General features: G+C 44.6%; 2 protein-coding genes across 12 annotated transcripts in view; one reads left to right on the top strand and one right to left on the bottom strand.

Annotated features, from left to right (window-relative positions):
* Nucleotides 1-100,069: 100,069 nt before the first annotated feature.
* On the top strand, nucleotides 100,070-245,891 carry LOC112260175 (spermatid perinuclear RNA binding protein). Of its 4 annotated transcripts, XM_024435073.2 has the most exons (19): nucleotides 100,070-100,176; nucleotides 100,839-101,115; nucleotides 129,864-129,935; nucleotides 171,535-171,713; nucleotides 193,360-193,697; nucleotides 193,971-194,136; nucleotides 202,094-202,238; nucleotides 211,516-211,610; nucleotides 212,179-212,274; nucleotides 214,440-214,551; nucleotides 216,401-216,498; nucleotides 224,695-224,872; nucleotides 226,169-226,377; nucleotides 231,337-231,483; nucleotides 231,694-231,828; nucleotides 236,476-236,628; nucleotides 236,847-236,979; nucleotides 237,160-237,207; nucleotides 244,823-245,890. In XM_024435073.2, the coding sequence occupies exons 4-19, from the start codon at nucleotides 171,711-171,713 to the stop codon at nucleotides 244,915-244,917; spliced, it is 2,151 nt and encodes a 716-aa protein (XP_024290841.1). In that variant the 5' UTR covers nucleotides 100,070-100,176; nucleotides 100,839-101,115; nucleotides 129,864-129,935; nucleotides 171,535-171,710; the 3' UTR covers nucleotides 244,918-245,890. The 4 variants fall into 4 exon arrangements, with proteins under 4 accessions (XP_024290841.1, XP_024290842.1, XP_024290838.1 ...); XM_024435074.2 differs by lacking the exon at nucleotides 129,864-129,935; XM_024435070.2 differs by lacking the exons at nucleotides 100,070-100,176; nucleotides 100,839-101,115; nucleotides 129,864-129,935; nucleotides 171,535-171,713 and adding an exon at nucleotides 192,959-193,103 and having other exon boundaries at nucleotides 244,823-245,891.
* An 11,644-nt stretch (nucleotides 245,892-257,535) lies between these two features.
* LOC112239765 (rab GTPase-activating protein 1) overlaps nucleotides 257,536-288,358 on the bottom strand; it is a 142,149-nt gene continuing 111,326 nt past the window's right edge. For 5 of the 8 annotated variants that reach the window (XM_042302075.1, XM_042302076.1, XM_024408181.2 and 2 more), the window contains 11 exons: nucleotides 287,576-287,701; nucleotides 287,045-287,188; nucleotides 282,746-282,787; nucleotides 282,353-282,481; nucleotides 273,124-273,216; nucleotides 272,407-272,517; nucleotides 272,052-272,156; nucleotides 271,346-271,429; nucleotides 264,828-264,899; nucleotides 259,962-260,159; nucleotides 257,536-259,734 (listed from right to left, as the gene is read on the bottom strand). In XM_042302075.1, the coding sequence (XP_042158009.1) occupies nucleotides 259,612-259,734; nucleotides 259,962-260,159; nucleotides 264,828-264,899; nucleotides 271,346-271,429; nucleotides 272,052-272,156; nucleotides 272,407-272,517; nucleotides 273,124-273,216; nucleotides 282,353-282,481; nucleotides 282,746-282,787; nucleotides 287,045-287,188; nucleotides 287,576-287,701 (1,227 nt within the window). In that variant the 3' untranslated portion in view covers nucleotides 257,536-259,611. The other 3 variants (XM_042302077.1, XM_042302080.1, XM_042302081.1) reach the window with 3 other exon arrangements.

The raw sequence follows: 288,358 nt of genomic DNA, 5'->3' as shown, positions 1-288,358 counted from the left end.
CACATAGGTACGTGGTTGCAAAAGGCATCAGTGTCTTAACTAGAGGTCGGCCGATTAATCGGAATGGCCGATTAATTATGGTCAATTTCAAATTTTCATAACAATCGGAAATCTGTATTTTTGGGGTGCCGATTTTGCCTATTTTTTTTATACCTTTATTTGACTAGGCAACTCAGTTAAGAACACATTCTTATTTTCAATGATGGCCTAGGAACGATGGGTTAACTGCCTTGTTCAGGGGCAGAATGACAGATTTTCACCTTGTAAGCTCGGGGGATCTAATCTTGCAACCTTAAAGTTAACTAGTCCAACACTCTAACCACCTGCCTCTCATTGCACTCCACGAGGAGCCTGCGTGTTACGCAAATGCAGTAGAAGCCAAGGTAAGTTGCTAGCTAGCATTAAACTTATCTTATAAAAAACAATCAATCAATCATAATCACTAGTTATAACTACACATGGTTGATGATATTACTAGTTTATCTAGCGTGTCCTGCGTTGCATATAATCGCTGCAACGCTGGGGGATGATTTAACAAAAGCGCATTTGCAAAAAAAGCACAATCGTTGGACGACTGTACCTAACCATAAACACCAATGCCTTTCTTAAAATCAATACACAGAAGTATATATTTTTAAACCTGCATATTTAGCTAAAAGAAATTAGCAGGCAATATAACTAGGTGAAATTGTGTCATTTCTCTTGCGTTCATTGCACGCAGGGTATATGCAACAGTTTGGGCAGCCTGGCTCATTGCGAACTAATTTGCCAGAATTTTACGTAATTATGACATAACATTGAAGGTTGTGCAATGTAACAAGAATATTTAGACTTAGGGATGCCACCCGTTGGATAAAATACCGAACGGTTCAGTATTTCACTGAAATAATAAACGTTTTGTTTTCGAAATGATAGTTTCCAGATTTGACCATATTAATGAACTAAGGCTCGTATTTCTGTGTGTTATTATGTTATAATTAAGTCTATGATTTGATAGAGCAGTCTGACTGAGTGATGGTAGGCAGCAGCAGGCTCGCAAGCATTCATACAAACAGCACTTTCGTGCATTTTGCCAGCAGCTCTTCGCAAGCACAGCGTTGTTTATGACTTCAAGCCTATCAGCATAATGGCTGGTGTAACCGATGTGAAATGGTTCGTCCCTCGAAGAGAGGGACGGAAGCTATACTGTTACACTGGCAATACTAAAGTGCCTATAAGAACATCCAATAGTCAAAGGTATATGAAATACAAATGGTATAGAGAGAAATAGTCCTATAATACTATATTAACTACAACCTAAAACCTCTTACCTTGGAATATTGAAGTCTCATGTTAAAAGGAACCACCTGCTTTCATATGTTCTCATGTTCTGAAACGTTAGCTTTTTTACATGGCACATATTGCACTTTTACTTCTCCAACACTTAGTTTTTGCATTATTTAAACCAAATTGAACATGTTTCATCATTTATTTGAGGCTAAATTGATTTTTATTGATGTATTATATTAAGTTAAAATAAGTGTTCATTCGGTATTGTTGTAATTGTCATTATTGCAAATAAATAAAAAAATTGGCAGATTAATCGGTATCGGCTTTTTTGGTCCTCCGATAATCGGTATCGGCGTTGAAAAATCATAACCGGTCGACCTCTAGTCTTAACAGAGCGATTTGCCAAGGCAAGATACTCTGAGCGCAGTCCAATCCAGAAATCTGGCAGTTGCTTTTGATTAAATTCTATTTTCACATAACCGCTTGTTGCAATTTCGATGAGGCTCACTTTTTCAGAGTCCACAGTAAGTGGACTGTAAGCAGGGGGCATGGCAGGGATAATGAATTCAGTTGATTGTGTCATCCGTTTCGGCAAAGTGCTCAGGTGCTTCGCTATATCACATTTGACATTGTCCGTAAGTTTGAGTTTATTTGCACACAAAAAATCATACAATGATGGTCAGACCTGTGTGTTGTCCTTGTTAATGCAGACAGAAGAGCTCCAACTTCTTAATCATAGCCTCAATGTTGTGCCACACATTGAATATAGTTGCGGAGAGTCCCTGTTATCCTAGATTCAGATCATTCAGGCGAGAAAATACATCACCCAGATTGGCTCGTCATCATGCAAGTTGTCAGACAAGTGAAAATTATGCAGTAAAGAAAACTTTAAGCTCATCTCTCAATTTAAAAAAAATGTGTCAATACTTTGCCCCTTGATAACCAGCGCACTTCTGTATGTTGTAAAAGCGTTACATGGTCGCTGCCCATATCATTGCATAATGCAGAAAATACATGAGAGTTCAGTGGCCTTGCTTTAATAAAGCTTTAATAAAGTTGACAATTTTCACTGTTGTGTCCAAAACGTCTTTCAAGCAGTCAGGCATTCCCTTGGCAGCAAGAGCCTCTCAGTGTACCCAAGTGGCTTCGGGAGAAACTGTTGCACGCGCGATACCACTCCACTATGTCTCCCTGTCATGGCTTTTGTGCCATCAGTAAAAGATACCAAAGAAGAGCAGCTACGTTTGGCTATATCCTTCTTTATATCCCCAAAATGTCCATTTATTTGGCGCGTTTGATTCAGAAAATACACCGGTTCCAACTTGCCCAACATGACTACAATGTATCTAGTAAGTTACCTGTAAACTTGGTCCAAACATTTCAAACAACGTTCCTAATCCAAACTTAGGTATCCTAAAACGTAAATAATTGATCAAATTTAAGACGGGATAAACTATGTTCAATACCGGACGAAAACAAAGTGAAGCGCTTTCCAGGTCGCGCGCACCAAAAGACTTGAGTCCACCTGGAGTGACACATGCAAAGAACAGGGCTACTTTTTCATTTCTCAAAAGAAAAACATCAAACAATTTCTAAAAGCTGTTGACATATAGGGGAAGCCATAGAAACTGCAAGCAGATTCCTATTAAAAAGGGCTTACCATGGAAAACTAATGGAAAACAGATTGACCTCAAAAAATTGTTTGCCTGCCAAATCAGTTCTGTTATACTCACAGACATTATCAAACAGTTTTGGAAACTTCAGAGTGTTTTCTATCCAAATCTACTAATAATATGCATATCCTAGCTTCTGAGCCTGAGTAGCAGGCAGTTTACATTGGGCTTTTCATCCGGACGTGAAAATACTCCCCCCTAAGACGTTTTAATTAATGTTATTTTTGGCAGTGTAACGAGGCTACTCAGGCAAGAGAAAAAACTCACCTAAATGTATAGCCCCATTGGAAAATATAAAATGGACTGTTTGAAAATGTGAATTTTTGGGGGGGCATACCCCCGACGGCATTGCACGTACCCCAGATAATAGAGTTCTATATGTTTGATCTACACAAGAGATAGACAGTAATCAATTAGGAATCAGTAGTCAGCTGTAGTACAGTTTTTCCACATCCAAAATGGCAGTTATGGTTGATATTCAATAAAATAATAAACCTCACCTGTCCAGAGGTTTAACAGCCTGGCTTTCCCTCTGAAGGCCCTCTCCCAGGTCTCTATCAGTAGAACCACTGGAGGCCCTCTCAGGCAGGGGGCTGGAGTTACTGTCTGTACCCAGGTTATCGGCTCTCTTCATGGGGAGGCCCTCCTCGATCTGATGGGTGACAAGGGTCCCAGGCTGCTGCAAGGTTTTCTTTAGAAGCTTGGGGGTTGGAGGTGGCTCTGTGTGGATAGTTTAGTTTATTAGGATCCCCATTAGCTACTGCAAGTGCAGATACTCTTCCTGGGGTCCACATAAAACGTACAATTACATGACAAAGTACAAAACAAGAACATAAGATTTACTCTTCCTGGGGTCCACATAAAACGTACAATTACATGACAAAGTACAAAACAAGAACATAAGATTTACTCTTCCTGGGGTCCACATAAAACGTACAATTACATGACAAAGTACAAAACAAGAACATAAGATTTACTCTTCCTGGGGTCCACATAAAACGTACAATTACATGACAAAGTACAAAACAAGAACACAAGATTTACTCTTCCTGGGGTCCACATAAAACGTACAATTACATGACAAAGTACAAAACAAGAACACAAGATTTACTCTTCCTGGGGTCCACATAAAACGTACAATTACATGACAAAGTACAAAACAAGAACACAAGATTTACTCTTCCTGGGGTCCACATAAAACGTACAATTACATGACAAAGTACAAAACAAGAACATAAGATTTACTCTTCCTGGGGTCCACATAAAACGTACAATTACATGACAAAGTACAAAACAAGAACACAAGATTTACTCTTCCTGGGGTCCACATAAAACGTACAATTACATGACAAAGTACAAAACAAGAACATAAGATTTTACATTAAATCCTAAATAAAAGTTATACATTGGTAAGACACCGAGAGACAACAAAAATACTATTTTAACACTATTCATATACACTAAACAAAAATATAAACGCAACAAGCAACAATTTCAAAGATTTTACTGAGTTACAGGAAATCAGTAAATTTAAGTAAATTAATTAGGCCTTTATCTAGGGATTTCACATGACTGGGAATACAGATATGCATCTGTTATTCTAACATCCGTGATACATATAAGGCCCTCCCTCGCCCTCCTTTCGGAAAAGCTGACCATGACTCCATGGTCAGCTTTTCCGACTAAACATACTTCCGGCGCCGACAGAGATGGCCGCCTCGCTTCGCGTTCCTAGGAAACTATGCAGTGTTTTGTTTTTTTACGTGTTATTTCTTACATTAGTACCCCAGGTCATCTTAGGTTTCATTACATACAGTCGAGAAGAACTACTGAATATAAGATCAGCGTCAACTCACCATCAGTACGACCAAGAATATGTTTTTCGCGACGCGGATCCTGTGTTCTGCCTTACAAACAGGACAACGGAGTGGATTCCATGCAGCGACCCAAAAAAACGACTCAGAAAAAGAGGGAAACGAGGCGGTCTTCTGGTCAGACTCCGGAGACGGGCACACCGTGCACCACTCCCTAGCATTCTTCTTGCCAATGTCCAGTCTCTTGACAACAAGGTTGATGAAATCCGAGCAAGGGTAGCATTCCAGAGGGACATCAGAGACTGTAACGTTCTCTGCTTCACGGAAACATGGCTCACTGGAGAGACGCTATCCGAGGTGGTGCAGCCAACGGGTTTCTCCACGCATTGCGCCGACAGAAACAAACATCTTTCTGGTAAGAAGAGGGGCGGGGGCGTATGCCTTATGACTAACGTGACATGGTGTGATGAAAGAAACATACAGGAACTCAAATCCTTCTGTTCACCTGATTTAGAATTCCTCACAATCAAATGTAGACCGCATTATCTACCAAGAGAATTCTCTTCGATTATAATCACAGCCAGATATATCCCCCCCCAAGCAGACACATCGATGGCTCTGAACGAACTTTATTTAACTCTCTGCAAACTGGAAACGATTTATCCGGAGGCTGCATTCATTGTAGCTGGGGATTTTAACAAGGCTAATCTGAAAACAAGACTCCATAAATTTTATCAGCATATCGATTGCGCAACCAGGGGTGGAAAGACCTTGGATCATTGTTACTCTAACTTCCGCGACGCATATAAGGCCCTGCCCCGCCCCCCTTTCGGAAAAGCTGACTACGACTTCATTTTGTTGATCCCTGCCTACAGACAGAAACTAAAACAAGAGGCTCCCACGCTGAGGTCTGTCCAACGCTGGTCCGACCAAGCTGACTCCACACTCCAAGACTGCTTCCATCACGTGGACTGGGAGATGTTTCGTATTGCGTCAGATAACAACATTGACGAATACGCTGATTCGGTGTGCGAGTTCATTAGAACGTGCGTTGAAGATGTCGTTCCCATAGCAACGATTAAAACATTCCCTAACCAGAAACCGTGGATTGATGGCAGCATTCGTGTGAAACTGAAAGCGCGAACCACTGCTTTTAATCAGGGCAAGGTGTCTGGTAACATGACTGAATACAAACAGTGCAGCTATTCCCTCCGCAAGGCTATCAAACAAGCTAAGCGTCAGTACAGAGACAAAGTAGAATCTCAATTCAACGGCTCAGACACAAGAGGCATGTGGCAGGGTCTACAGTCAATCACGGACAACAGGAAGAAATCCAGCCCAGTCACGGACCAGGATGTCTTGCTCCCAGGCAGACTAAATAACTTTTTTGCCCGCTTTGAGGACAATACAGTGCCACTGACACGGCCTGCAATGAAAACATGCGGTCTCTCCTTCACTGCAGCCGAGGTGAGTAAGACATTTAAACGTGTTAACCCTCGCAAGGCTGCAGGCCCAGACGGCATCCCCAGCCGCGCCCTCAGAGCATGCGCAGACCAGCTGGCTGGTGTGTTTACGGACATATTCAATCAATCCCTATACCAGTCTGCTGTTCCCACATGCTTCAAGAGGGCCACCATTGTTCCTGTTCCCAAGAAAGCGAAGGTAACTGAGCTAAACGACTACCGCCCGTAGCACTCACATCCGTCATCATGAAGTGCTTTGAGAGACTAGTCAAGGACCATATCACCTCCACCCTACCTGACACCCTAGACCCACTCCAATTTGCTTGCCGCCCAAATAGGTCCACAGACGATGCAATCTCAACCACACTGCACACTGCCCTAACCCATCTGGACAAGAGGAATACCTATGTGAGAATGCTGTTCATCGACTACAGCTCGGCATTCAACACCATAGTACCCTCCAAGCTCGTCATCAAGCTCGAGACCCTGGGTCTCGACCCCGCCCTGTGCAACTGGGTACTGGACTTCCTGACGGGCCGCCCCCAGGTGGTGAGGGTAGGCAACAACATCTCCTCCCCGCTGATCCTCAACACTGGGGCCCCACAAGGGTGCGTTCTGAGCCCTCTCCTGTACTCCCTGTTCACCCATGACTGCGTGGCCACGCACGCCTCCAACTCAATCATCAAGTTTGCGGACGACACAACAGTGGTAGACTTGATTACCAACAACGACGAGACGGCCTACAGGGAGGAGGTGAGGGCCCTCGGAGTGTGGTGTCAGGAAAATAACCTCACACTCAACGTCAACAAAACTAAGGAGATGATTGTGGACTTCAGGAAACAGCAGAGGGAACACCCCCTATCCACATCGATGGAACAGTAGTGGAGAGGGTAGCAAGTTTTAAGTTCCTCGGCATACACATCACAGACAAACTGAATTGGTCCACTCACACAGACAGCATCGTGAAGAAGGCGCAGCAGCGCCTCTTCAACCTCAGGAGGCTGAAGAAATTCGGCTTGTCACCAAAAGCACTCACAAACTTCTACAGATGCACAATCGAGAGCATCCTGGCGGGCTGTATCACCGCCTGGTACGGCAACTGCTCCGCCCTCAACCGTAAGGCTCTCCAGAGGGTAGTGAGGTCTGCACAACGCATCACCGGGGGCAAACTACCTGCCCTCCAGGACACCTACACCACCCGATGTTACAGGAAGGCCATAAAGATCATCAAGGACATCAACCACCCGAGCCACTGCCTGTTCACCCCGCTATCATCCAGAAGGCGAGGTCAGTACAGGTGCATCAAAGCAGGGACCGAGAGACTGAAAAACAGCTTCTATCTCAAGGCCATCAGACTGTTTAACAGCCACCACTAACATTGAGTGGCTGCTGCCAACACACTGACAATGACACTGACTCAACTCCAGCCACTTTAATAATGGGAATTGATGGGAAATGATGTAAATATATAAACAATGCTACCTTATATAATGTTACTTACCCTACATTATTCATCTCATATGCATACGTATATACTGTACTCTATATCATCGACTGCATCCTTATGTAATACATGTATCACTAGCCACTTTAACTATGCCACTTTGTTTACATACTCATCTCATATGTATATACTGTACTCGATATCAGCTACTGTATCTTGCCTATGCTGCTCTGTACCATCACTCATTCATATATCCTTATGTACATATTCTTTATCCCCTTACACTGTGTATAAGACAGTAGTTTTGGAATTGTTAGTTAGATTACTTGTTGGTTATTACTGCATTGTCGGAACTAGAAGCACAAGCATTTCGCTACACTCGCATTAACATCTGCTAACCATGTGTATGTGACAAATAAAATTTGATTTGATTTGATTTTGATTTGATTTTGTTGCTCCCAGCCTATAGACAGAAACTAAAACAGGAAACACCCGCGCTCAGGTTTGTTCAACGCTGGTCCGACCAATCGGATTCCACGCTTCAAGATTGCTTCAATCACGTGGACTGGGATATGTTCCGCATTGCATCGAACAACAACATTGATGAATATGCTGATTCGGTGAGCGAGTTTATTAGCAAGTGCATCGGTGATGTTGTACCCACAGCGTCAATTAAAATATTCCCCAACCAGAAACCGTGGATTGATGGCAGCATTCGCGCAAAACTGAAAGCACGAACCACTGCTTTTAATCAGGGCAAGGTGACCAGAAACATGACCGAATACAAACAGTGTAGCTATTCTCTCCGCAAGGCAATCAAACAAGCTAAGCGTCAGTATAGAGACAAAGTAGAGTCGCAATTCAGCGGCTCAGACATGAGAGGTATGTGGCAGGGTCTACAGTCAATCACAGACTACTAAAGAAAAACCAGCCCCATCGCGGACCACGATGTTGTGCTCCCAGACTGTTGATGGAATTTATATGAATGACTAGAATTTTCCACCCTGAAGCCATGTAATCGTATGGAATTGATTAGAATTATGTATAACCATAGTCTGTACAATATGTCTATAACAGTATCTTAAAAACAGACCAGAACGTTCTGTCTGAGCAAGATTCAGTGCCGACCTTGGCTGGGGCCACTGAGAGTACTTCCCAGAGTCTCCTTATCTTGAGGGAGGAGGGGGAGTAAATCTCACGGAATCTTTGTCAGCTTGGTAGCAGGAAATGTGTGTGCTTATGTTAGTGTGAATGGGTGTGGGTGAGAAGCCAGTATAAAATGAATTGTCTTGTACAACAGAGCAGCGTGCTCTCGTAAATAAACTTACTGACTATCGTAGCTGGGCCTCCGTCTGATTCATTTCAACCAGTTTCTTACAAATTCTGGGTTTCAGGCTGAGTAGTGAATTGGGTTTATGAACATTGAGAACAGAATTCTCGTATCACAGACAGACAAAACAACTTCTTTGCTCGCTTTGAGGACAAGACAGTGCCACTTGACATGCGTGCTCTCCTTCACTGCAGCCAATGTGAGTAAAACGTTTAAATGCAAGGCTGCAGGCCCAGACGGCATCCCCAGCCGCGTCGTCAGAGCATGCGCAGACCAGCTGGCTGGTGTGTTTATGGACATATTCAATCAATCCTTATCCCAGTCTGCTGTTCCCACATGCTTCAAGAGGGCCACCATTGTTCCTGTTCCCAAGAAAGCTAAGGTAACTGAGCTAAATGACTACCGCCCCGTAGCACTCACTTCCGTCATCTTGAATTGCTTTGAGAGACTAGTCAAGGACCATATCACCTCCACCCTACCTGACATCCTAGACCCACTCCAAGTTGCTTACCGCCCCAATAGGTCCACAGACGACGCAATCGCACTGTACACTGCCCTAACCCATATGGACAAGAGGAATACTTATGTAAGAATGTTGTTCATCGACTACAGCTCAGCATTTAACACCATAGTACCCTCCAAACTCGTCGTTAAGCTCGAGACCCTGGATCTCGACCCCACCCTGTGCAACTGGGTCCTGGACTTCCTGACGGGCCGCCCCCAGGTGGTGAGGGTAGGTAACAACATCTCCACCCCGCTGATCCTCAACACTGGGGCCCCACAAGGGTGCGTTCTCAGCCCTCTCCTGTACTCCCTGTTCACCCACGACTGCGTGGGCATGCACACCTCCAACTCAAGCATCAAGTCTGCAGACGACACTACAGTGGTAGGCTTGATTACCAACAACGATGAGACGGCCTACAGGGAGGAGGTGAGGGCTCTCGGAGTGTGGTGTCAGGAAAATAACCTCACACTCAACGTCAACAAAACAGATGATCGTGGACTTCAGGAAACAGCAGAGGGAGCAGCCCCCTATCCACATCGACGGGACAGTAGCGGAGAGGGTGGAACGTTTTACATTTCTCGCCGTACACATCACAGACAAACTGAAATGGTCCACCCACACAGACAACGTGGTGTGGGTGGCTGAAGGAGGCTGAAGATATTTGGCTTGTCACCAAAAACACTCACAAACTTTTACAGATGCACAATCAAGAGAATCATGTCGGGCTGTATCACCGCCTGGTACGGCAACTGCTCCGCCCATAACTGTAAGGCTCTCCAGAGGGTAGTGAGGTCTGCACAACGCATCACCGGGGGCAAACTATCTGCCCTCCAGGACACCTACACCACCATATGTCACAGGAAGGCCAAAAAGATCATCAAGGACAACAACCACCCGAGCCACTGCCTGTTCACCCTGCTATTATCCAGAAGGCGAGGTCAGTACAGGTGCATCAAAGCGGGAAAACAGCTTCTATCTCAAGGCCATCAGACTGTTAAACAGCCATCACTAACATTGAGTGGCTGCTGCCAACATATTTACTCATCTCTAGCCACTTTAATAATGGAAAAATTGATGTAATAAATGTATCACTAGCCACTTTAAACAATGCCACTTTATATAATGTTTACATACCCTACTCATCTCATCTGTATATACTGTACTCTATACCATCTACTGCATCTTACCTATGCCGTTCGGCCATCGCTCAATCATATATTTTTATTTATTCTTATTCATTCCTTTACACTTGTGTGTATGAGGCAGTTGTTGTGAAATTTTTAGGTTAGATGACTTGTTAGATATTACTGCATGGTCGGAACTAGAAGCACAAGCATTTCACTACGCTCGCATTAACATCTGCTAACCTTGTGTATGTGACAAATTACATTTTATTTGGTCATTATACATCAGAGTACATCACTGGGGCCAAGTTTCCTGCCATCCAGGACCTCTATTCCAGGCAGTGTCAGAGGAAGGCCCTAAAAATTGTCAAAGACTCCAGCCACCCTAGTCATAGACTGTTCTCTCTGCTACCGCACGACAAGCGGTACCGGAGCGCCAAGTCTACCCCCAAGCCATAAGACTCCTGAACATCTAATCAAATTCCTACCCAGACTCTTTGCATTGCCCCCCCCTCTTTTATGCTGCTACTCTGTTATCATCTATGCACAGTAACTTTAATAACTCTACCTACATGTACATGACTTCAATTACCTCAACTAACCGGTGCCCTCGCACATTGACTCTGTACTGGTACCCCCTTTATATAGCCTCGCTATTGTTGTTTTACTGCTGCTCTTTAATTATTTGTTACTTTTTTTTGGGGGGGGGGGTATTTTTCTTAACTGCATTGTTGTTGGTTAAGGGCTTGTAAGAAAGCATTTCACTAATACCTGTTGTATTCGGCGCGTGTTACAAATTAAATTTGATTTTAAAAATACAACTGAAATGAATCAGTCATCAGTGCAGTATACTGTAAGTTGAGTATCCTTCCCTATAAGCATGCTGAAAGTCAGTAGTTAACTTGAATGAATCAGTCATCAGTGCAGTATACTGTAAGTTGAGTATCCTTCCCTATAAGCATGCTGAAAGTCAGTAGTTAACTTGAATGAATCAGTCATCAGTGCAGTATACTGTAAGTTGAGTATCCTTCCCTATAAGCATGCTGAAAGTCAGTAGTTAACTGAAATGAATCAGTCATCAGTGCAGTATACTGTAAGTTGAGTATCCTTCCCTATAAGCATGCTGAAAGTCAGTAGTTAACTTGAATGAATCAGTCATCAGTGCAGTATACTGTAAGTTGAGTATCCTTCCCTATAAGCATGCTGAAAGTCAGTAGTTAACTGAAATGAATCAGTCATCAGTGCAGTATACTGTAAGTTGAGTATCCTTCCCTATAAGCATGCTGAAAGTCAGTAGTTAACTTGAATGAATCAGTCATCAGTGCAGTATACTGTAAGTTGAGTATCCTTCCCTATAAGCATGCTGAAAGTCAGTAGTTAACTGAAATGAATCAGTCATCAGTGCAGTATACTGTAAGTTGAGTATCCTTCCCTATAAGCATGCTGAAAGTCAGTAGTTAACTTGAATGAATCAGTCATCAGTGCAGTATACTGTAAGTTGAGTATCCTTCCCTATATGCATGCTGAAAGTCAGTAGTTAACTTGAATGAATCAGTCATCAGTGCAGTATACTGTAAGTTGAGTATCCTTCCCTATATGCATGCTGAAAGTCAGTAGTTAACTTGAATGAATCAGTCATCAGTGCAGTATACTGTAAGTTGAGTATCCTTCCCTATAAGCATGCTGAAAGTCAGTAGTTAACTGAAATGAATCAGTCATCAGTGCAGTATACTGTAAGTTGAGTATCCTTCCCTATATGCATGCTGAAAGTCAGTAGTTAACTTGTTCTTTGAAAAATAGCATTGTATTTGTTCAAACACAATTTTCTCCTTCAGATCACTAAGAACAGGCCAGCAAAGGGTGCTTTCCTATTTTTAGTAAATAGTGGTATCCAATTGGTAGTTACAGTCTTGTCCCATCGCTGCAACTCCCGTACGGACTCGGGAGAGGCGAAAGTCGAGAGCCGTGCCTCCTCCGAAACACAACCCAGCCAAGCCACACTGCTTCTTGACACAATGCCCGCTTAACCCAGAAGTCAGCCTTCATCAATGTGTCGGAGGAAACACCGTACACCTGGCTACCGGGTCAGTGTGTATTGCGCCCGGCCCGCCACAGGAGTGGCTAGTGCGCGATGGGACAAGAACATCCCTGCCAGACAAACCCTCCCAATCCCGGACGATGCTGGACCAATTGTGCACCTCCCCATGGGTCTCCCGGTCGTGGCCGGCTGCGACAGAACCTGGACTCGAACCAGGCTCTCTATTGGCACAGCTAGCACTGCAATGCAGTGTCTTAGACCACTGTGCCACTCGGGGGGCCCCCAGCTTATCATTATTGATGGATAACAGGTGCATGTTACAGCCCCCCTGGCTCTATGATGAGACGGAATCAGACTGACCAGGAACAGTAGCAAGGTTCCTTCTAGCCCCACCAGTTGAAGCTGTATCTGAAGATGCACCCAGATCAGTGGTGAATGCGCGTTCTTTGGAGACGTCTTCACAAGTGAGCGGCGGGGCGTTAGAGGTACTAGATCCCACATCCTGAGATGACATAAGCTGCCCTTGGTGTGGTTCTTGTTCCTCACAGTGGGCCTGTGGGTCTCCATGTTCATTCCTATCGAGTGATCCTCCTCTGGGGATGGGAGGCAGCCCTTGGTCCCGTTGGGGCCTTGGACCAGGACCAGCCTGGGTGGATAAAAGTGAGAGAGGCTGGTCATTTCTGGAGCCAGGCTGGCTGGATTGTGCCATGAGCAGGTGAGAGCTACACACATGGTCCACTGCGTGCCGCTGGCTCTGACTCCTGCCCAGCCTTGCCCCTGTCTTCTCCTTGATCTTCTTGGTCCCTCTCTTCCCAGAATTCCCACTCTTGTCTCTCTTCCTGAGGAGGAAGCGGGGAAAGGTGCCCATGTGGGTGTAGTTGTCGCTGGAGCTGGATGTGCATGGATGCATCATATTCATGTCGTCAAAAAACGTCTCCACAGCCCCAGCCCCATCAGGCTCGGCGGAGGAGGACTTGGAGTCGAATTTGTCAGACAATGAGCTGCGACGGAAGGAGAAGTTAGGGAGAATTCCAAACCACTTTAAACCTGTTGAGGGAAACAGACAGATAATGTGTCATACATTTACAGTAGTACCCTGGAATGCTCTTCAAATAAAATTCCACTCAAAAACATTTGGTATTTGCTTCATTAATCCATTGTCGATATAGTCCCAAAATGTTTTGCATGTCAGCAATCAGTTCATAATGTTTTAATCTAATTTAATATAGTCTGAGGTCTTTGCTTTCCTCACATTATTGGTTTTATACACTGTTTACGTGTTCTAGAATGTTGAGTGTGTTCTAGAATGTTTGGAACGTGACCCCCTGGGCTGGGTTGTTGGAGTGCAAGAGGTGACTGCTGGCATGTATAGTTGTTTTTTTTCTTCAGAAACTTAAGGCTGTTCAAAGTTAACAGTATAACATGGTCAGATTGAGAGTTGGTGGGAGAGCCAGAACAGCCTCTCGGGGTCCAGGGGAACAATACATAAACACTGGGCAGGAACGGAAAGCGCTTGTCTTAGGTGTAGGAGCTAACTCGTTCTTTTGAAACAATTATTTCAATTGAATATTGAGGAAGGTGATGTGTTAAGCTAGGGGACCCAGCACTAGCAGCCTATTTAGTTGGTGTGGAGCAGCAACAGTTGAATATTGAGGAAGGTGATGTGTTAAGCTAGGGGACCCAGCACTAGCAGCCTATTTTGTTGGTGTGGAGCAGCAACAGTTGAGACAGAGACAGTAGATCAAATGCAAAATAGGTGGTAGGCTATTTAGTCTATTTACAGTGCAGATGATTCTGAAGACTGTACATTTTTGTAAACACAACTCCAGATCCAAATGGCAACGATGACTTAAAGGCCCAGTGCAGTTAAATTTGATTTGCTTTTTTGTTTTATATGTATATACTTCCACACTATGAGGTAAAAAATAATACTGTGAAATTGTCAAAACGATGATAATGCCCTTTAATTGTGACCGCCTGAAATTCCTGCCTGTTTTGGTTGGATGGAGTTTTGGCCTCCATGGTGACATCGCCAGGGGGTAAATTATTTAATAGACCAATAAGAAAGAGAGTTTCAAACCTCTCTGCCAATAACAGCTAGTTTTCAGTTTTCCCCTCCCCACTCAGACCACTCCCAAAAAACGGGGACCCCTTTTGTGATAGCAAATTCATAATCAAAACAACTCGAGCGAGATAAAAATAGCATATTCACAGCAACTTCTCCAGTGTTAAATCAACACTGAAAAATTGGGACCGTATGCACACTGGAACCAGTGTTAAATTAACACACTGCTTAGTTAATAAGAGTCTATTGACGCAACCGTGCCTAAGTAACAATTAGTTTTAAACGAATCAAAATCCATCAGTTTAAACAAGAGATATCTGTTTCGCATGGGCTGCGTCTCAATCCGCCACATCCGCCTATATTGGCCCCCCTATATTGGCCCCCCATCTGCGGTGGAAAGTAGCAGAGCTACAGTGCTGTTTGTCAGACCAGGAGACATTCTGAAAATCTATCTTCTCACGAAAACGTCTGTAGCGTCCGAGCGGTTTGGCCTACTAACTAATATGACCACTCTAAGACGAGACTCTCATGAACACGATGGTGCTCTCCGTTTTGCTATAAGAGCCCCACAAACGAATCATCCAGCGATCATACACTGTTTACCAGGGGGCAGGGCCGACGTTAAGGCTAATCTGAAGATGGTGCTGGCTAAAGCTAAAACTGGCGAGTGTAGAGAGTATAGAGATATTGTTATCCACGTCGGCACCAACGATGTTAGGATGAAACAGTCAGAGATCACCAAGCGCAACATAGCTTCAGCGTGTAAATCAGCTAGAAAGATGTGTCGGCATCGAGTAATTGTCTGTGGCCCCCTCCCAGTTAGGGGGAGTGATGAGCTGTACAGCAGAGTCTCACAACTCAATCGCTGGTTGAAAAGATAGAATTTGTAGATAATTGGCCCTCTTTCTGGGACTAACCCACAAACAGGAGCCTGACCAAGCCTGACCTGCTGAGGAGTGACGGACTCCATCCTAGCTGGAGGGGTGCTCTCATCTTATCTACCAACATAGACAGGGCTCTAACTCCTCTAGCTCCACAATGAAATAGGGTGCAGGCCAGGCAGCAGGCTGTTAGCCAGCCTGCCAGCATAGTGGAGTCTGCCACTAGCACAGTCAGTGCAGTCAGCTCAGCTATCCCCATTGAGACCGTGTCTGTGCCTCGACCTAGGTTGGGCAAAACTAAACATGGCGGTGTTCGCCTTAGCAATCTCACTAGGATAAAGACCTCCTCCATTCCTATCATTATTGAAAGAGATCATGATACCTCACATCTCAAAATAGGGCTACTTAATGTTAGATCCCTTACTTCAAAGGCAATTATAGTCAATGAACTAATCACTGATCATAATTTTGATGTGATTGGCCTGACTGAAACATGGCTTAAGCCTGATGAATTTACTGTGTTAAATTAGATAATTACATAGATAATATTCTAATCTTTGGTGACTTTAATATTCACATGGAAAAAGTCCACAGACCCACTCCAAAAGGCTTTCGGAGCCATCATCGCCTCAGTGGGTTTTGTCCAACATGTCTCTGGACCCACTCACTGTCACAGTCATACTCTGGACCTAGTTTTGTCCCATGGAATAAATGTTGTGGATCTTAATGTTTTTCCTCACCTCCTGGCTACACTAGTGACCACATCCCCCGTGCATCCCGCAAATGCGGAGGTGTTGCTAACATTTACGATAGCAAATTCCAATTTACAAAAAAAATAATAATAATAAATAAAATGACGTTTTCGTCTTTTGAGCTTCTAGTCATGAAATCTATGCAGCCTACTCAATCACATTTTATAGCTACTGTTTACAGGCCTCCTGGGCCATATACAGCGTTCCTCACTGAGTTCCCTGAATTCCTATCGGACCTTGTAGTCATAGCAGATAATATTCTAATCTTTGGTGACTTTAATATTCACATTGAAAAGTCCACAGACCCACTCCAAAAGGCTTTCGGAGCCATCATCGACTCAGTGGGTTTTGTCCAACATGTCTCTGGACCCACTCACTGTCACAGTCATACTCTGGACCTAGTTTTGTCCAATGGAATAAATGTTGTCGATCTTAATGTTTTTCCTCATAATCCTGGACTATCGGACCACCATTTTATTACGTTTGCAATTGCAACAAATAATCTGCTCAGACCCCAACCAAGGAACATCAAAAGTCATGCTATAAATTCACAGACAACACAAAGATTCCTTGATGTCCTTCCAGATTCCCTCTGTCTACCCAAGGACGCCAGAGGACAAAAATCAGTTAACCACCTAACTGAGGAACTCTATTTAACCTTGCGCAATACCCTAGATGAAGTTGCACCCCTAAAAACTAAAAACATTTCTCATAAGAAACTAGCTCCCTGGTACACAGAAAATAACCGAGCTCTGAAGCAAGCTTCCAGAAAATTGGAACGGAAATGGCGCCACACCAAACTGGAAGTCTTCCGACTAGCTTGGAAAGACAGTACCGTGCAGTACCGAAGAACCCTTACTGCTGCTCGATCATCCTATTTCTCTAACTTAATTGAGGAAAATAAGAACAATCCGAAATTCCTTTTTGATACTGTCGCAAAGCTAACTAAAAAGCAGCATTCCCCAAGAGAGGATGGCTTTCACTTCAGCAGTGATAAATTCATGAACCTCTTTGAGGAAAAGATCATGATTTTTAGAATTAAATTAAATTACGGACTCTTCTTTAAATCTGCGTATTCCTTCAAAGCTCAGGTGTCCTGAGTCTGCACAACTCTGCCAGCACCTAGGATCAAGAGAGACGCTCAAGTGTTTTAGTACTATATCTCTTGCCACAATGATGAAAATAATCATGGCCTCTAAACCTTCAAGCTGCATACTGGACCCTATTCCAACTAAACTACTGAAAGAGCTGCTTCCTGTGCTTGGCCCTCCTATGTTGAACATAATAAATGGCTCTCTATCCACCGGATGTGTACCAAAATCACTCAAAGTGGCAGTAAGAAAGACTCTCTTGAAAAAGCCAAACCTTGACCCAGAAAATATCAGACCGAGGCTCTGCATCTGTCCTTGTGCTCCTAGACCTTAGTGCTGCTTTTGATACCATCGATCACCACATTCTTTTGGAGTGATTGGAAACCCAAATTGGTCTACACGGACAAGTTCTGGCCTGGTTTAGATCTTATCTGTTGGAAAGATATCAGTTTGTCTCTGTGAATGGTTTGTCCTCTGACAAATCAACTGTAAATTTCGGTGTTCCTCAAGGTTCCGTTTTAGGACCACTATTGTTTTCACTATATATTTTACCTCTTGGGGATGTCATTCGAAAACATAATGTTAACTTTCACTGCTATGCGGATGACACACAGCTGTACATTTCAATGAAACATGGTGAAGCCCCAAAATTGCCCTCGCTAGAAGCATGTGTTTCAGACATAAGGAAGTGGATGGCTGCAAACTTTCTACTTTTAAACTCAGACAAAACAGAGATGCTTGTTCTAGGTCCCAAGAAACAAAGAGATCTTCTGTTGAATCTGACAATGAATCTTAATGGTTGTACAGTCGTCTCAAATGAAACTGTGAAGGACCTCGGCGTTACTCTGGACCCTGATCTCTCTTTTGAAGAACATATCAAGACCATTTCAAGGACAGCTTTTTTCCATCTACGTAACATTGCAAAAATCAGAAACTTTCTGTCCAAAAATGACGCAGAAAAATTAATCCATGCTTTTGTCACTTCTAGGTTAGACTACTGCAATGCTCTACTTTCCGGCTACCCGGATAAAGCACTAAATAAACTTCAGTTAGTGCTAAATACGGCTGCTAGAATCCTGACTAGAACCTTAAAATTGGATCATATTACTCCAGTGCTAGCCTCCCTACACTGGCTTCCTGTCAAGGCAAGGGCTGATTTCAAGGTTTTACTGCTAACCTACAAAGTATTACATGGGCTTGCTCCTACCTATCTCTCTGATTTGGTCCTGCCGTACATACCTACACGTATGCTACGGGCACAAGACGCAGGCCTCCTTATTGTCCCTAGAATTTCTAAGCACACAGCTGGAGGCAGGGCTTTCTCCTATAGAGCTCAATTTTTATGGAATGGTCTGCCTACCCATGTAAGAGACGCAAACTCGGTCTCAACCTTTAAGTCTTTACTGAAGACTCATCTCTTCAGTGGGTCATATGATTGAGTGTAGTCTGGCCCAGGAGTGGGAAGATGAACGGAAAGGCTCTGGAGCAACGAACCGCCCTTGCTCTCTCTGCCTGGTCGGTTCCCCTCTTTCCACTGGGATTCTCTGCCTTTAACCCTATTACAGGGGCTGAGTCACTGGCTTACTGGGGCTCTTTCATACCGTCCCTAGGAGGGGTGCGTCACTTGAGTGGGTTGAGTCACTGATGTGATCTTCCTGTCTGGGTTGGCGCCCCCCCTTGGGTTGTGCCGTGGCGGAGATCTTTGTGGGCTATACTCGGCCTTGTCTCAGGATGGTAAGTTGGTGGTTGAAGATATCCCTCTAGTGGTGTGGGGGCTGTGCTTTGGCAAAGTGGGTGGGGTTATATCCTTCCTGTTTGGCCCTGTCTGGGGGTGTCCTCGGATGGGGCCACAGTGTCTCCTGACCCCTCCTGTCTCAGCCTCCAGTATTTATGCTGCAGTAGTTTATGTGTTGGGGGGCTAGGGTCAGTTTGTTATATCTGGAGTACTTCTCCTGTCCTATTCGGTGTCCGTGTGAATTTAAGTGTTTTCTCTCTAATTCTCTCTTTCTCTCTTTCTTTCTCTCTCTCGGAGGACCTGAGCCCTAGGACCATGCCTCAGGACTACCTGACATGATGACTCCTTGCTGTCCCCAGTCCACCTGGCCGTGCTGCTGCTCCAGTTTCAACTGTTCTGCCTTATTATTATTGGGCCATGCTGGTCACTTATGAACATTTGAACATCTTGGCCATGTTCTGTTATAATCTCCACCCGGCACAGCCAGAAGAGGACTGGCCACCCCACATAGCCTGGTTCTAGGTTTCTTCCTAGGTTTTGGCCTTTCTAGGGAGTTTTTCCTAGCCACCGTGCTTCTACACCTGCATTGCTTGCTGTTTGGGGTTTTAGGCTGGGTTTCTGTACAGCACTTTGAGATATCAGCTGAAGTACGAAGGGCTATATAAATACATTTTATTTGATTTGACAAGTGTAATGGGACACCTCTGAATGTACAGGTTGAAAAAAAATGTATGGAATTATTCAAGTTAGTTTTGTGCAAAAATAAATAAAAAGGGGTTAAATGTGTCCAAAAACCTAAGATACTTCACTTCAAAACCTTATTCCTTATGATTTTTTTATACTGTCTGGTGTGCCATTTATTAATGTTCTATTCCATGCGTTTCTATGGGCTACAGAAGGTCCTAACATTTTAAATCAGATAATGGAATTATCCACGGTATGACCCTCTTAAAACAATTCCTAGCTTAGTAGAACCCTCCCCCCAAAAGGTTTAGACTTTTAGGAGGTTAAAGCCTTTTTCAAATATTTCCTATAGAGTTCCTTGCTTTTGGAGTGAATTGTAGAGTTACCTCCCATGACTGTATTTGTTAGTGCAGCGGTTCCAAAACTAGGGGTAGCGCCCCTATGTGGAGTCACCTGATATGAAAATGGAGTAACGGGAGAATCTCCAATATCGTGAAGAAAAAAACATTTACAAAAAATATACACTACCGTTCAAAAGTTTGGGGTCACTTAGAAATGTCCTTGTTTTTGAAAGAAAAGCACATTTGTTGTCCATTAAAATAACATCAAATTGATCAAAAATACATGTTGTGTTAGTGTTGTGACTATTGTAGCTGGGAACGGCTGATATTTAATGGAATATCTACATAGATGTACAGAGGCCCATTATCAGCAACCATCACTCCTGTGTTCCAACAGGTTGTGTTAGCTAATCCAAATTTATAATTTTAAAAGGCTAGTTGATCATTAGAAAACCCTTTTGCAATTATGTTAGCACAACTGAAAACTGTTGTGCTAATTAAAGAAGCAATCAAACCTGGCCTTATTTAGACTAGTTGAGAATCTGGAGTATCAGTATTTGTGGGTTCGATTACAGGCCCTTATGCTGATTGAGACCCTTATTCCTGACGAATGGGTTTGTTTTTTTAAGACTGTGTTTTTCTTTCTGCTTGCATTTCTCATTTATATTTTGATGTGTGTATTTTCGGTAATTTATGTATATCAGGGATCCTCTGTAAAAGAGACCTTGGTCTCCGTATGACTCCCTGATCAAATAAAGGTTCAATAAAGTAATAAAATGGAAACTTCAATGGGGTAGGGACATCCCAAGGACTCCAGATAGCACATATCATTAGAGGCTGCTGACCTATACACATAGACTTGGAATCACTGGCCACTTTAATAATTGGAACACTAGTCACTTTAATAATGTTTACATATTTTTCATTACTCATCTCAAGTATTCTATTCTATTCGACTGTATCTTAGGCAATGCGGCTTTGACATTGCTCATCCAAATATTTATATACTCTTAATTCCATTCCTTTACTTTAGGTCGTGTGTATTGTTAGATTTTACTTGTTCGATTACTTGTTAGATATTACTGCATGGTCGGAACTAGAAACACAAGCATTTCGCTACACCCGCAATAACATCTGCTAAACGTGTATGTGACAAATAAAATTTGATTTGAATAAAGTCGTGAGTTTACCGGCGAGCCAGTTCATAACGGTGTGGTGACTAGAACAGGTTGACCAGTCAAACAGAGATAAACACTGTTAAGTGAATGACATGATTACCAGCAAGGTTGTTATAGTAAATGAAAAATAATCCGATAATGAATCATGAAAAAACAATTCAGTAAACTGAAGGGAAAATAATTAACAAACCTGTTTGAAAAACTAAACAGAAACTAATTATCTTTGACTCGAACTAAAACGAACTAAAATTTAAAAAATAATTATGTTCCTTTTTGTTTTTTTCCCCAAAACTTTGGCAAAAGTTGAATACGTTTTTTAATTTGGGGGGGGGGGGTTCAAGCTACTGAATCTGGCAAGTAAATGCTGTCAGGAGATGGCTATGTTTCAAATAGGCCTACCCCATTCATAGACGCTAACTACTTTAGCATTGAATTGGTGTAAACCCTTATACCTCATTGGCGTAAACATGGGCGAGCGAGGATTTCCTTCCACCAATTTAACTTAACCTATGACATGACCCAAGATCTTGGCTACGTTCAGTTGCCAAACGTTCTCCAACGTTCCAGATTAGAGCTGATGTGATTCCGTATTCCACATGTCAGAGGCATGTTTGTTCTACATAGAAATAACCTATCTGAACATTCCAAAACTTTGCATCCTGCTGAATGTGCCCCTTATGTATGAAAGTGACATATTTTCCAGGAAGTAGCCCTGTAGTTTTTGAACATTTGTGGGCTTATTGAATAGTTTTCAATGGGCAAAAACATGGAGTTTTTGCTCTGAAAATTGCACTATGAAAGGCATCTGGCAGTAAATTCATCCACAAAAATTGATATCATTGTATATGTATCTTAAATGTCACTTGCACATCGTATTACTGCCCCCCAGTTGCGAGAATTGACATCCCAAAAATCACACAAAACAAAAACTCTATACAACACAAATGGCCCCCAGTCATGCTTTCTGTCCCTAACACTCAAATTAAATTAAATTAAAATTAAATATTTAACAAAATATAAAATGTTTATACAACTAAATAAAAACTAGCAAATAACAAACAAAACTGAATTTCAAATAAAGATCGAAAAAACTAATAGAAATAAAAACGAATATAAAAAAACAAAACTATAATAACCTTGATTACCAGACGGACATTTGTTATTTTACATGAACAAAAGCATAATGTTTGAAGTGATTAGCAATAGGATTAGCCATAGGTTTGCAAGGGTAATTAACAATGTTTGTTGCACATAATTAGTCCATTTGTGTGGGGAAATGGAGGGAAAACATCTCACGTGATGATAGGCACGTCACATGATGATGATGATGATGATGATGATGACCCAGTGGTGATGGGGAATGTAAGGCCTTGTTGTATTTCTTAGTTAGCCTGCTTTTTTATACCTGTGATTTCAGAAAGTGAGGCTACAGTAGGCTCCAATACTTTCAAAGAAATTGTTCTATACACTTTCTCTAGTGTTTCTGTATAAAGACCATTTACCGAGAGAACTCGGATTCAGACAGAACCACCAGAACTAAATATAATAACATACAGTGCCTTGCGAAAGTATTCGGCCCCCTTGAACTTTGCGAACTTTTGCCACATTTCAGGCTTCAAACATAAAGATATAAAACTGTATTTTTTTGTGAAGAATCAACAACAAGTGGGACACAATCATGAAGTGGAACGACATTTATTGGATATTTCAAACTTTTTTAACAAATCAAAAACTGAAAAATTGGGTGTGCAAAATGATTCAGCCCCTTTACTTTCAGTGCAGCAAACTCTCTCCAGAAGTTCAGTGAGGATCTCTGAATGATCCAATGTTGACCTAAATGACAAATGATGATAAATACAATCCACCTGTGTGTAATCAAGTCTCTGTATAAATGCACCTGCACTGTACTGGATAGAAGGATGAAACAGAAACTACACGTTTTGTCTTTCCTTTGTCCTCAAAGAGGCAGTGGCCACAATTACGTTGCCCAGCAAGAAACTAAAAAAACTTTAAAAAGAGTCACTGACAACAACCAAAATGAAACAGGTGGGGGTTCTAGGAGGGGTTCTGAAAGACACACAAGGGGGTTGTCCACTGAAAGCTGACTAGCAACAACAACTGGGACATAGAAGACACCCACTCTGAGCGCCCACTAAATTTGCTCAAGAAGAGACAAACAAAATACAAACCCACACCATACTTAAAGACAGGAAGCAAACCAAAAAGTGGAGAAAATGAAAACAGGAAGATCAGATAAAGAATTGATTTTTTAAATTTTTTATAAATCAAATGGTGAGAGCCAACTAAAAGGTGTTAACCCTTCACCTCTCTCAACACAACTGGAGCACTGGTCCAGCCACTCTTAAATATCACCTGGGACAGCACAGGTGAAACACCTTCTGACTAACGACTGGAGCACTGGTCCAGCACTGGTCCACTCTTAACCTGGGACAGCACAGGTGATATCACCTGGGACAGCACAGGTGAAACACCTTCTGACTAACGACTGGAGCACTGGTCCAGCCACTCTTAAATATCACCTGGGACAGCACAGGTGAAACACCTTCTGACTAACGACTGGAGCACTGGTCCAGCCACTCTTAAATATCACCTGGGACAGCACAGGTGAAACACCTTCTGACTAACGACTGGAGCACTGGTCCAGCCACCTTCTGACTCACCTGGGACAGCACAGGTAAATGGATCAAATATCACCTGGGACAGCACAGGTGAAACACCTTCTGACTAACGACTGGAGCACTGGTCCAGCCACTCTTAAATATCACCTGGGACAGCACAGGTGAAACACCTTCTGACTAACGACTGGAGCACTGGTCCAGCCACTCTTAAATATCACCTGGGACAGCACAGGTGAAACACCTTCTGACTAACGACTGGAGCACTGGTCCAGCCACTCTTAAATATCACCTGGGACAGCACAGGTGAAACACCTTCTGACTAACGACTGGAGCACTGGTCCAGCCACTCTTAAATATCACCTGGGACAGCACAGGTGAAACACCTTCTGACTAACGACTGGAGCACTGGTCCAGCCACTCTTAAATATCACCTGGGACAGCACAGGTGAAACACCTTCTGACTAACGACTGGAGCACTGGTCCAGCCACTCTTAAATATCACCTGGGACAGCACAGGTGAAACACCTTCTGACTAACGACTGGAGCACTGGTCCAGCCACTCTTAAATATCACCTGGGACAGCACAGGTGAAACACCTTCTGACTAACGACTGGAGCACTGGTCCAGCCACTCACCTGGGACAGCACAGGTAAATATCACCTGGGACAGCACAGGGACAGCACAGGTGAAACACCTTCTGACTAACGACTGGAGCACTGGTCCAGCCACTCTTAAATATCACCTGGGACAGCACAGGTGAAACACCTTCTGACTAACGACTGGAGCACTGGTCCAGCCACTCTTAAATATCACCTGGGACAGCACAGGTGAAACACCTTCTGACTAACGACTGGAGCACTGGTCCAGCCACTCTTAAATATCACCTGGGACAGCACAGGTGAAACACCTTCTGACTAACGACTGGAGCACTGGTCCAGCCACTCTTAAATATCACCTGGGACAGCACAGGTGAAACACCTGGAGCACTGGTCTGACTAACGACTGGAGCACTGGTCCAGCCACTCTTAAATATCACCTGGGACAGCACAGGTGAAACACCTTCTGACTAACGACTGGAGCACTGGTCCAGCCACTCTTAAATATCACCTGGGACAGCACAGGTGAAACACCTATCACCTGGGACAGCACAGGTGAAACACCTGACTAACGACTGGAGCACTGGTCCAGCCACTCTTAAATATCACCTGGGACAGCACAGGTGAAACACCTTCTGACTAACGACTGGAGCACTGGTCCAGCCACTCTTAAATATCACCTGGGACAGGTAAAACACCTTCTGACTAACGACTGGAGCACTAACCAGCCACTCTTAAATATCACCTGGGACAGCACAGGTGAAACACCTTCTGACTAACGACTGGAGCACTGGTCCAGCCACTCTTAAATATCACCTGGGACAGCACAGGTGATACACCTTCTGACTAACGACTGGAGCACTGGTCCAGCCACTCTTAAATATCACCTGGGACAGCACAGGTGAAACACCTTCTGACTAACGAGAAGCGAGATGACACCAATCGGCGAGCCCAATGTGCTAATGTCCAACCTCGAAATATTAACAGAAAAACCAAAGCCTGTAATACCACTAAAGGATACTTTTGTCCATATGATCTATCTACACTGTAGAGTGAAGCACATTCAAAGGGAACAGTTAACCGATGAAACTGAGCTGTTTCCTGTGCGTGCTCCTGCTGCATCTCTCTTGTAATTCCTGTGGTGTGTGTGTGAGCGCATGTGTGGTGTTTTAACACTTCCTCCTCCTCTTCCCCTCAGTGAAGTACAAAAATGAACCTACTTTCTCCCTTAAACCAGGCTGAGGTCAGGACCTAAGACCAATAATAGCCTATCATATACATGTATATAGCGTATACATTCTAATACAATATAAACTGGGTGGTTCGAGCCCTGAATGCTGATTGGTTGACAGCCGTGGTATATTTAAGCAATAAGGCCAGAGGAGGTGTGGTATATGGCCAATATACCACGGCTAAGGGCTGTTCTCAAGCACGACGCAACGCGGAGTGCCTGGACACAGCCCTTAGCCGTGGTAGGTTGGCCATATATCACAAACCCCCGAGATGACTTATTGCTATTATAAACTTTTTACCAACATAGTTAGAGCAGTAAAAATAAACGTTTTGTCATACCCATGGTCTACGGTTTCATATACCACGGCTGTCAGCCAATCAGCTTATAACAGACCGTATACCCCGGCTATGACAAAATATTTATTTTTACTGCTCTAAATACGTTGGTAACCAATTTATTATAATAATAAGGCACCTCTGGGGTTTGTGGTATATGGCCAATATACCACAGCTAAGGGCTGTATCCAGGCACTACGCGTTGGGTCGTGACTAAGAACAGCCCTAAGTCGTGGTATATTGGCCATATACCACAGCACCTCGTGCCTTATTGCTTTAGTATATGATGTCTATGGTGTTGTCATGCATGTACATAGTCTATAGTCATGACTCACGTTATTGCAATGGTGTAGGCTAGCAGCTGTAACACACCCTTCAACTAGATCAGAAGTGCATTATTTACTATGTCCCTCTTCATTTATTCATCAGAAAGAAGCCTGTATCTAGGTCAGCCTAAAAAGATAGATGTTACACTGTAGATATTTGTTTTTGTTGTGTTATACTGTCTAAAGCTTTATTTGCATGAGACCAGTGAGAGGAATGGCAGGTGGCTCAAACACAGACATCGCATTACTACGGTCACTAGCATGACGTAATTGTAAGAGAGGTGCATTTAGTTAATGATTAACGTGAATCCTCAGCCTCTAACCACACACACACACACTGAAGTGGTACTCCACACACCGGCTACTCACTCAGTTTCCGTTTTCCGCTCATGGTGAGGCTGTGGGGTCCAACTTCAGGCTTACTGACTATCTGACTGCGGGGGCAAGAGAGCTACTCGATCTCCAGTCGACTGTCTTTAAGAGCAGGAACCAACCACTCCTTTAACTAACCAACCTCTTCTCCATCTAGCCACAGTTCAGTTCCACTCCACAAGAACAGATGTGTAAGTGTACACAGAAGAAGAAGCGGAGTAGACAGGCCTCTGTGCTTCCTGTGTTAGCCAGTGGGGAGTAGGTAACAGGGAGGTGAGAGTAGAGGAGCCTGTAGCATGTCACTGTATTGTGGCTATACAGAAGTAGTGCAGCGGTATGTGTGTGTGGGTGCTAATCTTAGGTGCAGACAACCGGCCCTCCCTGCATGTAATAGACAGCGCCTGACAGAGGCTGATAGTGCTGCCTGCATGTGAGACCTTTTCCCACAGACTGAAGTTAATAATGAATGATTCCTTAATGAAACTGAAAGCCCCAGCTGCCTATAAGATCTCTGGTCTGATATCATATCTCTGAGCTGTTGTTATTTTACCCCGGGAGTCTGGGACCACTAGTGAATTGTTGAGGGACCGTTTGTACATACGAGATGGCTACAGTATATCTGATTGTAGGCCCATCAATCTGACACTTACAAACACAGACTTCCATGCAGTGAAGATATACTATGAACAGGGAGACCAATGAAAGGCATTCCTCACAGACTGTCTATGACAGTGAAAAGCATCAGCATCCAACAACAACCAAAAACATTCAACTATTTGTTTACGGAGTTTGCAATTTCCTCCATATGGAAATATGAAGCTACATATATGTCAAATAATGATGAACATGTTGTGCATGTTTTTAAGAGCTGAAATGACACTTACTTTTAGAGCCGGGCGATATGAACAAACATCAATTTACGATGAATAGAACGTTTACGACGTTAATGTGCTCCACCGTTTTTTACAATGATCCTTTAAACTACTAGTTTGATGGTTTTAGCCATTTGTCCCATTCATTTAACAACCACCCATATTAGCAAACGTACTTCATTTCAAACTTCACATTTCTCTACTTTGCATAATGATCGGCCTGGTGGCGTTATCTGAGACAAGTGCAAAGTGCCTCGTCCTATAGATTTGTGCCGAAATGTTTGGAGTGCAGCTCAGATAGCTTATAGCTACTTGACTTACATTCCAAGCGTGTTTACGTGGGTATCTATGGGTATCTATGTCAGCCAGGTGTACCTGGTTGTGTTCAGCTATTCCGGTTTTTACTTGCAGTATTCTAAGTGAACACTAGAATGCAGCAGAGATACAGTATTCGGTACAGAGCAAGGTCCTGTATTAAATTCATTCTCTGCGCTCCAGTCAACATCCACTCAAAACCATGCACCTTTGGACTGGTAGCCTGGATTGTTCCCCCACATGAACTCTGTCTCGGCGCGGTAACATCAAAGGCACTATAAATCAACAATAAGTTATTTAATGTAGCCTACAGATCACAGGAGGTTGGTGACACCTTAATTGGGGGCGAACAGGCTCGTGGTAATGACTGGAGTGGGTTTAGTGGAATGGTATCAAATACATCTAAGACATTGTTTCCATGTGTTTGGTGTCATTCAATTTGCTCTATTCTGGACATTATTGTGAGCCGTTCTCCCCTCAGCAGCCTTTTGAGAGCTGGGCCACCCTTTAGATTTTAAAAAAAAAGTATTGTTCAAATTGTAGACTTTTAGTGACACACCATTGATTAAACATTCCTCATGTCATTTTAATGGGGAGCTAAAATGGCAGCCGCAAAAATGTAGTGTCATATAAATGCATCGTAATGCAGAAACCTCAGTGTCCCTCAACTCTCTCAGTGTATGGCTCTGGTTTGATCCTTCACGTGATTACGTTTTTAATTTTTTTAAAATCTAATATAGAACATGTATCAGAAGAAGGATCGTAATTGTGAATCTGTGCCGTCTTTATCACAGAAGACATGGGAATTACAGCTAATTATAATGTACTGTATACTGAACAAAAATATAAAAGCAACATGCAACAATTTCAACAATTTTACGGAGTTACAGTTCATATAAGGAAATGAGTCAATTGAAATAAATTCATTAGGCCCTAATCAATGAATTTCACATGACTGGGCAGGGGTGCAGCCATGGTTGGGCCTGGGAAGGCAATAGGCCTACCCACTGTGTAGCCAGACCCAGCCAATCAGAATGACTTTTCTCCACAAAAGGGCTTTATTACAGACAGAAATACTCCTCAGTTTCATCAGCTGTCCTGGTGGCTGGTCTCAGACGATCCCTATAGTGAAAAAGCGGAGGTCCTGGGCTGGCGTGGTTACACGTGGTTTGCAGTTGTGAGGCCGGTTAGACGTACTGCCAAATTCTCTAAAACAACGTTGGAGACAGCTTATGGTAAAGAAATTAACATGTAATTCTCTGGCAACAGCTCTGGTGGACATTCCTGCAGTCAGCATGCCAATTGCACAATCCCTCAAAACTGGAGACCTCTGTGGCATTGTGTTGTGTGACACAACTTCACATTTTAGAGTGGCCTTTTATTGCCCCCAGCACAAGGTGCACCTGTGTAATGATCATGCTGTTTAATCAGCCTCTTGATATGCCACACCTGTCAGGTGGATGGATTATCTTGGCAAAGGAGAAATGCTCAGTAACATGGGAGTGAACAAATTTGTGTGAACATGGGAGTGAACATTTGAGAGAAATAAGCTTTTTGTGTGTATAGAACATTTCTGGTATCTTTTATTTCTGCTCATGAAACATGGAACCAACACTTTACACGTTGAGTTTATATTTTGGTTCAGTAGATGAATCAGGCTCCCAATTAGTGCTTAGTTATTACCAGCTTATTAACTTAGAGTGCATGCATGTTTAAACAAGGAACTACGGACAAATTGGTCATATGTGTGCATGTCAAATTAGGTGTTGTCAGAATTATAAATAGTCTTTAATTACATATGAGTACACAGTGAATGCCTTACTAACAACGTCCCAAATGGCATCCTATTCCCTATATAATGCACTGCTCTGGTCAAAAGTAATGCACTATATAGGGAATAGGGTGCCATTTGGTACCGTGTTTAATGATGTTTCATGTTCAATGTTTAATGATGCATCACATGGATCTATAAATTACCATCGCATTCAGTAGGCTATATTGATGTGTGTTCGCCCGTGTGAACATGATGTGAGGTTATTGTCGTTATGTTTGTGTATGAATCAGTGAGGTGACAGGGAGATATGTGGGAGTGAGAATAGGGACTGTGTGTGTGTGTGTGTGTGTGTGTGTGTGTGTGACCCAGGTTGTTTCCAGACAGCCAGTCAGGGCCTGATTGACGGCTCTATATCGGGCAGGGGTATCACTGTTCAGACATCGTTCTGTCCTGTCCTGGAGATAGGAGGCAAGATGGCTGAAACACGCACACGCTCGCTCGCACGCATACACACACAGCTCCTGTCTGTCTAGGAGCGACCTGGGTCTGTGTTTGCATCTATTGCCCACCCCCAGTACACTGTCAATGTATATCAACAATGTATCAACCATCAACAGGGTTGGGGAGTAACAGATTACATGTAAATATTGTAATCAGATTACCGATACTTTTGAAAAACTGGATGATTACTTTGAGTATTACTTATAAATTCAGAAAGGATGTTTGGGAAAAAAAATCTTTGACACTTCTCTGTTTTCTCAATGACATTCAAATCAGCATTGAAAAAAGGCGGAAGGCTTTTCCAGGCTACAGTCCAAGCTGTCTTCCAATGGTGCGACTGCTGTCGGCATCCAAAGATTATCCAACTTGAATAAATGTTTGGAGGTAAGGATGACAGCAGTGGTGTAGTCTACGACTATACGGATATCACTTATGATTGATATCTACATAGCACATTGATGGGAATCACACTGCTGCTCTCTCATTTAGCTTTCGGCTTTCTAGTCATCACCGCTCCATTTTTCATATGTCCATTTGTTTTGTCTTGTTCCATACACACCTGGTTTTCATTCCCCAATCAATCTACATGTATTTATTCCTCTGTTCCCCATCATGTCTTTGTGTGTGATTGTTCATTTAGTCCTCTGTTCCCCATCATGTCTTTGTGTGTAATTGTTCATTTAGTCCTCTGTTCCCCATCATGTCTTTGTGTGTAATTGTTCATTTAGTCCTCTGTTCCCCATCATGTCTTTGTGTGTAATTGTTCATTTAGTCCTCTGTTCCCCATCATGTCTTTGTGTGTGATTGTTCATTTAGTCCTCTGTTCCCCATCATGTCTTTGTGTGTAATTGTTCATTTAGTCCTCTGTTCCCCATCATGTCTTTGTGTGTAATTGTTCATTTAGTCCTCTGTTCCCCATCATGTCTTTGTGTGTAATTGTTCATTTAGTCCTCTGTTCCCCATCATGTCTTTGTGTGTGATTGTTCATTTAGTCCTCTGTTCCCCATCATGTCTTTGTGTGTAATTGTTCATTTAGTCCTCTGTTCCCCATCATGTCTTTGTGTGTGATTGTTCATTTAGTCCTCTGTTCCCCATCATGTCTTTGTGTGTAATTGTTCATTTAGTCCTCTGTTCCCCATCATGTCTTTGTGTGTGATTGTTCATTTAGTCCTCTGTTCCCCATCATGTCTTTGTGTGTAATTGTTCATTGTTCACGTTCACACTTTTATAGTTTATGTTCCGTGTTTTTGGCCACTTATGTCATTTTTTTGTGTTGAACGGAATAAAAGTGCGCCTGTTTATTCTATTCTGCTCTCCTGCACCTGACTTCGACTCCCTTACACCGCCTTAACAGCCATTTCCCAAAACTCAGACTCTTACCACATGCAAACTCGTTTTTTCTCAGCTTCAGAAGCATCTGCATTCATCAAATGTTGCGTGGTTATCCTTAGATATATTCTCCAGACTTGCCTAGAGGGAATTGTTCATATGTTGTACAGTTTTTATTCTAGATAACATTTTGTTAGAAAAATAACTGCCCAAAATGCATTTTACTACAGTACCAGTCAAACGTTTAGACGCACCTACTCATTCAAGGGTTTTTCTTGATTTTTTAAAACTATTTTCTACATTGTAGAATAGTAGTGAAGACATCAAAACTATGAAATAACACATATGGAACCATGTAGTAACCAAAGAAGTGTTAAACAAATCAAAATATATTTGAAATGTGAGATTCTTCAAAGGAGCCACCCTTTGCCTTGATGACAGCTTTGCACAGTCTTGGCATTATGTCCATTCTAGTCGATCAAAAGCTTTTTCTGCATTGAGAGACAATACAACCCAAGGAAGTGTTGTTCCTGATGAAGCATCTCAGATGTGTAATAGTCGAAGGACGTTGTCCGAGGATAAATGGGTTTTTAACAAACCCACTCCGGTCCACGTGGACCAATTTGGGTAATTAAGTCTGGAGACTGGATGGCAGTTTAAAGACATGGTGTTTATTAAAGATAGGAGGCAATATGGAGAACATTAGGTGGCAACATTGCCTTTTTTTTTAAATGAAAGATAAATTCGGGCTGTATTCACATCTTTCCCAAATGGACCTTTGTGAACGGCTGTGTTAGTCATTTCGAGCCATAGCGGACCTAATTGATTCAACATTTTTAACAGACCTCAGGGGGAATACGGTCCCATCCCGATGATTTGCCTTTATTCTTGCTATGCAATGCCCTTTTTGACTTCACTGAGAGAGATTTGGGCTCCCAGCGAGGTGGCGTGTTCTGTTGAGAAGAGGAGTTCTTCATCTGGTTTGGTGTGGATTAACAATCAGAGGTGTACAGTTCTTTATCGAAGCGAGAGTCTTTGATTCTGTCACGATCGTCGTATGAAGTGGACCAAAGCGCAGCGTGGTGTGAATGCATCATTTAATGACACCTGCCTCTGATTGAGAACCATACTAGGCCGAAACATAGAAATCCCCAAAATCATAGAAAAACAAACATAGACAGCCCACCCCAACTCACGCCCTGACCATACTAAATAATGACAAAACAAAGGAAATAAAGGTCAGAACGTGACAGTACCCCCCCCCCAAAGGTGCGGACTCTAGCCGCAAAACTCTAACCTATAGGGGAGGGTCTGGGTGGGCGTCTGTCCGCGGTGGCGGCTCAGGCGCGGGACGTGGACCCCACTTCACCACAGTCTTTCTCCGCCTCATTGTCCGCCTCCGTGGCCTCCTAAACACGGCGACCCTTCTAAATGGCCCCACTGGACTGAGGGGCAGCTCGGAACTGAAGGGCAGCTCCGGACTGAAGGGCAGCTCCGGACTGGCTGACGACTCTGGCAGATCCTGGCTGACTGGCGGCTCTGGCAGATCCTGGCTGACTGGCGGCTTTGGCGGCTCCATGCTGACTGGCGGCTCTGGCGGCTCCATGCTGACTGGCGGCTCTGGCGGCTCATGACAGATGGGAGACTCCGGCAGCACTGGAGAGGAGGAAGGCTCCGGCAGCGCTGGACAGGCGGGAGCACCTGTAGGGATGAGACGAAGAGACAGCCTGGTGCGGGGGGCTGCCGCCGGAGGGCTGGTGCGTGGAGGTGGTACTGGATAGACCGGACCGTGCAGGCGCACTGGAGCTCTTGAGCACCAAGCCTGCCCAACATTACCTGGTTGAGTGCTCCCGGTCGCCCTGCCAGTGCGGCGAGGTGGAATAGCCCGCACTGGGCTGTGCTGGCGAACCGGCGACACCATGCGTAAGGCTGGTGCCATGTACGCCGGCCCAAGGAGATGCACTGGAGACCAGATGCGTAGAGCCGGCTTCATGGCACCTGGCTCGATGCCCACTCTAGCCCGGCTGATGCGAGGAGCTGGTATGTACCGCACCGGGCTATGCACCCGCACTGGGGACACCGTGCGCTCCACAGCGTAACACGGTGCCTGCCCGGTCTCTCTCGCCCTCCGGTAAGCACAGGAAGTTGGCGCAGGTCTCCTACCTGGCTTCGCCACACTTCCTGTGTGCCTCCGCCCAATACATTTTTCGGGCTTCCATCCACGCCGCCGTGCTGCCTCCTCATACCAGCGCCTCTCCGCCTTCGCTGCCTCCAGCTCTTCCTTGGGGCGGCGATATTCTCCTGGCTGTGCCCATTTCCATCCAACTCGTCCTCCCATGTCCATTCCTCTTTGCACTGCTCCTGCTGCCGCTGCCTGTCACCACGCCGCTTGGTCCTTGGTTGGTGGGTGATTCTGTCACGATCGTCGTAAGAAGCGGACCAAAGCGCAGCGTGGTGTGAATGCATCATTTAAATAGATGATGACAAAAAACACGAAGTAAACTGTACAAAACCAAATAAACAAATAACGACCGTGAAGCTATCATAAGAACTGTGATGACACAAGCAACTAACATAGACAATCACCCACAAACAAACAGTGAAACCCAGGCTACCTAAGTATGATTCTCAATCAGAGACAACTAATGACACCTGCCTCTGATTGAGAACCATACTAGGCATAGAAATAGAGATCCCCAAAATCATAAATCATAAACTAAATAATGACAAACCAAAGGAAATAAAGGTCAGAACGTGACAGATTCATTCATTTGGGTTCTGATAGTAATTCCCGTTTCAGATTCAGTAGTTGCTAAATCAGCGAACCGATCAATGCTGTGTAGCTTGTTGGCCAGTAAACGACCAGGACGATGACCACGGAAGCAATGGTTGAGACTAACTCGATGGATGGCAAATTCTGCTCTCTGCCTTATCAATAAATGAAGTACTGTCTTGACTCTGGAAAGAGTAAGACCTACCTGGTCTTATAACGCTCTCTGCCTTATCAATAAATGAAGTTCTGTCTTGACTCTGGAAAGAGTAAGACCTACCTGGTCTTATAACGCTCTCTGCCTTATCAATAAATGAAGTTCTGTCTTGACTCTGGAAAGAGTCAGACCTACCTGGTCTTATAACGCTCTCTGCCTTATCAATAAATGAAGTTCTGTCTTGACTCTGGAAAGAGTCAGACCTACCTGGTCTTATAACGCTCTCTGCCTTATCAATAAATGAAGTTCTGTCTTGACTCTGGAAAGAGTCAGACCTACCTGGTCTTATAACGCTCTCTGCCTTATCAATAAATGAAGTTCTGTCTTGACTCTGGAAAGAGTCAGACCTACCTGGTCTTATAACGCTCTCTGCCTTATCAATAAATGAAGTTCTGTCTTGACTCTGGAAAGAGTCAGACCTACCTGGTCTTATAACGCTCTCTGCCTTATCAATAAATGAAGTTCTGTCTTGACTCTGGAAAGAGTCAGACCTACCTGGTCTTATAACGCTCTCTGCCTTATCAATAAATGAAGTTCTGTCTTGACTCTGGAAAGAGTCAGACCTACCTGGTCTTATAACGCTCTCTGCCTTATCAATAAATGAAGTTCTGTCTTGACTCTGGAAAGAGTCAGACCTACCTGGTCTTATAACGCTCTCTGCCTTATCAATAAATGAAGTTCTGTCTTGACTCTGGAAAGAGTAAGACCTACCTGGTCTTATAACGCTCTAACGCAGGTAACGACATTTTCAATTCTGACATCTTATATTTGGATTTATTCAACCCAGATGCAAATGCAGTTGGATCATTTTTTGTTATGAAATCTTTGGTGGCATCCCATAGAATCCGAGAGTCATCGACTGGTTTTTATTGATCACACACGTACAAACCTGTCAACAACACCGCAGCTGTTTGAGATGCAGACGGCAGGCCTGTTCTTGGAATCAACTGGTTTTAGGAGGTTTTTCGTTTGTGTGTTTGTTTGTGCTTGCATGCTCACTGTGTTTGCGTGTGTATGTGTATGTGTGCGTGTGTGTGTGTGTGTGCGTGCTGTCGTGCGTGAGTATGTGTGATATTCTCGATTCCTGTTTTTATTGGGTCTTCTAAGAGCCTGGTTGGCACACGGGTTGCTCTGACAGCCTGCGTGAAGGGTAATAACTAGTAACGTGACAACGGCTGTTGACGTATGAGCCCTCGACTCTCTATGAGCTTGGGCATCAATCACAGAACCAATGTGATAGAGACGAGAGGCGGGGGAGGAGGTTGTAGGGGAGGCGGGAGGTGGGAGAGTCAGGAGAAGGAGAGGAGGTGTGAGGAAGGGGGGTGTGAGGAGGGGAAAGTTGTGAGACAGCACTGGGTAGTTATGAGGCTCAGGGCTGTCAGTGAGTTTGTATGAGAATATGGTTTCAGACCTGCACAGGCACACGGCTTTCAGCGTCACTGAATACTGAAGTCTGATCCATCATCAGTCTTCATCTCTTTTCCTTCCTCAGATGGACAGTTGAGATCTATTCAACTCTATTATACGACTGCTATCTCCCTTTAGTTTTGGTTAGTCCTCCAGCTTTCCTAACATCGTGGCATCGTGTGTGTGTGTGTGTGTGTGTGTGTGTGTGTGTGTGTGTGTGTGTGTGTGTGTGTGTGTGTGTGTGTGTGTGTGTGTGTGTGTGTGTGTGTGTGTGTGTGTGTGTGTGTGTGTGTGTGTGTGTGTGTGTGTGTGTGTACCCACATGTTCTCATAGGGCTGTTGACAGTCATCTCTCTGTGTGTCCTGGTCTAATTTCACCCAGACCACAACAAGATGTCAATAATTCATAGTTCTCTCTCTCTCTCTCCCCATCTCTCTCCGATCTTGAACGTGCTCACTCCCTCCCTCTCCTCTCTCTTTCACCACCTCCATCTCTCCTCCCTTCCTTATCTCATTTATTGAGATGAAATAGGTCACTCCCCCTCAATGCCACATCAATGTACGACCAGCAGTACAGGCATAGGGAGATGAAGAAAGATACAGAGACATTAACGGAAATACTGACCTCGCTTTCCTCACCTGCAATATTTCAGTCTGTAAACCTTGAGATACATTTCATTGAGTTCATGTAAAATGAAAACGTATTATTAATTGACACCGTGGGTTATAGATGAGTTGCGCTCATTGTGTTGAAAATTAGATCATCCACACAGAACTTCTCTCTTTCCATTTCTCTCTCTCAACATGGCCTTCTTCCTCCTCCTGTATTGCTCCCCACTCTGCTGCCTTAGAGGAAAGAGTGAGACAAAGAGAGAGGGGGGGGGGTGACAGGTGAAGGGATGAGAAAAAGAAGAGCTGCTCACCGACCGTCAAATAAACAGATGTCTGGTGAAGGGAGACCTGATCAATTATTTTCTTGACACCACAGGGAAGGCTCAATTCCAGCTTACTGAAACATATTGGCGTGAATTATTTATTTGAGCGCTGTTTTGCATCTCTGCTCTTCAATTTTCGAGTTTTAACGTCACATGCCCAAGTACAGTGAAATGCCTTTTCTTGCCAGTTCCAAACCCAACAATCAATAACATAAGTCATACTAAAAATAACATAGAGTAGAACAAAAAAAACAAGAAGTCAGTCAGTTCCACTACCATATTTACAATGTGCAGGGGTACTGGAATGGTAGAGGTAGATATGTATAGGGGCAAGGTGACTAGGCATCAGGATATATATGTATTTTTATATTTAACTAGGCAAGTCAGCTAAGAACAAATTCTTATTTACAATGACGGCCTACACTGGCCAAACCCGGACGATGCTGGGCCAATTGTGCTCCGCCCTATAGGAATCCCAATCACGGCCGGATGTGATACAGCCCGGAATCGAACCAGGGACTGTAGTGATGCCTCTTACACTGAGGTGCAGTGCCTTAGGCCGCTGAGCCACTCGGGAGCCCTCCATATATGGTGTCTGGTATGCAATATCGGGTCTAAAAAAGTGGATTAATAGCACTCCATGTTATCCCGTTGAATTAGGTCTGTGGGTAAAGTGAAGTTAGATTCTTTCTACTCTCCCACACAGGCCTTGAAGCTCTCTATGGATTATCATCTCTGTTCTACAAGTGAGTCAGACATTAGACATTAGCACGGGGGTGACATCAATCAGCATTCATCACACCACTCGGACTCCCCTCTCTCTACCTCTCTAGCTGGTTAGTCAACAATCAGCCTGCTTGGGGTACCAACTCTTTCTCTCTCGCTCTCTTTAGACCCAGCCTGCATGTGCCACAACTCCCAACACAATGTACCAGCAGGGAGAATCAATGGGGACATCAAACGGTTTTGAATTAAGATTTTGCATGACATTTTTTAGGCAATATCTGTGTGGTTAGGGGTGTTAGTGTTAACCATGTTTTCTATCAATCAATACAACATGTTGGCAAATTATAGCATGATGGTGAATGTGATTAATCTTTTAACACTTTTTGCTATCACTAGATCTCACAGTTTGACATCATTGTGTCAGCAGTGGTGCAGTCCTCTTCCTCAGCCCTCCACCTGAGAGCTTCTTAGTACACACACACACACACACACACACACTGCAGGATCCATCAGGATAAACACACACACAGGGACCAGGAACACTTGAAGGTGACTTCCATGGTGTGCTCGTTCCTCCTCTTCTCTTCCACGCAGCTGACTGAACAGCAGGTGCTCTCTGCTCTCTGTTGCCCTCCTTCTCTCCTCTTTTTTTCCTCTCTCTCTCACTCTCTCGCTCTCCTTCGTCCCCTCTCTTTTTCTCTCTCGCTCTCTCTCTCTTGCCTGTCTCCCTGTCCTCTCTCTTTCCCTTCCCACTCCCTCTTTATTTATATTTATTTTCTCTCTCTCTCTCTCTCTCTCTCTCTCTCTCTCTCTCTCTCTCTCTCTGTCTCTCTCTCTCTCTGTCTCTCTCTGTCTCTCTCTGTCTCTCTGTCTCCCTCTGTCTCTCTCTCTCTCTCTCTCTCTCTCTCTCTCTCTCTCTCTCTCTCTCTCTCTCTCTCTCTCTTTATTTTTTTTTTTTCTCTGTCTCCTCATCTGTCTTTCATCCCTTTATCCTCTATCTCTACATTATCCCTCTCTCTCCCCCTCTCTTTTCCAGGACAAGGGAGTTGGTTGCTAAGATGCTTCTCCAGCTTTAGCTACCTGGCACAGCACAGCACAGTACAGCACAGCACAGCACAGCACAGCACAGCACAGCACAGCACAGCACAGCACAGTACAGCACAGTACAGTACAGTACAGCACAGTCCAGGGTGTTGTTGTTAAGAGCAGTCCTCTTCACACCAGAAGAGTCGGCCTTGTCCAGAGCTCCTGGGAGGTGAAGGGGATAGAGGGGAGTGCCTCCCCATCCGTGCCCCAGGGTCAGTCACTCCACTTGGGATCAGCGATGCCAGTTAGGTTATGGAGGGCTGGAGAGTGGAGGTAGGAGGAGAAAAAACAAAGACTGTTCTTGTGTTTTGATTCTCTACTCTATCTTGGAGGACCCATCCCTTTATTAGAATAGAAGCTTTGCATCAGTTGTAGAGTGCTCTGTTGCCCTGGCGATCACACCTTGGTCACATTTTGCCTTAGGACCTCTTGGATTAATGAGTTGATAGGGTTGGTATGGAGAGGGTTGGTAGTATGGCAGTGTGGGGAGACTTGGGGTTACTTTGAAACACTGTATTGAGGTACTTGTGTTCAATCTTCTTTTTTAATGCCTGTGTGTGCGTGCGTATTCTTGCGTGTATGTGTGTGTGTATATATACTTGTGCGTGACAGTAGTTCAGGAGTAAACAGAAAGGATCATTCATCGTAGTTCCATGCAACAAACAGCGTTGATCACTGCCGCGGATGACTCCACTTCTCAACACGACCAATACCATCCGCCACACAGCCCATTTATACTAGGGGCTGGTGATGTGTGTTGTCTGTCTGTGTGTGTGTGCATGTGCAGACACAGCTGGAATTCAAATAGGAGCTTAGCAGATAGGATGAGGTAAGAATGATGATGTAGAACCACAAGTATTACGTAAGGTGGGAAGGTAGTGTGGCGGGGCAAAGATAGCGAGAATACAAAGCAAGGAGCATGTAGTCTGGTCTCATCCCTGTCAGATCAGCAGATAAACCAATTCCAAGCTAACAGTAAAGCCTCTATACTCGGTACTAAACCTTCATCACAGGACAGTAGAGCGTTGGCACAGCACATGGAGGTGCAGTGGCGTATCTTTCACCACGCGGTGGTGATAGGAGTCCTAGCCAGACGCAGACCCTGCCCTGCTATCTGTGCCTCATCTCTTCTTCCTTGTGTGGAGCCAAGACTGGTGCTGCTAATGACATGGTGTTCTCCTCTCCTGTGCACTTGCATCCTGTCAGTATGTGTGTTTAGTGTCTACTCTGAGGGACCTCACTCTGGTCAAGGACTCAGGGATAGTGCAATACTTTCTTATTCTCTCTAGGTTCACAAATCTCTATGTGTGTTATTTAGGTGACTCTGGTGATCTTTCAAGAGGATTCAAATGTGTCGTGTCGATTTCAGGATATACTTCTGTGCTATCTCCTATGGTATGCTGAAATGCTACGCCTCGGGGTGTAGAACTAGTTAATGTGAATAATGATCTTTATGTATCACCATCTGGTAAACCTTATTACCCCCCAGAGGATGCAGGTGACCAAACTCTGAGGTAGAGGTCAGGGGTCAAGTTCCTGATGACCTAAAGGTCAGAGAGGCTGAGGAGGGACAGCTTGACCTCAGCACACTGGAGATCTGCTGAACATGGTTGGCGTTTGGGGACTAATAAGGGCATTTGTAGTCATTTGGTGTAATTAATATGTAGATAATGGCACTGAGAACTAAATCAGCTAATGTTAAGGCTGTGACGAGAGACTTAACAATGTGTAATATTTTGTTTATTCTTCCTCAGATCCTATAATAAAAATAATAATAATAATGACAAGACAGCACTGTTGTGTTCGAGACCATCTAAAGCAAGACTGATTCAAGAACAAGACCGGAGCAAATCGATTATGTTCTTATTTAATTTCTTCATTTTGGGGGGGAAAGGAAAGGGTTAACACTGAAAAAAAAAATCCAATCAGGATTTTTCTTTGCTGGTCTCTAGGAAGATAAATCTAGCTACCTAAGTCAGCCATTGGCTATGGCATCAGAAGCTAGATAAAGACATCTGCCATTCAACTGTGTTAGGGCAACATTTTGGAGTGACACCCCCAGGAAGAATAAAACACAACACACAACAACAACAAGAAATCTGACAAGCAACAACTTCAATTCATAGAATGTTTGGGGATTACATATACAATTAATAGACACGGCAGTAAATAAAACAGAATAAAAACATCTGTCATGTCCAGGACCGCAGTCTACAGAGACCCGTGCGCTATAGCCAATCAGAGCTACAGTAGACCTTTATACAAACAAGCCATTTGCCACATGGGCCTGCCATCATACACTTTCAACCTTACTGTGTGTTTACATGCTGTTGCTACAGTGCGACTTTAGAGCGCATTTGCCAAAAGACAGAAAATACACCTGAATGGACTTCTGCAAATGTGTAAACACCTCGGGAGTCCTCTTACATTTGGGAACTTCACAGTGTTATTGGTCAAACAAACATGAAAAGGTCCATCAAATCGTATTGGTCACATACACGTGTTTAGCAGATGTTATTGCGGGTGTAGAGAAATGCTTGTAGGCTCTCTCTCCCTCAGTTATGCACACCATCAACAACAAGATCAACAACTAATGCTAGCCAGAGCAAGATGAGCTAAAGGAACATTAGATAAACCCTCAGACACTTTTTCAGCTAGTTGACCGTCAAAATTGCACTAATAAACCATGGGGAATTTGCTTGTCCCAACCAAGCACCAAAGCTAACTGGCTAAAGTTGGCTAGCTCGCTAGCTACTTCCAGACACAAATGAGAGAACACCTCACTCTGACCATTTTGCTCGCTGTAGCAGAGCTGGATAGGCTGTTCACATGTTATCTAGAGTGTTATTTACCAACTATTACTTTTTTGCCTAAGTTCGTCATATTCAGCAGGGTGTTGCACGTTGGTAAATTAATCAGTTATTCTGCGCTCTGGCACACACAGACGAGAGCTCTCTGAAATTGGAGTAGATCGCCAGAGTGAATTTGCGAACTCAAGAGATATGCTAACTGGATAACAGTCGTTCAAGTTCTCGTTCAAGCTAACCAAATGACACATGCATCTCTAGATGTGTATAGCCACTGAAAAACAATACGAGGGGAAAAGTCAGTCACTCACCTACTCCTCCAATTGCATGTCATGACAATCTCCTAGCAGTTAGCTAGCTATCTAGCTAACGTTAGGCTCTGTGTTTTTAGCGTGCTACATACATTTATACTGTAAACTAGCCTATTAGCCACATTATGACTGACTTGTGGTCTTGATAGTTTGATTGTATTGACATTCACAACGTTAGTTACATTTGTCCATTTTTCTCCAGAATATTGAGTCATTGAAACTGAAACAGTGCATGCCGAATTGAGGCAGCAAACAATGTAACGTTACCAGGCCAGCTGTGATTTACAACCTGACAAGCAATATTTTTTGGACTATCAAGAAATGTATTGGTAAATTATATTATTCATGCATTGAACTGCATCCATCTATTCTGCCAACAATGTATCCATCTATTCTGCCAACAATGTATCTATCTATTCTGCCAATGTATCTATCTATTCTGCCAACAATGTATCCATCTATTCTGCCAACAATGTATCTATCTATTCTGCCAATGTATCCATCTATTCTGCCAACAATGTATCTATCTATTCTGCCAATGCATCTATCTATTCTGCCAACAATGTATCCATCTATTCTGCCAACAATGTATCCATCTATTCTGCCAATGTATCCATCTATTCTGCCAATGTATCCATCTATTCTGCCAACAATGTATCTATCTATTCTGCCAACAATGTATCTATCTATTCTGCCAACAATGTATCCATCTATTCTGCCAACAATGTATCCATCTATTCTGCCAACAATGTATCCATCTATTCTGCCAATGTATCCATCTATTCTGCCAACAATGTATCCATCTATTCTGCCAATGTATCTATCTATTCTGCCAACAATGTATCCATCTATTCTGCCAACAATGTATCCATCTATTCTGCCAATGTATCTATCTATTCTGCCAACAATGTATCTATCTATTCTGCCAATGTATCTATCTATTCTGCCAACAATGTATCCATCTATTCTGCCAATGTATCCATCTATTCTGCCAACAATGTATCCATCTATTCTGCCAACAATGTATCTATCTATTCTGCCAACAATGTATCTATCTATTCTGCCAACAATGTATCTATCTATTCTGCCAACAATGTATCCATCTATTCTGCCAACAATGTATCCATCTATTCTGCCAACAATGTATCCATCTATTCTGCCAACAGTGTATCCATCTATTCTGCCAACAGTGTATCCATCTATTCTGCCAACAATGTATCCATCTATTCTGCCAACAATGTATCCATCTATTCTGCCAACAATGTATCCATCTATTCTGCCAACAATGTATCCATCTATTCTGCCAACAATGTATCCATCTATTCTGCCAACAATGTATCCATCTATTCTGCCAACAATGTATCCATCTATTCTGCCAACAATGTATCCATCTATTCTGCCAATGTATCCATCTATTCTGCCAACAATGTATCCATCTATTCTGCCAACAATGTATCCATCTATTCTGCCAACAATGTATCTATCTATTCTGCCAACAATGTATCCATCTATTCTGCCAATGTATCCATCTATTCTGCCAACAATGTATCCATCTATTCTGCCAACAATGTATCCATCTATTCTGCCAACAGTGTATCCATCTATTCTGCCAACAGTGTATCCATCTATTCTGCCAACAATGTATCCATCTATTCTGCCAACAATGTATCCATCTATTCTGCCAACAATGTATCCATCTATTCTGCCAACAATGTATCTATCTATTCTGCCAATGCATCTATCTATTCTGCCAACAATGTATCCATCTATTCTGCCAACAATGTATCCATCTATTCTGCCAATGTATCCATCTATTCTGCCAATGTATCCATCTATTCTGCCAACAATGTATCTATCTATTCTGCCAACAATGTATCTATCTATTCTGCCAACAATGTATCCATCTATTCTGCCAACAATGTATCCATCTATTCTGCCAACAATGTATCCATCTATTCTGCCAATGTATCCATCTATTCTGCCAACAATGTATCCATCTATTCTGCCAATGTATCTATCTATTCTGCCAACAATGTATCCATCTATTCTGCCAACAATGTATCCATCTATTCTGCCAATGTATCTATCTATTCTGCCAACAATGTATCTATCTATTCTGCCAATGTATCTATCTATTCTGCCAACAATGTATCCATCTATTCTGCCAATGTATCCATCTATTCTGCCAACAATGTATCCATCTATTCTGCCAACAATGTATCTATCTATTCTGCCAACAATGTATCTATCTATTCGGCCAACAATGTATCTATCTATTCTGCCAACAATGTATCCATCTATTCTGCCAACAATGTATCCATCTATTCTGCCAACAATGTATCCATCTATTCTGCCAACAGTGTATCCATCTATTCTGCCAACAGTGTATCCATCTATTCTGCCAACAATGTATCCATCTATTCTGCCAACAATGTATCCATCTATTCTGCCAACAATGTATCCATCTATTCTGCCAACAATGTATCCATCTATTCTGCCAACAATGTATCCATCTATTCTGCCAACAATGTATCCATCTATTCTGCCAACAATGTATCCATCTATTCTGCCAACAATGTATCCATCTATTCTGCCAATGTATCCATCTATTCTGCCAACAATGTATCCATCTATTCTGCCAACAATGTATCCATCTATTCTGCCAACAATGTATCTATCTATTCTGCCAACAATGTATCCATCTATTCTGCCAATGTATCCATCTATTCTGCCAACAATGTATCCATCTATTCTGCCAACAATGTATCCATCTATTCTGCCAACAGTGTATCCATCTATTCTGCCAACAGTGTATCCATCTATTCTGCCAACAATGTATCCATCTATTCTGCCAACAATGTATCCATCTATTCTGCCAACAATGTATCCATCTATTCTGCCAACAATGTATCCATCTATTCTGCCAACAATGTATCCATCTATTCTGCCAACAATGTATCCATCTATTCTGCCAATGTATCCATCTATTCTGCCAACAATGTATCCATCTATTCTGCCAACAATGTATCCATCTATTCTGCCAACAATGTATCCATCTATTCTGCCAACAATGTATCCATCTATTCTGCCAACAATGTATCCATCTATTCTGCCAACAATGTATCCATCTATTCTGCCAACAATGTATCCATCTATTCTGCCAACAATGTATCCATCTATTCTGCCAACAATGTATCCATCTATTCTGCCAACAATGTATCCATCTATTCTGCCAACAATGTATCCATCTATTCTGCCAACAATGTATCCATCTATTCTGCCAACAATGTATCCATCTATTCTGCCAACAATGTATCCATCTATTCTGCCAACAATGTATCCATCTATTCTGCCAACAATGTATCCATCTATTCTGCCAACAATGTATCCATCTATTCTGCCAACAATGTATCTATCTATTCTGCCAACAATGTATCTATCTATTCTGCCAACAATGTATCTATCTATTCTGCCAACAATGCCTTAGTGTACGTCATGGAATGTTGAGTCAAATAAAACCTATTTTAAAACCTCTTATGAAGTTGGTTTTGTAGCATAAACTGGGAATTTGATATTTGTCTGTCTGTTTCGTATCTGCAAAGTAGTTAAAACACTGTCAGTTCCACTTTAAACATTAGGTCACAGGTCACTTTGTGGGATAAACATGAAATGTTCTTTGCAATGGGAAATAATTGTTGTACATTTTGATTGGGAAATGCTTAATGGTTGAGTTTTTGTATTCTTATGATTGGGACCTACTGGCTTATTATGTCAGAGTTTATGGACTGCTTATCCTTTAACATCATGCTGTGTGTGACTGTTGTCTCTCCATCAGCCCTATGCAGTGGTGTAGCGGTCCTTTAACATCATGCTGTGTGTGACTGCTGTCTTTCCATCGGCCCTATGCAGTGGTGTAGCGGTGCTTTAACATCATGCTGTGTGTGACTGCTGTCTTTCCATCAGCCCTATGCAGTGGTGTAGTGGTGCTTTAACATCATGCTGTGTGTGACTGCTGTCTTTCCATCGGCCCTATGCAGTGGTGTAGCGGTGCTTTAACATCATGCTGTGTGTGACTGCTGTCTTTCCATCAGCCCTATGTAGTGGTGTAGCGGTGCTTTAACATCATGATGTGTGTGGCTGCTGTCTTTCCATCGGCCCTATACAGTGGTGCCTGGAGAAGAGGGTACACTCGAATTTTGCAAAATAGTTCCCAAACGGCCTACCCAGTGAAGGAAAGTGTAATGAATACGATGGAAGACAGAGTGCTGGTTTCAAGTGCAGGTGTTTATTGGCAAAGGACTGCAGGAGGCAGGTATCTGGGTCCAGGGACAAGCAGAAGGTTATACACAGGGACTCCAAAAAGGTAACAGTACAGGCAGGGAAAAAGGCTAATAATGTAGTCCGGGAGATCAGGCAAGAGGTTGATGACAGGAAATCTGATAGGCAAAAGTACAGGCAGAAAATAGACACAAAGTTATCGTTAGTTTGGATGACCAAAAACTACGATAAACAGGAGGACTAATATGGAAATAAACAGAGCTCCAAATAGAATGTGTATCAAAACCTCACAATGATGGGGCGCAAAGAACCAAACTAAATAGTGTGTGTAAATGACATAGAGGTGTGTGAACAGGTGATCTGTATTCAGGTGACTGGAAAGTGGGCTGGAAAGTGAGCTGCGTTCAGAGATCTATGTGTTTGAGTGTGTGCGTTGGGAGCAGACATTACAGAAAGTCACCCTGTGTAAAAAAAATAAAAATAAATCCTGTTTGTTATTAGTTTTCCTATAGATTTATCCGATTTTCACTCTCAAAATCTCACTTCTTTTTTAAATAGAAAAAAGACGTGATGGTTCAAGTCCACAACAACGCTTAAACCACATCAATCCGATTGCGTGGGCCGGTCAGCGTGTGGCTCTCCAGTGGGTGGGCCTCTGTACACCCAGGCCCATCCATGTCTAAGCCCCTGACGCAAACTGCGTATTATGACAATTGCGTGTCACAAATAGCCTACTAGCCAACACTTCGGACTAAACTTTTTCAAAACCTGGTTTGCAGACCCGCTGTTGCCTTCGTTAGCATTCACTGGTAGATATCATAACGTCTTTCCTACCGTACCGGCTACCGATGTCATTCTTTTGTGAGCTACTCCATGCCAAAACGGAGGTGCACACTCTTGCTGCCTGCATATACTATTCCGCTGAAACTAGGCTGTGTGCGGCGTTCGGGTTAATATATTTCACGTGCTTTGCAATTGTGTAGGCTACTTTGTGCATGATTTCTCTATTGCACTACATAATTGATTAGTCGTATAGCCTCCACTACACCATTGGCCCTGTGTTTTTCAAAACGTCTCCTACATGAGTGCGCCGGTATTAAGGTTACTGTCCTTTTAGAATCACGAACCTGTCACACACTGAAGGACTCAAAGTTCGCCACTGTTTAAAATACATCAAGTCTGTATGCGGTTTTATGAGCCGATTGAATGGAAGCTGATAATTATGAGGTTCTTTTTTTACTCCTCTGGTCTCCGGAAGAAAGTACTTGCTGTTCGAGACCGAATCAAAACCAAGTACAAATGTATCCAAGTCCGAGACACTCAATATGTGGTCTCGTCACCGGACTCGAGACCGGTACATTACAACATGGCATAGATAGTCTAAAACTACAGACACTTACGAGACCGAATCAAAACCGAGTATAAATGTATCCAACACCAAGACAAGACCGAGACACTCAATATGTGGTCTCGACTCGAGACCGGTACATTACAACACTGCAAGATAGTCTAAAACTACAGACACTTAGATACAAACACACTGTATACTCAATTATAACACTCCAGTTTGCCATGTGCTCTATTTCCCTTGTCTTCCCCTCCCCTGTGTACTGTACAGCCACGTAGCAAGCAGAGAGAAATGGAGACTCATGTCTAAGCCCCTCATTCACACATAGTGAATTAACCAAAGCAATCAGCCTCCCTCCCTCTCTCCATTCCTACTTCCCTCCCACTGCCCAGCCCCACTGAACAAACAGAGCCAAGTATATCTCCACAGCAGAGACCAGCTCCGGTCTCTCTACAAGTGCTCTATTCATGCTTATCTGTAATGCACCACTCATGAGCAAACTCTACAGCTATTGAGCCCGGCTCCATAATTACAGCTCACACACTGACATTTACAGCTCTCTCTCTAGCTATGAGATTCTCTCTCTCTCTCTCTCTCTCTCTCTCTCTCTCTCTCTCTCTCTCTCTCTCTATGGCTCTCTTTCGCTCCCTCTCGCTCTCCCTCTCTCTCCGTCTCGCCCTTCCTCTTCTTCCTCCCCCCATTTCTCTCTGAGCTGTTCCCGCTGTCATGGTATGTAGCAATAGTGTGTGACGAGGCCTCCGAAGCAGCTGTTTCAGTACTAGGCTTGTCCGCCTGTCGTTCGCCTGGCTGCGTGGCAGCTCTCCGGAGGCCCCTTCAAGTGCTGCTACCTGTCTGAAAGGCTCCAGAGATACACGGTTTACTGTAGGATGGTGTTTGTGTGTGTGTCTGTGTCTATCTGTGTCTCTGTGTGTGTGTGTGATGATTTACTGTGTCCTGGGGTGTCATTACCAGATAGTCAGAGAGAGAGTGAATCATAAATCATACCTGTATGTAGCCTCAGTGGACAGAGGGGACTATGGGAGTCAGGGAATGAGGCAGTGCTGACTGAGGGATCTGGGTAGGGTTGTAAAAGCATGCAAGTGGAGGTGAGTTGCAAGTTGAAGCGCTGGGAAGTGGTAGAGAGAGACTAGAGGGCTGTACAGTATTTGCTGTGAGTGCCTGCTTGCCTACATTCATTTACCTCTGTGTGTGTGTGTGTACTGTATATCTGTGTGTACGTGCCTGGAGTAATGACCCACACCTCCATTACTGACCAGGAGTGTGTAAGAAGCGGAGCAGGGGGGTGAGTGAGAGTTAGTTGGGATCCACAGAATGTAGTGGGGGAGAGCGGGGGGCTGTTGAACTGTTGACTCTGGTAGCTGGGAGGCGTAAGGAGTAGAGGGAAATAGATGGCCCCTGGGCCATCACTACTGGCTGCTAGCTAACTAAGCCTGAGAAAATACCAGCTTCAGAACAGAACAAAACAGAGCAGGACCCACTACAAATGTTTTGAAACTGCATGGAGGTAGGGAGATTGTGTGTGTGTGTGTGTGTGTGTGATTATTCCGGGAGGCGGGAAGGCGGACAGGCAGGCAGACGACAATAACACAGGAGAAATAATTAGCAGCTCTCTTCTCTGTCTAGAGACTGGGAACGCAGATGTGTGGATATCCTCTTCTTTATCCAGTCCACCTGCCAGGATGGCTGACGTGGCTTCTCTCCTCAGAACCCTTGCTGTCACTGGCTCTCTATCTGGTCATTTCTTTCTCTCTGTCTCTCTCTCTCTCTCTGTCTCTCTCTCTCTCTCTCTGTCTCTCTCTCTCTCTCTGTCTCTCTCTCTCTCTGTCTCTCTCTCTCTGTCTCTCTCTCTCTCTCTCTCTCTCTCTCTCTCTCTCTCTCTCTCTCTCTCTCTCTCTCTCTGTCTCTCTCTCTCTCTGTCTCTCTCTCTATCTATCTCTCTGTCTTTCCATTGCTCTCTTCTTATTTATACCTCTACTTTATTTCTCACAAACTCTATATATTCTCTTTCCTCCATTCATCATATTTTCAGTATCTCACCTAGAACCAGGTGTGTTTGAAGGGTATACCCACCATTCCACTCATTTAGTCCCGTGACTCCTCCCAGGCTGCGCCCCCTGCCTCCCCACAAGAAGGGATGCGGCAGTTCCCGACCTTGAATGCCCTTGGCTTGGCTGAGAGAGCTAGAGAGGGAGATAGGGAGAGCGAGAGAGAGAGAGAGAGAAAGAGAGGGCGAGGGAGAGAGAGGAGCAGTCATCAAATATTTATGGTTAAATCTAATAAGAGGAGGCTGAGGTTCACAGGGCTAGCCATACAGAGAGCTACGCTAAGCTGCAACTCAGCAAGATGAGGTGTGTGTGTGTGTGTGTGTAAACTGCATAAACAAGTATCAGATCAATCCATCAGTCATCCCTCCTCTCTCAGTGCCAACTCCCTCCCTAGCTGCTTTCACACTCACTTTGCTGAATCACATTGAGAACCAGCCGTCAATAGAAATGCATGTGATAAACCAGTAAATACCATAATGAATGATGATGTTTAAGATCATAATCAATCAAATTAAATAAAACAGTACAGAAACTAAATGATTTATTGTTGATAAAGAGCAGACTCGATCAGCAATCTTCTTTTCCGCAGGAAGTCAGAGTTTGGGGGATATGTTTGTGTTTGTGTGGTTCTCAATATAGAGATACTGTATCTTGATGTATCTCTATAAATCTGCCTGGTTCTCCTTCACAGAATGGAAGTCACATACCCTCCCCCCCTCTTCCGGAGAGGGCTATCGGAAATGATCAACTCAATATCGAAAACATTCATTTTTACAGTACTAATTCCTCCATTAGATTTCAAGAAATTTGGGTTCCGTTTCTGGATCTTCTGGACACAGACTGGTTGCATTGACTGTGAGCGCTTACTGTTGTTGTAACTCTCTGTTGTCTTATATTCCACTTGATATGGAGCTGTGTTGGGTGTTCTTGTTTTGTACTAAAAAAAAAGAAAATCCTTTAAAATAAAATATATGAAATATAAAATCTGTCTGTCTATTTTTTTAAACATTTTATTTCACCTTTTATTTAACCAGGTAGGCCAGTTGAGAACAAGTTCTCATTTACAACTGCGACCTGGCCAAGATAAAGCAAAGCAGTGCGACACAAACAACAACACAGAGTTACACATGGAATAAACAAACATACAGTCAATAACACAATAGAAAAGTCTATATACAGTGTGTGCAAATGGCATGAGGAGGTAAGGCAATAAATAGGCCATAGTAGCGAAGTAATTACAATTTACTAAATTAACACTGGAGTAAAAGATGTGCAGATAATGATGTGCAAGTAGAAATACTGGTGTGCAAAAGAGAAAAAAAGTTCATAAAAACAATATGGGGATGAGGTAGGTAGATTGGATGGGCTATTTACAAATGGGCTGTGTACAGCTGCAGTGATCGGTAAGCTGCTTAGATAGCTGATGCTTAAAGTTAGTGAGGGAGATACAAGTCTCCAACTTCAGAGATTGTTGCAATTCGTTCCAGTCATTGGCAGCAGAGAACTGGAAGGAAAGGCGGCCAAATTAGGTGTTGGCTTTGGGGATGACCAGTGAGATATACTTGCTGGAGCGCGTGCTTCAGGTTGGTGTTATGGTGACCAGTGAGCTGAGTCAAGGCGGAGCTTTACCTAGCAAAGACTTATATATGACCTGGAGCCAGTGGGTCTGGCGACGAATATGTAGCGAGGGCCAGCCGACGAGAGCATACAAGTCACAGTGATGGGTGGTATATGGGGCTTTGGTTACAAAACAGATGGCACTGTGGTAGACTGCATCCAGTTTGCTGAGTAGAGTGTTGGAGGCTATTTTGTAAATGACATCGCCAAAGTCAGTTTTACTAGGGTATGTTTGGCAGCATGAGTGAAGGAGGCTTTGTTGCGAAATAGGGAGCCGATTCTAGATTTAATTTGTCTGGAAGGAGAGTTTACTGTCTAGCCAGACACCTAGGTATTTGTAGTTGTCCACGTATTCTAAGTCAGAACCGTCCAGAGTAGTGACGCTAGTCGGACAGGCGGGTGCGGGCAGCGATTGGTTGAAAAGCATGCATTTAGTTTTACTAGCGTATAAGAGCAGTTGGAGGCCACGGAAGGAGTGTTGTATGGCATTGAAGCTTGCTTGGAGGTTTGTTAACACAGCATCCAAAGAAGGGCCAGATGCATATAGAATGGTGTCATCTGCATAGTGGATCAGGGAATGACCCGCAGTAAGAGCAACATTGTTGATATATACGGAGAAAAGATTCGGCCCGAGAATTGAACCCTGTGGTACCCCTTATAGAGACTGCCAGAGTTCCGGACAACAGGCCCTCCGATTTGACACACTGAACTCTATCTGAGAAGTAGTTGGTGAATCAGGCGAGGCAGTCATTTGAGAAACCAAGGCTGTTGAGTCTGCCGATAAGAATACGGTGATTGACAGAGTCAAAAGCCTTGGCCAGGTCGATGAAGACGGCTGCACAGTACTGTCTTTTATCGATGCCGGTTATAATATAGTTTAGTACCTTGAGTGTGGCTGAGGTGCACCCGTGACCAGCACGGAAACTGGATTGCACAGCTGAGAAGGTACGGTGGGATTCGAAATGGTCAGTGATTTGTTTGTTAACTTGGCTTTCGAAGGCTTTCGAAGACTAGAAAGGCAGGACAGGATGGATATAGGTCAGTAACAGTTTGGGTCTAGAGTGGGGATGACCGCGGCAGCTTTCCAATCTTTAGGGATCTCAGACGATATGAAAGAGAGGTTGAACAGAGTGGTAATAAGGGTTGCAACAATGGCGGCGGATAATTTTAGAAAAAGAGGGTCCAGATTGTCTGGTCCAGCTGATTTGTACGGGTCCAGGTTCTGCAGCTCTTTCAGAACATCTGCTATCTGGATTTGGGTGAAGGAGAAGCTGGGGATGCTTTGGCAAGTATCGGAGCTGTTGGCCGGGGTTGGGGTAGCCAGGAGGAAAGCATGGCCAGCCGTAGAAAAATGCTTATTGAAATTCTCGATTATCGTGGAATTATCGGTGGTGACAGTGTTTCCTAGCCTCAGTGCAGTAGGCAGCTGGGAGGAGGTGTTTTTATTCTCCATGGACTTTACAGTGTCCCAAAACTTTTTGGAGTTAGAGCTACAGGATGCAAATTTCTATTTGAGAAAGCTAGCCTTTGCTTTCCTAACTGACTGCTTGTATTGGTTACTGACTTCCCTGACAAGTTGCATATCGCGGGGACTATTCGATGCTTTTGCAGTCCGCCACAGGATGTTTTTATGCTGGTCGAGGGCAGTCAGGTCTGGAGTGAACCAAGGGCTATATCTGTTCTTAGTTCTAGATTTTTTGAAAGGGGCGTGCTTATTTAAGATGGCAAGGAAATTACTTTTAAAGAATGACCAGGCATCCTCTACTGGCGGAATGAGTTCAATATCCTTCCAGGATATCCGGGCCAGGTCGACTCGAAAGGCCTGCTCGCAGAAGTGTTTTAGGGAGCGTTTGACAGTGATGAGGGGTGGTCGTTTGACCGCAGACCCATAGCGGATGCAGGCAGTGAGGCAGTGATCGCTGAGATCCTGATTTAAAACAGCAGAGGTGTATTTCGAGGGCAAGAGTGTCAGGATAATATCTATGAGGGTGCCCATGTTTACGGATTTAGGGTTGTACCTGGTGGGTTCCTTGATAATTTGTGTGAGATTGAGAGCATCTAGCTTATTGTCACGCCCTGGTCGAAGTATTTTGTGTTTATCTTTATTTATTTGGTCAGGCCAGGGTGTGGCATGGGTTTTTGTATGTGGTGTATATATATGGGGGATTGTAGCTAGTGGGGTGTTCTAGATAAGTCTATGGCTGTCTGAAGTGGTTCTCAATCAGAGGCAGGTGTTTATCGTTGTCTCTGATTGGGAACCATATTTAGGCAGCCATATTCTTTGAGTTTGGTGTGGGTGATTGTCCTTAGTGTCTTTGTTCCTGTCGCTGTGTTAGTTGACACAAGTATAGGCTGTTTCGGTTTTTGTTACATTTATTGTTTTGTAGTGTTTTGTGTGTATTCGTGTTACGTTTGTTTGATTAAACATGGATCGCAATCTACACGCTGCATTTTGGTCCGACTCTCCTTCACCACAAGAGAACCGTTACACTTATATTGTAGGTTTGTCGGGGGGTTAAGCATATCTCAGTTTAGGTCACCTAACAGAATGAACTCTGAAGATAGACGGGGGACAATCAATTCACATATGGTGTCCAGGGCACAGCTGGGAGCTGAGGGGGGTCTATAACAGGCGGCAACAGTGAGAGACTTATTTCTGGAGAGATCATTTTTTAAACATTTGGAGCTCGAACTGTTTGGGCATAGATCTGGAAAGTATGACAGCCTGCAAAGTTCTATCTCTGCAACTCCTCCCCCTATGGAGGTTCTATCTTGATGGAAAATGTTGTAGTTGGGGATGGAAATCTCAGAATCTTTGGTGGCCTTCCTAAACCAGGATTCAGACACGGCAAGGACATCATGGTTGGCAGAGTGTGCTAAAGCAGTGAGTAAAACAAACTTAGGGAGGAGGCTTCTGATGTTAACATGCACAAAACCAAGGCTTTTATGGTTACAGAAGTCAACAAATGAGAGCGCCTGGGGACACATCTCCACATCACCCGAGGAACAGAGGAGGAGTAGGATGAGGGTACGGCTAAAGGCTATCAAAACTGGTCATCTAGTGCAGAGAATAAAAGGAGCAGATTTCTGGGCGTGGTAGGATAGATTCAGGGCATAATGTACAGACAGGGGTATGGTAGGGTGCGGGTACAGTGGAGGTAAACCTAGGCATTTGGTGACGATAAGAGAGGTTGCATCTCTGGACGCACTAGTTATGCTGGGTGAGGTCACCACGTGTGTGGGAGGTGGGACAAAAGAGGTATCTGAGGCATGTTGAGTGGGACTAGGTGCTCCGCAGTGAACTAAAACAATGATAACTATCCTAAATAACAGTATACAAGGCATATTGACATTAGAGAGAGACATAAAGTGAGGCATAAAGCAATTACAGGTGTTGATTGGAAGAGCTAGCTAAGACAACAATGGGTAAGACAACAACAGCTAATCAGCTAAGATAACAACAACAGGTAAAATGGCGATGAATGGAGCAGAGAGGGTCAGTTAACTACACACAGGGCCTGAGTTCAAGGCTGGGGCCGACAGTTAAACAAAATAAATAAAAATGGAGTACTGTGATTAATGAACAGTCCAGCAGGCATCAGCTATGTAGCCAAATGATTATAGGGTCCAGTGAACAGCAATAAATGAAACAGGGAAGCCGCTAGGTAGTCGTTACTACGATAGCAAGAGGGAGACACAGCGTAAATGTTTTTTGTTTTTTTTTAAAGTTAGCATGCCGGGGCTAGTTGAAGCGACTGCTCCGACGTCCGGCAAAGGCCGGTTGAGGGCAAAACAGATGGAATTACGTCGGCAGACCAGTCGTGATGCAACGGCGGGGCTCCGTGTCGACAAAGGGTCCAGGCCAGTTGGCAATAGAGGTATTGTAGCTGGAGTAATTTGTGGAGAAAAACAGTCCGATATGCACAGGGTTGGTAACGCGCGCTGTGCAGACTGGGCAGGCTGGCAAGTATTATCCAGGCTAAAAGGGGCTGGTGTCTTTGCTAAAGGTAAAGGCCGCTAGCATTGTCTAACAATGACTAAATAGCTTGTGATGGAGGTTCTGGCTATAAGGTCTAAACAATAGCAGATCCGTATCACATTGGGTGAGGCGGGTTGCCGGAAGGTATATTTAATTTTAAAATGGGAAAAAGAAATTGAAAATATATTGAAATATATACAAAAAAAGATGAAAAATACCAAATTTACACGGGAGGACGACAAACAACGTCTGTACTGCTAAGCCATCTTGGTATCAATTGCTTAACCTCAAACCTACAAATATATATAACAGGAAAGATAGCCTCCCATTTGGTCCTATACAGGACATCCCTGCCAGCTCTCCCCTCCACTGTGTCCTCTGTCAACTCAGTCACACTCTCCACATACACAAAGAACGCTTTTTGGGTTTATTTCGACATTGAAGTCAATGGGTGATGACATTTTCACTGCTATGTTTTCTTTCCTAGTTATGGTAGGAAAGGTGTACTGGGAAACAGGCCCATTGTTTGTGGCCGTGGGGACTGTCTGTTCAAGGCCCTTCAGCCCAGCCGCTTGTCTGTTGGTAATTAATGATAATGCATTCACATAGCAATATTTACCAACGGCCAAGACACTTGATTGCTTTGTGGTGAGTGGAGCTATCAAAAGCTCTCATTTACTCGGTGTGCGTGTGTGTGTCATCCGTTTATGTGTGCACGTAAGCACCCTCGTGTGTGTGAGTGTGTGTGTTTGTGTGCAATCTTCCGTTCGTTCACGTGTGTGTGCACGTCCATCCGGGTGAGTGTGAGCAGCTAGAGCTACAGACACACATTAATCACACAGAGCAGAGCGGGCAGCAGCCAGAACTCTCTCACCCCGGCCCTCTCTTTCCCGGCCCTTGCATTCATCACAAAGCACCATTAAGTGGCCACTTAATAGCCCCCTCAGAGTTAACACATGCAAACGAGGGAAATGAGGTAGACGGAGAGAAAGAATGGAATCGGATGAGGTCCTGATGAGTTTCCAGTGTGGCTGCAGCAGAATCTAGGTATAATCTAGGTTTAATCTAATCCGTCCACTCCAGTCATCATTCCCCTCAATTAAAGGGAAAATGTCATTGTTTTTGTTGGTTTTGTTCACTGTACATGTTCCTTAATTTGTTATTAACATGTAATGTGCGTCATAAAATTGGAGCATTTCCTCACTACGAACAAATATGAGTGTTTCTGCATTTCACTGGTAGAAACTAGTTAGAATCTTAATGAGAAAATATAATGACACAGAGAGTTGGTGTATCATTTAAAATATGAGTGTTTCTGCATTTCACTGGTAGAAACTAGTTACAATCTTAATGAGAAAATATAATGACACAGAGAGTTGGTGTATCATTTCAAATATGAGTGTTTCTGCATTTCACTGGTAGAAACTAGTTACAATCTTAATGAGAAAATATAATGACACAGAGAGTTGGTGTATCATTTAAAATATGAGTGTTTCTGCATTTCACTGGTAGAAACTAGTTACAATCTTAATGAGAAAATATAATGACACAGAGAGTTGGTGTATCGTTTCAAATATGAGTGTTTCTGCATTTCACTGGTAGAAAATAGTTACAATCTTAATGAGAAAATATAATGACACAGAGTTGGTGTATCATTTCAAATATTCAGACCCATTCACTTTCTCCAAATGTTGTTACGTTACAGCCTTATTCTAAAATGGATTCAATTGTTTTCTCCCCTCATCAATCTACACACAATACCTCGTAATGACAAAAGCAAAAACCGGCTTTTAGACATTTTTACAAATGTATATAAAAAAAACTGAAATATCACATTTACATAATTATTCAGACCCTTTACTCAGTACTTTGTTGAAGCACCTTTGGCAAAGAGTTCAGCCTAGAGTCTTCTTGGGTATGATTGCTACAAGTTTTGCACACCTGTATTTGGGAAGTTTCTCCCATTTTTCTCTGCAGATCCACTCAAGCTCTGTCAGGTTGGATGGGGAGTGTCGCTGCATAGCAATTTTCAGCTCCAGAGATTTTCGACCGGGTTCAAGTCCGGGCTCTGGCTGGGCCACTCAAGGACATTCAGAGACTTGTCCCGAAGCCACTCCTGTGATGTATTGGCTGTGTGTTTAGGGTCATTGTCCTGTTGGAAGGTGAACCTTCGCCCCCAGTCTGAGCGCTGTGGAGCAGGTTTTCATCAAGGATCTCTCTGTTCCTTGCTCTGTTCATCTTTTCATCGATCCTGACTAGTCTCCCAGTCACTGCTGCTGAAAAACATCCCCATAGCATGATGCTCCCACCATCATGCTTCACCGCAGGGATGATATTGGCCAGGTGATGAGCGGTGCCTGGTTTCCTCCAGACGTGATGCTTGGCATTCAAGCCAAAGAGTTCAATCTTGGTTTCATCAGACAAGAGAATCTTGTTTCTCATGGTCTGAGAGTCCTTTAGGTGCCTTCTGGCAAACTCCAAGCAGGCTTTCATGTGCCTTTTAGTGAGGATGGCTTCCGTCTGGCCACTCCACCGTGAATCAAATCAAATGTTAATTGTCACATACACATGGTTAGCAGATGTTAATGCGAGTGTAGGGAAATGGTTAGCAGAAATGGTTAGCAGATGTTAATGTGAGTGTAGCAAAATGCTTGTGCTTCTAGTTCCGACCATGCAGTAATATCTAACAAGTCATCTGACCTCTCAATTTCACAACAATTACCTTATACACACAAGTGTAAAGAGATGAATAAGAATATGTACATAAAATATATGAATGAGCGATGGCCGAACGGCATAGGCAAGATGCAGTAGATGGTATAGAGTACAGTATCTACATATGAGATGAGTAATGTAGGGTATGTAAACATTATATAAAGTGGCATTGTTTAAAGTGGCTAGTGAAAGATTTATTACATCAATTTTTCCATTATTAAAGTGGCTAGAGATGAGTCAGTGTGTTGGCAGCAGCCACTCAATGTTAGTGATGGCTGTTTAACAGTCTGATGGCCTTGAGATGGAAGCTGTTTTTCAGTCTCCCGGTCCTAGCTTTGATGCACCCGTACTGACCTCGCCTTCTGGATGATAGCAGGGTGAAAAGGCAGTGGCTCGGGTGGTTGTTGTCCTTGATGATCTTTTTGGCCTTCCTGTGACATCGGGTGGTGTAGGTGTCCTGGAGGGCAGGTAGTTTGCCCCCGGTGATGCGTTGTGCAGACCTCACTACCCTCTGGAGAGCCTTATGGTTGTGGGGTTAGCTGTTGCCGTACCAGGCGGTGATACAGGCCTACAGGATGCTCTCGATTGTGTATCTGTAAAAGATTTTGAGTGTTTTTGATGACAAGACAAATTTCTTCAGCCTCCTGAGGTTGAACTTAAAACTTTCCACCTTCTCCACTACTGTCCCATCAATGTGGATAGGGGGGTGCTCCCTCTGCCGTTTCCTGAAGTCCACGATCATCTCCTTTGTTTTGTTGACGTTGAGTGTGAGGTTATTTTCCTGACACCACACTCCGAGGGCCCTCACCTCCTCCCTGTAGGCCGTCTCGTCGTTGTTAGTAATCAAGCCTACCACTGTAGTGTTGTCTGCAAACTTAATGATTGAGTTGCAGGCGTGCATGGCCATGCAGTCATGGGTGAACAGGGAGTACAGGAGAGGGCTGAGAATGCACCCTTGTCAGGCCCCAGTGTTGAGGATCAGTGGGGTGGAGATCTTGTTACCTACCCTCACCACCTGGGGGTGGCCTGTCAGGAAATCTAGGACCCAGTTGCACAGGGCGGGGTCAAGACCCATAGGTATTCCTCTTGCCCTGATGGGTTAGGGCAGTGGGATTGCGATTGCGTCGTCTGTGGACCCATAAAGGCCTGATTGATGGTATCACGTTTTAGGTATGACCCAGATGCAGACAGTGTCTAAGAAACAAATGTTTATTTTAAAAAACAGGGGCAAGCAAAGGACAGGTCAAAGGCAGGCAAGGGTCAGTAATCCAGAGAGGGTGCAAAGAGTCCAGAACGGCAAGGTCAGGGCAGGCAGAACGGCGAGTGGAGGTATCAAAAGCTCTCATGTACTCTGTGTGCGTGTGTGTGTGTCATCCGTTTATGCGTGCATGTGTGCACGTAAGTAGTGTGTGTGTGCAATCTTCATTCATGTGTGAGTGCACGTCCATCCGGGTGTGTGTGGGCAGCTAGAGCTACAGACACACATTAATCACACAGAGCAGAGCGGGCAGCAGCCAGAACTCTCTCACCCCGGCCCTCTCTTTCCCGGCCCTTGCATTCATCACAAAGCACCATTAAGTGGCCACTTAATAGCCCCCTCAGAGTTAACACATGCAAACGAGGGAAATGAGGTAGACGGAGAGAAAGAATGGAATCGGATGAGGTCCTGATGAGTTTCCAGTGTGGCTGCAGCAGAATCTAGGTATAATCTAGATTTAATCTAATCTGTCCACTCTAGTCTTGTTAGAAAGGTCACTTCATACCCCTCAATTATATGGAAGATGTCGCAGTTTTTTTGGTTCTGTTCACTGTATATGTCCATCAATTTGTTATTAACATATAATATGTGTCATAAAATTTGAGAATTTCCTCACTACAAGACAATTATTTTTATTTTTGTGTCAACAACAACTGTGAAGTTTAGTCATGGTGTGGTGCTCAGTACCTGGATGTCCAAATTACAAGGCAGCACAGGCTGCTGGGCTAACATTTCATTGATTACCTTACTAAGAAGTCGAGCAGAGGTAACTAGCTAGCGAACTACATTTGTTTATCTGAACCAAAATCAAGTTAGCTTTCATAATACGCTGGCTAGACATTCCAAAGCAAATCAATATAATTAGCTAGCTGCTATCTGGCAATGTCTTTGCAAGCTAACGTTTGTTGGCTACAGTTTACCATGAGTATCTAACCATTAGCTAGCTAACTAACTAACTGTTCTATTTGAACAGTACGATCCCACAAACATCTGCAGCGGCATCAACATCAAGCCCAGCACCAGGAACGAATGTAAGTCACCTTTGCGCAATCTTTCCATGACGCCATGATAAGCAAATAAATATACCGGAGCTAGGAGCTATGGTCTCTGTCTTGTTGCAGCAGCCACTCAATGTGTGCAAATCTGTCATCAAGGCAAAGTGTGGCTACTTTGAAGAATCTAAAACCTAAAATATATTTATATTTTTTGAACACTTTTTTGCTTACTACATGATTCCATATGTGTTATTTCATAGTTTTTATGTCTTCACTATTATTAATGTAGAAAATAGTAAAAATAAAGAAAAACCCTTGAATGAGTAGGTGTGCCCTAACTTTTGACTGGTACTGTATATTTTTCGTAGCTATCTATTTACCACCACAGACCAATGCTGGCGGTAAGATCACACTCAACGAGCTGTAAATAGCCATAAGAAAACAAGAAAATGCTCAGCCAGATGAGCCCCGCCTATGTATATATATGTATGTGTATGTGTATATATATATATATATATATATATATATATATATATATATATATATATATATGTGTATGTATGTGTATATATATGTGTATATATGTGTATGTGTATATATATATGTGTATGTGTATGTATATGTGAATGTGTATATGTATATGTGTATATGTATATATGTATATATATATATATATACACATTTTTTTATATTAAATCGGCCGATTAATCGGTATCGGCTTTTTTGTCCTCCAATAATCAGTAACGGTATCGGCGTTGGAAAATCATAATCGGTCGACCTCTAGTACGTACCCTAACCAAAAGCCATGGATTACAGGCAACATCCTCACTGAGCTAAAGGCTACAGCTAATGCTTTCAAGGAGCTGGACACAAATCTGGACGCTTATAAGAAATCCTGCTACGCCCTCAGACGAACCGTTATAAGATATTCTATTACACCCTTAGACCAACCATCAAACAGGCAAAGTCTAAATATAGGACTAAGATCTAATCCTACTATACCGGCTTTGACGCTCATCCGATGTGGCAGAGCTTTCGAACTATCACAGATTACAAAGGGAAACCCAGCTGTGAGCTGCCTAGTGACGCGAGCCTATCAGACGAGCTAAATGCCTTCTTGGCTCACTTCGAGGCAAGCAACACTGAACCATGCATGAGAGCATCAAATGTTCTGGGCAACTGTGTGATCACTCTCCGATGCTGATGTGAGTAAGACCGTTAAACAGGCTAACATTCACAAGGCATCAGGACCAGAAGGATTACCAGGACAAGTACTCTGACCAGCTGGCAAGTGTCTTCACTGACATTTTCAACCTCTCCCTGACCTAGTCTGTAATATCCATACGATTCAAGCAGACCACCATAGTCCCCATGTCCAAGAATGCCAAGGTAACTTGCCGAAATGACTAATGCCCCGTAGCACTCACATCTGTAGCCAACAGGTCCACAGATGACACAATCTATATTGCACTCCACACTTCCCTTTCCCACCTGGACAAAAGGAACAACTACAGTGGCAAGAAAAAGTATGTGAACCCTTTGGAATTACCTGGATGTCTGCATACATTGGTCATAAAATGTGATCTGATGTCTGTCACAACAATAGACAAACACAGTCTGCTTAAACTAATAACACACAAACAATTATATGTTTTAAGGTCTTTATTGAACACACAGGGTAAACATTCACAGTGTAGGGTGGGAAAAGTATGTGAACCCTTGCATTTAATAACTAGTTGACCCTCCTTTGGTAGCAATAAACTCAACCAAAGATTTCTGTAGTTGCGGATCAGACCTGCACAACAGTCAGAAGGAATTTTGGACCATTCATCTTCACAAAACTGTTTCAATTCAACAATATTCTTAGGATGTCTGGTGTGAATCACTCTCGAGGTCATGCCACAGCATTTTAAATCGGGTTGAGGTCAGGACTCTGGGCCACTCCAGAAGGCGTATTTTCTTCTGTTGAAGCCATTCGGCTGTTTGGGTCGTTGTCCTTTTGCATCACCCAAAGCAGCCCCAAACCATGATGCTCCCTCCACCATACTTTACAGTTGGGCTGAGGTTTTGATGTTGGTGTGCTGTGCCTTTTTATTCTCCACACATAGTATTGTGTGTTCCTTCCAAACAACTCAACTTTAGTTTAATCTGTCCACAGAATATTTTGCCAAAAGCGTTGTGGAACATCCGAACTTCAGACATGCAGCAATGTTTTTTTGGACAGCAGTGGTATCCTCCCATGAACAGCATTATTGTTTAGTGTTTTACGTATCTTAGACTCGTCAACAGAGATCTTAGCATGTTCCAGAGATTTTTATAAATCTTTAGCTGACACTCTAGGATTCTTCTTAACCTCATTGAGCATTCTGCACTGTGGTCTTGCAGTTAGTTCACTTTGCAGGATGGCCACTCCTAGGGAGAGTAGCAGTGCTGTAACAGGGCTGAATTTTCGCCATTTATAGACAATGTGTCTTACAGTGGACTGATGAACATCAAGGCTTTTAGAGATACTTTGTAACCCTTTCCAGCTTTATGCAACAATTCTTAATATTAAGTCTTCTGAGATCTCTTTTGTTTGAGGCATGGTTCACATCAGGCAATGCTTCAAACACCTTTTGTGAGTGTTTTTATAGGGCACGGCAGCTCTAACCAACATCTCCAATCTCGTCTCATTGATTGGAATCCAGGATAGCTGACTACCGACAATTAGCTTTTGGAAAAGTCTAGTGTTTTACTTACCTTTTCCAACCTACACTGTGAATGTTTAAATGATGTAATCAACATAGACAAGAAAAATACAATAATTTGTGTGTTATTAGTTTAAGCACACTGTGTTTGTCTATTGTTGTGACTAAGATAAAGATCAGATCAAATTTTATGACTAATGTATGCAGAAATCCATGGAGTTAATTTACTGCCTTTTAAAAAACATAACTGGCTGACTTGCTTAAAAATATGTGTTTTTTACTGACAATTGAGATGTACAAACTATGGCATAAGGGAACGATAAGCGGATGAGAGGCAATCCATAATTTCGATGAAGACAATGAGCGAGCTAAGACGGACATAGTCAATATAACTATTTGTTCAGCACTTTTGAAATGTACAGCGACAGAATTCAGAACATGGGCTGTTCTTACGATATTCTCCCTGTACACCAAGTCAGAACCATAGGATAAATAAAGGGGGCATATAAGCAGACAATGAAAGCTCTTACAATGTTCGATGATGACGTCTCTAAAACAGGCTATAGGCTACATGTACACCATCTAGTGAGAACAGTAGACTAAGTTATGAGGGGGAAAGGGACCAAATTATAAGGCACATGGACTACTAACAGTTTATCAATCAATCAAATGTATTTATAAAGCCCTTTTTACATCAGCCGATGTCACGAAGTGCTATACAAAAACACGGCCTAAAACCCCAAACAGCAAGCAATGCAGATGTAGAAGCTACAAGATCTTCAAACGTTCTTCAAACGTTCATAGATGACCAGGAGGTTCAAATAATAATAATCACAGTGGTTGTAGAGGGTGCAACACCTCAGGAGTAAACGTCAGTGACTCAACCCACTCAAGTCACGCACCCCTCCTAGGGACGGCATGGAAGAGCACCAGTAAGCCAGTGATTCAGCCCCCATAATAGGGTTAGAGGCAGAGATTCCCAGTGGAGAGAGGGGAACCGGCCAGGCAGAGACAGCAAGGGTGGGTTGTCGCTCCAGTGCCTCTCCATTCACCTTCACACCCCTGGGCCAGATTACACTCAATCAGGACCTACTGAAGTCTTCAATAAAAACTTAAAGGTCGAGACCGAGTCTGCGTCTCTCACATGGATAGGCAGACCATTGCATAAAAATGGAGCTCTATAGGAGAAAGCCCTGCCTCCAGCTGTGTGCTTAGAAATTCTAGGGACAATAAGGAGGCCTGCGTCTTGTGACCGTAGCGTACGTGTAGGTATGTACGGCAGGACCAAATCAGAGAGATAGGTAGGAGCAAGCCCATGTAATGCTTTGTAGGTTAGCAGTAAAACCTTGAAATCAGCCCTTGCCTTAACAGGAAGCCAGTGTAGAGAGGCTAGCACTGGAGTAATTTGATCACATTTTTGGGTTCTAGTCAAGATTCTAGCAGCCGTGTTTAGCACTAACTGAAGTTTATTTAGTGCATTATCCAGGTAGCTGGAAAGTAGTCTAATCTAGAAGTGACAAAAGCATGGATACATTTTTCTGCATCATTTTTGGACAGAACGTTTCTGATTTTTGCAATGTTACGAAGATGGAAAAAATCTGTCCTTGAAACAGTCTTGATATGTTCGTCTAAAGAAAGATCAGGGTCCAGAGTAACGCCGAGGTCCTTCAAAGTTTAATTTGAGATGAATTTATAAAGACCTATTACATCAGCCAATGTCACAAAGTACTATACAGAAACCCAGCTTAAAACCCCAAACAGCAATGCAGATGTAGAAGCACGATTTTGTCTGAGTTTAATAGTAAAACATTTGCCGCCATCCACTTCCTTATGTCTGAAACACAGGCTTCCAGGGAGGGCAATTTTGGGGATTCACCATGTTTCATCAAAATGTACAGCTATGTATCGTCCACATAGCAGTGAAAGTTAACATTATGTTTATGAATGACATCACCAAGAGGTAAAATATATAGTGAAAACCCGTGTGAATATTAAAGTCAGCAAAAATGTAAATATTATATGTCATGACTACAAGGTCCGATAGCAATTCAGGGAACTCAGTGAGGAACGCTGTATACATGTAACGAGTACGCAGGGAGTGAATACACAAATAAATAAATGAACAGAATAAGAAACATTAACAGCGCACTGACGTGAAACAGAAACAAAAACAATGACGACTGGGGAAGAAACCAAAGGGAGTTACATATAAAGGGCAGTTAATCAAGGGGGTGATGGAGTCCAGGTGAGTGTCATAATGCACAAATGTGCGTAATGCTGGTGACAGGTGTGCGGTATAAACGAGCAGCCTGGTGACCTAGAGGCCAGAGAGGGAGCACACGTGACAATACGGCCCAGGAGGCCTGTAAATAGTAGCTATAAAAAGTGATTGAGTAGGCTGCATAGATTTCATGACTAGAAGCTCAAATGACGAAAACACAGTCGTTTTTTTTTTGTAAATTTAAATTTGGTATCGTAAATGTTAGCAACACCTCCGCCTTTGCGGGATGCGCGGGGGATATGGTCACTAGTGTAACCACGAGGTGAGGCCTCATTTAACACAGTGAATTCATCCGGCTTAAGCCATGTTTCAGTCAGGCCAATCATATCAAGATTATGATCAGGGATTAGTTCATTGACTGTAACTGCCTTGGAAGTGAGGGATCTAACATTAAGTAGCCCTATATTGAGATGTGAGATATCACAATCTCTTTCAAAAATGACAGGAAGGGAGGAGGTCTTTGTTCCGGTGAGATTGCTAAGGCGAACACCGCCATGTTTAGTTTTTCCCAACCTAGATCGAGGTACAGACACGGTCTCAATGGGGATAGCTGAGCTGACTACACTGACTGTGCTAGTGGCAGACTCCACTAAACTGGCAGGCTGGCTAGCAGCACCGTATCTAATTGTGGAGCTACAGGAGTTAGGGCCCTGACTATGTTCGTAGATAAGATGAGAGCATGCCCCCAGCTAGGATATACCCTGTCACTCCTCAACAGCCTGCTGCCTGGCCTGCACCGTATCTAATTGTGGCGCTACAGGAGTTAGGGCTCTGACTATGTTCATAGATAAGATGAGAGCATGCCCCCAGCCAGGATGGAGTCCGTCACTCCTCAACAGGCCAGGCTTGGTCCTGTTTGTGGGTGAGTCCCAGAAAGAGGGCCAATTATCAACCAATTCTATCTTTTGAGAGGGACAGAAAACAGTTTTCAACCAGCGATTGAGCTGAGACTCTGCTGTAGAGCTCATCACTCCCCCTAACTGGGAGGGGGCCAGAGACAATTACTCGATGCCGACATCTTTCTAGTTGATTTACACAATGAAGCTATGTTGCACTTGGTGACCTCTGACTGTTTCATCCTAACATCATTGGTGCCGATGTGGATAACAATATCCCTATACTCTCTACACTCGTCAGTTTTAGCCTTAGCCAGCACCATCTTCAGATTAGCCTTAACACCGGTTGCCCTGCCCCCTGGTAAACAGTATATGATCGCTGGATGATTCTAAGTCCAATAATGCGGGTAATGGAGTCACCAATGACTAGGGTTTTCAATTTGTCAGAGCTAATGGTGGGAGGCTTCGGCGTCTCAGTCCCCGTAACGGGTGGAGGAGAGACCAGAGAAAGCTCTGACTCCGACTCGCTGCTTAATGGGGATAACCGGTTGAAAGTTTCTGTCAGCTGAACGAGCGACATCGATTGAGCATTCCTACAGCATTTCCTTCCAGAAGCCATGAGAAAATTGTCCGGCTGCGGGGACTCTGCGAGGGGATTTATACTACTATCTTATTGGTGACACAGACGCGGTTTCATCCTTTCCTACACTGAAATTACCCTTGCCTAACGATTGCGTCTGAAGTTGGGCTTGCAGCACGGCTATCCTCGCCAGAAGGCGATCGTTTTTCTGTATATTATGAGTACAGCGACTACAATTAGAAGGCATCATGTTAATGTTACTACTTAGCTTTGGCTGGTGGAGGTCCTGTAGAACCATGTCCAGATAAAGCATCATGTTAATGTTACTACTTAGCTTCGGCTGGTGGAGGTCCTGATGAACCATGTCCAGATAAAGCATCATGTTAATGTTACTACTTAGCTTCGGCTGGTGAAGGATCCTATAGAACCATGTCCAGATAAAGCATCATGTTAATGTTACTACTTAGCTTTGGCTGGTGAAGGTCCTGATGAACCATGTCCAGATAAAGCATCATGTTAATAATGTTACTACTTAGCTTTGGCTGGTGAAGGTCCTGATGAACCATGTCAAGATAAAGCATCATGTTAATGTTACTACTTAGCTTTGGCTGGTGGAGGTCCTGTAGAACCATGTCCAGATAAAGCGTCCGGGGTGAAAAACTTGAAGGAAAACAGTTGAGCAAGGAGGAAAATATAAAATATAAAACGGTAATTAAAAAGTAAAAACCGTAATGTTGGCAGGTTAGCAAGGTAACGTTAGCAACAAAATACACAGCAGCACGTAAACAAGTCCATAACTCTACACATTTACTTCACAACATACACTTAGTATTACTTTCTTAGCTACAGTATGTGTATCGTCCTGGTATATTGCATCATTTATGCAGCAGCAGATAAGACATTTTTGGACTCACCTTGTTGTGCTGTGCTCACTTGAACAGGAAGGTGGCACGGCGGTCCTTCTTGCGGGCAGACTTTGTCATCAAACTTTGTAAAATTATGGCATTCTCTGGATTTCTGGTGCTTTCAAGACAACTGGGAACTCGAGAGAAAAAAAAGGTTGAATCATGACATAAGTGATCTTCAAGTCGTAGCTCTAGAAACAGGCCAGAGTTCCCGACTCGATTCCGAGTTGGATTGAACTCACTGAAGTCTGAGATTTCCCAATTCCGTGTTTCCAGTTGTTTTGAATGTATTAGAAGTCATGCTGGATTGACAGCATGGCCAATGTATGCAGCCTTTTCATGGTGTTGCATGTGAACATTTATCCTTTTGAGCTTGGAAAAGAGACCCTTACACCCAGACTTGAACCACACACCCTCTCCACTGAATAGCAGGCTAGTGATTGCTTGCAAAGGTTGCAGTTATCCACTGATTCCTTCCAAAACACTCACTGTTGAATTTGCGATTTCCAACTTGTTGAGTAATGTTAATGTCCAACGGCCGTGGAGCACCGATATGTTTTATCTAACATTTCTCTTCATATGAAAATCCTTGAAAAATATTTTCCAGTAGATTGTCGACTTGATTCATGACGATGACTGCTTGTCTAGCTTGCTAGCTAAGATTTTGAAAGTATGACGTTGACAGTCCAATCAAAGCTATGGACCTTGAGCCTTCTTGGATGGGCACCTAATGTAAATCTATGGCAGCACCCAAGGGACTTGAATTTTCGAGCTCTCCCCGTAGATTTTGCGGTGACCTAGTGTCCCAATGAGTGACGGAATACTGAGCCAATCACATCGCAACTAGAGAACATTACCAACCCCTGGCTGTCCCACCACCACCACAGAAAGCACCGAGCTAAGCTGAAACACCTGCATTTTGGAGCTGAGTTACTCAAGAAAGCAAAAAAGAGACCATGTTTTCAAAACAGGCAACCCCAGATGTCAACTTTGCCTCTAAAAATATTAAAGTCATTTGCAATGCCATGTGGTTTCATAATAACTATACCCTCTGTCACGCCTCAGGATAAGACCCATATGCAGACAGTTCAAAATAAAAGTTTGTTTACAAAACAGGGGGCAGGCAGACGACAGGTCCAGAGCAGACAGAGGTAAGTAATCCAGAGCAGAGTCCGAGACGTACAGAACGGCAGGCAGGCTCAGGGTCAGGCTCAGGGTCAGGGCAGACAGAGATCAGTAATCCAGAGCAGAGTCCGAGAGGTACAGAATGGCAGGCAGGCAGGCTCAGGCTCTGGGTCAGGACAGACAGAGATCAGTAATCCAGGGCAGAGTCCGAGACGTACAGAACGGCAGGCAGGCTCAGGGCAGGCAGAATGGTCAAAACCGGGGAAACTAGAAAACAGGAGTACGGTAAAAACGCTGGTAGGCTTGACGAGACAAGGCGAACTTGCATCAGACAAACAGAGAATACAGGTATAAATGCACCGGGGATAATGGTGAAGATGGGCGACACCTGGAGGGGTGCCCAAGCACAAAGGTAGGTGAAACAGAACAGGGTGTGACACCCTCTGATTCAACAAAAGAGACAGACATGTTTTAATAGAATTCCTGACCATTGTAACATTAGAAGTTTTTCCATCACCCTTGACTTTATCGGTTTTGTGCTGATAGTATCCTTTCTTTTTAGCTTTGTTTAGTTTGGTCACAAGATGTGAGTGTGTTATGTCCAGCAGCCTCCTCCCCTCTTCCCCGCAGCCAACATTAGGAGTTCTCCCGTAGCCATGGTGCTCCATGCTGGCTCAATCACAAGGAAAGAAAATACAGACAGGATCAATCATAGTGATGATCTCAACAGAGAAACTTAGGGCTGTCCACTCAGACGATCCCATATGGATCTCCACACACACACACACACACACACTAAAAACATAATGCGTCTTTGGCTAAGTCTCCTGGCCTCCTGTAACGTGAGCCTCATTGTTATCATCCCTGGTTGTGTGGATAGGTAGAGGGGAGAGGTGGAGGGGAGAGGCGAGAGAGGAGAGGTGGAGAGGTAAAGGAGAGAATGCAGAGCCTCCTGCTTGTCTGTAATGGACCTAGTCTTGATTTACTAGAATCTGTGTCACTCTCCCCGTGTGTCCTTGTTCCTCTATTGGATTTCAATACAAAGAGAGAACGAAATAACAGGGCGGAGAGAAGGGGGAGAGGGAGGCCGTTACGATCAAAGCAGTGGTGTGTGTGTTGCGGGGGAGTTATTGTGCGTGACTGTGTCTGAGAGCGAGACGGAGAGGGGTCGTGAGAAAGAGTGGGAGAGGGAGAGAGACAGAGTGGTAGATGGAGAGAGGCAGAATGGAGGTGGAGAGATTAAGAAAGAAAGAGACAGATAGCGGTAGAGATAGTGATCCTTCCATCTCTCTATCTGACCTCTATGGTAGCTGCTCTGTGCAGCTATCTGCACCGTCTTGTGTGAACAGGATTTTCTGACATGGCCTGCTACATGCCGATGTCTGATCCCCTGAAAATAGAGGGTCAAGCACATATGTCCTGTGATGAAATCTATTAATCAGTGGCGGGCTGCCACTGTAGATCCCTGGAGTGTTTGTAAAGTGAGTGTGTGTGCATGTGGGTGTGTGTGTGTGTGTGTGTGTGCATGTGTGTTCGCGTCCGGATATGTGTGTGTGTACATACATACATTTGTGTCTGTGTGTGTGTTCTCACTCGTCCGTATGTGTGTGTCTGTCTCGAATGTATGTATGTGTGTGTGTGTGTGTGTGTGTGTGTGTGTGTGTGTGTGTGTGTGTGTGTGTGTGTGTGTGTGTTTATGTGTTAGAAAGGCAGGAGGGGCACTCCTAGGAGATGGCAGAATGACCTGGCGACGTGAAGAGAAAGCCGATGGCTGAGGAGACATGCAAGGACCCCCTGAAGGTGAAATGAAAGACTATGGAAGACCACTGTCAGCACATCATGGAGTTGTGTGTAGGACTAGCAGCATGAATCAGATAATGGAGTTGCAAGTATGAGTCTAGTAACATGCTCCAGCTGTCACTAAGTGTATGTTGTTTTTCTATGGCTTCCTATCCTCCAATCATCCACTGACCTACCTTTTCCTATACCACTCATCCCTTCATCTCTTCATTTCACCTTCCTCCGTTTCCCTCTTTCCTTCTCAATATTCTCTTTCATCCATCTGTCCCTTTTTCAATACATCCCTGATCATAATTATGTTATTAAGTGAAAGATTCAAGATCTAAAGTTATAGGGAAATTGACTTCATGCAGCTCGTGATTCAACTGCTTTTCTTCGGCAAAGCAGAATGATAAGATGAGATCAAATAAGATTGGATTAACTTCATTGTTGAATGTAAAAGGTCTTGAAACGGAAGCCTATTCTGGCTTTGACACAGGGCAATACTATCCAAACCCAAATGCTGAGCGATTAACCGAGATGTATTCTTTTGGGAGAGTTATTAAACAACTAAATGACCAAGGTTGGTTCAATTACTTGAAATCCATTTAGTTCGTATTGTTTTTGTGAGCCCAACACTCCGTTTCTCTCGAGAGAAATCAAATAATTCAAGAGAGAAATCAAGTCAAGAACTATGCGGGAAGCTCATTTTCATGAAGCAAATATTCAACCTGGGTCAGCGCAGAAACATGGTAATTAATTACAATCCATTGTACTTTTTGGGGGGATCGGACAGAGAAGGATACTCTTTTATGCCTGCTACGTTATATTAGATACACACAGACTGCATAGGGTGCATGAGAGAGGAATGTAAACAACACAACAACGAGGGGGATAGAAACAGTTCGTGAAAGTATGCCTTGTCTACTATTAGGAACTAGTCAAATGATTTAGCCAGACAGCTCTGAAGCATTCTTAGGCAGGCTAGCCTAGCTAAATAGGATGACTACAAGACAGTACAGTATGTGGAGCCTGAGCAGAGAGGAGATGATTACTTTAAGGAATGAAACAAAGTAATATATCATCAATATTTGTATTATTTCATAGTAATTTCCACTTTTTCTATTGATGTAGAGCCAAAAAACCAAGCCATTAGGTCGAAGGAATTGTCCGTAGAACTCAGAGACAGGATTGTGTCGAGGCACAGATCTGAGGAACGTTACCAAACAATTTCTGCACCATTGAAGGTCCTCAAGAACACAATGCCCTCCATCATTCTTAAATGGAAAAAGTTTGGAACCACCAAAACTCTTCTTAGAACTGGCTTGCTGGTCAAACTGAGCAATCGGGGAGAAGGGCCTTGGTCAGGGTGGTGACCAAGAACTCGATGGGAGAAGCTCCAGAAGGACAACCACCTCTGCAGCACTCCACCAATCAGGCCTTTATGGTAGAGTGGCCAGAAGGACAACCATCTCTGCAGCACTCCACCAATCAGGCCTTTATGGTAGAGTGGCCAGACGGAAGCCACTCCTCAGTAAAAGGCATATGACAGCCCGCTTGGAGTTTGCCAAAAGCCCCCTAAAGGACTCTCAGACCATGAGAAACAAGATTCTCTGGTCTAATGAAACTAAAATTGAACTCTTTGGCCTGAATGCCAAGTGTCACGTCTTGAGGAAACCAGGCACCACTCCTACAGTGAAGCATGGTGGTGGCAGCATCATGATGTGGGGATGTTTTTCAGTGGCAGGGATCGAGGGAAAGATGAATGGAGCAAAGTATAGAGAGATCCTTGATTAAAACCTGCTCCAGAGTGCTCAAGACCTCAGACTGGGGTGAAAGTTCATCGTCCAAAAGGACAACATCCCTAAGCACACAACCAAGGTCAACGCATTAGTGGCTTCGGGACATGTCTCTGAATGTCCTTGAGTGGCCCAGCCGGAGCCCAGACTTGAACCCAATCAAACATCTCTGGAGAGACCTGAAAAAAGCTGTGCAGCGACGTTGCACATCCAACCTGACAGAGCTTGAGAGGAACTGCAGAGAAGAATGGGAGAAACACCCCACGTACAGGTGTGCCAAGCTTGTAGGGTCATACCCAAGAAGACTCGAGGTTGTAATCACTGCCAAAGGTTCTTCAACAAAACAATGAATAAAGAGTCTGAATACTTATGTAAATGTGATATTTCAGTTTGTTATTTTTTGTGTATACATTTGCAGACATTTAAAAAAACCTCTTTTTTTTCTTTGTGATTATGGGTTATTGTGTGTAGATTGATGAGGAAAAAAACGATTGAATCCATTTTAGAATAAGGCTGTAACTTAACAAAATGTGGGTAAAAATCAGTCGGTCTGAAAACTTTCCGAAGGCACTGTATTGACAAGCTTCATCTCCCTAGAGAAAAAAGCATCTACACATTATTTTTCCATGCTACTATTTGGTATGCAACTGGATTGTATAAACCTAGCTGTATAAACCTAGCTGTATAAACCTAGCTGTATAAACCTAGTTGTATAACCTAGCTGTATAAACCTAGCTGTATAAACCTAGCTGTATAAACCTAGCTGTATAACCTAGCTGTATAAACCTAGCTGTATAAACCTAGCTGTATAAACCTAGTTGTATAAACCTAGCTGTATAAACCTAGCTGTATAAACCTAGCTGTATAAACCTAGCTGTATAACCTAGCTGTATAAAGCTAGCTGTATAAACCTAGCTGTATAAAGCTAGCTGTATAAACCTAGCTGTATAAAGCTAGCTGTATAAACCTAGCTGTATAAACCTAGCTGTATAAAGCTAGCTGTATAAACCTAGCTGTATAAACCTAGCTGTATAAAGCTAGCTGTATAAACCTAGCTGTATAAACCTAGCTGTATAAACCTAGCTGTCTGCCTCTACGACCTGTACAACAATGTATCATTTTACAAACGCACCTCTCCAGTGCCAGTAGGCTAGCTAGCCCAAGAATGAACATGAAACGAATAATTCACCATGGAAACCGTAAACACTCATTAACCAGCACAGTGCGGCCTATGTAGGCCTTTTGGATATTTATTAAATCATTATTCATTGAAGTTCTTGTCTTTCATCATCATATCATCTCTGCCAGCTAGCTACATGCCAATGATTTGCTAAGCATAGCAGTTTCGAATGAATGGAATGATTAGCGACTGGGTCAAAGCACCAGAAAATAACCAGCAACCAGCCCGCTTGGCTAGCAACTTCAGAATGGAAAAACACATTTACTTGTTAAAATAATGTTTTTCATAAAAAATATATAATTAATAGTTTCATAAATATGTTGGCAACCGTTTTATAAAAGCAATAAGGCCCTCGAATCCGGGGATTATCATGTGATAACTAATGGCTATTAGGCCCGATTGCTTAAATAATCGAAACCGATACCGACCTCAAAAAGCATCATTAAACGTTAATCGCTCAGCACTAGAGCATGTAGTGCATGCATCAGACTGAGTTTAGACCTGGGTTCAAACAGCATATTTATTTCAAATATTTTAGCTACGCTTGATTTGGCTTGTCTGTTGTAATGAAACCAAAGGAATAGTCTCAGAAATACAAACCCTGCTATCTAGCGATCCAGTCAAGTTCAATGAAACCTTGAAAGCATTTGAAAATTAAAACAAAATACTATTTGAACCCAGGTTTGTGCTGAACATTATAGCTGGCGTTCTAAAGTCTCTTTCTCAGTCTGGCAGGGTTCTGTATTATTGATCAGCAGGAAATGGGAGAGTTTCTTCCATTTCGTCTGTAAAGGGGACAGCAGACACTTCAAATACCTTGTTAGTTTCAAAGTTTCAATTCTATTTGATACACATGAAACACATTGGCTCGGCAAAAGTGTCTCCAAATAGATCTATAAGAGCTGTCTGCATCACTCCTCATCTCCCCTCCCTTCTTCGTCTTTTACTAAGCCTAGGAGGGTATGTCTTCACATTACTCTGAGGTACGGAAGAGAGGGATGCAGAGTGAAAGAGAACGGGAGGGGAGGGGAAAGGCAGAGGAAGAGACCTTGAGAGGGACCCCAAGGTCAACTTCTGAGATGGTGTAGATAAATAGGATGTTGTTGATAAATAGATGTATAATAGATGGCTCGATAACAACATGATGCTGAAGGACTCAAAAGCGTATGCCTGTGGGCATAAATTAACAATACACTCTCCGTGTAGATACTGAACAGAAAGGTAAAGAAAAAAAGAAAATGTCCTCTCTCTCCTCCAATGTTTGAAAATAGAAATTATCCTCTCTCTCCCCAGTGTTTGAAGGTTACATGTCAATACTTGGCTGTAACAATAACTCCATATCTGACATGAGCCAGAAATAGTACTTCTATTTCTGCTCCACAGTCATAGAGAAGACAATAAGAAGAAGATGTGAGCTAGTAAAGCAACAAAGCCTTGCTGCTCGTCATCATCATACCTTGTTCTGTTCTGGAGCCTTCCATTACACCTTGAGTTGTGAGGAGTGTGTTGTGTGGTGCTATAATTACAACATTCAGCCATCCCTTTTTCCGACCAACTCAAATGAGAGAGAGAGAGAGAGAGAGAGAGAGGGCCACAGCTGGTCCTGCACAAAAGCACAAAGCCCTCTGCTCTGCTCTCCTCTCCCCTCCCTCTGCTCTCCACCCTCTGCTCTTCTCTCTCTACACCACACCCGACTCCCTCGACACACTGTCTTCTCTCTTCTGATTCCCCTTCTCCTCTTCCTCCTCCTCCATCTAATTTTTGCCTCCTTTTCACCTTGCCACTCGTTCTTGTCATGTCTTCTTGCCCTCTCTTTTTTTCACCTTACCAGTTCTATTTCTGTTCTTTTTCTCGTTCACACTCTGTCACTCTCAGTGACACATTTAGACGTGTTACGTCATCTGTGGTAAAATGGGGGCAAAGTAGTTTGCTAACAAGCCATTCAATCTAAGAATGAGGGACACACACACACACCATGCTTTCCCTTCCTTCTGTGCTCTCTGTCTTCGTCTCTCGTCATTCCCTACCTTTACTCTGCTGACTACATCCCAGGCAATGCTGTTCGCGTTCTACTCTGCGGGTTTTCGATCGTCAATTGTCTGATCGACTAAGCTCTCTGTTCTTGTTGATGAGACACTGGCATGGCGTCATGCTTGCTTGACACACACAGCTTGTTGACTTTGTCTGGTGTACGCTCTGAGACCCATGCTGTTGAACACCACACTCAACCCCTTTGTCTAGACCACATGCCAGATAGACCTATGCTAACCTGGTCCCATTGCTATCCTTCTCAGGCCAATGAGTGACAAGGAGTAGGCACGATAGCACAAACAGACGGGTACCGTGGCTAGACCCATGCTAGTACTGGAGTGATAGCAAAAATTCTAATCCACTGCCACCCTGTTCTCTATGATACAGTGTATCTATACCTGATCTAATGATATCCCATGAAGCAGTCATTATTATAATGGTGAGCAGTAGTCCACTGTCTGCTCCCTCTTAGGCAGAATAAGGATATTAGTGTGTGTGTGTGTGTGTCTGTGTGTGTGTCTGTGTGTGTGTGTGTGTGTGTGTGTGTGTGTGTGTGTGTGTGTGTGTGTTGTTTGTATATGTCACATAGTTTGAGAAGCTGCAGCTCATATTTCTGAATATTTCAAAGTATTACGATTTTAATCTGCTCATTTATGTATTTCAGTTAGTGTTTATCAAAAAAGCGCCCCGGCACAAACAACGCTGCCAGGCAGATCGGTCAGACGGCAATATCACGAAGCTTTCCGAAGTAGAATCTCCAAGCAATGCACAAGCATCTGTTAATAGAAAGAAGGAAAAAAACATTTCAAGGGCTGAGTTTGGTTCATTAAGGAGCAAGACAAAGTGAGGGAGGGAGGCAGAAACAGAACACACACTCAGTGTCGTCCACGTCTCACCTTGGCAGACACACAATCCCCTTCCTCCTCTCCCACCTGGCTCTGTCTGTCTAGATAATCATCCGTTAGACTGTCACACTGCTGGCACCCAACTAGTTACCCCTATCTTCAGCCTGGTCTCATAGACTAGACATAACATAGTAAGCGTAGATCCGAGAGCCTCAAATTAGTATGATATGTTACGTTTCGTATGGTTGCCTACGGCAAAGTCGAAAGTAGGGTGGTTTTGAGTTCAAATCTCATCACGGACAACTTTATAATTTTAGCTAATTACCAACTTTTTAACTACTTATTACTTTTGAGTTATTTTGCAACTACTTAGCATGCTAGCTAACGCTACTCCTAAACCTAAACTTAACCCTTTTAGAAAATAATTCCCCTAACCTTATTCAATAATACAACAATGCCCTGAAATGCTCATTGTTGAATAATGTGTCACCGAATTTCTCTTTTTTTATCTACCTCACTTCCCAACCAAGGTGCGTGAATAGAGGAGCAAACTGAAGAGAGGACAATATTCCGGCATCTTGAGATGTACTGTCCTTGTCTGCTTAGAGTGGATATTCCCACTGTCACAACCGATGTTTTCCTCTTTTTCAGAGGATCCCATACAAACAGCAGGATATTCATCTAGACAATTATAAGAGTGCACCTTGTGCCAGGGCACTCAGCAACCACTCTGCAGTATTGGGGGAATAGAGAGCACAGACCTCATCTCAACCTGTGAGACACATACACACGCACAGTGCTCTGCAGTATTGGGGGAAAGGACAGCACAGACCTCATCTCAACCTGTGAGACACATACACACGCACAGTGCTCTGCAGTATTGGGGGAAAGGACAGCACAGACCTCATCTCAACCTGTGAGACACATACACACGCACAGTGCTCTGCAGTATTGGGGGAAAGGACAGCACAGACCTCATCTCAACCTGTGAGACACATACACACGCACAGTGCTCTGCAGTATTGGGGGAAAGGACAGCACAGACCTCATCTCAACCTGTGAGACACATACACACGCACAGTGCTCTGCAGTATTGGGGGAAAGGACAGCACAGACCTCATCTCAACCTGTGAGACACATACACACGCACAGTGCTCTGCAGTATTGGGGGAAAGGACAGCACAGACCTCATCTCAACCTGTGAGACACATACACACGCACAGTGCTCTGCAGTATTGGGGGAAAGGACAGCACAGACCTCATCTCAACCTGTGAGACACATACACACGCACAGTGCTCTGCAGCATTGGGGGAAAGGACAGCACAGACCTCATCTCAACCTGTGAGACACATACACACGCACAGTGCTCTGCAGTATTGGGGGAAAGGACAGCACAGACCTCATCTCAACCTGTGCATTTTAGATATGTAATGTAATCAGTGGCCTGCTGCTAAAATAAGCCTATAACCCAGAAAGGTGTGTGGGTGCATGTGTGTGTGCTCTCCAGGATCAGCGTCTCATTAGGCTTGTGTGTGTGACAGCGTAGCATGGCCGTGATGCTGCAGGGGGTTCTGGTCCCACACTGACGCAACCATCCCGCTATGGTTACGGTTACCACTGTGGATACCTACCGGTATGTAAGCTACCCACGTATATCCTGCACCACATCAGATCGCCTTTTACCCCCCTCCCTCCCTCTGACATGTCTCTCACTCGTGGCCTTTGTCTTTGAGCCAGTGTAATAGATCTCAAAGTGTCGTTTAAACAGTACACAGCATGACTGAATATTGCTTGTCAAAGATTTTCTGTTCTTGTCAGCCTCATTACCCAAATCCAATGTTTTGTTTTTCTCTCAGGGGACTGGCTGGTCTATCTCTCTAACTCTTTTTCTATTTGCCGTTCCTCGAAAAAAGAAAAATATAATTGGTGGAGAAGATCCAATGTCCCTCCCCTGCGACCTCTAACGAGTTAAAAAATACATATTGCACAGGAGCTTGAACAATCAGCACTTTACATTCTTACGTGTTCTGTTTCATTTCACTGTTTTAGCCTGTCGGCTCACTAATAGTCCATCACGTGTGTGTTCACATGATGGTCAATCAGAGTCAGGTCACATCTCAATAAAAAACGGAATATTTGTGTCAAGGCATTCTTCAGATGAAGAGGGTGTCGGCTTCAATTGGATTTACAGGCAGAGACTATATATACACTCACCACATTCCCCATAATGCATTCTTGTCTTTGTCCAGGTTCCTCACAGAAAACACCCAATATGTTTACCTCCCTCCCTCTACAACATCTTTAGCACCCATGCATCATTGATCAATGTCACACAAAACAAAACTACCCTACATATGAGGCAGATACGGAAGCTAATACCCAGATACAGAACAGTAGTGGAGGAGAAATGGAACAAGGCTGGTCGCCGAGAGAATCATTACACTTAGGGAAATATAATCCTACATGTAACTCTACAGTCACGTTGGGTGTTAATGAATGAATGTGACATTGGCTGCGCACCAAATGGCACCCCATTCCGTGTATACTGTAGTGCACGCCTTATGGGCCCTGGTCTAAAGTAGTGCACTACATAGAGCATAGGGCGCCATTTGGGACAGAGCCATTACTTTTGTGTGTTGACATACAAAGGCCATTAAGGACTGTATGGATCCCTCAGCTGTGAGCAGTAAAAGTCTAGCAAAATATGGGCAGCTTTGACCTTCTCTACAGTGTAAGATGAGGAAATGACTTTGAGACACACCTCTCTCTCTTGGTGAGGATTCTCCCCATTCTCCTCCATTTACTGCTATCTTTACGTGGGTACATTCTATGACCTCTGCTCCCTCATTTGTGTGTGTGTGTGTATGTGTGTGTGTGTGTGTGTGTGTGTGTGTGTGTGTGTGTGTGTGTGTGTGTGTGTGTGTGTGTGTGTGTGTGTGTGTGTGTGTGTATGTGTGTGTGTGTGTGTGTGTGTGTGTGTGTGTGTGTGTGTGTGTGTGTGTGTGTGTGTGTGTGTGTGTGTGTGTATCTGCCGTTCAGTAGATATGCTTGCCTGTATATTCAGTATTTATGTGGACTGGGCTAGCTACAAACCCCTGATTAAAACGTAGACTTTTCGTGTGCTTCATATTTTGTAAGTTAGTGTTCCAAAGCACAGATCTATGTGAGACAAGCTGCTCTCTACCGCTTTCCTCTCTTCCGTCTCCTTCTGATGGCTTTTCAGCTCATAGAGGGTTTTTACACCCCCCCCCTCTCTCTCTTCAGCAGTAATGGCGCTGTGTAACGTGTTAGACACGTTTCACAATATTAGAGTGAATTTCTTGAGATCAGTCGGTCTTCGCGGGTCTCTATGACGTCCTAACAGACCAGCTGGCAGCTTGTGAAGAAAGAGAGAGGAGAGAGAGAACAGAGAGACGAGAGAGGAGAGACAGAGAGAGCAAAAGGGAGAGAGAAGAAAGCCTGAAAGTCTGAGAACATTTGGAGAGAAAAGCAATGAGGGTGAAGAGGAGGTAAAGAGTGAAATGAAAGTCAGTGGAGGGAGAGAGAGGGGAGGGAGAGAGAGAGGGGAGGGAGAGAGAGAGGGGGAGACGAGGAGAGAAAGCTGCAAAGAGAGTGGAAAATAAGAGAGTACTGAGGATATAGAAATGAGAGAGGGAGAGAGAGTTTTATTTATTTATTTTCACCATTATTTAGGCAAGTACGATAAGAACAAATTCTTATTTGCAATTACGTCCTACCCCGGCCAAACCCTGACCTGGACGAAGCCGGGTCAATTGTGCGCCGCCCTATGGCACTCCCAATCACGGCCGGTTGTGACACAGCCTGGAATCAAACCAGGGACTGTAGTGACACCTCTAGCACTGAGATGCAGTGTCTTAGACCGCGGCGCCACTTGGGCGCCCAGAGAGAGAGAGAGGGAGCGAGAGCGAGAGAGGGAGAGAAAGAGAGAGGGAGAAAGAAGAGGGACGATCTGATGAGTTGCCATATTTGGGTGTGACTGTATAAAACGTATCAGTAGGTTTGAACGCAGCGCGCCGGGATTCTGTCAATCAGAGATGCGATAATGGCACGTTTATCTGTCAAAATCTCTCTCTCCTATCTGTTTGTCATTCTCTATCTTTCTTGGTCTGTCTCTTCTTCCTCTCTCTCTCTCTTTTCGGGGCTTTATAGGTATGGGAAACATATGTCACCATTGCCAGAGCAAGTGAAGTAGATAATAAACAAAAGTGAAATAAACATTCAAATTGAAACGGTAAACATTACACTCACAAACGTTCCAAAAGAATAAAGACATTTCAAATGCCATATTATGTGCAAATAGTTACAGTACAAAAGGGAAAATAAATAAGCATAAACATGGGTTGTATTTACAATGGTGTTTGTTCTTCACTGATTGGCATTTTATTGTGGCAACAGGTCACAAATCTTGCTGCTGTGGTGGCACACTGTGGTGTTTCTCCCAATAGATATGGGAGTTTATCAAAATTGGGTTTGTTTTTCAAATTCTTTCTGGGTCTGTAATCTGAGGGAAATATGTGTCTCTAATATGGTCATACATTTGGCAGGAGGTTAGGAAGTGCAGCTAAGTTTCTACCTCATTTTGTGGATAGTGTGTGAAGAACTGAGCCCCAGAGCCCCAGGACCAGCTTGCTTAGGGGGCTCTTCTCCAGGTTCATCTCTCTGTAGGTGATGGCTTTGTTATGGAAGGTTTGGGAATCGCTTCCTTTTAGGTGGTTGTAGAATTTAACGGCTCTTTTCTGGATTCTGATAATTGGCGGGTATCGGCCTAATTATTCTCTGCATGCATTATATGTTATTTTACCGTTGTACACTGAGGATATTTTTGGTGTTTGACCCCAGACCTCACAGCCATAAAGGGCAAAGGGTTCTATGACTGATTCAAGTATTTTTAGCCAGATCCTAATTGGTATGTCAAATTTTATGTTCCTTTTGATGGCATAGAATGCCCTTCTTGCCTTGTCTCTCAGATCGTTCACAGGTTTGTGGAAGTTACCAGTGGCGCTGATGTTTAGGCCGAGGTATGTATAGTTTTTTTGTATGCTCTAGGGCAACCGTGTCTAGATGGAATTTGTATTTGTGGTCCTGGCGACTGGACCTTTTTTTGGAACACCGTTATTTTTGTCTTACTGAGATTTACTGTCAGTGTCACGGATAGCTAGGAGTGGTTGTGTGTTTTTCCCCCAACACCACTTTCCATCAATTCGTATAGTCGACCCTCATGCCAAATTGAGTCAAAAGTTTTTTTGAAATCAAAAATGCATGAGAAGTCTTTGCATTTGTTTTGGTTTGTTTGTTTGTCAATTAGGAGTGAATACGTGGTCTGTCGTACAGTAATTTGGTAAAAAGCCAATTTGACATTTGCTCAGTACATTGTTACTCTCTCTCTCTCTCTCTCTCTCTCTCTCTCTCTCTCTCTCTCTCTCCTCTCTATCAACTCAACTCAAGGGCTTTATTGGCATGGGAAACATATGTTAACATTGCTAAAGCAAGTTAATTCAATAATAAACAAAAGTGAAATAAACCATAATAATGTACAGTAAACACTACACTAAGCGTCTCTCTCTCTCTCTCTCTCAATTCTATCTCTCTCTATCTTTGGAACTCCCCCTCTCTCAAGCTCTCTCTCTCTCTCTCTCTCTCTTCGTCCTCCCCCTCTCTCTATCTTGCTCTCTCTCTCGTTCTCATATCTGTCTATCATTTTCTGTAGCTACCAACCACACCAGACCTTGACATTCTCATTTCTGTCACTTGCATGCCCTGAGATGGTTATTAGCGACGCAGCCTAGTTGGTTGTGCAGTAACTGCACATTCACACTCACGTACGAATGGCCGACAGTAAAGTGGAGTGGAGTCTGTAGATGACTAGGCATAACCAATGACCTCACTTGACCCAGTGGCCAGACTGTGGGTCTGGAGAGGGACTAAGTTTAGACCTCATCCTGCCTCTTTTGGGCACCAGGATTAGTGTAATTAATGGGGCCTGGTGGAGAGAAAAGGGGGAGGACGGAGAGGAGGGACGGGTTGTTCTCCATCTAACCCGAGGGGTGAAAGCATTTGGGGAATGTGCCCCAATCATGACACAAAAGGTCTCTATTTACCCCTGAGCTAGAGCTGAAGGAATAGACACCCCCCCCCCCGGGCTCTCGTCACCCTCTCCTCTCCCTCTCCATCTCCTCACCCTCCTCTCATAATCTTTTTTAGGAATGGCGGGATGAGGAAGGCTCTACATTTCTCATTCTCCCAGTCATAACCCCTCCTCAGCCTTGGGCCAAGGATTTATGAGCATTCATTTTGTTCTCTTCTCCTCTCCTCTATTCAGTGACACAGGCCTCTTAATGAGGGAGGAGAATGAGGGGCGGAGATAGAGAGAGAGAGAGAGAGAGAGAGAGAGAGAGAGAGGGACTAAAGTCATTTGGAGAAAGCTATTTGAATGGAAATCATACTCACATCTGTGATGAGGAATGAGCTGTAAATACTAGCTTGACTCTGGGGGTGCAGGGATACACAATGACAGCCAACACCACATGAGAGCCAGTGTGTACAGTACAGTATGTGTGTGTCTGTCGGTGTGCCTGCCTTTACAGACTGCTGATGATTCAATGGACATGTGTGTGGTGGGGGTAGGAAAACACCTTTGTTTCTCTCTTTCCCTCTAATAACGGGTGCATGCAGTCCATGCGGATAGCAACATGCCTTTCTAAATGCAGAAGGCAATTAACGCGTTTAAACCAAGAGCACGCAACCAAGTCACATAAATAAAGCAAGCCAATTAAGGGCCTGGCCGCATTAAAAGTGGATTATCTTGCCGATGTAAATATCTCTGCCTCATTTTCATCAAATTGTGGTGTATCTAGGGCCTGAGCACTCATTAGAGAGCTGAGCCAAGAGGTGGGGAAGGTAGGAGGGGAGGGAAAGGAGGGAGAGAAGGGTTAGGTGTTAGGGGGTAGGGAGATTAGGGGCCAAGGAAGGGGGAAAGGTAGAGAGAGAGAGAGAGAGAGAGCGAGAGAGAGAAGTATGTTGTAGGTTGCATGAATAGAATAATGGATGAAAGGTGTCCCTCATTCTGGAATAATTTCCTCTCTTCTTAATTCCCTTATAACCCTTCACACACACTATGCATAGACCCTAACACACACAAGCACATACACATGCATGTAGGCAGGCACGCATGCACATGCACGCACACAGCAATGTGGTTAACGATCCACTTCGTAAACATAGTTATGTTTCTACATATAGCACACACACACACTGTTGAATTCCTCCATAGAGCTACAGCACAGTGACAGGCTCCTCTCTCACCTCTCTGTCACCACATGCTTTCTCTAAATTAGGGGTGTATCCTGCATGGAATTCCCCAATAAAACCTGCAACTAAAGAGCAAGACTCAAAGTGTTTTTATTTCAAACTACTATAATTTCCCACTCTTTCATTTTCTCACTTCCTGAAACCTCTGTGCCCCTGAGATATTGGCACCAGTAATTCTCTTCACTTGGGGACTTTCCAGATACGTTGTACTTTTAGGTTGTGGTACAACAACCAAGGAAAGGCAAAACAAGACTGCTCTGATGCTCTGTGCCAAGTTTATCAAGATCCCAACCTGGCTCAGCATTCGCTATAATCAATCCGACAGCCAGTAAATGAGATATAAAATACTTAGCCTTGATTAAGAAAATCATATCTTAATTGCTGTATGCTTATAAATCGTTACAGTTCTTCCTGCTATTTTGGCTACAATACAGTACTTCATTTTATATCTCAGCCTAGTTTTTCATATGATGTATTCATTGTCTGCACTCTGTTTTTGTGTTATAATATTCTTTGTCTTTCAGAAACGTTGTGGGCCGCAAACACTCTGGGATTAGATAAAGGCTCTTACTACAGTAGGTCCCCAGGGACCCATAACCCCCCCCCCCTTTGTCTGCGTGTAGAATCTCAAATAAGTATTTGTTGACTCTGATTCAGATGTTAATGAATGTAAATGCACTCCTTTTTGCCCAACACTGGTCATACGTTTTCATAATGCACACACAGGCTTGAAATATCATGCAAAATAATACAGCCAGCGTATTGAGCAATGTCTCCGCAGTCATGATGAGTGATCAGTGCAATGTCTCCGCAGTCATGATGAGTGATCAGTGCAACGTCTCCGCAGTCATGATGAGTGATCAGTGCAATGTCTCCGCAGTCATGATGAGTGATCAGTGCAATGTCTCCGCAGTCATGATGAGTGATCAGTGCAATGTCTCCGCAGTCATGATGAGTGATCAGTGCAATGTCTCCGCAGTCATGATGAGTGATCAGTGCAATGTCTCCGCAGTCATGATGAGTGATCAGTGCAACGTCTCCGCAGTCATGATGAGTGATCAGTGCAATGTCTCCGCAGTCATGATGAGTGATCAGTGCAATGTCTCCGCAGTCATGATGAGTGATCAGTGCAATGTCTCCGCAGTCATGATGAGTGATCAGTGCAACGTCTCCGCAGTCATGATGAGTGATCAGTGCAATGTCTCCGCAGTCATGATGAGTGATCAGTGCAATGTCTCCGCAGTCATGATGAGTGATCAGTGCAATGTCTCCGCAGTCATGATGAGTGATCAGTGCAATGTCTCCGCAGTCATGATGAGTGATCAGTGCAATGTCTCCGCAGTCATGATGAGTGATCAGTGCAATGTCTCCGCAGTCATGATGAGTGATCAGTGCAATGTCTCCGCAGTCATGATGAGTGATCAGTGCAATGTCTCCGCAGTCATGATGAGTGATCAGTGCAATGTCTCCGCAGTCATGATGAGTGATCAGTGCAATGTCTCCGCAGTCATGATGAGTGATCAGTGCAACATCTCCGCAGTCATGATGAGTGATCAGTGCAATGTCTCCGCAGTCATGATGAGTGATCAGTGCAATGTCTCCGCAGTCATGATGAGTGATCAGTGCAATGTCTCCGCAGTCATGATGAGTGATCAGTGCAATGTCTCCGCAGTCATGATGAGTGATCAGTGCAACGTCTCCGCAGTCATGATGAGTGATCAGTGCAATGTCTCTGCAGTCATGATGAGTGATCAGTGCAACGTCTTTATGGTAGGAATACTATTACCATTCCATGCTTGGCGGTAATATCATCCTTTTTCACCGGGGAATTGCTTTATTCTGAGCGTGCTTAGAATAGAAGAGTACAACTCCATCAGTGGAGGCTGCTTAGGGGAGGAAGGCTCATAACAATGGCTGGAATGGCATGGAAACCATGTGTTTGATGGATCTGATACCATTCCATTGATTCCGTCTCCAGCCATTACCACGATTCCTCCCCAATTAAGGTGCCACCAACCTCCTGTGAACTCTTCACCACTGAGACATGGAATAAGGAAAGACAGATAAGATTGAGTGTTGTTTTTTTTGTGCACACCTAACCTAACCTTCAAGGTTAGTCAGAGCGATTCAAAGCCTAGGTGGATTGGGACACAGATAACACGATTGTTTTTAACCTTGAAATCGTGAGGGCACATTTGATTCTCTCGGTCCTTTGTTCTCAGTGTGGGCCTAAATCCATTTGCCTCCGCTATGAGCAGAGCACCACTCGTGCTCCGATGGACTGCTGCAAGGAGAGTATACTGCACGGGCCTGAACATTCCCCTTTTAATATATATCGTGGGCACTACATGGCCAAAAGTATGTGGACAGCTGCTCGTCGAACATCTCATTCCAAAACCATGGGCATTAGTACAGAGATGGTCCGCGTCTGTCTTTCCCCCCCAAAGCAGTTCCTTCGAAACCACACCCCGTTATCCAGAGGGGCGTTCTACTACGCTCCCTTTGGCTAGATGGCGTTGTCTCACTCACAGGTGATCAGGCAGTGGCCTTCCAAGGTAAGGATGGAAAGTGTAATTCAACAATTAGCTGCAATGCAGGCCTATTATTATCACGTTTGGTAACATTTGCCAATGTATTTATTTTCAATGAGTTGTAAAGAGGTCACCAAGCGCAACATAGCTTCAGCGTGTAAATCAGCTAGAAAGATGTGTCGGCATCGGGTAATTGTCTCTGGCCCCAGTTAGGGGGAGTGATGAGCTCTACAGCAGAGTCTCACAACTCAATCACTGGTTGAAAACTGTTTTCTGCCCCTCCCAAAATATAGAATTTGTAGATAATTGGCCCTCTTTCTGGGACTCACCCACAAACAGGACCAAGCCTGACCTGCTGAGGAGTGACGGACTCCATCCTAGCTGGAGGGGTGCTCTCATCTTATCTACCAACATAGACAGGGCTCTAACTCCTCTAGCTCCACAATGAAATAGGGTGCAGGCCAGGCAGCAGGCTGTTAGCCAGCCTGCCAGCATAGTGGAGTCTGCCACTAGCACAGTCAGTGTAGTCAGCTCAGCTATCCCCATTGAGACCGTGTCTGTGCCTCGACCTAGGTTGGGCAAAACTAAACATGGCGGTGTTCGCCTTAACAATCTCACCAGGATAAAGACCTCCTCCATTCCTGTCATTATTGAAAGAGATCATGATACCTCACATCTCAAAATAGGGCTACTTAATGTTAGATCCCTTACTTCAAAGGCAATTATAGTCAATGAACTAATCACTGATCATAATCTTGATGTGATTGGCCTGACTGAAACATGGCTTAAGCCTGATGCATTTACTGTGTTAAATGAGGCCTCACCTCCTGGCTACACTAGTGACCATATCCCCCGTGCATCCCGCAAAGGCGGAGGTGTTGCTAACATTTACGATAGCAAATTTCAATTTACAAAAAAAAAAATGACGTTTTCGTCTTTTGAGCTTCTAGTCATGAAATCTATGCAGCCTACTCAATCACTTTTTATAGCTACTGTTTACAGGCCTCCTGGGCCATATACAGCATTCCTCATTGAGTTCCCTGAATTCCTATCCGACCTTGTAGTCATAGCAGATAATATTCTAATCTTTGGTGACTTTAATATTCACATTGAAAATTCCACAGACCCACTCCAAAAGGCTTTCGGAGCCATCATCGACTCAGTGGGTTTTGTCCAACATGTCTCTGGACCTACTCACTGTCACAGTCATACTCTGGACCTAGTTTTGTCCCATGGAATAAATGTTGTAGATCTTAATGTTTTTCCTCATAATCCTGGACTATCGGACCACCATTTTATTACGTTTGCAATTGCAACAAATAATCTGCTCAGACCCCAACCAAGGAACATCAAAAGTCGTGCTATAAATTCACAGACAACACAAAGATTCCTTGATGTCCTTCCAGATTCCCTCTGTCTACCCAAGGACGCCAGAGGACAAAAATCAGTTAACCACCTAACTGAGGAACTCAATTTAACCTTGCGCAATACCCTAGATGCAGTTGCACCCCTAAAAACTAAAAACATTTTTCATAAGAAACTAGCTCCCTGGTACACAGAAAATACCCAAGCTCTGAAGCAAGCTTCCAGAAAATTGGAACGGAAATGGCGCCACACCAAACTGGAAGTCTTCTGACTAGCTTGGAAAGACCGAAGAGCCCTCACTGCTGCTCGATCATCCTATTTTTCTAACTTAATTGAGGAAAATAAGAACAATCCGAAATTCCTTTTTGATACTGTCGCAAAGCTAACTAAAAAGCAGCATTCCCAAGAGAGGATGGCTTTCACTTCAGCAGTGATAAATTCATGAACTTCTTTGAGGAAAAAATCATGATTATTAGAAAGCAAATTACGGACTCCTCTTTAAATCTGCGTATTCCTTCAAAGCTCAGTTGTCCTGACTCTGCACAACTCTGCCAGGACCTAGGATCAAGAGAGACGCTCAAGTGTTTTAGTACTATATCTCTTGACACAATGATGAAAATAATCATGGCCTCTAAACCTTTAAGCTGCATACTGGACCCTATTCCAACTAAACTACTGAAAGAGTTGCTTCCTGTGCTTGGCCCTCTTATGTTGAACATATATTGAACATAATAAACGGCTCTCTATCCACCGGATGTGTACCAAACTCACTAAAAGTGGCAGTAATAAAGCCTCTCTTGAAAAAGCCAAACCTTGACCCAGAAAATATAAAAAACTATCGGCCTATATCGAATCTTCCATTCCTCTCAAAAATTTTAGAAAAGGCTAACAATAGTATACTAACACTGTTTCACTGCTATGCGGATTACACACAGCTGTACATTTCAATGAAACATGGTGAAGCCCCAAAATTGCCCTTGCTAGAAGCATGTGTTTCAGACATAAGGAAGTGGATGGCTGCAAACTTTCTACTTTTAAACTCGGACAAAACAGAGATGCTTGTTCTAGGTCCCAAGAAACAAAGATATCTTCTGTTGAATCTGACAATTAATCTTAATGGTTGTACAGTCGTCTCAAATAAAACTGTGAAGGACCTCGGCGTTACTCTGGACCCTGATCTCTCTTTTGAAGAACATATCAAGACCATTTCAAGGACAGCTTTTTTCCATCTACGTAACATTGCAAAAATCAGAAACTTTCTGTCCAAAAATGATGCAGAAAAATGTATCCATACTTTTGTCACTTCTAGGTTAGACTACTGCAATGCTCTACTTTCCGGATACCCGGATAAAGCACTAAATAAACTTCAGTTAGTGCTAAATACGGCTGCTAGAATCCTGACGAGAACCCACATTTTTTTGATCACATTACTCCAGTGCTAGCCTCCCTACACTGGCTTCCTGTCAAGGCAAGGGCTGATTTCAAGGTTTTACTGCTAACCTACAAAGCATTACATGGGCTTGCTCCTACCTATCTCTCTGATTTGGTCCTGCCGTACATACCTCCACGTACGCTACGGTCACAAGATGCAGGCCTCCTAATTGTCCCTAGAATTCCTAAGCAAACAGCTGGAGGCAGGGCTTTCTCCTATAGAGCTCCATTTTTATGGAACGGTCTGCCTACCCATGAAAGAGATGCAAACTCGGTCTCAACCTTTAAGTCTTTACTGAAGACTCATCTCTTCAGTGGGTCATATGATTGAGTGTAGTCTGGCCCAGGAGTGGGAAGGTGAACGGAAAGGCTCTGGAGCAACGAACCGCCCTTGCTGTCTCTGCCTGGCCGGTTCCCCTCTTTTCACTGGGATTCTCTGCCTCTAACCCTATTACAGGGGCTGAGTCACTGGCTTACTGGGGCTCTTTCATACCGTCCCTGGGAGGGGTGCGTCACTTGAGTGGGTTGAGTCACTGATGTGATCTTCCTGTCTGGGTTGGCGCCCCCCCCCTTGGGTTGTGCCGTGGCGGAGATCTTTGTGGGCTATACTCGGCCTTGTCTCAGGATGGTAAGTTGGTGGTTGAAGATATCCCTCTAGTTGTGTGGGGGCTGTGCTTTGGCAAAGTGGGTGGGGTTCTATCCTTCCTGTTTGGCCCACCCCGGGGGTGTCCTCAGATGGGGCCACAGTGTCTCCTGACCCCTCCTGTCTCAGCCTCCAGTATTTATGCTGCAGTAGTTTATGTGTTGGGGGTCTAGGGTCAGTTTGTTATATCTGGAGTACTTCTCCTGTCCTATTCGGTGTCCTGTGTGAATTTAAGTGTGCTCTCCCTAATTCTCTCTTAACTCTCTTTCTTTCTCTCTCTCGGAGGACCTGAGCCCTAGGACCATGCCTCAGGACTACCTGACATGATGACTCCTTGCTGTCCCCAGTCCACCTGGCCGTGCAGCTGCTCCAGTTTCAACTGTTCTGCCTTAGGGAGTTTTTCCTAGCCACCGTGCTTCTACACCTGCATTTGCTTGCTGTTTGGGCTTTTAGGCTGGGTTTCTGTACAGTACTTTGAGATATCAGCTGATGTACGAAGGGCTATATAAATACATTTGATTTGATTTGATTTGTAAAAATGTCTCAGAGGCTACTTAACATTACTAGCTCTGTATTTTAAGTTGTTATATTATCATTGGTAGTCTATTATCAGGTAAAAGCATATGCTTATTATTCATTATTTCTCAAATATTTATTAGTTAATCATTCAGTCAAATACGCTGCGCTACTGCAATTGAATCTGTCCTTGGGCGTTAAAGGACGTTAATAGCTTGCTCTGTCCACAACATTATGTTATTCGATTTTTCAATCTTGAAATACAAGGGCAAATGTTATTCATCAGTGACTGAAATTTCGCGCTACGTGATACTCACTTCTGGAGAGCGCACAAAGCGCTGTAGAATGCCTCTCTGAATAACAGGGTGTGGTTTTGGCTTAACTGCGTTGGGAAAAAGAAAGACACAGTCGGTCTCCCCTTTGCTGCTATAACAGCCTCCACTCCTCTGAGAAGGCTTTCCACTAGATGTTGTAACATTGCTGCGGGGACTTGCTTCCATTCAGCCGAAAGGACATTAGTGAGGTCGAGCAATGATGTTGGGGCGATTAGGCCTGACTCGCAGTCGGCGTTCCAATTCATCCCAAATGTGTTTGATGGGGTTGAGGTCAAGGCTCTGTGCAGGCCAGTCAAGTTCTTCCACACCGATCTTAACAAACCATTTCTGTATGGACCTCGCTTTGTGCCCGGCAGAATTGACATGCTGAAACAGGAAAGTGCCTTCCCCAAACTGTTGCCACAAAGTTGGAAGCACAGGATCATCTAGAATGTCATTGTGTGCTTTAGCATTAAGATTTCCTTTCACCTGGACCTAAGGGGCCTACCCCAAACTATGAAAAACAGCCCCAGACCAGTTTCCCTCCTCCACCAAACTTTTTAGTTGTCACTATACATTAGGACAGGTAGCATGGTCCTGGCATCCGCCAAACCCAGATTTGTCTGTCGGACTGCCAGATGGTGAAGCGTGACTCATCACTCCAGATAACGTGTTTCCACTGCTCCAATGACGAGTCCAATGGCGCCGAGCTTTACACCACTCCAGCCGATGCTAGGCATTGCGCATGGTGATCTTAAGCTCCCGACGAACAGTTATTGTGCTGTCCTTGATTCCACAGGCAGTTTGGAACTCGGTAGTGAGTGTTGCAACCTAGGACAGACCATTTTTTACGCGCTACGTGTTTCAGCAGCTGAGCCGTTGTTGCTCCTAGTCGTTTCCACTTCACCATTACAGCACTTACAGTTGTCCGGGGCAGCTCTAGAAGGGCAGAAATTTGATCAACTATGACGTGTCATGTTGAAAGTCATTGACCTATTCAGTAAGGCCATTCTACGGCCAATGTTGGTCTGTGGAGATTGGATAGCTGTGTGCTCGATGTTATACACCTGTAAGCAACGAGTGTGGTTAAAATAGCTGAATCCACTCATTTGAAGGGGTGTCCACATACTTTTCTATAGTTTAGCATATCTGCCTAAAAACAATACAATTGTGTGGATTTTACACAGGCTACAGGATTATATTACATTTTTTATCATCACCATCATTACCGCCACCATTAGCATCATCATGATCACCACCACCACCATCATCATCCTCATTATCATCACCACCATCATCCTCATTATCATCATGATCACCACCACCATCATCATCATGATCACCACCACCACCATCATCATCATCACCATCATTACCGCCACCATTAGCATCATCATGATCACCACCACCACCATCATCATCATCACCACCACCATCATCCTCATTATCATCACCATCACCACCACCACCATCACCACCACCACCATCATTATTACCATCACCACCACCACCATCATCCTCATTATCATCACCACCACCATCATTATTATCATCACCATCACCACCAGTATCATCACCACCCCCACCACCACCATCATCATCACCACCACCACCATCATCATCCTCATTATCATCATCATCACCACCATCATCATCATCACCACCACCACCATCAAGCTCATTATCATCACCATCACCATCATTACCGCCACCATTAGCATCATCATGATCACCACCACCATCATCATCATCATCATCATCATCACCACCACCACCACCATCATCCTCATGATCACCACCACCACCACCACCATCCTCATTATCATCACCATCACCACCACCATCATCATGATCACCACCACCACCACCACCATCATCATCACCACCACCATCATCATCACCACCACCACCATCATCCTCATTATCATCACCATCACCACCACCACCATCATTATTATCATCACCATCACCACCCCCACCCCCACCACCATCATCATGATCACCACCACCACCATCCTCATCATCACCACCACCACCATCATCCTCATCACCATCACCACCATCATCCTCATTATCATCACCATCACCACCATTATCATCACCACCACCACCACCATCATCCTCATTATCATCACCACCACCATCATCCTCATTATCATCACCACCACCACCATCATTATTATCATCACCATCACCACCATTATCATCACCACCCCCACCACCACCATCATCATCATCACCACCACCACCACCACCATCATCATCACCACCACCACCATCATCATCACCACCACCATCATCGTCCTCATTATCAGCACCATCACCACCAGCACCATCATCACCATTATCATCACCACCACCACCACCACCATCACCACCACCATCATCATCACCACCACCACCATCATCATCCTCATTATCATTATCATCACCATCACCATCACCATCACCACCACCACCACCACCATCATTATTATCATCACCATCACCACTATTATCATTATCACCACCACCACCATCATCATCCTCATTATCATCACCATCACCACCACCACCATCATTATTATCATCACCATCACCACCATTATCATCACCACCCCCACCACCACCATCATCATCATCATCATCATAATTATTATTATCATCATCCCCACTTTGTCAACATCACATTGTGTGTTCTGTTCTCATGATCTCCTTTGTTAACATGGAGGACGGGGTTATAATCAGGAGGTGATGGCACACAGATGGAGGGCTTTACAATGGCTTTGTGTTCTGTACACAAACAAGCACGCGCGCACACACACACACACAAGCACACTGACTGCCTGCTGCATCTGTCTCTGGGATAATAGCCGTGACTCTTCCAGGGACACAGCTCCTAAACTCACCATGGTGCTTCTTCACACGTTGATGATTGTTTTCACCACACCTCTACAGCAGAACCCACTAGTATCTACTTACTACAGTACATCTACAGGTGCTTCATCTAAAGACAAGATGCTTGAACGAGTCTTCTAGCTCGAACCCGGTGCCATAACAGTAGACCACAGTCTAGCCAGGCTGCGTCTGAAATGGTGTCTGTAGTGTTTGACTTTTCACCAGTGCCCATAGGCTAGTAATAAAGTAGTGCACTGTGTTGGGAATGGGGTGCCAATTCGGTAGCACTCTAGCTCACCTCTAAATTCCTCATCCGCCTGTGAGGTGGGCAGACCTGTTGAGACGAATACGTATTTTCAAATATTTGAAATAGGAAGCACTTTGAGGGGTGCTTGGTTTAGCTTGTATGGTGTGAGGAGGTTGCACTTCTTGGAATATTTTGTTGGATCCATTGTGCCTGACAAGCTAAATGAAGCGCACCTCCGGTGTTTCAAATATTTGACATACGAATCCGACCGAGGTCTGCTTTGAGGAGACACAGTCTTCCACTTACCTACAGTACCACCAGAAACCTGCATCTTATACTTTCTAAACATGGACAAAAGTCTGCTTTGATGAAGTTACTCTGCCTTCCACTTTTACACTACCACCAGAAACCTTTAACTGGAGCCTTTTCAAACATGGAGAATCTATGAACACAGTATTTCGTTTTTTCATACGGTCGAAGTTTATAAACACTGGAAAAATATATATAAACGCACCATGTAAAGTGTTGGCTCCATGAGCTGAAATAAAAGATCCCAGAAATGCTCAATATGCACAAAGAGCTTATTTCTCTCTAATTGTGTGCACAAATGTGTTTACATCCCTGCTAATGAGCATTTCTCCTTAGCCATGATAATCCTTCCACTTGACAGGTGTGGCATATCAAGAATCAGATTAAACGGCATGATCATTACACAGGTGCACCTTGTGCTGGGGACAATTCCACAGATGACAACCGAATGCCACAGATGTTGAATTGAACGTTTGTTTTCCTACCATAATCCGCCTGCAACGTTGTTTTAGAGAATTTGGCAGCCCGTTCAACCGGCCTCACAACCGCAGATCACGTGCCCAGCCCATGATCTCCATATCCGGCTTCTTCACCTGCTGGATCATCTGAGACCAGCCACCCGGACAGCTGATGAAAACGAGGAGTATTTCTGTCTGCAATAAAGCCCTTTTGTGGGAAAAACTCATTCTGATTGGCTCCCCAGTGGGTGGGCCTATGCCCTCCCAGGCCCAGCCATGGCAGCGCCCCTACCCAGTCATGTAAAATACATAGATTAGGGCCTAATGAATTTGTTTCAATTGACGGATTTCCTTAGATGAACTGTAAACTCAGTTTGAACCTTTGAAATTGTTTCATGTTGTGTTTATATTTTTGTTCAGTATAAATCATTTAGCGCTATGTCCTCGCATTTTGAGCTGACGGACAATGTTCCCTGTGGTCTAAATCTATACCATACCAGTGAGGTCACCTTTATGATGTTCCTGTACTACTTAGGTCACCTTTTTGAACTTCACAACATCACATCCTGCTTTCCCAGAATTCCTAGTCTTTGCTATGGTATTGACGTGTTCCAAGCCTTTGCACTCCTCTATTCTCCTGCGCTTCCTAGTAGTGTGTTGCTTTGAAGAGATGGAGGAAAGGGGAGCAGAGAGAGCACTCGGGGTGGGGGGGGTTAGAGGAAGAGAGGGAGAGGGAGGGAGAAAAGGAGATGGAAGGAGTGATAGGCAGGAGGAGATGTGGAAGATGAAAGGACCAAATGTTTCAGAAAAAAAGAGGATGGGGGATGATAGAAGAGGGGGATGGAGGGGGTAACCAATGGGGTTCAAGGTCATATCAACTCTCCAGTCAAAAGGCTCTGATCCACGCCTCTCTGGTTTAAGCGGTGTCCTGAATTAGCAGATGGAGATCAAAAGATGACACACAAACTCTCTTTGACTATCTCTTTTTTCTCTCCCTCTCTCTCTTTCTCTCTCCCTCCCTAACCCTCCTTCGCTCCTTGCTCTCCCTCTCTGTCTCGTACCGCATTCAGCTACTACCACATCAGAGTAAGACATTCCTCTTAGAGTTTTGGCTAGTCTTTCAAAGTAGGCCGGCGTACTCGGAGAGTCCGACAAACCAGTGGTGGAAAACAGCACAGCTCACGCTTTTGGCACCTGGGAGAAACAATTCCGTCACAAGCGATTCTAGGATTTTAGTAACACACTAACACAGTCTTCTCCTTTACATGTGTAATAACTGTTGTAAGTAAACTCCAATAAAAACATGGTCAAACAATGAAGTGCTGATTTCACTGCTTTTACATCATGTTTTTGTCTGTTTTTGAGTCAAAGGTAATTTACTGTTTCCTTTTACTGTAAGTGATGTGGAGATAGATAGTGGTGATAGCACTTTATCAGCCATAATATGGTTCCACTCTGTCAGGTAAATAGAGCCGATCTGTGTGGATAGCTAAGTGTTATCTATATCAGATTGCCAATGTCCATCCCCGATACCGTACTGTACTGTGGTGATGGACATGTCTGTGGAGTCAGAAAGTGACAGATGTCAAGACCGTAGTTAACATCTGTGTGTGTGACAGACAGTACCGTTGTTAAGACTAGGGCAGGGATCATCTTTTTTATGTTGTTGAATTCTACCCCTTTTTCTCCCCAATTTCCTGGTATCCAATTGTTTAGTAGCTACTATCTTGTCTCATCACTACAACTCCCATACGGGCTTGGGAGAGACGACCAAGCCGCACTGCTTCTTAACACAGCGCGCATCCAACCTGGAAGCCAGCCGCACCAATGTGTCGGAGGAAACACTGTGCACCTGGCAACCTTGGTTAGCGCGCGATGAGACAAGGATATCCCTACCGGCCAAACCCTCCCTAACCCGGACAACGCTAGGCCAATCGTGCGTCGCCCCACGGATCATCAACTAGCAGGCTGATGTTTTTCTTGAACGGGTGGTTAGGGGGGCCCGGAACATAATTACAATATTTGTCGACAGCAAATTCACCACAAGAATCCCAAACAGATATAAACATTTGACTGAAACATCATTTCGGATCTTTCTTGTGTGTGTATACGATCATGTGTCTCTCTATTATGCGTGGGAATATTTGGAACAGATTTACAAAATGAGAACCACTCAGTGCTGATTTCCTGCTGTGTGTAAGTAACAGTTTATCTTTAGTCCGTCCCCTCGCTGGGCTCGAACCAGGGACCCTCTGCACACATCAACAACTGACACCCACGAAGCATCGTTACCCATCGCTCCACAAAAGCCGAGGCCCTTGCAGAGCAAGGGGAACAACTACTTCAAGGTCTCAGAGCGAGTGACGTCACCGATTGAAACGCTATTAGCGCGCACCACCGCTAACTAGCTAGCTATTTCACATCGGTTACACGTGCATGTGTGTGTGAACAACTACTAATGTTTGAGAGAAAATCCGCCATGAAATGATTGCTATAAAGATCCTCAAAACAAGAATATAAAATGTGTTTTTTTTTCTCAACGTGGCACTTTCAGCAACACAGACAGAATCATATTTTCCCATGTCTTCCCTCATAAAGAGAATCACGGGACAAAACAAAGAGGTCCTTTACAAACACACACAGTCGACAGCCACACCGTCCTTCCCCCATTCCCACTTGATGTTTGTCTGTCTCCACCCTGTCTGTCTGCACACACACACACACACACTAGCATCGACCGCAGGCACCCAACCTACCTCCCCCCTTGCCCTGTCATCTTTTTCTCACTTCTCCAACCGCCACTTGCGCCTGATGCCCGTGCCACGCTGGCACCGCCATCTGGTGACTGTCGGCCTGGCACACACACATACACACTCACAGTGGTCCTGGCAGTGTCCGGACAGCCAGGTGGCATGTCACCAAACCCCCCCGCCCCCACTCCTCCGGATCTCTCTGTGTGAGTTGGTGAGGCCACAGGATTAAGGTTAGGATCTGGGCTGCAGAATTACAGAGAGAGAGAGAGATGGATGACCTCGCTGTCCTCTGGTCGTCACTATCTGGCCAAGTTTCAAAGTCGTAAGCCCCGCCTAGGTCTACAACTTCTCTTCTTAAAATCAGATGTTAAACATAACACTAACCTTAACCACACTGCTAGTCTTATGCCTAACCCTAACCTTAAAATAAGATGAAAAAGGCACATTTTTGGTTCCATAAATTTTTACAATAAAGGCAATTTTGACTTTGCAGCTTGGGCATCTAGTGTAAATCCTGTCCACTGGCTGCTACTACTTCATCCATACACCGAGACTGGTGAACAGGACAATGTAGTGTCACAACACACACAGTTACTGCAAATGCAGGAGGGTAAAAAAAGTAATGGAGGAAAGATATACATCTCTCTTCCTTTCAAGTTGAAGCGCTGACAGTGGGTATTTCAACCAGGCTTGAGGTTTTCAGTCAGAGATTCTCCGTAGCCTAGTCTGATGAAACAATGTAGTATATTGACAAAAAGCCAGTGGGCATCGGTAGCATGAATCTCTACTACCGTTGTGCAGGGTAACTGAATCAAACCCCAAATCCCACTTCCGCGGTGTTATCTCACTTCCAGGTGACCCACTGTCAGAGAGTGGTGGGGATGGTAATGGGTGGGGTCCAGTCCAGCTGTCACTCATGTCTGATCTCGCTCCATGGCTCTGTCCGTCTGCCCAGACTCAGCATGGGGACAGCAGGGCCAGGCCTGATCTGGTGGGGTGCTGACAACTTGGACCACTGAACACACCACAGCCTGAGGAGAGGACAGGAAAGGACAGGAGAGGACAGAGGTTGTCTTGTTTAGCTTGAATAACTAGGAAGAGCATCTGGCCTACATTCTCATCGTTATTCTTTACTGTCTGGAGCGAGAAGACTCTAGTTCCTCTCCTTTATCCCCTCAGAGCGTAGTGTTGGATCTCTTGAAGACACCTCCCCCAAAAAACACTCCTTTGAGAGGTGTCAGATGGCAGGCAGGGGGAGGGTTTAAGGACAGAGCTAGCCAATCTGAGCTGATTTTGGCAGGTTGGCACAGATGTTCCCATGGGGAGAGCAGCTTTGGGTCAGGCTCCTCTGTCCTTGTCAGGAAAGAATTGAAACTAGGACAGACATCATTACACATTACTCATTAACTTGCATGTCCAGTTTCTACGTCCATGGTATAAAACACTTAAATGTACTGACTGGCGTGTATTGCGAAGACATATAACGCACATGTATAACGAACATGTATATATGTGCGTTATAAACATTATAAACCCAGTATAAACACACAAGGAGCTCTTGAGAGCAGAAAGCGTCACTGTTAATGATGCAGCCCGGGATCTTAAGCACTTCCAAAATCGTAACACTTTGTACGTTTTTACACGACGTAACGTATCATTTGACACGTTCGTGCACAACTTTCAGGGACCTGTTTTTGGCTGGTGAGCACTAACTTTCAGAACTGCGGGCAGAAATGATACGAAAGCTCCAGAGCGTCACTTTACTCCTATGTCTTCATCCGTAAGGTACAGAGGCCATGTTCATTCGCAGCTGTGTCCTCCCCTGTCTATATTTCCGCTCTCGAAAGCTGATCGCTTGTAATGTGATTCTCATTCGGACCAAATTTGCTGCTGGCAAAACCTCTTCAGCTCTATGGCTGGGAAGCGAACGAGGTACCTTAAACAACATAGAAAATGAAATAGACGTACAGTAGTGAATAGACAGTGACACCATTGTTCGTCAGAGAGACGTGGTTCTCTGAGAGCAGCATCTGCGGCCCACATGCAATCTAAAATTACACCTTCAGCAGCCAACTGTACAGCAGACATTGACTGTAGCTCTGCTGTGGTCTCTATGGAACCCTATACCCTACTGCACTACTCCGTTTTGATCAGAGGCCTATGTGGCCTGGTCAAAAGTAGTGCACTACATAGGGAATAGGGTGCCATTCTGGGGCACGATCAGCCTGCAGTAAGTGACTATGAGGTGGGTAGAGGAGCGGCAGAGAGGTGGGGTTATAGAACCACAGGTTACCTGTTGTAGGCTATTTACTGTAGGTACATGTGAAGTATGTTTTTGTCAAAGAGAAAGGATACAGCGTGTGCTGTGGCGGTGCACGTGTGTGTGTGTGTGTAGCCTACGGTGGGCATATCTTAGGTATGCTGTTCCACAGAAGGGACCAGGCCAGAGCACTGTGCTGCATGACTGATGTGGGCCTGAAGTCACACCCAGCGGTGAAATGGTTCCTAGAACAGCTTTTACATACACTCCAAATATCTCGCTCAGACACGCATTCACAGAGCCTTTCTGTTTTTGCCCCCTCTATTCAGTTCAACTCTCAGAAGGCGTAGGCTAACTTTGGTTGGTGTGTGTCTGTGTTTGTGCGTGTGAGGGTGTGTGTTCTTGTGTTTGTGTGTGCATGCATGTGTTTATTTGTTGTGTATTTAAGTGTGGGGGAGAAATGTTTGGCTGTTTATTTCATGGTAGAGGCTAACAGATGAAATATAACAGTCCACTGATTAATAACACGTAATAACAACCTCTCAAAATGTAGTGCTGCTGTGGGAACATAGTTTCCTTATTTATATATTGGGCTTAGCCTACTATAGCATCCCTTTTGTCCTGGCCTCATTTCCAGGCTTCTCCGTCATAGCGTAGCAGCAATATACTAGTCAGGTTACCTTCTCATGATTTGCAGTTCGGCTCCTACAGTATAGGCTGAGCTGGTAAACGATGGGGGCAATGCCGTTTCACCAGTCCTCCAATTAAGAAAAGCGCACATTACCACGTCAACAAAGCCCCTTTCTAAATTATAATACGTGAACAGGACGCTCGACAACCAAGGAAACGCACATTTGATTGGAAGTAACAGTATCGGGGACAATTAAGCGGGCAATTACGGTAATTGATTTATAATAACACGTTTATGCTGCCTTCGTGTGGATCATGCTATCATTTGTCAGTTTGTTGCTGTCGCTGTGATTTTTGATCGGCTACTAGCGGGCATAGTGAATTCTCATCCGAAGACGGGACATCGCCAGTAGCGCAAACGGAATAGGCTATTCGGTTAGGTAACCGTACAGTGGGACTTGCTGTGATCCTCAGTCAAGCATCAGACGCTATTGATAGTTTACACGTCCTCATAATCCCATCTCCGAGCCATTTGAATTCAAGTATGCCGATTGAACGTTGCTGTTATTTACTATCCTATCATTCGATGTCCTCCTGCTATTGTGAGACGAGCCTATTTATTGGTGCAGCTAAGGCAGGCTGCTATACTTGAATGATTTATTCGACCGTAGGCTTAAAGAAAGGAATGCTCCAGTTGGATGGAGAGAAAGGAGAAGATACATTTCTTTCCCTAAAAAATGCCACAGGGCAGTATATGAAGCCTCCGTAATAAGTTGGTGTTTTAAATCAATAGGCTATTAGGTTCATGCGAATAGTGCAGCTCTTACAACAAAGTAAACAAGTACGTGCAAAGGCTATATAACTATATACTATTTGTTGCGGTCTATATGGCTGTTGTATATTTCATGTTGAATGTTTTGATCTCCGTGCAGGCGGTCGTCTAGCCATCCTCCTGACAGTAAAAACCCGACGCTGGCGCTTGTTCAGCGCTCATAATGAATTTATCCCGTCCACGCCTGCGCAGTCACCACTCATCTTTGAATCTCCTGCGAAGGAGAAAGCAGCAGGCGGCTCTCGCTGGTGTCTAGCTGGAGAGCGCTTTGACTGAACGTCTTGGATTTGGTCCCGTCAACGAGAGTCAGAGCTGTGAAACTGTGCCTGGTATCAACGCGTTTGGATATCTTTTCCCACTACAGTAACACTTCAACCGTAAGTAAATCAGCATATATATTTTTTCATACCGATCGCTTTGTGTGTGTGTGTGTTGTGCTGCCTCGGACTACACACAGAGTTCGCGGACGAGAAACAAATGATCGCGGCATGCAGCGAGCTGGGACTGTCGGAGGTAGTGGCGCTCATGGCCAGGGACAGGAACCGGTTTATCTGTTGTAGCTAACGTTGTAACAACGGTGTCACTAATTGCACCGTTCAGCTAAAGCGATTATACTGTTTTTATAGATTGGTACATCTTTGCCAATTTGATTGAGTCTAACAGTAAGAGTAAGTAACAACGAACTTTATGGCTAACGAGGGCAGCCAGCCAAATGTTTCCACCGCCTTTGGTTTTTAGTGTATTAGGATCCCCTTTAGCTACTGCACATGTAGCAGCTACTCTTCCTGGGGTCCATATAAAACGTACAATTGCATGACAATGTACAGAACAGTTGTGGACCAGAACAACATAAGATATTACATAACAACGATAACAAAAAAACAAAAAAAAGAAAAGTTATATATTGGACAGACAGGAGACATCAAAGATACTATATGCACATTATTTATATATACGTTTTCACATTCTTATATACAGTAGCCTACAGTTAAATGAGGTTTTTTAGAAAGAGGCGCTGTGACACAATCTGTTTTTTAAAATCAGTTTTTTTAAAGCTAAACTTGCTTTTTTGCCTGAGTAACCTCTGGTGGCAGAGTATATACCATGAGGACATGGCTCTGTACATAAATGAGCGACGCATTAAGTCTCTTGGTTTGGGTACAGTGAAGAAACCCATAGTGGCGTGTGTGGTGGAGTTATGTCTGTTTGATGTGTATGCAAATAGATTATACATGTGGTTAGGCATTTTTGCTGTTATGGAGATTTCCATAGGACTGTCTAATCTATTTGTCACTTTTTGAAACTATTGACTATTCCTAGGCTATATATATGTGTGTACAATTGCTACAGCAATAGACAAGTGTCATAACGTCGTATGTGTTGTTCATCGCCTACTGGAGCAGGTGTCTTTAGCTACATCCGCAGTGAATATCGCGAGGCGTGTTTACTGAATCGTTTCAACAATTCAGGATTTTGCTTCGCACTAGCAGTTGTAAATGAATGTTTATCGAAAGTAGTAATGCATAGAAATACATCGGCATGATGTGCGTCTGATGTGTCGTACATCGAAAACGGCTTTGGATTTGTATTTTTTTTAATGTACGTTTTTGGGGTTGTAGACAATCCTCTGCGCTTTTCCTAAAGTGTCTGGAAACAATACCCAAGTGAAGTAAACAAATCGAGGTGTAAAGTAAACTAACCAAAATACTATGTTGCTTTATTTGAATGGTTTTACAGTTCCATTGCATTTTGCCATTGCATTTTCTCGCGAAACTCTCCAACATGAGTGTCTGGGAACAAAGCACAAAAACATGCGGATTTATTTCCTAGTTCTTTTTTTTTAGTTGAGCTCTCGTCTCTTCCTCATATCTGTGTGTGTTTCTGTTTGTGTGCTTAGCATAATGCTCAGCATCTGGCTTGGAAATTGATCTCTGCACATTGGCAGAAATAGCAAACAGCTTGTGGGCATAATCACGTGGCTCCATATGTTTATTTAGTTTATTTAATCAGCTTGTATTCTGTAAAGGTATGAGAAATGTAAATGGTGGGACATATGTTTACGTAGGCCTATGATTTCACCAACCTACCTTCTTTTCTTACAAATGAGCAAGTTTGTTGCTGGTGCTGGAGTCCATTGTATCTGTTTGAATACAGGGAGAGAGGGCGAGAGGGTCAAGGGTCAGAGTGTAGAGCTTTGTCGCTTTAGAAGGACACCCTCTCTGTCACCTTTGCGTCCAATAAATGTGGTCTTTTGCTTTGTACTGTTTAGTGGCCGTTGGGAGATGTGTATGATGCTTAGTTCATATATTGGCCAAAGATGTTGTCTAGTCTGGTGGTTGTCATTTGGTGAATGTTATGTTTAGGAAGTGAACAATACTATAACTTTAACACACAAATAAATGACACGTATCCTGAATGCAATCGCGTTTGTGTGTTCTTTCTGTTTGTACAGAAGAGGAAGCTGTGGCAAGAGACATGTGTGCTTTCACTGAACAGTTAGAATTTAGAATGTCCTGTGTGTACTGTAACTGTGGTCCTCGATAAACGGCCAGCAGTTGCTTAATTCAAAAAAGATAAAGGCCCAAAGGACTTATGTCCTACACGGCACCATGTGCTTATAGTTTTGGTTTCCATTGCTGTGGATACAAGCAGGTGATTGGATGACTCTTGGTATTGCCATAATGGAATTGACCTTGACCCTGAAATAGATGTTGGAATTAAGGTGATTTGTTGGGCACAGACACACGCGCTAGCTCACTGACCCATGTACACTACCGTTCAAAAGTTTGGGGTCACTTAAAAAAAAAAGTGAATTTTTTTTGTCCATTAAAATAACATCAAATTGATCAGAAATACAGTGTAGACTTTGTTGATGTTGTAAATGACTATTGTAGCTGGAAACGGCAGATTTTTTATGGAATATCTACATAGGCGTACAGAGGCCCATCTCAAGGATGATCAATGAAAACAGGATGCACCTGAGCTCAATTTTGAGTTTCATAGCAAACGGTCTGAATACTTATATAAATAAGGTATTTCTGTTTGAGTTTTTTATTAATTTACTGGGGGGGAAAACAGTTTTCACTTGTCGTTATGGGGTATTGTGCATAGATTGCTGAGAAAAAAATTATATTTTAGAATAGGGCTGTAACGTAACAAAATGTGTAAAAGTCAAGGGGTCTGAAAACTTTCCAAAGGCACCATATGTAGGAACTCAATCAAGACTAGAGGTCGACCGATTAATTGATATGGCCGATTAATTAGGGCCGATTTCAAGTTTTCATAACAATCGGAAATCGGTATTTTTGGACACCGATTTGGCCGATTTAAAAAAATTTTTTTATTTTTTTTGTACACCTTTATTTAACTAGGCAAGTCAGTTCAGAACACATTCTTATTTTCAATGATGGCCTTGGAACGGTGGGTTAACTGCCTTGTTCAGGGGCAGAACGACAGATTTTTACCTTGTCAGCTCCGGGATTCAATCTAGCAACCTTACGGTTAACTAGTCCAGCGTGCTAACCACCTGCCTCTCATTGCACTCCACAAGGAGCATGCCTGTTACTGCCTGTTACGCGAATGCAGTAGAAGCCAAGGTAAATTTGCTGGCTAGCATTAAACTTATCTTATAAAAAACAATCAATCAATCAATCATAATCACTAGTTGACTACACATGGTTGATGATATTACTAGTTTATCTAGTGTGTCCTGCGTTGCATATAATCGATGCAACGCAGGGGGAGGATTTAACAAAAACGCATTTGCGAAAAAAAGCACAATCGTTGCACGACTGTAGCTAACCATAAACACCAATGCCTTTCTTAAAATCAATACACAGAAGTATGTATTTTTAAACCTGCATATTTAGCTAGAAGCAATCCAGTTTAGCAGGCAATATTAACCAGGTGAAAATGTGTCAATTCTCTTGCGTTCATTGCACGCAGAGTCAGGGTATATGCAACAGTTTGGGCAGCCTGGCTCATTGCGAACTAATTTGCCAGGACTTTAAGTAATTATGACATAACATTGAAGGTTGTGCAATGTAACAGGAATATTTAGACTTAGGGATGCCACCCGTTGGATAAAATACCGAACGGTTACGTATTTCACTGAAATAATAAACGTTTTGTTTTCGAAATGATCGTTTCCGGATTCGACCATATTAATGACCAAAGGCTCGTACTTCTGTGTGTTATTATGTTATAATTAAGTCTATGATTTGATATTTGATAGAGCAGTCTGACTGAGCGATGGTAGGCAGCAGCAGGCTCGTAAGCATTCAATTCAAACAGCACTTTAGTGCGTTTTGCCAGTAGCTCTTCGCAAGCACAGAGCTGTTTATGACTTCAAGCCTATCAACTCCCGAGATTTGACTGGTGTAACCGATGTGAAATGGCTAGCTAGTTAGCGGGGTGTGCGCTAATAGCGTTTCAAACGTCACTCGCTCTGAGACTTGGAGTGGTTGTTCCCCTTGCTCTGCAAGGGCCGCGGGTTTTGTGGAGCGATGGGTAACGCTGCTTCGAGGGTGGCTGTTGTCGATGTGTTCCTGGTTCGAGCCCAGGTAGGAGCGAGGAGAGGGACGGAAGCTATACTGTTACATTGGCAATACTAAAGTGCCTATAAGAACATCCAATAGTCAAAGGTATATGAAATACAAATGGTACAGAGAGAGAAATAGTCCTATAAATACTATAGTAACTACAACCTAAAACCTCTTACCTTGGAATATTGAAGTCTCATGTTAAAAGGAACCACCAACTTTCATATGTTCTCATGTTCTGAGCAAGGAACTTAAACGTTAGCTTTTCTATATGGCACATATTGCACTTTTACTTTCTTCTCCAACACTTCGTTTTTGCATTATTTAAACCAAATTGAAAATGTTTCATTATTTATTTGAGGCTAAATTGATTTTTATTGATGTATTATTTTAAGTTCAAATAAGTGTTCATTCAGTATTGTTGTAATTGTCATTATTACAATAACATTTTAAAAATCATCCAATAATCAGTATCGGTGTTGAAAAATCATAATCGGTCGACCTCTAATCAAGACTATTTGAAAAGCATTCAAGGTGACTACCTCATGATGCTGGTTGAGAGAATGCAAGGCTGTCATCAAGGCAAAGGGTGGCTACTTTGAAGAATCTCAAATATATTTGGATTTGTTTAAAACTTTTTTGGTTCCTACATGATTCCATTTGCGTTATTTCATAATTTTGATGTCTTCACTATGATTCTATAATGTAGAAAATAGTCAAACTAAAGATAAAACCCTTGAATGAGTAGGTGTGTCCAAACTTTTGACTGGTACTGTATATACACATACATGCACACACGTACACACATATGCGCACATGTATACTTGGTACACACAGGGTACACACAAACGGTGCACACACACATATGCACACATGTATACTTGGTACACACAGGGTACACACAAACGGTGCACACACACATATGCACACATGTATACTTGGTACACACAGGGTACACACAAACGGTGCACACACACGCATGCACACATGCACACAAGCATATACTGTCAAAACAACGTTAAAAACAACATTCCAAAACATTTAACCCTGTTAACGTCTTGTATTTTACAATTTATTTCATATTTTAAAAGCAGTTTTTCGAATTTGGAAATGAGACTTGCTTTTGTATAGCCTAGGTGTAGGCTACGTATGTTTTCTGTATGTTGGTGTGTGTGAAGAGGGCCTCATGGAGGAACGAGCTGAAAAAGGATACATTTCCTCTCAATGTGACTGAGGCGTATGTGGGCCTCTCTCGCTCCATCTCTCTTTCTCTCTTTTTTTCTTTCTCACCCTCTCCCTTTCTTTCTCTCCTTCCTGCATATCGGAGCTATTCCTGGATTCCATGCAGAGGTGATAGGAAATGCGAACGCAGCGAGTGAATTAGATTTTTCTCTGTCAGGCCTGCTTGGGTTTCCTCTTTCCCTCCTGGGGATGGGCAGCAGAAACTGACAGAAACTGAAAACTATCGCCGCTTTTGTTCTCTGGCCAGTCAGGAAGATCAGACATTGTCTTGCTGTGTTTTTTTCCCCCTTCTGTTGCGGATGCATGCAGTCGCAATGGAAGAAGAGTGAAAGGTGTATAATAGGTGTGTGTGAGGTTAAGACCGCTAGCATCACTGAGTCAGACTCAGCAGGCTGGCCCTTTTTATTGCTAAGAGGAGGAATATTCTGAAGAGCTGTTTTTTAGAGCGGAGGGTCAGGGCCAGTATCCTCCCGGAGGCAGTGTGTGTGAATATATATCCTCCCTGCTGGCCACTGAAAAATCTTCCTCACAGCGCCGGAGGGAATTCGGCTTCCTGCACATTTCATATGTATTTTTCTATTGGATGGTTGACGGTTGTAAAGTCCGGGCCAATTACAGGGTATTTTACTAAACCTCCTGTGGTCCAGCCAACTGGATTTAGAGCAAGATTCAAATGTGCTGTTCAGTGCTAAAGTTTGCCCGCGGCTTCCGTAATCAGATGCGTACATTTTAAGTCACACTTTACATTGAGCAGTAGGTAGGGACGTGGTAGCAGACAACAGCTGGATAGCCTTCACCTGTCACGGCAGCACTAACACACGTTTGCATACAGAGTGTGTTTATGTGTGTGTGTTTGTGTGAGGCCAGTGGAAACAAGACTTCTGTTCTGTGCCGCCGTCTAAGCAAAAGTGTAAGCAGCTAGCGGAGCGCTGAGCAGGGGGAGTGACGCAAGCAGGCAGCGGAAACAGATAGGCCCTGGTCAAAAGTAGTGCACTTAATAGGGGATAGGGTGCCATTTGGGACACATGTGCAGAGATGTGCTACAGCAATCAGAAATCAGATCTTAACCAGGCAGAGTCAGGCATGGATAGGAATGGCCATTTAAGGCATCCTGCACCAGGGAGAGAGGAGATGGACCATGGAAGGTCACCGCACGCACGCACGCACACACAGACACACACACACACACACACACACACACGCACACACACACAGACACACACACACACGCACGCACACACGCACACACAGACACACACACACACGCACACACACACACACACACACACACACACACACACACACACACACACACACACACACACACACACACACAGAGGAGGTGAGGAAGAAAGGCGAACAATTTCCTATATGCCTTTGCTTAACATGAGCAATTAAAATCCTTCATCCTTGAATGAAAGAATGGCGTGTTTGAGCAAAGTCACTGAGTGGCAATGTTAGTAGGCCTGTGCCTATCTAAAAAAACAATCTAATCCTCTTGTACAATAGTCCAATCTGGGAGGTAGCCTAAGTAGTTGCTTTTTAAGTGGGTCTGAATATTAAGTTGCATGTGATAATGGATTTTCAAGCATCAGGCCTACATGCGTCTCGTTGCAGCTGTCAGTGGGTGCATTTTAAAACTGTGGAGCCTGAGGCAGTGTCGTAAATGGCCCCCTTTAAATGGCCCCCTTTTCCTTACAGTGCACTACAGAGCACTATGGGCCTTAGGCATACGTTAGTGCACTATATAGGTAATAGGGTGCCATTTGGGACGCAGGCTGAGCCTGGGCCTCGGCTTCCATCATTGAAATAGTGTGACAACGACATGAGAAACCCATCTGGTCCTCCATGGATCACTGGCTGGTGTCATCTCTCAGCACCACTTCCTCCTTTTACTTTTGGTGGTGTGGTACTGCACTCACTGTCAGCTCATACGGGCTATTCCTCTCCTCTCTATCTCTCTGTCTTGTTCTCGGTCGGTCGGTCGCTCTTTCTTTCTCTCTCTTTCTCTCTGCTTCTCTATCTCGCTCACTTTTTCTCTTTCTTTCTTTCTTTCTTTCTTTCTTTCTTTCTTTCTTTCTTTCTTTCTTTCTTTCTTTCTTTCTTTCTTTCTTTCTTTCTTTCTTTCTTTCTTTCTTTCTTTCTTTCCCCCCCCTCTCTCTCTCTTTCTCCCTTGCTCTTCCACTCTCTATGTTATAGCTCTGCACCTCAGTGGCCCCCCTAAAGGCATCCGCATATATAGGTTCGGTTTTCTCCTAGCAGGCGCGGCGAAGGGGAACGTCTGTGCTCACATACTCCCTAAAGACCTTCGCTTGAAAAACGAGAGAAAAAACTGCAATATTACTGTTGTTTGTCCCTGTTGAGCCACCATAGCAACAACATAACATTTCCTCAAAATAGTCAGAATGAATCTAATATAGATCCATAAATCTGTAATTCATTTTGATGTTTTTTGCCAGGAGGTCTTAGTTGCGCAATTTTACATCTAACTAGGATGTTTGGTGCAGTGCTCCTCAAGTAATTTGTTTTTGCCCTAATATATGCGCAAACTGTTTAGACTGGTAAGCATACGGTAAGCTTGAAACGAACACACACACACACACACACTGTTTTACTGGATATTAGCCTAAACCTCAGTTGCCCCCCTGAGAGAATGAACCAATTAGAGCATGATTCTCTGATTGCAGCTCGCTCGGTGGGTGAATTATTAGAGCTGCATGAAAGGAGAGTCAGGACTAGGAGTGTGTGTGAGTTTGTGTAGGCCTGTACTCTGCAGGTTAGGTAAGATAGCGCTGTGAATATTGATAAAAAACAGCTGGTTTGAGCCATGTTCTTCTCTGTGGCGAGAGGTGAGGGGGAACCGTGGCCCCATTTCTGCCCTAGACTAAAGGACACACACGCACTGTGTAGCTAGCGGAAGGACACAGGGAGAAAGGAGAAACTGGGGGTGTAAAGTCTTGGATAGCACCATTGCTGTAAGAAGGGATGAAGAGGAAGGAAAGGTGTGAGCAATATGGATGTGATGGTTGTGATTTCTACATTTCTAGTTTCACCCACCGTACTGAGCTGTGGTTCACGTTTTGTTAGAAATAGATTCAAGAGTAACAGATGGAGCTGTGAGCCGGGTCAGGGGGAAATCGCAGGCACCTGGGAACCCAGTGAATCACAGCACTGGAGAAAACAAGTGGGAGAAGTCTAGAGAAGTGAGGCAGTCATCCTCACTCAGTCCCCACAGGGATATTCTCATCCCAACGAGCAAAGTATGAACACATGTGTACTTGCCAAGCTTTTCATTCTGTAGTCCCCACCCCCTATTACGGCCATTTCGCCCCTGTCAGAACTAGGTTCCATTCTAGTCTAGTCTAGTCTAGTCAGAAAGCTGCAGTGACAACTCTGGGCTCAACAGCAGCTGGCCGATCGGCCATATTTCACCAGAGGATCCCAGACAGAGCCACATAGCCTATCTGTCAGTTTCACTCCAGTACACACGTGACTGACAGGCAGCATCCCTCACTGTCAACCCGGGAAGACGGGCACCAAGCGACCGACCGCTGCTCTGCTCTCTGCCTACTTCACATTTTGTCTTGTCAAGGCATTATTTCATTTTTTCGCTTTGTCTCCTTGTGAAAGAATGAATGTCTTTTCTTTTTCTGTGTCTACTGTATAAACAGACAATCTTTGAATTTGCTGCCCCTTGGCTTGTCAGAGGAACTGGATCTTTTGACATGTGAGGTGGATGCTTCCTTCCAATATGTTGCATTGCAATATACAGTACCAGTCAAAGGTTTGGACACACCTACTCCTTTTTTCTTCATTTATTACTGTTTTCTACATTGTAGAATAATAGTGAAGACATCAACACTATGAAATAGCACATATGGAATCATGTGGTAACCAAAAAAGTGTTAAACAAATCAAAATATATTTTATATTTGAGATTCTTCAAAGTAGCCACCCTTTGCCTTGATCACAGCTTTGCACACTCTTGGCATTCTCTCAACCAGCTTCATGAAGTAGTCACCTGGAATGCATTTCAATTAACAGGTATGCCTTGTTAAAATTTAATTTGTTGAATTTCTTTCCTTTTTAATGTGTTTAAGCCAATGAGTTGTGTTGTGACAAGGTAGGGATGGTACACAGAAGTTAGCCCTTATTGGTAAAAGACCAAGTCCATATTATGTCAAGAACAGCTGAAATAAGCAAAGAGAAATGACAGTCCATCATTACTTTAAGACATGAAGGTCAGTCAATCCAGAAACTTTCAAGAACTTTGAACATTTCTTCAAGTGCAGTCGCAAAAACCATCAAGCACTATGATGAAACTAGCCCTCATGAGGACCGCCGCAGGAAAGGAAGACCCAGAGTTACCTCTGCTGCAGAGGATTAGTTCATTAGATATACCAGCCTCAGAAATTGCAGCCCAAATAAATTATTCACCAGACGCATCTCAACATCAACTGTTCAGAGAAGACTGCGTGAATCAGGCTTTCATGGTCGAATAGCTGAAAAGAAACCATTACTAAAGGACACCAATAATAAGAAGAGACTTGCTTGGGCCAAGCAATGGACATTAGACCAGTGGAAATCTGTCCTTTGGTCTGATGAGTACAAATTTGAGATTTTGGGTTCCATCCGCCGTGTCTTTGTGAGATGCAGAGTAGGTGAACAGATGATCTCTGCATGTGTGGTTTCCACCGTGAATCATGGAGGAGGAGGTGTGATGGTGAGGGGGTGCTTTGCTGGTGACACTGTCAGTGATTTATTCAAGGCACACTTAACCAGCATGGCTACTACAGCATTCTGCAGCGATACGCCATCCCATCTGGTTTGCTCTTAGTGGGACTATCATTTGTTTTTCAACAGGACAATGACCCAAAACACACCTCCAGGCGGAGTGCTGCATCAGATGACCTGGCCTCCACAATCACCCGACCTCAACCCAATTGGGATCTTTTGGGATGAGTTGGACCGCAGAGTGAAGGAAAAGCAGACAACAAGTGCTCAGCATATGTGGGAACTCCTTCAAGACTGTTGGAAAGTGTGCACAGCTGTAATCAAGGCAAAGGGTGGCTACTTTGAAGAATCTCAAATATAAAATGTATTTTGATTTGTTAACACATTTTTGGTTACTACATGATTCCATATGTGTTATTTCATAGTTTTCATGTCTTCGCTATTATTCTCCGCAGAACCCTGCCAATCGGGTAGACAGGGTAAACATGGTCACGTGTGTCCGAGTATTTTGATCTGATTAATGACTTGTGTTACCTCATGTATTTGGCTATTTGGCCCGGTGTCACTATACTACATGTTTTGATATTGATTCTGATAATGAAAAAAGTAATACACACACACACACACACACACACACACACACACACACACACACACACACACACACACACACACACACACACACACACACACACACACACACACACACACACACACACAGGACCATTATTTCCAGGAAGGTCATTCCTCAAAGCACAGCAGCCAGCCCTATAAGCCCTTAAGGCTGGTGTGTAATTGGAAAATATCCCAGGCTCTGTGAAACTTCCAGCTGCGTATCCATCCCTCATTTCTCACTTCCCTCAAATCCTCAGGATTTTAGCCAACCAGCTAACAGAATCTGCTCCCTCCCTCCCTTGTTTCTCCATGTTTTCCCCTGGAGCGAGTACAGACTCTATTGGCCTAACTTACGTACGCAATGCAGAATCTTCATTGTTCGTAGCTAATTGTAGTTCTTGTGTTGGGTATTGTGTAGGGTGTACATTAGGCTTATGTCATGACAGGGGGTCCCGGGAGGTGCAGACGGTGAGTCCTGGCTCTAGTGATGTTTCTGGGCCAAGGTGAGCTAAGATGCCAGAGGACAGAGGAGAATAAGCAGCCAGGTGTCTGTGTGCTTTTTCAAGGTGTGTGTGCTTGTGTGTTTTGTCAAGGCGTGTGTATGTGGGTGCGCGCACGTGTGTGTGTGTGTGTTGTTTCAGATGCACACACATATGTTTTATCCCCCCCCAACACATGCGCGCACACACACACACACACACACACACACACACACACACACACACACACACACACACACACACACACACACACACACACACACACACACACACACACACACACACACACACACACACACACACGGAGCTGTTGTACCACCAGCTTGGTGTGTCTAATGCATTCATGTTTTGTTATATCTGCATCTGTTTCCTTGGCTCTGGCTTCACCTGTCCTATTACCGTCACTCAGACTTGAATTGGCAACGCTTGTTTCTCTGACTCCCGTCACACCGGCATCATATCATGGCGCTCAGTCTCCAGGGTATTGTAGTCATATTTTCTAGACTACTAGAAAATAGGGATGTTACGGCGTAGGAGACAATTTCACTCCACTGTTGTGTTGTCAGAAGAAGAAGCAATCGCTTCTTTTCTAAAAGTGTGCGCTGTCTCTTTAAGAAATGGAAGAGGAAACAGCAGAGGGAACACCCCCCTATCCACATCGATGGAACAGTAGTGGAGAGGGTAGCAAGTTTTACGTTCCTCGGCATACACATCACAGACAAACTGAATTGGTCCACTCACACAGACAGCATCGTGAAGAAGGCGCAGCAGCGCCTCTTCAACCTCAGGAGGCTGAAGAAATTCGGCTTGTCACCAAAAGCACTCACAAACTTCTACAGATGCACAATCGAGAGCATCCTGGCGGGCTGTATCACCGCCTGGTACGGCAACTGCTCCGCCCTCAACCGTAAGGCTCTCCAGAGGGTAGTGAGGTCTGCACAACGCATCACCGGGGGCAAACCTCCTGCCCTCCAGGACACCTACACCACCCGATGTTACAGGAAGGCCATAAAGATCATCAAGGACATCAACCACCCGAGCCACTGCCTGTTCACCCCGCTATCATCCAGAAGGCGAGGTCAGTACAGGTGCATCAAAGCTGGGACCGAGAGACTGAAAAACAGCTTCTATCTCAAGGCCATCAGACTGTTAAACAGCCACCACTAACATTGAGTGGCTGCTGCCAACACACTGACAATGACACTGACTCAACTCCAGCCACTTTAATAATGGGAATTGATGGGAAATGATGTAAATATATCACTAGCCACTTTAAACAATGCTACCTTATATAATGTTACTTACCCTACATTATTCATCTCATATGCATACGTATATACTGTACTCTATATCATCGACTGCATCCTTATGTAATACATGTATCACTAGCCACTTTAACTATGCCACTTTGTTTACATACTCATCTCATATGTATATACTGTACTCGATATCATCTACTGTATCTTGCCTATGCTGCTCTGTACCATCACTCATTCATATATCCTTATGTACATATTCTTTATCCTCTTACACTGTGTATAAGACAGTAGTTTTGGAATTGTTAGTTAGATTACTTGTTGGTTATTACTGCATTGTCAGAACTAGAAGCACAAGCATTTCGCTACACTCGCATTAACATCTGCTAACCATGTGTATGTGACAAATAAAATTTGATTTGATTTTTGATTTGAAATGAATGACGTCACTCATGAGCAGAATGTGGCGGGGGACTCTGACTTTGTGGCTATGGAATCTAGTGGAAACCAGACGGGAGGTAAAGAAAGACAAAGAAGCGTTGAGTGTTTGGTGGCGAGGGAGACGATGTGAATGATTAATATTTTTTAGTGACAATCAGCATATTTTGCGTACTAGGTTAGTGAGTTCAGCTGTAAACTAGCAAGGAAAGTTAACCCACAATTAAAGCAGAAAGCTATCGGTACCGTGTTGAATGAAGTGTTCTAACCTGGATGGACATTGTTTTTGAAAACAGTAATGAACCGTTTCAACATTTCTACATGCCGTGACGCATTATTCAAGTTCGTTAACTCTTTTGCAGCGTGAGTGGGGACTGGAGAGCTAATGCAGCTCAGATAGCTCTAGCAATAAGTAAGTGGAGCAGGCACTTTGCTCTTCACGCTACGAAGGGGCAGCGCTGATACAGACTTGATCATCTCAATCACGTGAGACACATTTGACAGAAGTCCTGAACGTAACACAAATTCTACTACAGAAACCGTGTTTTGGTTGTTGTAAAGTAGGCCGTCATTGTAAATAAGATTGTATTCTTAATTGACTTGCCTAGTTAAATAAAAAATAATTCATCTAAAAAGTACCGACGTTTCAGTATACCGTGCAACACTAATCCACTGTCCGTCTTTCTCAAAACATTTGAGAATTTCTCTCCCACTTGTACTCAACTCTAGCTGTTTCCAATAGGAACTGCAACATTTACATTTCCCCAGTTCCCCATTTAATTGTATTTGATTGTTAATCCTAAGTATTATGGACTCTAGTACCTAAAATAGAACTGCTCCTTAATGAAAACCCAGTCTTGCGTTTTAACCCAATGTAGGGTAATTTCAGAACAAAAACAGAGGGACACAGGATCAACCCTCCATTCCAGGTGGGGGGACTGTCTGCAAAAACCAATCTATGCTCTAGTGCTTAATTGACAAAGTTTTGACCCTTAGGTCTTCACCAGGCTGGTTCCATGAATAGCGCTGCCTGGTTAGGGCAGTGTTGTTGTTCTGTAATCTCCATTTCAGCGTGGGCTGTGCGCCGCCCCTATGGGTCCCCAGATCACGTCCGGTTGTGATACAGCCCAGGATCGAACCAGGGTCTGTAGTGATGCCTCTAGCACTGCAATGTAGTGCCTCAGACCGCTGTGCCACTCGGGGTATTCCTATGGGCTAAATTCGATAATCCTCACCTTGTTTAGTGCTAGTCTCTGTTAATCTCTTTACAGAAAAACCTGGAGTCACCTGTTGTTGTTGTCTTGGAACAGCAGTAGGTTAAACCGACTAGAGGAGATCTCTCTCTCGTTTCTCAATGACCACATGGTCAGGTTACGCTGCTGTCAGCTCCTGCTATTTCTGACCTCCTGAGCCCTGCTGCCTATTTAAGACTAACATAAGAACCTGACCTGAGCAGGTTAATCCATATGGCCAATGAATCAATCAAAGTTGGTTCTCAGGAAAAGAGATGGATATGCCGAAATGCATTCGTTTTTATAAAGATTGATTTGTTTTAACAAAGAGTGACCATTACAGTCACAATGTAGGTCTAGGACAGTCAGTGTTTCATAGCCTGACCCAGTGGAGAGAAGACACACATTATGTGATTGAATAGAACAGCACAGTCAATGTTTGTCTGTCTGACTGGTTCGGTAATGATCCAGTCGGGGGGGACCAGTCTGCTTTGATCGTCAGGCCGGCAGAAAAGAGCCAGTTGGGGGAGAAGGGAGAGGGAGAGAGAGAGTGTGGGCCCAGAGGAACAACCAGCCTCAGGTTGGTAGAAAAGAGCCAGTTGGGGGAGAAGGGAGGGGGAGAGAGAGAGTGTGGGCCCAGAGGAACAACCAGCCTCAGGTTGGTAGAAAAGAGCCAGCGGGGGGTTGAGATGAGCTGCGTTCTGTTCTGCATTGATACGACTGGCTACCTATGCCTCCCCACTCCACTCCCTCTCCAGTAGCAGCTCACAGGTTCCCTGGGAATTCTACTGACCCAGTTTACTTTGCAGCAGACGTTATCTTTTTAAACATATTTAACAGGAGACAATGGCTGCTGCCCTGTCCTCACCGACCGAATCACCACCTCCCCTCGTTCCTCCACATCACGGGGAGAGGGGGAGGTTTGGGACAGGTCATCCATCTGCTGCCTAATGATGAAGGATGGGTGGACCAGGAAGAGGAGAGCGAGATGAGGAGAGTGCGTCGGTGTGCTTTTTGGGAGCAAAGGCAAATGTTGCCAAAATGTTGATCCGTATTGTTTTTATCGTTGTCGTCAGGCTATTTGCTTACACACATCTGTTGTGCGTGACATCTCAACCTCGAGTTCCTTTGGCGAAGCAAGCGAGGTGACACATGGTGCAACAACAGTGCATCGACCGACTGCAGCACACACACACAGAGAGATCTGTCTCTGTCACCCCCTCCCCTTAGCCCTGTGTACAGAAGCGGTAGCAGGATGGTGCAGTCTCTGGGGGGCCTCTCTCTCTCTCGACCTCTCTCTCTCTGCATCTGCAGCGGAGGCTGAATCAGGGTTATCAGGAGTGTGTCTGCAGTTTCTTGTTTACCTCCACCTGTGCCTTCTCCAGTGCCCTCTCCTGTGGCCCTCTGGCGCCCCTGCTGTTCAGAGCCTCACTAAACTGGCGCCATCTACAGGCCTGAGGCTGCCTGCCACTCAGTTTCTAAGTTAGCGACACCAGAGAACAACTCTGCTAGCCCTCTGCTAAGGGGTTCGAGTGTAGAATCCTGTGTTCCGATTGTTTGAACCGAATAAATTGATATTGATGGCGTAAAGGAAATAGTCAAGTTGTTGTGTTTGTTAAGGAACATTTTGTTCTGACCTCTGCGTAGATGTTCTCTGAGCAGACAGACACACACACACTGCAGAAATCCCAGGGGGGGGGTGAGTTTGAGAGAAGCTTCCTCCTCCACCTCATGCCTGGCTGGCTAGGGCGGTGAATTTCTCCATTTCTAAAACACAAGACGACTAAAACACGAGAGGCGAAGGCCGTAGCCATGGCAACCTGGAGACGAAAGTGAAATAATTGGGTCTGGCCCAGATTTTGTTAAAAAAAGAAGGAAGAAGAAAGACGAAAGCCCCTTGCAGTTACATTTAGACTTTGTTTCTTACTTGTTGTTCTTCTTTTTTAAATGTGTCTTGTTCCCAAACCTTGGCCTTATCTAACAATGGCTGCTGGGCTGTCAGGTTTCTTGGGAGCTAGCTAGGACAGGATGATGGAAGAGTTGGCCAGGTACAGTCCTCCTCAACGTGTCCTACACACCTTGATTACAGACCTAGTGGGTTGACCTAGTGGCCTGTTTCTTCCACTTTGATCAACTTTGAGCGTTTGGGTGGTAGGCGTGTGCCTGGAGTGGGCAGGGTTTGCACTTTTGTGGCTGGCCTATTGTATCAGTTGCATTGCGCCAGTCGAGCGCAGAGAAAGTATTCTGGGAGAAAACGAATAGGCTTTTCTTTCCAACCCAGGTCTCGCCGGACGGACAAGTATTCGAGCTGTTATGCCATGGCTTTGAGTTATGTCTCGTGGTTATATTATGATTTGTGTCATTAACGTAAATGAACAAAGTACTTTAAATAAACCTCTCTTAATCTCCCATGTTGCCTTTCCCATCTAACATACTAGAGTGCTTTTAGTACAAAATACAGATGTTGCGGAATGGCCATGCTATTTTACCACCCCACACCACACCACATCACTGTCATGGAGCGTAGCGACGAGCTAGAAGACATGTGCCTGTACATGGCCTTTGCCGGGAGGAAAGGGATAGTGTGCAATGCAAATATTTAGGCTCCCGCTCTCTCCCCGGGTGTTATTTATGACCAGGAGCCGCCTCTCTGGATGATGGGGGGGACAGAAAAGGACGTCCTATGCCAGCCCTGGGCCTCCTCTAGCCGCCCAGCTCCGGTAGTTTATGGGGAGCAAAGGGTTTGTGTGTGTGTGTTTTCTCCAGACCAACATAGGAGTCTTTGTAGAGGACGACAGTTCACACTCCTGCTACCCAAAGGCTACAGCGCTGTGTGTGTTGTCCTGTCTCCCTGCATACATGTTGCCATAGTAGGCCCAGCCCCAAACCTAAACCCTCAGTTTCAGAACCTGTCCACCGAGGTCGCCGATGGGTATTGTTTTATTGTTTATTTTGGTTTATGCTAGATACATTTATTTACATTTTGATCACAGCCTTCTGCCTTTTTAGATAGAGGTCAGATTTCATTTTTTAATAAAATAAAAAATAATATTTAGCCTTTATTTAACTAGGCAAGTCAGTTAAGAACAAATTCGTATTTACAATGACTGCCTACACCGGCCATATCCGGACGACCCTGGGCCAATTGTGCGCCACCCTGTGGGACTCCCAATCACAGCCAGATGTGATTTACCTTTAACTGTACAGATTGTCAAAAATAATACTGCTGCATACGGTGTTGTTACATTTAGACTGAACAGCTCTATGTCTTCCACTAATTGCTATATTACGCAGAGTACATTTAATTGGTTGTACAATACAAGCAAAACATTGGCGGGCACTCGGCTGGGGAGGGTGAGTGATTGAGTTGAATGTCATTTTAAAGGGCCGGCTCTGTGGGCCACACCACAGACGAGCCAATAGCAGCGTTACTCAGAAACTCCTTGAACCTGCCCTAATCATTGATTTCCTAATTGGGATGCTGTGGAAGTCAGAGATCTCTAGAGGTGTCTGCCTGCTCTGCTGCTGAGAAGCCTCTCCGTTCCTGTATGCGTAGTGTGTAGAGCAGTGTGTGTGTGTGTGTGTGTGTGTGTGTGTGCGTGCGTATGTTTTAAGCATGTCATTCAGACTGCTGCACAGGGCTCAGGAATTCAGAGAGTCTAGCACATACAGCTCTCTGTGGTAGCTGTGTTGTCTGTAAGGAATGGGCTACAATTCCTCCAGCAGTATCCACTTTTGACAGCTGCTATCCTAAATCAGCTCTGAAAGCTTTTAGAGTAAACGCCTGTGTGAAGACTCTGTTGTCAGGCCAGGGATCCTCTGTTTTTATTGGAGAATCTGATTCATAGTACTGCACTTTTCAGGACTGTGCAGAATGTCCATTCCAAAGACAGGGAGACTCTTCCTGTGTCCCAGAGAGGCAAGGAATGCATCTGTTTCTGAGACACGCCGGGGGCAGATAAGGAGCTGCCGTTTCAGACAGTTTGCAATGCTTTGATCCCTACAGTCATCCCTCGTGTTGCCTAACTTTATACGCCATTTACATCTAGCCTAAAACACTCCTGGATTGTAGGCTAGCTAGGCCTAGGGTACTTTACCTACGGGCACTAAGGGCACTGTGAACATTTGTATGCTGACAAGTCTGGATTACGGTCTGCCCATATCAGTCAAGGACGGAGACCATTATTCTACTCTATTCTCTGCCTCTTTGCCTCCGAAAGCTATTCTGTGAGAACCACAATGTTTTGCAAGGAGGAACAGATGAAACAACCCCCCCCCCGTCCTCTTAAGAAGTCTATGGGGTTACTCTGACTGTGAAGGGATGAAAAGCAGGGCCTATTTACACTCACAAAGAAAGTTAAGTGACTCCTTTCTGTTAGCGTTAGCTGAAGGGACAAGATGAGGGGAGTGGATGGGAGCGCTGTGGGACGTGTCTCAGTGTCTGCCTGCGTTCCAAATGGCACCTTGTTTCCTATATACAGTGAGCTCCAAAAGTATTGGGACAGTGATCATTTGTTTGTTTTTCGGGCTCTGCACTCCAGCACTTTGGATTTGAAATGATACAATGACTAGGAGGCTCTAGTTCAGACTGTCAGCTTTAATTTGAGGGTATTTCCATCCATATCGGGTGAACCGTTTAGAAATTACAGACCTTTTTAGGGGACAAACAAAGTGACTCCCAAATGACACAAATGATTTACCATTCATTTCTAATTGGCACAATATAATAACAAAACAAACAGCAAATGCATCCAACAAATTTGTAGAGTCACACGCTTGATGTAGTCATAGCGTGCTATGAATATGGAACCAAATACTATGCTTTTTACAACTTTAATACGCATATAAGTGAATTTGTCCCAATACTTTTGGCCGCCTTAAAATGGGCGGCGGGACTATGTACAAAAAGTGCTGTAATTCCTAAACGGTTCACCCGTTATGGATGAAAATACCATCAAATTAAAGCTGACAGTCTGCACTTTAACCTCCTAGTCATTGTGTCGTTTCCAAGGTGCTGGAGTACAGAGCCAAAACAGCAAAACTGCGTCAGCATAGATAGGCCTAGACTTAAGAGGACAGAAGATAGACTTGAGAGGATTCTCAGGATAGTGAAGTTTGGTTTTATTCCCAGAGGAGCCGAAGGTGTTTTCACCATTAGACTGCTGTGTCTGGGGGCCCAGCCAGCACGTCTCTGACCTTTAGTGATTCCACCGACTGAAAGACGGAAGGACAGGCAGATCCAGAAAGACGGACCGAATGACAGACTGACAGGCCTATCTGTGCTCTGGACCTTTATCAGTGGTGTCGGTTCAATTGAAAAACGTAACTATAATGTGTTTTCTAAATCTAGTTTGCTACCTTAAATAGCATACTATTTATCACCTTAGGATGACCCACCCATACAAGACATACATTGCTCCGCTGTGGATTTTGTGTCACGTCACTTTGGTGCGGGCTGCATGGAAATGAATCATTGTTTTGCTGATTAGGGAGCTGCAATGGGTTATGGTATTAAACCACCTGAGGCTTTCTGAACCATGGTTTTGATATTGTAGGCCTGTTGGGTGCCAGTGAACCGAAATGGTAAAACCATTTAGTTTCGCAAGTGTTAGGGCCCGGTCCTTTCTCTCAACATGTATGGATTTGTTTCTCAGTTGATTCCCAGATCTTTCATGTGTAGCCTAACAAATGATAGGAATCCTTTTTGAAAGACCTGTTGTGGTGTCCCTTGGTTCTTGTTGAATACACCAGTTCTCTAATAGATTTTCATCACTGGTCATTGTTTTCAGAGGTCGGAGGTCATGATATAATCAATCAGCAGCCTGCTTTCCCTCGTCTTGTCTTGTGTTAGGCCTATAGGGCTATGCTACATAGAATCCGTATCTGCGAGAGGTTAACTGGTGTCATGAACACGCCTGTGGATTTCAAAATGGACCGTTTTCCCATTAGTTTCATATAGTATAGCAGTCGACATGTATTGAATACAGTTGAACTGTGCATCTGTCTCTTTTTTAAGTTCTTCTCTGCAAATGATGATGTGTCAGACTGGTGTGAAAAAACGATTTACCAGATCAATCTAGGGCTGGGTTACATGAGATGCTTCAGTGGAGTTTAATGCCTCAATCAAATTGTCTGTCAAGCTAGAGACGGCCGAATGCGTGGTTATTCTGCACACACAGCACTTCTCTCTTTCCTCCCCGGCGGGAAATAACTTTTCAAAATTCAAAATAGTAGTTTATTTTTGCCTTACTTTATCTAGGGACAACTGTGTCTTTGCATTGATCGAGTTATTGGCCTCATCCTGGCATAGGCCTAACTTAAGCACGTCACACCCTGCTACCTCACTTCTTAGTATGAAAACAATGTCACATTTCCTGTTTCATACTGATTACTGATTTATATATACACTAGATGACTGACTGTCACCTGTTTTGAAGCCACCGCGCCTCTATCTTGGAATTCCCCCATCGTTGTAAAAAAGATTTGATTCATGTCTGCATTTGTTTTTGCCACTTTTATTATATTACATACACCGCCTGTAGCCATGAAGTGCTTTGAAAGGCTGGTCATGGCTCACATCAACACCATTATCCCAGACACCCTAGACCCACTCCAATTTACATAACGCTCCAACAGATCCACAGATGATGCAATCTCTATTGCACTCCACACTGCCCTTTCACACCTGGACAAAAGGAACACCTATGTGAGAACGCTGTTCATTGACTACAGCTCAGCGTTCTACGCCATAGTGCCCTCAAAGCTCATCAATAAGCTAAGGACCCTGGGACTAAACACCTCCCTCTGCAACTGGATCCTGGACTTCTTGACGCGCCGTCCCAGGTGGAAAGGGTAGGTAACAACACATCCTCCACGCTGAGCTGATCCTCAACACGGGGGCTCCTCAGGGGTGCGTGCTCAGTCCCCTCCTGTACTCCCTGTTCACTCACGACTGCATGGCCAGACACAACTCCAACACCATCATTAAGTTTTCCGATGACACAACAGTGGTAGGCCTGATCACTGACAACAATGAGACAGCCTATAGGGAGGAGGTCAGAGACCTGGTCGTGTGGTGCCAGGACAATAACCTCTCCCTCAACTTGGTCAAGACAAAGGAGATGATTGTGGACTACAGGAAAAGGAGGACCGAGCACGCCCCCATTCTCATCGACAGGGCAGTAGTGGAGCAGCTTGAGAGTTTCAAGTTCCTTGTTGTCCACAATACCAACAAACTATCATGGTCCTAGCACACCAAGACAGTCGTGAAGAGGGCACGACAAAACCTATTCCCCCTCAGGAGACTTGGATTTGGCATGGGTCCTCAGATCCTCAAAAGGTTCTACAGCTGCACCATCGAGACCTGACTGGTTGCATCACTGCCTGGTATGGCACCTGCTCAGCCTCCAACCGCAAGGCACTACAGAGGGTAGTGCGTATGGCCTAGTACATCACTGGGGCCCAGCTTCCTGCCATCCAGGACCTCTATACCAAGCAGTGTCAGAGGAAGGAGAATACTGTAGAATTTCATTCCTATTAAGGACTGGGGGAAGGAGCAGAGTGTGCAAAGCTGTCATCAAGGCAAAGGGTGGCTACTTTGAAGAATCTCAAATATAAAATATACTTTGATTTATTTAACACTATTTTGGTTACTACATGATTCCATGTGTGTTATTTCATAGTTTTAATGTCTTCACTGTTATTCTACAATGTATTGTAGAATAGTACAAATATAGAAAATCCCTTGAATGAGTAGATGTATCCAAACTTTTGACTGGTACTGTATATAACGACATGCTTGATGTTTTGTGTACACAGTTCATTAGGTACACCCATCTAGTACCGGGTCAGGCGCCCTTTTCCCTCCAGAACAGCCTGAATTCTTCAGGGCATGGACATGTTGCTTAATTGGTATCAAGGGACCTAATTTGTGCCAGGAAAACATTCCCCACACCATTACTCCACCGCCACCAGCCTGTACCATTGACACCAGGAGGTTTGGGGCCATGGACTCATGCTGCTTACGCCAAATCCTGACTCTGCCACCAGCCTACAGCAACAGGAACTGGGATTCATCGGACCAAGCACTGTTTTTCTACTCCTTAATTGGTGATCGTGTGGCCACTGGAGCCACTTCTTGTTTTTAGCTGATAGGAGTGGAACCCGGTGTGGTTGTCTGCTGCAATAGCCCATCAACGACAAGGACCGACAGGTTGTGCGTTCCGAGATGCTGTTCGGCACACCATGTTTGTACTGCGCCGTTATTTTCCTGTGGCCTGCCTGTTAGCTTGCACAATTCTTGCCATTTTCTTTAGACCTCTCATCAACGAGCTGTTTTCGCCCACAGGACTGCCGCTGACTGGATGTTTTTGGTTTTGTTGCACCGTTCTTTGTAAACCCTAGACTTGTGAAAAGCCCAGGAGGCCAGAGATTTCTGAGATACTGGAACCGGCGCGCCTGGCACTGACGATCATACCACGCTCAAAGCTGCGAACGTTCAATCGAATAGTAACTGGATGCCTGACCCTGGGTCAGGGTCAGTTTAGACAGAAAGGTCAGGAAAACAGGAACTATAGAAAAAGACAGGAGCAAGGGGAAAACCACTGGTCGGCTTGATGGACAAAACAAACTGGCAACAGAAAAACAGAGAACACAGGTATAAATACACTGGGGATAATGGGGAAGATGGGCGACACCTGGAGGGGGATGGAGACAAGCACAAAGACAGGTGAAACAGGTCAGGGTGTGAGTGTCTGCCTGCTTTATAATGCGAACCACGGCCACGTGACTCACAGTCGGTAGGAGCAAACCATTTTCTTTAACGAACGGTGGACCTAATAAACTGGCCACTGAGTAAGTTGTTAGACTACACCTACTATAGAATAGAAGAGGCATTTGAATTTCATTGAATTTTACTGAATAAAATTCTATATCCTTTCATTCAAATTCTAATTGCACTTCTGTATCCTGTTTACAACTTCAAGTTCAATTAAAATGTAAGAATGGAATTCTGAATTGAGCACAACCCTGCTGTAAACCTGTTTTATTATTTGGTAGTCTAGATTAGCTACCTGGTTTGTCAACATATTTTGTCAATATTTTTGGCAAGATCTTTTCCATAGTATTATAGTTCCATAGTACAGACTCCTTGCTGTCCCCAGTCCACCTGGCCGTGCTTCTGCTCCAGTTTCAACTGTTCTGCCTGTGGTTATTATTATTTGACAATGCTGGTCATTTATGAACATTTGAACATCTTGGCCATGTTCTGTTATAATCTCCACCCGGCACATTTGATTTGATATTAGATGTAAACTCAGCAAAAACATAAACATCCTCTCACTGTCAACTTCGTTTATTTTCAGCAAACCTAACATGTGTAAATATTTGTAGGAACATAAGATTCAACAACTCAGACATAAACTGAACAAGTTCCACAGACATGTGACAAACAGAAATGGGAAAATGTGTCCCTGAACAAAGGGGGGTCAAAATCAGAAGTAACAGTCAGTGTGGCCACCAGCTGCATTAAGTACTGCAGTGCATCTCCTCCTCATGGACTGCACCAGATTTGCCTGTTCTTGCTGTGAGATGTTACCCCACTCTTCCACCAAGGCACTTGCAAGTTCCCGGACATTTCTGGGGGGAATGGCCCTAGCCCTCACCCTCCGATCCAACAGACGTGCTCAATGGGATTGAGATCGGGGCTCTTTGCTGGCTATGGCAGAACACTGACATTCCTGTATTGCAGGAAATCATACACAGAATGAGCAGTATGGCTGGTGGCATTGTCATGCTGGAGGGTCATGTCAGAATGAGCCTGCAGGAAGGGATGGACAAAACAAACTGGCAACAGAAAAACAGAGAACACAGGTATAGTTGTCCATCCTGTCTCCCTGTAGCGCTGTCTTAGGCGTCTCACAGTATGGGCATTGACATGTATTGCCCTGGCCACATCTGCAGTCCTCATGCCTCCTTGCAGCATGCCTAAGGCACGTTCTCACAGATCAGCAGGGAACCTGGCCATCTTTCTTTTGGTGTTTTTCAGAGTCAGTAGAAAGGCCTCTTTTGTGTTCATAACTGTGACCTTAATTACCTACCGCCTGTAAGCTAGTGTCTTATCGACCGTTCCACAGGTGCATGTGCATGTTCATTAATGTGCATGTTCATTAATTGTGCATGTTCATTAATTGTGTATGGTTCATTGAACAAACATGGGAAACAGTGTTTAAACCCTTTACAATGAAGATCTGTGAAGTTATTTGGATTTTTACAAATTATTTTTGAAAGACCAGGGTCCTGGAAAAGGGACGTTTATTTTTTTGCTGATCTTATTTCTTTATCCACACGTCCTTAAATGAGGGTCACAGTGCAGTAGAAGGCCAGCATCTCAAAAGAAAATATTTTATCCTTTGCAGTGTAATCAAGGTTTTTTCAGCCCATTGATCATGTCACAATTAGCCTAGCTACAGTTTTTAATGAGAGTGCTGCTGAAAGCTGTTCAATGCACACACAGCTCTAGGAGCCTTTTTAGCTGATAGGTCAAAGAACACTTTAAAGTGCCTTTAATCATCTAACAAGTAGCCCAGGAAGCTTGTAGAAAAAGCCTAGAAGTACACTCAACATGGCTGCCAGTCCACCCATCACGGAACATTGACTTGAATGGGTTTCCCTTCTAGGAATTATATTTCTATGGCCCCACACCAAGTCAGCATTCTGAGATGATAAAATCTCCTCTCTGTGCAGTTGAGGAATGGAAAACATTCTAATAATCATAGAAATCTTAATTGGTGAATCAGTTTTGTGTTAGGGCTGTGACGGTCATGGAATGGTGGATGGCTGTAATTGGCCAGCCAAATGACTGCGTTCTCTGTAATAACCATTCGAATAGCAGATGTTTAAAAATATCTCCTCTCCTCCCCTCCTGACTGCATGTGCTGGCATAGAAATAGAACTATTAGAACGGTCGTCCCCATTCAAGTCAATGATTGCATAGTGGGTGAACTGGTGGCCATAGCAAGTGTACCTATAGGAGCAAAGCAGGAAGTAAAAGCAGGAAGTGTACACATCAATATGTACTGTGATTTGTTGATTCAACTCAACTGGCATGACAAGAAATCCACTCCATTGCATGAGCCACATCAGTTAACATCAAATACTGTTTGCTACAAGACCGCGCTTATTTCAGCAAGGAGCAACGGACAGGACGGCTGGACGCAACTGCCCGGCCATCCTGTCTTCAGTCGGTTGTTCGCCCCCCCCCCAACCCCATAAACAAACAAAAAATGGTTATAGAGTTTTTTTCCCCTCCATTTTCATGACAGTCTTCATCACTAGGCAGGGTAGCCTAGTGGTTAGAGCGTTGGGCTAGAAACCAGAAGGTTGCAAGTTCAAACCCCCGAGCTGACAGGGTACAAATCTGTCGTTCTGCCTCTGAACAGGCAGTTAACCCACTGTTCCTAGGACGTCATTGAAAATAAGAATTTGTTCTTAACTGACTTGCCTGGTAAAATAAAAAAATAAAATAACTGTCGGTTACACAGGTACAGTATACAGTAATTGTGCCAGCCCTTCGGTGGTGTTAGTATGATCTAGTTGATATATATATATATTCTGTAGGCAAGTGGAGTTTTAGACATTTTGACAGTTCATGCACTGTGCACACAGACAGCTGACCTTTCCTTTATGCTGCAGCAGCCAGTCAGAAGACTTGTCAATATTTTACTAAATCATAAACCTCCCATTGCTCAGTTCCCTTGTAAAAAACGGTGAGAGCAGTTTGGAGCGACCCTGGCTGTGTTGCTATTGTTGTAAAATCATGCAAAGCTGCTTGTGGCTGACAATGTTTCTACCAGACTCCTCTGTGGTCTGCTTTAATGAAGCACAGGCCTTTTGCTTATCTCTCTCTCTCTCTCTCTCTCCTTTCTCTCAATCGCTCTCTCTTTCTCTCTCTTTTTACTTTCCCTTTCCAAGGATAAAAGATGCTCATAAATGCAGCAGTCACAGAGATGCAAATACATTTTTCCTACATTGTCGAGATTAGAGATGGGCTGGCGGTGTCACTGACTGTCTCTGGGCGAGAAAACAATTTTCACTGCTGTATTTATCATCAAACAATCTCCAGACTCGGGGACAGGCAGGGGCTGAATGACAGGAGAGGAGAGGAGAAAGGAGGGAGGGAGGGAGAGGAGATTATTTGTGGTTGGTGGGGTAGTGGAGAGAGGAGGAAAAAGAGAGGAGGAGAGGGCGAGCAACAGCTCAGATGGAGGATCTGCTAAACCCTCAGTGTGTCTGTCGGTAAACACACTTGCGATGTGGAGATGTGTGAGCCCCTCTCATGCTGGACTTCAGGGGACTTAGATGAGAAGGATTAGGACTGCAGAAAAGGGCTCGGTCTGGACTGTAAGTGCTGTAGCCAACTCACACTGGCCATTGAGAATGATTGTCGATTGGAAACTATTTACTGAATGTCTGTGTGTTTGTATCGGTTTGTCTGATGACCTACTGGAGGGTTGTTTCTCCATCACACTGCAACTCCAGTGAATGGAGCCGCTGGCTGTGTGTGTGTTTGTTGCTCTGTTCGAGGCACCTGTAATCACTCAGTAGTGGAGCTCACAGACCAGAGCGATTACGGAGCTGCCTGCCTAGCATGCCTGTCCTCAGGCTCTGCTCTGCTCTGCTCTCCTCTCCTGTGCTTGTGCTGGTGCTGCTGTACACACACCCCCACACATATACACACAGACATATACAGTCGTGGCCAAACGTTTTGAGAATTACACAAATATAAATTTTCACAAAGTCTGCTGCCTCAGTGTCTTTAGATATTTTTGTCAGATGTTACTATGGAATACTGAAGTATAAGTACAAGCATTTCATAAGTGTCAAAGGCGTTTATTGACAATTACATGAAGTTAATGTAAAGAGTCAATGTTTGCAGTGTTGACCCTTCTTTTTCAAGACCTCTGCAATCCGCCCTGGCATGCCGTCAATTAACTTCTGGGCCATATCCTGACTGATGGCTGCTCATTCTTGCATAATCAATGCTTGGAGTTTGTCAGAATATGTGGGTTTATGTTTGTCCACCCACCTCTTGAGGATTGACCACAAGTTCTCAATGGGATTAAGGTCTGGGGAGTTTCCTGGCCATGGACCCAAAATATCAATGTTTTGTTCCCTGAGCCATTTAGTTATCAATTTTGCCTTATGGCAAGGTGCTCCATCATGCTGGAGAAGGCATTGTTCATCATCAAACTGTTCCTGGATGGTTGGGAGAAGTTGCTCTCGGAGGATGTGTTGGTATCATTCTTTATTCAAGGCTGTGTTCTTAGGCAAAATTGTGAGTGAGCCCACTCCCTTGTCTGAGAAGCAACCCCACACATGAATGGTCTCAGGATGCTTTACTGTTGGCATGACACAGGACTGATGGTAGCGCTCACCTTGTCTTCTCCGGACAAGCTTTTTTCCGGATGCCCCAATCAATCGGAAAGGGGATTCATCAGAGAAAATGACTTTACCCCAGTCCTCAGCAGTCCAATCCCTGTACCTTTTGCAGAATATCAGTCTCTCCCTAATGTTTTTCCTGGAGAGAAGTGGCTTCTTTGCTGCCCTTCTTGACACCAGGCCATCCTCCAAAAGTCTTCACCTCGCTGTGCGTGCAGATGCACTCACACTTGCCTGCTGCCATTCCTGAGCAAGCTCTGTACTGGTGGTGCCCTGATCCCACAGCTGAATTAACTTTAGGAGACGGTCCTGGCGCTTGCTGGACTTTCTTGGGCACCCCGAAGCCTTCTTCTCAACAATTGAACCGCTCTCCTTGAGGTTCTTGATGATCCGATAAATGGTTGATTTCGGTGCAATCTTACTGGCAGCAATATCCTTGCCTGTGAAGCCCTTTTTGTGCAAAGCAATGATGACGGCACATGTTTCCTTGCAGGTAACCATGGATGACAGAGGAAGAACAATGATTCCAAGCACCACCCTCCTTTTGAAGCTTCCAGTCTGTTTTTCGAACTCAATCAGCATGACAGAGTGATCTCCAGCCCTGTCCTCGTCAACACTCACACCTGTGTTAACGAGAGAATCACTGACATGATGTTAGCTGGTCCTCTTGTGGCAGGGCTGAAATGCAGTGGAAATGTTTTTTTGGGGAATCAGTTCATTTGTATTTCAAAGAGGGACTTTGCAATTAATTACAATTCATCTGATCACTCTTCATAACATTCTGGAGTATATGCAAATTGCCATCATACAAACTGAGGCAGCAGACTGAAAATTAATATTTGTGTCATTCTCAAAACTTTTGGCCAAGACTGTACACACACACACACACACACACACACACACACACACACACACACACACACACACACACACACACACACACACACACACACACACACACACACACACACACACACACAGAATTAGGGAGTGGTGTGTCAGAAAGCCAGCCTAGAACTGTGATGTTTTCCTCAGTTCAGTTTAGGCTGGGGGGTAGTAGTGTAGTAGTGTATGTAACACAGATGGAGGTGTCGATGCCTGATCTTTGACCTCTTTCTTCGTGCTGCCAGGTAGAGGTTCCGAACCCATCCTGAGACCGCAACACCGGGCCGCAGAGGGACAAGAGGAAAGTACTGCGCAAGGTAAGGATCTCAGAATGGGTCACCATGCTCCATGCTGCCCTGGCTAATGCATCATTGCTAGTAGCATACTGCACTGGATAACCCCAAGGTAAGGTTCTCAGAATGGGTCACCATGCACCATGCTGCCCTGGCTAATGCATCTAGGCTAGTAGCATACTGCACTGGATAACCCCAAGGTAAGGTTCTCAGAATGGGTCACCATGCTCCATGCTGCCCTGGCTAATGCATCTAGGCTAGTAGCATACTGCACTGGATAACCCCAAGGTAAGGATCTCAGAATGGGTCACCATGCTCCATGCTGCCCTGGCTAATGCATCTAGGCTAGTAGCATACTGCACTGGATAACCCCAAGGTAAGGTTCTCAGAATGGGTCACCATGCTCCATGCTGCCCTGGCTAATGCATCTAGGCTAGTAGCATACTGCACTGGATAACCCCAAGGTAAGGTTCTCAGAATGGGTCACCATGCTCCATGCTGCCCTGGCTAATGCATCTAGGCTAGTAGCATACTGCACTGGATAACCCCAAGGTAAGGTTCTCAGAATGGGTCACCATGCTCCATGCTGCCCTGGCTAATGCATCTAGGCTAGTAGCATACTGCACTGGATAACCCCAAGGTAAGGTTCTCAGAATGGGTCACCATGCTCCATGCTGCCCTGGCTAATGCATCTCGGCTAGTAGCATACTGCACTGGATAACCCCAAGGTAAGGTTCTCAGAATGGGTCACCATGCACCATGCTGCCCTGGCTAATGCATCTAGGCTAGTAGCATACTGCACTGGATAACCCCATTGGGCAGCAGCACTGTGTCAGATAGGACCCACTGTCCTTGGGACTTGAACCGGTTCTGTGTACGGTGACAGTATAGACGAGGAGTGACTGTCCTTGGGACTTGAACCGGTTCTGTGTACGGTGACAATATAGACGAGGAGTGACTGTCCTTGGGACTTGAACCGGTTCTGTGTACGGTGACAGTATAGACGAGGAGTGACTGTCCTTGGGACTTGAACCGGTTCTGTGTACGGTGACAGTATAGACGAGGAGTGACTGTCCTTGGGACTTGAACCGGTTCTGTGTACGGTGACAGTATAGACGAGGAGTGACTGTCCTTGGGACTTGAACCGGTTCTGTGTACGGTGACAGTATAGACGAGGAGTGACTGTCCTTGGGACTTGAACCGGTTCTGTGTACGGTGACAGTATAGACGAGGAGTGACTGTCCTTGGGTTATTCCTAATGGGAATTGGCTTCTCATAATGTTAATGTAATAATTGAATAAGCCAGTGAAATTTGGGCGTATATGAAACCATTCCTCACAGGCTGTGTTGTAGCAAATAAAGTCAAGACAGTGATACAGGGAGGGAGACCGTCAGGGAGGGAGTCCCCTCAGTGAGTTGGATAGTAGTGCTCGGGGGCTGGGAGGCCCGAGCACTGCGTTTCTCCCTGTGTACAGAGCTGCTCAGTCAACCGGAAAATGAGCAGCGCCCCCTGCGTCGGTGTGTCAGAGTGTGTGTGTGTGTGTGTGTGTGCGTGTGAGCTCTCATGTTCACCCTCTGACTCAGCAGCAAGGCCACTGGCCTCTCTAACCCCACCGGACACTCGGCCTCAAGTCACACACAGACACTGAGTGGATGAAACGTGTGTGTGTGTGTTCCTTAATTTATCATATTAGGTTAGCTGGAATAAATGAGATTAGGCCTATAGCCTATTTGATTAAATTAGATGTCCACTTTAGCCATAACAGAAGACGCAGGTGAACGCTTTCATAACTAGTAAATACTCTGTTGTTCTAAAAACAACTGTCTGTGTTTCCCCAATGAGGATGCAGTCGCAATATTAAGTGACACACCGGGTCGGTGACATGTCAGTGTTTGTCAGGGATGTGTTCTCCGTCATTAGTGTTTACCGAGCACAGTGTTTGTCAGGGATTTGGTCTCCGTCATTAGTGTTTACCGAGCACAGTGTTTGTCAGGGATGTGTTCTCCGTCATTAGTGTTTACCGAGCACAGTGTTTGTCAGGGATTTGGTCTCCGTCATTAGTGTTTACCGAGCACAGTGTTTGTCAGGGATGTGTTCTCCGTCATTAGTGTTTACCGAGCACAGTGTTTGTCAGGGATTTGGTCTCCGTCATTAGTGTTTACAGAGCACAGTGTTTGTCAGGGATGTGTTCTCCATCATTAGTGTTTACCGAGCACAGTGTTTGTCAGGGATGTGTTCTCCATCATTAGTGTTTACCGAGCACAGTGTTTGTCAGGGATTTGGTCTCCGTCATTAGTGTTTACCGAGCACAGTGTTTGTCAGGGATGTGTTCTCCGTCATTAGTGTTTACCGAGCACAGTGTTTGTCAGGGATGTGTTCTCCGTCATTAGTGTTTACCGAGCACAGTGTTTGTCAGGGATGTGTTCTCCGTCATTAGTGTTTACCGAGCACAGTGTCCGTCTGTCAGAGAACCTTAGCGTGCTGCGAGTGTGTCTGCTGGATGTTTGTGGTGGTTGTACGGGAGCCAAATAAACGTGGGAAAACCTCTCGACAACATCCGGTGAGGTAAGAGTGTGTAACTAAGTGTTATGCTGTAGACAGGGCGGGGGGATAACTAGACAGGGCGGGGGATAACTAGACAGGGCGGGGGATAACTAGACAGGGCGGGGGATAACTAGACAGGGCGGGGGATAACTAGACAGGGCGGGGGGATTTCTTTGGGATCTGTCTGCACGACGACTCGACAAACTCGATGTGTCAACCTGTGACCTGACTCCTGACTGACCCTGGACATTGGCCCATCACCCTCTCAAAAGGCAGTGTCAGTGTTTCCCCTTGCAGTGCGGTTTTTGGGGAAATGATTGGGTAAGGGGATACCTAGTCCGTTAGAATTCATTCAACCCGAAATGCATTTCCGCTCATCAAATCTGACAATGCTAATATGCTAACTCCAGGCTAGAGCCATAAGTAAATCATGGATTATTGTGGATTATGTTGCGGGGCTTCAGACACAACTCAAGGTAAAGGTCATTTGACCCAAATATAGATTTTTGCATGTACTATCCCTTTAAGGCCTTCTTCCACCCGGAGGCGGAGCTGAAGCACAGAGAATAGTCCTGCTTTCATTCAAATACTTTGAGCGGTTGCTTGAGCCTACCTGGAGACCAAGTGCCAGATGGGCAGGGCTTGCGCTTTTGGGACTATTCCATTGTTTTCATTGTGCCAGATCCAAGCAAGCGCAATCGAGCACAGCCAGAGTATTTGAAAGGAAATAAATAGGGCCTACTGTTTGAACCCTGGTCTTCCACAGCCCGGACAGAGCCGACACAGAGAGACAATAGACCAGGCGTTTGTCTAGCTAGCTGTCTTTGTCTCTCTATATGCCCTGATGTGTTGCAGATGTGGCAGCCAGGGTTCTCATCTCAACACTGTGTGTGATTTATAGCCCAGGACACAGAGCAATGCTTTATAAACCGGCAGGACAACGTCAACAACAGTGTGGTGTGTGTAGAGATGGGGCCATGGCGACTGCGGTGTGCTGGCCTGCTGGGTTGGTCGATCTGTGTCTTGACTGTCTGACCTGATGTTTGGCTACCTTGGTGTGCTCTGTGGCCCTGGGTCCCTTTTATCTCGCTACTGTGTCGGCCACGGACTTAAGGCCAGATTCAATCCCGTCGTGTTTTGTCCACTATGCACATTTTGAAGGCAATGTTCCCCATGGTCGCCGGAGACCACATTCACGGTAAACCGCGCAAATAGAAATGTCAATCGCGTGATACCTCCGATCTTCTGCAGGTTTGATAAATGTGGTCTTCTCTCTCTCTCCCGATCGCCATGAAATCTGAGAAAGAGGATGGTTACACAATGGTCCAACGCTGGTGTGTGTATGTATGAGAGATGTGTCTGACTAATTGATGTCCCATGGTGTTTTGGGAATAGCTGAAAGTTTGCCCACCCTCGTTTACCACCACATCCTTCCCCAGTCTTTTCTCCCCCATTAGTTCTCTTGTCATTAAGTTTCTTTGCTGGCAGCTTGATGCTGTTTCAGGTTTCAACTCTGCTTTCATGTTTCCCTTCGCTTCCCTGAGCTGTTTGTCGGTCTGTTGTCTCTCTCTCTCTCTCTCTCTCTCTCTCTTTCTCTCACTGTCTCTCTCCATCTGACGTCTCTCTCTCGCTGTCTCTTTCTCTGCCTGTCTGTTGTCCCTCTCTCTCTGTCTATCGTCTCTCTCTCTCTCTCGCTGTCTCTTTCTCTGCCAGTCTGTTGTCTCTCTCTCGCTGTCTCTCTCTCTCTCTCTGTCTGTCGTCTCTCTCTATCATCTCTCTCTCTCCCTAGTTGGTCGTAGTTGTAGCGTCACAGTAGTGGGACTAGTATAACACTAGACTAGAGATCCACGTGAGTGTATTCCCACTCTACCGCATGTTTTTCTGCCAGCTGACACCCACACGCTTTCTCTGTCTCTCTCTCGCTCTCTCTCGCTCCCCCCATCTCTTTCTCTCTTCCTCTCTTTCACCGCAGTGTCCTTGAGAAAGCAATGACTTTTGCATCATGCAAAGCGTTAGGGCTGGGTTGTTTCCGCGTCTCTCCGTCAGTCTGTCACTCTCCAGGTAGCAGCGACATGGCAGGTTGTTGGCAGGATGAAGGTGGGAGCCGAGCCATGGTCTCACGTCGCTTTACTCTCAGGAGAGGAGACAGAGAGAGGCCCTGCTGTTTGAGGCCCTGCTGTTTGAGGCCCTGCTGTTTGAGGCCCTGCTGTTTGAGGCCCTGCTGTTTGAGGCCCCGCTGTTCTGTTTGAGTTTGGCCGGATGATGTTCACGTTGATCGTTTTCAGATATTCAGGGTTTGAAACCAACAGCAGAGCTCAGCTCTCTCTTACATCTCCGCAATATCCCTATATGGCCGTTTGCTTGACTAGGCGAAGAGAAGCAGAAGGTGCTTGTTTGTAAAAGTTCACCAACACTCTTTAAAATAAATACTAAATTGTCACTTTCACAGCCACAGTGCCAAATATTTCATTAAAAGCACAATCACACCATCACAAGCCTTATCTCCGACCCGGATCGTCACACTTGCTTTGTCACAGTTTTCCACCCACCCAATCTAAAATATTCATAAGTGAGTTGAAGAATGAAGGCTTATTATCTACCTGTAAGACCGCACCCCTTCAGTTTCTGTCTCCCTCCCCCCTGGATTTGATGTCCCTGCGTACATTGGTTGGTTGCTTTTATTTTTTACACTTCAGCCATATGTGTTCTGTACGTTGGTCCTTTGTGATCCTGCTGAACCTCTGATGTCACGTATGTCACCTCCCAGCTGGCCTATTGCAGTAGTACAGACTTACCCACAGCAGCTCTCTGGACCCAGCTCTGGATATAGACAATATGCACGGTGTATGTTGGGTTTATTGAGCCAAACACAATATCATGTTTTTCTGTAATATGACATGTTGACGTCGCTCTCCCTGCACTTGCCGTGCCTCTGTTTCCACCTGTAAGACCAGACCAGCAGAGTACATTATTTCATTTTCATTACAGCAGTATCTCTGCTTAATGCGTTGTTTTGTCGCCCAGTCACTTTCCCATTCGCGAACCTCTCCGGTCCCCACGGATAGTTTGTCTAGTCAATACAGTTGCAGGCAGCAGATAATTGGAAAGTCGCAGTGTTTGTAGAGGAGAGGACATGTCCTTATATGACAATAACACCAACACTTTGGTTTGCGCCTGGGAATGAAGAGGAAGGATATCTTCCTCATGGGAAGCAACATGTCCAAATATCACACACTACACACATGTTCTGGCTTGTGTCTTCCTCAGACAGTCTATGTGACTAGACCTGCCCTGTACTGAGAGGTCGGAGCGTATGGAATGCATCAGACCAGGCAGAACTAGGCGTAACACTGTCTCTCTGTGTGCGTGTGTGTGTTGCTCAACCCCAGCGCTGTGTGATGTTGGTGCTTCAGTCAGTTGATGGTGGCGGTACAAATCAAATCAAATGTTATTGGTCCCGTGCACATATATATAGAACAGATGTTATCGCGGGTGTAGCAAAATGCTTATGTTTCTAGCTCCAACAGTGCAGTAATACCTGACCATACAAAACAATACGCACAAATCCCCCAAAATACAAATAACCAAAATGAAGAAATATCAGAATGAGTCCCCCTCAGAAATATACAAATTATGAATAAATATACATGTAAAATATATATAAAATGGTGTGTAGAGACAGTACGGACAGTATATGAATAGAAAAGGTGTGTACAGCAGTAGTTATACAGGATAGGCCTGGACTAGAATACAGTATATACATATGAAGTGGGTAAGACAGTATGTAAACATTATTAAAGAGACCAGTGTTCAATTACTATGTACATAGAGCAGCAGTCCCTAAGGTTCAGGGCAGAGTACTGGGCAGAGGCCGGTAGGAGGAGTGTGTTCGATGATTCAAGTGTTAAAAGGATGAGAGTTTGTTTCCCCAACAAAGTCAGTGTAGCATTCCTAGTAATTACCCCCTGCAATCTATGAACACTGTCTGTAACACTTAGCTACTGCACTTAGCTTACAGAATACTTAGCATGGCTGCTGCCTACACACACACACACACACACACACACACCCCGAGCAACAGACCCCACACCTCTCTTTCACTTCCTCTTTTTCTCTTTTCTCACTTCTATCTTTGTCTTCATCTCTTTCTCTCGCTATTTCTATCTCTGTCTACTCGATCTCCATCTGTCTCGTTCTCTCTTCTCCTCTCACCCCCCCTGTTCTCTCTCGGTTCCTTCCTTCCTGCCCTGTGCTTTTTCTTCAACGATCAACTGGGAACACTGGGTGCTGCTGGAAAGAGGTAGCCATGACAACAACCATTCTCAAGGAAAAAGTCGAGGCGGAGGCACACTTTCGCAATCTCTCTCGCTCTTTTGCTATCGGTCTCTATCTTTCTCTCCTGTCTCTGTCTCAACCCTGTTTTACTTTTCTTTCTCTTACTGTGTCCCTCTACCTTGCACACTGATTGAGTCCTATGGAGAGTGACATAGAGGTAGAGCTGACCCCATGTAGTCGACTGGTCGATTGTTTTACTTTTCTTTCTCTTACTGTGTCCCTCTACCTTGCACACTGATTGAGTCCTATGGAGAGTGACATAGAGGTAGAGCTGACCCCATGTAGTCGACTGGTCGATTGTTTTACTTTTCTTTCTCTTACTGTGTCCCTCTACCTTGCACACTGATTGAGTCCTATGGAGAGTGACATAGAGGTAGAGCTGACCCCATGTAGTCGACTGGTCGATTGTTTTACTTTTCTTTCTCTTACTGTGTCCCTCTACCTTGCACACTGATTGAGTCCTATGGAGAGTGACATAGAGGTAGAGCTGACCCCATGTAGTCGACTGGTCGATTGTTTTACTTTTCTTTCTCTTACTGTGTCCCTCTACCTTGCACACTGATTGAGTCCTATGGAGAGTGACATAGAGGTAGAGCTGACCCCATGTAGTCGACTGGTCGATTGTTTTACTTTTCTTTCTCTTACTGTGTCCCTCTACCTTGCACACTGATTGAGTCCTATGGAGAGTGACATAGAGGTAGAGCTGACCCCATGTAGTCGACTGGTCGATTGTTTTACTTTTCTTTCTCTTACTGTGTCCCTCTACCTTGCACACTGATTGAGTCCTATGGAGAGTGACATAGAGGTAGAGCTGACCCCATGTAGTCGACTGGTCGATTGTTTTACTTTTCTTTCTCTTACTGTGTCCCTCTACCTTGCACACTGATTGAGTCCTATGGAGAGTGACATAGAGGTAGAGCTGACCCCATGTAGTCGACTGGTCGATTGTTTTACTTTTCTTTCTCTTACTGTGTCCCTCTACCTTGCACACTGATTGAGTCCTATGGAGAGTGACATAGAGGTAGAGCTGACCCCATGTAGTCGACTGGTCGATTGTTTGGTCGATTGGCCGTTGGTCGACCCAGATTTCTTTAATCGAGCAGTAGCTAAAAAAAATCTAAAATATATATATATATATCATAGTGTACAAGACATCAGTCTGATTCGTGCCTGTCTGAGTGGACCGATCCATTGTGGAGGCCGTGTGGATGGCACAGTCCATCAGTCTAAGACGTGCTATTGGAATTGTATATGGTTATAATACATGCATCTCAAATACGCTTTCTCCCTTGTTGGATAGCGGTCACTGTCCACGGTTCTGAAACACATCAGTGCGCTGTTGAATTGGCGCCTTTTCCTGGACCATGTTGCTATGTGCATAATAGCAAAGTTAACCAGCATAATGGTGTTGAGAACAATGCGGTGGAGGCAACAGCAGAATTGAAGAGATGAGAAAACAGCCCTTGCCTTATTGTTTAAGATAAGTGAAGAGAGAGGAAACCCCAACGTAATTAGGTCTATATTCAATAGCCAAACTATTAAATGTAACTGGCTTTTTAAATCATCCGTATATCAACAGAAATAAGACAGGTCCTGCTTCTGTTGCCTGTTTGAGTGTTTGTTTAATAGCCTAATGATTCTGTGAGCAATTTCCCAAATCCGGCTGTTTTTAATCTTTGCTATGCTGTAATAAAGGCTTGACACTTTTTGTTTTGTTTTGTTAGAACAGCCTCTCGGGTATTATTTATCATTTATTCCGTGTTGTTTACACTGTTCCAAATTGTCGGGAAAATAATATTTATAATAATAATAATGCTCCTTCTAATTGTTATTATTACTATAACTATTATGATCATATGTAATGTCATTATCATTAGTAGGCTTAGTATTTCAGCCTTGTTATAACCACCATTGAGCTGTAGGCCTAAGAGCGTGTCCTGTTTAGTCTTAATATCGTAACTTACTAAGGCCTATAATTCAATACATATATAGGCCACTGTATCAATCAATCATTCATTCGTTCTTGTCATCACACAGCATACGAGTCATTCATGATTTGAGATGCAATCAAGCATTTTAGTTTTAAAATAGAACAAAAGCGAACGTTGAATGATTAGCTTACACAATAAGTAAACCGTTCCATTTCGCAAACAAATTTAACTGCTTTCAGTCTTTGCTGTAATGAAGGCTTAACAAGAAAACAATGTTACAACAGACTCTCTGGTACTCTTATACTTTACTTAGTGTTGTTAACATTGTTCCAAACGGTCAGAAAAATTATATTATCTATACAGCACCTCTTTGGTACACATAATATGCACGCAACTCTTGCTCTTTTCCTTATTTTTCTTGATCTCCAGTATTTTCCACAACTATTCGCATTTTTGCACACATCTTTTGCGTGCATGTGTGCATTTTTGCTCACATTGCACACATCTGACTTACCCTTTACCTCCTGAGCAACCAGTAAACATTGCCCCCATTTCAAGTTTATTTGCAACGTCCTCTGCATCCATTTAGCTGTCACGTGTTACGGTGTTCAGAGTTTGTTAGAACCAATTTATTGATGTGATTATGATATGCTATAGGTCAGGCCCCGTTGTGCTGGGGGAGGTTGGGTAATGAAATGATGTGCACGAGCACAACACACCACAGCTGTAACTTCTGTCCTGTCTGAACCTGCCGATGTCAGTCATTTTTTACATGGCAGGAGAGTAACACTTCCAGACAGAATAACCTACAGTTTTTTTGGCGAACTCCAAGGTCCTCTGATAATACTAGTCCCGTGTGAATCGACATCCCTGAGTTTTCAGTGAAAGGCCTGAGTTTGACACCATGTCGGTTTGCGTAAGAAAACAATAACTGATTCGATAACTTGAGCCAAGTGCTGCGCATAGCTATATATGAATGGACTACATATAGCCTATCAACTTTCACAGTGAATGCTTTTGTTCATATGTTTCATGCGTATGAATTGAATATTGCCAAATGCACCAGTAAAAAATATTGAGCCTATTTAATGCAACGCTTGATAGTAAATAGGTGGCAAAGCAGCAGCATACAACTGACCTAAACATTTGGAAATGATAAGTTCACTTTCGCATCCGTAGTCTTAAAATGCATCTCAAGTGCAATTGCACTGTTTAGCGAAATACTGGAGGAGGGCATTTAGGACGTGCTGCGGTATCGCTCAAACATCCTAATGATTATGATCACACTTCCTCCATTCCAATATGATGGCGACGCTAGAGTCAAGCTGGTTCTGTATGGTTTAGAAACTTGGGAACTAAGCTGGAGTTATATGTGTGGACATGTGGAAATACTGTAACCATGCCTAGAATAAAAACTTCCAGGCTTCCATCATAACTGTGTGTGTGTGTGTGTGTGTCACGCTCCCCAAACGATAGCCTGGTAAAAAAAAATTCAGGACAATGCTGAGGCTGGCTGATTTGCCCTCTTTCTGCTAGAGCTCCCTCGTGGCCCTGCTCTTAGTCATTCAGATGAGATATTAAGATTTCAATCAGACTGGAGGTGAACCAGAGTCCGTCTCTGTATGTGTGTGAAAGCAGCTCTGGGGGAGTAGAGGGAGAGGGCCACACGGTGTAGCCTGTTGTTCAATCAGTAGTGCTCTGCAGGACTTGCACCGCAAAGAAACCTCACTATTTGGTGGCTGTGCAGTATTGGTTTGACTAAAATAAGCCTCTCTTTCCACCCCCGTTTGAACTAAAAATAAAAGTGATTTTTTTTGCTCTCCTGGGAGTGAATAATAGTGAAAAGATGAGCTGCTGTCAGAGGTGTTGCTGCAACAAACTTTGTATCACTCCCCCTCGGGTCAACACAGAAAGGTTTAGGATGCTGTATATACATTCTTCACGTATGTGGGTGCCTGGTTGTGGTTCTGCGGCCTGTTTTAGACTGAATGAAATACTGAAACAGAGCTGTACATGGAGGAGATTGAGAGAGAGAGAGAGAGAGAGAGAGAGAGGATGGATGGAGAGAAGATGGATGGAGAGATAGAGAGGCCTGGCCTTGGACTGACTGGCTATGAAATATTAATGCTACCACTGTGTCATAGCAGTAGCCAGTCAGCTATTCAAACTCACCTGATACTCAAGTGGTTTAGCTACAGGGCCATGTACACTGTTTAAAACAGGGAGAGGTTTATTTTTTAAATTATGAGTGTATTTGGAATAAAGCAGATTTTCAATGAATAATCCATTGATTCACAAATATTTATTGGACTCAGTAGTCAGTTTCGAGATGTGTTTCCCTCTGCCATAGCTATGTTTTCCCTGTTATTTCTGAGAGAGAGAGTGTTTCTCGGTGATTCTGGAGGTGTCTCCGACAGTGTCAGACCTCAGGATTTGGTTAATGAATTGCTGTTGTCGAGCAGAGTGCCCAAATTGACCTGGAATGAATGGATACACTGATCCGCTCCGACTTGGCACAGAGAGAAGGAGAAAGAGGGAGCGAGAGGGAGGTACTGCAGCAGCTGGCGTTGTGACACACACACACACACACACACTTCCGCATCCATTCCCTGACTCTGAATTGCCTTTTTCTATCGCTTTTCCAAATGAATGAATTAATGGTGCACAGGTCAGCAGTTTGTTCACCTGGAATTGCTAATAACCCATCCGCCACCGCCCAACTATATGTGATGAAGTGAACATCTGAGGCCCGCACCCAACCCTAACCTGCAAATATGGAAAATGCGCTGTAGGCTACAGTCAGAGACAGCGGAACGCTTTTTTTGAAAGGGGGTGCAGGATTCGTTTGGTCCTAATTTAGATATGTTTCTGCTTATGATTTTGGTAGACTATTTGTTAGTCAACTTGTCTTTAAATAAATACAAGCATCTTCTCTTCTGTCGTTATATGTTGCCCTAGAAGACTGAAATTAACCCCTGCTTACAAGAATAATGTCATAAATGATAGATAGAATGAATTCGTCAATCTAGGTGACATTGGTAAAAATGTTCTCGTCATCTCTGCTTCTTTTGTTGCGCGAAGACGTTTAGGGACCGGGGAGAAAATGCAATAATTTCCCCCAAAATGGGAAAGATTTTCCAAATGACATCAGTTTGACAGTTTGTAAGGAAATAGAAAGCTGTGAAAACGACCCAACACGTTTCTGATACGATTGACGTTTTATGTGGTTGCTATAGCTTTTATGATGCTGATAAAGACAGCAACTCTACAGACGGTCCAACTGCACATTCACATTCTCTCGGAAAGAAGGAAATCATCTTTCTCCACTCGAGTCAAAATGTACATTTTACTGTAAGAAAGGCTTGTTCTGCCAGTCAAAATGTACATTTTACTGTAAGAAAGGCTTGTTCTGCCAGTCAAAATGTACATTTTACTGTAAGAAAGGCTTGTTCTGCCAGAGTTAATATAAGACTTTGTAAAATATATTAATTTATCTTTATTTAACTAGGCAAGTCAGAGGTTATAGACCTACAGTCAGTGTCCAGATTTCAGTTTCCATTTAACTTATTTGAACAGTAGACTACAGTTCCCTTGACATGCCATAGACCTATTTGAAGTCCCCGTCTTGTGACTCTTGAATTTGTATAGCAACTCACAATTATCACACATAACGTAGGCATGGCTATCATCCTCTTTTACCTCTTGACAAAATCTTTCCCAAACATGACTTTTCTGGCCCTCCCTTCTCTCTTTTATTTTTTAATTTTAAATTTTTAAACTCTCCATTTCGCAGCTTTTCTCAGTGGATCGGCGTGAACCTTTTTCTGCCCGTTCCCAAAAGCGTAGGCTATTTGGCGGACCTAAAGTCAGAGCCCAAAAATAATAAAAGAAAAACATCCATTTAGACTATAGATATAAATTGCACAAGATTTTTTCATGTGTTGTTTTCTTTTTAGTCAACCTGGCGGCCATCCTCCCGGCCTTCGTCCACACGTCATTTCATGACCCTAAACCCGCCCGCCCAGTGGATATAACCGCAGCGGCTGCAGGTTGAAGTCCTCCCATCCCTAGTCCAAATATACACTCCCACCTTATCGGTCGCTATTTCACACAGACACTGTTTTGACTGGATTATGATCCTCCACAGTCTAGGTGTAGTGGGTAGAGACCGCAGCTCTGGCGTTAGATGGCATGCTGCCCTGATTCCAGCAGGAACAGATGGCACTGCAAGGTCCTGAGAAACTTCTGCTGAAAAACACAGCACGAGGTTGGCCTGCAGTGCCTGTACCAGGCTCTAATCTACAACGAGAGGAGCAGCCTATGCCGATCTGCCCATCCAGCCACTATAGTACCAGTATGAGGAGAGGCTGAGGAGGCCTGGCATGCATTCCAATCTCCCCTATTAGACCTTCCAATGCCAAGTGTGTCTAACCCCCGGTTACGCCAGGACCCCCCACTGATTTGCCCACTGCCTGGATGCATAACACAACTTGTGTCTCTGAACTCTCTCACACACACACATGCACGCACTCCCTCCCTCTTACCCAGACAGACAGACAGCCAGAGAGTCTGGCATAGTATTGTCCTGACTTCTGCTAATACACTGCCTATGCCTCAGCCTCCCTCAGCTCTGCCTGGGCATTAGCCCACTTCTCTCCATTAACACTTTATTAAACAGTCTAATCCAGGCTAAAAGGCTCTCCCTCTTTAAAGCTGATGTTTAGTTACACAGTCAGCTGTCTTGCTCAGGCTTCTCTCCTCAAGAGGTATGCTTAGATATGCAGACATTTTTACATCTTTAAAAAAATGTTTTAAGCATAATGATTATGGCCCTAGATTGCAGGAATAAAAATGTTTTGGGTCTTTGAAAGATGCTTCCCACCCCTCGGCCATTCGGAGGTACTTTGTGCCCTCTCAGAGTTTGCGGGTTGCATGACGCCCTAGTATACCGTACGGTAGCTGAGTCAAGGTTAGTTTGTGTGTTTGATATTGATGTGCTTGATGTTGATGCACTGTGTAAACCTCCGGTCCTACCTCTCTCAGTGGCAAAAGGTACGGGACAGTGTGGGGTAAAAAGCCACCAGCTACCGGACCACTCTCTTTCCCCCCTTCCTGTCCTCGATGTGCAGATGTCGCCCAGTGAGACACTTCTAAAAGGGAAGCACTCTAGGAGATTATGCCGACTGACGATTTGTTGTTATTTTTTCCATTAGGGGGATAGTAAATAATTATATGCTTAAATATTATATAGCTAGGCTATAAGCGATATACTTTGCCTTTTTCAGGACTCGTGGTGAACATCCACCTAAAATGAGAGAAAAAACACAAAAAAACAAAGCATCGGTAATAAAAAAGCTCTCTGTTTTGTTTTCCCAGAAGCCCTGTGCTAATCTGGTTCGGTTGTTAAAAGCAATTTTCTGCCGCTGGCTTGATCTCGCCGGGATGGACCTGTGTTTGGTTGTGCGTGAGTTGTCCGTCTCTGTGCCGTTGCGTGTGTGTTTCTCTCTTAGTGTGTGCTTCTCGCTGAGTGTGTGTGTGTGTTCGTGTGTGAGCCCTCCTGTCCTGTCTCCAGCTGTGACCTCATTCCCTAATAGGTATTTGGGTCTGTTACAGGACATGCCTCCCCAGCCCAACCCACCATCAAATTAATATGCCATTTTTTTTATTAATAACACTAGTCGTCTCGTCTGGTCTGCTCTGGATTATACGATAAAACAATGACGAAGAGAGACGGGGGGATGGGTAGGGGTGTTGTACTGTAGAGGAGCTCAGTACGGTAGTTGAAACGTCTGTGCAATTCCCCAGTAACGGCATGATTCTGAGACAAAAAACATTGACTGCAAAGTTAAACAAACCATACAGCTCTATGCACAAGGACAACTTTTAACAATTTACACGGAACATTTTTTTTGACAAAAACACCATTTACTGGAAGAACAGTGCAGATGCACATTTTGGTGACAGAATGACGTTGGGACCACGTTTTCCAAAAACTCAAATCAGTTCAAATTGTATTTGTCACATGCGCAGAATACAACAGGTGTATTCTCCTTATCGTGAAATGCAGAATACAACAGGTGTATTCTCCTTATCGTGAAATGCAGAATACAACAGGTGTATTCTCCTTATCGTGAAATGCAGAATACAACAGGTGTATTCTCCTTATCGTGAAATGCAGAATACACCTGTTGTATTCTCCTTATCGTGAAATGCAGAATACAACAGGTGTATTCTCCTTATCGTGAAATGCAGAATACAACAGGTGTATTCTCCTTATCGTGAAATGCAGAATACAACAGGTGTATTCTCCTTATCGTGAAATGCAGAATACAACAGGTGTATTCTCCTTATCGTGAAATGCAGAATACAACAGGTGTCTCCTTATCGTGAAATGCCCTTAACCAACAATGTAGTTCAAGAAATAGAGTTACAAAAATATTTACTAAATAAAGTAAAAAATGTAATAAAAATGAACACAATAAAATGATATAACAATAACGAGGATATATACAGTGGGTACCGGTTCCAAGTCAATGTGCGGGGGTACAGGTTAGTTGAGGTAATTTGTACATGTAGGTAGGGATAAAGTGACTGCACATATAGTAAACAGCGAGTAGCAGCAGTGTAAAAACAAAAGGTCAGTGTAAATAATCAGGGTGGCCATTTGATTAATTGTTCAGCAGGCTTATGGTTTGGGGGTAGAAGCTGTTAAGGAGCCTTTTGGACCTAGACTTGGCGCTCCGGTACCGCTTGCCGTGCGGTAGCAGAGAAAACAGTCTATGACTTGGGTGACTGGGGTCTTTGACAATATTTGTTGGGCCTTCCTCTGACACTGCCTAGTATATAGGTCATGGATGGCAGTAAGCTTGCCCTGAGTGATGTATTGGGCCATACGTACTACCCTCTGTAGTGCCTTACGGTCAGATGACAAGCAGTTGCCATACCAGGTGGGGATCCAACCGGTCAGGATGCTCTTGATGGTGCAGCTGTAGAACTTTGTGAGGATTTGGGGACCCATGCCAAATCTTTTCAGTCTCCTGAGGGGGAAAAGGTGTTGTCGTGCCCTCTTCACGACTCTTGGTGTGTTTGGACCATGATAGTTTGTTGATGATGTGGACAACAAGGAACTTGAAACTCTCGACCCGCTCCACTACAGCCCCGTCGATGTTAATGGGGGCTTGTTCGGCCTGCCTTTTCCTGTAGTTCACGATCAGCTCCTTTGTCTTGCTCACATTGAGGGAGAGGTTGTTGTAAACTTAAATGTTGTTGGAGTCGTGCTTGTCCACGCAGTCGTGGGTGAACAGGGAGTACAGGAGGGGGCTGAGCACGCACCCCTGAGGGGCCCCGGTTTGAGGATCAGCATGGTGGCAGATGTGTTGTTGCCTACCCTTACCGTCAGGAAGTCATTCTCTTCATGGTGATGTAGGTCCACAAAGGTAGAAATCCTTCTTTGCATATTTGGTTATTATTCTAATGAGCTCCACCCCTAAAGAAGACCAAATTTGTTTGGTCCGATCCGGATCAACTCTGTACCAGTAATAGTTGGTATAGTTTGGACATCACAGTACAGCATAGTTGAGCACAGTACAGTACAGGACATTGGAGTTGTGTACAGTGCAGTTACTATACTTTACTCTACTCTGCTCTATGGGAACAAGCATTATTCATGACTGAAACTGTTCACACCCCTCTTGTTGGTGGACAGAATTTTGCAGATTTAAAGCTTATTTCCTGCAATTCTACACATTTTGCCATGGGGTGCAAAGAAAATGTTGAAGTTTTAAAGCTAATTTTCTTGCAATTCTATAAAAAGGGTCAAGTCTACAAAATGCAGTCCACTCTGTTTGTTTATTACAGATTCTAGTTTTGTTTTATTTCTTTACTTACTTATTGTTCACCTAATACCTTTTTTGCACTATTGGTTAGAGCCTGTAAGTAAGCATTTCACCTGTTGTATTCGGCGCACGTGACAAATAAACTTTGATTTGATTTGAAACAGAAAACGGTATGGAGATCAAATGTTTCATCAATGGGAAAATTTGCGGAATGTTGGTCAAAATCTATCTCTATCTTTTTTGTCCACTGGGCTTCCTCTCATCACCATATTTGGTAGCGAGTGGAAACGCCAACCAGGTGCTTCACATTTATACATCTGGTGAAATATCTGTCTCATTGTTCTATCTGTGACTGTACTGTCCTGTCCAAACAGACATCCATGATTGGTTCAGATTTGGACTGACCGGCCTCATGTAGGCGTCAGTATGAGCCGGGAGAGGTGACATTAACTGGAGAGAGATAGAAGAGAGAGAGAGAGCAGCAGAGAGGGAGGGAAAGAGATGGAGTTGTTCAGACCATTTTTGCACTCTTGCTCTGACCACCACGCGACAGAAACAGAAAGAAAACAGTTATGAGCTGAACATAACAGTATGCAAGTAGAAGGGAGGACAGTAACTGGTGTTTTAACCTCTCTAGATCTGGCCAACATCCAGTGAGGTTGCAGAGCGCCAAATTCAATTACAGAAATGCTCATTATAAAAATTCAGAAAACAAAACATATTTTACATAGGTTTAAAGATGAACTTCTTGTTCAACCAACCACAGTGTCATATTTATAAAATGATTTTCGGCGAAAGCATACCTAGCCCAGAACATACCTAGCCCAGAACATAGCCCAATTGACAAATTATTACAAACAGTAACCAGCCAAGCAGAAGTGTTACAAAACTCAGAAATAGAGATAAAATTAATCCCTTACCTTTGATGATCTTCATATGGTGGCAATCAGAAGACATTCATTTACTCAATAAATGTTCCTTTTGTTTGATGAATTCTCTTTATATCCAAAAACCTCAGTTTTGTTAGCACGTTTTCTACAGTAATCCACAGGCTCAAACTCAGTCAAAACAATCAGACAAAAAAATCAAAATTGTGTCCGTAAAGTTCATAGAAACATGTCAAACGATGTTTATATTCAATTCTCAGGTTGTTTTTTAGCCTAAATGATCTATAATATTTCAACCGGACAATAACGTAGTCAATATAAAAGGTAAACAAGAAATGCACATGCGCCTGAAAAAACTCTGCGTCACGTTAGGGTCCACTCATTCAGACTGGTCTTAGTCCCTCATTTATAAGAATACAAGCCTGAAACGATTTCTAAAGACTGTTGACATCTAGGGGAAGGCATGGGAACTGCAAATTGAGTCCTTAGTCAATGGATACTGTAATGGCATTGAATAGAAAACTACAAAAACTAAAACTACTTCCTGAATGGATTTTTCTCAGGTTTTCGCCTGCTAAATCTGTTCTGTTATACTCACAGACACTATTTTAACAGTTTTGGAAACTGAGTGTTTTTTTAGAGTGTTTTCTATCCAAATCTACCATCTATATGCATATCATATCTTCTGGGCCCGAGTAACAGGCCGTTTAATTTGGGCATGCTTTTCATCCAAAATTCCGAATGCTGCCCCCTACCCTAGAGCGGTTAACCAAATAGTTATCAGTAAAAACAGCATAACTCATTTGTAGGTCTACCTTTACGTTACTTCTGAATCGTTCCTTATCTGCCTCCTCATGAGGGTGAGATTGGAAAATATCTCCAAGATACAGTATGTGGGTTTTTGGTAACAGAATTGCAAGACACTAACTAATATTTGTTAAACTTACAGAAGGCAAATCATTTCTGCAAAACTAAATATAAATGTTTATTAGTTGGCAGGGGTCTTTACTTCAACATTATTGTGTAATATCTTTTTTTAAAAATATGTTTTCTAAGACCCCTTTTCCATCTGTTTGACCATAAATCAAAGCTATTAATTATTCCACATTTTTAGGATGGAAAACGGTTGAAAATGTGCACGTGGCTTCATTTCTCAAGTATGGATTCTGAGCTTTCCTCTGACACCAGATGTGATGTGCACCTATGAGCTTCACGTGTTTGTGTGCACGGGACTTTTTACATGGCAATGTCCATCCAGCTCAGAGATGTTAGGTTCCTAATCATTTCACAGTATGGAAATGATTATTGGTGTAGCAATGTAGTTACTGTACATATCGGGATTTCATTTTTGACGATATATTGTATGGTTTTGACATGAAAGAAATAGTTTTTTTGAGCTAGTTGGCTGTACCTGCACCAGAAACACCAGTATTTTTCCTCATAGCTTGTTCTCCATCGTGCTTTTAAATAGGGAGACAATTAGTTTTCAGCACTTTTATTTCCATGACTGATCAGAACTCAGTTTCTCATGGCTTGTCCCTCTGCGGCAGGAAATATGGTGAACAATATCTTTGGAACATCGAATCGCAATAAAATCACAGTATTGAATCTCAATACATATATCAAATCAAATCAAATTAGTCACATGCGTATTAGTCACAACAGGTGTAGTAGACCTTACAGTGAAATGCTTACTTACGAGCCCCTAACCAACAATGCAGTAAAATAAATAAATACAGATAAGAAGCAGAAATAAAAGTAAAAAGTAATTAAAGAGTAGCAGTAAAATAACAATAATAACAATATAGAATCGCGGGAATCGTATTGGCTCCTAAGTATCGTATTATGAAGTCCCTGACAATTCCCAGCCCTTTTGTGGACTCGTCAGACTAATCACATTCTTTCTGTGTTGTTGCTTCCTGTCTCTCTCTCGGCCTGTGTGTATGTGTGTGTGGGAGCGCTTGTGTGTTTCCTGTCTGAAATGTCCTTGTGGAGCAAGAAGGCACAAATAACACTGCAGCCATTACTGTCAGCAGCCGTGTGTTTAATTAGGTTTGTGTTGGACCATCTTCTCTCTTCCTTGCCCTCTCCCTCGCTCTCCTTCATCTCTCTCCCTCGCTCTCCCTCTTCATCTCCCTCTCTTTCCCCCTTGCCCTCTCTCTCCCTCGTCCTCTCTCTCCCTCGCCCTCTCTCTCCCTCCCTCCCTCGCTCTCCTTCATCTCTCTCCCTCTCTCCCTCTTCATCTCCCTCTCTCTCTCCCTTGCCCTCTCTCTCCCTCGTCCTCTCTCTCCCTCACCCTCTCTCTCCCTCGCCCTCTCTCTCCCTCTTATTAAGCTCTTACAGGTCCTGAATGGAGTCTGGAGCACCGAGCCAACCACTGCCCTTTGTCTGGATCTGTTAATATTGTGTGTGTGTAGGTCACTCAGTGTTGTGAATGTGTAGGTCACTCAGTGTTGTGAATGTGTAGGTCACTCAGTGTTGTGAATGTGTAGGTCACTCAGTGTTGTGAATGTGTAGGTCACTCAGTGTTGTGAATGTGTAGGTCACTCAGTGTTGTGAATGTGTAGGTCACTCAGTGTTGTGAATGTGTAGGTCACTCAGTGTTGTGAATGTGTAGGTCACTCAGTGTTGTGAATGTGTAGGTCACTCAGTGTTGTGAATGTGTAGGTCACTCAGTGTTGTGAATGTGTAGGTCACTCAGTGTTGTGAATGTGTAGGTCACTCAGTGTTGTGAATGTGTAGGTCACTCAGTGTTGTGAATTAGACACTTGGTCAAAATCTCACTTACTCAATCACTCACTCAATCACTCAATCACGCAGCTAAAGTGATACTGTTTGATTAGTGAGGCTCTGGCTGCTATATATATATATATATATATATATATATATATATATATATACACACACACACACACACACACACACACACACACACACACACACACACACACACACACACACACACACACACACACATTCTTGTTATCCAGTGACCACCACACTCGTCCTCCAGGACTTGACCTGCAGTCAACAGGAATGACCCTTCTCTCCTTCCACCTCCTCCTCCTTCTCTCCTTCATCTTGGTTATTGGCCATAGTGTTATGCTCTCATCGACGTTAGGCCTTTCCCTGGCCTCCAAAGGCAACATCAGCACTTTCTACACACTGCCAAATCGTTAATACTGTCTACCTGACCTGTGTGTGTATCATAAAATTGCTTTCTGGCTTTCGCTTTATCAAGAAGGGGGAGGGGTGGTGGGAGCAATGTCAATGAATGCAACGTCAATGTCAGAAACTAAAGGGCGATTCCACGGCAACAGAAGTTGTGACTTTAAAATGTGTCAAGCAAAAAAACAGTGATTGCAAAGTGACACAAACCATACAGCTCAAGTTCTTGGTAATGCAGAGTGGTATAAAACAGAGAGGAGAGTAGGAGGCACAGAGAGGTCAGGCTGGTTTCCATACAAACCCCCTGTAGTGTATGGCGGCTCAGTGGGACTGGCTGGCTGATGGCGCCGTTCTACACAGCATCATGATCCTTCCCGACCTGGCGTCCTTCCTGCGTTCTATATAGGACCCACCATTCCTCATCGAAACCGCTACCGTACGGAATCTGTGCAACCGCAATTCTACCACTGCTTTCCGGAACCCACTTGGCTCCCAATGAGCGCATCGGAACATCAATGTTAAAAAAGAAAAACCTACAGGTCATGACTTTCAAAACGATTGGCTGGAGTTTGTTGTTGTGTTGTTTTGTCGTAGAGATATTAGCCCGAGCTGTTCTGGGGCATTCAAAGTGTTTTAGGGTCCCACTCGACTTCTTTCCTGCTGATGTAGGAAAAGGAAGAGGATGGAGAGTGCTCTTCCTGTTTCAACTGAAGTCAGCTTGGCCCTGAAGATGTGACAAAAAAAAAGGCTGTACTCTGTCTGCCGCTGGTCTATAGAGAACTGTTGATGAGAGAAGATGTTTCAGCTGTGCTGTTTGTGGGTGTGATGAAGAGAGAGAGAACTTGCTTTAGTTCCTCTTCCTCCAGTGATCAGAAGGTCTTGTCATCTCTCTGCACCTACACCAGCATGGTTCAGGAGACTGTTCATTACACACACATTTTCTCATGTCCTTAGGCCTATGAAACCCTATATCGCTAAACATTGCCATATGCTAGGCCTATTTCCTTTTAAGTATTGTGAAAGGAACATTTTACAGGACATGATTGTATTATTTCTGCTATTCTCTTTCAGCTGAAAGGCCTAAAACGCGCTGCTGGTTTTTAACAATAAAGAAGCATTTTTTTACAATCTTCCTTTTGAATAGCTTGCATATCTCTCTTCCTCTCTGTCCGTCATGGACTTTGTACTGTCTGTCCTTTATCAGACAGATCCCTGCAGAGAGAGAAGCAGAAACACAGACGGGGCAGCAGTAGAATCAACTCGCAGATGTTTACATAGAGAATGCATCTCTTGGCTTCAAGAGCACAGCAGTATATGGAGAGAATTTAAACGGGGTTACACACACACACACACACACACACACACACACCTATAATAACTCTTCATGAGATGGCCTCTGTGAGCGATCCCACGGCAGAGGGAGAGGAAAATATTTGGGCAATTCTCAGAAACTTATTTGGGAGGACGAAAGTTTGGAATTTTTTTTAACGTTTGTATCACAAACCATTTTTGTGAAAATCATAATGAAAGTGCCCGATTTTAGGCCCTTTTTAGACCTATACATGCCTCCGGTAAGACTTAATGATCCGTGAACCGTACATGTCATTGTCCTCCTTATAGTGTGTTATAAAATATGGCGTATGTCTTGTTAAACATCCGTCCTCCCAATGAAGTTCATATGTGAGAATTATGGGGTGTGAACATTTAAACGTTAAAAGTGGAAACCAAATTGGGATCCTTAACGTGGCCTGTAGCGCCTACCAGAGGGTAGAAGGAGGCAATTGGCTGGATGAGAGGGGTCGTTGATGATTTCTTCCCCTGTATGTTGAGGTACAGAGAGCTCTACAACTTTGCGAGGTGGTATTGAGGCACAGTGGGAGCATACGGTACAGTATGTGCAATGCTTGACCAGCTGAAAGGGACCCAAACCATTGCTGGCAGCAGCGAAGCTGCATTGCGAATTCACAATTTTGTGCATTTTTCTTATCGTTTTAACAGAAAACCAATTACATTAAAAAAAAAAGTAAAGTACAATTTAAAAGCAAAGATTTTTTTCACCATTTGTCACATCCCTAGTGAGAATTGCAATCTGCGACACCATGAATATTTTCCACTCCCGCTGGCGTGGAATCGCCTGTCTTGTTTGGATCTTTTGTTCTGTTGGAACTACAAGACCTCCTGGAGAGTGTCTCCGAGTATCATTAGTTGTCTCTCTCTCCCTCTGTGTGTGTGTGTGTGTGTGTGTGTGTGTGTGTGTGTTACGTAGCAACAGCATCTGTTTTGACAGATGGTGAGGCCTAGTAGTAAACACAAGATGCCAGAAATAAAGTATCAATAACATGAATTTATACACAGAGGTTAGTATTGATTTGACTGGCACACGAGCAGACATTCAGGTGAGCTGGTATCTTAGCAGCATTGGACTAATGAACAAGTAAACACTATGGTCAGTAATAGCGTTGAAATACAATATATGTACAAAAGTATGTGGACACTCCTTCAACCTGCTGACAGGTGTATAAAATCGAGCACACAGCCATGTAATCTCCATAGACAAACATTGGCAGTAGAATGGCCTTACTGAAGAGCTCGGTAACTTTCAACATTCCAATAAGTACGTTCGTCAAATTTCTGCCCTGCTGGAGCTGTCACGGTGCTTTTATTGTGAAGTGGAAATGTCTAGGAGCAACAATGGCTCAATAGAGCATTAATATCGCCTGTCCTCGGTTACAACACTCATTACCGAGTTCCAAATTGCGTCTGGAAGCCATGTCAGCACAAGAACGGCTAGTCGGGAGCTTCATGAAATGGGTTTGCGTGGCCGAGCAGCCGCACACAAGCCTAAGATCACCATGCGCAATGCCAAGCGTCGGCTGGAGTGGTGTAAAGCTCGTCGCCATTGGACTGTGGAGCAGTGAACACACCCAGACCATTATTCTTTCTCCACCAAACTTTACAGTTGGCATTATGCATTGGGGCAGGTAGCGTTCTCCTGGCATCCGTCAAACCCAGATTTGTCTGTCGAATGCCAGATGGTGAAGTGTGATTCATCGCTCCAGAGAACGCGTTTCCACTGCTCCTTGACATTTCCACTTCACAATAACAGCACTTTTTTATTTAACTTAATTTTACTATGACGGCCTACCGGAGAACAGTGGGTTAACTGCCTTGTTCAGGGGCAGAACGACAGCTCAGGGATTCAATTCAGCAACCTTTTGGTTACTAACCACTAGGCTACCTGCCACCCCCACTTACAGTTGACCGGGACAGCTCTAGGAGGGCCGTAATATTATGAACGGAATTGTTGGAAAGGTGGCATCCTATGACTTTGCCATGTTGAAAGTCACTGAGCTCTTTCGGTAAGGCCATTCTACTGCCAATGTTTGTCTACGGAGATTGCACGGTTGTGTGCTCAATTTTATACACCTGTCAGCAACGGGTGTGGCTGAAATAGCCGAATTCACTCATTTGAATGGGTGTCCACATACTTTTGTATAGTGTATTATGCACGTTGGTACCTTCCTAGCAAACGTCCTCGCCAACTGATATTTTTATAGTATCAGCAGACGGTTATCTAAAGAGGACTAATCATTAGCAAAACATGCTCAAGATAAATCTCCAACAAGATATTGTAACCTATAGCTTTCGTGACTCCAAGGCTTGCGTAATTGCGCACAGGCACATCTGGAAAAGAGAGATTATATATAGCGGAAGAAGCTCATTCGTATTAACCCATCATTAGTGGTCTAAATATTAGGCCTAATACTGCGTTAAATGTATCATCACCAGCCAATGGGATCAGAGCATCGCACGCTTTCTCCCTTTTCAAACTCCCCACCATTTGCTTTGGCTAAAGAAAGATTCGTAGTTTAAGTTTAGAAACGATTGCATATGATTAACACGTCGTTTATTAGCTGAATATAGCCGTTAAATATTTAGCCTACTTGTCAAAGTCAAGAATAAAAGATTAAATGACATGCGTTCCCCCCCAGGCCAAATGAACAATAGGCAAGAACAGCTGAAGGACAGAACTACGTACATTTACATTGTGAGAATAAATGCATTAAAAAGCATTTCTGTGAAGCTTTGTGATTGACAGGGACAAGTTTGATGTCGGACAATAGAGCGTTCATTATTTAAAAACCGGTAAGATAAAAGGCAACGTTTCATACTGAGGCTTTGGCGGGACTTAAACATAATACCGCAATCATGAATACCTCGCTTGGCAGAAATAAAAGTGTAGGCTTTGATACTGGCAGTACCTTTCAGATATAAAGAAAAAGCGGGCTACAAATTTGTCGGCAAATGGAGGGTTTTAGTCTTGGGTTTGAGTGGAATATTAGTGTGCGGAGTACATACCTGGTGTGGTTCTGCACTGTTTCAGTGTGATTTCTGGCTGCGGTGAGCTGGGCTGTCGGGCTGTGGTCTCGCAAAATGAGCTGACATATGATGGTGAATCGTTAATGTTATGGGGATATTTTGCTTCCACTGGTCCTGGGGGCCTTGTTAAAGTCAACGGCATCATGAACTTTACCGAGTACCAGGACATTTTAGTCAAAAACCTGGTTGCCTCTGCCTGGCCGCAAGTGGATCAATCCAGCAAGACAACAACCCCAATCGTATCAAACGTTTTAGAAAAAGGCTCAGTGTCGTTATCCTGGGAAGGGGAGGGTGCTGGAGTATTGAAAACAGGGGTGCCAATAATTCTGGACCAGACCGTATGACTAACTGTAATGCTAGATTACAAACATTATAATACTAGATACGTTATTTTGCATGACTAATCCTTCCTTACTACATTACATGCTAATTCTATCAGTAAAAGTGGATCACTCATTTCTCAACCTTTTGTTTCCAGTCAAATAAAAAATGTACAGTCAAACTCAGTGAGTCCTTGCTTTTTCCTTGCTGACAAAATAATGAGCAGCAATGGTAGTTAGGCCTAACTGCTATTCCATTCTGACTCCTGAGTGTTCTGTTGCGGTGTTAAGAGGAGACTGTTTATGTCTGTGCGTGCGTGTGTGTGTGTGTGTGTGTGTGTGTGCGTGCGTGCGTGCGTGCGTGCGTGCGTGCGTGTGTGCGTGCGTGCGTGTTTACGTTCTAAGTGGCAGTACCCTGTTAGCGAGTGCTTATCCCCCTCCAGCAGGGTGGGAGATTGGCTTCCATGTTCCTCTCAGTCGCAGGTGAGCCTGTAATTGTTTGCAGCGGTAGGATTGCAGCCCGAGGCACTGTGTACAGAGCCAGCTTCTCATTGACTGACAGATCACCCCCCCTCTCTTTCTCTCTCTCCTCTCTCTCTCTCTGTCTCTCTCTCTCGCTCCTTCTCTCTCTCTCTCTCTCTCTCGCTCCTTCTCTCTCTCTCTCTCTCTCTCTCTCTCTCTCTCTCTCCCTTCTCTTTCTCCTCTCTCTCTCTCTCGCTCCTTCTCTCTCTCTCTCTCTCTCTCTCTCTCTCTCGCTCCTTCTCTCTCTCCTCTCTCTCTCGCTCCTTCTCTCTCGCTCCTTCTCTCTCTCTCTCGCTCCTTCTCTCTCTCCTCTCTCTCTCTCTCTCTCTCTCTCTCTCTCCTTCTCTCTCTCCTCTGTCTCTCTCTCGCTCCTTCTCTCTCTCCTCTCTCTCTCTCGCTCCTTCTCTCTCTCCTATCTCTCGCTCTCACTTTCTGTCTGTCGCTCCTTCCCTATCCCCTCTCTCTCAGTTCCTTTCTCTGTCTCTCTTTTTAATATTTCAGTCATTAATCAGAGCAGTGCTGCTTGGGAGCCTCACTGCCACCACCTCTTCATTCTTCTGTAATGATGGGATCCTCTCTTGGAGTAGTCTCGAAAAAGCCGACCCTATTCAACAGTGACCAGGGTCTGGTTTCAGTGATGGACCTCTTTTGGCAACTTCGATATTGGAAAATAAATTGTTCCCGGGGGTAGGTCCTCTTCAGACAGACAACTCTCCCAACAAATCACGACGCAGACATGCCAGGACGTTGCGATTCAAAACCAATGTTTGCAGGCAAAAAAAAACTTTGCACTGGTAGTTGTTGCAAACTAGCCACTTGCCAAATGATCTCGTTAAAAATAACCTCCACGATCCACATCTCAATAGCTCCTTTCAAACTAGCCACTTGCCAAATGATCTCGTTAAAAATAACCTCCACGATCCACATCTCAATAGCTCCTTTCAAACTAGCCACTTGCCAAATGATCTCGTTAATAACCTCCACGATCCACATCTCAATAGCTCCTTTCAAACTAGCCACTTGCCAAATGATCTCGTTAAAAATAACCTCCACGATCCACATCTCAATAGCTCCTTTCAAACTAGCCACTTGCCAAATGATCTCGTTAAAAATAACCTCCACGATCCACATCTCAATAGCTCCTTTCAAACTAGCCACTTGCCAAATGATCTCGTTAAAAATAACCTCCACGATCCACATCTCAATAGCTCCTTTCAAACTAGCCACTTGCCAAATGATCTCGTTAATAACCTCCACGATCCACATCTCAATAGCTCCTTTCAAACTAGCCACTTGCCAAATGATCTCTTTAATAACCTCCACGATCCACATCTCAATAGCTCCTTTCAAACTAGCCACTTGCCAAATGATCTCGTTAAAAATAACCTCCACGATCCACATCTCAATAGCTCCTTTCAAACTAGCCACTTGCCAAATGATCTCGTTAATAACCTCCACGATCCACGTCTCAATAGCTCCTTTCAAACTAGCCACTTGCCAAATGATCTCGTTAAAAATAACCTCCACGATCCACATCTCAATAGCTCCTTTCAAACTAGCCACTTGCCAAATGATCTCGTTAATAACCTCCACGATCCACATCTCAATAGCTCCTTTCAAACTAGCCACTTGCCAAATGATCTCGTTAATAACCTCCACGATCCACATCTCAATAGCTCCTTTCAAACTAGCCACTTGCCAAATGATCTCGTTAATAACCTCCACGATCCACATCTCAATAGCTCCTTTCAAACTAGCCACTTGCCAAATGATCTCGTTAATAACCTCCACGATCCACATCTCAATAGCTCCTTTCAAACTAGCCACTTGCCAAATGATCTCGTTAATAACCTCCACGATCCACATCTCAATAGCTCCTTTCAAACTAGCCACTTGCCAAATGATCTCGTTAATAACCTCCACGATCCACATCTCAATAGCTCCTTTCAAACTAGCCACTTGCCAAATGATCTCGTTAATAACCTCCACGATCCACATCTCAATAGCTCCTTTCAAACTAGCCACTTGCCAAATGATCTCGTTAATAACCTCCACGATCCACATCTCAATAGCTCCTTTCAAACTAGCCACTTGCCAAATGATCTCGTTAAAAATAACCTCCACGATCCACATCTCAATAGCTCCTTTCAAACTAGCCACTTGCCAAATGATCTCGTTAAAAATAACCTCCACGATCCACATCTCAATAGCTCCTTTCAAACTAGCCACTTGCCAAATGATCTCGTTAAAAATAACCTCCACGATCCACATCTCAATAGCTCCTTTCAAACTAGCCACTTGCCAAATGATCTCGTTAAAAATAACCTCCACGATCCACATCTCAATAGCTCCTTTCAAACTAGCCACTTGCCAAATGATCTCGTTAAAAATAACCTCCACGATCCACATCTCAATAGCTCCTTTCAAACTAGCCACTTGCCAAATGATCTCGTTAAAAATAACCTCCACGATCCACATCTCAATAGCTCCTTTCAAACTAGCCACTTGCCAAATGATCTCGTTAAAAATAACCTCCACGATCCACATCTCAATAGCTCCTTTCAAACTAGCCACTTGCCAAATGATCTCGTTAAAAATAACCTCCACGATCCACATCTCAATAGCTCCTTTCAAACTAGCCACTTGCCAAATGATCTCGTTAAAAATAACCTCCACGATCCACATCTCAATAGCTCCTTTTTCTTTGTATTTTATTTCGGTTAAAGTAGTGATGTAGGCAGTGATGTAGGCAGTGATGTAGGCAGTGATGTAGTTTGTTTATGCCAGAAAAAGTCCATCCTTGAAACCTGACTCGAGTCAGAGAAAGAAGTAAAGGAGAGTGGGAGATGGAGGAAAAGGTGTTGTTGGCACCAGCACATCTCTGCTCTGTGGGAGTCCATGGGTTAGAGAAGAAGACAAGAAGGGAGACCACGGTAGAGGAGAGAAGAACAGAGGATGGAGGAGTGGAGAGAGAATGGAGAAATGACAGGAGAGGGGAGAGGAGAAGAGAAGATGGGAGGGGCGGGGGGGCAGTGAGTTTTTTGTTTTCGGGGAAGGCAAGCCAGTCGGTCACAGCAGGCGTCTGTCTTTTTAAACCATCTCCTCTACCCAACAAGGCTTTTACTGTGTCAGTGCTCTCATCCAGAAACACTTAGGTTAAATACAGCCTCGCACATCTGTTCCCATGTTAATGTCTCCTCTCCGCTCCTTTCTGAACAAATCAAAGCCCTTCTAGGGGTCCGACACTATTCTGTCTGTACGCTGCTCGCCCTTGTGTGTCAGTCTCGTCTCATTGGCTCCATTGGCTTGCTGTTGATGTGATGACGTAGAGCCGAACCACGCTGTCTGTCTGCAGACCCACTCCATTATCCTCTGCAGAGGGAGCCCACTTGTTCTGTGTGTTCTGTTCTGTTCTGAGGGGCTGCGCTAACTATCCTCTCTGGTGTGTGTTTAATGGGGTTAATTGAGTTGTTTTAGATCACTGGGCGACTAACTGGCCTGCTAGTCTAGGCTTATCAGTAAAAACTCATGCTATACAGTCTTGGCCAATAGTTTTGAGAATGACACAAATATTAATTTTCACAAAGTTTGCTGCCTCAGTTTGTATGATGGAAACTTGCATATACTCCAGAATGTTATGTAGAGTGATCAGATGAATTGCAATTAATTGCAAAGTCCCTCTTTGCCATGCAAATGAACTGAATCCACAAAAAAACATTTCCACTGCATATCAGGCCTGCCACAAAAGGACCAGCTGACATCATGTCAGTGATTCTCTCATGAACACAGGTGTGAGTGTTGACGAGGACAAGGCTGGATATCACTCTGACATGCTGATTGAGTTTGAATAACAGACTGGAAGCTTCAAAAGGAGGGTGGTGCTTGGAATCATTGTTCTTCCTCTGCCAACCATGGTGCAAGGAAACACATGCCGTCATCATTGCTTCGCACAAAAAGGGCTTCACAGGCAAGGATATTGCTGCCAGTAAGATTTCACCAAAATCAACCATTTATTGGATCATCAAGAACTTCAAGGAGAGAGCGGTTCAATTGTTGTGAGGAAGGCTTCAGGGCGCCCAAGAAAGTCCAGCAAGCGCCAGAACCGTCTCCTAAAGTTGATTCAGCTGTGGGATCGGGGCACCACCAGTACAGAGCTTGCTCAGGAATGGCAGCAGGCAGGTGTGAGTGCATCTGCACGCACAGTGAGGCAAAGACTTTTGGAGGATGGCCTGGTGTCAAGAAGGGCAGCAAAGAAGCCACTTCTCTCCAGGAAAAACATCAGGGACAGACTGATATTCTGCAAAAGGTACAGGGATTGGACTGCTGAGGACTGGGGTAAAGTCATTTTCTCTGATGAATCCCCTTTGCGATTGTTTGGGGCATCCGGAAAAAAGCTTGTCTGGAGAAGACAAGGTGAGCGCTCCATCAGTCCTGTGTCATGCCATCAGTAAAGCATCCTGAGACCATTCATGTGAGGGGTTGCTTCTCAGACAAGGGAGTGGGCTCACTCACAATTTTGCCTAAGAACACAGCCTTGAATAAAGAATGGTACCAACACATCCTCCGAGAGCAACTTCTCCCAACCATCCAGGAACAGTTTGGTGACGAACAATGCCTTTTCCAGCATGACGGAGCACCTTGCCATAAGGCAAAAGTGATAACTAAGTGGCTCGGGGAACAAAACATTGATATTTTGGGTCCATGGCCAGGAAACTCCCCAGACTTTAATCCCATTGAGAGTCGGGTGGACAAACAAAAACCCACAAATTCTGACAAACTCCAAGCATTGATTATGCAAGAATGGGCAGCCATCAGTCAGGATGTGGCCCAGAAGTTAATTGACGGCATGCCAGGGCGGATTGCAGAGGTCTTGAAAAAGAAGGGTCAACACTGCAAACATTGACTCTTTGCATTAACTTCATGTAATTGCCAATAAAAGCCTTTGACACTTATGAAATGCTTGTACTTACAGTGCCTTGCGAAAGTATTCGGCCCCCTTGAACTTTGCGACCTTTTGCCACATTTCAGGCTTCAAACATAAAGATATAAAACTGTATTTCTTTGTGAAGAATCAACAACAAGTGGGACACAATCATGAAGTGGAACGACATTTATTGGATATTTCAAACTTTTTTAACAAATCAAAAACTGAAAAATTGGGCGTGCAAAATTATTCAGCCCCTTTACTTTCAGTGCAGCAAACTCTCTCCAGAAGTTCAGTGAGGATCTCTGAATGATACAATGTTGACCTAAATGACTAATGATGATAAATACAATCCACCTGTGTGTAATCAAGTCTCCGTATAAATGCACCTGCACTGTGATAGTCTCAGAGGTCCGTTAAAAGTGCAGAGAGCATCATGAAGAACAAGGAACACACCAGGCAGGTCCGAGATACTGTTGTGAAGAAGTTTAAAGCCGGATTTGGATACAAAAAGATTTCCCAAGCTTTAAACATTCCAAGGAGCACTGTGCAAGCGATAATATTGAAATGGAAGGAGTATCAGACCACTGCAAATCTACCAAGACCTGGCCATCCCTCTAAACGTTCAGCTCATACAAGGAGAAGACTGATCAGAGATGCAGCCAAGAGGCCCATGATCACTCTGGATGAACTGCAGAGATCTACAGCTGAGGTGGGAGACTCTGTCCATAGGACAACAATCAGTCGTATATTGCACAAATCTGGCCTTTATGGAAGAGTGGCAAGAAGAAAGCCATTTCTTAAAGATTTCCATAAAAAGTGTTGTTTAAAGTTTGCCACAAGCCACCTGGGAGACACACCAAACATGTGGAAGAAGGTGCTCTGGTCAGATGAAACCAAAATTGAACTTTTTGGCAACAATGCAAAACGTTATGTTTGGCGTAAAAGCAACACAGCTCATCACCCTGAACACACCATCCCCACTGTCAAACATGGTGGTGGCAGCATCATGGTTTGGGCCTGCTTTTCTTCAGCAGGGACAGGGAAGATGGTTAAAATTGATGGGAAGATGGATGGAGCCAAATACAGGACCATTCTGGAAGAAAACCTGATGGAGTCTGCAAAAGACCTGAGACTGGGACGGAGATTTGTCTTCCAACAAGACAATGATCCAAAACATAAAGCAAAATCTACAATGGAATGGTTCAAAAATAAACATAACCAGGTGTTAGAATGGCCAAGTCAAAGTCCAGACCTGAATCCAATCGAGAATCTGTGGAAAGAACTGAAAACTGCTGTTCACAAATGCTCTCCATCCAACCTCACTGAGCTCGAGCTGTTTTGCAAGGAGGAATGGGAAAAAATTTCAGTCTCTCGATGTGCAAAACTGATAGAGACATACCCCAAGCGACTTACAGCTGTAATCGCAGCAAAAGGTGGCGCTACAAAGTATTAACTTAAGGGGGCTGAATAACTTTGCACGCCCAATTTTTCAGTTTTTGATTTGTTAAAAAAGTTTGAAATATCCAATAAATGTCGTTCCACTTCATGATTGTGTTCCACTTGTTGTTGATTCTTCACAAAAAAATACAGTTTTATATCTTTATGTTTGAAGCCTGAAATGTGGCAAAAGGTCGCAAAGTTCAAGGGGGCCGAATACTTTCGCAAGGCACTGTATACTTCAGTATTCCATAGTAACATCTGACAGAAATATCTAAAGACACTGAAGCAGCAAACGTTGTGGAAATGAATATTTGTGTCATTCTCAAAACTTTTGGCCACGACTGTACAACCAGCTGAACATTTAACGGGATTCAATGGACTCTGAGCGTATGGAACGCGCACTGTGAGCGATTAGTACTAGGTCCGTGTCTGGTGTATTCTGTGACGGCTGTTGAGAGAAGTCAAGTGTGTGTGTGTGCGCGCGTTGTGGAGCACCGTGCTCTAAGATGATTAGCCTATAGCGGAGCAGCACAGATAGAGACCCTTCTTCCAGGGGAGCCAACTGCCACTGCTGTGCCACACACTCAGCCACAGGCTCACAGAGCAGAGCAAGGGAAGGGCCTAAATGAACTTTATCTTATCAGCTGGTGCCAGTCAACCTATACTGACACACTCAACTGTTGTCCCTGGCTAGTCGTTTGCTAGATCGTATCTGACCTATGTTATGTCGGCAAAACACCCAGGGTGTAACCCAGGCCAACAAGATCTGTGCGCACGTGCGTTGCCCTTTTTTTGTGTGTGGCTGTAAGAAGAAAAACAAGCGACAGAGAAAGGGAGAGAGGGCAGACAGACAGACAGACGGACGGACAGACAGACAGACAGACAGACAGACAGACAGACAGACAGACAGACGGACGACAGACGGACGGACAGACTGACGGACAGACAGACGGGACGACAGAGAAAGGGGCGAGGGCAGACGACAGACGGGCGGGACAGGCGGGACGGACAGACAGACGGGACGGGACGGACAGACGGACAGACAGACAGACGGACAGAGAAAGGAGAGAGGGCAGACAGACAGACAGACAGACAGACAGACAGACAGACAGACAGACAGACAGACAGACAGAGAAAGGGAGAGGACGGCATTGTCAATACGACAATATTACGGTTCTCTTGTCAGCCGATCTCCCGCAGACAGACAGACAGACAGACAGACAAAGGGAGAGAGGGCAGACAGACAGACAGACAGACAGACAGACAGACAGACAGAGAAAGGGAGAGAGGGCAGACAGACAGACAGACAGACAGACAGACAGACAGACAGACAGACAGACAGACAGACAGACAGACAGACTGAGGGACAGACAGACAGACAGACAGAGAAAGGGAGAGAGGGCAGACAGACAGACAGACAGACAGACAGACAGACAGACAGAGAAAGGGAGAGAGGGCAGACAGACAGACAGACAGACAGACAGACAGACAGACAGACAGACAGACAGACAGACAGGGAGAGAGGGCAGACAGACAGACAGACAGACAGACAGACAGACAGACAGACAGACAGACAGACAGAGAAAGGGAGAGAGGGCATTGACAGACAGACAATATTACTTGTTCTCTTGTCAGCCGATCTCCCGAGGGACAGACAGACAGACAGACAGACAGACAGACAGACAGACAGACAGAGAAAGGGAGAGAGGGCAGACAGACAGACGGACAGACAGACAGACAGACAGACAGACAGACAGACAGACAGACAGACAGACAGACAGACAGACAGACAGACAGACAGACAGACAGACAGACAGAGAAAGGGAGAGAGGGCAGACAGACAGACAGACAGACAGACAGACAGACAGACAGACAGACAGACAGACAGACAGACAGAGGAGACAGAGAGACAGAGAGACAGACAGACAGACAGACAGACAGACAGACAGACAGACAGACAGACAGACAGACAGACAGACAGACAGACAGAGAAAGGGAGAGAGGGCATTGACAGACAGACAGACAGACAGACAGACAGACAGAGAAAGGGAGAGAGGGACAGACAGACAGACAGACAGGCAGACAGACAGACAGACAGACGGACAGACGGACGACAGACAGACAGACAGACAGACAGACAGACAGACAGACAGACAGACAGACAGACACAGACTGGGAGACAGAGGGCAGACAGACAGACAGACAGACAGACAGACACAGACAGACAGACAGACAGACAGACAACAGGGAGAGAGGGCAGACAGACAGACAGACAGACAAAGGGAGAGAGAGGCAGACAGACAGACAGACAGACAGACAGACAGACAGACAGACAGACAGACAGACAGACAAAGGGAGAGAGGGCATTGACAGACAGACAGACTTGTTCTCTTGTCAGAGAGGGCAGACAGGACAGACAGACAGACAGACAGACAGACGACGGACAGACAGACACAGACGGACAGACAGACAGACAGACAGACAGACAGACAGACAGACAGACAGACAGACAGACAGACAAAGGGACAGACAGACAGACAGACAGACAGACAGACAAAGGGAGACAGACAGACAGACAGACAGACAGACAGACAGACAGACAGACAGACAGACAAAGGGAGAGAGGGCAGACAGACAGACAGACAGACAAAGGGAGAGAGGGCAGACAGACAGACAGACAGACAGACAGACAGACAGACAGACAGACACAGACGGACACAGACGGACAGACAGACAGACAGACAGACAGACAACAGACAGAGAGGACAGACAGACAGACAAAGGGAGAGGGCAGACAGACAGACAGACAGACAGACAGACAGACAAAGGGAGAGAGGGCAGACAGACAGACAGACAGACAGACAGACAGACAGACAGACAACAGACAAAGGGAGAGAGGGCAGACAGACAGACAGACAGACAGACAGACAGACAGACAGACAACAGACAGACAGACAGACAGGACAGACAGACAGACAAAGGGACAGACAGACAGACAGACAGACAGACAGACAGACAGACAGACAGACAGACAGACAGACCGTCTGTCTGTCTGTCTGTCTGTCTGTCTGTCTGTCTGACTGACTGACGGACGGACGGACATCTCCATTTTGTAAAATGTTTTCTCTAAATACACTTCGTTGCACAATTTCAAACAGTCAGGATTAATCTAATGAATTAAGGGTTTGTACATTTATACCTAGGTGAAATATAAGCCTTCCGCAACAAGTCATTTAGTTTAAATAATGTCATTATTTGATCAAAATGGTTTAACCTGTGTTTTGCAACAATCACTGATCTGGCTTTCAACTCTGTCGATGCCCTTTTTTGTTACAAATGGAATCAGAACCATGCACAGTGCAGGTCTCAGCGCAGGGCTAGTCAACTTGGATCTATTTGCTTGTTAAGGTAGAACAGTTGAGCTGTTATGAATACACCCTCCTGTCCGTCTCCACCTGTTTGAACAACACGGCCTGTTCATTTTGTTTAGATGTTGAAATCAAGTGGCCTACCCGGGTAAGAAGATGCTTATTTCTCCAAATGAGAACGAGTTGTCAGTTCCTTATATAAATCTGTCTTTTTTTATGCTCATTGCACATGTATAAATCACAGACTAGACAGCATGAATTTCCCACAATAATGTTCATTGATACTCCCGTTGTAGTGAGGTCTGCTCTGCTTTTGTCAGTTGAGACGTAAAAGGGGTATGAAATGAATTTCAATATATCGCCCAGCCCTAGGCTGGCTGCTGGCTCTTTGATAGCTGTGTGGTTTCCGTCTCAGTGGAGTCATTCCCATGGTTAAGTGGCTGTCACCCAGTTCATTTTCCTCAAGTCTGTAGGGCTAATGAGTTCACTACGGGCAGCAGAGGACAGGACAGGCTGCACGGGGCCGACTGCTGAAGAGCCATTTGTATTACACTCACAGGCGGGCAAGAAGGCACGTGCATGTAATCTCACTCACTCACTCACTCACATCACTCACTCACTCACTCACTCACTCACTCACTCACTCACTCACTCACTCACACACACACACACACACACACACACACACACACTCACACACACACACACACACACACACACACACACACACACACACACACACACACACACACACACACACACACACACACACACACACACACACACACACACACACACACACACACACACACACACACACACACACACACACACACACACACACACACACACGGACTCACTGTGATGTACACTTACCTTACAGATACTGCTCTCCTCTCACTGGTGGCTAGATGGAGGCTAGCTAGAATACACTTACCTTACAGATACTGCTCTCCTCTCACTGGTGGCTAGATGGAGGCTAGAATCAAAATATTTTTGCATGTCTGGAAAAATGTCAGCGACTTCTTCACTCGCTTCAGAGAGTTTTCTCTTCGATCACAGCTTCAACAGGAGGGAATGAGAGGAGCTGTATGGAGGAGCTGCTTCGTGTCACTGCACAGAAACGTAGAAATGTCATCATGCCGGTTACAGCATCTCTCTCTCTCCAGATGATTTGCTATTTGCCAAACTAGTAGGCCTCGTGTTGGGTAACTTCTATTATTTTCAGAACTACACTCCCTTTAGTTGATGAATACGTTTGTTGTGTTTCACATGAACAGGTTAGGTGATACTGGATCTCTCTGTTCTCAACTGAAAGTTGCCGTGACCCGCCCACATCTCCCATCCCCCATTGTTGTTATGTTATGACTATTATCTACTTCCTGGTGAAGTTTCGCGTAATGGTTCTTGAGTGGGCAAGGTCACTTCCTGTTATGAGACTGTGACATGTGACAAGGCCATATCTGGATAGTATCACTGAGTTTAAATGTAAACACAAAGTGAGCTTTTTCATAAAGTGGAGCCATTATAGCCTGGACCCAGATCTGTTTGTAAATAACCAAATGTATTTATATAGCCCTTTTCTCAACAGCAGTTGTCACAAAGTGCTTATAAAAAAAACGAGCCTAAAACCCCAGAGAGCAAGCAATGCAGATATAGAGGCATGGTGGCTAGAAAAAACTCAGGAACCAGGCTCTGAGGGGTGCCCAGTCCTCTTCTGGCTGTGCCGGGTGGAGATTATAAACCTAGAGGAACCAGGCTCTGAGGGGTGCCCAGTCCTCTTCTGGCTGTGCCGGGTGGAGATTATAAACCTAGAGGACCCAGGCTCTGAGGGGTGGCCAGTCCTCTTCTGGCTGTGCCGGGTGGAGATTATAAACCTAGAGGAACCAGGCTCTGAGGGGTGCCCAGTCCTCTTCTGGCTGTGCCGGGTGGAGATTATAAACCTAGAGGACCCAGGCTCTGAGGGGTGCCCAGTCCTCTTCTGGCTGTGCCGGGTGGAGATTATAAACCTAGAGGACCCAGGCTCTGAGGGGTGCCCAGTCCTCTTCTGGCTGTGCCAGGTGGAGATTATAAACCTAGAGGAACCAGGCTCTGAGGGGTGCCCAGTCCTCTTCTGGCTGTGCCGGGTGGAGATTATAAACCTAGAGGAACCAGGCTCTGAGGGGTGCCCAGTCCTCTTCTGGCTGTGCCGGGTGGAGATTATAAACCTAGAGGAACCAGGCTCTGAGGGGTGCCCAGTCCTCTTCTGGCTGTGCCGGGTGGAGATTATAAACCTAGAGGAACCAGGCTCTGAGGGGTGCCCAGTCCTCTTCTGGCTGTGCCGGGTGGAGATTATAAACCTAGAGGACCCAGGCTCTGAGGGGTGCCCAGTCCTCTTCTGGCTGTGCCGGGTGGAGATTATAAACCTAGAGGAACCAGGCTCTGAGGGGTGCCCAGTCCTCTTCTGGCTGTGCCGGGTGGAGATTATAAACCTAGAGGACCCAGGCTCTGAGGGGTGCCCAGTCCTCTTCTGGCTGTGCCGGGTGGAGATTATAAACCTAGAGGAACCAGGCTCTGAGGGGTGCCCAGTCCTCTTCTGGCTGTGCCGGGTGGAGATTATAAACCTAGAGGAACCAGGCTCTGAGGGGTGCCCAGTCCTCTTCTGGCTGTGCCGGGTGGAGATTATAAACCTAGAGGAACCAGGCTCTGAGGGGTGCCCAGTCCTCTTCTGGCTGTGCCGGGTGGAGATTATAAACCTAGAGGACCCAGGCTTTGAGGGGTGCCCAGTCCTCTTCTGGCTGTGCAGGGTGGAGATTATAAACCTAGAGGACCCAGGCTCTGAGGGGTGCCCAGTCCTCTTCTGGCTGTGCCGGGTGGAGATGATTAAAGTACATGGCCATTAAGACCACCTGTCTTGTGCTGTCTTGCCAACTCATATAGTCACAATGATCTGGAACTAGGCTAGAGCCATGACAGTTGATGGAAAACTGCACTTATGGGAACTACCATGTGTGACTAAACCAAGGGTGTTTAGTGTTTACAACAATCCTTAACGACAGCCTTGAACCTATACAGCTCCTCTATACAGCTCCTCCATACAGCTCCTCTATACAGCTCCTCTATACAGCTCCTCTATACAGCTCCTCCATACAGCTCCTCCATACAGCTCCTCTATACAGCTCCTCTATACAGCTCCTCCACACAGCTCCTCTATACAGCTCCTCCACACAGCTCCTCTATACAGCTCCTCTATACAGCTCCTCCACACAGCTCCTCTATACAGCTCCTCCACACAGCTCCTCTATACAGCTCCTCCATACAGCTCCTCTATACAGCTCCTCCACACAGCTCCTCTATACAGCTCCTCTATACAGCTCCTCCAAACAGCTCCTCTATACAGCTCCTCTATACAGCTCCTCTATACAGCTCCTCCATACAGCTCCTCTATACAGCTCCTCTATACAGCTCCTCTATACAGCTCCTCCATACAGCTCCTCTATACAGCTCCTCTATACAGCTCCTCTATACAGCTCCTCTATACAGCTCCTCCACACAGCTCCTCCATACAGCTCCTCTATACAGCTCCTCCATACAGCTCCTCTATACAGCTCCTCCACACAGCTCCTCTATACAGCTCCTCTATACAGCTCCTCCACACAGCTCCTCTATACAGCTCCTCCATACAGCTCCTCCATACAGCTCCTCTATACAGCTCCTCTATACAGCTCCTCTATACAGCTCCTCCTTACAGCTCCTCTATACAGCTCCTCCATACAGCTCCTCTATACAGCTCCTCTATACAGCTCCTCCATACAGCTCCTCTATACAGCTCCTCTATACAGCTCCTCCACACAGCTCCTCTATACAGCTCCTCTATACAGCTCCTCCATACAGCTCCTCTATACAGCTCCTCTATACAGCTCCTCTATACAGCTCCTCTATACAGCTCCTCCATACAGCTCCTCTATACAGCTCCTCTATACAGCTCCTCCATACAGCTCCTCTATACAGCTCCTCTATACAGCTCCTCTATACAGCTCCTCCATACAGCTCCTCTATACAGCTCCTCTATACAGCTCCTCCATACAGCTCCTCTATACAGCTCCTCCATACAGCTCCTCTATACAGCTCCTCCATACAGCTCCTCCATACAGCTCCTCCATACAGCTCCTCCAGCTCCTCCACACAGCTCCTCTATACAGCTCCTCTATACAGCTCCTCCATACAGCTCCTCTATACAGCTCCTCTATACAGCTCCTCCATACAGCTCCTCCACACAGTTCCCGTGGTGTGGTGTTGCTTTAGTGGTGTTGTGTGTGGTTGGTGGATGGTTGGTTGGTTTGTTGACTGGTGGTTGGTTGGTTGCGTTGCATGTGGCTAGTTAAACCCATAAAGTGTCCCTGTGGCCTAGTTGTGGTATGTAAAGGTTTTATCTATAGCACAGCAGTACCCAGTCAAAAACACTGCAGTGCAGAGCAGCTAGAGAGACTGCTGGAGAGTGTGTCAGGAGTCAAGAGTGTCCTGGTTGATGGGTATTGATGCTGGGTATTGAGACACGGGGGACCCTAACGGCATTCCATACAGGACAGGGCGGGGAGGATTGGGTAGGGTTTCACCTCTGCTATACGGCTGTTGTTTACAACAAGAGGTTAAATCCCCAATGTATCTGCCCTCTGCCCTCTTGACGCATGGAGCTGGAGGGCGTGTGACCCGTGTATGTGTCCTATCCTCCTGGGCGTCTCTCCCAGGGCCTCCAGCCCTCCCCTTTGCCCGCGTGCCACGTGGCACAGCCTGGCGTAGCTGCCTAGTTGACCTAATCCATGGGAATGGAGATTGTTTTCCAGGGAAACCACATTAGGAACATGGCTGGATTAATGCAGATGACCAGTGGGATTAACGGGTCAAACTTTACCCTGACGGACTCCCCTGGTTAATCTGTGATACATAGACGATAGTTGATGATTATGATGAATAGGAGTTCATCTGCTCGGCCGAATTGTTCCACTAAAAGGAGCAGACGAGGCCAGAGAAAGGAGAGTACGGGGAAGAGCTGACAGACCGATAGGACAGGCTTGAGTGGGCAGTGGAATCATTTAGGCTAGATAAATCACCCAAACTGGAGCGGAGCGTTTTTTGAATATGTGTGTGTGGTGCGTTGGCGTATCTGTCTGTCATTGTGTGTTTGTGTATGTATCTGTGTGTGTGTGTGTGTGTGTGTGTGTGTGTGTGTGTGTGTGTGTGTGTGTGTGTGTGTGTGTGTGTGTGTGTGTGTGTGTGTGTGTGTGTGTGTGTGTGTGTGTGTGTGTGTGTGTGTGTGTGTGTGTCACTGTGTGTGTTGTGTGTGTGTGTCGTTGGCGTATCTGTCACTGTGTGTTTGTGTATGTATCTGTCAGTGTGTATGTGTGTGTGTATGTGTGTGTGTGTGGTGCGTTGGCGTATCTGTCTGTCATTGTGTGTTTGTGTATGTATCTGTCAGTGTGTGTGTGTGTATGTGTGTGTGTGTGTGTGTGTGCGTATCAGCCTATAAAAACAAGCGTAGCATCATGAAATATGAATAAGACCACGACCGTCTCGTCTTTAGTTTAGCCGCGCTCTCTCATCTCCTCTGTGTGTGTGTGTGTGTGTGCGTGTTATGAATGAAACAGGAAGGGAGTGTGTGTACAGTATCAGCTGAGTGCAGATGGGGAGGTGTAGATGAGACACGGGGTGTGAAGCTTTAACAAAAAGAGGAAGGGGGCAGAGGGAGTAAAGAGGGAGTAAAGAGGGAGTAAAGAGGGAGTAAAGAGGGAGTAAAGAGGGAGTATGTATGTATTACTGCAGCTGCAATGTTTTTTCTGTATTAAAAAAATGGGCTTAGGTGATCAATGATCAGTCTTTCCCTTTGTCTCTCTCGTTTCTCCCTCATCCCTCTCTCTGCCTCTCGCCATCCATCTCTCTCTCTCTCTCTCTCCTCCCTCTCTCTCTCACTCCCTCCCTCCATCTCCAGGTGAGACAGAGGGAAGCAGATCAGGTCTGTAGGCAGGGGGCTCTGAGGGGAGCGTATGAGGAGGAGTCAGAGAGCAGAGGAGACCCCTGACCTGTCCTGACAACACAGAGCTGCCCCGGCAACACACCCGGGCCACACAAGGAGACGGACAAGGAGCACCCACTCCTTTCGCAGGCATGGTAAATAGTGTGTGTGTGTGTGTGTGTGTGTTTTTGCTTGTGCAAGAGCTTCCTGTCAGAATGTTTAGGATGAGTGCGTAGTGTCAATATCAAGAGTTTAAGAGTTCCAAAATGCCATATATGGATTTTTCAGAAATGTTGGTAAATTTGAATGAATTAAGAACACATCTTGTGAAAGAGAGAGCTTTTATTTTTTCTTCTTAAGGGCTTGTGAAAAGACAGTACCAGTCAAACTTTGGACACTCCTACTCATTCCAATTTTTTTATTTTATTTATTTTTACTATTTTCTACATTGTATAATAATAGTGAAGACATCAAAATGATGAAATAACACATGTAGTAAACAACAAATATTTGATATTCTTCAAAGTAGCCGTCCGCTTTGCCTTGATGACAGCTTTGCACATTCTCTCAACCAGCTTCATGAAGTAGTCACCTGGAATTTATTTAAATTAACACGTGTGCCTTGTTAAAAGTTAATTTGTGGAATTTCTTTCCTTCTTAATGCGTTTCAGCCAATCAGTTGTGTTGTGACAAGGTAGGGGTGGTATACAGAAGATAGCCCTATTTCATAAAAGACCAAGCCCATATTATGGCAAGAACAGCTCAAATAAGCAAAGAGAAACAACAAATCAAATCAAATCAAATTTTATTTGTCACATACACATGGTTAGCAGATGTTAATGCGAGTGTAGCGAAATGCTTGTGCTTCTAGTTCCGACAATGCAGTAATAACCAACAAGTAATCTAACTAACAATTTCAAAACTACTGTCTTATACACAGTGTAAGGGGATAAAGAATATGTACATAAGGATATATGAATGAGTGATGGTACAGAACGGCATAGGCAAGATACAGTAGATGGTATTGAGTGCAGTATATACATATGAGATGAGTATGTAAACAAAGTGGCATAGTTAAAGTGGCTAGTGATACATGTATTACATAAAGATGCAGTAGATGATATAGAGTACAGTATATACGTATGCATATGAGATGAATAATGTAGGGTATGTAACATTATATTAGGTAGCATTGTTTAAAGTGGCTAGTGATATATTTTACATCGTTTCCCATCAATTCCCATTATTAAAGCGGCTGGAGTTGAGTCAGTGTCAGTGTGTTGGCAGCAGCCACTCAATGTTAGTGGTGGCTGTTTAACAGTCTGATGGCCTTGAGGTAGAAGCTGTTTTTCAGTCTCTCGGTCCCAGCTTTGATGCACCTGTACTGACCTCGCCTTCTGGATGATAGCGGGGTGAACAGGCAGTGGCTCGGGTGGTTGATGTCCTTGATGATCTTTATGGCCTTCCTGTAACATTGGGTGGTGTAGGTGTCCTGGAGGGCAGGTAGTTTGCCCCGGTGATGCGTTGTGCAGACCTCACTACCCTCTGGAGAGCCTTACGGTTGAGGGCGGAGCAGTTGCCGTACCAGGCGGTGATACAGCCCGCCAGGATGCTCTCGATTGTGCATCTGTAGAAGTTTGTGAGTGCTTTTGGTGACAAGCCGAATTTCTTCAGCCTCCTGAGGTTGAAGAGGCGCTGCTGCGCCTTCTTCACGATGCTGTCTGTGTGAGTGGACCAATTCAGTTTGTCTGTGATGTGTATGCCGAGGAACTTAAAACTTGCTACCCCCTTGCTACAGTCCATCATTACATTAAGACTTGAAGGTCAGTCAATCTGGAAAATTTCAAGAAATTTTAAAGTTTCTTCAAGTGCAGTCGCAAAAACCATCAAGCGCTATGATGAAACTGTCTCTCATGTGGACCGCCGCAGGAAAGGAAGACCCAGAGTTACCTCTGCTGCAGAGGATAAGTTCATTAAAGTTATCAGCCCCAGTTATCAGCCCCAGTAACAAACACATCTCAACATCAACAGTTCAGAGAAGACTGCGTGAATCAGGCCTTCATGGTCAAATTGCTGCAAAGAAACCACTACTAAAGGACACAAATAAGAAGAAGAGACTTGCTTGGGCCAAGAAACACGAGCAATGGACATTAGACTGGTGGAAATCTGTCCTTTGGTCTAATGAGTCCAAATTTGAGATTTTGGATTCCAACTGCCATTTCTTTGTGAGACGCAGAGTAGGTGAACAGATGATCTCTGTATGTGTGGTTCCCACCGTAAAACATGGAGGAGGAGGTGTGAGGGTGATTTGCTGGTAACACTGTCAGTGATTTATTTAGAATTCAAGGCACACTTACCCAGCATGGCTACCGCAGAGACACGCCATCCCATCTGGTTTGTGCTTAGTGGGACTATCATTTGTATTTCAACAGGACAATGACCCAACACACTTCCAGGCTGTGTAAGGGCTATTTGACCAAGAAGGAGAGTGATGGAGTGCTGCATCAGATGACCTGGCCTCCACAATCACCCGATCTTAACCCAATTGAAATAGTTTGGGATGAGTTGGACCGCAGAGCGAAGGAAAAGCAGCCAACAAGTGCTCACCATATGTGGGAACTCCTTCAAGACTGTTGGAAAAGCATTCCAGGTGAAGCTGGTTGAGAGAATGCTGTGCTGTCATCAAGGCAAAGAGAGGCTACTTTGAAGAATCTAAAATATATTTTGATTTGTTTAACCTCTCTAGGGTATGAGGGACGCTAGCGTCCCACCTGGCCAACATCCAGTGAGATTGCAGAGCGCCAAATTCAAATACAGAAATACTCATTATAAAAATTCAGAAAAGATACAACTATTTTACATAGGCTTAAAGATTAACTTCTTGTGAATCCAACCACGGTGTCAGAATTTTAAAATGCTTTACCGCGAAAGCATACCTTACAATTATTTGAGAACATAGCCCAGCAGACAAATCATTACAAACAGTAACCAGCCAAGTAGAAGAGTTACACAAGTCAGAAATAGAGATCAAATTAATCACTTACCTTTGATGACCTTCATATGTTTGCACTCAGAAGACATTCATTTATTGAATAAATGTTCCTTTTGTTCGATAAATTCTCTCTTTATATCCGAAAACCTCCGCTTTGTTTGCGTATTTTCTTCAGTAATCCACAGGCTCAAACGTAGTCACAACAGGCAGACAAAAAATCCAAATTGTATCCGTAAAGTTCATAGAAACATGTCAAACAATGTTTATATTCAATCCTCAGGTTGTTTTTAGCCTAAATAATCGATAATATTTCAACCGGACAATAACGTCGTCAATATAAAAGGTAAACAAGAACGGCACTCTCTCGGTTGTGACCATGAAAAAGCTCTGTGACACGTCAGGGTCCACTCATTCAGACTGCTCTTACTCCCTCATTTTTCAGTATACAAGCCTGAAACAATTTCTAAAGACTATTGACATCTAGTGGAAGGCATGGGAACTGCAATTTGAGTCCTAAGTCAATGGATACCGTAATGGCATTGAATAGAAAACTCCAACAACAACAACAAAATCCTACTTCCTGAATGGATTTTTCTCAGGTTTTCGCCTGCTAAATGAGTTCTGTTATGCTCACAGACATTATTTTAACAGTTTCGGAAACTTTAGAGTGTTTTCTATCAAAATATACTAATTATATGCATATCTTATCTTCTGGGCCTGAGTAGAAGGCAGTTTAATTTGGCCATGCTTTTCATCCAAAATTCCAAATTCTGCCCCCTACCCTAGAGAAGTTAACACTTTTTGGGTTATTATATCAATCAAATGTATTTATAAAGCCCTTCTTACATCAGCTGATATCTCAAAGTGCTGTACAGAAACCCAGCCTAAAACCCCAACAGCAAGCTATGTAGGTGTAGAAGCACGGTGGCTAGGAAAAACTCTCTAGAAAGGCCGGAACCTAGGAAATAACCTAGAGAGGAATGAGGGGTGGCCAGTCCTCTTCTGGCTGTGCCGGTTGGAGATTATAACAGAACATGGCCAAGATGTTCAAGCGTTCATAGATGACCAGCAGGATCAAATAATAATAATCACAGTGGTTGTCGAGGGTGCAACAGGTCAGCACCTCAGGAGTAAATGTCATTTAACTTTTCATAGCCGATCATTCAGAGTATCTCTACCGCTCCTGCTGTCTCTAAAGAGTTGAAAACAGCAGGTCAGGGACAGGTAGCACGTCCGGTGAACAGGTCAGGGTTCCATAGCCGCAGGCAGAACAGTTGAAACTGGAGCAGCAGCAATACCAGGTGGACTGGGGACAGCAAGGAGTCATCAGGCCAGGTAGTCCTGAAGCATGGTCCTAGGGCTCAGGTCCTCAGAGAGAGAGGGTGAAAGAAAGAAAGAAAGAACGAAAGAAAGAAAGAAAGAAAGAAAGAAAGAAAGAAAGAAAGAAAGAAAGAAAAATAGAGAGATAATTAGAGAGAGAGCATACTTAAATTCCCACAGGACACTGGACAAGACAGGAGAAATACTCCAGATTTAACAGACTGACCCTAGCCCCCCGACACATAAACTATTGCAGCATAAATGCTGGAGGCTGAGACAGGAGGGGTCATATGATTCCATATGTGTTATTTCATAGTTTTGACGTCTTCACTATTATTCTACAATGTAGAAAATAGTATAAAAAAAAATAGGAAAAACCCTAGAATGAGTAGGTGTGTCCAAACTTTTGACTGGTACTGTATATATATTGCAAGATAATATTATTTTAGAGAGACAAATAATCAATGTTTTGTGGTAAAAAGCTATATAGCCTACAGAACTATAGAAAAAGTATTCAGATTGGGTTTTAAACAGTTACATGTAATAAAGTATCAATACATAATAAATAAATACATTTTCAAATAATCACTTTGTTTCAACTAAATGTCCCAACTCTCTAAACAGATGGCTTTGGATAAAGCACATATTGCGTTTAGCAAAAAAACACATTTTAAGACAATGTTTAAAAAATATGAGAGCAGCCATAATTCATACATATAGACAGGGACCCATGAGCATTCATTTCAGACAGGGACCCACGAGCATTCATTTCAGACAGGGACCCACAAGCATTCATTTTAGACAGGGACCCATGAGCATTCATTTCAGACAGGGACCCATGAACATTCATTTCAGACAGGGATCCACAAGCATTCATTTTAGACAGGGACCCATGAACATTCATTTCAGACAGGGATCCACAAGCATTCATTTTAGACAGGGACCCAAGAGCATTCATTTCAGACAGGGACCCAAGAGCATTCATTTCAGACAGGGACCCACAAGCATTCATTTTAGACAGGGACCCAAGAGCATTCATTTCAGACAGGGACCCAAGAGCATTCATTTCAGACAGGGACCCACAAGCATTCATTTTAGACAGGGACCCAAGAGCATTCATTTCAGACAGGGACCCAAGAGCATTCATTTCAGACAGGGACCCACAAGCATTCATTTTAGACAGGGACCCAAGAGCATTCATTTCAGACAGGGACCCAAGAGCATTCATTTCAGACAGGGACCCAAGAGCATTCATTTCAGACAGGGACCCACAAGCATTCATTTTAGACAGGGACCCAAGAGCATTCATTTCAGACAGGGACCCAAGAGCATTCATTTCAGACAGGGACCCAAGAGCATTCATTTCAGACAGGGACCCACAAGCATTCATTTTAGACAGGGACCCAAGAGCATTCATTTCAGACAGGGACCCAAGAGCATTCATTTCAGACAGGGACCCACAAGCATTCATTTTAGACAGGGACCCATGAGAATTCATCACATGCAAATGTGAAAAATTGCTGTTTATCGTGTTTTGGAATCAAACTCTTCACACGTTCATCTCTTTTGTTACACCATGAAAGCTGGGGCTATTTTCTACAGTAGGCATACGTACATACAGCTCAATGCTTGCTCAGTAGATCACAAACCGGGAAGTCTGTTGAATATCTTCAACATAAAAAATATATATATTTATTTAAAATATTTTATCAGGCAGGTCAATTAAGAACAAATTCTTATTTACAATGACGGCCTGGCAAAAGGCCATAGATGCTTACTAAGATGAATTATTTGTTACTTTTTTATTTCTTATTGTTATTTATTTCATTTTTGTTAAGTCTTTTTACATTTTGTACATTTGATTTAAGCTGCATTGTTGTTTAGGGGCTTGTAAGTAGGCATTTCACTGTAAGGTCTACACCTGTTGTTTAGGGGCTTGTAAGTAGGCATTTCACTGTAAGGTCTACACCTGTTGTTTAGGGGCTTGTACTTTCACTGTAATGTTTCACTGTAAGGTCTACACCTGTTGTTTAGGGGCTTGTAAGTAGGCATTTCACTGTAAGGTCTACACCTGTTGTTTAGGGGCTTGTAAGTAGGCATTTCACTGTAAGGTCTACACCTGTTGTTTAGGGGCTTGTAAGTAGGCATTTCACTGTAATGTCTACACCTGTTGTTTAGGGGCTTGTAAGTAGGCATTTCACTGTAATGTCTACACCTGTTGTTTAGGGGCTTGTAAGTAGGCATTTCACTGTAAGGTCTACACCTGTTGTTTAGGGGCCTGTTGTTTCACTGTAATGTCTACACCTGTTGTTTAGGGGCTTGTAAGTAGGCATTTCACTGTAATGTCTACACCTGTTGTTTAGGGGCTTGTAAGTAGGCATTTCACTGTAATGTCTACACCTGTTGTTTAGGGGCTTGTAAGTAGGCATTTCACTGTAATGTCTACACCTGTTGTTTAGGGGCTTGTAAGTAGGCATTTCACTGTAATGTCTACACCTGTTGTTTAGGGGCTTGTAAGTAGGCATTTCACTGTAAGGTCTACACCTGTTGTTTAGGGGCTTGTAAGTAGGCATTTCACTGTAAGGTCTACACCTGTTGTTTAGGGGCTTGTAAGTAGGCTTGTAAGTAGGCATTTCACTGTAATGTCTACACCTGTTTTTAGGGGCTTGTAAGTAGGCATTTCACTGTAATGTCTACACCTGTTGTTTAGGGGCTTGTAAGTAGGCATTTCACTGTAATGTCTACACCTGTTGTTTAGGGGCTTGTAAGTAGGCATTTCACTGTAATGTCTACACCTGTTGTTTAGGGGCTTGTAAGTAGGCATTTCACTGTAAGGTCTACACCTGTTGTTTAGGGGCTTGTAAGTAGGCATTTCACTGTAATGTCTACACCTGTTGGTTAAGGACTCGTAAGTAGGCATTTCACTGTAAGGTCTACACCTGTTGGTTAAGGACTCGTAAGTAGGCATTTCACTGTAAGGTCTACACCTGTTGGTTAAGGACTCGTAAGTAGGCATTTCACTGTAATGTCTACACCTGTTGATTTCGGCGCATGTGACAAATGCAATTGGATGTGATTGTGGTAACGTCACAGTGAAGACACAGTGAGGTTGGCTGCAGGTAAGGGGAAGGTGGGAGGTGTGTAATATTACTCTGAGCAGTAAAGGACCAGTTGGGCCAAGAGAGGTCGATCTGAGTAGTGTCGCCGTGAAACATTGCAGTGCCGATTGCTGTGTGTCTGTGAGAAGAAGTCTCCCTGACGATGTAGCACTATTGAACATCAGCAAAGAGAGGGGGGGGAGAAAACGAGAGAGAGGAGATGAACAGGGAGAAAGAGAGAGGACAAGAGAGGATAAGGTAGGGAGTCAGAGGAAGGAGAGAGAGGGGAATTAGAAAGGAGAGGAAGAGAACAAGGGACAGAGAGAGGTGGAGGAAGAGAAGAGAGAGATCAGGGATTGATTAATGGTCCCTACCCCTGACTCTGGAGTTGAGCCTCAGGGGAGTGCAGGCAGCACCATGAATTATTAAAAACTGGAGGGGTGGGAGGGGAGGCGGAGGGTGTTCATAAATAACCCTCGATGATGAGGGCCGTGCTAACGCTAGCTGGGCTGGTAAGGAGAGTGGGGATGACCTTGGAGCTCAAACACTGCACTGCAAAGCCACAGCACAGTGCTCTGCTTCCTTATTGTCTTTTCATTGGATTTTCCCTCCGTGTGTACACACCCAGATAAATATATAAACACAGACCCACCACACACACACACACACACACACAATCCCTCTAGGATCTCTATCTATCTCCAGGGATGGCGGGCGACCTTGTTAATCCTCAGTTCCTTGTCAGCTTTGCTCTGCCCAGGTAGTCAGTTAAATGGCACTCGGAGACAAGGCAAAGTCAGCGGATCTCTTTAACACCCTGAAGCCATAATCCTTTACTGCAGCCCATAAACACTAATACTGAACACGGTCACATTACGAGAGGCAAAGAGCAGAAACGAATATCATTAGCTAGGCTACCTGGGCCCGTATTCCAGAAGTGTCTGAAAGTGCTGATCATGGATCAGGTCCCGCCTCCCAATTCTTTATGATTTAAAAGGCCAAACCGATCTGAGATCAGCACTCCTACTCTTAAGATGCAGTGTGCCTGCCCTGCGCAAGTCTGTGTGTGCGCATGTGTTTGCGCCTGTGCACGTGCGTGTGTTAATTTGAAAGGCTGTTAAAAAAACACAATAAAACGGGGCCATCTTTTGTGCAAGAGCTGCCAAGCGCAGTGCTGGTAAATCACAGGATGAATTTTTAATGCAATCTGCCTGGGGCTGATCATACCCCTCTCCTCTCTCTGCCTTGTCGCTCTTCTGTCCCAAACTATGCATTCACCACGCACAGCCTCTCTCGCTGTGCACTCAGCAATCGTTAAGGCCACGCGACACACACTCTGCACAGGCATGACACACGCCAGTGTTGCGACACACACTCCACATGTGTGGCACGCACACACAAATTGTGTGCGCATACAGACATGATACACACCTTTACAGTGCTTTACACTGGTGCTACACGCATCACTGAACAGCGTGTCAGTCAGCGGAGGCTGCCCGAAGGGGAGGACGGGCTCGTGGCTGGCGCCGAGCGGATGGAATCATCGAACACACGGACACCACGTGTTTGATGTCCTTCCACTGATTCCGTCTCCAGCCACGAGCCCGTCCTCCCCAATTAAGGTGCCACCAACCTCCTGAGGTGTGCATATGGTTCCCAACAGACCAACAACACTCTCTCGCACTGCTCTCACTACACACTAGTTGCTGTGTACCGTACACGCACACACAATCTCCTGGTCTACTTGTTTCGCAAGTTTATGGTGGAATAGCGAGGGGAAACAGCGCTACCAGACCAGTAAGTGGGTATATAGCAACGACTTGGAGTGTGCATTGCATACTGTACGTTGGACTGAAGATGTTTATTATTGGAGGGCAGAGCACATTCACTATACAACAGAGCACCACGTGTAGTAAGCCGTCTAATGTGTTTATGTGTTGTGGGCTAACTGGTTGTAATTGGTGTGGTGTAATTGCAGGAGCAAGGGGAGAGCAAAGGTCAACACTCTGGGTAGTTGGCACACGTTCACACACACACACACACACACACACACACACGGACAGCAACAACACCCCGCTGGGCACACACTGGTTGAATCAACGTTGCTTCCACGTTTATTTCAGTGAAACGTGGACTAGACGTTGAATTGACGTCTGTGTCAAGAGGGAACATACTCCCTCCGCGGAGTCCGCAGTGTGAACACAAAAACATGTACAGGGCTCGACATTCAGTTTGCCAGTGGGACACCAGGCCGGTGCCAGCTGAAAGTTACTTGCCCGGATGGAAAAAAGATTCTGGCCTGGGTTAAGATCTGTCAGGAAAGCGAATGATGCATAGTTTTTCAACAGCAGGTGATTCTATTTTCATTTGGGCTGAGCAAGTAGCCTACACGGGGTTCATGCAGACATTAAAGTAGCCTACACGGGGTTCATGCAGACATTAAAGTAGCCTACATGCAGGGTAGCCTTTCATGCAGACATTAAAGTAGCCTACACGGGGTTCATGCAGACATTAAAGTAGCCTTCATGCAGACATTAAGTAGCACGGGGTTCATGCAGACATTAAAGTAGCCTACACGGGGTTCATGCAGACATTAAAGTAGCCTACACGGGGTTCATGCAGACATTAAAGTAGCCTACACGGGGTTCATGCAGACATTAAAGTAGCCTACACGGGGTTCATGCAGACATGCAGACATTAAAGTAGCCTACACGGGGTTCATGCAGACATTAAAGTAGCCTACACGGGGTTCATGCAGACATTAAAGTAGCCTAGGGGTTCATGCAGACATTAAAGTAGCCTACGGGGTTCATGCAGACATTCATGCAGACATTAAAGTAGCCTACACGGGGTTCATGCAGACATTAAAGTAGCCTACACGGGGTTCATGCAGACATTAAAGTAGCCTACACGGGGTTCATGCAGACATTAAAGTAGCCTACACGGGGTTCATGCAGACATTAAAGTAGGGTTCATGCAGACATTAAAGTAGCCTACACGGGGTTCATGCAGACATTAAAGTAGCCTACACGGGGTTCATGCAGACATTAAAGTAGCCTACACGGGGTTCATGCAGACATTAAAGTAGCAGACATTAAAGTAGCCTACACGGGTTCATGCAGACATTAAAGTAGCCTACACGGGGTTCATGCAGACATTAAAGTAGCCTTCATGCAGACATTAAAGGGGTTCATGCAGACATTAAAGTAGCCTACACGGGTTCATGCAGACATTAAAGTAGCCTACATGCAGGGTTCATGCAGACATTAAATGTTAAAGCCTACACGGGGTTCATGCAGACATTAAAGTAGCCTACACGGGGTTCATGCAGACATAGCCTACACGGGGTTCATGCAGACATTAAAGTAGCCTACACGGGGTTCATGCAGACATTAAAGTAGCCTACACGGGGTTCATGCAGACATTAAAGTAGCCTACACGGGGTTCATGCAGACATTAAAGTAGCCTACACGGGGTTCATGCAGACATTAAAGTAGCCTACACGGGGTTCATGCAGACATTAAAGTAGCCTACACGGGGTTCATGCAGACATTAAAGTAGCCTACACGGGGTTCATGCAGACATTAAAGTAGCCTACACGGGGTTCATGCAGACATTAAAGTAGCCTTCATGCAGACATTAAAGGGGTTCATGCAGACATTAAAGTAGCCTACACGGGGTTCATGCAGACATTAAAGTAGCCTACACGGGGTTCATGCAGACATTAAAGTAGCCTACACGGGGTTCATGCAGACATTAAAGTAGCCTACACGGGGTTCATGCAGACATTAAAGTAGCCTACACGGGGTTCATGCAGACATTAAAGTAGCCTACACGGGGTTCATGCAGACATTAAAGTAGCCTACACGGGGTTCATGCAGACATTAAAGTAGGGGTTCATGCAGACATTAAAGTAGCCTACACGGGGTTCATGCAGACATTAAAGTAGCCTACACGGGGTTCATGCAGACATTAAAGTAGGTTCATGCAGACATTAAAGTAGCCTACACGGGGTTCATGCAGACATTAAAGTAGCCTACACGGGGTTCATGCAGACATTAAAGTAGCCTACACGGGGTTCATGCAGACATTAAAGTAGCCTACACGGGGTTCATGCAGACATTAAAGTAGCCTACACGGGGTTCATGCAGACATTAAAGTAGCCTACACGGGGTTCATGCAGACATTAAAGTAGCCTACACGGGGTTCATGCAGACATTAAAGTAGCCTAAGGGGTTCATGCAGACATTAAAGTAGCCTACACGGGTTCATGCAGACATTAAAGTAGCCTACACGGGGTTCATGCAGACATTAAAGTAGCCTACACGGGGTTCATGCAGACATTAAAGTAGCCTACACGGGGTTCATGCAGACATTAAAGTAGCCTACACGGGGTTCATGCAGACATTAAAGTAGCCTACACGGGGTTCATGCATTAAAGTTCAGCTTACACGGGGTTCATGCAGACATTAAAGTAGCCTACACGGGGTTCATGCAGACATTAAAGTAGCCTACACGGGGTTCATGCAGACATTAAAGTAGCCTACACGGGGTTCATGCAGACATTAAAGTAGCCTACACGGGGTTCATGCAGACATTAAAGTAGCCTACACGGGGTTCATGCAGACATTAAAGTAGCCTACACGGGGTTCATGCAGACATTAAAGTAGCCTACACGGGGTTCATGCAGACATTAAAGTAGCCTACACGGGGTTCATGCAGACATTAAAGTAGCAGACATTAAAGTAGCCTACACGGGGTTCATGCAGACATTAAAGTAGCCTACACGGGGTTCATGCAGACATTAAAGTAGCCTACACGGGGTTCATGCAGACATTAAAGTAGCCTACACGGGGTTCATGCAGACATTAAAGTAGCCTACACGGGGTTCATGCAGACATTAAAGTAGCCTACACGGGGTTCATGCAGACATTAAAGTTTCATGCAGACATTAAAGTAGCCTACACGGGGTTCATGCAGACATTAAAGTAGCCTACACGGGTTCATGCAGACATTAAAGTAGCCTACACGGGGTTCATGCAGACATTAAAGTAGCCTACACGGGGTTCATGCAGACATTAAAGTAGCCTACACGGGGTTCATGCAGACATTAAAGTAGCCTACACGGGGTTCATGCAGACATTAAAGTAGCCTACACGGGGTTCATGCAGACATTAAAGTAGCCTACACGGGGTTCATGCAGACATTAAAGTAGCCTACACGGGTTCATGCAGACATTAAAGTAGCCTACACGGGGTTCATGCAGACATTAAAGTAGCCTACACGGGGTTCATGCAGACATTAAAGTAGCCTACACGGGGTTCATGCAGACATTAAAGTAGCCTACACGGGGTTCATGCAGACATTAAAGTAGCCTACACGGGTTCATGCAGACATTAAAGTAGCCTACACGGGGTTCATGCAGACATTAAAGTAGCCTACACGGGGTTCATGCAGACATTAAAGTAGCCTACACGGGGTTCATGCAGACATTAAAGTAGCCTACACGGGGTTCATGCAGACATTAAAGTAGCCTACACGGGGTTCATGCAGACATTAAAGTAGCCAGACATAGCACGGGGTTCATGCAGACATTAAAGTAGCCTACACGGGGTTCATGCAGACATTAAAGTAGCCTACACGGGGTTCATGCAGACATTAAAGTAGCCTACACGGGGTTCATGCAGACATTAAAGTAGCCTACACGGGGTTCATGCAGACATTAAAGTAGCCTACACGGGGTTCATGCAGACATTAAAGTAGCCTACACGGGGTTCATGCAGACATTAAAGTAGCCTACACGGGGTTCATGCAGACATTAAAGTAGCCTACACGGGGTTCATGCAGACATTAAAGTAGCCTACACGGGTTCATGCAGACATTAAAGTAGCCTACACGGGGTTCATGCAGACATTAAAGTAGCCTACACGGGGTTCATGCAGACATTAAAGTAGCCTACACGGGGTTCATGCAGACATTAAAGTAGCCTACACGGGGTTCATGCAGACATTAAAGTAGCCTACACGGGGTTCATGCAGACATTAAAGTAGCCTACACGGGGTTCATGCAGACATTAAAGTAGCCTACACGTTCAGCAGACATTAAAGTAGCCTACACGGGGTTCATGCAGACATTAAAGTAGCCTACACGGGGTTCATGCAGACATTAAAGTAGCCTACACGGGGTTCATGCAGACATTAAAGTAGCCTACACGGGGTTCATGCAGACATTAAAGTAGCCTACACGGGGTTCATGCAGACATTAAAGTAGCCTACACGGGGTTCATGCAGACATTAAAGTAGCCTACACGGGGTTCATGCAGACATTAAAGTAGCCTACACGGGGCAGACATTCATGCAGAGCCTACACGGGTTCATTAAAGTAGCCTACACGGGGTTCATGCAGACATTAAAGTAGCCTACACGGGGTTCATGCAGACATTAAAGTAGCCTACACGGGGTTCATGCAGACATTAAAGTAGCCTACACGGGGTTCATGCAGACATTAAAGTAGCCTACACGGGGTTCATGGGTAGTTTCATGCAGACATTAAAGTAGCCTACACGGGGTTCATGCAGACATTAAAGTAGCCTACACGGGGTTCATGCAGACATTAAACATTCATGCAGACATTAAAGTAGCCTACACGGGGTTCATGCAGACATTAAAGTAGCCTACACGGGGTTCATGCAGACATTAAAGTAGCCTACACGGGGTTCATGCAGACATTAAAGTAGCCTACACGGGGTTCATGCAGACATTAAAGTAGCCTACACGGGGCAGACATTAAAGTAGCCTACACGGGGTTCATGCAGACATTAAAGTAGCCTACACGGGGTTCATGCAGACATTAAAGCCTAGCATGCAGACATTACACGGGGTTCATGCAGACATTAAAGTAGCCTACACGGGGTTCATGCAGACATTAAAGTAGCCTACACGGGGTTCATGCAGACATTAAAGTAGCCTACACGGGGTTCATGCAGACATTAAAGTAGCCTACACGGGGTTCATGCAGACATTAAAGTAGCCTTAAAGTTAGCCTACACGGGGTTCATGCAGACATTAAAGTAGCATTCATGCAGACATTAAAGTAGCCTACACGGGGTTCATGCAGACATTAAAGTAGCCTACACGGGGTTCATGCAGACATTAAAGTAGCCTACACGGGGTTCATGCAGACATTAAAGTAGCCTACACGGGGTTCATGCAGACATTGGCAAGTCAAATTCAAGGACTTGCAAGGACTTTGTCAATCGTTTAATTGGAATTGTCAAGGATCTGCGTTTTATATTTGTTGTAATAGAATAAAACTCCCCACAAAATGTAAGCTACAAAAGTATGCATTACCACTTTAACAATAATGCTTTTTATTTATTTATAGGCCTGTACCTTATTTATAGGCCTGTACCTTATTGACATGTACCTTATTTTGACATTCTAATATATGTCAGAATAAGGTGTGCGTTGCCTGGCTAAATAGACTGCATCCACTGGCAGATGCTACCGACACAAACACACGAATGAAGTCTGTCCATGTGGTAACTAGTCAGCCATTTGAGATGTTGGAAGAGTTGTTTAGGGGTATCACGCGTGATGAAAAAGCAAGAAGGAAACAGGTTTCCCTTTGTTATGGAACGCTTGTCTGATTTTTCAGGCTATTTCGTGGCATGACGACTGAATTTCGCATCGCAAATCTTCCACCGAGACTTTTAACTTTTGAAATACCTGGTTTGCATACCCATTCTTTCCTTGGCATTTACCTGTGGATATCATAACTTGGAACATCTTTCCTACGGCTTTCTTACCCCTACCGCTGTCGGTATCTTCAACAACCAGCTGATGGAGAGCTGCGCAATCTCTCTGCCCGACAGATTATCTCAAACTAGACTATATGTGTGCGGCTTGCGTTGTGTGTGTGGTAAGTAATGGACATAATGAATTAACAGCTTCTGGAATTCATCCCTTTTTAATAAAAAAAAAAATCAATTATATAGCCTAGATAAAATCTCACATTATTACAATATTGTGTTGACTGGCCCAAGCGGGCCACTGGCGGGATGATCGACTGGCCCAGAGGGATTCCACAACCTCCACGGGCCAGTGGGCAGCCGTGAATGTCGACCCCTCATGTACACATCTCTCACAGATATATTTTCTTACGTTATTATTACGCCTTATTCTGAAATTGATCAAATACTTTCCCTTATCAATCTACATGCAATACTCCATAATGACAAAAGCAAAAACAGGTTTTCAGAAATGTATAACTAATTAAATACTGAAATATCACATTTACATAAGTATTCAGACCTTTTACTCAGTACTTTGTTGAAGCACCTTTGGCAGCGATTACAGCCTTGAGTCTTCTGGGGTATGACGCTACAAGCTTGGTACACCTGTATTTGGGGAGGTTCTCCCATTCTTCTCTGCAGATCCTCTCAAGCTCTGTCAGGCTGGATGGGGAACGTCGCTGCACAGCTATTTTCAGGTCTCTCCAGAGATGTTAGATTGGTTTCAAGTCCGAGCTCTGGCTGGGCCACTCAAGGACATTCAGAGACTTGTCCCGAAGCCACTCCTGCGTTGACTTGGCTGTGTGCTTATAGTCGTTGTCCTGTTGGAAGGTGAACCTTCGCCCCAGTCTGAGGTCCTGAGCGCTCTGGAACAGGTTTTCATCAAGGATCTCTCTGTACTTTGCTCCATTCATCTTTCACTCGATCCTGACATGTCTCCCAGTCCCTGCCAATGAAAAACATCCCCACAGGATGATGCTGCCACCATCATGCTTCACCGTAGTGATGGTGCCAGGTTTACGCCAGACGTGACTCTTGGCATTCAGGCAATCTTGGTTTCATCAGACAAGAGAATATTGTTTCTCATGGTCTGAGAGTCCTTTAGGTGCCTTTTGGCAAACTCCAAGCAGGCTGTCATGTGCCTTTTACTGAGAAGTGGCTTCAGTCTGGCCACTCTACCATAAAGCCCTGATTGATGGAGTGCTGCAGAGATGGTTGTCCTTCTGGAAGGTTCTCCCATCTCCACAGAGGAACTCAAGAGCTCTGTCAGAGTGACCATCAGGTTCTCGATCAACTCCCTGACCAAGGTCCGTCTCCCCCGATTGCTCCAGTTTTGCCGGGCAGCCAGCTCTAGTTAGCGTCTTGGTGGTTCCAAACTTTTTCCATTTAAGAATGATGGAGGACACTGTGTTCTTTGGGACCTTCAACGCTTTTTGTCATTATGGGGTATTGTGTGTAGATTGATAAGGAGAAAGGAAAAAAACTATTTAATCAATTCTAGAATAAGGCAATGTGAAAAAAGTCAAGGGGTCTGAATACATCATGAATGCTTTGTATAGGCTACACACAGGTTCACCTTCAGTTCATATCCTTAACCACACACGCGACCTATAGCTGTGAAAGTGAACATTTGTGGTTTGCCTGTAGATATAGTTGAATGGGTGTCTCTGGACTGTTGATGAGGCTGCTTTAACACAGTAGGCAAGTGAGGGACAGTTCCCTGTTTTACCTTAAGCTTGTGCCTGTCTCTTCCCCTCCACTCACACCTGTGGCTGTGAAAGTAGTAGTAGGCTATACGTTATTGATATTTGTGGGATAGTTAGTCAGACTGAGGCCAGTCCCCTCCCCTTTGTGTTGTAGATTGTTGACAGTAGTCTCCTGTGTGGCATTGATACCAGACTAGCTGACAGGTCTGGGTGTGTGTGTGTGTATATATATATATATAGTGTAGCCAAACCGCATTGTGTGTGGCCAAGTGATGACGACTCCCAGTGGACTACTATTTCAACTCTGTCCAAAAAGGCATTAAACATTTCTAATGTAGAGGATCTGTGTTACTAATAGTATGTGTTGTGGTGGGAAACATTTAAGGCCCTTCTAGGCTCTAGGCTCCAGGCTCTTCCAGGCTCTTCTAGCTAAGCAGCACCTCCTTATACATTATTTATACCACGTCTATGAAGTGCAAGAATACAGCCTATTTCAGTTTAAATTGTACTTTTTAAATTCATTTTGAAGTTTTAGTGTGTTCAAATTGAGCAGAATTCCTGTATTTCAGCTAATTCTCCAGTCTCGGGAGGTCTTCAACCCTCGGTGATAGTAAACTAATTTCTAATTCATTTACTCCCCATCCTGCTTTTGATTGGATAGACTCTCGCTAACATATTGCATGAGGGACCTCTGGGACTCATGGCGGGCTGGAGGGCGGGGCCGTTGACGACGACAGCTGTCTTCGAGACGGAGTGTGTGTGAGACGGAGTGTGTGACAACGAGGTGGGATAAACCGAGCATGTGCTACGAGACGGAGTGTGTGTGTCACAGCGAGGTAGCTGAAACTCATTAGTCTCATGCAGGGCCATTGTGCTGCAGCGACGTCTCATTCACCAAGTAATCAGTGTGTGTGTGTGTGTGTGTGTGTGTGTGTGTGTGTGTGTGTGTGTGTGTGTGTGTGTGTGTGTGTGTGTGTGTGTGTGTGTGTGTGTGTGTGTTGTGTGTAAGTAGAATTATCAGCTTGGTCCCCATGCCTGTGTCTAATATAAAAGCCCACAAGCCCATCATGAGGCTAGCCTAGCTAGCTTGTAAAGGTTGTATCAGATTGTAAAGGCAACAGATTCACCTGCAGTGTGGGGAGGGGCAACACCTACAGTACACCTTTGTGGCCCTTAAACCCAGGTTCTGCAGCTTTTATTGGTGTTTTATAGTGTTTTATAACTGTTATGGCTCACATTAGAAACGCCTCATAAACTCTACTACTGGGATCCTGTTAAACACAGCACTGCACAGAGCAGGAAGACACACACACACACAAACAAACACTGTGATATAATATTTGAATGTATGAATGGTAGAGCAGGATAATTGACCTCTGCTATGCATGCTGTATCATGCCCCTGGAATCTCACACACACACACACACACACGCACGCACGCACGCACACGCGCACACACACACACACGTCATTTATAAAAGGAAAAACACTAACACAGCATGTGCACCCAAATAGGGATGGAATGAAAAGGTTGCAGTGTTACTCCTGATTAGAACAAAAATTCCGTTGACCTTTGTGGAAGCAGTCCCGTTTCTGTCCTGCTTTCGTCGTCTGGAAAATGTCACTGTGTAATTAGGATGGAGTTTGCTACTTCTGTTCTGCTGTGGCAGCGATTTCTAGAGGATTGATAGGAGGCGAGATGTCATCCTCTCTGCTACTCTAAAGGTCAGGACACAAGCAGTGTTTGGGTGAGGAGGGTTGAGTAAAACATGTGTACCTGATGGTGATAAAATGACGTAAAGTCGTCGATTAATACTGCATCTAAATAGGTCGCTAATGTTATGGAGCAGATAAGATGTCAAACATGTCATACTTGTTAGGCGACACCAAATGGCACGAACGGAGTGGATTGTGATATACAAAGGGATTTGATGTGGAGCAGAGGAGCCATGTTTTTATTTAAAAGAAATGTATTTTCCTCCTTCCTTGCTACTTTATTTAGGGAAAATGTACGTACGTACGGATGGCGATTGTGATATGTGGTTCTCACCCAGCTATCTTCAGATGAAGCACTAACTGTAAGTCGCTCTAGATAAGTGATTGTGATATGTGGTTCTCACCCAGCTATCTTCAGATGAAGCACTAACTGTAAGTCGCTCTAGATAAGTGATTGTGATATGTGGTTCTCACCCAGCTATCTTCAGATGAAGCACTAACTGTAAGTCGCTCTAGATAAGTGATTGTGATATGTGGTTCTCACCCAGCTATCTTCAGATGAAGCACTAACTGTAAGTCGCTCTAGATAAGTGATTGTGATATGTGGTTCTCACCCAGCTATCTTCAGATGAATGCACTAACGGTAAGTCGCTCTAGATAAGTGATTGTGATATGTGGTTCTCACCCAGCTATCTTCAGATGAATGCACTAACGGTAAGTCGCTCTAGATAAGAGCGTCTGCTAAATAACTAAAGTGTAAACATGTATATAGCCTCGCTACTGTTATTTTTCACTGTCTTTTTACTGTTGTTTTTATTTCTTTACTTACCTATTGTTCATCTAATACTTTTTTGCACTGTTGGTTAGAGCCTGTAAGTAAGCATTTCACTGTAAGGTCTACACCTGTTGTATGCGGCGCGCGCGTGACAAACTTTGATTTGATTTGGGGTGAATGGAGCAGTGGTCTAAGGCACTGCATCGCGGTGCTACCTGTGCCACTAGAGATTCTGGGTTCGAGTCCAGGTTATATCGCAGCCGGCCGCGACCGGGAGACCCATGGGGTGGCGCATAATTGGCCCAGCGTCGTCCGGGTTATGGGAGGGTTTGGCCGGCAGGATGTCCTTGTCCCATCGCGCACTAGCGACTCTTGTGGCTGGCTGGGTGCGGTGCACACTGACACGGTTGCCAGGTGTACGGTGTTTCCTCCGACACATTGGTGCAGCTGGCTTCCGGGTTAAGTGGGCATTGTGTCAAGAAGCAGTGCGGCTTGGTTGGGTTGTGTTTTGGAGGAGGCACGGGAGTTTCAGTGGTGAGACAAGACTGTAACTACCAATTGGATACCACGAAATTGGGGAGAAAACGAGGGGGGGGTGAATATATGATAATAATAATAAAATGTAAAATGTAGAGATATGAATTTGAAATAGATAAGAGAATGAGGCCAGTTCCCCCAGCACTGCTGTTCCCCTGACTCACCCGCACTGCTGTTCCCTCCTCCCCCTTAGCAGTGCGGGTGAGTCAGGGGGAGGCTGAGAGCTGGTTGCTTGATTGAATTAGATGAGGTGGGGGAGTCAGGGAGGTTAGGATGGAATTGAATTCGACTTGATTGAGGATGGTTAGGAGAGGGGGCAGACAGTGTGAGGTGCTGGGGTCGCTGCCATCAGATGGAGGCTGTCATTGGCTTTAAATTGATTTCCCACCCATAAGGATGATACATGTGCTGGCAGTGCCTTCAGAAAGTATTTATTCCATATTTTGTTGAGTTACATCTTGAATTCAAAATGGATTCAGTTGTTGTTGTTTTGTCTCACCCATCTACACACACACTAATGTTTTTAGACAGAGTTTAAAAAATAAAAAGGAATATCTAATTTACGTAAGTATTCACAACCCTGAGTCAATACTTTGTAGAAGCACATTTGGCAGCGATTACAGCTGTGAGTCTTTCTGGGTAATTCTCTAAGCGCTTTCCACACCTGGATTGTGCAAGATTTGACCATTATACTTTTCAAAAACATAATGATGGTGTTGGAGTCGTGCCTGGACACGCAGTCAGGGGGTGAACAGGGAGTACAGGAGGGGACTAAGCACATACCCCTGAGGGGCCCCCGTGGTGAGGATCAGCGTGGCAGATGTGTTGTTGCCTACCCTTACCACATGGGGTAGTCCAGGATCCAGTTGCAGAGGGAGGTGCTTAGTGCCAAAGCAGCAACTACTCTTCCAGGGGTCCAAACAAATTAAGGCAATCATGTTTGCGATAAGATAGTAAAGTAAAACTGCAAAACATATTACAAAGAAATTAACTTTATGTCCTGAATACAAAGCGGTATATTTGGGGCAAATCCAACACATCACTGAGTACCAGTATTCATATTGTGTTACTGTGAGTGGGACAGTGATGCAAAATCTCAATTTAATTCATTTTAAATTCTAGGTTTAACCCGAAAAAAAATGTGGAAAAAAGTCTAGGGATGTGAATACTTTCTGAAGTTATTAACCACACACACACACACACACACACACACACACACACACACACACACACACACACACACACACACACACACACACACACACACACACACACACACACACACACACACAGAGAGATCAAAGTGTTGCCAGACGTTTTAATGCTGGCTGCGTCTCCCTGGCACTGCTCTAGGAGATAGTTCAGTTTGACAGGGGTGTGGTGAGAGGTGTGTGTGAGCGTGCAAATGGGATTCAAGTTGCCAGTACTGGCCTCTCCATAGTGAACTACAATACAGCCGGTTGCAGGGAGCAGCAGCACAGGGCATGTTGAGAACACACACACACACACACACGGCACAGGACAGGGTGTGAACAGAGCAGAGCAGACAGGGCTGTTAGAGGATATGTTACCTGGGCAGACGTTTGTTTGGCCATCCGTTGAAGCTGAGGTGAGTTTGATTGATTAAAGTTTAATCTGCTGCTGAATGCTTTTCTCCAGAGGTGCCCTTGGAACTACTAACAAGACTGGCTGTGTTTGCAAGAAATAGAAAATAGAGAAATAGTTTGGAAACAGAGGGGTGTGTTTGTATGCGTGTGTGTGTGTGAACTGTTCATTGTGTTTCTAACTCACTCTCCTTCTATCCTCCTCTCTCTCTCCCTCTTATCTTTCTCTCTTTTTCTTTACCTCTTCTCTCCCCCCTAAAGAGGTCCTTCCGTTCGTTCGGTAATGATGACCGTCACGTCATGGCCAAACACTCCACCATCTACCCATCGTCGTCTGAACTGGAGGCGGTCCAGACCCTGGTGTCCACCGTGGAGGGTGCACTCAAACACGTCTCTGATTGGATAGACCAGAGCAATGTCCAATCGGTGCAGAGTAACAGCCAGGCAGACGCAGCAGCCGGCCAGACAGACGGCCAGCCGAACCCCACAGACAGCACAATGACAGAGGACGGTAGTGCTGACCATGACGACAACCTTAACGACGACCCCGACGTTAGTCCCAGCGCCAGCCCAGATGACTGCACAGACAGCAGCTGCAGGTGGGGTTCCCGACTGATGCACACTGCGATATAGGCCTCTGGTGTTCTGTTGCGTGTCTGCCAGGTCGACAGTCATTTTGTATTGGCTATTTTCTATTTCCAGATATTGGGAAATGTTGAGCCTTGATGTTATGGAATTCAATTTACGACTTGACATGTATCTGTTTTCTCTAATAACTCATGTAGTAGTACAGTTTATGCAGTTTAGATAGTTAGTTGGTTAGTTAACCTATCCAATGTTTTAAGTGTAACCCAGCTGCCTGTTGTCCTCAGGGAGCCCGGTGGAGGTGTGCTGTGTGGGGTGATGAGGATCGGCCTGGTGGCTAAAGGGCTGCTCATCAAACAGGACATGGATCTGGAGCTGGTGCTGATGTGTAGAGAGAAACCCACTGATGCACTGCTGTGCACTGTCTGTGACAACCTGCCCCTGCAGATACAAGTAAGAGATATGAGAGAGACGGACGCCGCACACAAACACACAAACAGCAGGGTTTCCGCTAGCAGGTCATTGACGCCCCCCGGCCAAATTGACGGCAGGAAAAACCTATCCCTTTTTGGTTACTACATGATTCCATATGTGTTATTTCATAATATTTGATGTCTTCACTATTATTCTACAATGTATATTTTCAAAGAAGTGTGGATCCCCATTATTTGGACCGTATAGATTAATGAGCCAAATCTGTTTCACCATAATGAGATACAAGTTTCAAATCTATTTATTATAACATATGTTTGTAAACTTACCATTCAAAAGTATGATTGAGTGTCCATATAGCTTGATATTGATAGTACCTTGATATTTGCATTGCTTCTAAGTCAACCTCAAATTGTTTACTGACAGCCCAGCTATCTTCGAGTAGACAAAATAATTATTTTTATTCGTTAATGGAAATATCACTTGATGTAATACATTTGGCCCTCGTGCTTATCAGTCTATGGATTAATTTGCTAAATGTAGTGGAATTGAATTGTGTGTATTTTCGTTAGTCGTTATGCATCTTATGTATCACTTGCTCACAGCGTACCTATTTTGAGGGGAACATCACTTGTCAGATGGCACACGAGCTGCTACTGCAGCTCCTCAATCAGCTCTTTGCTGCCGGAGTGAAACGTGGGCTTTTATAAGCTCCGTCATTGCGCAACAATTCTAAATGCAATCTCGTGTTTAAAAAAAAATGTTGTGACCGCGATTAAGAGCTACTCTTTTTGTTTCTCAGCTGGTAATTGAAGCGCCTCTCCCATTCGCCATTCAGGTGCCTAGGCAACGGTTTTCAGGCTACATAAGTGTGTCACCCATCAGTTTGCAACGTGAGCTGGAAGCAGTATGCATCTACTTACGTGATTTGCAACCGGAACTTTTTACTTCATATTGTGAGGCGCGTCTTTCTTACCTTGTTTCAAAGTAGCCTATTAAAAATCCTACCATAGAAATGTGCAGGCAATTATTTTGTAAAGACTTCCTCGTATGCCATTGAAAACAGGATTTCTCTCCTGTTCTACTGGTTTTCAAATCAACTTTCTTTCGTTGTCCAGAAGCCGAAGGCACAATCCTTTTCTAATCAGTTCTATTCTTCTTTAGATTCTCCCACTTTTTACGTTTCTACCTGAGAGTTTCATCTCTGTCATGTATTTAACCGCTCGCATCAGGTGTGCTGTTTAGAATGGTGTTCTTCTGTGAATTGCATTTTGGCAAATGATGTTTTATTACAGGAGTTGCATGTTCTGTTAAGATGAATTACCATAATTTAAATGTGATTTCTCTCATTCTAAGCACAGCGGGTGAATGCCCTAATGGGTTATATGCACCCAATGCAAATGAGTCAGGTAAATGTCTCAAATGGCCGGTAAATTAAAATCTTCCCGGTCACGTTGTCCGGCGCCACGGAAACCCTGACACACACACACACACACTGCTCTGTGCTATGGAACCCATTCATTCAGCAGTCTGTACTATATTGGACTCGTGTATTCTCCACCTGTAGATAGGAGACACTCGGTGCCTATGCGCAGAAGGTCTGGCTAGATCGGGTTTTGTAACGCAGGACCAAAGTCAGTCCTTCTTACTCCCCCGCCGACCTCTCCTCATAGTGCAGTCGTCGCGGAGAGGCCAGCAACAGAAGCCAGGAGACGAGAGGCTACGGTTCTATATATAAGCTGCTACCATGTGTAATTAATATAGGACTGTCAGCCAGGAGACGAGAGGCTACGGTTCTATATATAAGCTGCTACCATGTGTAATTAATATAGGACTGTCAGCCAGGAGACGAGAGGCTACGGTTCTATATATAAGCTGCTACCATGTGTAATTAATATAGGACTGTCAGCCAGGAGACGAGAGGCTACGGTTCTATATATAAGCTGCTACCATGTGTAATTAATATAGGACTGTCAGCCAGGAGACGAGAGGCTACGGTTCTATATATAAGCTGCTACCATGTGTAATTAATATAGGACTGTCAGCCAGGAGACGAGAGGCTACGGTTCTATATATAAGCTGCTACCATGTGTAATTAATATAGGACTGTCAGCCAGGAGACGAGAGGCTACGGTTCTATATATAAGCTGCTACCATGTGTAATTAATATAGGACTGTCAGCCAGGAGCCGAGAGGCTACGGTTCTATATATAAGCTGCTACCATGTGTAATTAATATAGGACTGTCAGCCAGGAGACGAGAGGCTACGGTTCTATATATAAGCTGCTACCATGTGTAATTAATATAGGACTGTCAGCCAGGAGACGAGCGGCTACGGTTCTATATATAAGCTGCTACCATGTGTAATTAATATAGGACTGTCAGCCAGGAGACGAGAGGCTACGGTTCTATATATAAGCTGCTACCATGTGTAATTAATATAGGACTGTCAGCCAGGAGACGAGAGGCTACGGTTCTATATATAAGCTGCTACCATGTGTAATTAATATAGGACTGTCAGCCAGGAGACGAGAGGCTACGGTTCTATATATAAGCTGCTACCATGTGTAATTAATATAGGACTGGCAGCCAGGAGACGAGAGGCTACGGTTCTATATATAAGCTGCTACCATGTGTAATTAATATAGGACTGTCAGCCAGGAGACGAGCGGCTACGGTTCTATATATAAGCTGCTACCATGTGTAATTAATATAGGACTGTCAGCCAGGAGACGAGAGGCTACGGTTCTATATATAAGCTGCTACCATGTGTAATTAATATAGGACTGTCAGCCAGGAGACGAGCGGCTACGGTTCTATATATAAGCTGCTACCATGTGTAATTAATATAGGACTGTCAGCCAGGAGACAAGAGGCTACGGTTCTATATATAAGCTGCTACCATGTGTAATTAATATAGGACTGTCAGCCAGGAGACGAGAGGCTACGGTTCTATATATAAGCTGCTACCATGTGTAATTAATATAGGACTGTCAGCCAGGAGACGAGAGGCTACGGTTCTATATATAAGCTGCTACCATGTGTAATTAATATAGGACTGTCAGCCAGGAGACGAGAGGCTACGGTTCTATATATAAGCTGCTACCATGTGTAATTAATATAGGACTGTCAGCCAGGAGACGAGAGGCTACGGTTCTATATATAAGCTGCTACCATGTGTAATTAATATAGGACTGTCAGCCAGGAGACGAGAGGCTACGGTTCTATATATAAGCTGCTACCATGTGTAATTAATATAGGACTGTCAGCCAGGAGACGAGCGGCTACGGTTCTATATATAAGCTGCTACCATGTGTAATTAATATAGGACTGTCAGCCAGGAGACGAGAGGCTACGGTTCTATATATAAGCTGCTACCATGTGTAATTAATATAGGACTGTCAGCCAGGAGGTTTCCTAATTAGTCAAACACACATATGGCAGCAGAGGTATTCACCCGCGCACGGATACACACACGCACGTGGTCACGGCACGAGCACAAACACACACACGCAGGTGCGCGGTAGCAACGGAAAACACAAACGCATGCTTGCGTGAGCATACATCTAGTTCAATGGTTAACCTCAGCTACATGAACTGGTATACTCATAGGAACTGCCACGGTATACTTCCTCATCCTCAACACAATATTATTTTTATTGATTTATTTCACCGTATTTAAAACCTCTTGATCCTACTTGAGACGCAGACGTCCCACCTAGAGCTCTGGAAATGCAAATGCGCTACGCTACACGCTAATAGTATTAGTTAAAACGCAAACGTTCATTAAAATACACATGCTTGGTATTGAAATAAAGCTACAGTCGTTGTGAATCTAGCCACCGAGTCAGATTTTTAAAATGCTTTTCGGCGAAAGCATGAGAAGCTATTATCTGATAGCATGCAACACCCCAAAAGACCCGTAGGGGATGTAAACAAAAGAATTAGCATAGTCGGCGCTACACAAACCGCACAATAAAATATAAAACATGAATTACCTTTGACCATCTTCTTTCTTGGCACACCTTGATGTCCCATAATCAATACTGGGTCTTTTTTTGGATTAAATCGGTCCATATATAGCCTAGATATCGATCTATGAAGACTGTGTGATAAACGGAAAAAAATAGCGTTTCATAACGTAACGTCATTTTTTAAAAGTTAAAAAGTCGACGATAAACTTTCACAAAACACTTCGAAATACCTTTCTAATGCAACTTTAGGTATTACTACACGTTAATAAGCTATAAAAATCATCAGGAGGCGATGTAAATTCGATAGTTGGTCGTGTGGAAAAAATGTCCGGAAAAACACAGAGACAATGCCTCAGGTTGGTGGTTGGAGGGAATCGGTTCCCTTTGGTCGGATCTACCAAGAATCAAATCAGAATCAAATGAGGAGACTCTATACATCCTGTGGAAGCTGTAGGTACTGCAAGCTCGGCCTCATTTAATACGGTTCAAATCAAATCAAATCAAATTTATTTATATAGCCCTTCGTACATCAGCTGATATCTCAAAGTGCTGTACAGAAACCCAGCCTAAAACCCCAAACAGCAAGCAATGCAGGTGTAGAAGCACCTTTAACAATGGGTTGAAGTGGCGCATGGATATTTTTTTCCATCTCCAGTGATCAGATTTTCCTGCGCTTTTCGATGAAACAGATTTTCTGTTATAGTCACAGCCGTGATTTAAACAGTTTTGGAAACGTCTGAGTGTTTTCTATCCACACATACTAATCATATGCATATACTATATTCCTGGCCTGAGTAGCAGGACGCCAAAATGTTGCGCGATTTTTAACAGAATTTCCGAAAAAGTAGGGGGGAGGCTTAACAGGTTTTTAACCAGGTAGGCCATTTGAGAACAAGTTCTCATTTACAACTGGCCAAGATAAAGCAAGATGCGCCCTGGCCAAGATAAAGAAAAGCAGTGTGACACAAAGAACACAGACTTACACATGGGATAAACAAATTTACAGTCAATAACACAATAGAACAATCTGTGTACAGTGTGTGCAAATGTAGTAAGATTAGGGAGGTAAGGCAATAAATAGGCCATAGTGGCGAAATAATTTGAATTTAGCAATTAAACACTGGAGTGATAGATAGTGCAGAAGATGAATGTGCAAGTATAGATACTGGGGTGCAAAGGAGCAAAAAAAATAATAACAATATGGGGATGAGGTAGTTGGGAGGGCTATTTACAGATTGGCTGTGTACAGGTACAGTGATCGGTAAGCTGCTCCGACAGCTTTATGCTTAAAGTTGGTGAGGGAGATATAAGACTCCAGCTTCAGTGATTTTTGCAATTTGTTCCAGTCATTGGCAGCAGAGAACTGGAAGGAAAGGCAGCCAAAGGAGGAGTTGGCTTTGGGGATGACCAGTGAAATATACCTGCTGGAGCACGTGCTACGAGTGGGTGCTGCTATGGTGACCAGTGAGCTGTGATAAGGCGGGGCTTTACCTAGCAAAGACTTTTATAGATGATCTGGAGCCAGTGGGTTTGGTGCCAAATATGAAGCGAGGGCCAGCCAACGAGAGCATACAGGGCACAGTGGTGGGTAGTATATGGGGCTTTGGTGACAAAATGGATGGCACTGTGATAGACTACATCCAATTTGCTGAGTAGAGTGTTGGAGGCTATTTTGTAAATGACATCGCCGAAGTCAAGGATCGGTAGGATAGTCAGTTTTACGAGGGTATATTTGGCAGCATGAGTGAAGGATGCTTTGTTGTGAAATAGGAAGCTTATTCTGGATTTAATTTTGGATTGGACATGCTTAATGTAAGTCTGGAAGGAGAGTTTACAGTCTAACCAGTTGTCCAAAAGTCAGAACCGTCCAGAGTAGTGATGTTAGACTGGCGGGCAGGTGTGGGCAGCGATCAGTTGAAGAGCATGCATTTAGTTTTACTTGCATTTAAGAGCAGTTGGAGGCCACTGAAGGAGTGTTGTATGGCATTGAAGCTCATCTGGAGGTTTGTTAACACAGTGTCCAAGGAAGGACCAGATGTATGCAGAAGGTTGTTGTCTGCATAGAAGTGGATCAGAGAATCACCAGCAGCAAGGGCGAGATCATTGATGTATACAGAGAAAAGAGTCGGCCCGAGAATTGAACCCTGTGGCACCCCCTTCGAGACTGCCAGCGGTCCGGACAACATTTCGATTTGACACACTGAACTCTATCTGAGAAGTAGTTGGTGAACCAGGTGCGGGAGTCATTTGAGAAACCAAAGCTGTTGAGTCTGCCGATAAGAATGCGGTGATTGACAGAGTCGAAAGCCTTGGCCAGGTCGATGTAGAAGGCTGCACGGTATTGTCTTTTATCGATGACGGTTATAATATCATTTAGTACCTTGAACGAGGCTGAGGTGCACCCATGACCCGCTCGGAAACCAGATTGCGTAGCGGAGAAGGTACGGTGGGATTCGAAATGGTTGGTGATCTGTTTGTTAACTTGGCTTTCGAAGACCTTAGAAAGGCAGGGAAGGATAGATATAGGTCTGTAACAGTTTGGGTAAAGTGTCTCCCCCTTTGAAGAGGGGGATGACCGCCGCAGCTTTCCAATCTTTAGGGATCTCAGACGATACTAAAGAGAGGTTGAACAGGCTAGTAATATAGGGGTTGCTTATTGAAATTCTCGATTATCGTGGATTTATTGGTGGTGACAGTGTTTCCTAGCCTCAGTGCAGTGGGCAGCTGGGAGGAGATGTGCTTATTCTCCATGGACTTTACAGTGTCCCAGAACTTTTTGGAGTTTGTGCTACAGGATGCAAATTTTTGTTTGAAAAAGCTAGCCTTTGCTTTCCTGACTGCCTGTGTATATATGGCCTCATATAGCTTGGTGTAGAGTTCACAGTACTCTCATAGCAGCATTTTCTTGGCCTTGGTTTAAATTGAGGCCTACATTTCCATGTTAGCACATGCTCATAGCCATATCAGAGCTACATTTTGGCTTGTTTTCCCATGTCAGTGGAATGTTGTGTGAAACTTGTGGGACATTTATGGTTCTGTCTTATTACCCCAAGCCCTTTCCCATCTCCTCTCTCCCCCTCTTCCATGGCCCCCTCTCCCTCCCTCTCTTCTCTTGCCGGCCCCCTCCATGTTAAATAGCCGGTCAGAGAGGCATCCAGTGTCATGAGTGGGAGTCAGCATCCCAGTGCTTTAGATCACATTGTAATGGATTGCAGATTGGTCCTGTGTGGCTCGCTGTTAAACAGCCAACACACTAGCTATGTATCCTTGAGGTTGTGTGTGTGTTTTTTTAATGTATCTTTGGTAGTGTATTTGTGTGTCTTTATGTCTGTGCGCGGGTTTATGTCTCTTTGTGTGTGTGTGTGTGTGTATCAGTGTGTATGGCTGTCTGAGTGCTGCTGACACTCTAAAATTCATCATCTGATCTTAAGCCGGATCACTGGGGCCAGAGGTAATTGATTTCCCTTGTATGAGAGGAGAATTAATAAAAAGGATTGACACACACACACACTGTAATTGTGTGTGTGTGTGTGCGAAGAATGCATAAAAAGGACATGCACATTGTAATTGTGTGGCTGGCATTAATACAAGGGATTATAGCGACAGAACTAGCTTTCAGCCTCCACATCAAACAATGTTGTTTTCAATCAGGGCCCTTTTTTCTTTCTTTCTTTCTTTTTATTCTCCCCCTCGCTCTCTCTTCTCATAATCTGCTTTGTAAATGCATTGTCTGTGTGTGTGTGTGTGTGTGTGTGTGTGTGTGTGTGTGTGTGTGTGTGTGTGTGTGTGTGTGTGTGTGTGTGTGTGTGTGTGTGTGTGTGTGTGTATGTGTAATGCACTGTTGGTGATTTGGCTCTTAACGGCTTGCACAGCCTGGACTGAGACCAGCTGAGATTGTCATGAAGCCAAGGGCCAAGCCAAGGGTCAAGTGCAGTTTGTCCTGGCTGTGACCTTTAACCCTTGACCTCTAACGCCTGCTGTTATTGACCTCTGACCCCTAACAGAAGTTAACCGAAGACAAGTATGAGGTGCAGCGCTGTGTGCCAGAGGCAGCCATCTTGGTGTGTAGTACGACAGAGCCAAAACTCACCCTGAAGGTCACCCTCACCTCCCCGCAGATGAGAGAGGACAGCGACACAGACGAACAAGGTACCACAATCACATCTGTTTCGCTGTTGTTTTTGTGTTTATGTGTGCCTTTTTCTCTTCCAACGGAGGTAGTGAAATGGGTTTAAGGGGGAAATAAAATGAGTTGGTCTTTACATGGACATAGAGGGGGGAGGTATTGAGGTGTGTAGGTTTGCATACGCATGTTTGTGTGCACATCTGTGTGTATGATTTATGCTACTGCAGAGAGCAGCAGCACTAGTGTTGTTAGCAGGACTCCACTGGGACACAGTAAGCTTTGAAAATATATCCATGGCCCTCTCCCAAAGCTACGCCCGTATTCCAATCCTCCTGCCTTGGGGAGACAATACATGGATAAGACAAGATGCCATATTCCCTCGACACTAACTCTTCATCAAACTTGCGCACGGTGTGCACGTATAGTGAAAAAGTATTCATCCTCCTTGGTGTTTTTCCATGTTGCATTACAACCTGTAATTTAAATACATTTTTATTTGTATTTCATGTAGTGGACATACAGAAAATAGTAAATAAGCACCAGATCCCTAAATAAGATCTGGTGCAACCAATTACCTTCAGAAGTCACATAATTAGTTAAATAAAGCCCACCTGTGTGTGATCTAAGTGTCACATGATCTCAGCATATATACACCTGTTTCCGAAAGGCCCCAGCGTCTGCAACACTACTAAGCAAAGGGCATCACCAAGCAAGTGGCACCATGAAGACCAAGGAGCTCTCCAAACAGGTCAGGGACAAAGTTGTGGAGAAGTACAGATCAGGGTTGGGTTATAAAAAAAATATCAAAACACTTTGAACATCCCATGGAGCTCCATTAAATCCATTATTAAAACATGGAAAGAATATGACACCACAACAAACCTGCCAAGAGAGGGCCATCCACCAAAACTCACGGACCAGGCAAGGAGGGCATTAATCAGAGAGGCAACAAAGAGACCAAAGATAACTCTGAAGGAGCTGCAAAGGTCCACAGTATCTGTCTATAGGACCACTTTAAGCCGTACATTCCACAGAACTGGGATTTATGGAAGAGTGGCCAGAAAAAAGCCATTGCTTAAAGAAAAAAATAAGCAAACACGTTTGGTGTTTGCCAAAAGGCATGTGGGAGACTCCCCAAACATATGGGAGAAGGTACTCTGGTCAGATGAGACTAAAATGTAGCTTTTTGGCCATCAAGGAAAACACTATGTCTGGCGCAAACCCTACACCTCTCATCACCCCGAGAACACCATCCCCACATTGAAGCATGGTGGTGGCAGCATCATGCTGTGTGGATGTTTTTCATCAGCAAGGACTGGGAAACTGGTCAGAATTGAAGGAATGATGGATGGTGCTAAATACAGGAAATTCTTGAGGGAAACCTGTTTCAGTCTTCCAGAATTTTGAGAATGGGACGGAGGTTCACATTCCAGCAGGACAATGACCCCAATGACCCTAAGCATACTGCAGTGTGGATGTTTTTCATCAGCAAGGACTGGGAAACTGGTCAGAATTGAAGGAATGATGGATGGTGCTAAATACAGGAAATTCTTGAGGGAAACCTGTTTCAGTCTTCCAGAGATTTGAGAATGGGAAGGAGGTTCACCTTCCAGCAGGACAATGACCCTAAGCATACTGCTAAAGCAACACGAGTGGTTTAAGGGGAAACATTTAAATGTCTTTGAATGGCCTAGTCAAAGCCCAGACCTCAATCCAATTGAGAATCTGTGGTACGACTTAAAGATCGCTGTACACCAGTGGAACCCATCCAACTTGAAGGAGCTGTAGCAGTTTTGCCTTGAAGAATGGGCAACAATCCCAGTGGCTAGATGTGCCAAGCTTATAGAGACATACCCCAAGATACTTGCAGCTGTAATTTCTGCAAAAGGTAGCTCTACAAAGTATTGACTTTGGGGGGTGAATAGTTATGCACTCTCAAGTTTAAATTTTTTTGTTTGTTATTTCTTATCAAATCACATACACATGGTTAGCAAATGTTATTGCGGGTGTAGCGAAATGCTTGTGCTTCTAGTTGCGACCATGCAGTAATATCTAACAAGTAATCTAACCTAACAATTTCACAAGAACTACCTTATACACACAAGTGTAAAGGAATGAATAAGAATATGTACATAAAAATATATGAATGAGCGGTGGCCAAACGGCATAGGCAAGATGCAGTAGATCTAGCCTATGCTGTTCGGCCATCGCTCATTCATATATTTTTGTTTCACAATAAAAATGATTTTGCATCTTGAAAGTGGTAGGCATGTTGTGCAAATCAAATGATACAAACCTTCCAAAAATACTTTTTTTATTCCAGGTTGTAAGGCTACAAAATAGGAAAAATGCCAAGGTGTGTGAATTCTTTCGCAAGCCACTGTACACACACAGCACGCGCACGCACACGCGCACACACGCACACCACTCTGTAACATAAAGTAATTTATCCAGCAGTCTGGGCCAAATTAGTCTCAAATCTTTCCTAAAAGCCAGAAGAAAAGTGTAAACATAGTCACGGTCATAGTGATTCTTCACGCTACTATGCTGCCTCAGCAGCCCTGTAGCATGTATCATGGTCAACACCAACACTCTACATTTGACCCATGGGCCTCTCTTGACTAACCAAACAGCCAGAGGGCTGGGAGAAGGAACATTGAATCAAATTTGATTTGTCACATGCGCCAAATACAACACTGTGAAATGCTTACTTTACAAGCCCTTAACCAACAATGAAGGTCAAGAAATGGAGTTGATAAAATATTTACTAAATAAACGAAAGTTTACACAATTTTATCAATCAAAAAGTAACACAATAAATGTACATAAGAATAACGAGGCGATATACAGGGTGTACCGGTACTGAGTCAATGTGCGGGGGTACAGGATAGTTGAGGTAATTTGTAAAGTGACTTGGATAATGAACAGCAAGTAGCAGCAGTGTAAAAACAAAGGGGGGGGGCTATGTAGATAGTCCAGGTGGCCATTTGATTAGTTGTTCAGCAGTCTTATGGCTTGGGGGTAGACACTGTTAAAAAGCCTTTTGGTCCTAGACATGGCGCTCCGGTAACATTTGCCCGTGCAGTAGCAGAGAGAACAGTCTATGACTTGGGTGACTGGAGTCTTTGACTATTTTTTGGGGGGGCCGGGACAGGGAGCCGGGACAGGGCAGAGTCAGAGCCCCACCCTAGAATACACATGTTCTCTCTGCAGATAAGACACCACCGTCTATCTTCTCTCCCTGTCTGTTAAACAGTCTATTTTCTCCCTCTCCCCGGGTCCTCACTAACCCTTGACTGAGTAAGATGAGGTTCGCGTGAGACCAAAGAAACCATACAGAAAAGGCTGGGGGAAAATCACACGGATCTGATCGACACCCAGCCACCACATTCCTTTCTTTCTCATCATCACATTCTCCATCTCTTTCACATACCTGGGTAGTTTGTCACTTTGAGACTGTTCACTGTAAAGTGATGTTGTGAGAGCCGAAACATTGCTAAACAACATCCCTCAAAAGGGGTTATAAAATGGCAGCCGTTCCTGTCCTATCTCTCCTCCTCTATCGGTGGTAGCCTACTGGTGGGGGGAGTGTGGCGTGTTGGTGTAATTGGGAAGAGGAGATGGGCGTGAGGTAGGGGTTTGCGTCCCAAATCACACTCGAATCCCTATGGGCCCTGGTCAAAAGTAGTGCACTATATAGGGAATAGGGTGCTGTTTGGAACGCAGAGAGGGAGGGAGAGGGAGACATCTAGACCCCGACAAAATCAATAGCGGAGGCAGGAACGCACCCATCCATCGTGGTGCTGGTCCAGCTTGCTCGACAGTAAGGTCTGAGTGAGAGATGAGAGATGACACGGAGGCGGCTGTAGATCAAGGGGAACTATCCCTCCCCCCGTACCGGTTGTATTTCCGGCGAGAGACGAGCGGGTCAAGGGCCCTGTCACAGTGAGGAACGGCTCACTGTCCCACAGCAACTCGCTGGCAACAGGAACTCATCACAGCAATTGGTATGAACCCAGGCTAGGTGTCTGTCTGTAAACAGTGTGTCTGTACACAGTCTGTACAGTACATAGCTTAAAGAACAAGGCCGTCTCCAGAGTCTAGTACCGTTGCATTACAAGATGAGGCACGACACTCTCTCCATTCAAATTAGCGATTAAACAAAGTGCGGTGTTTTGGTCTCAGCAGACCTTCGTTCGACAGATATCTACGGGTGTGATATCGCCAGCTGTGCCTTGCCTGGATGGTAATTTGTACGAGCCCACCATCAGTCCCAGTGGTCCACCATCAGTCCCAGTGGTCCACCATCAGTCCCAGTGGTCCACCATCAGTCCCAGAGGTCCACCATCAGTCCCAGTGGTCCACCATCAGTCCCAGTGGTCCACCATCAGTCCCAGTGGTCCACCATCAGTCCCAGTGGTCCACCATCAGTCCCAGTGGTCCACCATCAGTCCCAGTGGTCCACCATCAGTCCCAGTGGTGTCCGTACTAAAAGAACGTGGCCATTTCAAAAGTGGAATATTGCCTGGATGGCACGCCGCGCTGAGAGCCACTCCATTTCAATAGATACCGAGGCTGTATATATTCCTTTAAGATCGATAGGCTTTATGTATCCTATTAGGCAACGTCTTATGGAACCTATTACGGTGCAGAATGTATCCATTTCAATAGATACCGAGGCTGTATATATTCCTTTAAGATCGATAGGCTTTATGTATCCTATTAGGCAACGTCTTATGGAACCTATTACGGTGCAGAATGTATCCATTTCAATAGATACCGAGGCTGTATATATTCCTTTAAGATCGATAGGCTTTATGTATCCTATTAGGCAACGTCTTATGGAACCTATTACGGTGCAGAATGTATCCATTTCAAGTTTCAATAAGTGCTCTTTCTGACACCACTTTCTGACCCGTAATGGAATTATAAATTATACTACTGCTCTCTTATTTTGTGTTCAGATCAATGTATAGATTTCACAATTGTGCCGTAATGTAATTCATAATCAATCATTCATGTGAAGGAGGGTCGTGATTTATTTTGAACCAGATAGAGAGAGAGAGAGAGATTGGGAGAGAGGGAAGGAGAAGAGAGGAATGAGTGAAATTAACCTGTGTAATGCCTTGAATGGCCCCATATAGCGATACTAAACTATTGTTCTCAATCCACACCGAGGGTAGAGGAGCTGGTGCAGTAGCTGTGTAGAGTGTTGGAATAGTTGAATGGCCCCATATAGCGATGCTAAACTATTGTCCTCAACCCACACCGAGGGTAGAGGAGCTGGTGCAGTAGCTGTGTAGAGTGTTGGAATAGTTGAATGGCCCCATATAGCGATGCTAAACTATTGTCCTCAACCCACACCGAGGGTAGAGGAGCTGGTACAGTAGCTGTGTAGAGTGTTGGAATAGTTGAATGGCCCCATATAGCGATGCTAAACTATTGTCCTCAACCCACACCGAGGGTAGAGGAGCTGGTACAGTAGCTGTGTAGAGTGTTGGAATAGTTGAATGGCCCCATATAGCGATGCTAAACTATTGTCCTCAACCCACACCGAGGGTAGAGGAGCTGGTGCAGTAGCTGTGTAGAGTGTTGGAATAGTTGAATGGCCCCATATAGCGATGCTAAACTATTGTCCTCAACCCACACCGAGGGTAGAGGAGCTGGTGCAGTAGCTGTGTAGAGTGTTGGAATAGTTGAATGGCCCCATATAGCGATGCTAAACTATTGTCCTCAACCCACACCGAGGGTAGAGGAGCTGGTGCAGTAGCTGTGTAGAGTGTTGGAATAGTTGAATGGCCCCATATAGCGATGCTAAACTATTGTCCTCAACCCACACCGAGGGTAGAGGAGCTGGTGCAGTAGCTGTGTAGAGTGTTGGAATAGTTGAATGGCCCCATATAGCGATGCTAAACTATTGTCCTCAACCCACACCGAGGGTAGAGGAGCTGGTGCAGTAGCTGTGTAGAGTGTTGGAATAGTTGAATGGCGGGAGAGATAACCGATACGGGATAGAAAAATAACAGGCTACTTTATTCATCCATACGAGTCGCCTTGTTTTTTCCCTGCTCCATTCTCAGTGTACTGAAGCTGGTACAGTACCTGGGGGTGCTGTATGATAAGTAGCAGGACAAATGCTGCTGATGTTATGATTAGCTTTAGGTCTGTTTTTATCTTTTCTGCACTCGTCTAGCTATGGGCCAGTTTCTCTGGGACATTGAGTACAGAGTGTGCTGTGGCTATTTCGCCTGCTCTGCTTCATGGAGGCATTGTAATAATCCACTCCAGAATCAGCTGGACACAGACACAAACACACACACACACACACACACACACACACACACACGGATTCCCATTGCTGACCTGTTGTATCAAATCAAATTGTTAGTCACAAGCGCCGAAGGCAACAGTGAAATGCTTACTTACAAGCCCCTAACCAACAATGCAGTTTAAAAAATATGAATAAGAAATAAAAGGAACAAGTCATTTAAAGAGCAGCAGTAAAATAACAATAGCGAGACCATATACAGGGGGTGCGGTGGCACCGGTTCGTCGAGGTAATTGAGGTAATATGTGCCTGTAGGTAGAGTTATTAAAGTGACTAGATAGATAATACAGTGGCTTGTGAAAGTATTCACCGCCTTGGCATTTTTCCTGTTTTGTTGCAACCTGGAATTAGAATGGATTTTTGAGGGGTTTGTATCATTTGATTTACACAATGTGCCTACCACTTTGAAGATGCAAAATATTTTGGGGGGGTGAAACAAACAAGAAATAAGACAAAAAAAATGGAAAACTTGAGCGTGCATAACTATTCATCCCCCCAAAGTCAATACTTTGTAGAGCCTCCTTTTGTAGAAATTACAGCTGCAAGTCTATTGGGGTGTCTCTATAAGCCTGGCACATCTAGCCCCTGGGATTGTTGCCCATTCTTCAAGGCAAAACTGCTACAGCTCCTTCAAGTTGGATTGGTTCCACTGGTGTACAGCAATCTTTAAGTCATACCACAGATTCTCAATTGGATTGAGTTCTGGGCTTTGACTAGGCCATTCCAAGACATTTAAATGTTTCCCCTTAAACCACATGAGTGTTGCTTCAGCAGTATGCTTAGAGTCATTGTCCTGCTGGAAGGTGAACCTCCTTCCCAGTCTCAAATCTCTTGAAGACTGAAACAGTTTCCCTCAAGAATTTCCCTGTATTTAGCACCATCCATCATTCCTTCAATTCTGACCAGTTTCCCAGTCCCTGCCGATGAAAAACATCCACACAGCATGATGCTGCCACCACCATGCTTCAATGTGGGATGGTGTTCTCGGGGTGATGAGAGGTGTTGGGTTTGCACCAGACATAGTGTTTTCCTTGATGGCCAAAAAGCTCAATTTTAGTCTCATCCAACCAGAGTTCCTTTTTCCATATGTTTGGGGAGTATCCCACATGCCTTTTGGCAAACACCAAACGTGTTTGCTTATTTCTTTCTTTAAGCAATGGGTTTTTTCTGGCCACTCTTCCGTAAAGCCCAACTCTATGGAGTGTACGGCTTAAAATGGTCCTATGGACAGATACTCCAATCTCCGCTGTGGACCTTTGCAGCTCCTTCAGGCTTATCTTTGGTCTCTTTGTTGCCTCTCTGATTAATGCCCTCCTTGCCCGGTCTGTGTGTTTTGATGGGCGGCCCTCTCTTGGCAGGTTTGTTGTGGTGCCATATTCTTTAAATTTTGTAATATTGGATTTAATGTTGCTCTGTGGGATGTTCAAAGTTTTGGATATTATTTTATAACCCAACCCTGATCTGCACTTCTCCACAACTTTGTCCCTGACCTGTTTGGAGAGCTCCTATGTCTTCATGGTGCCACTTGCTTGGTGATGCCCGTTGCTTAGTAGTGTTGCAGACTCTGGGGCCTTTCGGGGACAGGTGTAAATATGCTGAGATCATGTGACACTTAGATCACACACAGGTGGGCTTTATTTAACTAATGATGTGACTTCTGAAGGTTATTGGTTGCACCAGATCTTATTTAGGGGGTGAATACATGTGCACGCACCACTTTTGGAAACAAGTTATTTTTTTCATTTCACTTCACCAATTTAGACTATTTTCTGTATGTCCATTACATGAAATCCAAATAAAAATGTATTTAAATTACAGGTTGTAATGCAACAAAATAGGAAAAACGCCAAGGGGGATGAATACTTTGCAAGGCACTGTAACAGAGAGTAGCAGCGGTGTAAAAGAGGGGGGCAATGCAAATAGTCTGGGTAGCCATTTGATTAGATGTTCAGGAGTCTTATGGCTTGGGGGTAGAATCTGTTTAGAAGCCTCTTGGACCAAGACTTGGCGCTCCGGTACCACTTGCCGTGCTGTAGCAGAGAGAACAGTCTGTGACTCGGGTGGCTGGGGTCTTTGACAAGTTTTAGGGCCTTCCTCTGACACCGCCTGATATTGAGGTCCTGGATGGCAGGAAGCTTGGCCCCAGGGTTGTACTGGGCTGTACACACTACCCTCTGTAGTGCCTTGCGGTCGGAGGCCGGGCAGTTGCCATACCAGGCAGTGATGCAACCAGTCATGCTTGAGTGCATGGAGAGGAATGGAGTGGAATTTACTAATGTGCTCATTGTATTATATATTCTGATATATTCTGAAATAACAATGTAAGATACATATTTTTGTCTTATCACAATGTAAGATACGTGCTTTTGTCTTATCATAATAACCCTAGCTTTGCCTGGCATCCTAGACACATTTTTTCTGATCATATATATAGATGTCCAGGAAATATGGGCGTCAGGGTAAAAATGAAAATGATTGAGAATATTTATTTGACTTTGTTCTGGAAATGTGGATGGCTCTTCTAAGATACTTGAGAAGGAATGGAAGTTCTAACTATCTGAACAACTCCTTGGCCAATCGTTCGCTGTACTCCTGACAGAACTTTGCCGTGGTCAACGTGTGTGTCCCTCTGTCGCGTGTGTGTTTCCCAATTCCAAATGGACCCCTATTGCAGAGACGTAAGCGATATGCTGAAAACGTACACTTGCCTACACCTCTCCAATCCTCCGAGATCAAATGTCTTGGAGGTATGGGCTATGGTTCCATTTGAGATTAGGAATGTATGTGTCTGGGAGTGTTTGGGATCGACTATATTGCACTCTGCGACTGCAGACTGACTGTTCTACAATGAGTGGTCAGTCAAAGAGTAGTCCGTCAGTAGTGGATATACAGTCCATCTCAAACACACACTTCGGTGTGTGTGTGTGTTCTACTTTATACTATATATATATATCCCATTCTTATTTCACCAGTGGAGGGTGTTGAGCTGACAGACCCGGCAGACATGCTGGACAGGCACAGATGCCTGGTGGCCCTGGCGGCTCTGCGACATGCCAAATGGTTCCAGGTTGGCTCTCAGTTCTACTTCACCTCTCCATTGTCATTGTAGCCTTATGATCACATGAAAATTAATGAATGAATGAATCAAATCACTTATTAAAAATACAGAATTGATTTGAAACGGCAGCTATCTTCCAACTATAATTGAAAACATTCATATGATTTAAAAAAATAAAATCTAATTCTCTCATTCAAAAATGACTCATTCATCGAATCTCTCAATCATGCCCTGTGTAGTATAATAGCCTACATACAGAGAGAGAGAGATTATTGTAAGGCTACAAAAGCAATTGCTACACTTTTTGTTTCTTTTGGCTGTTTCGAAACCTGCCTGACTGTCATTTATGTCAAAGCTTCCCTCAAAATAATTGATCCTCTTTCAACCAAACCTTTATTTGCAGACTCGAACTAATATTCCTCAAGTGAATAATTCAACCCCTTTTCTAGTGACAGTCTGTAAAGCATTATTCCAAGCCAAATCAAATCTCTAGCTAAATATAAATGTGTGTCTATTGCACTCCCCTGGTAGCGTGTGTATGCTTCAGTGCTACCTTCCCTTTCTTCTCCGACTCCAGGCCAGAGTAAACGGCTTGAAGTCGTGTGTCATCATCCTCAGGATCCTGAGAGACATGTGCAATAGACGACCAGCCTGGGAGCCGCTGAAAGGATGGGTAAGTCTGTACTGTAGTTCACTCACCTAGCTTATTCCCATTGTCCTGTGAAAAGACACTGTGTTAGAAACATAATCAGCTACAGCACACTGGTATAGTTGGATACTCCACAAACAATGTAACGTGTGTCTCAGACTAAACATGTACTGGTGTCTCAGACTAAACATATATTAGTATCTCAGACTAAACATATACTGGTATCTCAGACTAAACATATGTTAGTGTCTCAGACTAAACATATACTGGTATCTCAGACTAAACATATATTAGTGTCTCAGACTAAACATATATTAGTGTCTCAGACTAAACATATATTAGTGTCTCAGACTAAACATATATTAGTGTCTCAGACTAAACATATACTGGTATCTCAGACTAAACATGTACTGGTATCTCAGACTAAACATATGTTAGTGTCTCAGATCAAATATATATTAGTGTCTCAGACTAAACATATACTGGTATCTCAGACTAAATATATATTAGTGTCTCAGATCAAACATATATTAGTGTCTCAGACTAAACATATATTAGTGTCTCAGATCAAACATATATTAGTGTCTCAGACTAAACATATGTTAGTGTCTCAGACTAAACATATATTAGTGTCTCAGATCAAACATATATTAGTGTCTCAGACTAAACATATGTTAGTGTCTCAGACTAAACATATACTGGTATCTCAGACTAAACATATGTTAGTGTCTCAGATCAAACATATATTAGTGTCTCAGACTAAACATATATTAGTGTCTCAGACTAAACATATATTAGTGTCTCAGATCAAACATATATTAGTGTCTCAGACTAAACATATATTAGTGTCTCAGACTAAACATATATTAGTGTCTCAGACTAAACATATATTAGTGTCTCAGACTAAACATATATTAGTGTCTCAGACTAAACATATGTTAGTGTCTCAGATAAAACATATACTGGTGTCTCAGACTAAACATATATTAGTGTCTCAGACTAAAACATATATTAGTGTCTCAGACTAAACATATATTAGTGTCTCAGACTAAACATATATTAGTGTCTCAGATAAAACATATACTGGTGTCTCAGACTAAACATATGTTAGTGTCTCAGATAAAACATATACTGGTGTCTCAGATCAAACATATATTAGTGTCTCAGACCAAACATATATTAGTGTCTCAGATCAAACATATATTAGTGTCTCAGATCAAACATATATTAGTGTCTCAGACTAAACATATATTAGTGTCTCAGATCAAACATATATTAGTGTCTCAGACTAAACATATACTGGTGTCTCAGACTAAACATATGTTAGTGTCTCAGATAAAACATATACTGGTGTCTCAGACTAAACATATGTTAGTGTCTCAGATAAAACATATACTGGTGTCTCAGATCAAACATATACTGGTGTCTCAGACCAAACATATACTGTTGTCTCAGACTAAACATATATTAGAATCTCAGACTGAACATATATTAGTGTCTCAGACCAAACATATACTGGTGTCTCAGACTAAAGATATATTAGCGTCTCAGACTAAACATATATTAGTGTCTCAGATCAAACATATACTGGTGTCTCAGACTAAACATATGCTGGTGTCTCAGACCAAACATATACTGGTGTTTCAGACCAAACATATACTGGTGTCTCAGACCAAACTTATACTGGTGTCTCAGACCAAACTTATACTGGTGTCTCAGACCAAACTTATACTGGTGTCTCAGACCAAACTTATACTGGTGTCTCAGACCAAACTTATACTGGTGTCTCAGACCAAACTTATACTGGTGTTTCAGACCAAACCTATACTGGTGTCTCAGACCAAACATATATAAGTGTCTCAGACCAAACATATACTGGTGTCTCAGACCAAACATATGCTGGTGTCTCAGACCAAACATATGCTGGTGTCTCAGACCAAACATATACTGGTGTTTCAGACCAAACATATATAAGTGTCTCAGACCAAACATATACTGGTGTTTCAGACCAAACATATACTGGTGTCTCAGACTAAACATATACTGGTGTCTCAGACCAAACATATACTGGTGTCTCAGACCAAACTTATACTGGTGTCTCAGACCAAACATATACTGGTTTGTGTGCCACTAACAGCTGATCTGATCTCTCTGTTCTTGCTTTATCTTGATCTTGGTATCTCCCCCAGCCCCTGGAGCTAATCTGTGAGAAGGCCATAGCCACGTGTAACCGGCCGCTTGGTGCAGGGGAGGCCCTCCGTCGGGTCATGGAGTGTCTCGCCTCAGGAATCCTCCTTCCAGGTACAGTACCTACAGTGCATTCGCAAAGTATTCAGACCCCTGGACTTTTTCCACATTTTGTTATGTTACAGCCTTATTCTAAAATTGATTACATTTTTTCCCCCCCTGTCAATCTACACACAATACCCCAGAATGACAACGCGAAAACAGTTTTTCAGAAATGTTGTCAAATGTATTAAAAATAAAGAACAGAAATACCTTACTTACATAAGTATTCAGACCTTTCGCTATGAGACTCGAAATTGAGCTCAGGTTCATCCTGTTTCCATTGATCATCCTTGAGATGTTTCTACAACTTGGAGTCCACCTGTGGTATATCAAATTAACTGGACATGATTTGAAAAAAAGCACACACCTGTCTCTATAAGGTCCCACAGTTGACAGCTCATGTCAGAGCAAAAACCATGAGGTTGACATGAGGTCGAAGGAATTGACCGTAGCGCTCCGAGACAGAATAGTGTCTAGGCACAAAAATTTCTGCAGCATTGAAGGTCCCCAAGAACACAGTGGCCTCCATCATTCTTAAATGGAAGAAGCTTGGAACCACAAAGACTCTTCCTAGAGTTGGCCGCCGGCCAAACTGAACAATCGGGGGAGAAGAGCCTTAGTCAAGGAGGTGACCAAGACCCCAATGGTCACTCTGAAAGAGCTCCAGAGTTCCTGTGTGGAGATGGGAGGAACCTTCCAGAAGGACCACAATCTCTGGAGCAGTCCACGAATCAGGCCTTTAAGATTCACTGGTCTGATGAAACCAAGATGGAACTCTTTGGCCTGAATGCCAAGCTTTGAGGGAAAGATGAACGTAGCAAAGTACAGAGAGATCCTGATGAAATCTGCTCCAGAGCGCTCAAGACCTCAGACTGGGGCAAAGGTTCACCTTACAACAAACAAGACAACGACCCTAGGCACACAGCCAAGACAACGCAGGAGTGGCTTCGGGACAAGTCTCTGAATGTCCTTGAGTGGCCCAGCCAGAGCCCGGACTTGAACCCGATCGAACATCTCTGGAGAGACCTGAAAATATCTGTGCAGCAGCGCTCCCCATCCAACCTGACAGAGCTTGATCTGCAGAGGCGAATGGGAGAAACTCCCCAAATACAGGTGTGTCAAGCAAGAAGACTTGAGGCTGTAATCGCTACCAAAGTTGCTTCAACAAAGTACTGAGTGAACTTATGGGATATTTCCGTTTTTATTTTTAATACATTTGCAAGAATTTGGAAAAAAATGGTTTTGCTATGTCATTATGGGGTATTGTGTGTTGATTTAATCCATTTTAGAAAAAGGCCGTAACAAAATGTGGAATAAGTCAAGGGGTCGGAATACTTTCCAAATGCACTGTACCTGTCTTTCTTTGTCTCTGTCTCTCTCTCACTCTCTGTTTATCTTTCTCTCTTGCTCTGTCTCTCTCTCTTTCTGCCTTACACTTTCCCTGTTACAAGCTGACATGGGAAAAAACAATCCTGTTGTTACTTTCAAATAATCAGGTTCTGATGATTTCATAAAGTCATAACTCATTAGCATCGACTGATGTAGTAATCAGAGGCTCATTTAGTTAACCCTGGGGGCACAGGACACGACTGCTCATCTGACTGATGATGTAATAAGGAGTAGGTGGTGTGTTTGCCTCACTGATGTTCCGCGCTCGACAAAGTCGTTTTTGAAGGCACGAGAAGTGATTGAAGGATACTATATCTATATTAATATCGTTATGAAAGACCAGCATGTGAATAATATTGGTGTCACACTGGACAGCTATCTCTTACAAAAGAGATTATATCTCAGTGAGAGTAACCTGTATGAATAAAGGTTGAATGAAATGAAGATTTCCTCGTCTACTTATGACCCCCAGGAGGACCAGGGTTACACGACCCGTGCGAGAAGGAGCTGACCAACACCCTAACGGCCATGACAGACGAGGAGGCAGAGGCCATCACATACAGCGCACAGGTAAAACCTCACCTCACACCTGTGGAACGGAAGTGGTTCTGTGAGCCTTCCCTTAGCTCCCCATGCTAATGCCTAGGCTCTTTGGCTCCATGGGGTAGCCATGTCTTGTGGCTTGCGTGCGATTCAGGTTTGAACCCAGAAATTGGTATTGTCAGATAGCAGTCCTGGGAAAAGTTCCCTCAACAAAAAAAATTCAGCACTGAGCAAATTTCAGGTCTGCTCAGCGCAAACTTGAACATTGTGAAAATCCTGTGCAACATCCAGTGCATGTTTAATTTGAATACTGAGGCTGTACTCGTTTCAGACAGTGGTCACGTAGGCTACTGTGGCTATTTAATCATAATTTTGCTCTACCGGAGTGGTCTACCATCAGAAACAATAGAGAAATAACATAACATTTTAACATGGAAATAGTTGTTTTATCATTCAGCCTACAGTAGCAGCCAATGTGTGGTGTTCAATGCAGTCCTAAATTACACATGCAGGGCTTGACATGAACCTGTTTGTCCTTCAGACAAGGAGGTGACTGAAAATGTTGTTGTTGATTGATGCAAAAAAAGCTATTTTTCCCCTCTCACTTCTCAAAGATGTGTAGAAATGTACACGTTTTGTGCTCTTGTAGGAAAGCAATCACTCCCCCATTGCTGACTACAAATGATCTATAACTGGGCTAATAACTCACTAACTAGCAAAGGATATGAACAAATGTGCACACGTGGCTACATGCAGTTCTCGCTTTAATCTCAAAACATCTACTGACAACAGCTCATGCTGTAAACACAATCCAGTTCAAAGTGAATAGCACAGATCCATATATGGTTTGTAAATGTTTAGTCTGTTAAATGTGATTTTTAGATTTTACTTCGCTACTTCAGTCATCTCTTTGACCTCTTTCTCCATGCCGCTTTCCACACAGACCTAGCGCCGCCTCCTGTCACTCAAGGAGCACATTCGTTGTTCCTTGACCCCGAGACACCTGCGTTCAGTCAGCATTCAGCGCATGCAACAATGTTGATGACAACTATACGCTTTTCAATTTGCTTCTCAATATAAATCCACTAGCATTCTATAATTACACTAGTAGTTTGTGTTTCTTACATCTGCAAACAGCTACTTTTTTCTTAGCAAGTTGGGCCTACATCTTGTTAGCCGCTAATTGTTAATGCTAATCGCTAGCTACAGAGGCTAATAAATGTACTGAGGTAGAGCTATACAGCTGGATATTACCAGTGATTGTGTAGACCTAAATCAGCATGCTGTTTGTGTAACAGTATTTTCTAAATCAAAGAGGACTACACAAAGCAAGCATATGGCTGCGTTTCAAACTCAAAGTAGATAGCCCCCTCTGCCCTAAACCCTCAGCCCTTGAATTATGTTTTACATTGCCACCTCCTAATGTACCTTAAATGTCACTTGCCCAAGCGAGGGAGAGTGATGATCGGAGAGGCAACGTCCTTGGAGGAAATCTTGAAGTTGAGCTTAAAAACAACCAATCTAAAGCTATTAATGTAACGTTACCTAGTAAGCTAACGTATATAGCTAGCACTCCTGTCAGGTAGCTAGCTACAATTACCCATAGCTGGCTAGCTAGTTTTATGGTTTGGTCATTTGTTCCAAGAAATTTCAGAATTGCAAAAATATGTTTATGAATCTAGCAACGTCCTCACTACGAGACTAAGCCAATTTGCCAACGCTATAATCAATGTATATAAAACCATTTTTGCAAAATATGAAGCCTTTTTTTATTAAATTTGACACTTCTCAGCAACCAGAGTTTGACATGTGACTACAGTTTGCATTGAATTCTGGGTCATATCAACCCCACAAGTGACCAAAGTTCACTCGCTCCCTGGAGCTAAATCGTGGGCAGAGGGGGCAACGTTAGTAAATTGGACCTCCACTTAAGATGGCAATCAAACTGCATCCGGTTTCGATGGGGATTCCCCCGAGGGAAAGTGGCTAGGGCAACAGCTGAGGGGGTAAAAATAACATGTTTGGACTGCAGTCTATGTCAGCTACATGAAGTAGCTAAGAGAAAACATTCAATGTAGCCAAAGATTATAGGGTCCACTTGTCAACAATTTGGTTCCTACCCTGTCACAATAACTCCTCCCTGGCATTTTCATTTGTTGTCATGTCATGTCAACACTGTATTGTAACTATAGAATTAAATTAATCATTCCATTTCCATGATTCCAACAGTTCCCCCAAGTGTTTTTCTCTAAATCACAAGTCAAATCGCAATTGCAACATTTGGTTAAAAATAAGGCCTAGATTGTTTGCCCATATCGTGGAGCCCTATGTGGCCTGTCAGACAGGGGAAACCCTCTTTAAAATGCTCTTCTTTGGGCTCTGAGCCGTGTGGAGAGGGGGATAGAACTACACTGTTATATACCACACACACACACACACACCTCATCATTCCAACACCTTGGGCCCCACCGAAGAGCTGCACCTTGATGATGAGCATGGGAAACCACTGCCATGGCGACCCATGAATCCTGCCTCAGTACCCCTGGGACGGGTGTGTGTGTGTGTGTGTTTGTGTGTTGAAATGTTTGACTGTTTGAGTACTGACGTATGTTTTTTTCTTGAGTATTGAGTACAAAAAAATATACTGAACAAAAATAGAAATGCAAACGCATTAAGAAGGAAATAAATTCCACAAATGTACTTTCAACAAGGCACACGTGTTAATTGAAATGCATTCCAGGTGACAACCTCATGAAGCTGGTTGAGAGAATGCCTAGAGTGTGCAAAGCTGTCATCAAGGCAAAGGCTGGCTACTTTGAAGAATCTCAAATCTATTTTGATTCAACACCTTTTTGTTGTTGCTTACTACATGATTCCATATGTTTTATTTCACAGTTTTGATGTCTTCAAGGCAAAGGGTGGCTACTTTGTTTAACACTTTTTTGGTTCCTACATGATTCCATATGTTATTTTATAGTTTTAATGTCTTCACTATTATTCTACAATGTGGAAAATAGTAAAAAATTAAGAAAACGCTTGAATGAATATGTGTGTCCAAACTTTTGACTGGTACTGTATATACATTTGTGTATATATATATACTTTTTTTTAATGGCCTTCACTGGGAAAATACATTTGTGCATTTATCTATAGGCCTATGTCAACAGATCGCAGTAATGCCTCATTTATTACTATCATCACAGATAACAAATCCTCATTTCTAAAGTGCCTTCGGAAAGTATTCAGACCCCTTGACTTTATCCCACAAATGTTACATTACATCCCTATTCTAAAATGGATTAAATAAAAACAATTCCTCAGCAATCTGCACACAATACCCCATAATGACAAAGTGAAAACAGGTTTTTAGAATAAAAAAACCTGAAATACACTACCGTTCAAAAGTTTGGGGTCACTTAGAAATGTCCTTGTTCTCCATTAAAACATACATGAAATAAGATGCAAAATGAATAGGAAATATAGTCAAGACGTTGACAAGGTTATAAATAATTACTTTTAATTGAAATAATAATTGTGTCCTTCAAACTTTGCTTTCGTCAAAGAATCTTCAATTTGCAGCAATTACAGCCTTGCAGACCTTTGGTGCTCTCTAGTTGTCAATTTGTTGAGGTAATCTGAAGAGATTTCACCCCATGCTTCCTGAAGCACCTTCCACAAGTTGTTTTGGCTTGATGGGCACTTCTTACGTACCATACGGTCAAGCTGCTCCCACAACAGCTCAATAGGGTTGAGATCCGGTGACTGTGCTGGCCACTCCCTTATAGACAGAATACCAGCTGACTGCTTCTTCCCTAAATAGTTATTGCATAGTTTGGAGCTGTGCTTTGGGTCATTGTCCTGTTGTAGTAGGAAATTGGCTCCAATTAAGCGCCGTCCACAGGGTATGGCATTGCGTTGCAAAATGGAGTGATAGCCTTCCTTCTTCAAGATCCCTTTTACCCTGTACAAATCTCCCACTTTACCACCACCAAAGCACCCCCAGACCATCACGTTAACTCCACTATGCTTGACAGATGGCGTCAAGCACTCCTCCCATCATCGTTTCACGAATGTTCTTCATGATCCGAACACCTCAAACTTAGATTCATCTGTCCATAACACTTTTTCCCAATCTTCCTCTGTCCAGTGTCTGTGTTATTTTGCCCATCTTAATATTTTATTTTTATTGTCCAGTCTGAGATGTTTTTTTCCTTGCAACTCTGCCTAGAAGGCCAGCATCCCGGAGGAGCCTCTTCACTGTTGACGTTGAGACTGGTGTTTTGCGGGTACTATTTAATGAAGCTGCCAGTTGAGGACTTGTGAGGCGTCTGTTTCTCAAACTAGACACTAATGTACTTGTCCTCTTGCTCAGTTGTGCACCGGAGCCTCCCACTCCTCTTTCTATTCTGGTTAGGGCCAGTTTGCTCTGTTCTGTGAAGGGAGTAGTACACAGCGTTGTATGAGATCTTCAATGTCTTGGCAATTTCTTGCATGCATCGCATGCACGTGACCAGTAGGGCCTGACCTATAGAACATCATAATCACATCAATAAATTGATTATAACAAAGTTTCTTGGCAATTTCTCGCATGGAATAGCCTTCATTTCTCGGAACAAGAATAGACTGACGACTTTCAGAGCCTGCAATCGAACCCACAAATGCTGATGCTCCAGATACTCAACTAGTCTAAAGAAGGCCAATTTTATTGCTTCTTTAATCAGAACAACAGTTTTCAGCTGTGCTAACATAATTGCAAAATGATTTTCTAATGATCAATTAGCCTTTTAAAATTATAAACTTGGACGTGCCATTGGATAAACACAACGTGCCATTGGAACACAGGAGTGATGGTTGCTGTTAATGGGCCTATGTAGATATTCCATTAAAAATCTGCCGTTTCCAGCTACAATAGTCATTTACAACATTAACAATGTCTACACTGTATTTCTGATCAATTTTATGTTATTTTAATGGACCAAAAAAAAGGCTTTTCTTTCAATAACAAGTACATTTATAAGTGACCCCAAACTTTTGAACGGCAGTGTACCTTATTTACATAATTATTCAGGCCCTTTGCTGTGAGACTCGAAATTGAGCTCAGGTGCAATGATCATCCCTGAGATGTTTCTACAACTTGATTGTAATTTCAATTGATTGGACATGATTTGGAAAGGCACACACCTGTCTATATAAGGTCCCGCAGTTGACAGTGCACGAGGTCGAAGGAATCCGTAGAGCTCCGAGACAGGATTGTGTGCCGAGCGTCACGTCTGGAGGAAACCAGGCACCATCCCTACAGTGAAGCATGGTGGTGGCAAATTCATACAACCAGTAAGCCTAGGCTACATCAAAACAACTTTAAAAATGAGGCTGATGCAACAAATCAAAATGTTGATAGTATTATTTCATTCACATTATAAGTGCAGCAATGTGCTTCAATAGGCCAGTTGAGAAATACAAATGGGAGGTATTTTTAAATCGTGGCCTTTAAAACCGTTTAACACACAATTGCGTTTTGTTGCACATCTCTCACACTGTCTGACTGATTTTCTGCTGAAACTCTGTGTCTGTTTGCTTTGTGATAAGGTAAATAACAACTAATGAAAATACACGCACCAATTCAATTCCACACAATTAGGCCTATGCAAATGAACCAAATGAACCAAAAGACTGATAAATATGACCAGTCAAATGTATTTGCATGTACTAGTATTTCCGTCAATGAATTGGCAAAAAAGCATTATTTTGCAATGGAATTAAAAAAAAATGTTTTAAAGAGAATTGGCTGGCGGCAATTTTATTCATCAGCGTAAAAAAAAAATGTATCGGTAAAAAAAACAGCTATTACCTGCTAACAGAAACCCTGGTGTGTGTGTGTGTGTGTGTGTGTGTGTGTGTGTGTGTGCTCCACTAAGCCGGGTTAGGAATAGAGCGGGAGTGAGCTGCATGTCTGAGTGGATCGTCCCTCTCCTTTGTAGGAAGGTGAAACAGCAATGGAATGTCAATGTGGCTAATTGTATTGTAGTAGATACATGGCTAGATAGGAGAGCGATAGAGAGAGGCTCTGGGAATGACATGAAGCAACGCTGCATATGAATATCTGAGCCTTTCCTGAGCGCCTCTGATATATTTGCATTCGGAAATTGACTGTGGAGTTTCAAGTGTTATTGTCACATGCAAGTACAGTGAAATGCCTTTCTTGCCAGCTCTTTCCCAAATATGCAGTAATCAATATCAGTAGTACTATATAACAAAAGTAAAGTAGAACAAAAACACACAAGCAATATAAAGAAGAAGAACACAAGGAAGGAAGAAAGCTATATACAAGGGTCAGTTCCAGGGCCAGTGCCAATACCATATTTACAGCCCTCAGGGGTGCGTGCTTAGTCCCCTCCTGTACTTCCTGTTCACCCACGACTGCATGGCCACGCACGACTCCAACACTATCATTAAGTTCGCTGACGACACAACGGTGGTAGGCCTGATCACAGACAACGATGAGACGGCCTATAGGGAGGAGGACAACAACCTCTCCCACAACGCGATCAAGATAAAGGAGCTGATCGTGAACTACAGGAAAAGGAGAGCCGAACAGGCTCCCATTCACATCAACGGGGCTGTAGTGGAGTGGGTCGAGAGTTTCAAGTTCCTTGGTGTCCACATCCCCAACAAACTATCATGGTCCAAACACACACAGACAGTTGTGAAGAGGGCACGACAACGCCTCAGGAGACTAAAAAGATTTGGCATGGGCCTCCAGATTCTCAAAAAGTTCTACAGCTGCACCATCGAGAGCATCCTGACCGGTTATATATGGCAACTGCTCGGCATCTGACCGTAAAGCGCTACAAAGGGTAGTGTGTACGGCCTAGTACATCACTGGGGCCAAGCATACTGCCATCCAGGACATATATACTAGGCGGTGTCAGAGGAAGGCCCTAAAAATTGTCAAAAGACTCCAGTCACCCAAGTCATAGACTGTTCTCTCTGCTACTACGTGGAAAGCGGTACCGGAGTGCCAAGTCTAAGTCCAAACTGCTCCTTAACAGCTTCTACCCCTACCCCGACTATTAGCATTGACACCCACCCCCCTTTCTTTTACACTGCTGCTACTCACTGTTTATTATCTATGCATAGTCACTTTATCCCTACCTACATGTACAAATTACCCCAACTTACCTGTATCCCTCCACATTGACTCGGTACCGGTACCCCCTGTATATATCCTCGTTATTGTTATTTTCTTAAAACGGCATTGTTGGTTAAGGGCTTGTAAGTAAGCATTTCACAGTAAGGTCTACATCTGTTTTATTTGGCGCATGTGACAAATACCATTTGATTTGATTTTGATTACAGTGTGCAAGGATACTGGAGTGGTAGGGCTCACACTGTGTGTGTGTGTGTGTGTGTGTGTGCGTGCGTGCGTGCGTGCGGAAATATTTTAACGTAGGAAAGCCAGTGCTGCTTCTCCTTTAATTTCTCTCAGTAAGGGATAGTTGGTGCCAGCCTGCCAATCACAATACTGGCCTATCCCTCTCCACACATAGTCATACTGTACATAGTGATCCATGATGGCCCAGTGCCTTTTCTATGCCACTCAGCTTAGCCAAAGAAAAGTGCAGCTCCAATCATCCGCTTGTATTGTTTACCTGGGATTAGTACTGGAGCCACTGTTGCTAAGCAACGTCTGTGACTCTTGGGTGAGTGTGATGGAAGTTGTTGCTGAATAGGCTCTTGTACATAAAAACAAACAAGTAAAACCAGTTGATTTCTGTAAATGGGATCAATGAACCACGGAGATCAGATCTGTTTGTTTTGTTAGTTGATTCTGTTTCCTGTTTTTCTCCTCTCTTTGTTAATCTTTGGACTGTAGGCTTAGACAGATGAGCCGAGACAAGGCTCAAACCCTCATCGCCAGGGGGAATGTGTGATCCGGAGTCAGCGGCACTGACCCCTAGACCTGCCTCCGTCATACCCGTCTGTGTATCTGTCACTTTCTTTCCTCACCTGTCCGTGTGCTTTGTTTGTTGTCACTTTCTGTTTCTCATCTGTCCTGTCTGTCCCTTTCCGTCCACACCTGTCTGTCTTTCTGTCTCTTCCTCTCCTCTTCCTCTCCGCTGTCTGCCGTGCCTTTGTTTCTTTCTCTCCTCTTCCTCTCCGCTGTCTGCTGTGCCTCGGTTTCTTTCTCTCCTCACCTGTCTGCTGTGTGTCTCTCTGTTCCAGCACGCTCTGAGACTGATGGCGTTCGGTCACATCTACAAGGTGCTGGAGATGGACCCTCTCCCCTCCCAGAAGTACCCCTGGTCAGACAGGGAGGGCTCAGGGCTGAAGAGGCCCTACGAGGACGGGCCCACGGACGACAAAGACCTCATCAAGAAGATGAAGAGGAACCTGAGGAAAGGTCAGCCCCGCCTCCCTGACACCTAACCTCTGACCCTGCTCTGTTATGTGACCTGTGAGAAGTTCCCTCCCTGGGTCATGTGATCAGATGAAAAGTCATTAAAAGTAATAAGTAATACACTTAATTGCCCACGGAAATATGACTTGGACATATAGGGCCAGTAGTTTCTCTAGTTTGTTACTTGTAACATAGCTAGGGTTTTTTGTTTTTACTGGTCAGCTCACTTGGTCAGCAGGAACCGTCTGGCCCTTTATAAGTCAAGACTACCAAAGCTTCATGGGCCTGATGATAACAGCTGTCTAAACTTTCAGACACATTCTCCCATAGATTGAGGAAATGCTTGTGTCCTGGAGAGAATGAGGCACTCATTTCCTTCTGTTCTAAACCAACACCACTGGACTGCAGGTGTTTTCTCTCTCTCTCTCTCTATAAAAGACATGACACCTACATCAAACCCTCCTTTCCTAGCCTGATCCAGGATCTGTTTGTCCTGTAAAGCCAACTCCTATGGTCATTGTCATTACCAAACATTTCCAGAGGTGTTGGCTACACAGCACGAACAGATCTGCGAACAGGCTGTCGTTTCCCTACCGCTATCTCTAGTTCTCTCCTCCTTCCTCTCTCAAGGCAGATACACACAACACAACCCACTGGGAAATCAATGTTATTGATTTCTAATGTTTCTCAAAGCCATCCAGCTGTCCCCTTTCCTGTCCTCCCTGTTAGAGGAAAAGTAATTGGTTGGAAAGAAGCAGATTTAGCAATTTGGTTTTTTAAAGGAGGAATCTGGAATAGAATAATGCACACAGCCTGAACGTGAAGCTGTTGCCTGAGGAGGCTACAGCTAGCTAGCGTAGCTCCTCAGAACTGTTTTTCGTTGTTTCGAAGAAATAGTTGGTGGTTGGAGTGCTACTTAGCCACCGCAGTTAGAATCAGGCAGAAAGGATTCTCTTTGGAAGCAAGGGCGCCATTTGTACAACTCAAACACACAGTCCAAATCTTCAAGGCAACTTAAAACACCACGCAGCGGTCTAAGGCACTGCGTCTCAGTGCTAGAGGTGTCACTACAGACCCTGGTTCGATCCCGGGCTGTATCACAACCGGCCGTGATCGGGAGTCCCATAGGGCAGCGCACAATTGGCTCAGCGTCGTCCGGGTTTAGGAGAGGGTTTGGCCGGGGTAGGCCGTCATTGTAAATAATTTAAATAAAGGGGAAAAAAATATGCATTGATTGAACAGCAACCACTGTTATTTTGTTAACCCTCTCTCCGGTATCTCTATCTCTTTCCTCCCTAGTCCTCGACAGCAAAGCAATAGACACCAACCAACCAATGAATGCTCTGATGCGTCTGAATCAGATACGTCCAGGTCTGCAGTACAAGCTGCTGTCCCAGTCCGGCCCGGTCCACGCTCCTGTCTTCACCATGTCTGTAGACCTAGACAGCACCGTCTACGAAGCCTCGGGCTCCTCCAAGAAGACCGCCAAGCTGCATGTCGCTGTCAAGGTAACCGAGTGTGACCAATATTGGCCTGGTCAATGAGAGAAGGGGTTGGATAAATGTAGGGAAGGTGTGAAAATAGTGGTTTGGGGTTAGTAAAGGGCAAGTACCCCTGGAGAGAGTTCTACAACGTAGTGTAATATGTGTGAAAAGGGGGCTGGTAGTGTTACAGTAGCAACAGCATTGGGGGCATTAGTGTTTGTGAACAGGGTCAGAGTCTAGACAGAGATAATATTATTGTCTGAGATATTATAAGCTAGAGTAGTCCAGACAGGGAGCTGTTATTTTGTGCGAGAGGAGTGAGTGATTCAGACAGAGCTGTCATGTGATGAGTAGAGCAGTGAGGAGAGGAGAGAGTGCTTGTGAGTGAGAGGAGTGAGTGATTCAGACAGAGCTGTCATGTGATGAGTAGAGCAGTGAGGAGAGGAGAGAGTGCTTGTGAGTGAGAGGAGTGAGTGATTCAGACAGAGCTGTCATGTGATGAGTAGAGCAGTGAGGAGAGGAGAGAGTGCTTGTGAGTGAGAGGAGTGAGTGATTCAGACAGAGCTGTCATGTGATGAGTAGAGCAGTGAGGAGAGGAGAGAGTGCTTGTGAGTGAGAGGAGTGAGTGATTCAGACAGAGCTGTCATGTGATGAGTAGAGCAGTGAGGAGAGGAGTGAGTGAGTGATTCAGACAGAGCTGTCATGTGATGAGTAGAGCAGTGAGGAGAGGAGTGAGTGAGTGATTCAGACAGAGCTGTCATGTGATGAGTAGAGCAGTGAGGAGAGGAGAGAGTGCTTGTGAGTGAGAGGAGTGAGTGATTCAGACAGAGCTGTCATGTGATGAGTAGAGCAGTGAGCGTCGGTCATGCGGTCAGTCAGTGTTGTGTTTTTGGGCTCCAGCTGCGGTCAGACTGGGATGCCCTGTCCCCCGTCACCCCTTCTCCTGCTCGCCCCCACTCCTGGCTGCTGTGGAACGCGCACATCTGGGTAATCTTCCGGCGTCGACAGAGATGGCCGCCTCGCTTCGCGTTCCTAGGAAACTATGCAGTTTTTTGTTTTTTTACGTTTTATTTCTTACATTAGTACCCCAGGTCATCTTAGGTTTCATTACATACAGTCGAGAAGAACTACTGAATATAAGATCAGCGTCAACTCACCATCAGTACGACCAAGAATATGATTTTCACGAAGCAGATCCTGTGTTCTGCCTTTCAACCAGGACAACGGAATGGATCCTATGCGGCGACCCAAAAAACGACTCCGTAAAAGAGGGAAACGAGGCGGTCTTCTGGTCAGACTCCGGAGACGGGCACATCGTGCACCACTCCCTAGCATTCTTCTCGCCAATGTCCAGTCTCTTGACAACAAGGTTGATGAAATCCGAGCAAGGGTAGCATTCCAGAGGGACATCAGAGACTGTAACGTTCTTTGCTTCATGGAAACATGGCTCACTGGAGAGACGCTATCGGAGGCGGTGCAGCCAGCGGGTTTCTCCGCGCATCGCGCCGACAGAAACAAACATCTTTCTGGTAAGAAGAGGGGCGGGGGCGTATGCCTTATGGCTAACGAGACATGGTGTGATGAAAGAAACATACAGGAACTAAAATCCTTCTGTTCACCTGATTTAGAATTCCTCACAATCAAATGTCGACCACATTATCTACCAAGAGAATTCTCTTCGATTATAATCACGGCCGTATATATCCCCCCCCCAAACAGACACATCTATGGCTCTGAACGAACTTTATTTGACTCTTTGCAAACTGGAATCCATTCATCCGGAGGCTGCATTCATTGTAGCTGGGGATTTTAACAAGGCTAATCTGAAAACAAGACTCCCTAAATTTTATCAGCATATCGATTGCGCAACCAGGGGTGGAAAAACCTTGGATCATTGTTACTCTAACTTCCGCGACGCATATAAGGCCATGCCCCGCCCTCCTTTCGGAAAAGCTGACCATGACTCCATTTTGTTGATCCCTGCCTACAGACAGAAACTAAAAAAAAGAAGCTCCCACGCTGAGGTCTGTTCAACGCTGGTCTGACCAAGCTGACTCCACACTCCAAGACTGCTTCCATCACGTGGACTGGGAGATGTTTCGTATTGCGTCAGATAACAACATTGACGAATACGCTGATTCGGTGTGCGAGTTCATTAGAACGTGCGTTGAAGATGTCGTTCCCATAGCAACGATTAAAACATTCCCTAAACAGAAACCGTGGATTGATGGCAGCATTCGCTTGAAACTGAAAGCGCAAACCACTGCTTTTAATCAGGGCAAGGTGACTGGTAACATGACCGAATACAAACAGTGCAGCTATTCCCTCCGCAAGGCTATCAAACAAGCTAAGCGCCAGTACAGAGACAAAGTAGAATCTCAATTCAATGGCTCAGACACAAGAGGTATGTGGCAGGGTCTACAGTCAATCACGGACTACAAGAAGAAAACCAGCCCAGTCACGGACCAGGATGTCTTGCTCCCAGGCAGACTAAATAACTTTTTTGCCCGCTTTGAGGACAATACAGTGCCATTGACACGGCCTGCAACGAAAACATGCGGACTCTCCTTCACTGCAGCCGAGGTGAGTAAGACATTTAAACGTGTTAACCCTCGCAAGGCTGCAGGCCCAGACGGCATCCCCAGCTGCGCCCTTAGAGCATGCGCAGACCAGCTGGTGTGTTTACAGACATATTCAATCAATCCCTATACCAGTCTGCTGTTCCCACATGCTTCAAGAGGGCCACCATTGTTCCTGTTCCCAAGAAAGCTAAGGTAACTGAGCTAAACGACTACCGCCCCGTAGCACTCACTTCCGTCATCATGAAGTGCTTTGAGAGACTAGTCAAGGACCATATCACCTCCACCCTACCTGACACCCTAGACCCACTCCAATTTGCTTACCGCCCAAATAGGTCCACAGACGATGCAATCTCAACCACACTGCACACTGCCCTAACCCATCTGGACATAGGAATACCTATGTGAGAATGCTGTTCATCGACTACAGCTCGGCATTCAACACCATAGTACCCTCCAAGCTCGTCATCAAGCTCGAGACCCTGGGTCTCGACCCCGCCCTGTGCAACTGGGTACTGGACTTCCTGACGGGCCGCCCCCAGGTGGTGAGGGTTGGCAACAACATCTCCACCCCGCTGATCCTCAACACTGGGTCCCCACAAGGGTGCGTTCTGAGCCCTCTCCTGTACTCCCTGTTCACCCACGACTGCGTGGCCACGCACGCCTCCAACTCAATCATCAAGTTTGCGGACGACACAACAGTGGTAGGCTTGATTACCAACAACGACGAGACGGCCTACAGGGAGGAGGTGAGGTGCCTCGGAGTGTGGTGTCAGGAAAATAACCTCACACTCAACGTCAACAAAACTAAGGAGATGATTGTGGACTTCAGGAAACAGCAGAGGGAACACCCCCCTATCCACATCGATGGAACAGTAGTGGAGAGGGTAGCAAGTTTTAAGTTCCTCGGCATACACATCACAGACAAACTGAATTGGTCCACTCACACAGACATCATCGTGAAGAAGGCGCAGCAGCGCCTCTTCAACCTCAGGAGGCTGAAGAAATTCGGCTTGTCACCAGAAGCACTCACAAACTTCTACAGATGCACAATCGAGAGCATCCTGGCGGACTGCATGACCGCCTGGTACGGCAACTGCTCCGCCCACAACCGTAAGGCTCTCCAGAGGGTAGTGAGGTCTGCACAACGCATCACCGGGGGCAAACTACCTGCCCTCCAGGACACCTACACCACCCGATGTTACAGGAAGGCCATAAAGATCATCAAGGACAACAACCACCCGAGCCACTGCCTGTTCACCCCGCTATCATCCAGAAGGCGAGGTCAGTACAGGTGCATCAAAGCTGGGACCGAGAGACTGAAAAACAGCTTCTACCTCAAGGCCATCAGACTGTTAAACAGCCACCACTAACATTGAGTGGCTGCTGCCAACACACTGACACTGACTCAACTCCAGCCACTTTAATAATGGGAATTGATGGGAAATGATGTAAAATATATCACTAGCCACTTTAAACAATGCTACCTAATATAATGTTACATACCCTACATTATTCATCTCATATGCATACGTATATACTGTACTCTATATCATCTACTGCATCCTTATGTAACACATGTATCACTAGCCACTTTAACTATGCCACTTTGTTTACATACTCATCTCATATGTATATACTGTACTCGATACCATCTACTGTATCTTGCCTATGCTGCTCTGTACCATCACTCATTCATATATCTTTATGTACATATTCTTTATCCCCTTACACTGTGTATAAGACAGTAGTTTTGAAATTGTTAGTTAGATTACTTGTTGGTTATTACTGCATTGTCGGAACTAGAAGCACAAGCATTTCGCTACACTCGCATTAACATCTGCTAACCATGTGTATGTGACAAATAAAATTTGATTTGATTTGATAATCCCAAAGTCGTCGTCAACAAAGAGGCTCTCCCAAGCATAGGGCTGGGATAGTCCTCTAACCTCCTCAGATTGCCATAAAAGGCCTCAATGCTACTCTGCTGCTCTGCTCTGGTGCCCCGTGGATGCGCGTGCATGTGTGTGTACTTGCGTGTGTGTGTGTAAGCACTAGCACCAATTTGGGTCAGACACAAAGAGAGCTCCTGTTCCGTCCACACAGAGAAAGGTGCCGGTCCACTTACTACAGAGCCCCAAAGCTGCTGTGTGCTGCCGGTGAATTAGCCGTGAGGGAACCAGGTTCATTATAATACAGGAAACAGAAGAAGTGTGTTGGAGTTCAAACTCAGTCACTCAGAACCTAGTCCAGAACCTAGTCCAGAACCCACAGTAGTGCCGTTAGGAAATGCTGCTGACAGACGCTACCTTTGAACAGGCATTGGGGAAGGAGGAAGAAATCAGAAGTGGTTTGATATTGGATTTGTGTCTCTTCCCCCCTCTTCCCCCTCGCCTCTCTCTAGGTTCTGCAGGCGATGGGTTACCCCACAGGGTTCGATGCAGACCTGGACTGCAGTGCAGACGAGAAGTCGGACGGAGAGGGGAAGAGCGAATCATCTACACACTCAAGCAATAACACAGCACACTCAGACAACTCAAATACACTGGAGGTGCAGTATAGACCACTCATGAACACACACACAAACCAGGGTTGGAGTCAGTTCTGAATTGAGTTGCGAATGAGTATTTCTTGAATTGACATTTAATTTGAGCTGTCCACACCCCCACGAAACAGGATTTGAATTGAATTTCAATGAAAGGAAGTAGAGTTTCGTTCAATGAGCTGCAGTCTGATTTCTGTTCCGCTCCCATGTGTTCAGGTCCGAACTCAGGGTCCTATTCTGACGGCCAGTGGGAAGAACCCCGTCATGGAACTGAACGAGAAGCGCAGGGGTCTGAAGTACGAGCTCATATCAGAGAGCGGGGGCAGCCACGACAAACGCTTCGTCATGGAGGTGAGGCCTTACACCGGTCGTATCTCTGTTGGAACAGTAGATTAGACACACACACAGGCTGACTGACTTGCAATGGACGATGCAACTCGATGGACTAAGATTGGTGCACACTGACTGGCAAGCTCATCTGACACACTACATCACTCCAGCAGTCTATCCAAGAACAGTGCCGTGTCGTCCTATTCATTCATCCCCCCAGGGCCATTGGCCATGTCGTCCTATTTATTCATCCCCCCCAGGGCCGTTGGCCATGTCGTCCTATTCATTCATCCCCCAGGGCCGTTGGCCGTGTCGTCCAATCCATTCATCCCCCAGAGCCGTTGGCCGTGTCGTCCCTATCCATTCATCCCCCAGGGCCGTTGGCCGTGTCGTCCCTATTCATTCATCCCCCAGGGCCGTTGGCCATGTCGTCCTATTCATTCATCCCCCAGGGCCGTTGGCCGTGTCGTCCTATTCATTCATCCCCCAGGGCCGTTGGCCATGTCGTCCTATTCATTCATCCCCCCAGGGCCGTTGGCCATGTCGTCCTATTCATTCATCCCCCAGGGCCGTTGGCCATGTCGTCCTATTCATTCATCCCCCCAGGGCCCTGTCGTCCTATTCATTCACTCCCCCAGGGCCGTTGGCCATGTCGTCCCTATTCATTCATCCCCCCAGGGCCGATGGCCGTGTCGTCCTATTCATTCATCCCCCAGGGCCGATGGCCGTGTCGTCCTATTCATTCATCCCCCAGAGCCGTTGACCGTGTCGTCCTATTCATTCATCCCCCCAGGGCCGCTGGCCCTGTCGTCCCTATTCATTCATCCCCCAGGGCCATTGGCCATGTCGTCCTATTTATTCATCCCCCAGGGCCGTTGGCCATGTCGTCCTATTCATTCATCTCCCCCCCAGGGCCGTTGGCCGTGTCCTATTCATTCATTCCCCCAGAGCCATTGGCCGTGTCGTCCTATCCATTCATCCCCCAGAGCCGTTGGCCATGTCGTCCCTATTCATTCATCCCCCAGAGCCATTGGCCGTGTCGTCCTATCCATTCATCCCCCAGGGCCGTGTCGTCCTATCCATTTATCCCCCAGGGCCGTTGGCCTTGTCGTCCTATTCATTCATCCCCCAGGGCCGTTGGCCGTATCGTCCTATTCATTCATCCCCCAGAGCCGTTGGCCATGTCGTCCCTATTCATTCATCCCCCCCAGGGCCGTTGGCCGTGTTGTCCTATCCATTCATCCCCCAGAGCCGTTGGCCGTGTCGTCCTATCCATTCATCCCCCAGGGCCGTTGGCTGTGTCGTCCTATTCATTCATCCCCCAGGGCCGTTGGCCATGTCGTCCCTATTCATTCATTCATCCCCCCCCCCAGGGCCGTTGGCAGTGTCGTCCTATTCATTCATCCGTGTCGTCCTATTCATTCATCCCCCTCCCCCCCAGGGCCGTTGGCCGTGTTGTCCTATCCATTCATCCCCCAGAGCCGTTGGCCGTGTCGTCCTATTCATTCATCCCCCCAGGGCCGATGGCCGTGTCGTCCTATTCATTCATCCCCCTCCCCCAGGGCCGTTGGCCGTGTTGTCCATCCATTCATCCCCCAGAGCCGTTGGCCGTGTCGTCCTATCCATTCATCCCCCAGAGCCGTTGGCCGTGTCGTCCTATTCATTCATCCCCCAGGGCCGTTGGCCGTGTCGACCTATTCATTCATCCCCCAGCGCCGTTGGCCATGTCGTCCTATTCATTCATCCCCCAGGGCCGTTGGCCGTGTCGTCCTATCCATTCATCCCCCAGGGCCGTTGGCCATGTCGTCCTATTCATTCATCCCCCAGGGCCGTTGGCCGTGTCGTCCTATTCATTCATCCCCCAGGGCCATTGGCCATGTCGTCCCTATTTATTCATCCCCCAGGGCCGTTGGCCATGTCATCCTATTCATTCATCTCCCCCCAGGGCCGTTGGCCGTGTCGTCCTATCCATTCATCCCCCAGAGCCGTTGGCCATGTCGTCCTATTCATTCATCCCCCAGAGCCGTTGGCCGTGTCGTCCCTATCCATTCATCCCCCAGGGCCGTGTCTTCCTATCCATTTATCCCCCAGGGCCGTTGGACTTGTCGTCCTATTCATTCATCCCCCAGGGCCGTTGGCCGTGTCGTCCTATTCATTCATCCCCCAGAGCCGTTGGCTGTGTTGTCCTATTCATTCATCCCCCTCCCCCAGGGCCGTTGGCCGTGTCATCCTATCCATTCATCCCCCAGAGCCGTTGGCCGTGTCGTCCTATCCATTCATCCCCCAGGGCCGATGGCCGTGTCGTCCTATCCATTCATCCCCCAGAGCCGTTGGCCGTGTCGTCCTATTCATTCATCCCCCAGGGCCGTTGGCCATGTCGTCCTATTTATTCATCCCCCCGTTGGCCAGGGCCGTTGGCCATGTCGTCCCTATTCATTCACCCCCCCAGGGCCGTTGGCCGTGTCGTCCCTATTCATTCATCCCCCAGGGCCGTTGGCCGTGTCGTCCTATTCATTCATCCCCCAGGGCCGTTAGCCATGTCGTCCCTATTCATTCATCCCCCAGGGCCGTTGACCGTGTCGTCCTATTCATTCATCCCCCAGGGCCGTTGGCCGTGTCGTCCTATCCATTCATCCACCCAGGGCCGTGTCATCCTATCCATTCATCCCCCAGAGCCGTTGGCCATGTCGTCCTATCCATTCATCCCCCAGAGCCGTTGGCCGTGTCGTCCTATCCATTCATCCCCCCAGAGCCGTTGGCCGTGACGTCCTATCCATTCATCCCCCAGAGCCGTTGGCCGTGTCGTCCTATCCATTCATTCCCCCAGGGCCGTTGGCCATGTCGAGCCGTCCTATCCATTCCCCCCAGAGCCGTTGGCCGTGTCGTCCTATCCATTCATCCCCCCCCAGAGCCGTTGGCCGTGTCGTCCTATCCATTCATCCCCCAGAGCCGTTGGCCGTGTCGTCCTATCCATTCATCCCCCAGAGCCGTTGGCCGTGTCGTCCTATCCATTCATCCCCCAGAGCCGTTGGCCGTGTCATCCTATCCATTCATCCCCCAGGGCCGTTGGCCGTGTCGTCCTATCCATTCATCCATTCATCCATTCCCAGGGCTGTGTCGTCCTATCCATTCATCCCCCCCCAGAGCCGTTGGCCATGTCGTCCTATCCATTCATCCACCCAGGGCCGTGTCGTCCCTATCCATTCATCCCCCAGAGCGGTTGGCCGTGTCGTCCTATCCATTCATTCTCCCCTAGGCCCTTTGGCCATGTCGTCCCTATCCCCCAGGGCCGTTGGCCATGTCGTCCTATCCATTCATCCCCCAGAGCCGTTGGCCGTGTCGTCCTATCCATTCATCCCCCAGAGGCGTTGGCCATGTCGTCCTATCCATTCATCCCCCAGAGCTGTTGGCCGTGTCCTCCTATCCATTCATCCCCCAGAGCCGTTGGCCGTGTCGTCCTATCCATTTATCCCCCAGAGCCGTTGGCCATGTCGTCCCTATCCATTCATCCCACTAGGGCCGTTGGCCGTGTCGTCCTATCCATTCATCCCCCAGAGCAGTTGGCCGTGACGTCCTATCCATTCATCCCCCAGGGCCGTTGGCCGTGTCGTCCTATTCATTCATCACTCCCAGGGCCGTTGGCCGTGTCATCCTATCCATTCATCCCCCAGAGCCCTTGGCCGTGTCGTCCTATCCATTCATCCCCCAGAGCCGTTGGCCGTGTCGTCCTATCCATTCATCCCACTAGGGCCGTTGGCCGTGTCGTCCTATCCATTCATCCCCCCAGAGCCGTTGGCCGTGTCGTCCTATCCATTCATCCCCCCAGAGCCGTTGGCCATGACGTCCTATCCATTCATCCCACTAGGGCTGTTGGCCTCGTCGATTTCTGTCACGCCTCAGCGACTCACTGATAGATTCACATCGATGTGAGCAGGTCAAGTCTGTCACACATGACATGTAGTGGTGTGTTGGAGCTACTCATGGGTTGCACGTTTTGTGACAATATTGTTTTGAACGTCCGCTTTAGGACTGATGCCCAGCAGAACATTCTACTCAATGCAGTCTCAATGAGTACTGATGAAGATTTTGTCTAAAGTGTATTTCTGTGGCTTGAAAACACGATGACACATCAAAAGGAGGCAAATCATTAGTAGGACAAGCTTTTGTCATCATTGTGAAATCTCTAGATTGACTTTCAGTGTTACTTTAGCTAGCTAGGATTGAGGGGAGAGCACCAACATTTTTGGCTCTTTTTTTTGGCTCTTGGCAACATTGCCACTCTCTAAAGTAAACTTGACGACATTCTAATGATGACAAAGTTGTTCCGCACTAATTATTTGTCTGCTTTGCCAATGTCATCGTATTTCCCGGCCACTACCGTGGAAATCTGACTAAAAAGTCATTAGCCCCCGTTCAGAAAGATCTGGCCTTAGCCATCAGTCAGATATCAATATGCTGCGGCGGCTGTAGAACGGTTGTAGTAATGGCAACAATGTGATCGAGTGACGGATGTGCAACCCATGAATAGATCCTCTGGCTGGTCAGCAGCATGAATATAATACCACCGGACATACAGGATATCCTTATCCAGCCACTCGACTGATATCAATGCCATCTTACTTAAGTGTGCGTGTGTGTGTGTGTGTCTCTCCCCCTCTCTCTCTCCAGGTGGAGGTGGATGGTCAGAAGTTCCGCGGGGCGGGGCCTAATAAGAAGGTGGCGAAGGCTTCGGCTGCGTTGGCTGCTCTGGAGAAACTCTTCTCTGGCCCCAACGCCGCCGCCGCCAACAACAAGAAGAAGAAGATCATCCCACAACATGCCGTATGTTACCAATGCTGTCTCCTCTGATCAGCTAGCAATACTTTCTGTTGCCAGGAGTCTGAGTGGTCTGTTAGCGATATCGATCCTCTTTAGAAGAAAGCCTGACCAATTATCAGGGACTTCCTCTCGTACTTTCACGACCCGATACAGAGTCTCATCGACTGTCAGTTACCGCCTGTTTGATCAGTCATCAATAATACTCTGCTGTCTCTGTGTAGACTAAAGGAGCCCTAGCTGCAGTGGCAGCCTCAGCGGTAGCAGCCCAGGTGGCCAGAGGGAGAGGTCGAGCGGCGGCCCTGACCAGAGGAGCCTTCGTCAGCGCTGCCGCACCAGGGTACACACAGATACCAGGTACATGGAAGTATGTAAAAGTATGTGGGGAGGGGGTGTTTTGCGTGCCTGTCCTGTCCGTTTCCCTGCCAACACTCTAGTTGTTTATAGGTTGAGTGCATATGCATGCGTTTATAATGCCAGTATGTCCAGTTACCCAACAATCCTAACAGTCCAACATGGCTTGAACATGTCCGACAGGCTTCGGGACTCCATATGGATACAGTGCTGCAGCCGCCCCAGCCTACGGTGAGTCACTCTCTCTCTCTCTCTCTCAGAGGATAAAGAGTTAACACCTGCCCTGTCGTACTGTTCCTCCCTGCTGTTGGAGAGGCCCTTCTGGAAAACGATAGTGCCCATTGAATCGGAGTTACACGTCGAGGTCGAAAATTGAAATGTAAGAAATTGGTTGAATCTAAAAAGCGAACGTCAACCTGGAACGGATCATAACCTTTTGGTTCTTACTGTGGTTGGAGCAAACCTTGCTGAGCTTCTTCGCCCGCCTGAGTGTCCAGACTGCTGCTCGTTCTGCCCGCCCCTCCGTCAGTCTGCCTGCTCCCCCTTTCCTGACTCTCTGGACATCTCTCTCCTTACTGTAGCCATGCTATATCTCTTCCCACAGCTAAGCTAACAGATACCCCATTCAAAGCGGCCCAGGCAGGCAGGGACCAATGCCGCCAACACACACAGGGACAGGCTATATGGGTTATTCACACTTCTTCTATAGACCAACTTCTTCCAAAAACAAACACTAGGATTCACCACACCACACACACACACACACACACACACACCACCTTCCAGACCAAACTATTTCAGACCCCTACTATATCTTCCTAAACATGTAGCTAAACATTCACCGTGTGACTGTTTAATTCACTGAAAACATAGCGTGGCTACCCCACTACCCCTCTGGCTAGACTGGCAGGTCGGTCATCTGTGGCCTTCTCAGTCTCTGCCAGACAGCAGGTAGTCCTAGAGCTCTGGAAGGTTTGAAATTTGACCATAGTCTACATAACTAGATCAGATTCAGGGGTGCTCTGCTCTCGCACAATCAGCGTAACTCAATACAAGCACAGAGCGCTTTGAGGTCAGCAACACTCAAGATGCTCAATCACACAACCACTTTGTCTTACACATTTATACACTCACAAATTCAAGCATAAATACGCACTCAAAAACATACGATCTTGTTTGCAAATATGTACACACTCAGTCTCTCTCTATTGCTCTCGCTCTTTTCCTCTCCTTCTCCTCCCTCCCTCCCTCTCCATCTCTTCATCACACACACCCTAAACTTAAAACAGACTGATCCTTGTGCGTTGTGTGGCATTGGAAGCCCATTCCCTCCGTCACAGAGAGAGTTGCCTGTTTCTGGGGGCTTTGAACGAGTCTTATGTGCAGGTGGAGACTGTACTGGGTACAGGTCTGGGCAGGCACAACACGTTCTAGAAGTAGACCTCAGCACTGAGACCTGTATTCCCCAAGAGTCTCAGAGTAGGATACAGGATCAGTTTGAGTAGGACTATATGGACAGGAGGCAGCTGATCCTAGATCAGCACCCCTACTCTGAGGTGCTTTTTGAATACGGCCCCTGGTGTTGAGTGGTGTAGCCTGGTCCCAGATCTTTTTGTGCTGTCTTGCCACCTCCTGTGGTCTTTGTGACAATAGGAGTTGGCAAGACAACACGATCCGATCTGGTCCCAGGCTAGTAGTGTTGTAGCTTAGCTAACCCCAGTGGCCCTGCCTGGTCTCTGCCTGGTACATAAAGAGTGTTCCTTTTAGTGCCTACCACCCAGTCATGTCATGTGGCACTATCATGGTATTTGGCTGTTGTGAGATCAGATTACATGTCCTGTCCAGTCCCCTCCAGTGCTTCTGAGATGATGTTGCATGCTGGTTAATCCTCCCCAACTACAGTCATCTATCTCTCTATCTATCGTTCTGTCTGATGCTCACTGCTGTGCGGCGCTCAGGCTCCTGTTGCTGCTTTGGGATTTCTGTATGGGTTCAAGACCGTGAGAAACACATGAAACAACACACACACTCAAGGACACACAACTATGACCTCTTGTCTATCTATGATCGCAGCCTCAAACTACACAAACCTCAGCCCAGACCACAAGAATATCCACTCCATTGCGCAGTACCTGTAAACAATTAGACAAACAAACCAGCCAACCAACCAGAGCCTTGCATTGTACACCACCATTGACTTTGGTCTTCCTTCCTTCCTTCCTTCCTTCCACTCACTCACTCATTCACTCTTTAAACATCATCCCTCTCTCTGGGTTCTACTGTAGCTCTGCACACAGGGACCATCTAGGCCTAGGCTTACAGAACTAGAATGAATGGAACAAACCCTCTGCTCTCACAATAGCATTTGGACTGATGAACTCATTGGTGCACGCAAAATGGCTAACCTGGAATTCTAATCATTCTAGTTCTGTGGCCTAGACTCTAGGCACAGTAGAAGATCATGACACAGGACAGAGGCGTGCATTTTATGTTTTGCCCTGCCGTGGACTCATGTGGAGTGCTCTTTTCATGTCTCCTCTCTAGGTTTCTCCCCCAAGAGAATGCTTCTGTTGCCTGTCATGAAAATGCCTGCCTACCCCATCCCCCACTACTCCTTCTTTTAGCACAGGGACACCAAAACACCCCACCTTATTTTTTTTTAGAAGGGAATCTGAGTCTTTGTTTTTTCAACATATCGTGGGGGGGGGGGAACTGAACTAAAGGACTTCAGATTTGTAAAAGAAGTGAATATTTATTTTTTACTGTTTCCAACTTTTACTGATGGAAAAAACCCTGCAGGTTTGAGTTCTTAAAGAAAATGAAAAACTTGAAGGATTTGTACTGTGAATTGTTCCATCATTCTTTTGAGTCTAAAAACAGTACAATGCTTTCGGATCCCTTGACTTTTTCACGTTACAGCCTTATTCCAAAATTGATGAAATATTTTTTTTCAGTCAATCTACACACAATACAAAGCAAAAACAGGCTAGTAATTTTTTTGCAAATTTATTACAAAAATAAAACAGAAACACCTTATTTACATAAGTATTCAGACCCTTTGCTATGAGACTCGAAATTGAGCTCAGGTGCATCCTGTTTCCGTTCATAATCCTTGAGATGTTTCTACAACTTGGTTGGAGTACAACTGTGGTAATTCAATTGACTGGACATGATTTGGAAAGGCATACACCTGTCTATATAATGTCTCACAGATGACTGCGTGTCAGAGCAAAAATCAATCCATGAGGTCGAAGGAATTCTCTATAGAGCTCCGAGACAGGATTGTGTCGAGGCACAGATCTGGAGAAAGGTACCAAAACATTTCTTCAGCAATGAAGGTCCCCAAAAAACAGCGGCCTCCATCATTCTTAAATGTAAGAAGTTTGGAACCACCAAGACTCTTCCTAGGGCTGGCCGCTCGGCCAAACTGAGCAATCGGAGGAGAAGGGCCTTGGTCCGGGAGGTGACCAAGAACCCAATGGTCACTCTGACAGAGCTCTAGAGTTCCTCTATGGAGACTCCACCAATCAGGACTTTATGGTAGAGTGGCCAGACAGAAGCCACTCCTCAGTAAAAGGCACGTGACAGGCCGCTTGGAGTTTGCCAAAAGGCACCTAAAAAGACTCTCAGACCATGAGAAACAAGATTCTCTGGTCTGATGAAACCTGGCACCATCCCAACGGTGAAGCACTGTGGTGGCAGCATCATGCTGTGGGGATGTTTTTCAGTGGAAGAGACTGGGAGACTAGGTGGGATCGAGGGAAAGATGAACAGAGTAAAGTACAGAGAGATCCTTGATGAAAACCTGCTCCAGAGTGCTCAGGACCTCAGACTGGGGCGAAGGTTCACCTTCCAACAGGAGAACGACTTTAAGCACACAGCCAAGATAATGCAGGAGTAGCTTCAACGCAAGTCTCTGAATGTCCTTGAGTGGCCCAGCCAGAGCCCGGACTTGAACCCGATTGAACATCTCTGGAGAGACCTGAAAATAGCTATGCGTGTCCACTCCCCATCCAACCTGACAGAGCTTGAGAGGATCTGCAGAGAAGAATGGGAGTAACTCCCCAAATACAGGTGTGCCAAGTAGAGGTCGACCGATTGATTTTTCAACGCCGATACCGATTATTGGAGGACCAAAAAAGCCGATTCCGATTTAAACATTTTTTTTGTAATAATGACAATTACAACAATACTGAATGAACACTTACTTTAACTTAAGATAATACATCAATAAAATCAATTTAGCCACAAATAAATAATGAAACATGTTCAATTTGGTTTAAATAATGCAAAAACAAAGTGATGGAGAAGAAAGTAAAAGTGCAATATGTGCTATGTAAGAAAGCTAACGTTTCAGTTCCTTGCTCAGAACATATGACAACGTATGACAGCTGGTGGTTCTTTTTAACATGAGTCTTCAATATTCCCAGGTAAGAAGTTTTAGGTTGTAGTTATTATAGGAATTATAGGACTATTTCCCTCTATATCATTTGTATTTCATTAACCTTTGACGATTGGATGTTCTTATAGGCACTTTAGTATTGCCAGTGTAACAGTATGGCTTCCGTCCCTCTCCTCGCTCTTCCCTGGGCTCGAACCAGCAACACAAAGACAACAGCCACCATCGAAGCAGCGTTACCCATGCAGAGCAAGGGGAACAACTACTAGAAGGCTCAGAGCGAGTGACGTTTGAAACGCTATTAGCACCTGCTAACTAGCTAGCCATTTCACTTCGGTCACACCAGCCTCATCTCGGGAGTTGATAGGCTTGAAGTCATAAACAGCGCAATGCTTGACGCACAACGAAGAGCTGCTTGCAAAACGCACAAAAGTGCTGTTTGAATGAATGTTTACGCGCCTGCTTCTGTCTACCACCGCTCAGTCAGATACTTGTATGCTCAGTCAGATTATATGCAACGCAGGACACGCTAGATAATATCTAGTAATATCGTCAACCATTTGTAGGTCCCTAGTGATTATGATTGATTGTTTTTTATAAGATAAGTTTAATGCTAGCTAGCAACTTACCTTGGCTTACTGCATTTGCGTAACAGGCAGTCTCCTTGTGGAGTGCAACGAGAGAGAGGCAGGTCATTATTGCGTTGGACTAGTTAACTGTAGGGTTGCAAGATTGGATCCCCCGAGCTGACAAGGTGAATCTGTTGTTCTGCCCCTGAACAAGGCAGTTAACCCACCGTTCCTAGGCCGTCATTGAAAATAAGAATGTGTTCTTAACTGACTTGCCTAGTTAAATAAAGGTAAAATAAATAAAAAAATCTGCAAATCGGCACCCAAAAATACCGATTTCCGATTGTCATGTAAACTTCAAATCGGCCCTAATTAATCGGCCATTCCGATTAATCGGTCGACCTCTAGTGCCAAGCTTGTAGCGTCATACCCCAGAAGACTCAAGGCTGTAAATGGCTGCCAAAGGTGCTTCAACAAAGTACTGAGTAAAGGGTCTTATGTAAATGTGGACTCCAGTCAAGTTGTAGAAACATCTCAAGGGTGATCAATGGAAACAGGATGCACCTGAGCCCAATTTCGCGTCTCATAGCAAAGGGTCTGAATATTTATGTAAGTAAGGTATTTCTGTTCTTTATTTTTAATACATTTGCAAAAAATTTTAAAAAACTGTTTTGCTTTGTCATCGTGCGGTATTGTGTGTAGATTGATGAGGGGGGAGAAAATCTGTTTTAGAATGAGGCTGTAACGTAACAAAATGTGGAAAAAGTCAGGGGTCTGAATACGTTCCGAAGACACTGTAGATCAGCCTTTTTTGTTACTTGTTGTTCTTGTTCTTCTTTAGGCATTGCAATTGGACATAGACAACACGTTCTCTGTAAACCTGAGCTGTGTGAAGGATGTATAGGAATAATAATGAAACTATTTGTGGACAAATAAAACCTTTATCTTCTACAACAAGCTGAGCACTGCCTGGTGTTGTAACTGAAACAAGGTACAGTAACAGTACAGTATAGTCTAATGACCCTACTGCACTGTAGCACCCTCTGTTTGGCTTACATAGCGGCTAGAGAAGCTATTTGAAGCTATTTCCTGGAGTGAACAGGAAGTTGCATGGCCTTGACAGGAAACGGGAAATGCTGTTGTTATGATTAGGAAATAGAGTGTAGTGTAGGGGAACATGATGGTGGTGGTGGTGGTGTACCAGAGGCTATACAGTAATAGTCCAGTTTGCAGAGCTAGTGGTACAGTAGAAATAGCAGTTAATAACATTCATATTAGATGTTCTAATAAATAGAAGCTCAAACCCACTGCTGTCACTTCATTCCATTTCCATTCAGGCAACCCAGTCAATTCAGGGAGAATATTCATTTCATTTCAGTTTTAAGTACTGAACTCGCTGAATTGAAATGGAATTGACCTCGACCCTGGTCATGCTTGCAGCGATGTCCTGATGGTATCACTTGTCTTGTCCTGCGTATATATATATATGTACTATACTGTACTGTACCCTGAGTCTGACCCCTCACTCACTCATTGCACATTTGGTTCCCGACCCCAACCCGTGACCTCCATCCACAGTTCGCACAACAATCTGATATGGCTGCTTAGTTGGCTAACACCCCCCCCCGAGTCCTATCGAATACACCTACAGCACAGCACTCCCCCGAGTCCTATCGAATACACCTACAGCACAGCACCCCCCTATCGAATACACCTACAGCACAGCACCCCTATCGCATACACCTACAGCACAGCACACATGGAAATATAGAAACACAGAAACACTCTGGAGAATCGAAAGCAGCAACAAGGGACCCTATCCAACCCATGGAGATTGTCTACCTAATTTTCCTGGTTCATTTCTGTGGTGGTTTGGTTTTATGTTATTATTGGTTTTACTGGTGAGTGTGTCAGTGTGACTCAGCGGTCCACTCAGTCCTCTCCCATGGGGCCAGCACAAAGCACAAGCTATCTCTGTCACAATGCTGCCATGGCATGATTACCTTGCCTTCCTGCTCTATTTCACCTGAGAGCTCACTGCACAACTATCCACGTACTGTTCCGAACAGTGAGGTCCAAGTTGGAATTCATATTATTGTTTTCTTTCATCTAGATGTTTTTACCCTAAAAGATATTTTCTGTTTAAACCATAAAAGTTATATTATATTTACTCCTAAGAGATCTGGGTCAATCAGAGTTGTGTGTCTGTGCTGGCCCGTGGCTGGGAGGACGTGGTCACCATCGCCATCGAGAGAAAAGCCCCCTGGGACACCGTACACTTAGGACAGCCGTCTCCATGGTTACCGCTATGAGGCGCAGCCATAGGCCAGAGGTCCCAGTGTCCTGTCCCATGGTTGGTTGAGCAGGGGAGACCTACCTCGGTGACAGCCAGGGGAAGCCCATAAAGTGCCTGATCCCAAACCCTCTCCCTCCCTTTCCGATCCCATGGGCTCCCCCTCTCTCTTCGCGATGGCATTGTACTATACTCTCTCCAAAATCACAACGTTTGATTTGATTTGTCAGAGTTATGTACTAACCACGTTTGTCTTAAAAAAAAAAACTTTAAAGTTTATACGTCTTATCACATATCTCTGCTGTCGTATCTGAAATAAATCAGCTTCAAAGTTTTATTTTTTAATCTTCAATAGTTTCCTAATCCTTTCCAATTTTGGTTGGATTGATTTTGTCGGAAAGTGGTAACCATTGCAACTTAAGTTGTTGATGTTTTTATTAACCTGATCCGCCGCAGCGCAATGAAAACCCCACGTACAGTACAGCCAGACAGAGCAGAGAGAACAACCTATGGAGAGAGTAAGATATGCTGCCTCCTACAGGGTCCCACGGTAATTATCTCTCTCTGCTCTTCTCCTCACTGTAGGTGGTCTTTTCATTGACAATCCTTTTTACCAGCCTCGGACCATCGCACCATTTATTATTCATTTGGGTCCTCAAGATCTCTTCTCTGACTTCTAGAACCATCAGGTTGTGTGGCTTCTAAACTGTCGTACCTACAGTCCCGCTAAGGAGCTTGACCTTTGACCCAGCAGGCTGTCTGTCCGTCTCCCACCGTACGGTACAGAGCCAGCGAGCGGTCAAACCGAACTCCTCTCACTCTGTTCTGTCTCCTCACAACCCAAATCAAAGGAAACAAACCTTAAAAAAAAGCAATACTTGATTTGACTTTTTTGACTCTCAGCTGCATCAAAACTGAAGGCTGAGTACCTTGGTCTTTTAGTCTCTTTCTTATATAGCAATACTACACCTGAACTTTTTGGCTTCAAGCTTACTTGAGATGATGACGTGAATGTTCAATTGAGTCTTACCCAAACACAGCATTGCAATAGGTCATTTCAACTGTATATTCACTGTGTGTGTATGTGTGGCTATACCATGGAATATATGCATATATGTGTATGGTATGTGTTCCTAGAAATATATATATTACATGTGCTGAAACTATTTAGGGTGTACGCGTGTGTAAATATGATATACTTATTGTTGGTATAAATTATTTTAGAATTACAAAAGTGAAATGTAATTATAATCCCACAGTATAGCTTTCTTCTTCTTCCAGTTTTATATACACTAAGCAATTTACTCTACTCTAGTACAATGCAATATGAAACGTGTTTCTTAATGAACCTGTGCTCACAGACTAGCGTAGTGATGCTTCCTTTTGTTTTACCCCGATGTCTATCTCATCTGAGCCTTTCTGGACACGCTCAAGTCTCTCTGGTCTAAGGCTCGCTAGCACAGCCCGGTCAGTCGAGAGTCGCTCGCTCACTCAACCTAGCAACCCTACCGCCCTCTCTAACACACTTCCTATGTGACAGCACACATTACTTTCCTGTTGACTTCCGGTCAGAAAGCACACTTCTCTACTCAGTGGAACATTTCTCATTGCTCTACTGCTAACAGGCGTACGCTAGTGGAGGTTGCTGGGGGGCTCATAATAATGGCTGGAACGGCGCGGACGGAATCGCGTCAAACACATGGAAACCATGTGTTCGATGTATTTGATACCATTCCACTGATTCCTTTCCAGTCCTTACCCCGAGCCCGTCCTCCCCAATTAAGGGGCCACTCTGTACTGTACTGCTCTATCGGTACTCTACGTGCATACACACTATCCTTATAATAACCTGGGGGTCTGTTGGACAACTAGAGTATCTGAACACTGAAACCTCCTCACAGGACTACATTACTCAGAGGACCAGCCACAGTCCTCTCTCTCTCTCTGGCCTACATCATAACGTGGGACCAAAAGCACAGTTCACAGTTTGTTAGCTTGTAGAGGCGGTGGGTGGCCCTGTGACGGCACCACCGCCTGCTCGCCCCCCCACCCACACGTCAGTCGCCCCTCCGTTGCTGCGCAAAGGGCTTAGTTCACAATCCGTTTGTACAACTGTTGTACAATGTGCAGGCAAACTCACGAAAGGGGGTATTTTGGATCACAACCAATGTGTCAGATGTATTATATATCGGTTTGACAAACGGAGCGGGGACTAAGTAAAGCTCCTTGGACAATCCAACACACAGGGCCCACTACTGCATCTGTCAACACAGTCGCAGACCAACCAGCCTTGCCACTATGGAACAGTCCAACCACACGTGAACAGCAACATCTAATTCAACGGATAGTCCGACATTATACAAGTTTATCGCTGTAGAAAGACAGACGGGACCGTTTCATAACCCCCTGCTTTACCCTCTCTAGTATAGCTTTTTTCTATACTATATAGTATAATATACTACCTATAGTATGGAGGATGCTATATCTAACTGAGAAGGTGAAGCCATAGTAAGCTGTAGTTGATATATGAGTTTGTGTGTGGTTAAATTAGCGTATGGTGGTAAAGTAAAACTACAGTGCCTAGCAAGATTTACCAACCCAGCATCAAGGCCATATTACCTGGTCTTGAATTAGTGGACATCTTATATCAGGATGAGTCACTACAACCGTCCTGTATCCAGATGGATGGATCACAAAGTACAGGATAAGATAAGGTAAATGAATGTTGTTTTTTAAAGCTTATTTATATGAAAGCTGCTAAAAATGTTAAATCAAACCCCCCATCCCCCCAAAATCTACATTTTGCTAGTGCATTCTGCAAATCACTTTTGTGTTTTTCAAATAGAGGCGCTAGGCTGATACAAACATACCCATAACCACATGATCTGACAACTGGCACAATACCCATCCAAAAGGGAATGTACGGTTTTAAGGTATGCTCGTATTTGAATGTCCCGAAACATTGAAGCATAGCTTTATAGCACTGGTTGGTGGGTCAAATCTTTTCACAAACACACACGGTACTGTATGTATTTATGTATGTAGCTTCAGTTGGTGAGAGCTTCTGATGTTTTGTCCTCATCACTTTTTGGGATGTTCAATGACAGCCTTTTAAAAAACACAAACAACTGCGATCAGAAGGAAACTGCTGAAATATTGCAGGAAGTACATGAAATGCTTTGATTCTTCTTCCTTGATCTTCGTGGCAGTTTGATCTTCAGTGTTTTTGTCATTTTAAATGTTGTTCTTTTTATTTTTTAAATAATGTGGGAAAGCTATTGAGCCTCAGTGTAACTTTCAAGACAAATAACTCACAGGATTTCATATGGGGTCATACTTGTGAACTTTTTCTCAGTCTCAAAATGCACATCAGCCAATTAAAATGGTTGAGGTACACAGACTATACCAAACCTTAGGAACACCTTCCAAATATTCAGTTGCACGACTTCAGTTCGTCAGGGCATGGACTCTACAAGGTGTCTAAAGCGTTCCACAGGGAGGCTGGCCCATGTTGACTCTACAAGGTGTCTAAAGCGTTCCACAGGGAGGCTGGCCCATGTTGACTCTACAAGGTGTCAAAAGCATTCCACAGGGACGCTGGCCCATGTTGACTCTACAAGGTGTCTAAAGCGTTCCACAGGGAGGCTGGCCCATGTTGACTCTACAAGGTGTCTAAAGCATTCCACAGGGAGGCTGGCCCATGTTGACTCTACAAGGTGTCAAAAGCATTCCACAGGGACGCTGGCCCATGTTGACTCATTCCACAGGGAGGTGTCTCTAAAGGTGTCAAAAGCATTCCACAGGGAGGCTGGCCCATGTTGACTCTACAAGGTGTCAAAGCATTCCACAGGGAGGCTGGCCCATGTTGACTCTACAAGGTGTCTAAAGCGTTCCACAGGGAGGCTGGCCCATGTTGACTCTACAAGGTGTCAAAAGCATTCCACAGGGACGCTGGCCCATGTTGACTCCAATGCCTCCCACGGTTATGTCAATTTGGCTGGATTTCCTTTGGGTGGTGGACCATTATTGATACACACGGAAAACTGTTGAGCATGAAAAAACCAGCAGTGTTGCAGTTCTTGACACAAACCGGTGTGCCTGACACCTACTACCGTACCCCGTTCAAAGGCACTTAAATCTTTTGTCTTGTCCATTCACCCTCAATGGCACATATACACAATCCACATACACAATCAAGGCTTAAAAATCCTTCTTTAACCTGTCTCCTCCCCATCATCTACACTGATTGAAGTGGATTTAACAAGTGACATCACAGGATTCACGTGGTCAGTCTATGTCATGGAAAGAGCAGGTGTTCTTAATGTTTTGTGCACTCAGTGTTGTTGCAAGTGATGAAACACTACACATTAGCTGTTCCCATAACATAACCTGGCACATTTAGCCCTATTCTAACCTTGGCATGTGACACTGATTACTTCCTGTAACAAATTCTGCGTCATACTATCAAAGATCTTAGACTTAATATCCACCAACCAATGGCACTTCTTAAAATGTGTCAATTTGGCCACCAACAGGATATTTTCAACCTCCAAATTCAAGGTTTACTTTTGTTCTGCTTGGTGTGTCTCAAGTGTAGAGTGCCAATTGCACGATGCACCCTTGACTATGCTATTAGCGTTCGACAAACAGTCCAAAGAGCTGTTGGACTTGTCAAATAGCTGTCATCGTTGCTGTTTGGGGACACACTTTGCTAAAGCGGTTGACTCTAAAATTACAGTGCACATTAACTCTGGGTTCGAAGCCCCGTTGCGTCAAAACATTTTTGTTCAGGAAATCTATGTTCACTGCTGGTCCTCGATGCGCGAGTCAAATAACCAAATTGACAAAGTGGATGATTATAATAATGTTGTACATGTAAGTCCAGCCTACACGCCTAAATAAATAACGATTATTTATGTAGCAGTGTCAGGAGCCTGTGTGTCAGTCTGCAAGAGGGACTCCAACAAGAAGCTCCTCATTAAATGTATTTGTAAAAAAAAATGACAAGGTTTTGCCTGCACTTCTCTTGTCAACACACAAACTGTAATTCTACATTTCAAGGCGGGGCGACGACGACTAATGTTGAGATTCAAACCCTTGCAACAATCTGCAACATTTACACAGAGCTGGGGAGTCTACACAGAGAGCTATTTGACGAGTCACTCAAACACACATGATCTAGTTGCTTTGATGATCGCAACATGCCTGTTGGACTTCCGTTAAGGACGCGTTCGTGAACAAGTGTTGGATCACGTCCCAATCCACGTCAACGATTTTAATTGGCTGACACGGAATTTGAACCAGGTGTTATGATACTGATGCTTTTGTCGTCACAGACGGTTTGTTTACGTTTCTACCATTGTGGCTAGATAGAGTAGACCTACGGTGGTCGAGTCGGGAACAACAGTTGTTGACAGCTGTAGCGTTGTAGTTAACCCTGACCCCCTCCCCCCTTCTTAACCTTAACTTCATTCTCCTAACCTGCTGCGTTAGTTATCCTTAAAAACAAATCATCAGTGTCACCGCATGGGTTATAATGACGGGTAGCTGTGCAGGTTAGCAGAGGATAAAGTCTGCCAGGTTATCTGGTAAGAACAGCTAAAGTCGAGCGTTTGATCAATTGGCTGGTGTGCAGTTTGAGACAGAGAAAAAGTTTAAACTTGTTCTGATGTTCGCAAGTACGGCCCCGGTAAGTCTTAACTGACATCACGGGTAAGTTGTCGTTGAGAGTTTACGTGTTTATTGAGGTAGAGAACATTTTTAAAAAGTCTGAACATCAAATAAAAGATCAAACTGAACTAAACTTTCTCCACATTTACAGTTTTCAGATGTGTGTTTACTATGGTTTCTAATCTGTAGTTGTCAAACACACAATCCCTTTCAGATCTGAAGTATTCAGGTGTAGCGGTATTTGAATGTCTTCGCCTGCAACTAGACCTAAAGACCTTTCTCTTCAGGAAGGCTTCCTGTTGTTAATCCTTGTCTCTTGTAGCATCAGCTGTTCTTTGTCTAGTTGTGTCCATTTTTGTTGTTGATTATAATGAAAAGCACTTTACAAATGTAAACTAATCACTCCTATAGATTACATGATAGACAACACTGCTATTGATTAGTCTGGTATCCTATTGATTACACCATAGACAATCACTCCTGTTGATTAGTCTGGTATCCTATTGATTACACCATAGACAATCACTCCTGTTGATTAGTCTGGTATCCTATTGATTACACCATAGACAATCACTCCTGTTGATTAGTCTGGTATCCTATTGATTACACCATAGACAATCACTCCTGTTGATTAGTCTGGTATCCTATTGATTACACCATAGACAATCACTCCTGTTGATTAGTCTGGTATCCTATTGATTACACCATAGACAATCACTCCTGTTGATTAGTCTGGTATCCTATTGATTACACCATAGACAATCACTCCTGTTGATTAGTCTGGTATCCTATTGATTACACCATAGACAATCACTCCTGTTGATTAGTCTGGTATCCTATTGATTACACCATAGACAATCACTCCTGTTGATTAGTCTTCTGGTACAAGTCTCTCATTGAGAACGTGTATAACAACAACCCATGCAGAGTTCGACTCTAAACCAAAGCCTCACATGGAAATGAAAAAACCCTGCAGGGGATAGTCCATCCAAGAACCAATGGGATATTCCAGTTGGTGTTCCTGGGTGAGAGGGTTTAGTCCCATGACTGCCTGAACACCATATGATACAGGCATCACTTGTGGTGGTGCTGCCAGGCTGGGCTGGCATGGAGAGGCTCCCCTATCCCATCGCTCAGAGCAGCCAGCCAGCAGCAGAGCTGAGAGTCTTAATTGAAAAAGATATCAATCTTTTTTTTTGTTTTGTACCTCAATCTTTGTTTTCTTACCTTTTTGAGAATTCATGCGTTTGTCTTCTGAATTCAAATTCAGGCTTTCCAGATGGAAAGCCTGTGGCCGGGGTGAAAATCTTTAAAACTTCCCCGTCAATACAACATTCTGCTCTCTCCGAGGGCTGTGTGTTGTGTTGAGACATGCTAAGGCCAGATGGCCCACATAAATAATAGGCTACTGGACATCATCCTTCACTGAGCGTTGGTTGGCTTTTAATTTCCCCCTGGAATCGTCCCAGGCTAATGATCCATGCCTCTGCTCCCTAAGGTGGGCCAGAGTGCAGAACACCTCACTGCTTATCAGAAGCATACACTGGGTTCAAATAATTTGACATCATTTGAAATACTTAAACTGAGCTTAAATTATTCTATTGCCCCCGGCAAGCTCAATCGCAAAAGTGCAAACCCAGCCCATCTGGCACTCCAGACAGGCTAAAGCAAACATTACAAATATCTAAAAGATTTCAAATAGTATTTGAACCCAGGTCTGGCTGGTAGTGTAGTGGAGAGAGCAGATTGCCTCACTTAGTGCTTCTCAATGGGCAGATTGCTGTATTTCCTATAATATATTAGATCTCGGCGATGAGAAGACCAGGCAGAATATATAAATGGATTGAAATATATTGCAATAATGACGATGCCTTTGAGTTAGGACACTAAGGAAAATGGTTAAGTGGCTTGTTGTCGATGAACAATGATTGTGTTCTTTTGAATTATACATTGTTTGATTTGTGTGACGGATTGTAAAATATAACCTCGTCCCTACCGACTTCCCCTGAACTGTCCCTGATAGGTCCTCCTCCTTGACATAGGAAAATGGGACACAACAAGCACAAAACCCCATTGACCATATTCCACCGCATCCTACTCAGGACCCACCGGAAACACACTCACGCCGGAGTTATTTCCAGCCCACCTCAAAACACCCATCCTCATCATCGTTGTCACGCACACCCACAGTACAATAACAAAACACAAGGTAAAAGACGGGGTTCCTACGGGGCTCTACCACCCCAGCTCAACGATTGTATTTAGTGCAAGCCACAAGCTGTTACTGAAGATATACTACAGGAACGGAGCCATTTGTTACAGAGGAATGACTCCCCCCCCCCATAACCATATACCTTGGTGCTTAACAATGGGCTGTAGCTGTGTATATAGTTTTTTTTTTTTTTTATATATGTGGAAGTCTTCTACAGTTCTTAATGTTTTACTGAGAGAGAGAAGGGGACCGGGGACTGGATTAAATCCCTACCGCTGAAGTTCAGCGCTGTAGCGCGATTGTCATTTAAAGGGAACGCTGACATGTTCCTGGCGACCGCTGCATATGCCGCCTCCATTGGAAATGACTTTCACATTTCAACCGCGCTACAGCGCTGAACTTGTATGATACGGATCGACTCGAGCCCTATGAACAATTTAGAAAACTGGGAATTCAATTTGCGAGCCTGCAGCAGCTCTGAAACAGGAGTCGGATCTGGTTACGCCCGGCGAGAGCTTTGGTTCGCAGGATTTTATTGCTGAACTGAACATTTTCGCCGCCTGTCTGTGCTCTAGGTAGCTGCAGCGCATAGTTCAGGGTTAAGTCGGTCACAGTATGGGAGATGGGCTTTCCACTTGTGACAGACTATCACTTGTTACAAGCTCGCTCTCGAGGATCTCAGCCCATCAGTGTTGTCCAATATCCTGACTGTCGATGGAAGCTTTTTGGTTCTGAATGTACACCGTTGTTGTTGAGTAGAATGTATAACCATAGCAGAGCTACAGTACTTGCATTTTTGTAGAGACACATATAAACAAATATATATGATAAACATGTATACATCTATTAATCTTTTTTTAAACTACTTGTGTGTGAGTCATTTGGGCACTTCCTGCCTGGTTTGTGTTTACATTCTTATTTCTAAAGTTCTTTGAGCTTGGCGTCTTCTGAGTGACGGACGCCTCCCCTCATCTTTCTGTAAATAGAATCTTCCACTTAAGTTGAATTATTTTGACTACGGAGTTATATTTGTGCCATTAAAATCAAGTAAAGGTTTAGCATTTTATTGGCACAAAAGTAACTCCATAGAAAGCAGCCTAACTTGTCGGGAGTTGTTTGTTCGATCACGTGACATCAAATAAATGATCCATTTGAGTTATAAAGTCACTATCAACAAGGTGGTCTAATGCAAAATGACGATTGTGCACAAACCTCTGAGCGAGCGGCACTTCATTCGAAATGACGGCAGTAGATGTTTTCTAGCTGTGGTATTAAATTATTAGTCGCAGAATCACCATGGTGATATGTACTGTCACTGTATTTGCCATAATTTATGCTTGACAAAATAATAATAAAAAAAGTACTGAATCTTCTTTAAAGTGTCAATCTCCTTTTCTATTACCATGAAGTAAACGCAGACTATTTGCTGTGTATTTTAATATCCTCTTTTCCCTCGGAAGCAGAGACGTGTTATTTAACAGCTAATCTGATGGAAGTCATGATAGTGGGGACTGAAAAGTATAGGGGGCTAGCTGGTCTTTTCCCTCGGAAGCAGAGACGTGTTATTTAACAGCTAATCTGATGGAAGTCATGATAGTGGGGACTGAAAAGTATAGGGGGCTAGCTGGTCTTTTTAAATCAGAAGCAGAGATTGAATCTTGTCTCAGGGTTAGTTTGATACAAGTAATAATAGTGGGGACTGAAGAAAACGCAACGTGCACAAAACATTACAAACATCTGCTCTCTCCATGACAAACTGCCAGGTAGGTGAAACCTATGATCCTTTGTTGATGTCACTTGTTAAATCCACTTCAAATCAGTGTAGATGAAGGGGAGGAGACGTGTTAAAAGGAAGGATTTTAAAGGCTTGGTGCCGTGCGCATTGGTTTGTGTGTGTCAACTGCAAAGCTGCTGTGTTTTTTCCACGCTCAACAGTTCCCTATGGTGTTTCAAGAATGGTCCACCACCCAAAGGACATCCAGCCAACTGGACACAGATGGGGGAAGCATTGGAGTCAACATGGGTCAGCATCCCTGTGGAACGCTTTCCACACCTTGCAGAGTCCATGCGCCGACAAATTGAGGCTGTTCTGAGGGCAAAAGGGGGTGGAACTCAATATTAAGGTGCTCCTAATGTTTTGTACACTCAGTGTCTAGAAGCTCGGGGGTAGTTTAGCAAAACATCTTCAATTAAAAGACAATCGCCGCACACTGCTTCTCATGCTACCAGGGGATTTCATTATAACAACATTTCTCAGAGTATGATAGTGGGGACCAATTTAAAGGTTGAATAATAAACTAGGGGGTAATGGAGCCAAACAGCTGCTGATTGAGTCAACTGTATTGGATGACATCTCTAATATCTCCCATATTCAACGGAGACTGTAAACAATTACATGAACTGGGTTCAAATATTACTTGAAATCTTTCAAATACGTTTCGTGTTAGCTTTAGAGTGCCAGATATGCAGGTGTTTGTACTCTTGTTTTATTAGTTCCATTGAACCAGGCACGATTAATCAAGCAGGTGTGCTGTCCATGTTGAAATGAGTTTGTTAGCTGCTGCACTGGGGAGGCAGGAGACCATCAAAATACCTATAACGCCCTCTCCAGTATGGATGTACTGTGGGAGACCAGAGCCAAGTTGTTTAATAGAGACACCGTCTCTCCATCTGGGAAAGTAATCAGGATTAGTGGGAGGGTCTCGGTAGCAGCACGCACACACACACAGCAGCAGCAGCTCCAACGACTGGGCCCAGGATGCTCCTATTTTAGATTCTGGAGACGACCGACTGGGCAATGACACCTCTCCCTGTGTCAGTGGAGTGGAGAAGGGGTTGGGGGTGGAGGGGTCTGCAATGAAGGGTGGGAATGAAGGGAGAGTGAGGGGGGGGTTCACTCTGAGGGCCAAACCTGTGCGAACCTGTCTGAGCGACTGGGTCCCTCTTGACTCACAAAAGCACAGAGCGATGCTGCCTCAGTGCCTGCCTGCAACTTAACCCTATAAACATTCCACCCATACTCTGCACTCTGCTGCCGGGCGGTAGGCTAATATCATTCTGTAAGGTAAGTAGGGATTGGGGGGAAGGGGGGTCTGTTTGATTGCATAATGCTGACGCTTGTTACTCCCTGCGGGTAACAGGTTTCCCACGCCTCACCGCAAGCAGACACCTCAGCCCGGGTGATAACTTTATGGGGCCCCAAAGTTATAAACACTTAAATGATATATAAAATTTTTAAAAAGCTGTCACAATCCATACACGCTGGAGATTTAAAATCAGGGACTAGAGGGCTATAATGTTGCATGTTTAAAAATAGCGTCTTCATTGCTGAAGACAAAATAACACAAAGAAAACAATCAAATGTCTTCTGGGACTTCTACTGCCAGCACTGCCTAGCAGTTAGGCAGCTTGTTAGGGCGTCAGGGTTATGAGTTGACTGACAACGGAGACTGTTTTTAGAACAACAGAACCCAAATGTCTTCTGGGACTTCTACTGCCAGCACTGCCTAGCAGTTAGGCAGCTTGTTAGGGCGTCAGGGTTATGAGTTGACTGACAACGGAGACTGTTTTTAGAACAACAGAACCCAAATGTCTTCTGGGACTTCTACTGCCAGCACTGCCTAGCAGTTAGGCAGCTTGTTAGGGCGTCAGGGTTATGAGTTGACTGACAACGGAGACTGTTTTTAGAACAACAGAACCCAATTATGCAGAACAACGTAAAAATAGCAGGAGCTTTTCATATTACAATCGTCTGAGATTCCCTCCCCCCAAAACAAAGATTTTCTCAAGAGATGATTTTATATTAAGGTTGAGAATGTTTTGTTTAATTTGACAGAGAAATATAAAATCTGTTTGACAGTGTGCTTTGTAATATTAATCGGCTATTCAGTACATGAGACGACGAGAACCTCTGAAAAGGCATTTGTGGGTAAACAGGCAGAGGGACACATTCTTTTCACCCTCCTCCCAAACCCCACTGTCACCACACCTGTGCAGTTATATCACAGAGAGAGAAAGAAACCCCATCACTGCACAATATCATTACAGAGGGGGTACTCCTACCTGGTTACCATGGTACCTGTCTCGCTCTAATCCAGAGGTGTCAAACATATGGCCCACTAGGGGGTCCAATCCGGCCTGCTGTGATTTGAGAAGAACAAAAAAACTCAATATACTTTAAAAAGACTAAAACCAAATCGAAACTGTGTAGAAATGATAATGGACATACATTCCTAAAGTTTCTTGACTGTGCCCAGCTGCTAATGATCACCGAAATGAAAGCTAGACAGTCAGGGAGCACCGGAAAATTCCAAGAGCTATGGATGGACGATTTCTTTGCAACATTTTGACAGCGAGGAAATTTGACAAATTTCCAGTGCAGCTCTCCGGACCTCATTGAAGACTGAATGCTAAATGGGGCTAAATGAGTTTGACAACCCTGCTATAATCCCTTCACGGTCTTTTCTCCCAAGTGAAATAAAAAGGGGTGGGATGGAAGGATGAAGAGCCACTGGGCCCCTGAGCAATGGCCCTTATTAATCACCAGAGAGAGAGAGAGGGACGGAGTGAGAGAGAGAGAGAGAGGGGGACGGAGGGAGAGAGAGAGAGGGGGACGGAGGGAGAGAGAGAGAGGGGGACGGAGGGAGAGAGAGAGAGGGACAGAGGGAGAGAGAGAGAGGGACGGAGGGAGAGAGAGAGAGGGGACGGAGGGAGAGAGAGAGAGAGAGGGGGACGGAGGGAGAGAGAGAGGGACGGAGGGAGAGAGGGGGACGGAGGGAGAGAGAGGGACGGAGGGAGAGAGAGAGAGGGGACGGAGGGAGAGAGAGAGGGACAGAGGGAGAGAGGGGGACGGAGGGAGAGAGAGAGAGAGAGGGACGGAGGGAGAGAGAGAGGGACAGAGGGAGAGAGGGGGACGGAGGGAGAGAGGGGGACAGAGGGAGAGAGAGAGAGGGATATTTTAAATGTTTTTATTTAACCTTTATTTAACTACATAAAGAAGAGCGCAAGAGAGAGACCTGGATGTATTAAAAGGGTTTCAAGGTATTTTCAGTAGAGCAGGATAGTAGGGCCTGCATCCCAAATGGCACCCTAGTTCCTTTATAGGGCACTACTTTTGACCAGGTCAAAAACAGTGAACTGTATAGGGAATAGGGTGCCATTTAGGACCCTGCCCCAGGAGTTGTCACAGACAAGTGAGACATCAGATCTCTCTGCTTCGTTATGTCCAGAGGTAACATGGCAACGGGAATCTGATACTCATTCTATTGATCATGGAGCAGGATAGAGACCCTATAATGACTTGAATTATATTCAGCCAACATGCAGGGAGAAGAAGAGGAGAAATAGGGCTATAAAAAGTGTATGATCCATCCATACATTCAGACAAGCATAAAAATGAAAGGAACAACAAATAGGCCTGTGTTCATAGCTTTATATTGAAATGCAGAGTAATGCAACCTACACTAGTACAATGTTCCACACGTTCATAATGTTGGATGAAAGAAGGTACATTTTGGCATGTTATAGATGAGACAGAAGTTTTGCCTGACATTTAAAGCAAAGGAAGCTTTGAGCAAAAAACATACATTATGATCATCATTAATCTGTAACACAGTCCTTAATTATTTTAGGCAACATTATTCATTAGTTTACAGCGGAGAGTAGAAATACAAAAGAATAGACAAAAACTCATCATCAGAATGCTTTTTATGTACAACCCAGTGCCTTACGGAGCAGCCTCTGTTCTCAGCACATTGCACAGGCCTTACTTCTTCCACTGACATCAACACAGACTTAAGCAAGCTTAGCCGGATCCCATACGTTATAAATATGAATATTAAGGTGCAAAGACCGCTCCTCCCACCACACACGGACTGTCAGTAGAGAGTAGGACCTTCCCCAATATGGACACAGAGCTCTAACCAGGGAGCGTCCAGATAGAAATATATTATGTAGAGCAAGCATGTAGAACAAGGAATCATGTCAGCTCTGTTCATGACATCCCGTAACGTGCCCCAGACTCCTTTAGGGAGAATGCCAGCTTGACCTCCAACGACCTCTGAACTATGATGAGCCCCAACAGTTATGTCTCTGTCTGACCCTCTGTCTCCGTCTCCCACATAAGCACACAGCCTGTGACTGATGACTAGATGACATGCGTGTGCCATATCGCCATTTCTCTCCCTTTCAGAAGTGTAGGTAGGTAGGTAGGTGGCTGGCTGTGATGTGATGTGTGTATATGTCTATGTCTACATTGGGAGAGTGGAGTCAGAGTGTGCATAGGTAGGTGCCTGTAACGTCTGTGTGTGTGTTTACGTCTATGTTGGGAGAGTGGGGTCACTGACTAGGTCTGGGGGGGGGCGTGTCATGGAGCTAAAATAACACGGCATAAAACACAACCTCGACCGATGAGGTCATGAGGGGTCATCTAGGAACCCCAGAGGAGCAGCTGGTCTCAAGAGTGGAGGAGTGATGAGCCGCATCCAACGGGCCATTTCAGACACAGCCGTAGAGGGAAAGAGTATGTGGGGTGGGATCTGAGCCAAGGGAGGGCCACACCCACATCTCTATATCTGCAGCTCCCATGCTTTGAGCCCAGCCTGTCCCGGCCCAGAAAGCGCATTGTGAGGACTGCGTCAGGACCACCAGGACATCGCCCACTAGTGGCCTCCGTCTGCTACTGCACCACCGGCCGGACAGACCCCAGGCTGTTGCTAATATATCTATTGTTATGCTGTACATTATGTGCACCTTAACCCTTCGCATCAAGGCTTCGTCAATAAGATCCTCTTCCTCCTCATATAGCGCCAACCTCCGCACACTATACAGCACCCACTTTTCATACACTAAACTCGCACTCCGAGCTTCACAGGTTCACCGCCACACACTCAGAACCATCGTCAGTCACACAAACATGCACACACACACAGACATTCGGCTAAATGTTCACACACACACACTAACACACACATACATACACTCTGGTGTGCTCAGTCTTCACAGACACAGGTCTATACATGAGCGTGTCCATAATCATACACGTATAGAAACGAAAGGTAGAACGGAAATGAGAAAAAAGAAGAGGCTGTCAGCACTCGTAGTACTTCGCTTACAGTTGGAGTTGTTTGTGCAAGCAGTCTAGAGAGGACAGTAAAATAGATTGTATTTCCCAGGTCTGGACTGGAAGGACAGTTCAGGTAGCTCTCTAGAAAGCTCCTTCCTTACCTGTTAAATATCAGTAGTATAAAGACTAACGTTGAAACCTCTCTTTTCTTTTGTAATTAAGTACGTTGTTTCGTTTGGGGCAGTGGTACCTTTGAGCTTAGTCCTTTTTTTAAAACCCCCGTCGTGTCACGGTGAGGTTTGGTTAGCTCCAGTCCAGTGAGTGGGTGGTACCTCTGACTAGGAGAAGGAGGGGGAGGCCGGGAGGGGGAGGTTTGGGAGCAGGGCGGGGAGAAGGAGACAGTCTATGGTCGAGAAGGAGTGTCTCAAGTTAGGTGGTCTCCTTGCCCTGTGCTCCCGTCGCAGTCTTGATGGAGGTTAAGGTTCTGTTGAACCAGGTCTTCTTAGCAGCCTGGACCTCGTTGAGAGCCAGACCCAGGGTGTGCTCCAAGTCCTGCGGGGGGGGGGAGAGAAAACGTACCGGGAAGAGGTTAGGCAATGGGCTGGAGCTGCATGAATGAAAACGTGTATTGCCTCAAACTCCCTTCAGTAATGAAATCGTGAACTGTTAGGATTTAAATGAACTGATTGAGGATCTCAGCTGAGTTTGTGGGTAGCTACAGTGCGGATGACAACAATTTAAGCAGAAGTATTGGGGTCATTTTGAAGTGAGCCTAGTACCTGTATCTTGCACTCTGCCTCCACCAGCTGTAGTTTGGTCTGGGCCAGTTCCAGCTCCATCTCTCGGAGCTGGTTCTTCAGAGCCTCCTTCTCCTCGTCCGTCTCCTCCTCACTGCCCTCCTTCAGCTTCCTCGCTGCCTTCAGACGACCCTCCTTGCTGAACAGGATGGAGCACTTTTCACAGCCTTCGACTTTCAGCTGTAGGGGAGAGACCGCATAAAGCGGGGTCAGGGGTTAAAACATGGCTACACCACAGAGGCAAGTCACTTCTCCCAGCCTTTTACCTTCACCTGTACAGGGGAGAGACCAGGACACCAGTTATACCAGCCAGGCACAGCTTACACCAGTAGACCTCTAAGCCTATCCCTTCAGACAAACCTCTCTGTTCAACAAGATACTGCACTTCTCCCAGCCTTTTACCGTCAACTGGAGTGAGAGAGACCCAGACACAGGTTAAACCAGGTCACATGTTGTACCACAACGATACACCACGCAAATCGGAGCATCTAAGGCACAGTTTACAAAACGACATCACTGGGGCTTCCTCACTTCCAGCTAGCTCACACAGGTATCTCCCTCCCATTCCCCCTGTAATTTCCCCCAGTGTGTGGTGTGTTGTCTGAGTAAGTACAGGCAGCTGCAATAGTAGTGAGCAATGTGGCCGTGAGGACGGTAGCAGGGTGATAAGAGGTGGCAGGCTGAGGGTCTCTCCTTTACGGGAGATATAGTCCTCCGCAGTTTCAAGAGCCCTCATCCTCCACCTCACCCCTCCCCCATCACCTCGCCGAGTCCGGAAATGAGAAGCTGTATACCAACTCCATGATCATCCAATATCCCAATCCAGAGTCCTACGGTACAGGGAGACAGAGAAGTGGGCTATTCTGTCTGTGTTATCAAAAGGGAATAGAAATGGATTCTTTGTCCTAATCTCTTAATTCCCATATAAGACGGCAGAGGTTTGAATATTAGGCTATAAATCATGCATAGCTGATAGTATACATTTTACATTCCATGATGCATTAAGATCACTTTATTGGTCAATTGAACACAAAGGTCCGAAATTCGACTTCCGCTTTTAACCCAGTCCCTCTGAAATACACGCATATACAGTACCATTCAAAAGTTGGGACACACCTACTCATTCAAGGGTTTGTCTTTACTTTTACTATTTTCTACATTGTAGAATAATAGTGAAGACATTAAGACTGTGAAATAACACATATGGAATCATGTATTATTATTATTTATTTTTTTAAACAAATCAAAATATATTTGAAATTTGAGATTCTTCAAAGTAGCCTTTTATTTTTAATTTAATTTTGATTTAACCTTTATTTAACTAAGCAGGTCAGTTAGGGATAAATTATTATTTACAATGACGGCCTACAACAGCCAAACCTGGACGACGCTGGGCCAATTGTGCGTGGCCCTATGGGACCCCCAATCACAGCCGGTTGTGATACAGCCTGGATTCAAAACCAGGGTGTCTATAGTGACGCCTCTCGCACTGAGAAGCAGTTTCTTAGGCTCCTGCGCCACTCGGAAGCCTTGATGACAGCTTTGCACACTCTTGGCATTCTCTCAACCAGCTTCATGAGGTATCCACCTGGAATGCATTTCAATTAACAGGTGTGCCTTGTTAAAAGTTGATTTGTTAATTTCTAGCCAGATGGTCTGCGCATGCTCTGAGGACGCAGCTAGGGATGCTGTCTGGGTCGGCAGCCTTGCGAGGGTTAACACATTTAAACGTCTTACTTACGTCGGCCACGGAGAACGAGAGCCCACAGTCCTTGGGAGCGGGCCGCGTCGGTGACACTGTGTTATGCTCAAAGTGGATGAAAAAGGTGTTTAGCTTACAAGACTTCAGTATTTGTGATGTGGCTGGTCTTCCGCTGACTTGCGACTCCACTTTGTCTCTGTACTGACATTTTGCCTGTTTGATTGCCTTATAGAGGGAATTCCCAGTCACCTTGCTATGGTTAAATGTGGTGGTTCGCACTTTCATTTTTGCACGAATGATGCTGTCTATCAACGGTTTCTGGTTTGGGTAGGTTTTAATAGTCACAGTGGGAACAACATCCCCTATATACTTCCTGGTGAACTGAGTCACTGTGTCAATGTATACATCATTGTTATTCTACGAGGCTACCCGGAACATATCCCCGTCCGGGTGATCAAAACAATCTTGAAGCATGGATTCCGATTGGTCAGACAGGCGTTGAATAGGCCTTAGCACAGGTAATTCCTGTTTGAATTTCTGCCTATAGGAAGGGAGGAGCAAAATTGAGTTGTGATCTGATTTGCTGATGGAAGGGCGGGGGAGGGCCTTGTAGGCATTCCGGAAGGGGGAGTAGCAGTGATCGAGTGTTTTTTGCAGCGCGAGTACTACAGTCAATGTGTTGATCGAACTTCGGTAACGTTTTCCTCAGATTAGCTTTGTTTAAATCCCCAGCTACAATAAATGCGGCCTCAGGATGTGTGGTTTCCAGTTTGCACAAAGTCCAGTGTAGCTCCTTGAGGGCCGTTGTGGTATCGGCTTGAGGAGGAATACACAGTCATGGCCAAAAGTTTTGAGAATGACACAAATATTATTTTTCACAAAGTCTGCTGCCTCAATTTGTATGATGGCAATTTGCATATACTCCAGAATGTTATGAAGAGTGATCAGATGAATTGCAATTAATTGCAAAGTCCCTCTTTGCCATGCAAATTAACTGAATCCCCAACAAACATTTCCACTGCATTTCAGCCCTGCCACAAAAGGACCAGCTGACATCATGTCAGTGATTCTCTCGTTAACACAGGTGTGAGTGTTGACGAGGACAAGGCTGGAGATCACTCTGTCATGCTGATTGAGTTTGAATAACAGACTGTAATCTTCAAAAGGAGGGTGGTGCTTGGAATCATTGTTGTTCCTCTGTAAACTATGGTTTCCTGCAAGGAAACACGTGCCGTCATCATTGCTTTGCACAAAAAGGGCTTCACAGGCAAGGATATTGCTGCCAGTAAGATTGCACCTAAATCAACCATTTATCGGATCATCAAAAACTTCAAGGAGAGCGGTTCAATTATTGTGAAGAAGGCTTCAGGACGCCCAAGAAAGTCCAGCAAGCACCAGGACCGTCTCCTAAAGTTGATTCAGCTGCGGGATCTGGGCACCACCAGTACAGAGCTTGCTCAGGAATGTCAGCAGGCAGGTGTGAGTGCATCTGCACGCATAGTGAGGCGAAGACTTTTTGAGGATGGCCTGGTGTCAAGAAGGGCAGCAAAAAGCCACTTCTCTCCAGGAAAAACATCAGGGACAGACTGATATTCTGCAAAAGGTACAGGTATTGGACTGCTGAGGACTGGGGTAAAGTCATTTTCTCTTATATATCCCCTTTCCGATTGTTTGGGGCATCTGGAAAAAAGCTTGTCCGGAGAAGACAAGGTGAGCACTACCATCAGTCCTGTGTCATGCCATCAGTAAAGCATCCTGAGACCATTCATGTGTGGGGTTGCCTCTCAGCCAAGGGAGTGGGCTCACTCACAATTTTCCCTAAGAACACAGCCATAAATAAAGAATGGTACGCATCAACTTCATGTAATTGTCAATAAAAGCCTTTGACACTTATGAAATTCTTGTAATTATACTTCAGTATTCCATAGTAACATCTGACAAAAATATCTAAAGACATTGAAGCAGCAAAGTTTGTGGAAATGAATTCATATCTATGTCATTCTCAAAACTTTTGGCCACGACTGTGACTACAACCAAAGAGAATTCTCTTGGGAGGTAATATGGTCAGCATTTGATTGTGAGGTATTCTAGGCCGGGTGAACAAAAGGACTTGAGTTTATTTACATCATCACAACCACACTATGAGTATTTAATCATGAGTTTATTTACATCATCACAACCACACTATGAGTATTTAATCATGAAACACCACCGCCGTTCTTCTTCCTGGGAGTTCTTTATTCCTGTCTGATGTACTGAGAACCCAGCTGGCTATATGGACGGAGACAGTATGTCCGAAGAGAGCCATGATTCCGTGAAACAGAGTATGGTACAGTCCCTGATGTCTCCCGAAGGAGATCCTCGTCCTGAGCACTTCTACTTTATTGTCCAGAGACGGAATATTAGCAAGTAATATACTCGGAAGTGGTGGATGGTGTGCACGCCTCCTGAGTCGGACTAGAAGTCCACTCCGAATACCTCTTCTCAGCCGGCGGCGTTTTGGAGCAGCCTCTGGGATAAGTTCAATTGGCCTGGGGGGTCTGAACAAAGGATCCAATTTGGGAAAGTCGTATTCCTGGTCGTAATGCTGGTGAGTTATCGTCGCTCTGATATACAAAAGTTATTTCCGGCTGTATGTAATAACACAAAAAAAGCCTTCCAGGTGAAGCTGGTTGACAAAGTACCAAGAGTGTGCAAAGCTGTCATCAAGGCAAAGGGTGGCTACTTTGAAGAATCTAGAATGTATCTTCATTTGTTTAACACTTTTTTGGTTACTACATGATTCCATATGTGTTATTTCATAGTTTTGATGTCTTCACTATTATTCTATAATGTAGAAAAGAGTAAAAATAAAGAAAAACCCTTGAATGAGTAGGTGTGTCTGAACTTTTGACTGGTACTGTATATACGTATACAGGTTTCGGAGAGGTGCAGGGGCTGTCATACTTGGTTTCTCTTGTAAAATAAATGTTATCTCAATGCGACAAAAATAAACTTAGCAGCTAATGTTAAATTGCTAAGCGGAAGGACAATAAATAAAAAATGAGTACAACACTCACTCGCACAGCCACACAAAGAAAGCATGCACATTTGAAAACAGTGGTATGTCACGTGATTGAGCAGTCTGTCCTGTGACATGGTCTCACCCGGATCTTCTCCAGCTCTCCCTTGTTGGCTGCCTGCTGTTTCTCCAGACGCTCACTGAGCTGGGAGCAGATCTAAAGGGGTCAACATAGAGGTCAAAGGTCAAGAGGTTAGAACACAGGGTGAATCTCAAACACCTTTCCATGAATCCTCCCTCATCTGAATGTGAGTGTCATCCCGGGCAGGCCGTGGGCTCTATCCTCTTACAGTTAAGTGTATTAACTCAACTACACAACTCCTGTCATTAGAGGATTACCTAACCATCCGGCCGGCCCTACTCTGCACCGGGGGAGTATCCGTTAGGCACCACACGGAAGAAAACTGACTGAAACAGGGAGGGACTGCCTGAACTTGTCAAATAAGAAACACTTTTTGTCCGTTGGAAAATGTCTGGCTACGGTGTACCCTTATGAATACAACCCACCCCATGCGCCCACCTTACCGCAGGGAGGTGGACGCAGTGAGATCGATGGGAAATTAACCATCCTAACTGGAACATTTTATCAATTTGATCACCCCCCTTTCACCCAAGAAATCCCATCTATCCCACTCTGCCCTCCCTGTCACCGCGGCAACACCACACACATCTTAATTTAGAGAAAGCCTGATTCATCGCCACGAATATGGTTAAAATAGGTTGCAGGAGCGATTAGGCAACACTAAAAACAGAAATTCATTACCATGCATAAGCTATTGTAATTAACAAACAATGTGTTATTAATGATTGCAATCAGAGAGAAGAGACAGAGACACGGTGTCTCAGTCACTTATAGCTTAGTGGTTATTTGGAGGGAAGGGTTTTTAGCTCTAGGATTATTAAGGCTTTGTTGTGGGCAGGTTATAAATGGTTTAGATCATTAAGGCAAGACCCTTGCCTCCGCCAGACAGTCTAGCTAACAACCCTGCCAACTAGGGTTTTTCAGGCTTTGGTCCAGCTCAGTACGAACACACCCAATGCAACGTATGAAGGGCTTCGATTATGGAATCAGGTGTGTTAGTACTGGGCTAGAACAAAAGCCTGCACATCTTCCCCTTGCTCTACTTGTTCCCAACCTGCTAGAGCAAAATTGTTTTGTTACAGTCTAATTCTGTGCAAAATGCTTAAGTTGAATAATACCACAGCTGTCCAGTGCCCTCTTTACATACCGCACGGATGAGTGATATATTACTGACTCTTTATGTGTAGGGCACTAAAAACCTAGCCAGGGGAAAATGTAGTTTCCTCTGTTCAGGCTTTAAAGATCTTATCACTCCTCTATCATTGGCTGTGAGAGCTGTTGTTGTTTGTACTATTCTAAGACATGAGGTAATTGGCTCCACTCTCTTTTGTAAGCGTACCTCCCCCTACGAGAGGTAAACAGCTCTTTGTGAAGAATAAGTATATAAAAGACTGTGTGACTTGTAAATAATCAAGTTCCTCCCCGGTATATCTGGAGAGTTAAATTCATTGCAATTGCTTGAATAAACATTTTAAAACTGGAAAATTAGCCCTGCCTGATCCTTGGAACGAGCTTTTCCTCAACACACCGGTCTGTCTCAGTCTGTCAGCCTGCTATTCCTGATGTGTGTGATCTCCAGCCTGCTGCTGGTCCCAGATCAGTTCACAAGAACCTATTATCACACTCTACCATACATCACACTGTTAGGAGGCCTATTAAAACAGCCTCAGCACCGCAATGGGTTCCAGAGAGAAACTATTTTTAAAGAACCACATCTCCTCATCGTTTTTCTGCTTTCTGATCCGAAGAGCTGCTTTCAACTGGCACATCGCAGCCAGCGGAGCTGCTACCATCAATTTGATCATTTTCTGTCATTTTCTGTTTCCTATATTTTTAGATTCCTGTCAAAAGGTAGCTACATCTGTTTTTAAAATAGTGAGACTATTTCTGTTGGCCCTCAGTACCTTTTACGCCCTCAGTGTTGTGTAATCTAGCTTTGGCTATGTCAACTGAAGTTTGTGTTGAGGAATTAAACATATGGATAGGACGAGCTTTACTCAACGATTTATATATCAACTAGAGGACTGTGTTGACTAGAGCCACCGTGCAGCCATCTTGGCACTCCCCCATCATTGTAAAACCTATTTTGGAAGCTATAGAAATGCATTTATTAATGTCTATATTAGTTTTTGCCACATGTATTCTATTCCATACACCTTACATACTTTTAAATGATATATGAGTGAGCTAAGCATAGACATTTAACATGTATAAACATTTTCCTTAAATAGCATCAGCAATTCAAGGTTTTTATAGGTATTCGGACTATGATGAAGATCAGATCAAATTCTGTGACTAATTTATGCAGAAATCCAATTAATTCCAAAGGGATCATATATTCTTTCTTGCCACTGTATATAATTGGCTTTACTGATTACAAAATAAACTGTGGATAAGTGGATAACAGAAGGGGACTGTTCAACTCAGTCTTGGTCCACCAAATCTTTTCAATCAGAGCGTCTAGATAATAGAACAACCTTTCAACCAGTGTGAGACAGTACCTTGGCTAGCATCAAGGCAAACCCCCAAAATGTTTTTGTTGGACACACATTTGTTTACATCCCTGTTAGTGAGCATCTCTCTTTTGCCAAGATAATCCATCCACCTGACATGTGTGGCATATCAAGAAGCTGATTAAACCGCATGACCGTTACACACCTTGTGCTGGGGGACAAGGTGATCCACACTCATACCGTTTTTTAAGGAATCTGTGACCAACAGATGCATGTGTTTTCCCAGTCATGTGGAATCTATAGATTAGGGCCTAATGAATTTATTTCAATTGACTGATTTCCTCATATGAACTGTAACTCAGTAAAATTGTTGCATTTATATTTTTGTTCAATATATATATATATCTATATTAATAGTGTGTTATATTGTAGTGATGTATTAATGTTTGTTTTCTGCCCATATGAAAATTTGCTATCTAGCTTAATCAGGTGCAATAGCATGTTTACATGGTCCCTGACAAATAATAAATAGATAGGATAAATAAATAGGATGTTGCCATCAGAGGAGAGAATACAGAATGCGGAGAATACAGAATGGAGAGAATGGTGAGAAATACAAAACCTGCGTATTTCTGTCAGGATCTAGGATCAATGGAGACACTCAAGTTTTTTAATCCTGTATCTCTTGACACATTCATGAAAATAGTCATGGCCTCTAAACCTTCAAGCTGCATACTGGATCCCATTCCAACTAAACTACGGAAAGATCTACTTCCTGTGCTTGGCCCTCCTATGTTGAACATAATAAATGTCTCCCTATCCACCGGATGTGTACCAAACTCACTAAAAGGTGGCAGTAATAAAGCCTCTCTTGAAAAAGCCCAACCTTGTCCCGTAAAATGTTTAAAAAAACTAAAATCGGCCAATATTGAATTTCCCATTCCTCTCAAGAATTTTAGAAAAAGCTGTTGCACAGCAACTCAATGCCTTCCTGAAGAGAAATACTGTAAACAAAATGCTTCAGTCTGGTTTTAGACCCCATCATAGCACTGAGACTGCCCTTGTGATGTGGAAAATGAACTTTTAATGGCGTCAGAGCAAGGCTCTGCATCTGTCCTCATGCTCCTAGACCTTAGTGCTGCTTTTGACACCATCGATCACATTATTTTGGAGAGATTAGAAACCCTAATTGGTCGACACATTCTAGCCTGGTTTAGATCTTGTCTGTCAGTAAGATATCAGTTCGTCTCTGTGGAGGGTTTGTCCTCTGACAAATCAATTGTACGTTTCGGCGTTCCTCGAGGTTCTGTTTTAGGACCACTATTGTTTTCACAATATTTTCTACCTCATGCTGATGTCTTTCAGAAACACAACGTGAACTTTCACTGCTATGCGGACGACACACTTCGATGAAACATGGTGAAGGCCCAAAATTGCCCTCCCTGGAAGCCTGTGTTTCAGACATAAGGAAGTGGATGGCGGCAAATGTTTTACTTTTAAACTCAGACAAAACAGAGATGCTAGTTCTAGGTCCCAAGAAACAAATTCATCTGACAATTAATCTTGATGGTTGTACAGTCGTCTCAAATAAAACTGTGAAAGATCCCGGCGTTACTCTGAACCCTGATCTCTCTTTTGACAAAAATATCAATAATATTTCAAGGACAGCTTTTTCCCATCTTCGTGTCATTGCAAAAATCTGAAACGTTTTGTCCAAAAAGTATGCAGAAAAGATAATCCATGATTTTGTCACTTCTAGATTAGACCACTGCAATGCTGTACTCTCTGGCTACCTGGGCAAAGGACTAAATAAACTTCAGTTAGTGCTAAACACGGCTGCTAGAATCTTGACGAGAACCAAAGAAATGTATCATATGCGCTAGCCTCTCTACATTGGCTTCCTGTTAAGGCTAGGGCTAGGTTTTACTGCTAACCTACAAAGCATTACATGGGCTTGCTCCTACCCATCTCTCCGATTTTGTCCTGCCGTACATATCTACACATATGCAACAGTCACAAGACGCAGGCCTCCTTATTGTCTCTGGAATTTCAAAGCAAACAGCTGGAGGTAGAGCTTTCTCCTATAGCCTTTCCATGTGAGAGACACAGACTCGGTCTCGACCTTTAACAATCCTAAAGATTGATTCTATACATTGTTTGACATGTTTCTATGAACTGTAATATAACTTTTTTAAACATTTTGTCTGAACAAGTGATCGCGCATTATGCATTTGGATTACTGGGCTAAACGCCCAACAAAAAGGAGGTATTTGGACATAAATGATGGACTTTATCAAACAAAACAAACATTTATTGGAACTGGGATTCCTGGGAGTGCATTCCGATCAAGATCATCAAAGGTAAGTGACTATTTATAATGCTTTTCTGACACCTCTCCTTCTTTGGAAAATGGCTGGATGTTTTTCTGTGACTAGCACTGACCTAACATAATCGCAAGGTGTGCTTTCACCGTAAAGCCTTTTTGAAATCTGACACAGTGGTTGCATTAAGAAGAAGTGTATCTATAATTCCATGCATAACACTTGTATCTTTTATCAATGTTTATGATGAGTATTTCTGTAATTTGATGTGGCTCTCCGCACTTTCACCGGATGTTTGTTTGAGACAATGCATTTCTGAACATAACACACCAATTTCAAATGAGGTTTTTGGACATAAATATTAACTTTATCGAACAAAACACATTTATTGCGTAACATGAAGTCCTGTGAGTGCCATCTGATGAAGATCAAAGGTTAGTGATTAATTTAATCGTTATTTCTGATTTTTGTGAGTCCTCTCCTTGGCTGGAAAATGGCTGTATGGTTTTCTGTGACTTGGTGCTGACCTAACATAATCGTTTGGTGTGCTTTCGCGGTAAAGCCTATTTGAAATTGGACACTGTGGCTGGATTTACAAGAAGTTTATCTTTAAAATGGTGTAAAATACTTGTACGTTTGAGGAATTGTAATTATGGGATTTCTGTTGTTTTGAATTTGGCGCCATGCAATTTCACTGGCTGTTGGCGAGGTGGGACGCTACTGTCCCACATATCCCAGAGAGGTACTGATGACCCATCTCTTCAGTAGGTCCTATGTTTGAGTGTAGTCTGGCCCAGGGGTGTGAAGGTGAATGGCAAGGCACTGGAGTGAAAGATCGACAAACTGCCCTTGCTGTCTCTGCCTGGCCGGTTCCCCTCTCTCCACTGGGATTCTCTGCCTCTGACCCTATTACGGGTGCTGAGTCACTGGCTTACTAGTGCTCTTCCATGCCGTCCCTAGGAGGGGTGCATCACTTGAGTGGGTTGAGTGACAGACGTGATCTTCCTGTCCGGTTTTGTGACCCCTCTGGCTCGTACAGTGGAGGAGATCTTTGTGGGCTATACTCAGCCTTGTCTCGGGGTAGTAATTTTGTGGTCTGATGATATCCCTCTAGTGGTGTGGGGGCTGTGCGTTGGCAAAGTGGGTGCCGTTTTATCCTGCCTGGTTGGCCCTATCCAGTGACCCCTGACCCACCCCTGTCTCAGCCTCCAGTATCTATGGTGCAATAGTCTATGTGCCGGGTCAGTCTGTTATATCTGGTGTATTCTCCTGTCTTATCTGGTGTCCTGTGTGAATTTAAGTATGCTCTCTCTAATTTCCACCCCTTTCATGCCTCAGGACTACCTGGCCTGATGACTCTTGGCTGTCCCCAGTCCACCTGGTCGTGCTGCTGCTCCAGTTTCAACTGCTCTGCCTGCAGCTATGGAACCCTGACCTGTTCACCGGACGAGCTACCTAACCTGCTGTTTTCGACTCTCCCTCTCTACCGCACCTGCTGTCTCGACCTCAATGCTCGGCTATGAAAAGCCAACCGACATTTACATTATAGGTGCTGACCCGTTGCACCCTCTACAACCACTGTGATTATTATTTGACCCTGCTGGTCATCTATGAACATTTGAACATCTTGAAGAACGATCTGGCCTTAATGGCCATGTAACACCAGGCTGGGTTTCTGCGTAGCACTTTATAAATCCATTTGAATGACATTTGATTGAATACAGAATGGGGAGATAGTCAACCGTACCTGTTTGTACTCTCCTATGATGGAACCGTTCTTCTTGATCTCAGACTCTGATTTGTCCAGCTCCCGTCTACACATCTCTTTCAGCTGTAGACAGACAGGCATGCATTATGAATAACTTCACCTCTAACCTAAAACATAAGGACTTCATCTCAGTCAGGACAGGAGTCAACTGTCCTTGGGCCTGTAAAGTGCGTACAGTAGTGACACACTCAAGGAGTAACACACACACACACACACACAGAGTAGAAAAGATGTAATCATCAAGAGGACATCAGCAAAGGACAGTGGCAATGGCAGATGCCCCCTGAGACAGTTGTACAAGTAAGTGAGAAATACAGTAGGCCCTGTGCTAGACAATAAGTCATGTCCTTGGAACACAGACCACGGCCACAGTACATGGGGGAGCCCACCATCCCCCTGTCTTAAAGAGACGGACAAAAAGAGAGAGAGAATACTGCTTCCCCACCAAGGTGCATGAACAGAAAAGCAATCTGATGATGGAAAAAATATTCAGCAAAACTCCGGAGGACAATGGCAGTTCACTTCAAAATAATTAGTTATCGATCAATCCAACACATTCACTTCCATTGTCAGTGAACTTCTATTGTCCTTCCAAGACAGCAATATTATTTTCAGACAGAGACAGCCAGCCAGATGAACAGACAAATGGACGTAGAGACAAACAGAGCCAGCCAGACAGACAGACCTGCGCAGACTCCTCCTCTAGCCGCCTCTTCTCGTCCTCCGAATCCACCAGCTTCTGTTTGGTCATCAACAGCTCCTTGTTCAGAGCGTCTGCTTTCTCCTCAGCCTGAGGGACAGTTGCACACATGGATACAGTGACAAGGTCAACTGACAATAGCTAATACCAAATGACAACAACAAACCTATCGGAGGTTAAAACATTTTTATTTTCATTCAAAATGGATTTGACAGCTAAATGGGTTTTGGATAACAGAAAATGTACGAGCGCACACACACACACACACACACGCACGCCCACGTTTACATACTTGCACAAGTCTAAGAAACTACATTTTGGGATGATGTGTCAGCCTTACGTTGTCCAGGTCCTTGCGCAGGGCGATCTTGCTACTGACCAGTTCATGGGCCAGGTCATCATTCTCCTGCTCCAGACGCATGTTAGCCTCCTGGAGACGACGGTTCTCCCTCTACAGGACACAAGGAAAGGGCAGAGGAGGAAAGTAGGAGTGGGTAGGTGAAGGAGAGAGTGAGAGGAACAAGTGGAAAGATTGGGAGAGGAGACGAGAGTGAGAGAGAGTGGAGAAAGGAAAGAGTGAGTAAGTGAGTGAGTGAGTGAGTGGAGAGTGGAGAATAGCGAGAGAGAGAAGCCTGTTGCCGGGCTGCACTATTGAAGATCCTCCGATCTTCTTCCTGTTTCTCTCAACTCGTGACATATATAATGTTTAACTATGCTTGTAAATAACAACCTTTGAGAATCAGCCTAGATTAAAAATTGACCTGGCTGCCATACACAAATTCCCCTCCAGACATTCCTGGCATTCCAACTACGTAATGGATAATGAGGCTGTGCACAAGTAGATGTTTGTGTGCACAGGCCACTTAAGAGACTAACTCAACTCCTTCACGCCAATGCTGTGTGACTCTACCGATAGCTACTTTGAGGACAAATGTACTTTCTATCCCTGTGATATGTGGCTGCCCCACCCAGCGATCTTCAGATGAATACACCAACTGTAACCCGCTCTGGGTAAGAGCGGCTGCTAAATGACTCAAATGGAAAACATGCATAGTACCTCGTATCTCTCAATGGGAGCTTCCTGCTGTTCCTGCTGCTCTCTCATGGCGTGGTACTCCTTCTCGTACTTCTTCAGCTTCTTCTGACTGATCTGTAGAGACAGGGAAAGACAGACGCACTGTTACTGGACCACGTCTACAGTAGGTCTACAGTACACAACAAGGAGGTAAGGGTGAGGGCATTGCGAGTGCTGTGGGGGCTCCCCATAGCCTGGTTACAGCTCCAGGCAACAGGGTGTCTCTGATGGCTAGTACTATGGCTAGTACTACCGCTCAAAAGTTTGGGGTAACTTATAAATGTCCTTGTTTTTGAAAGAAAAGCACATTTTTTTTGTCCATTAAAATAACATAAAATTTAACAGAAATACCGTGTAGACATTGTTAATGTTGTAAATGACTATTGTAGCTGGAAACGGCAGATTTTTTAAAGAATATCTACATAGGCCCATTATCAGCAACCATCACTCCTTTGTTCCAATGGCACATTGGTCACTTGTGTCTTAATTATTTCATCAAACAGTGTGCTTAAAGCATCAGACAAGCTCAGTGCATATAGTTGATTTGATTAAAACACACAAGACCTGTCTATAATATGGAAAAATACATGTCAAAAAAGGACCAAAGAGAGAACAGATGACTCTGTCGATAATAACTAAATAGGAATTTACTGATAAAACAAACCTGCATATTTGTCAAGAACGAGTTACTCGTTGGTTATGCTGCATGTACAGCACTTCAATGATAACCATGAACAACCATGCATCTGTCTGTGTGATTATCAACAGCTCTTTCAAAAAGCCCTGAGAGCAGCAGTTTCTCAAAGCACACTCAGCATGTTGTAATCAGCATGTAGGGGGCATAAATACTGTATGCTCTTTCTCCAGCAGGCACCTCGTTGTAAATGAGGTCTATTTAGCCGGCTGCGGTTTCCTCCGGCTACGACCCACAGTACAGAACCGGGTCTGTTGTGGAGGAGCAGGTCCATAATGGTCCCAGTGATGACTGCAGATTCAGCTATTCAGGATACACTGGCTTCACTACACCACTGACACACCTGCTATGCTATGAGGGCTTAGTAGCTACTGGTTACGTTCTAGAACAGCAGCCTACATGAGTTTGAATGCTAGCCTTTTGCATATTAAAGTGAGAGTGAGTGAGTGAGGGAGTGAGAGAGCGTACATGCACACGTTGCACAGTGAGGTTGAGCCAGACCAGACACCGTGTGAGAAAGTTAAGAGTGTTGAGGGCAGGAAGTGCCCCCATCCAGTCAGATCCCCAATCTGTCCCAGTCTGACAGCTGTTGTCAGAGCAACCATCCGAGCAGAAGAGGAACACTGGGTCGTGTCACTGACAACACAGCGCATCTCTGCTGACTGAACAACAACGGAACAGAACTGTACTCACCGGGGTCACTGACACACCCTATGACATGATGAGACTATTGTCACTTACTCGATTCGACATGGGAGCCCCAGAAATGTCCATGAGGCTATTTTTACAGAATTGTGCAGATAAAATAACCGAGTGCACACGAGGGTGTCCGTCAGTTTCCTTGCGCATGTGATCATTATACAAAGTGTGACGGAAATTAGCATACTGTACCCACATACACATGATCAACTTGAAGGGCCAAACAACAGTTGAAACAACAGTGTAGACCCTGCCACTGTTTTGGTAAAAAAAGATCAGGGATTGGGCTGGAGATAAGCAATCACTCGCAAATTCATAGACAAAGCTATGAATGCAGGGTCTGACCAAAATTATATTTTTAACTATGTTTTTTGAGGCTATGCAGTGTTTGTTTATGTTTGCTTTGTTCACAAACATTGGAGTAAAACAATCTTATATTGTGGGTTCTAATGGGGTACGTCAGTTAAACTAAGCTCATGAGGCATTTAAAGGTTTTATTCTTCAAGAATCATTCATTTATGAGTCCAAAAATGGATGTAACAACTGCTGATTGCCCCGTTAAAAAGGCCAAAAATGTCAACCTATGCAGTCAGTGAGCGAGAGGGGGAAAGCAGTATGACCCCTGTGTGCCCTCTCTCCTCTCAGCTCCACTGTGTATGTGTGTGTACATGTTTGAGGCTGTGTGTGTTTCACTGTGTATGCACTATGCAAAGTATGTGTGTGGGTGTGTACTGCCTGTAAACAGTGGCTGTGCTAAATACTGAGTGTGGTCACTTTAGTAATAGGCCTCTCCCTCTTACTAAAAGCCACAGCAGATCGCTGGAAGGAAACAGCTGGTTTAGCTTGAGCTATGCAAACTCACTCAAGCCTAAATAATTGAATCGGAGCACAATCATATCTGGCTACCTGCTTCTGTAAAGTGGTTTGTACAGAGAAAAGTGTTGGGCAGAGCAGGGTGGTTTAGGCTGGTAAGAAGGGGAGAGGTCCCTGATCATGCCGCCAGGCTCTGGGCTGAACTCTGACAGAATTTGTGACACCCTGAGGGAGGGTGAGTGGGTGTGGCTGTGTCTCTCACCAGGAGAACCTTGCCTGCTCTTTTTAGCCCTTAAGATCCTAATCCTGCTCTACGACTAACTTTCAGATGACCAGCCCTGGGTGATCAGACCTGTCAAAAAAAAGGTCAGAGGTCATAGAGTGCATGACCTTAAGCCTGACCCCATGCCCTACCTTATAAAAGATGTGACAAGAGAGGTCGACCTGTTCTAAAGCCTGTCTGAATCAGAGGACAAGGACGCAGGTAATCTCCAACCTAGTGTACTGTAGGTGTTACGTAATGCAGTTTAGGATAAGCCAACCCCTTTTGAGAAAAATGTTTTTAGATACAAAATACATATGTAAAGGGATAAAAAATAATTATTCTTAAGCATAGACCAGACTTACCTTCTAGGTCAGGACAGAGCACAGGTATGTCGTTTAGGATTAGCAGATACTTCTGACAATTATTTCAGATGATTTTAGATACAGTCCGTTTACAAATATTTCGATACAAATCCATATAGGATGTAAATACTTCTGACTTTCTCAGGCCAGGAGAGATCTCAGGCCATAAGGTTATGAAGGTGTACTGTAGCTGTCAGTTTCTATTGCAGCTCAACACTGCCTCTGACTGGTTATTTAAAATGCCAGAGGAAGTGTGGTATATTGTTCTTATGCACTATGCCCTGCAGAGTGGCTGGACACAGCCCTTACCCATTGTATATTGGACACATACCACAAAGCCCAGTGGTGCCTTCGTTCTATTATCAACTGGTTACCAAAGCAGACGATTGGTTAAAACCGCATTCCAGCTGGTGTCTATTCCACATTACCACCAGCTAAATCTATGACGTTAAAATGGCTATTTACTCTGCCCTATCTGACTGTGCAATCTACTGTCTCATCAGCCCAGCCAGGCAATTTATAAACTTGATCGCCACTATAAAAAGCATCTAGACATTATCTCACATTTCTTTTAGACTAATATTTAGTTTCCAACAGCAGAGATTTGTATAAACCTAGATGTCTGTCTCCATTGTTTCAATATTAAGATTTGATCTCCAGCTGTCCCATAGTAATGAACATGTCGGAATGAGACACAGGCAGGCAGGCAGCTTCACTCAGCCAGGCGAAATCATGAATCAGCATCATTTTTTTATGGCTATATACAAAGAACTATCAATAGAAAACAGGTCAAACGAAAGGAAATGCAGCTAGTTCAGTTTGAAGTGATTGTGTTCGCTAGCTCTTCTGAACAACAGTGTCCTGACGAGAGAGCACATGTTCTACCCCAGGCGAAATCGTGCATCATTAGCTCATTGTTATGGACGTATTCAAATAAATGTCACTAGAAAACAGCTTAAACAAACGCAAATGCAGCTACGTTGCTGTTATTCTGGCTACAATGTTTGACGTGATCTGTGATGTGCTGTGGCTTTTGTAAGAGGGAGAGAGATCTAATACTATAGTGTCACAACTTGTGGACTTGTTTAGGTGATGCTGTGCAGTTTGTTGCTAATGTTACGTTGCTACCTGCCAACTTCACGGTTTTTACTTTTTAATTACTGTTTTATATTTAATTGTTTTCCCTAACTCTACTTTTTTCATTCAAATGTTTCTCCCTGGACGCTTTATCTGGACATGGTTCCTCAGGACCACCACCAGCCAAAGCTAAGTAGTAACATTAACATGATGCCTTCTAATTCGCTGTACTCATAATATACAGGAGAACGATCGCCTTGCAGTGAGGATAGCCGTGCTGCAAGCCCAGCTTCAGATTCAATCATTAGGCAAGGGTAATTTCAGTGTAGGAAAGGATGAAACAGCGCCTGTGTCACCAATACGTACAGATAGTAGTATAAATTCCCTGGCACAGTCCCCGCAGGTGGACAATTTTCTCATGACTTCTGGAAGAAAATGCTGTAGGAATGCTCAACCGGTATCGCTCATTCAGCCGACAGAAACGTACAACCGGTTTTCCCCATTAAGCAGCGAGTCAGAGTCTTCTCTGGTCTCTACTCCTCCCCTTACGGGGTCTGCGATGCCGAAGCCTCCCACCATTAGCTCTGACAAATTGAAAACCCTCGGCATGGACGACGCCATTACCCGCAGTATTAGACTTAATAAGAATTATCCAGCGATCATACACAGTTAACGTCGGTAGCACTGCTCCCTGGTGAAGGCTAATCTGAAGATGGTGCTGGCTAAGGCTAAAACTGGATGGATGAAACGTCCAGGAAGCATTACTGTGTGACTGTGATTCAGCACTGTGTTGGGGATAATCACCTTGGCACTCTATGGGGGGAAAAAATGTAACTTCGTGGAAGGTTAGTGCTGCTACTACGCCATGCAGAGCGGAGCACACCTTCCACGGCGTGCATTATTTTCCATAGAACGCATAGCCCCTCGTTGCTGATCCCTTACATAGTGCTGCTACTACGCCATGCAGAGCGGAGCACACCTTCCACGGCGTGCATTATTTTCCAAAGTACGCATAGCCCCTCGTTGCTGATCCCTTACATAGTGCTGCTACTACGCCATGCAGAGCGGAGCACACCTTCCACGGCGTGCATTATTTTCCAAAGAACGCATAGCCCCTCGTTGCTGATCCCTTACATAGTGCTGCTACTACGCCATGCAGAGCGGAGCACACCTTCCACGGCGTGCATTATTTTCCATAGAACGCATAGCCCCTCGTTGCTGATCCCTTACATAGTGCTGCTACTACGCCATGCAGAGCGGAGCACACCTTCCACGGCGTGCATTATTTTCCATAGAACGCATAGCCCCTCGTTGCTGATCCCTTACATAGTGCTGCTACTACGCCATGCAGAGCGGAGCACACCTTCCACGGCGTGCATTATTTTCCATAGAACGCATAGCCCCTCGTTGCTGATCCCTTACATAGTGCTGCTACTACGCCATGCAGAGCGGAGCACACCTTCCACGGCGTGCATTATTTTCCATAGAATGCATAGCCCCTCGTTGCTGATCCCTTATAGTGCTGAAACACAGTCATGCAGTACTGAAGGCTTCCTGGTCCTTCCATCCATCAGCTTAAAATGATCTTTATTGGAGTATCTCAAATGCTCCATTACAATAAAGCCCCAATTTAATAGAGGTCATCACTAACTTGCTAGTAGAAAGGAGAGCCACGTTTGCATCCTGTTAACTTCATACAACTTTTCTTTTGCTTGTGAAGGAGACTAAATTGCGAGGTCATTCTACTACAGTAGCCTGCCTCCCTTATCAACACACAAACTGAAGACAAAACAAGGCAACAGCAAACATCAAACTACCACTTGCACTAATAAAATCATGTGATTTTGTATAGTGTTTATAAATACAGTGTAATAGTGACTATTGCCTACCGTTTATGCATTATAATGCCGACGCCTTCCTGTGGTCACTTTTAAAAAACATCTTCATGACAAACACTCAAATGAATGTAAAAAGTTTCCAACTAATCAAAATCGCTGGGATCCAGCTCTTTTCAATAATTGCCATCAAAACGTTAGTACTTTCCCGATATTTAATTAGGAATGTTGCACTGCAATCAGCTGTGTGAGGAGTTGTGAGTTCTTGCCACCCGACAGTTGACATTCAGCTGATAAACGACATAGGCCTAGCTCATGAACAGCTTCGGGAATTAGTCCAATTTTTTAAAACAATTATAGGCTATAGACCTAGACTACTGAAAAGCATTATTACAATATTCAAGTGACTTGTATAGGCTAAATAATGTTAATGTCTTGACAAGCAGAAATTGATGGGCTTCTCGGGAGGACACAGGACATAGCCTGAGGAGGGGCTCACTCCGAGATGGAGGGAAGGCTTTGACATGCTTGCCTCCGCTTGGAAACAGCTGGTTGATAACAAGTGTGAAGCGTCAGACTTCGGGATGATTGTGAACGATTAAATGAATACAAGTATATATTTTGGGGGAAATTGTACTGGGTCAAGCGGAAAGCTTGATTAACTGGCCCGGTGAGCTCGGCAGATGTTGCCTGGCCAGCGGGCATCCCTGAATGTCGAGTCTCTATCAGGAAGCTGCAGGCCAATATGGCGACCGGGAGAATTAGGTGTATCGAAAGGAGTACGTTTATGGAAAGCGAATCAGCTAATTAGGCAGATTTTTTGCCACTCAAGAACGGTTTGCGTGGCTGATTGGGCTGCACACGAATCGATAAACCGGTGTTGTGCCGGAAACCCCCCCTTCTAATTTCCTTAATTTTGTGACTAGAGTTAAATAGTTTCTGTGGCCCACATCAGAGTCAAATACTTTATATAGAACAAATTTCACGTAGGCAACGGAAACGAATAATTCATGTGTGTTATATTAAATATAGAGGAGGGAGTCAAACGTTGGCAAGCAATAAACATTTCAGAACAACTATGGCTGAATTATTATCCTTACACTTTCAAAAATGCTAGTCGAATAAGACATGGGAGAGATGACGAATTTTGGCAAAGAGATTTATTTATAGACTAATACAAAATTCAGTAGCGGATTTAGGTAGGGGCGAAATGGGGAGCATGGAGGTGGGGATCGCCCAGGGCGTCATACAAGTTAGAACCGCTACATACACTTGAAACAAATAGTCATACCGAAAACTGCAGACAAAAATGCCAGTTGTTTCGGCACACCGGCAACCAGTCCACCGCTGTTGTTTCGACGTGCCCGCTGACAACTGAGATAAAAACCGGCGGTAGCTCATTTCCCCCCTAACCCTCCCATGATTTTATTTCAAGTAGTATAGCAGCCAGCCTACACAATAAAACAAATATTTATAACCATATAGATGTCACCTTGATACAAACCGCCTACTCAATGGGGAGAGTACGAATGGCAACAACACCGGGACGCACTGCCTTTCGCTCCCGCTTGCTCAGCACTACTGTCCAGCAACGGCGTGGGAAGTATAGCCACATAGTAGTCTGTATCAGGGTGACAGCCAAAGTAATCAAACGCATAATGTAACAGTACACACATCACGGTAGCTCAAATTTACGGTAGTCGCGTGTTAAGAAACGGAAAAAAACCCACAGCTCCATCAAAACCTTCTAACCTACCCACCTCATTTTCGATGCTACCCGCACAGCCAAACAACGGAAGTGATGGATTCGAATTCCGCGGAGCGCCAGTGGCAAACTTGCCAGAGTAAATGATTTGAAAGAGTACATTTAGAGTATAAAAGTGGAGCTATACCTACTAATTGGTGGCTAGTTGTGTTGTGTCAGAGTTAAGGCCTATAGTGATAAACGACACTATACGTAACTATAAAGCGATGGTGAGCCTCTACACTAGAGGAACATTTATAGTTCTACAGTCCTACACCTGGCAATCAACTGATCAACGCATCCTATAAATGAATAAGGTGGTAACACGAGACCATTCATGAGGTCTCTAACGCACTGGTTCCGACCATTCAGTGCTTTCTGGGTGTGTTCATTGTCATAGTGACAAATGCAAACAATACTTCAATGTACATGTAGGCCTAATGAAAAATAATATTGTAACATGTATTTAAATGTAGCAATTCAACAACAACCGCCTTGTAGCCTGTGCATATCTTAGCTTGTCATTGCCTCATTGCTCAAGTGGTTTGTAAGTGATTTCCATTTTTCTAATGGTTTTAAATTCCTTATTTTTCACTTTGCTCATCTCTGTATGTCCTGTGCAACTATTTGCAATGCATCGGTAACAATGTTATCATAACCGGCCAAAAGCGATCACACCAATGCACTTTCTCTCCTTAACTTTCCCCGGCATTAATTTGTTATGCTGTAGGCCTGTTTAACATTCAACAATTAGCAAGAGCAAGTCGAAAAGTGACCCTATTGATTACGTTTTATAGGGACAACAAATGTATCCTACATAGGCTTCAACAACACAGTGTAATGAAGAATGTAATTACTGTTCTCAAGTGAGTACAAAACTCTTGTCTAGGCTGAAAACTGCAGAGTTTGTACATATTCATTTAGAAATAACTGCATCTGATTGGGCAACCATTTGGATCAGTTATGTTGTTTTTTTCTCTGGACAGTTTAGCCTAAAAGGTCAAGGCATTTGCAGGATAGTAAAATGGTGTATTTTGTCATGATGTATCAGTTAACAGAAACACGCTAATGCAGGGATTTTAGGGGCGGGCATATGAATTATGATAATGAGCGAGCATAGAGGAAGTTGTACACCGTTTCTGGCGTTTGGCTTCAGTGTTTCGAAAGCGTTTGAAAATGAGGTGGATAGCAGAGCGCATTCGACATACCCACGCCTTCTCACACATCTACTCTCACATTTTTAAGTCGCCATATTGGGATGCAGCTACCCTCTTCTCGTCTCTTTAGCTAATCCACTGCAGTACTCCATGTCATGTGTCAGACAAAAACCGCCACCTGCTGGAGAAGACAGATTTTGGGCAGAGTTATCCCTCTCGAGTTTTCACTCTCCTCTCTTCCTCTCTGGTGTGTCTCACACATTTTGGTTAATCACTATAGCTCCCGCCTTGGGCCAATCAGAGTTATTCGCTAAATGGCGGATATCCATGGCAAGACGCATCATTCCCCCAAGTTTCGTCAAAATCGGGGCAAGTGCTGTCTGAGAACCCCCCCCCCCTGATTTCATCATGAGGGACAATTAAGTGACTGAATTAACCATAGTAAATTCAAACTAAGGAGAAAACGACATGGTGGATAGCCAGGGTAGGTTCAAAATGGCGGCAGTAGTGTCCACGGACAGTTAGTTTGGATACGCAGGATTTTAGGCAGTGAATAATGCAGTACCTTCATGCTGCAGGCCAGTTCCATAAGTTTCTTAGCGTTCTCCTCTGAGCGGTAGCGTTTGGGAACCGGGACTCGGAAGAACTTGAGCGCCCCTTCAAAGTCAGTCGCCAGCAGGTCTTCTCGCGAGGTCTGGAAGAGGAGAGGAGGGACACGGTGAGACAGACCTTTTCCAGCCCAGAACCCCTCCACAGGAAAACCCTCTATAACATTACTGCTGCCAAGAGCACAGCAGGAACAGTGTGAGAAGAACGGCGTGTGTGTGTGTATGTGATTAGAATGAAATCGAAGCCTTGGCTCCATGTCTAAGCTTGCGGTGCGCCGCTGTGGTAACACGGCCTCGTGGCTGGCGGTTTGTGTGCGCGTGTGTAGGTCTCCACAGAGGCAGCAACTCACCTTCAGGAGAGCCAGAGCCACATTGAAGATCACACTGATGCCCTGAGCGAGACAGAAGAGAAAATAAAGACTGTGTTACTGAACAGAGCAGAGGTAAGCGGGGAGAGGAGAGGCACGTGGGAGACTAGAAAGAAACAGAGGGAGAGGGTTGGTAGAGAGAGAGTGTAGAGGAAGTTGAGAGTAGAAAGATAGTGGGAGAGGGTTAGGGGAAGACAGAGAAAGGGGGATTGAGTCCAGAAAGAGAGAAAGGAAGTGGGGGTAGAAACACAGAATTAGAAGGGTAAATGGAGGAAGAGGTCCAGATGGGGCAAGTACAGTACAATACCTCACAGAGTAGCAGGTCTATGTGGAACATGTAAGGTTAGGACGAGGGGTTAGGGAGAGGGGTGAGGGTTAGAAGTTAGGGAGAGGGGTCAGGGAGCGGGGTGAGGGTTAGTGAGAGGGGTGAGAGTTAGGGAGAGGGGTGAGGATTAGAGGTCAGGATTAGGGAGAGGGTTGAGGGAGAGAGGTGAGGGTTAGGGAGAGATGTGAGGGTTACGATTAGGAAGGGGGTGAGGGGGTTAGGGAGAGAGGAGGGGGTTAGGGAGAGAGGTGAGGGTTAGGGGTTAGGGAGGGGGTGAGGGTTAGAGGTCAGGGTGGGGGTTAGGGAGAGGGGTGAGGATTAGAGGTCAGGATTAGGGGGAGGGTTGAGGGAGAGAGGTGAGGTTTAGGGAGAGGGTTAAGGAGGGATGTGAGGGTTAGGGAGGGCGGTTAGGGTTAGGTGTGAGGGTTAGTGAGAGGGGCGAGGGTTAGGGAGAGATGTGAGGGTTGAGGGGTCAGGGTGGGGGTTAGGGAGAGGGTTGAGGGGTCAGGGTGGGGGTTAGGGAGAGGCGTGAGGTTAGGGGTCAGGGGGCGTATGCCTTATGGCCAACGTGACATGGTGTGATGAAGGAAACATACAGGAACTCAAATCCTTCTGTTCACCTGATTTAGAATTCCTCACAATCAAATGTAGACCGCATTATCTACCAAGAGAATTCTCTTCGATTATAATCACAGCCGTATATATCCCCCCCCAAGCAGACACATCGATGGCTCTGAACGAACTTTATTTAACTCTCTGCAAACTGGAAACGATTTATCCGGAGGCTGCATTCATTGTAGCTGGGGATTTTAACAAGGCTAATCTGAAAACAAGACTCCCTAAATTTTATCAGCATATTGATTGCGCAACCAGGGGTGGAAAGACCCTGGATCATTGTTACTCTAACTTCCGCGACGCATATAAGGCCCTGCCCCGCCCCCCTTTCGGAAAAGCTGACCACGACTCAATTTTGTTGATCCCTGCCTACAGACAGAAACTAAAACAAGAAGCTCCCACGCTGAGGTCTGTCCAACGCTGGTCCGACCAAGCTGACTCCACACTCCAAGACTGCTTCCATCACGTGGACTGGGAGATGTTTCGTATTGCGTCAGACAACAACATTGACGAATACGCTGATACGGTGTGCGAGTTCATTAGAACGTGCGTTGAAGATGTCGTTCCCATAGCAACGATTAAAACATTCCCTAACCAGAAACCGTGGATTGATGGCAGCATTCGTGTGAAACTGAAGGCACGAACCACTGCTTTTAATCAGGGCAAGGTGTCTGGTAACATGACTGAATACAAACAGTGCAGCTATTCCCTCCGCAAGGCTATCAAACAAGCTAAGCGCCAGTACAGAGACAAAGTAGAATCTCAATTCAACGGCTCAGACACAAGAGGTATGTGGCAGGGTCTACAGTCAATCACGGACTACAGGAAGAAACCCAGCCCAGTCACGGACCAGGATGTCTTGCTCCCAGGCAGACTAAATAACTTTTTGCCCGCTTTGAGGACAATACAGTGCCACTGACACGGCCTGCAACGGAATCATGCGGTCTCTCCTTCACTGCAGCCGAAGTGAGTAAGACATTTAAACGTGTTAACCCTCGCAAGGCTGCAGGCCCAGACGGCATCCCCAGCCGCGCCCTCAGAGCATGCGCAGACCAGCTGGCCGGTGTGTTTACGGACACATATTCAACCAATCCCTATACCAGTCTGCTGTTCCCACATGCTTCAAGAGGGCCACCATTGTTCCTGTTCCCAAGAAAGCTAAGGTAACTGAGCTAAACGACTACCGCCCGTAGCACTCACATCCGTCATCATGAAGTGCTTTGAGAGACTAGTCAAGGACCATATCACCTCCACCCTACCTGACACCCTTGACCCACTCCAATTTGCTTACCGCCCAAATAGGTCCACAGACGATGCAATCTCAACCACACTGCACACTGCCCTAACCCATCTGGACAAGAGGAATACCTATGTGAGAATGCTGTTCATCGACTACAGCTCGGCATTCAACACCATAGTACCCTCCAAGCTCGTCATCAAGCTCGAGACCCTGGGTCTCGACCCCGCCCTGTGCAACTGGGTACTGGACTTCCTGACGGGCCGCCCCCAGGTGGTGAGGGTAGGCAACAACATCTCCTCCCCGCTGATCCTCAACACTGGGGCCCCACAAGGGTGCGTTCTGAGCCCCCTCCTGTACTCCCTGTTCACCCACGACTGCGTGGCCATGCACGCCTCCAACTCAATCATCAAGTTTGCGGACGACACAACAGTGGTAGGCTTGATTACCAACAACGACGAGACGGCCTACAGGGAGGAGGTGAGGGCCCTCGGAGTGTGGTGTCAGGAAAATAACCTCACACTCAACGTCAACAAAACTAAGGAGATGATTGTGGACTTCAGGAAACAGCAGAGGGAACACCCCCATCCACATCGATGGAACAGTAGTGGAGAGGGTAGCAAGTTTTAAGTTCCTCGGCATACACATCACAGACAAACTGAATTGGTCCACTCACACAGACAGCATTGTGAGGAAGGCGCAGCAGCGCCTCTTCAACCTCAGGAGGCTGAAGAAATTCGGCTTGTCACCAAAAGCACTCACAAACTTCTACAGATGCACAATCGAGAGCATCCTGGCGGGCTGTATCACCGCCTGGTATGGCAACTGCACCGCCCTCAACCGTAAGGCTCTCCAGAGGGTAGTGAGGTCTGCACAACGCATCACCGGGGGCAAACTACCTGCCCTCCAGGACACCTACACCACCCGATGCTACAGGAAGGCCATAAAGATCATCAAGGACATCAACCACCCGAGCCACTGCCTGTTCACCCCGCTGTCATCCAGAAGGCGAGGTCAGTACAGGTGCATCAAAGCTGGGACCGAGAGACTGAAAAACAGCTTCTATCTCAAGGCCATCAGACTGTTAAACAGCCACCACTAACATTGAGTGGCTACTGCCAACACACTGTCAATGACACTGACTCTACTCCAGCCACTTTAATCATGGGAATTGATGGGAAATGATGTAAATATATCACTAGCCACTTTAAACAATGCTACCTTATATAATGTTACTTACCCTACATTGTTCATCTCATATGCATACGTTGATACTGTACTCTATATCATCGACTGCATCCTTATGTAATACATGTATCACTAGCCACTTTAACTATGCCACTTGGTTTACATACTTATCTCATATGTATATACTGTACTCGATATCATCTACTGTATCTTGCCTATGCTGCTCTGTACCATCACTCATTCATATATCCTTATGTACATATTCTTTATCCCCTTACACTGTGTATAAGACAGTAGTTTTTTTTGGAATTGTTAGTTAGATTACTTGCTCGTTATTACTGCATTGTCGGAACTAGAAGCACAAGCATTTCGCTACACTCGCATTAACATCTGCTAACCATGTGTATGTGACAAATAAAATTTGATTTGATTTGATTTGATTTGAGGATTAGGGAGAGCGGTGAGGTTTAGGGAGAACGGTGAGGGTTATGGAAGGGGGTGAGGGTTAGGGAGATAGGTAAGGAAGAGGGGTGAGGTTTAGGGAGAGGGGTGAGTGTTAGGGAGAAGGGTGAGGATGAAAGGGTGAATGTTATGGTTAGAGAGAGAGTTGAGGTTTAGGAAGAGGGGAGAGGGATAGGGAGAGGTGTAAGGAAGAAAGGTGAGGGTTAGGGAGAGAGGTGATGGTTAGGGAGAGAGGTGATGGAGAAAGGTGAGGGTTAGGGAGAGGGGTGAGGGAGAGAGGTGAGGGTTAGGGGTTCAGAAGAGGGGTTAGAGTTGAGGGAGAGGAGTGAGGGTGATGAAGAAGAGTGAGGGTTAGGGGTGAGGGTTACGGAGAGGGGAACGAGGATTAGGGAGAGGGGAACGAGGGTTAGGGAGAGAGCAGAGTGTATCGGGCTAGAGGGAGATAGATAGATACCTCACAGAGAAGCAGGTCTATGATGTGGAACACCATGTAGAGGGGGAACTTGGCTGTGAAGAGCGTGAGGAACCACTGAGAGGCGTACATATGAGCCTCCAGACCCACATTCAGGAAGTGGTTATACAAGTCTGGGATGTACTCCTGATACACAGAGAGAGCGAGAGAGAGAGAGAGAGAGAGGTAGCGAGAGAGAGAGAGAGAGAGAGAGGTAGCGAGAGAGAGAGAGAGAGAGAGGTAGCGAGAGAGAGAGAGAGAGAGAAAGGTAGCGAGAGAGAGAGAGAGCGAGAGAGAGAGAGAGAGAGCGAGAGAGAGAGAGAAGAACAATTACTACAGTAACAGTAGGTAGAGAAACACAGAGAGTATCACACATTTGTTACATTTCAGTCACTTATCCAGAGCAACTTCCAGTATTGAGTGGATAAATGTTTTACTTTAGGCCGTACTTGTCCCCCCGTGGGAATGGAACCCACAACTCGCCATTCTCCACCAACTGAGCCTACACGGGACTCAGCACGCACGTCATCTCACCTGCATGAGTCGCTCCAGCTGGAAGAACTTGCAGTGTAGATCCTCAAAGTTCTGCTTGAAGAGCTCCCTGAGTCCATAGTCAAACATGATCTTGACCAGGACACTAAAGGCCTGCTCCTCAGGCATCTAGACAGGGGTACAGAGAGAGAGAGTACATACAGTAGGTACATCAGCAATCACAAGCACACACTGTACGGGACCCACTGGTTGATGCTTATTTAGAAAACCCTCTTAGGCCTCACTCCCCCCTATGTTGGGTTCCCGAGTGGCGCAGCGGTCTAACGCACTGCATCTCAGTGCTAGAGGTGACACTACAGACCCTGGTTCGATTCCAGGCTGTATCACAACCGGCCGTGATTGGGAGTCCCATAGGGCGGCCGTCATTGTAAATAAGAATTTGTTCTTAATTGACTTGCCTAGTTTTAAAAAAGTTTTACAAATCTGAGATACCTACAGTACGTACTGTAGCCCTCATCCGCCACATACAAAACCCGTTCTGCCAGTCACATTCTGTTAAAGGTCCCCAAAGCGCACACATCCCTGGGTCGCTCGTCTTTTCAGTTCGCTGCAGCTAGAGACAAACACTCAAACTGGAGAGTTTTATCGCCATCTCTTCATTCAAAGACTCAATCATGGAAACTCTTACTGACAGTTGTGGCTGCTTCGCGTGATGTATTGTCGCCTATGCCTTCTTGCTGCTGTCTGGGCCCAAAAATGTGTGTACCCTGTGCTGCTGCCATGTTGTGTTGCTACCATGCTGTGTTGTCATGCTATGTTGTCATG

The sequence above is a fragment of the Oncorhynchus tshawytscha genome, linkage group LG20 (genome assembly GCF_018296145.1).
Source record: "Oncorhynchus tshawytscha isolate Ot180627B linkage group LG20, Otsh_v2.0, whole genome shotgun sequence".
NCBI classification, from domain to species: Eukaryota; Metazoa; Chordata; class Actinopteri; order Salmoniformes; family Salmonidae; genus Oncorhynchus; species Oncorhynchus tshawytscha.
The sequence above is the reverse complement of the archived record's forward strand: the minus strand, read 5'-3'. Positions and strand labels throughout refer to the sequence as shown.

What these genes read in the sequence shown, in the direction of transcription:
- LOC112260175 (XM_024435070.2), top strand. Translation starts at nt 193,059, where the DNA reads ATGTTACCTGGGCAGACGTTTGTTTGGCCATCCGTTGAAGCTGAG. An exon ending in TGCACAGACAGCAGCTGCAG is followed by an intron (nt 193,698 to 193,970) that starts GTGGGGTTCCCG and finishes TGTTGTCCTCAG; the next exon opens with GGAGCCCGGTGGAGGTGTGC. An exon ending in GACATGCCAAATGGTTCCAG is followed by an intron (nt 211,611 to 212,178) that starts GTTGGCTCTCAG and finishes CTCCGACTCCAG; the next exon opens with GCCAGAGTAAACGGCTTGAA.